This window comes from Bolinopsis microptera, chromosome 10 (genome assembly GCF_026151205.1).
Source record: "Bolinopsis microptera isolate Bmic1 chromosome 10, MBARI_Bmic_1.0, whole genome shotgun sequence".
NCBI lineage: Eukaryota > Metazoa > Ctenophora > Tentaculata > Lobata > Bolinopsidae > Bolinopsis > Bolinopsis microptera.
In genome coordinates this window covers 6,442,810-6,686,602 of record NC_087081.1, presented here as the reverse complement: position 1 = coordinate 6,686,602, position 243,793 = coordinate 6,442,810, and the positions used below count along the sequence as shown (strand labels likewise).

At 38.4% G+C, this 243,793-nt stretch overlaps 3 protein-coding genes and 2 long non-coding RNA genes across 30 annotated transcripts; 3 read left to right on the top strand and 2 right to left on the bottom strand.

The window, feature by feature from the left end:
- Positions 1–875: 875 nt before the first annotated feature.
- Positions 876–3,154, top strand: LOC134821979 (uncharacterized). The gene is made up of 3 exons (XM_063832814.1): positions 876–2,148; positions 2,319–2,429; positions 2,675–3,154. Exons 1-3 carry the CDS (start codon positions 894–896, stop codon positions 2,767–2,769), a joined length of 1,461 nt encoding a protein of 486 aa, XP_063688884.1. The 5' UTR covers positions 876–893; the 3' UTR covers positions 2,770–3,154.
- A 3,986-nt stretch (positions 3,155–7,140) lies between these two features.
- On the top strand, positions 7,141–127,614 carry LOC134822051 (potassium channel subfamily K member 4-like). Of its 11 annotated transcripts, XM_063832898.1 has the most exons (14): positions 45,373–45,529; positions 45,942–45,978; positions 75,723–75,755; positions 119,445–119,602; positions 119,887–119,999; positions 120,282–120,422; positions 120,703–120,768; positions 121,058–121,173; positions 122,147–122,227; positions 124,279–124,426; positions 124,605–124,665; positions 124,916–125,061; positions 126,650–126,774; positions 127,112–127,614. In XM_063832898.1, the coding sequence occupies exons 1-13, from the start codon at positions 45,504–45,506 to the stop codon at positions 126,745–126,747; spliced, it is 1,224 nt and encodes a 407-aa protein (XP_063688968.1). In that variant the 5' UTR covers positions 45,373–45,503; the 3' UTR covers positions 126,748–126,774; positions 127,112–127,614. The 11 variants fall into 11 exon arrangements, with proteins under 11 accessions (XP_063688963.1, XP_063688967.1, XP_063688968.1 ...); XM_063832893.1 differs by lacking the exons at positions 45,373–45,529; positions 45,942–45,978; positions 75,723–75,755 and adding exons at positions 7,141–7,146; positions 100,772–101,067; XM_063832897.1 differs by lacking the exons at positions 45,373–45,529; positions 45,942–45,978 and adding an exon at positions 23,448–23,539.
- A 55,664-nt stretch (positions 127,615–183,278) lies between these two features.
- LOC134822064 (uncharacterized) lies at positions 183,279–216,728 on the top strand. Of its 16 annotated transcripts, none has more exons than XM_063832913.1 (21): positions 183,279–183,379; positions 183,607–183,753; positions 195,551–195,736; positions 198,822–199,200; positions 199,459–199,644; positions 201,225–201,372; positions 201,564–201,725; positions 210,114–210,261; positions 210,474–210,594; positions 210,806–210,916; positions 211,044–211,312; positions 211,458–211,601; positions 211,778–212,045; positions 212,401–212,483; positions 212,661–212,823; positions 212,996–213,166; positions 213,337–213,498; positions 214,030–214,721; positions 214,931–215,050; positions 215,215–215,359; positions 215,520–216,728. In XM_063832913.1, exons 1-21 carry the CDS (start codon positions 183,302–183,304, stop codon positions 215,648–215,650), a joined length of 4,014 nt encoding a protein of 1,337 aa, XP_063688983.1. In that variant the 5' UTR covers positions 183,279–183,301; the 3' UTR covers positions 215,651–216,728. The 16 variants fall into 16 exon arrangements, with proteins under 16 accessions (XP_063688983.1, XP_063688982.1, XP_063688984.1 ...); XM_063832912.1 differs by having other exon boundaries at positions 212,646–212,823; positions 215,520–216,017; XM_063832914.1 differs by having other exon boundaries at positions 212,646–212,823; positions 213,370–213,498; positions 215,520–216,014.
- On the bottom strand, positions 216,535–221,606 carry LOC134822066 (uncharacterized). Its single transcript, XR_010161121.1, has 7 exons — positions 221,415–221,606; positions 221,121–221,195; positions 218,888–219,031; positions 218,612–218,675; positions 217,859–218,068; positions 217,449–217,665; positions 216,535–217,341 (listed from the first exon to the last, which is right to left on the bottom strand). It is a non-coding gene; the product is annotated as an uncharacterized LOC134822066 (long non-coding RNA).
- Positions 221,607–226,843: 5,237 nt separating this feature from the next.
- On the bottom strand, positions 226,844–238,104 carry LOC134821707 (uncharacterized). The gene is made up of 3 exons (XR_010161034.1): positions 237,914–238,104; positions 227,088–227,192; positions 226,844–226,911 (listed from the first exon to the last, which is right to left on the bottom strand). It is a non-coding gene; the product is annotated as an uncharacterized LOC134821707 (long non-coding RNA).
- Between the last annotated feature and the right edge of the window lie 5,689 nt (positions 238,105–243,793).

Genomic DNA, 243,793 nt, shown 5'->3' with positions numbered 1-243,793 from the left:
TATTTTGCCACGCGTTAGTTAATTCGATTTTTCATGCAATTTTAATCATCAAAATGAGTTAATAAGAAGGTCGATTTCTCGGTTATTTTTGAGCTTTCGTTCAGAAAATAATTCGGGGCCCTCAAAGGGGGGTAACAAAAAGGCGTTACAAGTGTTACAAGCCTTCTATAATACAAAATATGTATCACCTCCTCAGCCTGCTGAACATGTGCTCGACCTAAAATGTAAACAAACAATTATCACCTCCCCGCCAGTATCTACATCTATTGAAAGTAACATTCCATTCCGGGTGACGATGTATAGTACAATGATTTCGCTCCCTTGTAGTGCGAATAATTGCGATTATGGATTATGATAATCGCACTAACCAGTAAAACCAGTAAAACACGTCCGTTTGAAAATGGACACCGAAAATGGGTAACCATTTTCTTTACCATGATTTTGTAGTTGTACTGAACCATCTTTACTTCAATCTTTCCGTTCACATCTGCATTGCAAATTAAATCGAGTTAACTGAAATATAATTTCAAAACTTATATAATATAATATCGCACTTTACGATCCAGAAACCTTATTTTATAATTATATGTTTCAAACAAGCGCTGCGAAGGCTACACGACATCTGAACAACAAATAAACCAAGGAATGAACATGATAATATGCAGCCCAGTTATCCGGTTTGAGGATTATGCCAGCTGTGTAAGGTTTGCCGTGCCACCTTGTTCGATTGTAGATAACATTAATATTGTCCGGTTCAGTGCAAGATCACGGTTAAAGTATTTATTCCAACTCCAGAAAGTCTCCATCTTCTAATTTTGTGTAATTAGACAGGGCACTGTAGCACATTAATCAGTAAAACTAAAAGTGTTATTCCTGACATTCACTCCGCCGATATGTTGCCCCTCTTAGTTGTGCTGATTTTAGTAGCGTCCGTCCATTCCGATGATGCTGAAGGAGGGTATAATGCCTTGCAGTTTGGAACTAGCAGTAGTGATTATGTGACGTTTAGTTTTGATATGTCCCCTTTCCGTGAGTCCCTTTCAATCTGCACATGGATAAAGCATCTGCACACCTCCCCAAGCAGACCTACATTGTTTAACTACCATTCAAGCTCTGATAACTGGGAGATCATTATGATGTCTAATGGGCAATACACTCGTGTAGTAGGAGATGATGGTCTGAGTAGCTCAACAAGTGGTAAGTTTACCACGCCCACCGGTAAGTGGTTTAGTTTCTGCCTCACATGGTCTCTGTCGTCAAGGACAAGTAAGGTGTATTTAGATGGTGAACTCCTGGGAACAGCCCAGACAGCAGCAGGGAGGTCACTAGGCATGGGCGGACAGTTGTGGTTTGGAAGATATTATAGCACTAGTAGTTCTTATAGGTTTGGGGGTCAGTTGTTTCAATTCAACATGTTTGCTGATGTCCTGAGTGCTGCTGACATAAAGAAGATAGCGAATGGTGGATTGTGTTTCGACTTGGATGAGCTATCTGAGACGAGAGTGTTACGCTGGGAGGATATTGTAATGAGGTCGAGGAGCGGGTCTGTGAGCGAAGTTGTGGGGTGTCCTTGGAAAAAGAAACTTAGTGAGTCACAAGCGAGTCTGAACGAAACAGCGGTAGAGCTTAAGAGTGTGAAAAAGGAACTTGAAAGGCTGACTGGACAGTTGAACAGGACCGAGGACAAACTTGAGACTGAAACTAGTCGTTTCAATGCGTCACAAGCCGAACTAGCCACCATCAGAAGTCAACTGGGAGCTGAAACTAGTCGTTTTAATGCGTCACAAGCCGAACTAGCCACCATCAGAAGTCAACTTGGAGCTGAAACTGGCCGTTTCAATGCGTCACAAGCCGAACTGGCCACAGTCAGAAGTCAACTTGGAGCTGAAACTGGCCGTTTCAATGCGTCACAAGTCAAACTAGCCACCATCAGAAGTCAACTTGAAGCTGAAACTACAGAGCATAACCGAACACTGGAGGAGTTGGAAACCTGCGCTGCTAACATGACAAAGATAAAGTCCCTGCTGGAAGGAGCTAGAAAGTACGAAGATATCACCCGTTGGGATGTGTTATTTACCGCCCCGTACCACAATGTGGTGTTCTCTGATGATCTGTATGAGCAGCTCACTACAAGCTGGGGCTTGCTACGTCAGTACTTATTTATATTTATATCAAACTTTTTTAATTAACCTAGTAAAGTGAAGATAAAGTTTTTAGTTTATTCATCAATCAGGCTTGTTAGTGGTATTTATTACAGTTCTGGGATAACCACTTGAAAAGAAAATCAGTAATCCAATTAACTCGGTTAAAATATTCAGGTAAATTTGTCGGCACGAACATCACAGACGGGATCATCAGTCACTTTAGGCACTATCACAATGAACACGAATGCGAGGTTTACAAGCAACTGTCCTGGCCTACAATGCTGAGTGAGTAACCAATATTAACTTAATTCCTCCGGTCTACTGAGTACATGCTGAATAGATGATAATTTGCTGATACAGCTTTATTAACAATAACATAATATTATACTAGTATGAAGTATTCAGTAACGGCAAACATTGACTCTTCTGGTCTGTACCATATTTTCTGTTTAACCCACACAATTCAAATCCTATGCATCCAGATTTCTTTCAACTCGAATGGTTGAATCTAAACATGGAGTTATTTTCAGAACAGTTCGTTGGGGTAGAATTGACAGACGGCATGATAGATCATTTCCGACTTAGCCACGAAGAATCACCATGTGAAAACAACACAGAGAGTTAACATACTCAAAACTGATACTGGAATGTAGACCAAAGACTGATAATATGTAGACCTCTATTTCATGGACCATCTTTTACACCTTGCATGATTTTAGAGCTGGCCTGACAAATATATCGTTTTTGTTGAAGATCTAAACTTATAGAAGATCAGACATTAAGATTTTAAGTTTTTGTAGGATTCGCTTCTCAATTGGTTTTAATTTTATTTTAATGCTGCACTTCTTTGCATGTCTTAGTTCAGGGGATTAATTAAAGCCTGAATCGGTTGTGTCATGACATTGACGTTAAATGTTGCATATTTTAACCAGTAGTGCTCCAATGTTTTTGAATTACTGCAAGTAAATTATGATAGATTAACTAAAATATAATCATAATTATACACAGTATTATCAAATTTTTTTGGGAAAAGACCCGTTTCATTTCAATTTCGAGTAAAAACGTTTTGTTTTATAATTTAGCATAAAAAGATAATAGATTCACGAAATACATTAATAAAAATTCCAATGTCGCTATATTCATCCTTCACAAGTGAATTGAATATTTATTATAATTGACGCAGGTAAAATCACTAAAAGTATAACTTTTCACTTTTCAGGTGCTCACTCGTTTCTAATATCGGAGATCACATGACCTGTAACTGATAACTCCCTCCTCTGCCACTTGGCGGTGTGACCATAGTGACGTCACTGACCGATACTCACTTCGGAGTTCGGTATGTTCAGAATTTAAACTCACATAATTTTATTAGATCTTAAGTTTTAGATTTCACTCTCACAGCTTTATTGAACATTTGTATTGTTTTCCCATAATACTCATAATTAGTGAGAAACGTGCTTCTGCAAAATAATTAGTCCCCATGGATACTTCTTCTCATTTCTAATTTTAATTTCCAGATTAAACTTTGTTGAGCTGATGCACTTTGACGATTGATCAATGTTACTATAATTTTACATTCCTCAATCCCCAACAAAAATTGAAAGGTGCACTTGTTATGACGTTATAGTTAGGGCAAGAATTGCTGTTTATGGGTCAATCTGTGAACAAATTCGTAACAAAGGTTTGTCTACAGGAATGTGTTGTCCATAGTCCCAGGAACCACCAAAAAAAACCGTCCAGCTGAAACTTTTGGGCAAAAATTTTTATAGTCATTTTTCTCCAGGAACCCATACGCCCCACCCCTAATATTGGTTATTCGGCTCCCGAAGGTCTTGAGATCTCCATAGGGGGTGCAAAATGACCGCAATGGCCACATTATGGCAGGCGAATGATAGTTTCAGAACGATTGGAGCTTTATTTTTCGAAATAAATGGAATTTTTCGAAATTTTTCTCAATTTTATTGAAATTTCGAAAAAAATACACCAAATTATTTTTAACGCTTATTTCAAATCTTACTCGGGAAATAACTTCAATTAACAAATATCAAGGTTAACTAACAAACAACAGATTATTGACCGACTCTCAGCTCAGTAAGTACCATGACAATTATTAATACACAGTTAATATTAATCAAAATTCGCTTGTTCTTCAGGTTCATCATGTCTAATGTTTGTGCAGTTCATACCATGGCATCGTCCACAAGCTGGCAAACAATTGAAGCCATATTTCCTACATGAACATCTGAAAGTCAAACAGGCCTGTTCCACATCGACAGAACAGTTACAACATATAAGGTTCAAAATAGACTCTGGTGCAACTGGTTCGTACCAGGAGCCAATTTCCAGCCGTAGTCAAGGGGATTCAGACTGTCAGCGTTAAGCATGACTCAATTATGGTACTGTAAGTAAGCTCTAAGGATGTGCTCCGTTGCTGAAGCTATTGTTGGAAGTAGCCTATTCGGATTGAGACTCTTTTTCGCTACCATCCTGGTATTGTATGCTAGGAATCTCAAAGCAGAAAGAGTCTTTTTCTTGTCACCATAAATGTACTGCAAGAAACAGAGGCCTGCCTCAATAATCTTTTCTTTTGATTCTCTCACCGAAAGTAATGTTGCCAACTGACCTTGCTCATCAAAGGTGAGAGCTCTCTTTAGCACTTTAACCTTGCTAAAACCAAACAGTCCAGGGACAAAAGGATTTCGCGGCGATTTTGGCCAAAAATCGCGATACCGCGAAATACATTTCGCGGTATATTAAACTATACATAAAATTTGTCGCGGAGAATGGGAAATTTCGCGGTTTCGTACATGCCGCGAAATCCTTTTGTCCCTGAAACAGTCCACTGACGCTATCACAACCTGAAATACTATGAATTAGAAGAAGTATCTCCTTTTCTTTATGATCTAGATGAATTGATATTTGATTGATTGAATATGTACCCTTCTTCGTTGTTAGATAAATATCATTGTGATGGTCACTGTTGAAATGATGTACTAATAGACTTGAACTATATCGGTATCCTCTGCCTTCAATTCAACATCGCCAAGGAATGACATTTCCAATGTTTTCTTTGCAATTAAAGTATCAGCATCGTTACAAGCTCTGATCACTTCAATACCATTTACAGTAAAAATGCTTGAGATAAGGTCGATCAGTTCTTTTTTGTTATTGTTGTTGCTCAGAAATGTTGTTTTGGTGACAGTACAAAAGGTGGATTTTTTTACAGCAATATTAGCACAGAACGCTTTTACTCTCCTCTTGTGCTCGTGATCTTTAGTAGAAGGCTCATATCCATAAAAAATCACAGTAACTTCCCGATTTTTAGGGATAAGCTTCAAGTACTCCATTGCTACCTCACCATAATTGTCCCACCCTTTAAATGAGCTTAGTTGGTGAATTAGCCAACCTCCATCAATGACTAGTGGGATCGTGAAGCTGCAAGATTTAAGTGTAGATTGGTTTATACCAAGAGCAGCCTTATTAGATTTCCTCATCATCTGATATTGATCAAATAAGCTCATCGGCACCACAGTTAACTCGTATGTTAGGCATTCCTCTATTGAAGTCTCTCTATCAGCAACCAAGACTAGACGGTTAAAACACTTCAACGGATCGACTGCAACGCTTTTATTATTCACTTTAACCTGCTTTCTTAGTTGTGTCAAGTTCTTTGCTTTAACTTTGATACTTATCTTATCGATGAATGTCAACCCATCTAGCTCACGTTGAAGGACAGCCCCAACGGCCAAACATTCCTCGGGATTCACCTCATCGTTCCCAGGCTGTGATATAAGACCAGTCGAAAAAGATATTAACTTAGTCTTATCTTCGGATTCTGTAAAGTCGACAGTAACTTTAAACCAAGTTAATTATTTTCCAAATACATCACAGTTTTTCTTGATTGATGACTTGGTAAGATCTGAGTGGATGGCAGCTTTAGTTGGTACTCCTCGCTTCGATGAATTAGCTAATGAATCTCCAAAAGACTGATTTATTAAAGCCATCTGATTCAGGGTGGCCACCCATAACTTGTGAGCGGACTCACGATTACGCATCCTTCCACTTGTTAATCCACCACTAGATTTAGCTGCCCTCATAAGACTCTGCTCTATGTATATGGAGAGGTCAGTCCACACTCCGGCCCACTCGTGGTCGTTGTAACAAACCGTGTGAAGCCCAGTTACTTTAAAGGTCTTTAAAAGCGCCCCATACTTGACTTTAAAAATAGCATCCTGCTCCAAATACAGTCTTAAAGCTTTTGCATACTGTCCCCTCCCAGCTGCTGCGAAGTAGGGCAGCATCAAAGCTACTGCTGATAAATGCATATTGTAGTCGTGCAACCTCTCTGCTCTTATGAAGTCCTTTACTAGTGTTATCATGTTGTGGTAAGTAACCCATAGAGCTGCTGTTCTACTGTTGGAAAACAGGTTCTTTAGAAGCAGAGTTATTTTCTCTGATAGATCCTGAATAGATTTAGTCTTAAAGTTAACACCTAGATTTTCGTTCACACATTTGTTGATGTAACCTCCCAAGTCTACTAGTTCATCGTCGTAACCTTCTTCCTCTATAATGAAACAACAAAGAGCGGCGTCGATCAGAAAGTGGGCTCTCAACGCTTTATAGTAAGATCCTCCATTCGATATATGCGTGACCTCTCCAGGATACACGAGTTTGATGAGCTCCTCTAAACCCGAGTCTGCCATTATATAGCCTATGCAGCCAAGAAAACTCGTGAGAGTGTGGAAGCCCCCAACCCTGACCACAATAGGCATCCCAGTTTCCAGTACTATTCGGGTGGCCTTAATGCACAATGGCAAATCGAATGTGATTATCATCAGCTCACTGTTGGATAACTTAAGACATTCAACCAGAGTAGCATGTACCGTCGAATAGCTGTCTGGGGGTCGGTCAATAATCTGTTGTTTGTTAGTTAACCTTGATATTTGTTAATTGAAGTTATTTCCCGAGTAAGATTTGAAATAAGCGTTAAAAATAATTTGGTGTATTTTTTTCGAAATTTCAATAAAATTGTGAAAAATTTCGAAAAATTCCATTTATTTCGAAAAATAAAGCTCCAATCGTTCTGAAACTATCATTCGCCTGCCATAATGTGGCCATTGCGGTCATTTTGCACCCCCTATGGAGATCTCAAGACCTTCGGGAGCCGAATAACCAATATTAGGAGTGGGGCGTATGGGTTCCTGGAGAAAAATGACTATAAAAATTTTTGCCCAAAAGTTTCAGCTGGACGGTTTTTTTTGGTGGTTCCTGGGACTATGGACAACACATTCCAGTAGACAAACCTTTGTTACGAATTTGTTCACAGAAAAATCAACTCTTGCCCTAACTATTACTTTAATGATAATTTTGTATTTTATACTTACAGATAATTTAATTCAGGGTAGAGAAATGACGCTAGTTGCAGCAAGACAGAATTCGATCCCCACCAACCAAGCTGCAAGCCCTTGCTTCACTTACCTAGCTTGCTAGTCTATTGCTTGCTTCTCTAACTGTTCGGGAAGCTTGAAAAGAGCGTCGCACACAGGGATTGGCGTGCCAGGTAATTACTTCACAAAAATTCCACCTACCAAATGAAAATCGATTTGACGTTCGTTATCTCCCGATATAATGAACGGGGAAATTATATTTAGCCACGTGGCCTTCAACATCAGATTATGAAATTTAAAATGAAATTAGGTAGTAGAGGTGCCACTTTGGCGATTATTAAATTAAGGTCTGTCTGGTTATGAAATCTAAAACTGTACCACATTGATTACGGTCATACAGATAAGATTATTATAATTATATGCATAATTATTAATTGTTGAATTCACCTATATTGTGACCTGGAATAATTTAACATCACGTTACACAGTGTTATTACATGAGCATGTTGGAGTGGAGCTAAGCTGCTCTAACCAGAGCCCCCTGGAGCTAAGTTGCTCTAACCATAGCCCTCTGTAGCTAAGTTACTCTAATCAGAGCCCTCTGTAGCTAAGTTGATCTAACCAGAGCCCTCTGGAGCTAAGCTGCTCTAACCAGAGCCCTCTGGAGCTAAGTTGATCTAACCAGAGCCCTCTGTAGCTAAGTTGCTCTAACCAGAGCCCTCTGTAGCTAAGTTGATCTAACCAGAGCCCTCTGTAGCTAAGTTGCTCTAACCAGAGCCATCTGTAGCTAAACTGATCTAACCAGAGCCCTCTGTGGCTAAGTTGCTCAAACTAGAGTCGTGTTCCATATCTCACATCCATAGGTCAGAATGGTAAGAGCATCTGCAATGTAGACTCACACTTTGTTGTCAAAGATACAGCTTATGTTCTTATTATTCCAAATGTCATTGAGTTGGTTACAAGCTCCGGTTGCCTTGCCAATCGTGATACTTATTCCTTTATCAATCTTGCCATCCGATGTAATTTTAAAACTTTTTATGACAATATGTCAATCTGTGTCGAATTTGTGCACACCAAGTTTCAAGTTCATATCACTACAAGTCCCTATCACCAACTTGTTTTCTCACAAATTGCTGCTCTGTTATGGTGATACTTCAGGAACTTAAGCTTGCTAATTAAGCTTGCTGTAATTAAGGGAGGTGTCTCGTGAAACTTTTGTTCAAAATCGACTTTTTAGTTGTTCCTGATAGAGGAAAGTTATTTCCATCAGTTGCTTTTGGCTCTATCAAAAAATATTGTTCACAGCTTTAAACGTTTAAAATATTTTCTTCAGGTGCAGGGGTCCTTTTCTTAGCTTGTTAGCCTAACAGCTTTATTTTCCGACAGGTGGCTCATTTGTGGACAGCATGGGGTGGGAAAAAGTCGGATGCGAGAAAAGAATTTTGTGAAAGTAAATGCAACGGTAAGTAAAAGGATAACCGCGATAATCTTTGCAGGTAACACGACATCTGTCCGACAGCGACATCTGTCCGACAGCACTTTTTTCGTGTTTGAAGTGATATCTCAAACACACGAAACAAGGCCGGTGCTAAACGAAATTATGTATTCGCCCAAAATAAATTGGTTATATAAGTTATAAACGTAGATACATTTTATAAATAAATTTTACTTAATTCACACAACCCTTCTTAACTTGATTCGAATTTTCAGTCGTCAACAAACTTATCGACGGGTGTACGGACGGGTGTACGGACGGGTGTACGGACGGGTGTACGGACCATGTTACCAACAACTTAATGATGGTGCCGGTGGTACTGCAAGACAGATACCGCCTGCAGTACAGCCTTGGATTGAAGAGTACACTGGAACGCGCCTTGATACAATTGGTGTAAGGTTCACAATGATTAATAAAAATAATTATCTTTTCGAGTGGATGGATTGGTCTGAACTCGAAATCAAACAGGACATTAGTACGGCTTCTATAGTCTATACTCCTAATCTTACTTTAGTTGGTTTAACTTGTAGTTTTTCTTTCTTTCCTGCTGTTTTCTTATCTGCCCTAACTTACTTAGTAAAATTACTGCTCTCGCGAATGTAAAAACTTTTAATGACCCTTGGCCTCATTACTTTGATGAAGCTCAATGTTCCAATCTTTATTCTATCAGTTCTAATTCTTGCCACTAAGACTAAGAGCTCCACTCTCCAGCGATGGAATAAGGCCCGGCTTGATAAGAGCTGACAATGTACTGTGAATTCTGCTTTTCCGTTTGTTACTTTTGGATTTCAGTTGTTCATTTGGGAGTAAGGGTCGTTCACATATTATGTAATCAGCTGAGGGGGGGGGGGGGGGGGGGGGGGGGGGCGGGGTTTCCGACTGATTACGCTAGTGTAATTTTGACACAATAGCTATGTGTAAAACTGATTACGGAGGGGGGTGGGGGGGGGGGGGTAAAAATGTTCCAAAAAATGATTACGTAATATGTGATTACATAATATAAAGATCGGGTTATTGTTTTATTGTAAAAGTTATAATTTAGTTATAGTATGTTCTTTCCAAAATTTTAGAAAAACGTTGAGTTTTATTCTAAATGATCTTTTATTGTTTTATAAACTCAAAAATATGTGGTTCTCTAACAGTCGGTCTTCAACCTGATATTTTTGAACAGATTTAAATTCACAGTTCACAATTTCTTTTGACACTGTGAGGGTGCAAGACTCTAGACTAAAAAATACACGACAAACTCGAAAACTGTAATAGATTTATTCATATTTTTCTGTTGCACTATTTCATCGAAAAAAAAAGAATCGTACTAATTATTACAGCTTCTCATTTAGGAGTAGAAATGAAACAAATTCTTAAATTATGGAACTAAGGTGTGGACTATATTTTAACTTTAAGGGCTAAGCCTAAACACTGCAATGTCGTTATGACTGATGTCATTGCTTCTAGAGAGGGAAGAGAGGAAGGAAGGCGCAGCAGCTCCAAGTAGAGCAGGACTGATGTCCTTGCTCCAAGCTCACCAACTTCTTTCAGCTTCAGCAGGATGGGATTTTTTGGTTGGATGGAACTAGAGTTCTGCATACACATGTATATAACAAGTCTTTTAAGTCTCAAGCCAACTTTTAAGAACAATCATAGCAATGATCAATGGAGCCCTTAAGTGATATCAGCTCACAAATGTACTCGAAAGTTGGTCCTGAAATCTCGACAGCCATCAAATTTAAGAGCGATTGGCTCCTACACATTTACAATGTATCGTTTCTATATATGTTCAGTCATCACGAATTTGACTTGCTGGAAATTTTTAAAGATTCGTGGGTAACTGTTTTTCGTGTTTTTCATAGATTTGAACGAAAAAACCCGTTATTGATCCAGAATTGTCAAATATCGAAATTAAAGATTTCCTAATTCCTACACTCTTAAGAATTGACTCAATTGAGTGTCATATTGATAATCATAAACTTTAATATTCCGAAATATTATAGAACCAATACAATTACCGCCAAGAATTGAGCAAGCATCGAGTGTTCGCAACCAAAACCAGTTAATTTCGTAAATTATTATTACCTGCATATCATAAAGTTTACATGACAAAAATGTCAGGGAATATCAACTTGGCCAAATTGCCCACACTCTGAATAATTTGTAATAACCAGATAACAATTGTTGGTATGGCGGAGTGATTAGTGAACTATGAAATTAGTACTTGAATCGGGAGAGTTTAATCCTGCCTCCAATTTTCTGTCACATCAACAGCGATTTGTTTCTCTTTCTCTTTCTCTTTCTCTTTCTCTTTCTCTTTATCTTTCTCTTTCTCTTTCTCTTTCTCTTTCTCTTTCTCTTTCTCTTTCTCTTTCTCTTTCTCTTTCTCTTTCTCTTTCTCTTTCTCTTTCTCTTTCTCTTTCTTTTTCTCTTTCTCTTTCTCTTTCTCTTTCTCTTTCTCTTTCTCTTTCTCTTTCTCTTTCTCTTTCTCTTTCTCTTTCTCTTTCTCAAGATACACTTTGGGTTATTCTGCTTTCTGTGCCACTACCAGGTTAGTTTTACCTAACCTGCTTCATACTTGATTTTCTTATTTTATTCGACTTGGCAACTCATATCATTATACTCTCATACAATTTCATTTCCAAATTTTCAGTCAATCACAATTTTCATCAGTCAATTATACTATTATAAACAATAAACAGCAGTTAAGCAGTAAGTAGTACAATATTTAATATTCTCAGTGTCACAAATGTCATAATTGCCGGTAAGTTATATTATTCTTTCAGCACGAACAAATGTACTGATTTTTAATTTCGTGAAATGGTAATTTACATTTTTTTATTTTATTGTATGCCATTATTTTAACACATTTTGATTTATAACTTAATAAATTACCTTACCGGACTTTGTTTGAACGGAAATTAACTGGACGCTGAACGCCCTCGCGTTCATTTTAATAGTTCAAGGGGGCTATATTTATGAGTCGCATTAATGTCCGTTCAAATGAAGTCCGACAACTACATACAAAGTAATTTTATTTCGTTTACTCACGTAAGCTCTTTTATTAATCAGATTGAATTAAAATTAAGGGTTGTATTTACTCTTATTATCAATTCGAATAAATATTTGGTTTATTCGGTTAATTAGTTAATGGAATGATTCTTCGGAATTTCGCTGGATTGCATAACTTTCGTCTTGGTAGATTCCAAACACAAGGAAATTTTCCTTTTGGTTGGTAATATACTCAATGATGGGAGTACAGTGTATTGGCTATGCCCCGCTTACTAGTTTAGCTCTTTCTAGTCCCCTGCTACACGGCATGTAAACAGGGATTGGCTAGTTAGAGGCGGTCCGTGTAGGCCTTACACTGTGCTTTCAGCAATACTCATAAGGATTAAACGTAAATCAATTAATAAAACCGACTACTACAGAATTACCGAAAAGTAACCCTATCCACCGACACTATTAAAAAATTGCTGTTTGCGGCCATAATTTATAATAATATAAACTCACTATTCCAACCGAATAAATTATATCCAATAAGCTGTATAGTTTCATTCAAAATGAATAACCTTACCGAAATTTATTTGAACGGACATTAAAATGAACGCTAGGGCCTTCAGCGTCCAATTACTCTAGCTGTCCGTTCAAATAAAGTCCGATAAGGTATGACGCCCCATTTTGTGTAATAACCCTAAAGAAGGACGTGGACTAATCTGCAGCTCCAGAAGTGTGTGTTTCACGTAGCTTCAGTTTCGATTGAGGTTTTATACTTTTAATGTTTTGATATTGATCGCGGTCTTGCCATTTTAGACTTTCGTTTATTGTTCGTATTTTTTAGTACAATAATATAACTATGTAAAAGCGAACCTGAAACCATTGGAAACTTAATATTACCGGAAATAACACAATAATTCAAACAAATTGCAAATGATAATGTTAAAACAAGAGGTGCTACACTATAACGTGAGATTGAAACAAAGAGCCAATAAGTGAACTAAATTTAGTGGACCTGAAATTATTGGAAACAATATTAACAAAATTGGAACAATAGTTTGAATAATTGCAAACAATAAAATTGAAACAAAAGGTGAGCTGCACTGCACAATGCAATGAAAACCTTGAAACAAAGACAAAATAAGATAACATTATAACAACTCAGTGCAACGGATATAACAAAGCGGTGTTCTCATGTGATCACGGCTATATACTATAGTTCACTGATCATACCAGAGTATTGCTAGCAAAAAAGGCACTTCCACTATTTTACTTTTGATTTCACTTTTGATTTCACTTTTGCTTTCACTTTTGCTTTCACTTTTATTTTTGGTTGAAACCTGTCCTGAACTGTATCCATAAACTAAAAATACAATTATCTTTTGGCTCAATGCCCTTATTTGACGAGAAATCACGAAAATGTTGAAAAGTTGGTGTTATCATATTATAGCATTTGAAGCTCAAAGATATGCATATGTTGACAGTAACTTAAATATGGTTGAAAAGAGGACCACCACTAAAAAAACAGCAATTCAATTTGTGCAGCTTCTGGTTGGTCAAGTATTTACTGCTAAAATCATTCTATAAGCCGATAACCTGCTAATGTAGAAGGAAGCCTATCATTTCTCTAAAAACTTATCTTTCTTCAGACATAAAGCTTAGTGGTATTAAGTTGGTAGTGAGTTGATATTAAGTTGGTAGTAAGTTGGTATTAAGTTGGTATTAAGTTGGTATTAAGTTGGTATTAAGTTGGTATTAAGTTGGTAGTAAGTTGGTATTAAGTTGGTATTAATTTGGTATTAAGTTGGTATTAAGTTGGTAGTAAGTTGGTATTAAGTTGGTATTAAGTTGGTAGTAAGTTGGTATTAAGTTGGTAGTAAGTTGGTATTAAGTTGGTAGTAAGTTGGTAGTAAGTTGGTATTAAGTTGGTATTAAGTTGGTATTAAGTTGGTAGTAAGTTGGTAGTAAGTTGGTAGTAAGTTGGTATTAAGTTGGTATTAAGTTGGTAGTAAGTTGGTAGTAAGTTGGTATTAAGTTGGTATTAAGTTGGTATTAAGTTGGTAGTAAGTTGGTATTAAGTTGGTAGTAAGTTGGTATTAAGTTGGTAAATTCCCAACGAACACCGTTCGTGAGAGGACTTTATTTTGTTATCAGTCCTTTTATTTACTCACTGCACATTATGAAATGTTGGCGTTATTTATACTGTTATCTGTTTCAGTGCAGTATCTTTCTTCAAACATAAAGCTTTGTGGTAGTAAGTTGGTAGTAAGTTGGTATTAAGTTGGTAGTAAGTTGGTATTAAGTTAGTAGTAAGTTGGTAGTAAGTTGGTATTAAGTTGGTAGTAAGTTGGTATTAAGTTGGTATTAAGTTGGTATTAAGTTGGTATTAAGTTGGTAGTTAGTTGGTATTAAGTTGATATTAAGTTGGTAGTAAGTTGGTATTAAGTTGGTATTAAGTTGGTAGTAAGTTGGTAGTAAGTTGGTAGTAAGTTGGTATTAAGTTGGTAGTAAGTTGGTATTAAGTTGGTATTAAGTTGGTAGTAAGTTTGTCGTAAGTTGGTAGTAAGTTGGTATTAATTTGGTATTAAGTTGGTATTAAGTTGGTATTAAGTTGGTATTAAGTTAGTAGTAAGTTGGTATTAAGTTGGTAGTAAGTTGGTAGTAAGTTGGTATTAAGTTGGTATTAAGTTGGTATTAAGTTGGTAGTAAGTTGGTATTAAGTTAAGTTGGTATTAAGTTGGTATTAAGTTGGTATTAAGTTGGTATTAAGTTGGTATTAAGTTGGTATTAAGTTGGTAAATTCCCAATGAACACCGTCCGTGAGAGCTACAAAAATATATAATTTGAGAATTATTCGTCTAAACTGGGTACGTACAGTTACAAAGTAGCCGCGCTGTCTTATGTCTATAACACTGAATAAAATTCAAAGCCAGTTGTAAATCTGTTTTATAAGGACCTGTTGTCTGCTGTTCTTACCTTTACAGGTCATAGCATAAAGTATAAAGTTAGAGTCCATTTTCCAGTTAGACTCAGTTTTGACCTGCTGAGAGCTGCACTACGTTCAAAATATATTTAACGCTGGTTATGACGTCATGACTACAACAGTGACTACAACAGTTGTCGTCGAGACCTAATTTCTTTGTTCAATTGCCGATCATCGCTCATCAAGCGTTGTGGTGTGAACATTGTCCAGTCCTCGCCTACGTTATATAAAAGGTTGGGGTTGGTAGCTGTTAATCATTTGTTATCCAATTGTTAATCTATTAAGTGGAAGGTCTTTGCCCCCTTTTCATTGTTGAAATATACCTGATTAGCTTATCTTTACTCCATTAACCATTCGTATATTTATTACCTGGGGACCCCAGGCTATCATGTTCATAAACATAGAATAGAGATTCGGTGGAATTGCAGGCTGAGCGCTGCCCAGTAATATATTTACTGATAAAGATTAAAGAGTTGACCTGGTCCCCCTTTATTATATTTATACGAGCAGTACCTTCAATAGACGGGGGTGACGTTCAATGTGTATTGTGTGGGGCCAATTTATTTACTTTGTGCAAGCCATGCATGCATCTAAAAGTATTTGATGGTTATAATTGAGCTGTAAATGCGTGAGTTTATTACTTAAACACGGAGATAATGAGCTGATTTGTTAATCGTTTCTGATTTCACGAGTCAATCAGAGACAGTCAACAAATCAGATGAGTTCTGATACGAGGCTGAATAACTAATAAGATAATAACTGTACGTTGGAAATAGTGTTGAAAAAGAAATTTTTCAACGAGATTGCTATTGCCTTTATATTATGGAAATAATATACAGAAATACACAACATTTATTTAACATACCAAGTACACTTTCAAGTACACTTTTAACATACCAAGTACACCTCTGTACTTGGTATGTTAAAAGTGAATCAGTGTTTCGGTGTTTAAAGTTTACATATTTCCACTCTTCACTCTTGATTGTCCTAAATGTCACGAGGAAAGCCGAAAGGCATGCCTTGGTTTTGAATTGCGCCTAATAACTTCACCCGTCCTCTAGTTTACCTTTAACTTCCACAACTAATATATCTTATTACCTTAACTTCAAAGGTATTAAAGTTAAGGTACCTTACTCGGGAATATTATAGCGGGTTAATTTATGACTGGGAAAATTAATGACCGGGAAAAATATGGCGGAATGTTCCAAAACCCACCAAACATCAAAATGTATTACTCTTAGTTTACCTTACTCGGGAACATTATAGCGGGTTAATTTATGACTGGGAAAATTAATGACCGGGAAAAATATGGCGGAATTTTCTAAAACCCACCACTTTATCCCAGTCATAATATTCCCGAGTAAGGTAATTAAATATATTAATCCGGATATCTTTAATTCTTCACTTTCAAATTTGTACACTTTTTACACAGCCACAACTTTTCAAGGTTGGATCGAAATCCACATAATATATAAACCCACTCGGCTACATGCCTGACAGTATTGTGAAATACTATTCCTTGCACGATGCACTGACAATAAATTTGACAGTAAGTGTCTGCACCTAGGAATTGTATGGATTCACGAATCCTGACATGAATTATAAAAATCAAAGATGAAAACTTTGAACATTAAATTCCTCATTGACTTTCATTGATGTAATTCATTCATGACGGCACATTCCCAGAGCAAGTGTCCATAGTCCGCGTCCCAACACTATTTGTCATTCAGCTTGATACTATTTTCAAATTTTGTATTGCTATTAAGTTAATTATTCCTGAAAAGTTCAAAACCGATTTTTTTTCTAGAACAATTACTACGTGGAACAACTACGTGGATTTGCCCATGTAATGTGTCCAGTGATTAGCTTTAAAAGTTAAATCCTGCTACTTTAATCATTTATAATCAATAATTATTGATAAATTTAATTTCTGTAAGGTTATTAGTTAATAATTAGAATTATAAGATTACCTAAAGAACAACAAATTTAGTCAAAATTTTGACTAAAATTGTTGTAAACCAAATTTATTGAGACTAAAGTTTTCGGCGACTTATTTAAAAGCAGACCAAAATTTCAGTAGAGCATGTATGACATGAATATTATTGAGCTTACATTGTTTGTAATTAATATAATAACATCAACGTTCCTACTGCTGAACTACTTCGACTATTACACGTGTAATCTACTGCTTTTATGCTTTCACATTCTCTTACTTCCTTTTGATCACATCAGGCAGTAAATGCATCTAGTTTAACTCATTGAAGTTATTATGTAAAACGACCCCTTCTAGAATTTAGCCTTGACTTTAAAGTATGACTTAATACGCGAAATCGAAAAAAAAATAGCTAAATAATGGAAAAATCAAATAAATGGAATGGAAAATGGTCTCGAAAAGTCGAAAAATGTGACTAAAATTATGGTAACCAAAATTGTTGTAACTAAATTTATTGTGAACCAAATTTATTGGCCTTACGGTATAAAATATAGATCACACAATTACCGAACACAGGGCATTGGCTCGACCTCCAAGACAGGGTATCCGTGAGGACCCTGGTCGTAATCAGCTCTGCACTGCTCCAGTGTATCCTGATGCCTGAAATCTTGGACACTGCCTACGTACGGGGTAGACACTAGACAGCCACCGATGATTCTGTCTGTGAGTTTTTCATCACTTCCTGACATGAGTCAGACCTCAGCTGGATCCTTCCTGTTTAGCTTTTTCTGAGCTTCCCGCTCGACCTCCTTCTTCAATCATCATCATCAGTTAGAGCTGCCGTGCTCTCGAACTTTCCCTTCACACTCCACCACGGCACCTCCTTTGAGGCCTCCTGCCAGGTAACACCGGCTCTCAGACATAGGCAAGCTTACCGCGCACGGCGTTTTTTGTTGTTGTTTCGTCGGCCTTTCCGTGTGTGCCGTTTTGTGCCACCCTTGCGCTCACCCGCTCTTCAGTGGGCTGTTCATTTGACAGAGTTACTGGCTGGCACTCCAAACATCTTCTCACTCACAATCACTATCAATCAAATTCAAAATGATGCAATCAATCACTATACATCCACGATCATATGATCAAAACACAAAACTTTGTAATAATATACTGTTTATGTTTGAGATTTGAATAACGTTACTGTAATGTTTCAAATTATATTTTAAATGTTCAAAAAATGTACAATGCAATAATTGCTTCAGATCGTTAAAACCAAATAAACAAATCAGTCCTCAAAGGACACGCATAAACTAAACAAATCGTGTTTTCACTCCTTGATCTTATCTGTGATAAATTTATCTCTCCTTTTTGCTTTATCTTGTTATCAGTCCTTTACTCACTGCACATTATGAAATGTTGGCGTTCATTTATACTGTTATCTGTTTCAGTTCAGTAGCGTAAGAGTTGCATTTACTGTTATCTGTTTCAGTGCAGTAGCGTAAGAGTTGCATTTACTGTTATCTGTTTCAGTGCAGTAGCGTAAGAGTTGCTTCTGTATTTTCCGCTCAAGACTCCAGAGGTCTGTTGCCTTGATATTTATTTGTTTATGATTTCGTATATACTTTGGGAGTCCTGGCATGCAGCTAGCAGTAGTTTCATTCTGTGGACACGGCGATAAGACCCCCCTCTTAAGGTTGGAGGCCAGAAACCGTTGACCAGAACAGAGAGAGAGAGAGAGAGAGAGAGTATTTTCCGCTCCTCTAATCTTCTAATGATCTGTCCGGGCAAATATACTAAATACATACAGGCAAATATACACTGATTTAAATTGATCGCACTGTCTGAGATCCTTATATTTTAATATTTCGATAAAATCATCCTGGTATTTATTAGTTAACAAATACCTTGACTCGAAACATTGGCGTGAAAAGATTCTGCTTCGATTCGCATATCTTATTGCTAGATTTCGCTCTTAAAAGTACAATTCCCAAAATATTGCCAAGCCTTCCTTTTCCAACACATCAGTACAATTTGTTGCTTCTGTCACATTCTTATTGTTAGATTTCTGATCTTCTTCAAAAATCTTACCGAGGCTTCGGCTCCTGTTAGTGCTCCGTATATTGGCATCACAACCTGGTACACATATTGCTTCTGATTGATATATTTGAGTTTTTGAGGGCATATTTTCCGAATAAATATTGAGAGGCCACTTTTCTCTGCACAACAAGTTTTTGATTAAGCAGCATTTGGTTGCAAGGTGCGGCCCTGGATACTTGATACTGTCTTAGATTTAAACAGAATTGCTCCCCGGCTCTGTACCTGAGTACCTCTCAGTTCAATATTTTTCTCGATAAATTGCCGTAGTAGTAATAATCCTCTGAGAACATTCAGTAACCATAGTAACCATAGCAACCGTAGTAACCATAGTAACCGTAGAAGCCACAGTAACTATAGTAACCATAGTAACCATAGTAACCATAGTAACCATAGTAACCATAGTAACCATAGTAACCATAGTAACCATAGTAACCATAGTAACCATAGTAACCATAGTAACCATAGTAACCATAGTAACCATAGTAACCATAGTAACCATAGTAACCATAGTAACCATAGTAACCATAGTAACCATAGTAACCATAGTAACCATAGTAACCATAGTAACCATAGTAACCATAGTAACCATAGTAACCATAGTAACCATAGTAACCATAGTAACCATAGTAACCATAGTAACCATAGTAACCATAGTTACCATAGTTACCATAGTTACCACAGTAACTATAGTTAACAAAGTTACCATAGTAACCGTAGTAACCGTAGTAGCTATAGTAACTGTAGTAGCTATAGTAACCGTAGTAGTTCTAGTAACCATAGTAACCATAGAAACCATAGTAGCCATAGTAACCATAGTAACCATAGTATCCATAGTAACCATAGTAACCATAGTAACCATAGTAACCATAGTTACCATAGTAACCATAGTAACTGTAGTAACCACAGTAACTATAGTAACCATAGTTACCATAGTAACCGTAGTAGCTATAGTAACCGTAGTAGCTCTAGTAACCGTAGTAGCCATAGTAACCATAGTAACCATAGTAACCATAGTAACCATAGTAACCATAGTAACCATAGTAACCATAGTAACCATAGTAATCATAGTAAACATAGTAAACATAGTAAACATAGTAAACATAGTAAACATAGTAAACATAGTAAACATAGTAAACATAGTAAACATAGTAAACATAGTAAACATAGTAAACATAGTAAACATAGTAAACATAGTAAACATAGTAAACATAGTAAACATAGTAAACATAGTAACCATAGTAACCTTAGTAAACACAGTAACCATAGTGAACATAGTAACCATAGTAAACACAGTAACCATAGTGAACATAGTAACCATAGTAAACACAGTAACCATAGTGAACATAATAACCATAGTAAACACAGTAAGACATGATAATTAACCTACACACTAATTGTCCCGTAGGATTACAAATATATTAACTGCTAATGCCAATACCATCACCATTTTAATACATAACTTTATGAAAGCCTAATTGTATGAATAAACGAGATATTGAGGGCGTTTCCTTAAGTGATTAGTTTAATGGAAATTAATTGATTGGCAAGCAAATTATTTGAAACCTTTCAGTTTTTGTCAAAATTGGTTTAATCTTTCGCAGTTTTGAAACCGTTTATTGTATTCTAGCAATTTTTAAAAAATTGAATTTTTACTGTTTGAAGTGTACGGAGAACATTTGGGACTGGAAATTTAGCCTGAGCTCCGAGAAAAGGTAATGTGACATTTTTAGAGCTAAATGGAACACTTATGTAATTGTAAACATGAACAACTTATATAAATCTAAAATTTACATCTAACAAGTAAAGTGTTCTTAATTACATCCCGGTAAATTCGGGGGAAAATTCTAAATCAAAGTTAAAATTCTAAATCAAAGTTAAACGGCCCACTAAATGCAAGATACTTTGAAAATCGTATGAAATTTGTAATTAACTCCATGAGACAAAGCGCGTAAATTTTGTCGTATCTACCCACTTTCCATCTTTTTCAATAAAAGTTAAACGGCTCACTAAATTCGAAAGACTCTCAAAATTGTATGAAATTGTAAATAAATTAGCTTAATAAGAGTTAACAAAATATAAAAGTGCGTAAAATACGTTGTATCTATTCATTTTTCATATTTTTCTCAACAAAGGTGGACGGCTAGCTGCATGTTTTATTGTATGATAATGAAGATTATATTTATACAACGAGATCGCGCCTGTTCGAAAATTGGCAATGACGTGATTCATATATACACCCCTCCCCCATTTCATATTTCATACTTATCGTAGTAACAATGATTTACCACCAATTGCAAACAATCTTGATTACAACTGTTGGGCGACTTTAGTTTACTAGTTGTAATATGCTATCTAAAATCTAAATACGTGTTGTTGTAAGTTCGTAACTTACTGACGCTCACTTGCTAACATTTTTTGCTGATGAACTGAAAAATGAGAATTGCGAACTGTACTTTCTCAATATTAACGGTAAGTCAAAAACGACTCTATGAGCCACTTCACCTATCATCATGACTCTCCGGTTACTTTGGCTACTGTAGTTACTGTAGTTACTGTGGTTACTGTGGTTACTGTGGTTACTGTGGTTACTGTGGTTACTGTGGTTACTGTGGTTACTGTGGTTACTGTGGTTACTGTGGTTACTGTGGTTACTGTGGTTACTGTGGTTACTGTGGTTACTGTGGTTACTGTGGTTACTGTGGTTACTGTGGTTACTGTGGTTACTGTGGTTATTGTGGTTATTGTGGTTACTATGGTAACTATGGTAACTATGGTAACTATGGTAACTATGGTAACTATGGTAACTATGGTAACTATGGTAACTATGGTAACTACGTTTACTGTGGTTACTATGGTAACTATGGTTACTATATGGTCACTATGGTTACTTGGGTTACTATAGTTACTATGGTAACTATGGTTATTGTGGTTACTGTGGTTATTGTGGTTACTGTGGTTACTGTGGTTACTATGGTTACTATAGTTACTAGGGTTCCTGTGGTTACTGGGGCCCCAAAATCATGGCATTTTATTACATATTATCACCTATTTGGTGCGATGAACATTGTTTACGCGAAATTGCCGTACTGATATTGCTTTGTTTACCATAATATGTAAACAGGCAAAGTTCCTACGCAGTTATCATGCGATGAGACTGCATAAATTAAATATAAAGCGTTGTAACGTAGTCATAAGACTTCATATATAAGAGTTGGCTGCTCCATCGCTGCTAGCTACGAGATCTCAGATCATGCTTCCATTTGATGTCCACTGCATGGGAGTCGTCTGATCCATGCTTTGTTTACCTGGGGACCCAGGTTTAGTGTTCACTGTTCATAATTAACACCGAATGAAGATATGGCGGAATGACAAGCTGAGCGCCGCCCAGTAACGCTTTGTCGGCAATCACTGAGAACTGAGAGTGGAATTGGGATAGTTAATTTTGACATTTAGCTTGTAGGTTTATAATTATAACCTACCAAAACGCGCGCCGAGTTGGACTTAGATTGGAATTGGAATGGTTTTACCTGGGGACCTCAGGCTATCATGTTCATAATGATAAATGAATGACAGGCTGAGCGCGGCCCGGTAAGGATGTTTAAGTTTGACATTTAGCTTGTAGGTTTATAACCTACCAAGACGCGCGCCGAGACTCGTATCACCTGTTAACATTTAGCATATTTAATTTCTAGGTTGTTTCTTTTCGGCTTCCGGTCGTAACTCGTATTGCATAGTTCTCAGATTTACTTAACGGGGTAAATTTTACAACATTATGATCGTTAAAGATCACCTGTCGTGATACCTATATCGGGAGTTGACCACATTAAGGACACGTTAAGAATTGTACCAAATATTTCCGTTCGGATAATTTCTGTCACGGCACGAGACAAATGCTTTTCCTCCCAACCTATTAGATGCACTAAAAGTAAAACCGCTACATTAACTCCACTATTGACTGTTAGTGTTAGTGGTCGATAAGCTTTATGGAGTCCAGTTAAATGAACAAATGATTTTCGCCACTAATCAATAAATAAATACTACAAATGGACGACATCATGACATGTAAATGTTATTTATTTCCTTGCTGATTTTCGAATGATGATTAGGCCAGATTTTCTGTCCAATATTGACAATTACTATCATTAATTACAGTTTATAGGGCAGGGCGAAATTTCACGCAGTAGAAAGCTTATTAGAGCTTTTCATCTATAATACTAGAAGTGAAACAAATTCTTCATTATGTCATGGGAATATGATATGTAATTCAAGCTCGTTAAAATGCTTCCATAATACTCAATAAATGTAATACATTTGTTTTGTTGATTTTTGATCGCCGATAGTTTTGGTTATTTCATTTTTCAAGTATAACTGTGGATCAATTCCATTTATCGAATCGGAAACTGATACGTTTTACAACCTATGTAGCTTAAATCCGGTCCGGAGTAAGAGACCTACAAGATGTCTGATATACGAGATGACACTGAAAGAGAAACCAACGCTGCTGGCAGATTACCAGATCAGGTATACTTATATTATTGTATCATTCATTAGATTATAAAAATAATTAATTAATGATTAAATATTTATAGTTCTAGCTATAAACTTTACCCAATATATTGATAGAATGATACATACTATCGGTTTATAACTAACAGTAACTGACATTCGCGCCGATATCATAATATCCGTTAATAATGTGGTGCACTTCCTTCCGTCTTTTCTTAAACTTACAGTTCAGTTACTTTATTTCACCAGGTCTACCTAAGGATCAATTTTTCTTTGGTGGGGTTTCACTTCTGGTATTGGCTTCATTCCCGTTCCTTTTCCTTATTCTTTATACTTACTAGCAGGAACCCGTTTAACCTTAAAGTGGTGTCAAGACTCGAGAGACTAAAATAATTATTATCTATTTAATTCGCGTTTTTGACACCACTTGAGAGTCCAAATTTTGGGCACTAAAATTATTATTCCTTGGCCAATTTTTTATTTTTTCATGCTGATTTGAAGGCCATTAAAGCATTTGACCCAGTCAAAAAAGTTTCAGTTGTATATGTTTTACGGTTTTTGCGGAAAGTCGCGTTAAAGTTGATGCCGTGGTGTCAGTAAAATGGCACGGATATATACACATATATATATCGTCTCGCTTTATATATAGTAAGATTTTTTATATAGTTTAATGAGATTAAATAACTAATTTCCCAACAAAGTAGGACGAATATGTCGTGCCAATTATCTCGTAGCCCATTTACTCATTAACTCATTAACCCATTAAGATAAATTACTATCATTAAACCGTGCCTGTAATTCACAACCATCGCGCCCCACACTCCCTACTAACAACAGTGCTCACTGCTGAGTTATAGGGATGACATTAAATCAAAAAGCCAGGTTTTACTGGAAGACAAGTAAAAAGGAGTCAGAAGGAGTCCTGACTCCTGTTAAATGGTAGTCCAGATTATAATAAAGTTGGACTGACTCGTGAGACTGGGAGGATATTACAAATAGTTGGTAATTGTGTGTCAAATTTTTCCGTAACGCCCGACAGTTCGTAACCCTCACGCCTCATTTATACAATACACACTTATAAAGATGTGCCGGATTTGGAAACAAAACTTTAAGTTGAAAACAGAGTAATGGTCTGGTGTTCATTCCTAGATGACATTTTTTTTCGCGCAATTAATTGCGCGAAAAAAAAATGTAATTACTTTTTACCACTCACGAAATAACATAATTCATTAGTACTTATAAGTACTAATGAATTATGTTATTTCGTGAGTGGTAAAAAGTAATTACGGATACTATATCTCGTGAAACCTTAAGTTGGGAAACTAAGGTTAGTTTACTCATAATCGTTTGTTAGTGCTCATGCTCAAGGTTCGGTTTTAGTTGATAGCTTTGCAAGTTTGCAGTAAAACAACCACTAATTAATGTGGGAGTCATGGAGTGCATCATCCAGCTAGGTCTTAAAGTCACGATATCAAGCCTTGTCCCGGAACTGGGAACTGGTTACTGTTGTTACTGTGGTTACTGTTGTTACTGTGGTTACTGTGGTTACTGTGGTTACTGTGGTTACTGTGGTTACTGTGGTTACTGTGGTTACTGTGGTTACTGTGGTTACTGTTGTTACTGTGGTTACTGTGGTTACTGTGGTTACTGTGGTTACTGTGGTTACTGTGGTTACTGTGGTTACTGTGGATACTGCGGATACTGTGGCTACTGTGGTTACTGTGGTTACTGTTGTTACTGTGGTTACTGTGGTTACTGTGGTTACTGTGGTTACTGTGGTTACTGTGGTTACTGTGGTTACTGTGGTTACTGTGGTTACTGTGGTTACTGTGGTTACTGTGGTTACTGTGGTTACTGTGGTTACTGTGGTTACTGTGGTTACTGTGGTTACTGTGGTTACCGTGGGAGTCATGGATTGCATCATCCAGCTAGGTGTTAAAGTCACGATATCAAGCCTTGTCCCGGAACTGGGAGATTAAATTCATGACCAGATTTCGACATTTGAACACTGGACATAAGGAGAATCTGGTCCCGATGAAGTGTCAAATAGTAGTGCAAATACAATCTCAGCTGATTCGAGCCATATAATGTTAACACCAAATATCTGACATGAGGTCTTGAAATGTTTTGTTATAGGACTTCTCACTTGAAAAATTAAAACTTAATGTACTGACTCACTTTTTCGACAGAAACAGTAAAAACATAAAATAAATAAATTCAAATATGTAAGACCTAGTTTCACGGAGAACGGACGTCTTGACTTTGGTCTCGAGGTCTAATTTTATGCATCTTTGCAACACTGTCTAGTGAATTATACATACAACGACTGTGTGATCAGTGCGCAGCGCAGAAAATGTGCGATCCTCATATGTTTAGGAAAGTCAGCTCATGCATGTCATCATAGTTTATTTTATACTGCCACTGGGTCAGGGTGTAAGCTCAACTTGAAAAGAAACTTATTTTGGTACAAAAGAATCCAGGCTCTACACAGTTACAACCTTGCTTTTGGCAACGGTTTGTCTGGCGCATAGAAACGTTTCTTCGAGTTTATTATCAAGGGCGAAGTAAACTCCTAATTTCATATTACCTCATATTAGAAATAAACTCTCTGATTGCCCAACCGCAACGAGGGCACACACTGGTTAGGAAACTAATTGAGGTCGTTCATAGGTAGCACCGAGAGTCAGGTTGCCGCTCCATTCTTTTTTGTTCTTTAGTTCACCATCATAGTAATTATATAAAATAATTTGGTCCTTTGAGAGAGAAAGAGAGAGAGAGAGAAACTTTTTTTTGTTTCCCCGGCTTTTTATTGACTTATTGCGTCCAGAATTTTTGAGGTTTTCTGATCAGACTCAAGTAAGGACGAGTTATTATTTAATGCTAAACGTTACGTTGAAACGTACAGCATTTACCGGCCATACTAAAATTTTTGTTAAACAATAGTGTTGACTTGAAATTAGTATCATTTTATATTTCACCTATACTTACTTCAACTAAATGCGGTGTCATTTGTCAAGGTTTTGTCAAGGTTTTGTCAAGGTTTTAAATTTGGAGAGCGTTTTTGATAATGATTTGCTGAAGCGATCTTCCCGATACGACGTTTCCACTTTCCGTTGAAATTTGATTGTCTATTTTATAATGGAACGGAGTTGTAAGGTGTCTGTAACGCATATAACTTAAAAAATGAGAACTTGAGTAGAATGAGCTAAAACTTATACAGTTTCAGACTTTCAGGCGCCATTCAGTTATAAATCCCGCATAAATAATACTATGATTATGAAAGTATGTAGCAAAAAAATTAAGCAATAAACCGTCACATTTATACATTTATACTGGCATCTATACTTCCTAACAACTTAAAAGCTAAAACATGATCTTTTTAATTGAGCCTGAAGCACCTTCCATAAAAGGGGCACTATCCGTCGCGGAGTCGAGTCCGCGGCGGAGCCGCCGGACTCCGAGCGGACTCCGAGCGGACTCCGGCGGAGCCGCCGGACTCCGAGCGGACTCCGGCGGTGCTCCGCCAAAATGTATTTACAGTGGACTCGAGTACATTTTGGCGGACTCCGAGCGGAGCCGAGCGGACTCCGAGCGGACTTTAAAGTCCGCCGCGGACTCCGAGCGGCTCCGCGGCGGCTCGGTGGAGTGTCCGCCGCGGACTAAGCCACTAGGCGGACTCCGGTCCGCCGCGGACTCCGGCGGAGTGCTTGGCGGACTCCGCCGGACCTCTCCGCCAGACTTGAATCCGGCGGAGTCCGGCGGAGCTTGGCGGAGTCCGCCAGCTCGGCGGACTCCGCTCGGAGTCCGCCGGACTCCAACAGAGTCCACTGACTTCCGACCTCCGTCTTCCGACCCTCGGCTAAATTTGTCACGTGACATACAACATAGCATTTTGCAATATTGTGGTCAGATGAAAAGGTCGCTAGTGATAAACCTTAACCATTACCCTCACAATGTCAATAGTGTACAACTCTAGTCCTAACTTTGACCCTATAATGTATAAACGTTGACCCTAACCCTCCACCAAACCGTCCGCAGCGAAATATCAATGTCATTGACTGGTCACGTGACCAAAACAATTTTTGTCATATTATCTCATATGGGGAAGCGTTTTTAGTTTTACCCTACACGTTGCATGTGGCGTCATTCGGCTGGATCCCAGCAAGCAAAAATACGTCGACCATCACAGGACGACGCCAGCCAGCACTCTCTACGCTCTTCGAGCTCCGATCGTCCTGTGACGAAGTAAGGACGAAGCCTGAGGTCCTCAGGTAACATCGACCACCGATTGAAAATTCAAAGATTTTTTGACATAAAGGTCAAATGTAAAATTAAAATCTTGATGCTGATTGATTGACGACGTCAATTTTTGAGCACAGCGCGAGCGCATGCGGAAAAGGAACGCGTAGCTAGTCAAGATGTTGATAAATATTTGGCTTGTGGCGCGATGTGTTGCTCTAACTACAGCCCTCTCGCTTGCAGTAGCGCGCGACCGCCGGAAATGACTTGTGGAACAAGCGCGCCCGCAGCGGCGCGAAAGCACCTGGTTAGCTAAATGAACGCGATGTGCCTTGCATTGTAGGATGAAATCCTACTAGCTGACGCCACTCGCAGCTGTGATGTTCGCTGTTCGTCAGCGATCGAAATTTATACGCGTATCACCCGTTAAGATGTGCCACCCGACGCGCCACGCAATTTTTCTCGTTGCTCGTCGCACGTCGAAAAATCGCTCGCCAAAATTTGTTGGACCAGGACGATGTCCTAGCCTGGCAGCTCATTGCGCGGCGCGTCGCAACGAGCTTCGTTGTTCGTCGACGTGCGAAGAGCAACGAGAAAAATTGTGTGGCGCGTCGAGTGGCACATCTTAACGGGGGTTACTGGGCCGCGCTCAGCCTGTCATTCCGCCAAATCTATATTGTTATCTATTATGTTAATGAACATAATAGCCTGGGGTCCTCAGGTAAAACGGGGGATACGCGTATAAATTTCGATCGCTGACGTACAGCGCGCGAGCAGCACAGCTGCGAATGGCGTCAGCTAGTAGGATTTCATCCTACAAGGCACATCGCGTTTACCTAGCTAACCAGGTCATTTCCGCCTCCGGCGGTCGCGCGCTACTGCAAGCGAGAGGGCTATAGTTAGAGCAACACATCGCGCCACAAGCCAAATATTTATCAACATCTTGACTAGCTACGCGGTCCTTTTATTTTCCGCATGCGCTCGCGCTGTGCTCAAAAATTGACGTCGTCAATCAATCAACATCAAGATTTTAGTTTTACATTTGACCTTTATGTCAAAAAATCTTTAAGTTTTCAATCGGTGGTCGATGTTACCTGAGGACCTCAGGCTTCGTCCTTACTTCGTCACAGGACGATCGGAGCTCGAAGAGCGTAGAGAGTGCTGGCTGGCGTCGTCCTGTGATGGTCGACGTATTTTTGCTTGCTAAAAACGCTTCCCCATATGAGATAATATGACAAAAATTGTTTTGGTCACGTGACCAGTCAATGACATTGATATTTCGCTGCGGACGGTTTGGTGGAGGGTTAGGGTCAACGTTTATACATTATAGGGTCAAAGTTAGGACTAGAGTTGTACACTATTGACATTGTGAGGGTAATGGTTAAGGTTTATCACTAGCGACCTTTTCATCTGACCACAATATTGCAAAATGCTATGTTGTATGTCACGTGACAAATTTAGCCGAGGGTCGGAAGACGGAGGTCGGAAGTCAGTGGACTCTGTTGGAGTCCGGCGGACTCCGAGCGGAGTCCGCCGAGCTGGCGGAGTCCGCCAAGCTCCGCCGGACTCCGCCGGATTCAAGTCTGGCGGAGAGGTCCGGCGGAGTCCGCCAAGCACTCCGCCGGAGTCCGCGGCGGACCGGAGTCCGCCTAGTGGCTTAGTCCGCGGCGGACACTCCACCGAGCCGCCGCGGAGCCGCTCGGAGTCCGCGGCGGACTTTAAAGTCCGCTCGGAGTCCGCTCGGCTCCGCTCGGAGTCCGCCAAAATGTACTCGAGTCCACTGTAAATACATTTTGGCGGAGCACCGCCGGAGTCCGCTCGGAGTCCGGCGGCTCCGCCGGAGTCCGCTCGGAGTCCGCTCGGAGTCCGGCGGCTCCGCCGCGGACTCGACTCCGCGACGGATAGTGCCATAAAAGGTACGTGATCACAAGATTTTTACCTCTAACGTACATACATACTAGGACTAATTTTCCCAAAAAAGAAGTTTGAATGGTTACCTTTCAGGGAGCGGCATAACGTCTGCTTTGTCGAGCTCACAATCACGCCGGAAACAATGATTTCTTGCAAAGCCCTTTCATTGGCTGATTGATCAGCCAATGAAAAGGTGGTATAAATAGTCTCTTAACCTTTTTCCACACTACAGTGGGCCGAGATCTACATTATTATACCCTCTTCTTAGTGGCTGATAATTCAGTCAATAAGAGGGCTCATATAACAGAGAGCTGTTATACTACTATTATAAGCTCACTACCATCTATTTTCTAAACGAAGCTTCGTTAAATACAATATGCGATGCCAGAAATTGCATTTATTGATCTTACTCCTAATCGAAAGTTAAGGTTGTACATATAAGCCGACTATTTAAGTATTTAGATCCACAATCTAATCCTTTGTCGGTTATAGAACCTGTTCGGAACCCTTTAGATTCAGACCTCTAAAGACTTTAAAACTATCAGGATGAATATTGCAGTATTATCGGGCATGATATCCTGAAATCATTATCATCATTTTCAGTACCCGAAGTATTAGTAACGTCTCCAGGTGAGGTAGTTTGCAGTGGTTATTATAACCACCCCTGGTCTGAACCCTGATAACATTTAGGTGTTGGTCCTCGCTATACCGCACTATACCGCACTATACCGCACTATACCGCACTATACCGCACTATACCGCACTATACCTCACTATACCGCACTACAACGCACTATATCGTTCTATATCGTACTATATCGTACTATACCGCACTATACCGCACTATACCGAACTATACCGCACTATATCGTACTATACCGCACTATACCGCACTATATCGTACTATACCGCACTATACCGCACTATATCGTACTATATCGCACTATACCGCACTATATCGCACTATATCGTACTATACCGCACTATACCACACTATACCGCACTATATCGTACTATACCGCAATATATCGTACTATACCGCACTATATCGTACTATACCGCACTATACCGCATTATACCGCACTATACCGCACTATATCGTACTATACCGCACTATACCTCGCTATACCTCGCTATACCGCACTATACCTCGCTATACCGCACTATATCGTACTAATCGTACTATATCGTACTATATCGTACTAAATCGCAATATATCGTACTAAACCGCACTTTATCGTGCTATATGACACTATATTGTACTATATCGTACTATATCGTACTATATCGCACTATAATATCGTACTATATCGTACTATATCACACTATATCGTACTATATCGCACTATATATCGTACTACTGTATATTAAAGTCACTATTGTGACGGTACATTAGAACCAGACAGAAACAAAGTGTGAAGGGCCTGATCGGAACCCCTCGGTTTCAGTTCCTTGTTTAACACTGCCGTACAGCAATTAGGACATTAACCGAGTTCTCCAAGGATGGGCACATAGCTCACTCCACATTATGCTCTGTCAAATGTTGCTTATAATACCAAGGATCTACAGGAAATATTTCCTTGTATCACACTATATCGACGATATCGTACTATATCGCACTATATCGTACTATATCGCAATATACCTCACTATACCTCACTATATCGTACTATATCACACTATATCGTACTATATCGTACTATATCGCCAATCCTCCTCGGTATAAGTTGACCAATAATTCTGATTTCCCGGCACCAGACACATACTTGCTTTTATCAAAATATAGGAATTACCAACTTCTTTTCCTCAGCTCAATTAGTCAGGGCATTTATATAGTAATAAAGTTATAATAACACTACTTTTACGGGAATCTGACAGCTTTGAGTATACCATCGGGTATTCGCGGAGCCTCTGCATGCAGCTGCAATGGTTCGCCCAATGAGTTGGCGCTCTTACAACCCTTCGTACGGTCACTTATAGTGTTTTCTGTCTGATTTGACAATCTGTGGTATTGAAACAGTAGGGTGTATAACCAGTCCTAAGGATAAGGTATTTATAAAACTTCTCTCTATGTCAACTCAATATTCAGTCAAAATGGTGGTCGTTCATTTTGAGTTATGAGTTGATAATAACCCGATCATTGACAAAGGACAGTAAATACGTAGCTCACTTTCCCAATTTGCACTGCTTAAACAACATGATGTTATAGGTATTTGTTTATTAGCCACATTACGAAATGCTCAATAATTGTCTCCTCGATCGTCATTATTGGAGCTTTGTTACTGTAAGAGTAAAGCTCTCTTATGTTTTTTATTAAATACGATTTCTCTTGAATTGACAACAGATTTACAGATGATCTGTTGCTAAAAGTGGGGCAAAGATCCACTTTGGAGGTTCCTCTTAAGTTAATGATCTGACACTGTTATAAGGTTATACTAGGTTACTAGGTTACTAGGTTACTAGGTTACTAGGTTACTAGGTTGTGTAATATTACTGTTGTTATAAGGTTATACTAGGTTGCTAGGTTACTGTACTAGGTTGTGTAATATTACTGTTTACGAGTCGCATTGTTTTAATGTTGGTTGTTCAAAATGTCTGACTAAAACGAGCAGTTTTTACTAAAACGAGCAGTATTGGTTGTATCTATGTGATTATCAGAAAGTTTGAACAATAGCGGATCTAGCGCCATCTAGCATCATTTCACGCGAGATGACGCTAGATGATGCTAAATGACGCTAGATGACGCTAGATGTCGAATTTCATCAATCGGTGAAGGTCCGAACAATCAACATTACCGGTTACCCTAGGTTACAATTAGAAATAAGGCAGTTGCTAGGTAGGTTACCCTAGGTTACAAAAAATGAGTCAGTTGCTAGGCAGGTTGCTAAACGTAGGGCGGTGGTGCCTTTTGTGATCCTCCGGGGGAGGATAGTTAATCAGGTTTGCGGGTATTGTCAGGAGGTGCTTTTCAGGTGTAGCGTATTTATAGAACACATACGTTAATTTTCAAATTTCAGAGATTTTGCAATGGATTTTATTATGTCCTTGATCAGTTGTGCTGAGTGTATTTGTTGTGAGTTGGCCCTTAGAACTTTAGAAAATACTGGAAAAGCGCTTTAGTAGTTCAGCTTATCTAATAGATTAACGTAACTAAAATATACTATTATCAATGTTGTGCATCAAGAGGTTGATGATATATTCGAAACCCATTTGTCCATTTTACATCTGACTGATATCATCCTGCTTTAAACTTGTGTTCAGTCCTTTCTCTTTACCGAAGGATATTAGGATAAAACATTTGTTTAAAAATACTCGTCTCTAATTAGAAGACAAGTTATAAGTTAGTTAAGTGATAAGTTTACCTGCGTAATATGACGGTCTCAATGTTAGACGCAGTGCCTTTCCGAGTGACACAGGATGGAACACCAGCATTTCTAAAACACCACGTTATACCCTTATTAGGAGATGTACGGGATATTTCCAGGGCGTTTCTCTGAGTTTGTTAACTCGAGTCCAATGAAACAATCTTTGTTATTGTATGCGGGCTACTGAGTTAGTACAAGGATACAGAGATAAAGGATATCCTCTAAATGTAACAGGGATCATTCGGAACTTTTAGTGGAGCTCCCCAGTCCTGTAAAGTTGTAATCTTACCTTAAATATGTTGGGATATTCAGACATAATGGTGTTAAGTAGTACTAGTTGTTAATACTTAACTAGTTAATTAGATAATTAAAGGCAGTATCTGGAAACAAGCAGGATGGTCTAGATGTAAACGGTCTTGGGTCCTGATCGAGTGATTGCACAAATTATTCATTGTCTGCAGCATGTCAACAAACCGGCCTGCTCTACAGCAGCATTAGTATTTGAGATGAGGTCCGTCCCATGGTGTCCGAGTACGCGAGTACGCGAGTACGCGAGTACGCGGTGATAGCTCTGACTTGTCTTATGATAAACAGATTCCACTTACCATCATCAATCATCATATGGCTTTTTAAATCTCATACGTCAAAAAGGAAACTTTCGAATAAGTCTAAAAACTTTCGATCATTGATCTAAAAACTACATAGCATTGATCTAGAAAACTACAAAACATTGATCTCCGAACGTGACCCGTCCTCTTCTCTCAAGATACTTGATCAGTAACTACAAGCCTACTGGACATGAAGCGTCTAAACTAACTTCCTATTAAAGTTAGAAAGTTAAATACCTACCCTCGTTAATTCATGACCTGCATAATTTCTCCAGGGAAACTGTATGACATATTATAACTATATGTGCATATAACTCTTCCCAACTCAAACGTCTAATTTTTTGTATTTCTTTCTTGCTTCTCTTCTTTAAATTTGTTAGGATAAAATTACAAATCCAACGTTTAGAAGTATTCTTTTGTAAATTTGATTTGATCCCGTTTGATGCGACAAGGAAAAAATGCTTTTATCAGGAAAGGAATAACTCAACGTTTCAATGTTACAACATCGTATTCATGATCTAAAAATATTACATCAACGTTTAGAGATGGATGATATTGAGATCAATGGGGCTGGGTCTAAAGAGGAACCTCCCGTTGCAGAGGATCTTCGTGATCAAAACGCTATCGATGAAGCCAACAAGGAGGTTGGTTAATTTAGATAATAATTTCATTTATTTTTTAATATTCTGTTTAATTAACGAAAAAGAAGTTATTGAAGATAGTGAAGTTTGAACCACTAAATATGGAATGGTGCAGCTGCGAGCCCTCGCAAGTGTAGTTATTGAAGATACTGAAGTTTGAACCACTTAATATGGAATGGTGCGCAGCTGCGAGCCCTCGCAAGTGAAGATACTGAAGATACTGAAGTTTGAACCACTTAATATGGAATAGTGCAGCTGCGAGCCCTCGCTAGTGTGAAAATGAGGAAAACTTGGTTAATATAGGTGCCAATGGGGTTGTTGTGATCTGTGACGTTTTGTAAAGGTTCATTCATACTCGGTCTTTTATTTGCCCATATAAACAGAATCCTCAGACCCATCATTAAAGATATTCCGTCGCGACCCTAGCAGAGTCAAACAATCTTTTATCTTCTGAGATACGAATATTATCCTATCTTTGATAGCGTACCACACGTATCACTCACCATCACCCTAAACAAGTCATCAATTGATAATAACAAGCGTTAAACTGATAATACTGGAGCCTGGGTGATTACAATCGCACTATTTCATATTTCTGTTAGCCTTGGTACCTGTGTGGCGGCTAAACATCCACTATTTCTTTAGAATTTAGCGTCTCGGTACCTCTGGGACACTAACAATCTAGTCTTTGGACTGATTATCTTACTATATCATTATATAATAGCGACACTTATCATTCAATCTCGGTTAGTTTTGTCTATTCGTCGGTATAGAAGGGAAGTTAAGTTACACCGTCTTTATTGTGGACCTGTATGAGAGCAGCTAGCCTATACCCCAATATAACAAACAGTTAATGTGCTCACTTGGGAACAAGCACCACCTCCCCACTTATAGACCAATGATGCGGGTAATGTTGGGTTCAGTTGTTATCACGTGACTAGACCGCATGTCACGTGACTAGACCGCATGTCACGTGATCACGTGATTGTATCACACCAGACTTCAGGGTGTTGTTGTAGTCAGGTTAACAGAGGACTTGTTTGGGACGAAGCTGGGGCTGATCTCACTACTGAGACTTGAACTAATTTGGAAGTTTATACCTGTTATATCTACAGAGTCTCCTCTCCTCACTCTGTCACCAGATCCCCCGGTAAAGTACCCTTTGTAATTCTCATTATCGCGACCTGGACCTGCCCACCTCGTTGTGGGGTAGATCCTGTCACGTGGCTAGATCCTGTACCGATATTACAGGCTGTACTGCAGGGTCATCAGCCCTGACTAAGCATAATGGTGCCCTGTATAGGCCGGCTGGCTGAACTAAGTTTTCCGGTGGTATAGTTTTGTTTGAATGTGAGACTGTCCTGGTGGTTTTTTGAAATATTGAGCGTTAGAGCCTGAGTTTGAGAGTAAACACGTGCTGCCCTTATAAGGAGTTGGTTGGAGACAAGATGACAAGCTCACTTTCCCTCGAGCAGGTAAAAATTTAGTGTTTCAGTGTGAAGATATCCAGTAAAATACTTTGGAGAATGATTTTGCCCTGCTTATAGTGAAGCTGTATACAATATTTTATTGTTTAGGCTAATTGCTCATTCGGCAATGATTTAAAACCATGTCGACCCCATTTATATCTAGCCCCAATAAACTTACCACTTTCAACTAGAGTCTAGAAAACAGTTGTTTTGTTCGATACATTTGGGTTGAAATAAAACGAATAACAAGCTGAACTATACTAATTTGTCATAACTGAAACTCAAATGCGAGCCTATGAAGGTTGCCACTTTCTGTCTAAACTACCAATAGGAATTGACGAAAGTGATTTATATGACCAATAAATAGTTCCAATCTTGAATATAAAACAAAATCATTTAAATCTTGTCGTTAGTGTTTGATATAACACTAATCATATCCTTGACCAATGACATTGATCTGCCTCCCGATTTTATAAAATAGTCCATGACATCTTTTAGGATCACGTACCAGTTTAGCTTTACTTTTAGTAATCTTGCAGTGCAAGTCATAAGCTATTTCATAAGATTGGCAGATCAATGCTGCAGTAGTGGTATAGTTCAGCTCAAATGAGGGATCGATACGGCCGGTAAATGCTTTCAGTATTGAGTAGGTACATAACAGTAGTGAAAATTGTGTCATTGGCCTGAAACAAAATGATTAGTGTTCAATGTTCATGGTGGATACCATGAATCCAGTTTCGTAAGATTGGAATGTTGATCACGCAGATTTGTTTGAATGTTGTCATAGTATCGCATATTTGTGAAGTACTAGACAGTAGATCGAAGCCTTGGAGGAACCTATTGACCGTTGTGTTATCGTCCTTTAAATATTTGGACTTTGGAGAAAAGATGGCAGACTCACGCTGCTTTCAGAAGGTAAATAGTGGTAGTTTTAGAGTTTTAGGGGTCTCAACAATATTATGAAAAACGATCTTATATCCCTACAATCCCTGCTGTACGATATATTTACGTTTTAAGGCTCCCTCCTCATTCGACAAATGTATAATATCACGTGATCGTCCCCATCTCGGCCCTAAACTTGCTGATTTCACCAGGAACGGAAGAAATAAATTTATATATTACAGCCATAAAATGCTGTATATTTCGAACATATTGATATAACATCAACGAATCTTGCCACTGTTCAAGACTGTGATTCGTGATCGCTTGTGGATAGCACTGTAAACCACTCACCAGATTGGGTGATTAATCGTGCTCTCATAAAGAGTGATCGTTACCATTGGTAACCTTGGTAACGGTTACCAAGAACGTGATCAATATTGAGTCGATTAGTTGAAAGCCTTGCAGTGCCACAAATCCAATACAATCATCTTTTATTTACACAATGAAGGGTTTTAGCAGTTTGCTGAAACTATATTGGTAGTGAACCAACACATTTTGGATCGTGAAGCAATCTACGTGTCCGGTTATATCTAATGATGCCCCCAGAAAGCGGTGGACCAGTACTTATTTCTGCAGAGCTATATCCAAATCTTATGAAACTTCCAGTAAATCTAAGTTTGACCCATATCTATAATCTCTGAAATTTGTTTGCAACTCTGACACGAATCACGTGAGTTATTAAAGGTTGCGTGCGGGCAGTTACTTGTGAGCCACCTTGTATTTCCAAGGTGATTATCATGATATGTTCAGGGCCCATTCGTATTGCTATAACACCTCTGCTTGCAATCCGTCCCAGAGGAGCTTCACCATATCTCAACAAACTCGGTTCATTACCACTGTATAAACGTTATATTGTGTTAGTGAGCCATACAGATAACAGAAGTGTTCGTTCATTACACAAATTAACAATGATTGTATTGGGTTTGAGCATTCTCCGCAGTAGTTTAGAAGTATAGAGGCCTGCGACGCTGCAAAGTTAGAAAGTTGCTGAATTATTCGTTCGGAAGGTCTGGTCACTGCTACAACTGTAACAAGTGCTCTGTTTCTGTGAAAGGAAGGTCTGGTCACTGCTACAACTGTAACAAGTGCTCTGTTTCTGTGAAAGGAAGGTCTGGTCACTGCTACAACTGTAACAAGTGCTCTGTTTCTGTGAAAGGAAGGTCTGGTCACTGCTACAACTGTAACAAGTGCTCTGTTTCTGTGAAAGGAAGGTCTGGTCACTGCTACAACTGTAACAAGTGCTCTGTTTCTGTGAAAGGAAGGTCTGGTCACTGCTACAACTGTAACAAGTGCTCTGTTTCTGTGAAAGGAAGGTCTGGTCACTGCTACAACTGTAACAAGTGCTCTGTTTCTGTGAAAGCCGCCTCCTTAGAGTTAACAGTAAGTACTAAAGTTAACATTTACGTTGTAAATTTGACTCTTACCTGTTATAACTTTATAATAATTCTACGGAGAGATTTTACGGAAAATGTTTTCTACGGAAAAATGTTTGTAGAGGGATGTGCATGCCTGCATGGCTAACATAAAAGCAGCCTCTACTTAAATTTTACAAAATATACACGGGCTTCTTTTTCCCCTAAGAGGAATGTGCAAGGATTCTTCTTCTGCAAAGAAATCATAACTGGTTTCTTTCTCTCACGAAGAAAACGCGTCTTGAAAATTGTTATAACTATACGGTGTGTTACTTCTTGTAGTTACTTCTTGTATTGTGTACAGTATACACATTACTCACCACAAAAAGGGAGGCTTTTATAGTAAGTACACAGTCATTAGATGTCTCAGTCTTGCAGCTCCAATTATCAGAAACTTACAACCCCGCAGGACAACTCCTTATATGGGCATGACGTGTCACTACAACTCCTTATAAGGGCATCACGTGGTTACAACAGGGCAGTCAAATTGTTTGTCTGTCCTTAGCCCTGGTGGTGATTGTGTCCTAATTTTCTACCTCCACTACACAGGTGGTGATAGTAGAAATCTTTGTCTAGGTGGCCCGCAAATGGTGCCGGTATACAAAGATGTCTGCTAACACCCCACATGTATCAACTAAGATTACTAGTATCTGTACAATGAGCACATAATTGGCATAATTTACGTAATTAATTTTCTAGAGGACCCATTAACTGGGAGTGTCCTGGTACAAGCAGCTAGCAGCTAGCTTGTAGTGACACGTGATGCCCATATAAGGAGTTGTCCAGCTAGCTGCTATTAGGCTGGCAGCTGTTAGTAGATGTAGTCTGGTAAATATCATGGCAGCTAGCTGCTATTAGGCTGGAAGCTGTTAGTAGATGTAGTCTGGTACAAGCAGCTAGCAGCTAGCTGCTATTATAGGCTGGAAGCTGTTAGTAGATGTAGTCTGGTACAAGCAGCTAGCAGCTAGCTGCTATTATAGGCTGGAAGCTGTTAGTAGATGTAGTCTGGTACAAGCAGCTAGCAGCTAGCTGCTATTATAGGCTGGAAGCTGTTAGTAGATGTAGTCTGGTACAAGCAGCTAGCAGCTAGCTGCTATTATAGGCTGGAAGCTGTTAGTAGATGTAGTCTGGTACAAGCAGCTAGCAGCTAGCTGCTATTATAGGCTGGAAGCTGTTAGTAGATGTAGTCTGGTACAAGCAGCTAGCAGCTAGCTGCTATTATAGGCTGGCAGCTGTTAGTAGATGTAGTCTGGTAAATATCATAGAAATACTGGGTCTCCAATACTCAGACGTTATGGAACACGGACTGTAACATGAGGACATCCCGGTTACTGTGGGACATCCTGGTTACTATGGGACATCCTGGTTACTATGGGACATCCTGGTTACTATGGGACATACTGGTTACTATCCAATCCCAGTTATCCGTTTGTCCGGCACTATAATCTTATAATGAATCCAAGAAGATCCAGCACAGCAAATACGATCATTGCAACCTAATCTTGACTTAGCTGTCATCATGACCGCGAGGTTCACGGCAGCTCCGCCGTGACAAATGTCTCAGGACCTTCAATTTCACAGTAGTTTCACTATGACTGGTGTCTCAGGACCTTCAATTACACAGTAGTTTCACCATGACTGATGTCTCAAGACTATCAATTTCACGATAGTTTCACCGTACAGATGTCCCTTACTATCGATTTCACAGCAGTTTCACTATGACAGCACAACAGGTGGTTGAGGGACAGGGAGCATTGGTATTGATCAGATATCTTTACGCTTCGTTCCCTTCTCCTGGAGCTCTCTAGTTTTAATTTGAAGATCTGGCTGCTAACTTCACCTCAACTGTGGGATCATGGTCATGGGATACAGTGAATTAACGGTAAGTGAAACTACATAAAGTACACCAAATCCAGGCCATATTATAATACCTAATTCATCAGTAATGACCTATCATTATGACGATTCAACCGTGCAATCCATCAATCGTTCCGAGTAGTATTTTATAAGTGCCGTCTATCAGATTCGGAAATCCTGACTTGTTTTGATAGTTGTTCATTCAACCTGCCTTTTTCGACACTTTTGTGAAGGGGTTTTAGGGACTATAAGGACTTGAATATAAAGCTCTGACTGTTCACCAATACTTCAATACAGGTAAACTTTGTATCTTGTGGTTGTTAGAACTTAATTATTTTGATTATTGAGCTGGAATGATTAAAATATTGAAACTGGAATAAATTTTGGAATAACTAATAACAGATAAATTGCCAACCTTTACAAGAAAGTTGCTACAAGAAAGTTGCTACCTTGCTACTTCTCTGCTTCTAAACGGGCCAGTTTCCTATCTAAATCATCAAGTCCGATGATGCGTCTAAAATTTCATGACCGGCAAAGTGAAGACTGAAGAGTAAACTAGAGTCTCAGATAGCTCTTTTGAAGAGTAGTGGGTTACTCCTTTGAAGACCAAATTAAGTCATTGAGGCTGCTTATAAAAGGGGTTAAATGATCCTCAAATATTATATTGTTGCAGTTACAAACATAAGTATTAAGTAGCTGCCGTTTATTACGATACACAGCGGGTGGAACTTGGAGCCGTTACTAAGCCGAGTTCATCAATAAATGGGTTAAACTCTAAAGTATATAAACTCACAGATTGGTAGGCGCGGAGTACAAGATTGCTAATCAGTCTCCAAAAATTACCCTGAATAACTTAAAATATACAACATAAAATAACCCTGAAAAAGCAGGTGCTTGATATTATAGCTAGGTCTACTGATAGTTGATACCCATTATAAAGCATTAATGGTACCTCAGGTCTGTCATGAAGCCAAAATCCGACTAAACTTGAGGCAACAGACGCGGTGTATTACCGATCAAATTACCCTTATAGTCTAACTTGTATATGGCTTGCCATAGAGGTTGTTCAGTGCTGACCTTGTCTCTGAGGCGCAAAAACACTATTTTGTACTCTAAATGCCTGCCAATTTAGCATTGTAAAGTTTAACGTAGAAGCAAAGAATGTTGTTAATGAAGAAACATATGGAATATGAAAGTGTCAAGGCTTTATGTTATCATTATCAATAACCAGAGTAAAAATATAAACTTCTAGATCTACACTACATGGAATTCACAACTGTCAAAATAACTGACTTTGATAATAACCAACGACACAACTTACAAATTATGTAGACTGCAACTAGCCTTGTCTGACTTTAAGTAATTGAACCGGCCGGACGTTTTGTTACTTGGAGACTTACTATTTCTGCTGTGTTGTCCGTCTGTTTCTGAGTAACGACACCTCAATCTATCACCCTGAGCTTGAATTGCGAGAGCCATGATTATATAGTCGAGTGGTGTCAGGCGGCACGGTTGTACGATTATATAACAGCGGTTCTAGAAACTATATCGATTCTTGAGCGGGAGCCAGTATTTATATTGTAAATTGATAGTTTGATCTCAGTATTTACAACAAATCATCTAGCTTGATTGATTCAAAGGGAGAATTAAATTCCTCTGTCAGTATTTGACTTATTGGCTTAAAGTTTTTTTTTTCTAGAACTATGTTTTTTATGATTTAGTTCGTAACTTATAATATAACTAATAACTTATAACACTTGACCGCTAAGTATTGCTGAATTGAAGAACTATTAACAACCATCATATTCTTTTTTATGAAGCAGGTGATAATTATATTACTAAAAATATCAATGTTAGTTATTAATAACTGCAGAAGTCTAGGTAATCACTGCAATTTCTGTCTGTTTTTTAAATCCCAATATTTAAATGGAGCATAAATTATAAAAATCGAATAATAATGATAATGCTTAATAAGTAATAATGAATATAAAGACAGACATTTAGTGGAAGGTAGCTATTCTAAACACACTTCTAAATTTCGTTTATATTGTTCTCAGAAGATTACAACATCAGCTGCAGTAAATTCTCATGAAAAGATAACTTCACACATACATATTATATTAACTTTATTGAGTTTTACCAGTGGCAGCTTAGACTATATCATATAAGTTCCAATGTTGACTAATAGCATCTAATTAGCATCTAATGAGCAGATTAGGCTATCACTCCAGTAATCGTAACCGATAATTATCTCCGATAATTCGTTAAAAAAAGTTATCTGTTTATCTAGATAAAACATATTTTTATCGGTATAAAAATTCACTAGATGTTACCGAAAATACTGCCACAATACCGTAAAATTGTAAAGAAATATTAGTATTTGTGCCTTCTCAAGTAATCCAAGAAATGTCGTACTTCGGTACGTGTCGAAGATGGCGAACTAGAGTCCAGGTAGCGTACTTTAGTTCGATGAATAGTTTTTGCTTGTGATCCAATGGCTATTGCCGGGTCCTCATCATAGGATCACAGGGTCCAATGGCAGATAAAACAATTTTCTGACATCTAGCTACCATGAGCGGTTAGAAATTCCAGAACCTTTCAGTATAGTTTTAATTTTCCTGTTTGCCACTCAGTTCTGGTCTAGCTAACAGTAACAGGAAAATAGATTGATATCCGACTGTTTTCGATTCAGTAGCCAAATCTCTAGACCGGTACTCAGTTACTAGTCTTTTGTGATAATATAAAGTGTGGTATGTGGTAGATATTTATAAAGCGTACTCTACAATCTAGATCTATAAAACCGAGTACGAGTTAATAGTAATACGTTAGTCTTTTATCTCTCCGCTAAGTCTACAATTCTGCTACCTAACAATTGACTTACGAGAATGAGGACAATTAAATGTTCATAGATGTTCATTAATATTTATCAGTTGGGGAAATTGAGATTTCAAAAAGTTTATCTTCATGAATTTTTGTTTTTGATAATCACTGACGTTCACTAACGTTCAATAACGTTCACTAAAAAATTACTGGAACGTGCGTTCAATACGTCAAAATCTACTGTTCACTACAACTAAATATTATTAACTGTACCACCCAAGTACCAGGAAATGCCATCCTAATTCCTATTTATCAAAGATGTATGCTGTATTACGCAGTCTAGAAGTATAAACTGATCTGCAACGTTATCGGTCGCAAAATAGCCGTCTGGATGTCTGCGATTATACCTTTGTAAAGATTATCGTTTACCATTTAAGCAATGACTAGTTTAACTAAGTTGAAGTAGTAAAGTCAAAGAACCGTAACTGTGGCAAGATTTAGCTAGATCAGATAAAGTGAGTTCATTGTACCTGTTATTTATACTAACAATCGCTTGATTGATCGTGAATTTTCCCATATGCAGAAAGCCTTTATAGTTGCACACATAACATGAACGCTAAAATTTGCGAATTAGATCAAAAGTCGACCATCTCTCCTACAAAGTGGGTTAAGGGGCAGTTAAGAATTGAGTAAGAGCCGTTAAAGAGCCGGTAAAAAGCCGATAAAGAGCCGGTTAATAACCGCCGGTCTACTGGGCTCCTTGTGCTTGTTATGTCCTCAATTTCTCATTTTGATAGCTAACTCCTAAAATGCAAACTATTCACGGATAACATTCATAAATTTTGTCATGTTTATGATAATCATTTCAGTATTATATAACGAAAATTATTTCAATAGCTTATAGTATATGTGCAGTTCAAACAATTTTGCATAGATGCTTCTACAGTAGGCATTCATTGGCCTTAATCAGAATCTTAGTGCCGAAACGTCGATTACCTTGATCTCTTAATTTACATTTCACCAGTTATTTGCCTTGTAATTTCACATTGTCTGTTGAGAGCCGTGGTGCTCCTTACTAAACACTACAAATAATTTCCGACACCATTCTATAGAGAAAAAAAAACAAAAAATGCTCCAACGTATGTGACATATCCGACATCTACACGTCCTGGATTTACGATAGTTTTAATGTCGCATGTCTGGAACACTACTCCGACTCACACTCCGACAACATTTTAGTTCGGATCTACATAGCAGCATAATCCAACGTGCTTCCATTTCATCTCAATTGTTGGCAAATAAAACAAGTTCGACGGGAAAAAGTTTCTATAGTTTTCCACAGTACAGCATTTTTATTTATTATAAAGTTATATCCCAGTGACGTAACGTGAATATTATTAAAGTACTAAGAAACTATTAACACTGTTTTGAAATCTCTAATTTTTGAATGAGGTGCTATTTTAGCTCCATCAATATCTAACCACGTACTCAGCTGTTGCCATGGAAGCCACGTATATCTATTATCTAGCACGTATTTGCCACGTATATATAACCGTTAAACGCAGCTTCATATATTAAATTACTTTTGATAATCAATTGGTTGAGTTTATATCTGCATAATTCTGTACTAGCAGCAGTTGTAAGTTAAATGAGTAAAATTAATTATGATAGATTGAGGCCTTGTTAAAAAATTTATTAATTACGTTTGAGCACTTGTCACTTATTATCTGAATCTGGAATATTCATTAATTTGTATCATTCAGCGCTATAAGGCTTATTATTTGGCCACATTTCAACACCCTTAAATTAATTACCATCTCTTCAATTAATGAATGTCTTCCAATTCTGATGCTGCGCACTTATTATACTTATAGTCACTAATTTTACTTCTAGTCACTAATTACTTAATTAAACTTATAGTCGCTTAAAGAATTTCGGCAAGAGTATTCCAACTTCTCGTACGGTATACTTGTTTACTTCACATGTACTTCTTACTTCACTGCTACAGGAACCCACGGTCACACGGTGGCGGTTAAAACGGAGATATTAAAGGAATTTAAAAAACGATAATGTTGAAATTTTCCTTCACCATGTTATAGCACTATACTGCAGCATCATTTAATCTTAATCACAGTTGCGAAATGACAGCAGACAGCATTTTAAGTAGTTTATTTTTGTTCTTTAAACTCGCAAAAATCGTAACCCTATTTGAGATCTCAATTTGGCTTAACGTTCAATCGGGGTATATAAGAATCTATATTCATTATTCATCATACATTTATGCAGTAGCAACATGACAATGTCAATATGCACCAGCAATAAGACAATAAGCCTCATTTGAATTTCCCCATGATCCAGGAACCTGGGTAACACTAGGTTTGTTGACCGTACCCGAGAGAAAGAGAGAGAACACTTATAGGCCACTGAGGACCTATCTTCTCAGCAACTTACCCTTGGAAATGAGGCTAATTTAGAGTTCATGTTCGTTAGGTCACAACTTACAATGGTAAAGTGGTAACAACTGCAAGCACCCTGTGTACTTGTAATGGGTCAGTGTTTGCCTTGCATCACTTTCAACCGGTCTGTACGTCGAGAGGGTCCCCTGTTTGTGGTGAACCCTGCAAATACATTAGTACTAGTAATACAGTATAAAGACCTCGCTCTATAACATACTATTACTATAACTACTACTACTACTCCTGCTTTGTAATAGAGATGGAACTCATGGAACTGATGACCAGGTGGGTTTTAGCTGTTAATTACCTGAACAAGCACCAATGTCACCCGGACAACCACCCTTCACTAGTCCAACTCACTTGTTCTCTTCGCTAGTCCTCTTGCTGGTGTCTAGGGCTTGGTTTTGCTTGATGGTCAAGGCTGATGACTTTGTTTGGTAAATGACCTTTTGGGCCTTTAGCTCTCTTGATCTCCCGGGCGATCCCCTTATCTCTGGCTCTGTGGATCTTTTGATCTGTGGATCTCTCAGATATTTCATTGTTAGACAGATCGATGACTCTATTGAGTTTTCCGTGTACCTTGAGCAAAGATGGGAAAGATCGCCCAAGAAGCTGACTTTCTTATGCACGCTGAATATTCATTAGTAATGCCATGCCTTAGGACCTAACTCAGCCAATAACATTGGGTTTTATTCAGGGAGTTCAAAGAGTTGGAACGGATACGTTCCTCGCAGGTAAAGCTGCTTATTTCTTTAAAGGCACCGTCTTTACAAAATACACACGCAGACAAACACCGTTTCTTCTTTTTTGCCTATCTATAATAGTAATACACTGTTTTTTGGATGCTGATCTTCTGATTGTAAGACAGTAAGACGGTCACGATATTTTTCTGTTTCTGTAAATGCAGGATCATTTGAACATTTAGTGTTTGACTCATTGTAGGCAGACATCAGTATATTCTGATAGTTGACATGCGGGGGTTGTAAATATAGTAAATACGTTAAATACTTTAACATTTTATCTGGTAAATATATACAAGACGTATGCTTACCAGACATCCTGACTGATAGACCAAATACTGATAGAAGAACAGTATAACCCAACTTTCGTGCACCCTATTTTACACCATACTCCTAGTCAGCTGTTTAATGCCATTTTTGGCTAGACAAATTCATCTCCATCCCCAAAAAAACATAATTTCTCAAAATAATCACACAAATCGAAAGGTCATTTAAGTTTACAGACACACAGCAGGGTCGGTATGTCGTCCTGTCTAGACATACCACTATAATAGCCTTAATAACAAATTCAAAACATACTTCATAAGATTATATCAGCAGCATATTATAATACTCCCTACATGGTTCAACATGTTGAATACTATTCATCTTCATTTCGTGGCTGATTCCGAATCCAATGTTGTTTTATGAATATCTAACCATGCATGAAATTTAGATTCGTAGTACTAATTTTTTCCTGGAGAAGGCCCTGGTCCACCAATTACCAATAAAGCAATAAGGTTCAAATCCGGGTCAGACATTAGACAACAACCGTTTTCAAAAATTGTCATCCTTAAACTTTGAATTTGGTTTTATATTTAAAGCTGGCTTGGTCAGACATTAGATAACAACTATTTTCTAAAGATTGTCCTCGCTAAACTTTGGTTTTATTCTAAGAGCTGGTTCTTATTTATGATTCATAGTTGTATTTTGCTGACGATCTACAAGAATATGTAATGAACAGCTACGCTGCTTGATTTTTGTGCAGGTTCTGTCCGTCTCTTGGTTCGGTTCACTTGCACAGCTGGGAATGCATGTGTGTTTTAATTGTATAGCTGGAGCCGCGAAAGTCGACAGTGAAAGCGAAAGTCAACTGAACCAAGAAGCGAACCTGCATTAAAACTAAATACAGTAATCGATAAATTATCCAGGTCTCATGCTATGTCTTGCATGGTTTAGTTAGTCGATAACCATATTGATCATACAAGTTAAGTGCAGTTTAGATAACTTTAATACTGCTGAAACTACATACTATAACGTAGTCCACGCCACAAACTACTGATTCGAGGACCTCGTTTTCGCACAACTACTACCTGATAAACCCTCACACATTCACACATTCCCTCACACATTCCCTCCTTCCCTCACACATTCCCTCCTTCCCTCACACATTCCTTCACACATTTCACACATTTCACACATTCCCTAATTCCCTCACACATTTCACACATTCCCTTATACCCTCACACATTTCACACGCTCCCTAATTCCCTCACACATTCCCTAATTCCCTCACACGTTCCCTCATTCCCTCACATATTCCCTCACACGTTCACACATTCCCTCTTTCCCTCACACGTTCCATAATTCCTCACACATTCCCTCCTTCCCTCACACGTTCCCTAATTTCCTCACACGTTCCCTCATTCCCTCAGACATTCCCTCATTCCCTCAGACATTCCCTCATTCCCTCACACATTCCCTCATTCCCTCAGACATTCCCTAATTCCCTCACATATTCCCTCATTCCTCACACGTTCCCTCATTCCCTCACACATTCCCTCATTCCCTCACACGTTCCCTAATTCCCTCACACGTTCCCTCCTTTCCTCACACGTTTCCTCATTCCCTCACACGTTCCCTCATTCCCTCACACATTTCCTCCTTCCCTCACACGTTCACACATACCCTCACACATTCCCTCATTCCCTCACACGTTCCCTCATTCCCTCACACATTCCCTCATTCCCTCACACGTTCCCTAATTCCCTCACACGTTCCCTCCTTTCCTCACACGTTTCCTCATTCCCTCACACGTTCCCTCATTCCCTCACACATTCCCTCCTTCCCTCACACGTTCACACATACCCTCACACATTCCCTCATTCCCTCACACGTTCCCTCATTCCCTCACACGTTCCCTAATTCCCTCATACGTTCCCTAATTCCCTCACATATTCCCTCCTTTCCTCACACGTTCCCTCATTCCCTCACACATAAATCCCCTCGATTAACTTCACCTTTAATAAAAGAGGCTGTATTGACTGCTAGGTAAGTACGAATAAAGCATGACCCCTATAATAGCAGTAATTAGCCAGGTGTCAACCGATCACACAATTACTAATTAGAGGAACTCACGTTGATAATAGGCTTGTAGTGGGCCACTATAATTGTAGTGGGCCACTATAATTGGGCCGTGTAAATACTCAAATCTTTAAATAGTTCACGAACAAACAACCGTCAAGTATTCGACTTTGAGGGGGATTTTGGCAGGGTATTTATCGATATCACGAGCTTGTTTATTATAGTTCATAGTTGGCACATCAGAGAGCGCATTCCGTATAATAATAGGACCATGAATTGTTTATTCATAACATTTGAACCACCATCATGATAATAAACAAGTAGTTTTTGATGTGATGAAGCATGCATAATGACATTATAATACCATAGCTCACTGCTCACTGATATATCAGTGCGAGGGAGCTACGTACTGCCAAATACCTAATTTGTGGTCACTCATGTAGCTACTGCGTCAGCTGCATATTAGTTAAAGTAAATTATTTAAAGTAATGACAAAAAATTCCGTTACTTAATTTCTTTAGTGAAAGATATCGGCAATACAGCTAGGTATGTGCCAAATATGTTACTCTATATCTATAGCCGTATTCGTTGCAGGAGGTGACAATTTTTCGTGTTAACTTGCGATTACTGTCTAATAACATAAAAATCATTGTCCATCTTTTTTAAAATCTTAGTCATCATCCAAAGCTTCTTCGTCTAGAAACGTTTGTTGAATCATTAAATACACATGAACGAAACTTTTCTTAGAAAGTCCGTGACTTTGCCGATTTATAGATACAGACAAGTAATTCTTACTTTTAATGACTATAAACCTCCACTCCCTTGCTCTATTATATTAATTAAAATGAATCATTGATCACTTAAGTTGCATAACATTAGTTATAGCTCTCCTTACAATACCTAGCCTCCTTATCATAACTTCTTTACATTATACTGGACTATGATCTAAATGTCGATACAATTTTGTTTCCATTATTCAAGTTCATCCGGCCATATCAAACATTTGCATTCGACGGACCGTAATATATTAAGTATTAACTATTTGACGCTTTGGCTACATTATATCATAGTGAAACTTTTAAATGTATTAAACATATTCAAATGTATCTAAATAAATTAATATTTAAAATTACTTAGTATATCTGTCAACTATTATATCTATATCGATCAAACACCAGAAAGCCGTAAGGCATATTAAAGTATTAACAAAGTAATAGCTCTGAATACTGGTGGAGGACGGAGGTGGCACATATTTCCCTTGCACGTGACTGCGATTACCCAATCAGTTTCCAGTATTGACCAATGAAAATCAACAATCATTGTTATGTGTACCGGAATAATTATGTTTTACCTCCCCACTTGAGTATATTAATTGGGTATGATAAATGATAGCAACTATGTGGGATTGCAGGAAGCGCGTGATGCATATTTTATTGGCTCAATGTTTAAAGATTTTTAAAAGTTTCCCTATGATTTCTAACTCTTAGCACTCAGCACCAATTTCGAGTAGTTCTATTTTCACCTTGTCAAAAATGATAATCGTGGCACCTCCCTGAGGCTGGGAATGTTGAATTTAAAATGCAATTTTGCACGTGCAATTAGCGCATTTGCACGTTCGAACGTGTTTTTCGATAATATCTGGACACAGGAAAGTCGAAATAATATCACCTTTGTTTTGATCGTGCGCTATTAGTATCCCAATGCTCTTTCCAATAATGAATGGCATTTTCCTAAATAACTGATAAATAATGAATGGCTGCATGATCACACAATATTAAAATGTTCATCACAGAAGATTCACATCAACTGAGAATGGAAATTGTAGGGTTAATTCTAGAAAAAAAACAGAACTATGTTCCACCATCCCACCAGTAATATCCACATACTGCACTAACAAACAAACCGCCGCACTACCATCACAATTCTAATTATTAATCAGATGCGTGCCATTTAAAAGTGCCTTGTAAAGTAAAGGTGCCATCTAAAAGTGCCCTGATTATACTTTCAGAGCAATTGTGTACTAGTGCACGTATTGATCAATGTTAATTTACAATTCTTGAGCCCTCAACGCGAATATGACCGTTGAAACGACAAAACCGCCGTTTTATCATTTAGTGGTGAACCGTTTGATTGCAAAGCTGAGAATGCAGTACCATTAAATTTCTAACGATTGACCAGACATGCCATCAACATTCAACAGATGATTTGATTTTGTTTATGCAATCGAACAATGTTTATTCACAATTCTAGTGCTCTCATAACATGATCATTTTATATAATGCTCAATCAACATATATCTGCTGCATTTAAGAGTTTTTGTTCACCGTCTGTTATCGGCTTCGTATTTCCTTATTTAAGACAGCACTAGTCTTAGCTTTGACATTTAGTTATTTGTTCTAGGGGAATATTAGACTTATGCGTTGTTTTTAACTATCCTTTGTATTTAATAAGCTAGTCTAAAAACCGTTTTCCCGTCGGATTCACTTTATGGTTTTCAACGGATGGCTCTAAATCAACCGTCACGCATGTGCTCTAAAACTTTGTTAACTATATAGATATTTATTAGTTTATTCATTATCTGCCTTAAAGTTGTTGATCTTTGTGGTAGCTTGTGATTAAATTTTCACTTTAATAACACTATGTCCATTGTCCAGAAGGACACCAAGGCCGACTCCACCGGGGACATGTTGTATTTTGACTCCCTCTCAAAGAAAAGTACCCCAAACTTATCAAGAAAAAACTCTCCTTCTAGTTCTCCCAAAAATGGAGGGAGATCTATTTCAAAGTCCACTTGTAGTGAAAGAGGAGGATCGAGATCACCTTGCAGTGCTAGAGGTGGATCGAGATCACCTTGCAGTGCTAGAGAAGGATCCAGATCCCCCTGCTGCAAATCAAACAGTGCCGAGGGGGGAACTAAAAAAACAACAGACATTCACCTCGATCCCAACAGCACCCTTCATCAGAAATATGCACTCGGGCCGGAAAACTGTAAGGCCGGTTTGGAGCCACACATCAGTTTAGCGGATATGGACGACAAAGCGCTGGAAGAATACCTGGGGACATTCCAGCCTGCTCTATTGGGGAGCCTGGCACAGGGGAAGCTAACTTCTCTCGGATTGAGGGAAGGGGTCGACGAAGATGTAAGTTTTTGTAGTTTACTGAGCTATAGGTATTAGGTTCAGATCTTTTCGAATATCTCAATTGTTTTGTTACTCATACTGCAATTTATAGATGTGTGATAACTCTGCAGCAGGGACAAAAGGATTTCGCGGCATGTACGAAACCGCGAAATTTCCCATTCTCCGCGACAAATCGCGATTTTTTACGTTTTCCGCGACAGATCGCGAAATTTCCCATTCTCCGCGACAAATCGCGATTTTTTCAGTCCTCCGCGAAAAATCGCGCATTTTCCTTAAAATCTGAAGACCAAATTTGCGCATTTTCCTTTAAATCTGAGGACCAAATTTGCGTATTTTCCATAAAATCTGCGGGCCAAATGTCACGTTTTCTATAAGTATTAAGTATATGAAACTAATCACATTTACAGCCTTCCGTGAGTTCCGATTGTAGGTACATTCTCGATACGTACCTCTGAAGGCGGAGCTTCCGAGCTTCCGGAGCTTCCGAGCTCGTATTGCGAAGGGAAGGCCTGCCTTCCGAGATCGCATTACAAGGGGAGCCATCGAGTCCAAAATCGTGTATCGAAGCGTATGTGTGACCTTTGAAAACCGAAAAAAGTATTTTCGGCTCATAATGATCAGGGTAGCATGAAACATGAACAAAAGTACATAGTTTCCAGAAAAACTTTGAAAAATTTTGACTTAGAAGATTTTTGGTCTGAGTCATTCTCGATACGTAACTCTGAAGGCAGAGCTCCCGCTTCCGAGCTCGTATTGCGAAGGGGAGGCCTGCCTTCCGAGATCGCATTACAAGGGGAGCCCTCGAGTCCAAAATCGTGTATCGAAGGGTATGTGTGAACTTTGAAAACCGAAAAAATATTTTCGGCTCATAATGATCAGGGTAGCATGAAACATGAACAAAAGTAGTTTCCAGAAAAACTTTGAAAAATTTTGACTTAGAAGATTTTCGGTCCGAGTCATTCTCGATACATACCTCTGAAGGCGGAGCTCCCGCTTCCGAGCTCGTATTGCGAAGGGGAGGCCTGCCTTCCGAGATCGCATTACAAGGGGAGCCCTCGAGTCCAAAATCGTGTATCGAAGGGTATGTGTGAACTTTGAAAACCGAAAAAATATTTTCGGCTCATAATGATCAGGGTAGCATGAAACATGAACAAAAGTAGTTTCCAGAAAAACTTTGAAAAATTTTGACTTAGAAGATTTTCGGTCCGAGTCATTCTCGATACGTACCTCTGAAGGCGGAGCTCCCGCTTCCGAGCTCGTATTGCGAAGGGGAGGTCTGCCTTTCGAGATCGTATATGGAAGTTGACCAGTAGACATATAAAACTTGACCAGACGACATAAAGTTGACCAGTAGACATATAAAACTTGACCAGACGACATAAAGTTGACCAAACGACATATAAAACTTGACCAAACGACATAAAGTTGACCAGACGACATAAAGTTGACCAGTAGACATAAAAAACTTGACCAAACGACATAAAGTTGACCAGAAGACATACAATGGATTAAGAAATCGAACAGTATGTTAAATCAGTGTTGTTATTGAATCGTCACTTGTCAGATATTTCGTCATCGATAACGTTATCGTTATTCGCTTGGTATTGTATTCGCTTGTTATAATGGACCGCTTTGTCAAACGGCCTGCCGACAAACAGGCTGGACCTTCGTCTAGCAAACGCTCGAAACAGGCTAAACAGGGCAATGTAACAGCTTCCATGAGAGTGGCTGAATTTGGCAAATCATCGTTTTATGCTGACAATGGGAAGCTATTTTGTAGAGCATGTAATCTCGTCGTAGACCACATAAGGAACAATCATGGGCTCCCCTCGGGATGTGGTTAGAACTTCTATAAGGTTCGTGCAGGGGGCCGGGGTAAGGATGTCGTCCAGGTTGATGTAAGCTTCAAGGGGTAGAGGTTGGATACTAGATGGGGATAGACTAGGTAGGGATATGGGAATTGGATTGAAAAGTTCGTAGTATTCCATTGCTATTATAGTTGTGAAGTGTAGATGGTCGAATTATGATGTCTCCTGTCGTCTGTAGTATCGATAACGAGATATGTCAAACAGTACGTATGACATTGCAACATTTAAGATCATGTCAAAAGTTATGGCAGGTCTTGTTGTTATGGACCCCCATCAGCCTGTATCAGATCATATGATGAGATCACATCCTCATGGGACATGAGCCGATCAAATAGAATAGTCAAAGAATATGTGAACTCTAACTAAGCAATGTAAATACATTATTTTTTGCCGCGAATTTGCCGCGATTTTCGATTTTTTGCCGCGAATATGCCGCGATTTTCGAAATTCCCGCCGCGAATTAGCCGTGAATTAGCCTAGTTTGGCTTGTCGCGGTGCCGCTATTTTTGGCCAAAATAACCGCGAAATCCTTTTGTCCCTGCTCTGCAGTACGCCATTGATGATCGTTTTACCACCATGTAAAGGTCAAGTTAGCAGCTAACCTTTTGATAAGAATTATGATGGTCAACCACAGTTCACAATGGTCGATAAAAGATATGCCTGAATTTCAGTTTCTTTTCTCAAGAAGTTACCACCGCTGGTCTGTTAACGTATTTATAACACAATAGTAGTAACTTGTAACTAACTAGTAGTAAGTTGTAAAGTTGTAACCAGATGATACGACAATTATAGGAACTCTTAGGAAACTCCTAGTTGTAGCAATAGTATTGAGCAATTAGGCAAAAAAGAAAAATACCTTGTCAACCAACAACTGCACCGGCTGGATCAAATAATCGAAAGGTAGTTTTTAAGTCCAAAGAGCTTTGGCGGTCGCTTTTAAGACGCCTTAAAAGTATTCAATAACAAAACTTAAGCACGGTAAGTAATAAAAATAACAAATAGCATAATAGAACATATTGATATAACATAATATAACAATAACATTACTATGGTAGATAGCGATTAATAAAAGAGAAATAACTAAAAAGTTCCGGTTCAGTATTATTTCAGTGAGCATTGTTCAAGATGCGGCTACAATCTCAATATTATTTTATTAGAATTCACACCGGGGAAAAAGAAAAGCTAATTTTTAACTAAATTAGATTTTGCGCGTATCACATGGCAGTTCGTGTTTCGTTATGAAAGAGTTAATAAGATGGTCAAAAATTAACCACGAATAATATCATATTATGCTAATATGCTTAGGGCGCGAATTCAGTGCTCCCCAAGTTGGTTTTCTTTTCTTTTATACTTTTGGGACAAACTTTAAATTTCCCAGGTTTTTAGCAAGCAAGCTTTAGGAATTAGTCGGAAATAAAAGTTTAGAAAGTCAAATTTTATATGTTTTTCTGTCATTGATTTTGGATTTTCTTCTTTTTGTAATTGAACTCAACTTGCTAACTTGTATACATTGGTGGATCTGTAAAGTAGCTTACTAAAAAAGGTAAGGTGACCATATCAATCTTGAAACTATTATTATCAAATTATTGATATTATTAAAATTCTATTACGAATTAACACAGGTATACTTTAAGCGTTTATAATCGAATACTCTCTTCCAGGGGTCATATAATCTATTTTGATTCCTTGTAGGTCTCAATTATCAGTAACTCTATCAAGAAAACTTTGCATTATTTTTATCAAAAAAATGAAAAAATTATAGCGCCGAATGAAATTGACCGATAAAATAGTACTAGTGTCAGATGGACGATGAATGATGGATCGCTGAAAATCTCAATTTCAAATTCAACGTCATGCGGCAGTCACAAAATTTAGCTCACCAAGATTGTCCTAATTAAGCTGAATGGAAATAAAATAAATTGTATATAAGTTAAAACGAAATGTTGGTAAAAAATCACTAAACTATTTTAATCTCTACGGAAACCAGTTACACTAAAACTGAGTAACTTGGCAGAGGTTACTCGTCTGAAGAAATTCACTTTAGCTAGAGACACCATTTAGTTGGGGCGGGCAAGATCTTTGCAAATTGTGCGGTCTTTTCTGACTTTTGTCTCAAAGTTACACATAAAAATACAGAAACTGGTCCTAACTAAATGGTGGACTCCGATTTTATTTGGCTGCCAATTCTTTACTTTATAACAACAGACCTTTGAAACATTTCCTTGTGTCCTAAAGTTGCTAAAATCATTGTCTGTAATTTTTCTGGAAACATGTTCTCCCTTTTTTCTTTCCTATTTGTGCTTATAACTTTATAAAGCGCATCTTTACGATACCATGTTATGGTCAGAGTTAGAACTGATTAAAATATTCCCATCTCATTTATGATCATCGCTCGTATAACGTGTTGTATTTGTAATTAGTTCAACATTTATGTAATTACCTCGGAGACTCTCTATGAGTGTCATTGTGTTCAATATCGGAGAAGGTAGAAGAGGTCACCGATCTTGTGACTATCATATTATAATCTTTATCATGAGAGACTATTTGTGACTGTTTGTGACTATTTGTCTTCTTTAAGATGGACTTCATTCTCCCTTCGAGCTCTCGGCTTTTGGCTCGTAAATTACTACCCTGTCACAGAGCTAAATCTACGTCGCCATTAATTGTTAAAACTAGAAAATCCCTAAAAAAGCGGCGTTTATAACGTTAAACTCATGTTAAAACAGAGAAGCTTGTGAAAATTGACATGGAAATTGGAATGCCCAACCTTGTACAGATCCAGATATTACATGGTCTAATTTTTTGGTCGTACAGCTGCTGTTGTAAAAAAGTAAATACCTATTGATTTAAATTTTCCTTTGATTCAGAAATCAGAATGGTTTTCTTTTCATAAACCTTGTGGAAACTTAACTGCAGTTTGGGATAGAAAACTTAGATAGTGGGTCGAGGAAGATGTTAGTTTTATTGTTATTCATTTAATTGTGCTAAAATTTTTGTTTATGTTAACTTCCAAGTCATAAGGTATCTCGATAAATATGATGAAGTTATTAAGCATGAAGGTCGGAAATCCTGACGAATATCTCTATGAACATTTTTACGAGTAGCTCAACTTTGTTATGTTTTGAATGAATGCACTGGTATGATAAGGGTTTACTGTAAAAACATCACCTTGACAACACCTTGACATCACCTTGACAACACCTTGCCAGTTAATAGTGAGTGACTAGACAGTGACGCTATTTGCAGGTACTTTGTACCCATCTAATTCTAATTCTAAATAATTTGTTAGGAATCAACAATTAGGGCCAATAACAATTTGCAATAGGAGTCATGTCTTCTTTAATTGGGCTTCCTGGAAAAATTGGTTTTTCTTTGAAAAATGGATTTTGTCAGGAACCTACAACCGCTCATATTATGTCAATCGTAAGTTCTAGCGAAGTAGTGAATTGAATTGTATCACTTATCAGTCATAGACTGCCTTTGAAGGTCTAAAGTAAATCGAGAAGCAACGCATTTAATTCTACGTTAATTTTCACGTCTTAATGCAAATGTTCTGCCAATTAGCATTAATTTAGTTGACCTGACGAAGATACCTTAATTCCTCAACCAACTTTGCCATTTATGTCTTGAAGTTGAACCCATTACGCAATTGTCAGTTTTGTCAGCAGTATCCCTCGTATATCCAGGTAAAATTCAACGTTAATTTATAATTTGTTTTAATTTTTGAAATATAAATCAAATATTTTATTCTGATTTGGATCCTGATTCCAAATGAAAAATCACAGGCCAGAAAATTTTATGAACCAAAACCGGTAAAGTGATAATGAACGCCTCAAATATTGGAACTTCTGTATCACCGATTAGCCGAATCCTTTAAAGCTTTAACACAACTTGCTCACAGTTGTATGCAATCTTTTACAACTCTGCATGATCATAACGATTAACTTCACCATGAGATGCCGCAGCGCCTCTTAAACTCTGATAACAAGCTTTATCTTCCAACGACAAAACAGCCGAACAGTAAACACTAATTTTATCACAAAGAAGTATATTATAAAGGAGTAAAAATCCTCCCAAAACGCCGCCACCGTGCCACTGGGCGTTTATCTTAATCATATCAAGCTGTGGTTAATCGGAGGAGTAAACTGAGCGGTTATTTACCCGCCTTAACAATGCCGGCTGTATTTAACGGTTATTCAACCCATGCTGTAACAGTCACGGATGTATGGCGGTTTTGTTCATTTGTTCATTTTATTTGACGTTCTTATTATAGTCGGCTGCTGCTGAGACAAGATAGCATTGGAGACGTTGATAAAACTAAGTAAGTAATAGTAATATAACATATAAGAGTATATAAGCCATAAGGTAATGTTACCACAGTACAACAGTGGCGTAACGAAGGGCCCTGCTGACCCCGCTGTGCAGGGGGGCGCCGTCTTATGGGGGCGCCAAATCTTCGTTTGAATGTGGGACAATTTCGAAATTTAACTAAAGTACTAGCAAAAATGCGCGTTTTACTCTAGATACACACTTTTTTAGAGATTTTACCGGCGTATCCTCTAAAATCACCTAATTTGTTTAATTTTAGGGAGGGGCACCAAAAGGGGAGGGGGCGCCAACAGGGGGGCGCCTTTTCGGCAGGGGGCGCCAACAGGCAACGTTACGCCACTGCAGTACAACAACAAGATACAAGGGCAGGTCTCTCCCGAACGTTGGGATGGCCTGAGGTGCTTATCTCCTTTTCAGTAACCCTAAGCCACTCTGTGCCGAGGCACTATACTAGCTGTAGGGGGGTTAGTCCTACGAGCTAGAGAGTGTGTATCATCAGCCCAAGCTGTACCAAATCACAGCTTTGTAACTGGCCGACTTGCCACAGTAACACAACCATATTATAAGGTAATGTTACCACAGTTACACAACCATATTGTTACCACAGTAACACAACCATATTATAAGGTAATGTTACCACAGTAACACAACCATATTGTTACCACAGTAACACAACCATATTATAAGGTAACTAGAAAGCCCGTGGTAACAGGGACAAAGCTAGTAGTATTCTTTGAAAGAAATTTTTAATCACATCAAAAAATATCCATCCTAACCGAAGATACAGCCGGTTTAAATATAAAACACTTTAAACACAACGTAATTACCACAAAACCGATCAAAATGACGTTAAAACAATCTTTGAACGTGCATGTGTGCATTAAAACACCGTTGCTATGGAACGTTTTGGTTGTTACCTAAATTCCTATTTTTCATCTAATTTGCACGTGGGCGGTCGTACATACAGACATTCTACAGAAATAATTCTCTGAATTATATAAGGTAATGTTACCACAGTAACACAACCATATTGTTACCACAGTAACACAACCATATTATAAGGTACCTAATTGTGGACAGCAACTAAGCAAGTACTGAGAGGAAATGAGGTCTTAGGAGTACTGTTTGGAAACTAATTACTATTTTGATAGAGATTCAGCCAATTTCACTTTTCAGTCTTAATCAATCGATGATTGATCAATCTGCTTTAAACAATTAGGGATAAGAAAGAGTATAATCTCGCTATTTGCTAATAGATTATAAACCGTTACTTAATCTTTTCTATATCACAGTGCTGGCAAGCACGACCGGTGCATTTATTGTGGGTATACTATGTACCCCCTTTACTATTATACCCTCTTTACTATTATACCCCCTTTGGTACACGTTACAAGCATCTTTTGTGCACGCGAAGCGTGCACTCCGGCAGGAGTTTTTCAGGCATTAAGACTCATCGGAAGTCGTTCAGCAGATTTATTTTTAGTTCAAAACATTCTAATTTGATGTCAAAGATGACAGGAATAAAAAATAGTTATGTTGAGATTTTTAAGAAATTTGCATAAAATACTCGCCAGCACTGTTATACGAAATTCGGTAAAAAACCCAAAATCGCCATATTCAGGAGCCTTAAAAACCATGTTAAAATCGAGTTAGAGATCTGAAATTTTTCAGGGCGTCTAGACGTTGACCAAATCGACTGCAAAAAAAGTTTCAGGTTTCAGGAACATCGGGAAGTGGGTTTTCTAGAACCCCTGTTTTACGACAGATTGTCGTGATATCTATATACATACATATATATATTCAGGGATAGACGCTTTGCCAGTCGATTGTAGCCTGTATTTAATTGTCCATAGATTCAAAAGTATAAAAGATACAGCCATTTCCGACCACAGGTCTTGAAAATAATTGTTTACACTTTAGTTTACATTGTATAAACAAATTATTTGACGTCATGAACACCCCTTGATGACGTCATCAAGTTAACCGTTTTTAAAACTTGATTTTTGACAAAGTAATAACTTTTAAAAATGATTTTACACCATTAAAAAGTAATTGTATTCAAAATCTGAGGAAATTTTCACCTTAGATAATTGTTCAAGCATTCTGAAAATCTACCGGAAAGTTTTTCTAGCTTGCTCCTTCATAAAGATATTCGTCATTGAAGTTTGTGCTTTTTTGAAGAATTATTTTATAAAAACGTCAATTTTGCGATTTAGTATTCTCTGGTGTTGGGCCATGCCTTGGGTTGTGGAGCTCAGTTCTGCTTCCTATAGGTATTAATTGTGCATTAGGCTAGTTTTAAAGTTAAAAATCGAAAAGTTGCACACGTGGGGACACGCCCAAATTGATAGAAAATTGCTAAAATCACTGAAAATTGCTGTTTTCGTCATTTTCTGTCAACTTTAGAGTGCCGTTGTGATTACAGTTCTTCTTGAAATACTTTGAAACTTTGCGTGCTTATCAAGCTATATATAATAAAATTACATGCAAAAATTTACGGCGATTCAATATTGGATGCGCACGAAACGTTCGCTCAAAGTTTGCACGTGCGAAAGGTGAGAATTTTGCTCATTCGTGATTTCCAACAAATTCTGCTTTGCCACGACAGTTTAATGTCATTATAAATGAATTTAATGCCAACTTGAATGAGTATTAAGTGGCATATTCAGTCAGTGATCGACCGATATGCTTACCTAAACACAAGGAAATGTTTTTAAAGGAAAAATTTCGAAATTGTTGAAACTTCCTCCTTATTAATGAAGATATCAGTTTAAATTTCGACTTTATAAAGTACCCTGACATTATAATCAAAAAGAGATGATATTTGACCAAAACCCATAATCATGGGTAGAGTGGACCGCTGCCAGTGTCTCTCTTTCCCAAACAAAAGGAAATGATATTAATTTGATTGACCGTTCTCAAATGCAAAATGATACCGAGAATGAAATCGGTCGCTCGCTTTTCCCATTCATTTACAATTGTAATAGATTAAGAAGAACTACCCGAAGGCAGCTGTACTCGGCAATAAAGATTCAATAAACTTCAGCTAATTCAATAAGTAATAACTACCACCCTTACCCCGAAATACTAGGTATCGACCCGAACGCAACCCAAAGAGATTTTTACAGCATCTGATTGATGTACCTAATCAATCGAAACTTATTACAATTCGTAAGCCGTGAATGAATGGGAAAAGCGAGCGACCGATTTCATTCTCGGTATCATTTTGCATTTGAGAACGGTCAATCAAATTAATATCATTTCCTTTTGTTTGGGAAAGAGAGACACTGGCAGCGGTCCACTCTACCCATGATTATGGGTTTTGGTCAAATGACGTACCTGAATTATATGTTTTGAACGAATTACAACACTACAAATGTACCACATTTATAAAATGAATATGTCAGTATTAATATGTAATGGAGTGCTATAATGGGAAATCCAGAAATTTGTAAGCTGGTTTTGGCGGCCGACGGCCATGGCTACATCACAAGCATATCATGTCTCATCGCTTAGGTAATTTTGTAATAAATACTTTTCATACTTTACAAAGTACAGCAATTATAACGTATAAAATGTTAATCGAATAAACTGTTGTCTGATAAAAAGCTGAACAGTGCCCGCAATCACCTTATATGGACATCACGTGAAGTGCCCACAATTACATGGGCCCGTCACAACAAATTAATAAATCTCACATAATGAACAGTAGAAATATTAAGTTAGATTAGTATTCTAATTCACACATTGAATTGATTACTCATACTCAGTTACGTAATTCGAGTTGCTGTGCAGCTATTTCAACACTTGAATTTCTTCGTTTTCCAATCAGATGGTCTGCAGAAATTAATATTATTTCACCATCCCGTTTGATCTTTTGAATTTTAAAACTGTCAATTTCGTTCGCCGATCTATCCAAGTCAGCTCTCGGATTGTCCCTCGACAAGGTTCCTGATAATCCCCCAACGGCAGGCTACACTGCTATCTGCACCAACTCTCTTATAAGCTTATAGACTGCAATTTCCGTGATGCACAATGGCGGCCCTTGCCTTTTGGCTAAAATACCTAAAGTAAGATCTCGTTCGTTAGATTATTGAACTAAAATCGCAGATATAGTGAAATAAGTTTATGATTCGCTTTACTCAATTTACCGTATTGTATGCATACGATTGCTGTACATGTTAAAAAGCGTTTGACTTCTACTGTCAGCTTTTGCCTTTAGAAAGTATACAAATTCAAATTTCAAGTATAGAAACGGTGTTAAGGTTACAGGGTTGCCTACCTACTTACCTACGTCACCTATGTTGAGATCCGTTAAGCTTTATCAGGGCCATCACATTGTGTGACCACCTCACAGAGAGGAGATCTCTCTGTCATTCCTTCAACAAAGCAGCGAGTTTGAGTTCTGAGTAGTATAGCCCCTGATAGGCGGTGTATCGGGAAGAGATAGCATGAACTGGGTGAACTGCGATTTGAAATGCACCCGGTTACCGATGCAATTCAGATGGTAAGACATTGCATTCCACAATTTTTTACCTCTATTATACTTGGCTAATTAACATCTTCTACCATAAAAAATGTTTGAGATGTTAATTAGCCAAACCCGATGTGTAGACTTATTGGACCCTTCTGTTCTAAATGAAGAAAAGAGATAACTTGAAAGACTCATACGTACACAATTGAGAGTCATGACCAAAAATGAAATTGCTCGATAACTTTTGGCATGATTGTCTTAATGCAGTAATGAGTTGCTAATATATACACATAATATCATGAATGAATGAAAAATTTCGGTGATCAGCGATCACCTATTGATGTACGGTCTATAAGTCTTGACTAACGAATGGAGGGAGCATAATTATGTACCTAATAAATTATGTTGTCAAAGCTCAATATATTGCGTGAAAACTTCCTTCTTTATTTTACTTTACAACAGTCTTAGTTAAACAAGAACCGGCTCTTTTCGTCCTTTTTGTGGTAAAAATCTGGTTTCATACTTAACAAAATAGCGGTGCTCAAAGGGCAATATATTCAAGTATTGTGTGGCAACAAGGTGTCAACGACATGGACTCTCCAAGTCAAGACTCAACAAAATTGACTTTGCAAGTCGCCCCTTTATACTTTGCTCCATGCCGTCAAGCAGGAACTTTAAGAAAAACCGCCCTTTTCCTTTCTCAGGATGTGATGTCATGGTATTTTATATCTGCCCACCGTTATATTAAACTTCATTTCCCAGGATGTCAGATCAATAAAGAAGCTTGTAAAAAAGCTCGATCGTGTTTGGTACGCGACAACAAAAAGTCAGTTAGTTATAGTTGGTAGTTAATAGCCAGTATGTAGTCAGTAGGTTATAGTCAGTTAGTAGCCGGTATTTACAGCCCCGTTTTCAGTGCAGAGCTCAGGGAGGTTTAAAAAAATGAATGTCTAATCAGAACCCCCTCCAGTTCAAGTCTACCTCGCGCTGGACACTGTTTTTCTATGATTAACGTACCTGCACCTTGTTGAACACAACTCTTTGATTGCCCCATGTAGCCTATGTCTAGTTAAGTTTCTAGTAAAGCCCCCGCGCTTTTAGACGACCTACTTAAAAACTGTTGTGCCATGATTACTGGCTAGTCTATACCTAGTTGAACATGATTAATGGCCAGTCTATCTCCTTAAACATTGCAGTTTTTCTCTCCTTGTTAATTGTCTCCTTGTAGCTGCTAGTTGTCTGGGGTGGGTTCAGGCATGGTGTCTGATACTTCCCTGCCCCCTTGTAGCTGCTAGTTGTCTGAGGTGGGTTCAGGCATGGTGTCTGATACTTCCCTGGAACTGGATGAGAAGACTCGGATTAACTTGGTGAGAGTTTGTTTATTTCCTTTCTCTGAAATATGTTGATCCTTACTGGATGGCGCTATCAGCCTGTCATTCTGGTAATATGATCCCTGATCAGTTATAACCAGTTTCCCAGTTCAATTACCTCCCTGTGTTGTGTTCTACCCCGTGATTCGGCACTGGATAGAATTACTGGTAGAGACTCAAGTAATTGCTCAATACAAATAATCGTCTCCCCTACTACATATCAACCGTCTCCCCTACTTCCCTTGTGTCTCCTCTACTCAAGTTTAAACTTATCAACTAAGTTTTGCATAAACACAGTAACAGTTCTTAACACTATAACGTTTCGTATCAACTACCATGAGCCCAAATTGGGAAACCTACAATGGAACCACCAACCACGCTCTCCCGGATTTAAACACCAATATCTGGCAGTGTTCTCACCTGTTAACCGGATAACGCCTACCCCTCACCAACCTCTTATACCAGTTAAACAATCTCCAGTATTTAACTTCAGCCAGACCTCTGGTAGAGTAGGGTGATCGACTGATTGGGAAGCCTGTTATAGTGATGTAATTGCGTAGAACTCAAGAAGTATCAATAAAAGGAAAGTGTTCGCCGGGTATCAGTACGTCTTGGTGACAAGGTGTTGGTTAAGTGACTTTTGGGTTTAGTTGTCTTGATCTTCCGGTTCTTGCTTTGGAAAACGTTTTAAATGCCTTAGGTTTATTTGTGCGATAATTCACAAAGAGTCTATCATAGTAAATGTTCTAAAGTAGTAATTTATTAAGTATAACTTGACGCAGCTGCAATAACGAAATTTTAAAATTAAAACCCGTGCCCGTGTATTCAACAAAAGATTACAAGAGGGAATTTGGATTTGCAGCATGGAATTCACATGGGGAAATTTTGCATTTTAATGGTCGGCATAGTTTTGTCAACTCAATTGAAGTATCCGTTTTTTAAAACGAACCTTGGTTTTTAAAATTCAAAATTTTGCTTGTTCAAACATCCAAAATTAAGCGGCTAAACAACTTTGTGTCAAAATCGTCTGCCAAAAATACCCTTAGTCACCGAATGTTCTATCCTTACCAAAATTAAGCACATGACATTTATTTGCAATTCTTCCAGACTCTAAATGTTTACTAAAGTTGACACATGTTGACTTGTGGACATGTGGATACTTCACTTCACTAGTGTTGACATTTCACAGGTCCTATCTTCCTATATCTGCCTCTCAGAAATGCAGGCCGCATTAAACAAGCTCTTTTCTTTTGTAATTCATGCGTTTCACTTGTCATCGGCAATCATTTTTTAAAATTTTCCCGTTGAAAAACTTTTTTTCTCATTGAAATTTGAATGCAAAAGTTGGTCTTCTATTTCATATAACGGAGGTAAGATCACTAAGAGGTTTTGAATTATGTTGAACAGATAGTTCATGCATGAAACAAAATAATTCCACAGAACTCTCGATAGGGATGGTAATAATCGTTCGGAAGAATTTCGATCAGGTGGTATAAGTATAACCATTCAAAACTGAAAATATTTGACAATGTGGATGTAATCCACAACTGTAACTCTAAAACTGTAACCGGTCGAGCAAGATTGTTCAGCTAATAATACTAACTGTAGTGACAAGTAACTATACCAAAGTGTCTAAATTTTTCATTATTTATCAAGTTATTAGTAATAACTTGATAAATAATGAAAATTTTAGACACTTTAGTATTAGTATTTATATTATAATATTTATTTATTAGTATTTATCAAGTTATTAGTAATAACTTGATAAATAATGAAAAATTTAGACACTTTGGTATAGTTACTAGTCACTACAGTTACTAGGATTAGTAATCAATTATTGGTTGATACTCGATAGCCTCACATTCAACACACTGCTGACAGTGGGTCCGCACCGTCATGCTATATGTCTAGTCTAGTTTTCGAGACCACCTTCAGTTTCAGCGAAACCCTCATATATTAAAAGGACTCTTTAGTCGGAGTGTTTTTATAAATTAGACGGCACCCTATAACGGATTTTAAACAAGCTATGGTTTGTAATTCTGTCAAAATTTAGACTCTTTGTGATCGCTAACAAATAAAAAATTACTGCTTTGAAGCTTAATAGATTGGCAATCAGAATCTGTAAACAATCTAGCTATACAGTGATCCCACTCTCAGACATACATCACTACTTTAAAGCAACCTTGATAACTTTATTAATCTCCAAACCCAGCAACAGTCTCTTGTTATATCAATCAAGTCGCTGATAGTATCTCGCTTACATCTCTTATCATCGCCAAAATGAATGTTTCTCGTCACCGTGAGAACTCTTTGCCACGAAGTTTTGGTCTAGATTCGGTAAGTGCAGGTACAAATTATAGTTTTATCACGTTCTAATCCATCCTCTGCGTGTGATTAATAAATCGCGCTTCATCGCAACTTTAAATCCGTAAATAATTATTTCAGGGCAGATTGTTTGCCCACTCTTGGAATACGTTTACTTCGGTGATAATTACTTATAGCAACATGTGCTCGTGTTTGGAACGAGATAAAATATAGATCAGGCATTGTTACTTAGGTATCTGTTGAAAGGATCTGGAAACCATGATAACTCGTGTTTTAGGAAACAAGCTAAAAGAGTTGTGACATTCATACAGTGAATCGTATGGATCATGACTTATGAGTCACCCCAAAATTACATAATGTTTTGGACGATTATACGAAATGTTGTGAAATCATAATATGGTGTAGCATCACACCACGTGGTGTGACGTCATACCACGTGGTGTAGGATCACAGCACGTGGTGTGACGTCATACCACGTGGTGTAGGATCACAGCACGTGGTGTGACGTCATACCACGTGGTGTAGGATCACAGCACGGATACATTCCACACAGTTTATATGATTACATGATTTGCTACCTAATATTGCACTTAGATGAGGCGAAGATCCGCACAGGATTTTCACATACAAGGTGGTAATCACAAAAGGTCGTGTAATCCGGCAAACTACTTACTAGGTGGTAATGACGAGAGATTAAGTTAGGATGATTATGTGATATAGCCCTCCCAACTAATTAAGTGTTCACGTTTAGTCGGAGTGTTTCTATAAATTAGACGGCACCCTATAACGGATTTTAAACAATCCATGGTTTGTGATTCTGTCAAATTTGGTCAGTATGACTATGAGTCGGTGAATTTATTAAATAATGTGTTTGACATTGGTGCCAGGACTGTATGAATCGGTGAGTTTCTTAAATGTTGTTATTTCTTTATTTGACATTGCTGTCATTCGAGCGTGTTATGGTGTGACATGCTCAACTAAATTTACGTTTCTTTATCGTCAGTAATTCAGCTCATCGGAATGAAACACACTTTATCAATAACACCTGGCGACATTGTTGGACGTTTGGATGCCTTCGGTTGATAAATATTGATAAATACTGATAAATATTGATACATATTGATGAGATTTGTTGAATAATCAAATCAACAACCTATGATAAATGATGATTACTGATCAAATTGGTCACCTTAAGAATTTAAACTTTATATTCTCGCCGCAGAATGGAACAGAACCCTTTAAACATATAATTATAAACCATTAAATCTTACGAAATCTGATTGCAACACCAGTCAACGAACTAACATTTATGGATCTTTGTCTGGAAACTATTTGCACCCTATTTTATCCAAACATTCAGTAACCACTATATTTCATATTTTTACAAGTTTAAATTAAGGAGTTCAAGGACAGTGCATCAAAATGAGGGTTTGTCGCATTTTCTTGCAGTTCATCAACAACCTAACTGCTAAATTACTAAAAAACCTAATAAACGTTATATAGAGTCCGTAATTTATTATTTTTGAGTCAATGTTATTTTACAAAGTAGAATATCTAATACCACTTAAACCGATAACTGTTTTTGTAGATATGCCACAGTGCTAGAGTTTCATCGGGGAATGCACACCTCAGCTCCATTAACAAGTTCAGCTTGCAGATAGCACTCAATAACATTTTCAGGAGAGAGTTGATTGGCGAGAATATTTACTTAATTTGCAACGGTTGTTCGGGGCACTTATTTGACTGCTGTCAGTAACTACTAGGTGGGACTTAATAACTAAATTATCGGTGTATGTCCAATTCTTGGGTTCAAAAGAAAAATCCAAACCAGAGCAGCTCCAGCAATTATACATGAACTAATGAACTTACTATTTCATGTGGATTAGCATGCAATTCAGTGGCACCCATCCAGTTTTACCACTGGATGCAACAACAAATCGTGGATTCAGCATTTGGAGTGAGTTTAATGGAATTAATTCCAGTCTTTTAGTGAAAAGATTGAGCCAAAACTGTCATTTATCGGCATTTATAAAATTAAATGACTCGGATTAAGGTGAAAACGTGGTCTTAGGAGGAAAGGGTTTTCACTTTTCAGTTCTGTTACAGAGTTACAGGGTGGTGGTGGTGATCCAGCCCAGTGATATGTAAGGGGTTTATGACTTTAAGAACTGTCATTTAGGGACTTTAGAGACTTTAGAGACTTTAGGGACTTTAGAGACTTTAGGGACTTTAGGGGCTTTAGGGACTTTAGGGGCTTTAGGGACTATAGGGACTTTAGGGACTTTAGGGGCTTTAGGGACTTTAGGGACTTTAGAGACTTTAGGGACTACAGGGTGAGTTGAAAATAGTGTGTGGAAAGTAAAAATCGATAATTTTTTTTATGAAGGAGCAAATTTTGAAAGGTGAATTGCTATCAGTTCATAAACTTTACATATTTCATTCTTGCCTCTCATTTGATTCTAACTCATAATTTGGTTGATTTTTGGCAGTTTTCCAAAAAATCTTAAATTCGTCCTAATGGGGTTCTCAAATCGTGTGCCCTGAAAATCGAGTCTAAAAATCTATATTCTCCTACATTTTTTAAGCAATCACCCTGAAACTTTCAGGATATGTTCTAGGGATCATTTAAAAGAGATGAGCGAGACAAAATTTTGAGATAGGCCTTTTAAAAAATTTTATTCGATTTTGAAAATCGTGGACCTCAAAAAATCATCAAAAAACGAGGTCCAAGATTTTCAAAATCGAATAAAAATTTTTTAAAGGCCTATCTCAAAATTCTGTCTGGCTCATCTCTTCTAAATGATCCTCAGAACATATACTGAAAGTTTCAGGGTGATTGCTCAAAAAATGTAGGAGAAAATAGATTTTTAGACTCGATTTTCAGGGCATGCGATCAAAAATCGCTCGCGCAATACAATTACCATACACACGCTGACCTTTGACCGGCAATAATTTCGGCTAGGAACGATATTTTTCCACGGCATCAAAAGCATCTGATAGATATTACTCCCCTCTATCAGAAACAACTAACTAAAAAGTCGATTTTGAGAAAATTTCCATGAAGACCCCCCCTGTCCCCATAATACAGTCAAGTCGGCCATAGACAATTGTCTTACACGTTATCAATATGTCCTAGCTAATAAAGGACGATGGGTTGAGCAAATTATTAATTATTAAGTATTTTAATTGTATTATTATAAAAAGTATATATTTTCATTACCTAAATATGCAAAAACTAAGTGGAAATTTCATTTGTCAAAAAAATTAGAGCCATTTACTTTCCACACACTATTTTCAACTCACCCTGTATTTAGGGACTTTAGTGCAGCCCCACAGACTCTCGTTAACTGTGTAAAATGGTTGGACTAAGATGAACACTAGCTGCATAAATTGTCTGGAAAGTTTCGGGCAAAGAAAATAGGTTTAAAATTTGTTTACTGCGTGTAAATTGTAGTGTCAGAGGAACATTCTTTACTGAGTTCTGTGAAGCTGGTAGAATCGTGATCCATATTCGAGAGTGAATTATTGAGTCGAGAAATACAAACGAAAGTGCTCAACAGCAACGGATCGAAGGAGCTGTAACTAATAAGTATCTATACACAATGTCGACCCTCAAGATCGTTCGAGTCCTGTATTTCGTCAATAGCATCGTTACCGTGGATGGTGTTGTATGACAACCGTATTAAAACAATTAAGGTGTGGACGTTGAGTTAGTACAATTTAAAATATTTAGTATATTCAATATATTTAGAATACCTCGTACTTCCATCAAAAAAAATTAACAAGTATAACGGGCGAGAAATTTCCCCCAACTTTTCCGTTGCGGAGAAATTGTTATTCGCTTAACAGCTTCTGACGCGTTTTTCAACAATATAGCAAATTCTGACACATTTTTTCATGTTATCCAAGTTACAAATTGCCTGAAACAGTTTCATAAAAATGTTTTATGCCTTGCAGCTTATTTGATATAGAATTTATCGATTAGGAAGCTTTTTTAGAGTTAGGGACGTATTTTTAAGGATCCATACGTATTAGATATTTTGTGTCAGTTGGACTAAACACAAGTTTTTCATTAGGTCGTGGACATGCCGTCCGAGCGTGCTATAAATCACTCTACAGTCGATCTTCGAGATTAAAAAAAAGATCTTCTGACAGTTGAAACCAACATGAATCGATGTATTTTCAGACGCTGATTCCGAATTACTTGAAATGCTCCCGGGGCAAGATATTGGCGAAAAACTGTATCGATCACGTGATATGACCATATAAGGAAGTTGGTATAATTTCACGTTAAGGTTAGGGTTTCAGCATATGCTTTTGTTAAGGATTGGGTAAGGGTTAGGGTTGGGCTCAGATCAGAGGTTAGAGTTTCGAATAGTCATTCAGGGCCACTTAGAGAACGTGTTAAAAAAGTCACGTGACAGTCGAGTGTAGAGTGATTAATCATCATCCCATGTCGATCATGTCATAAGTGGCGAATTTTGTGTTAACAATAAAATTTCTGGCTAGTGCACTCTGTGATGAAGATAGAACCACTGAACGGATCATTTTATACGGAGTACCATTGCCAATAGACCCATTTCAATTGCATATATTAGTTCTACGCCACCAATATATGCATTGCAGGTGCGCGTGCGAATTGTTTCATTTGTAACATCGGTCATAACTCAGCGGTGATTATTTTCTGACATCAATGGAAAATGATATTATAGCCATCATCAGTAGCAGCAACAGATTCAAAGAAACAGTAGAATTCTTTTCATAAGCAGGAATCAGGATTGATCGCAGAGTAAGACAGCACCGATGCAAAATATCCATTTCCAGTGCTTGCTAACTTGTTTATTCTTTCCGTATTTGCCCACCAATAGCCAGTTTGAAAATGAACAAACTTTTGCTCCACCAATACAGCTTGAAAACATTCTTGTAACACTTTGGTGTCAATGCAAAGCATTTACCACTGCCCTGAAACAGGACGAAACCAGACGAATAGATACTTTGACAAAATTACCATTTGGTACACTAAATTATCTCAGAAGTGCTTGTAAATTTCCTTTGACGGTGGTTGTACAGTGCATTGGGAGTGCCCAACGTTAACCACGGCCGCACTGTTAGCTGCACCTTGTGTTGATAGCTCCTGGTAGACTTTCATCCAACATTGTCGTAAAGTTATAAGATAACTCAACTTACTAAGTTACCAGAGGTGTACTTAGACTCTTAGAGTTGTCTGACTGAAGGAGTTTCAGAGTGTTTTCGAGTGTTCCCGATCAGGCTCAAGTACACTTGTAAAATTTTTTTGTTAAACTTGTGGCTCTGTAATGTGATACTTTTGTTAATCTGTACGGGACTATGAAAGGCTGTCAATGATCGTTATTGTGAATCGCCTGTTTAATTGTGTAGCTAAATACGATTAAAACAGATAAAAATCGAATGATAATCCAATTCGCGGAGACAGCTACTTAATTTCATTTGTCTGCATTGCACTCCGAAATTGTAAGGCAACATTTGCTCAACTTTTATTTTCACAGCTTTACTTGCGATTAGTGTTGAAAGGAACTGGTTTCATATCACTGAATATGCTCACAATACCTGATGTTTCACTATAAAAGTCACCACCTGCTAACCAACATTTTCACCACCCCGGAACTGCACCTCACCACCCCGGAACTGCACCTCACCGATCAAAACTTCAGCACTTTAACGACCTTCACCACATTCCAGCGCTGCATTCCGAACACCCTCACCTCCTCTTCACCATGAAAAGTGGAGTGAGCAGCATCACTTACCATACCTTCACCCCATCTTCACCATCACCTCTCATCGCAGGTCTCCATTCTATTCAGCGTCCTCTCATTACGTCGTCAAGTGTGTCCAGGCAATCGAGCTTTTATATTTCTAGCGCATCATTTCTCGTTTCTACTCAGTATGTCGATTGACCGCTTGTCAACTTTCGTCGCACGGTCTGTTTAAGATTACTTAGAGTTATTTTGAAGTTCAGACGAGCGCTCAGCTCTTAACGGACTGGTTTTTAACGGACTGTTAACAACCACGTGTCATCTTGAACAACGTGTCACTTGTTTAAACTTTAACCACGTGTCACCTTGAAAATAACCACGTGTCACCTTGACAACAACCACGTGCTAGGTCACTGTGTGAGTAATAACCCATTTAGTCGGGTTACCAGTCGACGAACCAAATGCACTCAAATATGAGCTCCTCCAGTCCAGCTAATCGGATAACTCGAAGGACCACCCAGATCGGCCAGACCGTAGTAAGTAATTTTTTGATAATCTGTGGGTTTTTATTCTATTTTTGTAGAGATATTGGTTAAAAGGTTTATATTCCGTAAAATTTTTTTTTGGTTATTCGATCGTCTTTTAAAACCATAGTCTAGTTATCGGCGGTGTATCCGCTTTCCTTCAAATGTCAAAGATACTTTGGACTTGCGCTAAATTCATCGAACTGGTAATCAAAAATTTTAATTGGTAATGCTAAATGCTGTGATCATATTTGTTTGATCTGTAAAAGTATAAAGCTTGATTTCAATTTTTCGCCTTTAACTACATCGACTATAATAACTTCGCAGAGTTTTCAACCCTGATCATTGATCACAACTGACAAGGATCATAAGCTGAATCATTGACCGCGTACAATATTATAACGTTATGATTATAACTATATGAATGGTGTCCATTTAACTGCATAGATCTCGAGTCCAGTTGCAAGTAGCCTAAACAATAAATATCTTTATTTATCACCCAAATTGTTGAAGGACTAACCCAATACACTAAACGTGTAATATTGGTATAACCTCATCCTTCTTTAGGCAACATTTTACAGTTAACAAAATTAAACTCTTTATAAATTGTTGATCATTAACCCCGTCAGATAGTGACTGGTGAGGACCTGGACTCTGTAACAAACACCTGTTTAGCTCTGTCATAGAGAGAGACTGGTTAGATCCTGAGCTGGGGTGTTGTTACTCTCTGTGACACAGAGTAGCAACACCCCAGCTTAGGATCTACCCTACTAAGAGTAACAAACACCCCGATACTAGCCCGTCTTGGACCCCCACAAGTGATCGATCTCCATATATATCCATATGTAAATGTGGTGGTATAGCTAATAACCAGTTTCATTGTCAGGGTACTAGACAAATATTAACAATACGTAACCTGCTAAAATCTGTCATCAGTACCTTCCCCGGTGGTCATCAGTACCTTCCGAGGTCTTATGATCATTGGTGATCAGATCCTTCTCCTCAAACCATCTCCCTCTCTGGAATCCTGCTGTTGTTGACACTTGGTCATTATTCTATTTGATGGTACCAAGGTCAGGTTGCTTGGTAACTGGTCAGTAGTTGCCTGGTAACTGATCGGTAGTTGCCGGGTGACAGGGTTGATCTCCTAGCAACTCTTTGTTCTAAGAGTGATAATTGTTGGGGTCTCTTAATTGTCCGATACTTATAGCGATTAGTTGCTTAATCACAAAGTTCCCAGTCGATATACAGTGGTACAAGCTTGTGTGATCTAGTATTAGTAATAAAAGTACAGACTGTACTTGGATATTTTTATCATCCCCGGTGAATCGGTGAAGCCTGAAATTCTAACATTTGTTCTGCTGAATATTCTCCAAGGTCTGAATATACCCCCCGACCACTTTGACTTGGAACCCTCAATGAAAATACCAACCAGCTGCTGCTCCATTGTATAGATCATAGCTTGATAATACCCAATAAATACCTTATAACACAGACATACTCAATAATGATCCATCATAGACATATAATTGAGTATTAGACCCCATGACGTCACCAACCGATAACTCCCTGGCTGTTCACTCCCAAAGTTTGATTGATAATGATGATGTACCCACCAAAGGGTCACTTGTTGTTGAAGCTAGCAGTGGAATCAGAGCTATAGCCAGTCCCAAGGTGCTACAATCTCAGCAAGAGGTAGGCGTTTTTATAAGATGCAGTTAGGCGGATAAAGTTGTAACTTTATAAAGTTATAACTTTATCCGCATTAATGTTGGATTTATGTGTCTGGATACAAATGACCGTATAGTTCACATTTTCCGTTTGTATTTTGCCGCCCATATTGTTGCTGATAAGGAATGTAAAGTGTTACTTATATCGTTACAAAACAAGCTAGATAACAATATTTTGTGGTGCTTCCGGGAGTCGTAAAGAAACAAGCACCGCTTTTGCGTCGGCCGCTTTGTGATCGTTCCCTCCCAATATCCCAGTTTCCTTCGCACATATAGTTAGATACCTTGTTCATTAGGTAAGACACCAGGAATAACAACAAGGTATTTGACACGGAAGTTGGAAATTGTAGAGAGCTACCAATCCAGCAGTGATTACATGGGAGAGAGGAGAGTATTGACGACTTAGAGCGTAGTATTGCGGAGTGATAACTGCTAATCGAGCGTTATATAGCTCACCGTTCAGCATAATTGTGGCTCTGACTCTCTGAGTAGGATTTGAAGCCTCATTTGAGCATCAAACCCTCAACTCTGCTGTTTAATGTCAAGTAGTATCAATGCTGGGTTCAATTGTGTCGAATGGGTCAATTGCAGAATGCAGATCAAAGTAAAATAATCCGATTTTTTTGTGAGTGGCTTCCCAGTCTCACTAGTCGTTATTAGTTTAATAGTATTATTTATTACTGTGACCAACAAATGTATATCCCTGATAGATTTATTTACCAGAATTGTATTTTATAAGAATTGGACAAATAAAGTACTCAAGTATCCTTAAGTTATATTTCAAAAAAATTTGAAAGGAATAAAGTTTTCACTAAATATCATTTAATTGAAAGGATATATTAATTAAACTGAAATACTTACTAATCTCAAATGCTAATAAATTTAATTTAATGAAAATCAAATTTTGTCAGTATTTTGATTTAAATCGCATGTCCAATGCAACCATGTCAAAATTTATCCACCATCAATCAAAAAATGCATTTTTTGTGAACAGCCTGATATACAGAATAACGTGGAAGTGCTAACTGGAGACTACGTGTTGAAATAGAAGCCACAAAACAGAAGCAAAATAAGTGAAACAATCATCTCAATTGTCACTTACAGAGGGGGAAGTACTTGGTGGAGACTTGTAAAAACTGCAAGGTGTTATGGTCATCCCTTCACGGACCATACCTGTGTCTGCAATCGTGAAGGGACGGTGAAATTGTGTCATGATTGTTGTCTCTAATCCTGTAGAGGATTGGAGGTGTCATGGAATTGCAGACTTGTAGATTCTACTGCAGCAGCTAACGTTGCTAATTTTTGTTGGATAGTGGGAAATAAATACTTTCTTTAATCGCCCGGAGATAAAACCAACGGTTTACTTTTTGTTTCATACTACACAAGAAAACCATTAAATCCACAATTTTGGATACTGTTAACGCAGGTCCGTAGAAAAGTGTTACAGATCTATCAGAGCGAAAGTAAGAAACCTTAGTATTATATTATAGTTCGATCTGATGATACTAATTGTAGTGATCATCATGTGCCAAAACTGAGCAAGGACTTCATATATAACGTATCGTATGGTTTGTGTTTTCCATCACTTGGTTGGATGCGACTTTCTTTTTTTAACTTTTTCTTTGAAGAGAGGTTGGGCCTGGATGGCGACTTTATTCAAACTTTAAACGTGAGAAATAGTGTTGATAATTCTTTTAGCCTCTGAATAAATTGTTGATTATCTATGAGTGTAAGTCAAATTCTAGTCGAGGTAAAACTAAATATCAAACTTAGTATGACATACTTACGCTGCATACTTAATAACCTGGAGTATGGCGAAAAATAAAGAATTCGTGTCTGTCAATTAAATATATACATGACGTAAACTTTACTGAACAAGTTGATAACACGCATTTTATTTCAGATAATGACGAGGATACGGCTCAAATGGAATACCGTGAGTACATTATTTAAGTTATTTGAGTCGATGTTGTTAATTTAGACTTGGGCGTTGTTTATAACTATTGTTTAAAACTTTTATTTAATAATAATAAGTAGGTTTTGTTACTTAACCTCTTATTGTATTTGAGGGATGTTATATGCGGGGCGGGGGTGGAGGTGAGGATTTGGATCCCAGCGAAGCCTTGGGCAATTCAAAATGGCGTCCTATTATAATGATACTAATGTAATACTAATAGTAATTTGTATTACTAATGTAGTACAAATTACATGATGCAACTCCATTAATACTCAAAAGTTATATTTGATCATCAACTGCATTAATTTGTATCCAATTAAATTTGATTATGTTATTTGGCCGTGTTGTGTAAATAGTGTTTACCTTAACTATATATTTACTCATTTTTGAGGACATGATTTCTTGTACGATGTTCTAAGTTCACAAAAATGCCTGAATTATTAATGGATATAACTTCAAGCATAAATCGCATTGGCCAAGCAATTTTTATAAGTTAATAATAATAATAATAATAGGATTATGGCCACATGGCCATCTCGACAAAACTTGAAACCCAACTGCACTCTACGCTATTGCAGTTCGCACAATATTATCAAAAAGAAAAATGTTCCTATCCGGAACATTTAATGATTAATTATTTTTAGGACGTTAACATGTAGTTCTGAATTTAACAGTCAAGAAACATTGATTCCTCGGTATTTAGCGATCAATGGGTTATTAGACATGAAATGTGCATATGAATCATGCTCACATGTATTTATTTTTGACATCAAGGTTTCGCTGAGATCCCAGAAGTGACCCTTTGACGATGCTCCACTCGCTATCAGTTCATTTTTATAACATTGAAGTCGAGCTTTGAATGCGTCTACTGAACTGGCTTCTTTAACCGAACTTGGTACTTTGTTCCAGTAATTGGCAACACGGTTACTGAGGACCTGATTTCCTCTTTTATCTTTTAGGATCTTGGTACCGCTACGTGATATCCTGAAAAGATCTTGTCCATAGTCCACTTTACCCGTCGTTATTTTAAAGGTTTCAATAAGATCACCCCTCATACGGCGCTCCAGTAGTGTTGTTAACTGGAGGATTCTCAGTCTCTCATCGTATGGTAGGATACCAATCCCGTCGATTATTCGTGTAAATTCTCTCTGAACGTCTTCTATCTTCTTAATAGTCCTCCAGTTTCCGTGCTCTGCTGGTAGATTCCACACTTGCACAGCGTATTCGATGTGAGGTCGAACTAGAGTTCTGTAAACATTTAGCATAACAAATTTGTTACGGCAGATCAAACTTCGTTTGATCCAGCCTATAACAGACTTTGCTTTTTTCACGGACTTATCTATATGATCACTCCAGTCCAAGTTTCTGGTAGTTAGAACTCCAAGATCCTTTTCTGCCTTCACTTGGGGGAGTTCCAACAAAATATAGACCAACTATACTTCCTTACTTCAAAGTGAACGAATTCAAATTTCTCTACGCTGTATTTTTAACGATTAAACTGATAGCTCCCTCCCGGACCAGTTTAAGTTCTTTGGAACTAAAAGATATGCTTACATGATCTGGCATCTAAATGAGTAAGTAGTCTGACATTTAAAATTATGCTGGTTAATAACTTAATGCGAGCCAAATAATGGTACTTCTAAGCGTTTATAAGCGTTTATAAGCGTTTATAACAGAACAAAAACCAATTCCAACTTAATCCGAGGTTAACCTGGACGTGCGCACTTGTCCGGAACGTGCTTTTTATACAACCCCTGGAACTCACTGTTAGAATTATCACCTGTTACCAGTAACCATTGTGACCCACAAATGTGACCCTTAAAGTATCTACAACCGAGTAGCGGTGAATTAACGACCAATTAGCGGTGAATTAACGACCAATTAGCGGGTAATCAGCGAGGCAGGCTGGTTGTTACTTGTGTTGCCAGCCGCCCGTCCTGCCTCACGCGCACACTGAACCCATAGTACTGTGCGGATATATGTACGTATTATAAATAGGTAAACCGTTTAGCGGCTACTGGATCTCATCCGCTGGGGGTGAAGACAGGATTCTTAAGTTAGTCCTGATTTTGTGTCACGCACCATTAAGTCCTGCTTGTGTGTTCACCAGCTGTGCTTGTTTGTACCATAATTTGATTGAGGCAATTTGTTACGGTTCCAAGTTTCAGTCATAGGGCGTTTTGTATGTTGTGGCAGATACATTACGTTATGTGATATAAATTACGTTATGGTTTTGTGCTGCTTAGATTTTAGTTTGACGCTTGCTTTTTGAGTTTAGTTGTCATGCTGGATGGGTGATGCAACATGTTTTGATACGTTTCTGAAAATGTTTGTTCCTGCTTTAAACTGATTTGCTAATCTTTTATTCACGTGCTATGAAGATGTTAATTGTTGCCGAGTATCATGTCAGGTATAAAATGTCAAGTATCTTACATGTTTGGTTAGCTGGGCCACTGCGTCTAACTCGAATCTAAAAACAACTTCATAACTGTACTTGTAGATTAAAAAAGTGTTTTTATTGTTTGGCTGATATAATAATGCTGTGCGAATTACAGTAAAACCATGCAGGCAAACAACAAATGACCTGGTCATAAACAATTGAAAATGTAATTTCAAAGAATTTGGTTATGTTGATAAGCAATACAATTATAGTATACAATATATATCATATATATAATACACATACACTTTACGATATGCTATCTATTGTTGCTATTTTAGCTATGATAATTTAATTTAATGATCTACATCATTGCAGAATTTGCAGGCCAAAATGAACACAACTATGTCGATGTTATTTGGATAATCTGTGTATCTATCGATTTTAATGCGATGAAAATATATTTATACTTTTTAAGTAATCTGCAAATTTGTTTGAACTGGTCGCGAGGGCGGAAGTCGCGAGAGCGGAGGTCTCGAGGACTGTATAATTTATAAATTATAAGTAAGTTGTGTGATGTTGCAAGTTTTGTAGTATTACTAGTCCAACATTAAGGAAATGTGATCATTTTAGGAAACTTCCGCCCTTGTGTCATGTGATCGACCTCCGCCAACTCGCGACCTCCGCCCTCGAGTCCAACCTTTTAGGAAACGTCCGCCCTTGAGTTTTACGCCCTTGGGTCTTCCATCCTCAAGACCTCCGCCTATACCCGTTTGAACTCTTGCAGAGTGGTTTTAATTATGACGCCTTCAAGAGATGATAACTTTTTCAAAGTTTATACATCACCTTACTTGGGCAGTTTGCCCTCTGATGTTTATAAATATAATTAAGGTCGTTCATATCTTTGGCAGCCAACTATTTGAACTATTCATTGTTTGCAATCCTCATGGTGGGTAGATCAAAGTAACTGTTCAACTAATACTATGTAAATATTAAATTCAACTATTTAACTTTTTGATTCAACGTAATGATGGTGAGTCATTTATCGACAGATATATTAAAGAGTCTATCTGAATTCTGAGCCTCTTTATCTCTATGACTCTATCGGTATCTTTTATTGCTGAATGATCTAAAACGTTGCCTTTGATTTTTCGTTAATTCAGCTGACATTTCCAACTTCCAAGACAACAAAATTTTATGGAATGGAATTTTTGGCTTTCAGTCGTTGTATAGCATATTAAATCAGCACGAAAAATGCAACGAATAAGCTTCAAGATCATGCAATTGAAAATTTGTGTCAATGATTTACTTACTTTATGTAAATCACTGTTTTTCGACCAAAAATAACTTTTTGAGGCTTTTTTGCATACCGGTCTCTATTTATCTTCACAAGAAAATCTGATTCAAGCTTAAAATATATGTTCGAAATTCGATATAATTAGTTCATTATGATTATGGCAGTTCCACGTAGTAATAGTATTCATTGAGTAATGGCTCACTAATTGCTGACATATAATTTCTAATGGAGTCATGTTTCTGCAGCATTAAACAGCGATAATTCACTCATCATCCAGGAGAATAATAGTGATAATTCACTGGTTACGTTGTAGAAGACGTACGGTTTCACGGAATCGGAATTTCATCCCACAGTTTCTCCTTTGTATGATAATTTCCAAACTCTAATATGTTATTTTGATTTACGTAGTGTTCAATAAGGAGTTTCAGCTACATTTTTTTAATTCCTTTCATCGTCTCTACAGTGTGATTTTTAAAGCTTCAAATGATAGACAGGGTAAAACAATTTTCACAAATCAACGGAAAACAAAAAATAAGCATAAAAGGAAACTTTCAACACAGCTTCGCTTCGTAAAAACCTGAACAATCCCAACCAACAATATTAAAAGCAAACCTGTTCCCCTAGCAACCAATCAATTAAACTATTAAAGATCAAAATTATTCACCATCTTTATTGATTCCTCCCATTGCGTCAGCCGGTATATCATGGTCTCTAAGTAGCAATGCACCGTGTTAGAAGCGTCAGCACTGCAATTAAGCGAAGGAATCGTGCTTGGAGCCGTTGTATTTATTTTCATTAGACGTTATACTTCTCCTCTGAGCGGCTGAGCCGGTAATAATGGTCACAATATAATAAGCTTTGTTGTATTTTTATTTCAACGTGATAGTTAAGTTATATGTGTTATATGTTTGGTTTTGTTGCTGCGCCTCACCTTTTTTTTTAATATCATGAAGTTTTTAAGGAATAATTTTAAAACTAAATAGTATTGACATTTATTGGCAGAAAAATGAATTATGTCTAATTCTATTGATTGCCATTCTTCATGAATAACTAATAACTGTTTTGACTTTTGTTTCGTCTGCACCCTTTCTTTTGAAAATATTTGAAATAGTTTTTCCAAATTAATTTTCTGATGATGAAGCCAAATTCTGAAATTGGAAAACTTTTGATGACCGTACCGTAAGTATATCGCAATTAACAATTTGATCATAGCATAATTAAATTTAACATAATAATTGCATAAACGAGTGATTATTAAAGTAATTATAACCTCCTCCTGATTAAATCCTGTTTAAAAGTTTACGTTTACCCATAACCACCCAAATGTTTTGCAACTAGGTTAATTAACTTAAAAGCTATTAGTATCATATTTAAGTCATCATTTGACCATTTTTAGTGTCTTCCTAGTGCACATGAGCTAAGTATTCAAAAATAGATACCCAAGAATAAGAATAATCGATTAAATAATATGAGCGAATATTTTCCCAACACATTCATTGCATATTTTTTGCTAAACGCGTCGAATTTTCATGCCTAGGAAATCAGTAATTAACTTATGTGGTCAACAGTTAATCTAAATTATCGTTTAGAATTGGTTATATAAAATCGCCATCTCGCATATCTTGCTATTATGGCCTCAGATTTTGTTTTTTTCGGGAAGGTTAAGGATTTTCATGCATCATTGTTTGTTCCAAAATATTTAACATTGCTGGAATCGATTACATCGAAATCTTTCGTCTTCGTGCAATTTTGAAAATTATGATAGGTCGAATAATTCAAACAGGTATACTCAGAAATTAAGCGATCTTTGCAAGATTTCTAATCAAATTTCCCATTTGATTTAAACTTGAATGCCGGCTATACTTGTTAACTCTTGGTTCATAGTTCCGATCTGTTTTACCTTATCAATCGCAACTAATATTTTATCTACATAGAATTTTCAACACTTTTTACTTTCGAGATCATTATATCTTATGTGCAATCAAATTCATATGCTAAATGAGTAAAATACGACTGACCAATGATCATAATTGATAAATCCAATGAACCTGCTTTCGCTAAGAGATGAAATGAACTGAAACAGCTATGAAAACGTTTCGATATCATTTTGGCCATAATGATATTTGCTTTTTTGCCGCAGTTTCGATATGAAACCACCATTGTCAACATTACATTTCTCCTCCATTTCTTCAATTATATTTATACCCAATGCTGGTGACAGCTAGACTTCCATAATCTACGAGTTTTTCAATATGTTTTATTATTTCTTCTTATCTTGAAGTTGATTTTAAAAGGTTGATTCTTTAAATTTACTTACGACATTTTAAGAGTCCCGCAGTTTTTATCAAAAATTGTTATTACGTTTTCACCAAACTAGTCTGAGTTCCTGACTAAAATCTGTTCCATTAAATATTGGTTTTCTGACACTATGCGCTCACGTCCGTCTATTATACGTCATTTATTATGTAATTTCAAATAACTCATGTAGTACAGACAGATCCGTCTGAAAAAATCGATCTGCTGACACACGAAGCTTTCAGAGGATTTTTGACGTTTTTGAGTCCCATTAGGTGCCCTCTATGGCTGACCAACTTTTCCAAACTTTTCCACGTGTCTTAAGGCCACTTTTTGCCACTTTACCACTTTTTACCACCTTTCTTGTTTGTCGAATATCTTTAGTTGTGAACATCGTAAAAGGTTGCGAATCAATCGAGTGTGTTCATATTATCAGGAAGAAAAACTTTTGTTGAAACAATTTTTACGTCAGATAATAAGTTAATTGGATAATTATCAATTAACTAATTAGCAAAATTCTAAAAAATTTTTATTGGCTAAAAATGATCGGAATAGCTTAAAACACGGAGAAAAGTAGTTTTTAGAAAAAATTTGAAAATTTTTCACTTACATTTTTTTTTCGAGACTTTGAAAAATTTCGAAAATTCAAAATATTTTTTTCCGCCAAAAGTGATCAAATTGTATGAAAAGCGGAGAAAAATGATCTTCAAAAAGAACTTAGTCAATTTTTCGTTTCAAGAATACTTAAATCACCAATATTTGTAGTTGGAGTTCAGTAAATCTCGGCAGATTTTAGTAATAATCAGGAATTACTAACTCTAAGTGGAAAGGTCTGAAACTGAAAAACGTTAAGTTTAACCATACGATCGCGATATAAGAGTTTCATAACTAATTACAATACAGCCTTATCGATTTTCACAGAAACTGCACCATGAATGGCACAATCAAGATCGAAACGATAGCCTGCTGTACTGTCATTTTATTGATTTCAATGATGAATCAGTGGGGTTAAGATAATCACATTCGTAATAAATAAAACCTCTCTATACCGTCAATTGTGCTAATCTAAACCGGCCTACCTGTATTACCTGTATTACCAGATCTCTTCTTTTCCTCAACAATCAAACCGAGTTGTTCATATCGAAGTTGGTGGGTGATGTACATAGTAATACATATGGAGCTATATTCAATCACAATACGACACAGTACGTGTATATTATATGGCTCTTCATGAGGTTTATGAAACGCTTTATACCGTGAGAAACCCGGTATAGAGAGGTTTTACAGTTTATCACGAAAATGTCTACTTGGTCTCATGGCTCATTTACAGTTAGGTCAGCCAGGTCCAGGAAGCAAGTGTAAATACACCTTCCAACATCTACTGTGACTGTTTTGTATTGTACTGCATACTTCATTTGCGGGATACCTCAAATCACCCTCATATGTCAGGGTAGGCTAAAAGTAAAATCAACAAGGGAAAGTGTCGGGCAAGGGGTAGTAAAGAACCGGTAATAATTAATTCAGTGAAATGTTCCACGAGAGTCAGGATATTTTGGAAATTGCTAATAGAGACAGATCCTGATCAGGAAGGATTGTTAATGTTATTGAGGATGTTGATTTGAAATCCGGGCGTCGTGAAGTAAAAATACAGGTTCTTCCCGCAGGATATTCGGGGCCCATGATGATCAGCTCGGGATTAATGTGGGACAGATCGAAGACTGACAACTGAACCCAATTAAACCTAGTTCCCACTAACCAATCAGCTTAATTGGTTAGGGTTAGGGTTAGGGTTAGGGTTAGGGTTAGGGTTAGGGTTAGAGTTAGGGTTAAATGTCTAAATTGGGTTCAGTTGTCCGGTAGCCCGCTCTTGCGAGTTGACATTCTAAGCTTTCTGGTCTTTTCTTGCCTTCTTTGAGCTGTCAAAGAGCCATGAGACCAAGTAAACGTTTTCGTGATACACTGTAAAACCTCTCCATATCGGGCCTCTCATGGGAGAAACGAGAAGTTTACGGTATAGAACCGTACCATTGGTGCAGTTTCTGTGAAAATCGATAAGGCTGTATTGTAATTAGTTATGAAACTCTTATAGTTTCAGACCTTTCCACTTAGAGTTAGTAATTACTGATTATTACTAAAATCTGCCGAGATTTACTGAACTCCAACTACAAATATTGGTGATCTTAGTATTCTTGAAACGAAAAATTGACTAAATTCTTTTTGAAGATCATTTTTCTCCGCTTTTCATGCAATTTGATCACTTTTGGCGGAAAAAAATATTTTGAATTTTCGAAATTTTTCAAAGTCTCGAAAAAAAAATGTAAGTGAAAAATTTTCAAATTTTTTCTAAAAACTACTTTTCTCCGTGTTTTAAGCTATTCCGATCATTTTTAGCCAATAAAAAATTTTTAGAATTTTGCTAATTAGTTAATTGATAATTATCCAATTAACTTATTATCTGACGTAAAAATTGTTTCAACAAAAGTTTTTCTTCCTGATAATATGAACACACTCGATTGATTCGCAACCTTTTACGATGTTCACAACTAAAGATATTCGACAAACAAGAAAGGTGGTAAAAAGTGGTAAAGTGGCAAAAAGTGGCCTTAAGACACGTGGAAAAGTTTGGAAAAGTTGGTCAGCCATAGAGGGCACCTAATGGGACTCAAAAACGTCAAAAATCCTCTGAAAGCTTCGTGTGTCAGCAAATCGATTTTTTCAGACGGATCTGTCTGTACTAATGCAACATGCATGACACGTGCTAACCTATGACATAAAAGGTTATGGCACTGATCCAAGACTCTCCCTCAAAGTTCCCCACAAAGCCATCTTGACTGAACCAGAGCCTCCTGTTCTTTTAGTGCTATCTCAGCCTCCCAACTTCAATTACAATGTTTTAAAAGTAGCCGACAGGGAACTCATCTGAACAGCCAGTAATAGCTGAAACCTCAAAGCTGATGGGTCTGAATGCTCGTCACGGTGTGTGGTGTCCCGGCTCAATTATAACTACCTGCCTCCTGCAAACCACCAATTAATGTGTTGGTATAAATATTCATTTTGTGACTATACTGAGTAGTTGTGCTAAGCATAGGTTATTTAGTGGTTTTTGCGGTACTTTACTTTGTTCGGCTGCAGCAGGTCTCATGTATTTGACTGCGAAGATTACACTGTGACCATAATGTGTATGCCCATGATATGGTGACCTAAGAGATGTTGAGCATTAACATGACCTTTATTATTACTTAGAGAATAGAGACGTGGCCATATAAAACTAAATTTGACTTTTTGTGTTACAATTAGCTAAAACTAACAGATTATTTGTCTTTTTGTGTTACAATTAGCTAAAACTAACAGAATATCTGTCTTTTTGTGTTACAATTAGCTAAAACTAACTGATTATCTGTCTTTTTGTGTTACAATTAGCTGAAACTAACTGATTATCTGTCTTTTTGTTTCTTCGAGAGACTATTATAAGATTACTAGTGTAACCCGGCCTTCGGCCGGGATTTCACTGCCGCATTTAAAAAGGGTAGGAGTAATTACCCGCTGAGTCAAAACCCGCATTAGGTGACCCAATATAAGTATCTTAAAGTTAAACAATAATCTCATAATCAGTTCTTTCACGTGGATAATTAAGTCATTATTAGCCATTAGATCATTAGGCACCACATTCCATGATCATAAGGTCTGAACACCGACTATTACACCTCATCACTCCCGTCTTGAACCGCTTTCCATTTCTATTTAAATCGTTATAGAAATTAACCCTTGCTAACTCCGCACCACACCCGCCTATTACATTTGAAAACACGCATAACATTGTCGTATGAACTCTCTCTCTCTGCAGTTATATTATTAAAACAGACCTCAAACACTAATAACAGTGCCCCCTCCCCTAATAAACTTATGGTATAACATTACAGCCCCGTAACTCTTGCCGTTCTGCTCAAGCCATTTTATGTAACATTTGTGGTACAAAACCATCAATTAAACCACTTACCACCGACCGATTTAAAAACCCTTTACCATTTGACTTCCTCATTGTTTTGTCGGCACTATACCGAAATAGCCAGCCCCGTAACTCTTACCGTTTTATTGATTAAGCCGCTCGGAAATTACACGCGGACACACACACAGACAAACACACATTCTGATCTTATTGTTTAAGATAAATGGAAATATGCCGCGAGTCTATACTCTATTCGCTCTAACGATAACTTTCCCCTCCCTAACTTTTTAATAGCCATGTAATTTTTCCCAATTTCTCCCCAATCAATACCGTCAAGTTTCGCGTTAACGCATAAGGGAACTACGCTAGTCTTCACGGATATGTTGACGTGTCAATAGTAGGGCAAGTAGGCGCGGACCACCTTATCGGGGTACTGTGAAGAATTAGCTCTGGTAAAAGTTCCGAAATTAAGAGTCACACTTTCGTCTCTGGTATAAGTTTCGGAATTTTATAGTGTCACACTCCTCAACCATGTAACATGCTCACGAGTTATGCATATTAGTATAGTCAAACCTTTTTATTCCGTGCCTCTCTATACCATGAGGTACCTTGATATACCGTGCCTCTATACTGGGTACCTCGATATAGTTATACCGGACATCTTCTTTTCTCCCAAGCTTTCAGCAATTAGCTCGTTTTGTGCAAGAAAGGTGATTCTAATGGGGTATATCAATATGAGACGCTTGACAGGTTATTTGAGGGGCTACAGATACAGGGGATCAGGGGATGGGAATCTTTCTATACCGTGCACTTTTTGTTTCCCTCGTAAAACCCGGTATAAAGAGGTTTGACTGTAGAACATTTTATTTTGCCTGCAATGCTCGTTTTTTTCACTGAGTATAACGCAAATTCTCCGACCCCACCCGATGTAAGCTTTGATGAAGGAGCTACCTTGGGTTGTATCAACAAAGTAGACCGATGTAAGCTTTGATGAAGGAGCTACCTTGGGTTGTAGCAACAAAGTAGACCGATGTAAGCTTTGATGAAGGAGCTTCCTTGGGTTGTATCAACAAAGTAGACCGATGGATTTGCTATTGCAAATTTCTTGGTTTGAGCCTGGAGGTAGCATTTATGCTCAGCTGATGAATGATCAGGTAATAATATAGCAGTATAATGGAGTAAAGCCTTCAATAAATGACGAATCCTTTCAAATCGCCGCAATATAAGTACAGAGCAAACCAATGTTTATAAGTTTATGCCAATCTCACATATTATTTTGGCCAGCTTCAACAACAACTTTAAACATGTCCTGACTTTACCGGTCATGATATGAGATTGCATTTAATAAACCCTCCTCGCATCTCTCCTCCAGCATTTGCTTAAAGAACAGCCATTCTTTCGTGAACTCATAAAATGAGTCTAATATGTCTGGTGTGTACAAACTGTACCTCTTTTTAGTAAATTGCTCTGATTTCATAGTCCGAAGTTTTCATGGTCTGACGTCTGCTTTTAACGATTCTTATTAACACTTCCTGCTTAAAAATATCCGAAGAAAATTTCTGAATTCGTGATTTTTCTGAGATGAAATTATATAAAAAGACGTATTAATTGGTTTTTATCCGGCTAAATATTTTAAAAGGTTCCCAGTTATTCACCAAAATGGTCGAATCCAAAAAATGCACAAATAAGGTTCGGCGGAGAAATTGCCTTGGAACGGTGAAAATAGGTCTATTGTCTAATTTGCTCATATTCTCAAGATATCATCAACTTATTATCAAAGTATTAAATCACAAACGATCCGATCAAAATCCAATGCATATTGCAGGTGTTGAAATATCTGTTAGTTGCCTGCATAATCACCATTCTTTAGATTGTGCTATGTAAAAAAGAAAAGAAGGATATTCCACACATTTTTCAGTTATTTATCCTGACTAGATCGTTACATTAATGTAGCAGCTTTAATACTTTCAAGACTGCTACAACAAATAATTTGAACTCGCTATGTTATCAGGGCGACAAGCTTGAAACTAGTGTCTGTAAAGGGTTCGTAGTACCCTGCAGCATATAACTAAACCTAATATTCGAGTAGATATTTAGGATTTTAGGTTTAACACTGCTGAGTACCATAAATTTATTTTAAAAGTAGTGTTGTTAAAACCTTAATTTATTATTACAGTAAAACCTTAATTTATTACCGCGCCCTGATTTACTGCAAACCCCGATATACCGCGGCCATCTCCTTTCCTAAATAGGGCTAAGTAATAAACATGTATAATGTAAACAAACAAAATCCCGATTTACCGCGAATCCCGATTTACTGCAAATGTTTCCTTTCCCCCAAACTCCGCGGTTTTACTGTAATAATAAATTACTGTATCATTTAACAATGTTCCAACAATTCCTATACCTCCAACACATACAAAACACAAGGGCATGGGTACCTCCTGGTGATGGGATGGCCTTAGGTACATGCTTATCTCCTTTTCAGTAACCTTAAGCTACTCTGTGCCAAGGCTCTATACTAAGATACTATTATACAAGCTATAGGGGGTTAGTTCTACCTCAAACGGTCTACATTTTTTGTCGTAACATAACTTCATGTAATCTCCGTCGTAACTGTATCTTATTTACAATGGTATTGTATCGGATATCGATCATATCATGTTGTTAGGCAAATTTCGTGCATGCATTTTGCCACGACCGGTCAATGCTTGGACTCTTCATTGGCCCTTATAATTGGTGATATAAATTATAGACGCTAATTTTTGTTTAATAAACACTCCTATTTACATGACTGCTACATTTTACCTATTATGTTCCTATTATGTTCCTTCGGCGGGTTGTTCCTTTTCTTAACCCATGAGATCATTGGTGGCCACAGCAGCCAATGCGGTCATCAAAAAGACAAAGACACAGGTCGGTGGATGATAAATCTCAACCTCTTCTTGAATTAATGGTGTTTTTACCCCAGAGAAAAGCTTGATACAGATCTCGCCAGGCAACATTAGTTTCAGCAACCATTTTAAAAGAGAAGGTATAACCGTCATTATATATCACGATCATTTGTGCGCTGCTTATTTTGCAACACCTTTTAAATGGGTTCATCTTCATCTTCATCCCGTACGACATGGGCTCTTTCTTAGGGTTTATCAAACATATTACTATTAGGACATCTTCACACATCACAAAGTTGTAAGTTCGATCAAACAAAACGATGTAGGTGTTGTATGTTGAAATATATTTTGGCTGCAATATATCCGCAGTGATCACCATTCTTATTTCTTAAGATTGTGCTTCGTAAAGGTGTGAATAGAGATTTCATCATTTGTGGTTGAACATTCTGTCCATTATGCCATCCCACAAAAATCAGAGATCTCCAAGAACTGGAGAGTGTCCAGAACGAATTTGTCAATAGAATCTCAGGAATGCGTGATCTCCACCACTGGAATCGCCTGGTCTATCTATCACAGATGTTTCTTCAACGAAGGCGAGAGCGACTCATCATTTTCCATAATTGTTAATCTTAAACCGGAAAGAACAGCAATGATCTGAACGTTTTATTTGTTTCGCACCCAAGGCTTAATTTAGAAATCTGGCAGTCATTTCATCGAAACGTAAAGCCAGTCCAACAGCAAACCTCACTTTGTTTGACAACACATTTGCAGTTCAGGGACCTAATTTGTGGAATGAAATCCCCTAACATCTGAATGTCATTCAAGATCTGGAGCACTTCAAAGATAAGCTCACAAAGCTTGTCACAAATTTCATGCAGTCTTTCCCTGATAAGCCGCCAATCAGAGGATACACTCCTCAAAATACGAACTCTCTGCTGTGCTTCCGCAATTATGAGCGATACCATTACTTGGCTGTGGGGTGATCAGAACATAGCCCTGTCAACTGTCAAGTGTTGATGAAACTTTGGACTCAACCCAGAAATAACGTTTAGTATGAAGGGATCAGATCCGTGAAGATGGGTTCTTTGAAACATATAAGTGTTTAATTAGTGGTTGAACATTCTGTTCATTATGTATCGCATGGTCTATCTATCTCTGATGTCTCTTCAACGTAGGCGAGAGCGACTCATCATTCTCCGTAAATTGTAAATCTTAAATATCAGAGTCTCAGATTGATGGTTTGAGATGGGTTCTTTAAAACATATACCTTATCGGACCTTATTTGGACGGACATTACTTGAACGCTGGAGGCCCTAGCGTTCATCTTAATGTCCGTTCAAATAAAGTCCGTTCAATTAATGTCCGTCCAAGTTAAAGTCCGTTGAAATTTTTTCAAAAATTTTTCCATTTCGAACTTTTTACCCAGAATATGACAACTATGAGAACTTTATTGTGCCGTAAGTTAACGACGGAAAGGTTCTCCTTGGTCTGCCGGAGGCACAGAAAACTCTACTAGTAATAGTATATGATGTTTTCAAGGGTCACTTGGCGGAAAAAGTCAACGAAATCATGACACTCAACAACATAGTTCATGAGCTAGTCCCCGCCAACATGACAAACTTGTTTCAGCCTCTAGATATTACGGTAAATCGTGTTGCCAAGGACATTGTCCGACGTTTTTATAGTTCATATTACTGAGGGGAGGTAATGAAACAGTGCTAGGAAAGCTCCACGTGATGTTAAGGTTAACCTTAAGTTGTCTAAGATAAAACCACTTCACGCCGAATGGCTTGTAAAAGTTAACACTGAAATGCAGGACCAGGGTAGTTTGATAAAAAAGGTTTCCACAAAGCTAGAAATCACTGATGCTTGTTTAAGCATGGACTATTTCATGCACGAAAACCTATTTAATGAAGATGATATGTGATATTAGACACTGATCATGTACACATATTTTAACATTTTTACTGCTTAATGACTGCTATTCTTACTTACTGTATAAAAAATGGATTAAAAAATCATTTGCTGAAATTAAAAAAACGTCAAAAATTAAAAAAATTCGGATTTTTGATGGTTTTGAATGCCTTCGAGCGTTCATATTAATGTCCGTTCACAATTATGTCCGTTCATGTAATGTCCGTCCAAATAAGGTCCGATAAGGTAAGTGTTTAATTAGCAGCAGTTTTCAAAAAACAACCGTCAGCTGGATCTCTATGGCGTTATTTCACTCATATCAGTATAACTGTCAGTTATACTGTCTCAGTTCTTCAGTTATTAACTGAAGTAAAGTGCCGCACTACAGTCCAGGTAGCGCACTGTAGTGCGACAGTGTCGATCTTGGAGGTTTCGCACTAGGGTACGTGTCGCACTAGAGTACGTGTCGCACTACAGTGCGTGAACCGTGCTCAGCTTACCTCAATAAAGTCTGCAGTGTACTACCAGTGGTGTAACGTAACCATTTAGCGCCCCGTCCCCTCCTCCCTCGCATGCATAGTGGGATCTGCCCTTTATTATGCCACTGCTACAAGCAACAATAGACATTTGGAAAACCAGGAAGCTTCTGATCAGAAATTAGGGGGACTAGTTGGAACTAACTCATATCATAGATATGAGACAAGAGAGAACTGACATTTTAGGACACGAGGAGGATTAGGATTCCTCAGATGTGTAGTAAATTACATGTCCTTTACTTCTTTTGTACAATCTGAGACTCTGATATCAATTGCTGGCAAGTGCGACGATCATGACAGCCAACAGACTTCACTCAAAATGCGTAACTTTCAAATAAAAGTTATAACACTATAACAGTACAGGCAAGTTCCGTAAACCTTAACCCGGGAGAATAAAAGCATTGGTTCTCATATACCCGAAACTAAAAATAAACCGTATTCCATTGAATCCCAAACTCTTTCCAAAACATTGACGCACTTTTTACCGTCGGAAACGAGATATATTTACATTTCATGTATCCTAATACTAAGAAAAACGTTTACAATTTTGTGCTAAACTAAGATCTCCTAAAAGATATCTCAAAATATCATTATACAACAGTTGCATTTCTATAGTTGTTCTTTTAATACTTCGTCTGTAACTCCATGTCCCCTCACTGTGTTTCCACAAATATATCACCACTTTGATCTGTACAGCAATTTGTGTGAGCTCTTTTTGGTTGTTACTGCCTGATATAGGTTATTTATCATTACTATTCAATCATTGAGATGTATATAAGTGTTGCCAGATCTCTTACCTGATATATTATAAAACTTTTCATGTAGACGTGAAACATATTTTCATATTCTGGAGCTATTATAGTACGGAGTGTGGACTAGCTTCGCCTGGTTAAAACGTCTCATATAATACCCAGTAAATGTAATTAATTAGTTAATTAGTTAATTGTAGTTGTAAATTTAAAGTTTAGAACTATTTTAATTGTCCAACGTAATATAACGTCATTGTTGTGATATCAAAACTTGCCAGCACTTAGTATGATATGTATCCAAATAAAATTACCAGCACCATGATATATATCTTTAAAATTAAGTTGGTTTCTGATATTAGTTCTTTATTTCACCTCGTTAAACTCCACATATTTATCCCAGGTCACTTGTCTGTATGTTGTTAGAAATAAGGTTTTCTTTCGTCAAAACTTGACTTGATATTTGAATAATCATCAGTCGTCTTTAAAGTTCTGATTGTTGATTTATTGCATTACAAAGTAGCTAAAGTACATCAAAAGCTTCCCATTAATTGGCTTACCGTCCAGCTACCCAGGATTTTCCGTATAAAACGATGAGGTGTGACTGTAATACTTCTTTTTGCTTTTAAACGGTACAAACTTTTATAAGAACTTAACGAGAATCTAGTCAGCTTGCTGGAAGCAATGAAGAAAAGAGAAAATATGTCGATATTCGTTTCCTCCTCCATGAGCCGGGTTTAGAAATTTCAAATTTTATTATTCACGCTTAAATTTATTTGCTCACGTAGGTATTTGATCATTATGTCGATCTTACGATTATCGAAAGCATAAACAATTAAAGTTGGACTAAATATTTGTGTTCTCATATGAACTTGCAAGTTGTTAAGCAAGTTGTTTAAGATGTGACCCATCGTACGCAATATGCATACTGCCGACACGTCTTCCATTTAATTGGACTTCGCACAGGAAACATGTTCAAAGAGCCATGGCTTGCATAACGCATTAGGTTTTCCCCACGTTTTTATAAAATAGGTTAGGTTCTTAAATATATTCTCAACTTATTTAATCAAAACATTGTAAATGCATATTATGCCGACAAACCTTCATTTATACAACTTCCAAGTAGGAAAAACTTACAAGAGCCACGTCAAAGCGGATTAATTTAACTTTAAGGTTGTTGCATGGTAGAATATAGTCGTAACTCGTAAATGACATTTAAATAATTTTTTACGTGCCCTCACATTAAGGTTTTTGCTTTTAAAATGGTGTTTGCTTTTAAAATGTCTTCCCAAAAATTACATAATATCTGGATTGAACTGTTAATTTTAAAATATGCTTATTAAATAAATTGTTGCAGTGATGTCGGGGACTCCCGTTGTAGGCCCTGAAACTTGCAAGTAGGATGTCATCCATTCAACTTTTTTATAATTCTCTGATCATTTCTTAGTTTTCTGCGCTTAAAATCTATTTCGCAAGAATTGCTTAAAATAGGGATTTAACAAATTGGGGACCTTAACACTCGGCTAAAATCAGGTTGAGTGCTTCACCCCACCTTCCAATCACTTAACAAGAACTTGCAATAAAGAGAGACCTGGGTTGTGATTAATAAAGCTATGCTCGCGGTCACGTGACTAACTCTAAATCGTTTTACACGGGGCCCTAACGGATTTCCAGAATCCGAGTCCAAAAATACGACTTCAGATAGATTTCAACTTTTGGGAGAATCTCAATATTGGAATGTAATGGACTGATTTATTACGCCCGGAGAGGCGTATTAGAAACTTGTTCTGTATTCTATACGGTGTACCTTGTACATTCCACCCTTTGATTACCATACTAACCCCATGGTGTAATGTTTGCCACACATTTCGCAAATATTCGCCGCACTTGAGCAGCACTATTACAACAGTTGCCGCAATTTAACAAATGTTAACTCATTAAGTAAGTGCGGGCTGAACTTTTAGCAAAACCTTATACCGGACTTAAATGTTGCCTCTGAGTCTGTTTATCGGCGTACCTCGCATGCCACCATGATAGACTTCCTCGTACGCAACTTAATGTACGTGGTCGGTACTATACCTTGTTACTTACTTGTTAAACTTAAGTAGGATTTTTAGACACCTTCAATGGAAGTTCCCACCTTTGATGAATTATAATAAGTTTTACGGTACAAATAGACTTGGTAAATGTTAGTTCCAGGGCTACGGCTATATCAATTTCTAATTATATTTATATGTCATCATATATCGTTTTGAATAAGCATAACTTAATAACACTTAAACACTCTATGGAATACAATTGCTGTGTTTGTTGGCAAGTATTTTAGTGTTTGATCTTTGTTGCTATGGTCGATCAAAAAATCCCGGCCTTACTATAAAATTAAAGGTCATTTTTCTGAAGAATTGTAGCTGTACGCTCCAAATCTAATATACTTAATCCCGAATTTGCTATTTTGTGTTGCTTGTTTCTGCTGCTCTCTAATCGGCAGTTTACCATTTCCTACCTAAAATCTGCCCATAATCAGCGGAGTTTATGACTGTTATAGAGGGAAGTGTGGTTTATACGTTCTCAAAGCGTTCTGCTGTTAAGAACACGTGTAGATAATTGTAGATAATGCGCATAGAGTATTACAGCAGGGTGCTAATCTTCTTGTTTATACTTTATCATGGTAATGACTTATGATAACGTGCAACATCCTGCAAAGTGCAAACTGGGTTTTTTATTATGTTCAAACTCCTGCATCTGTTTTCTGGACAGTAACAGCTATATCAAGGATAATTAGTGTATTTTGTATCGTTCCATATCATACTTTCTGTTTTGCTAGTCGTTCAAGCTTTATCCAAAACTTAATTATTTGCTTGATTTTTCAGTTCACGTTTCAAGTCTGAACCAGAAGATTGTTCTGTAGATATGATTTTTAAAGGTTTTACAACTGATTGTCCATTTTCTCAGTCTATATCTATGGGTTCATGCCACTTATCAGGTTACCAAGTTATTCACCCAGTCATTACTCATTACATTATTATCCATTTTATGGAGTTTATCCATTTTTAATTCCCATAAAGTATGCTCAGCGCTCGCGGATATGAAGTAAGCATGAAGTAAACACATTGTCTCAATTGTACTGTTCCAGTGTTATAATGTTACCTTAAGTTAGTAGTGCTGTTAGTGTTACTGGTACTGGTAGTGGAACAGTATAATTAGAGACAATGGGTAGGCACTTTACTTCATATCCAGTATCCACGTGCATATATCTTATCCTATAATTGGTGATCTTCTAACAACAGTTGGATAATCTGTCCCGTCTACACGTGTAACTGAGGAGGTTGATCCATCTTAAAACTTGTCATGACAATTTCCTAAATGTAGTCTGTACTTATTTTCTGGGCACTCTTAAAGGATATGCCGAGTTTTTCTTTCACTCCGCAGTCCGCACCTGCAGTTAACGCTTTATGATTCAGCTGCTAATCGGGAACGTTTAATTCTATAGAAGTATAGAACTGAATTGTAATTCGCAATTACCGCAAGGCCACGTTTCAAGTTAGTCTGCAGTACTCCACGTTTCTTGCTATTGAATAGAAAGATTTGATCTAAGATTGCATGGTTCATTGCTTTTGCCTCAAACTTGGCAAAACATTTTCGACTGACCGTTTAGCACGTACATGGATATACAAAGATTAGAAGCATGTGTATGGTACGTCTGGTATGAAGAAGCGCAACTATGAAGCTTACTATGGCTAGGAATTTATTTGTTAGTTCACAATACAAATAGCTATTAGCTTAAATTGTTTCAAAACATTAATTGGCACTTCGGGCCAGTTCCAAATCAATCTGCAAAGGCACAATTAATCACAGAATTTGGTTTCTCTTCTTTCATCCCATTTTCCAGTCATTACCCATTTAAAGATAAGTACTGCCAAGTACGCAAATAGATATCGTTCTGTTTCAGAATGTCATTTTATGCTGAATTGCAACCATTCTATTGATCCACCAGCTATTTCACTACAGCTTAAACATATATATGTTTATATAATATTTATCGACTTCGACTTAGGGCGGCTTCAAAGTCCGAACAGAGATAGTTTCAAGGGATGTGACTCAGAATTTCTTCATGTCTGGCTAGATGACCTGCGAGTCTCATCCTCCGTTCAGCTATCTTATCAGATGCTCTGATGAGGTGTCCATATACCTTGGCGTTAGTCTGCCGCTCTTTCCAGTTTATGTTAAGTGCCATCCTCAGCATTCTTGTATAACCTCCATCAATACGTTTTGCGAGGGTCTGGCTGACAGTCCATGTTTGAGAGCCATACAGAAGGTATGCAGACTCACTGTTTTCCTGGACAGCTCGCTATATAGAGATATTACGTATCTGACTTCCATATGCTTTCTGTGCACGTTCAAGCTTTACCCTCAATTTTCTTAGCTTTTTCTCACGTTCAAGTCCTACCGAAACTTTTCTTAATAGACTAAAGTTTACAAATGTCTTTCTCAATGTCTATTTCCGACTCCACTATCATACCAAGATTCAGTATTACTCATTACATTATTATTTTGATATCCATTTAATCTATAGTATGTCCCTCGCGTTGAGTAAGGAGAAACACATGAGTTGTACCGCCAGTTTAGAATGCCTGAGTATAATCTTGTGTCACTGACTGTATGAACGTATAATTAGAGCAAGGTAGCACTACCAAAGTCCCGCATCCCATGTGACTTCTACACAGTTGGATAATCTGTCCGTCTTCCTTTAAGTGAGAGTAAACCCAAAACTCTGTGAACAACCCTAAATGTAGTCTGTATTATTGAATTTAAAGGTTGCCAGGTTCCCTCTCCCGCATTAACCTCCTGCAACGAAGTAAAGAAGTATGACTATGATTCGCAAACCATCCTCGGTAACTCCACTTCTTGCTATGAAAAGTATCTAGTGCATAGCATTCTTTTACCCCAACATAGCAAACTTTCGGAATGACCGTTTAGCAGACGAGGGATCTCAAAGAGTACTGTTGTACGCTGTTAACGAATATGAGCTACTTCTAGAAATATCAATACAAGAGCATTATAAAGTGTTCAAACATTAATGCACTCGGGCCCCAATCAATTCAAACCCTTAATCACAGAATTGTCAAAGTTTTTGACCTTTTCTCATACCCATAATAATCCAGTACGCAATGACCTTTAAATGTCTTTAGCTATTCAGCCAGTTATTGATCCATTTCATACACTTACATTTGTTTATATTTGAGTGTTTTATCAAGATAGACGTCAAGATGCAAGATACCATTTAGTTTCTATATTGGTCGAAAATTCCCTGTTCTTTGGACGTTCACAACGCATGCCTACCTTCTTCCAATTCGTCAGACGTTCAATCAATAGTGCTTGATTGCAGGAAATCTACAGAGTCAAAATCATGAACACCGTCCCTCTCTCAGCTTCTTGCAGGTAAAACCAATCCCTTAACCTCCAAATGCCTCGCTCTCTCAGACCGATCTTTCCTGAAGCACCCCAGTTCGGTCTGGTAACTAACTCCTACAACTAGAAGTTTTATGTCTGGTAGATGACCTGGTAGTTATCCCGTTCGTTCTTTCAGATCTCGATGAGGTTCCAAGTACTTGGGTTAGTTGGTCTTTCCAGTTTGTACCATCCTCAATCCATAACCCCCTCATGTGCCTCTGCTGACTCCTTTCAGAGTCATCATGGACTCTACTGTTGCCCAACACTCCTCAATTAACCAAGATTCCCAAAGCTTCACTGTGCACTTGCTTCTACTCGCTGCTTTTTCAAGCCTTTCCTTATTATCTATTATAAAGTCATCGCTTCCTCAATGGTCTGTACCAGCACAGTAGTCGGTTATATCATCTTATGTGAATCTTATGTCTTAGTTTTCCCCAGATTCAGATGGTAGTCCACTGTTGGCGCCCGCAAACCAATTGTTATGACTCAGGTCGGCAAATCCGCATCAGGATCGTCGATAGCGCTTTTTAGGGTGTAAGTAAACCCAAAGTGCCATACCCTCTAGACACTTCATAATGTTCATTACATTTAAGTGGTGAACGTTCCCGATTACTCTGCCAGAATAAAGAATGCTTCACTCAGACCATCTCAAGAGTGCACTATACCTATTTCTAACTTCGACTCCAAACTTGATCTGCAACTCCTGATCAGTTTGGAGGCGACTAAAGTCGTAACGTGTGACCCGTGGTTGGCTTATGCTCTTTCGAAGACTGAGCTTTACAGTTGAGAGTACTGCCCGATGGTCAGAGCCCAGGGAATTGAAAGACTTTATACATATATGTAATATGTATACAAGTATACATCATGCATGTATACATACATATGTTACATAAATTTCAATTCGCTGTCACTTTAAATCGTTTTACACCGGGTCCTAACGGATTAACAGTCATTACCCATTTAAGGTTAAGTGTTTTAGAATGTATTTTTTAAAACTTCCAACCACATTATTGACCCACCATCTCATGATCACAAGATGAATGATTCGAATAGTTTTCCATTTTTCCACACCCGACTAGTATAATATTTCGTGTCTTATTTAAGAATGCCAGTGAGCATGTAGAATGATAGTGGTTAGGGTATAGTCCCTATTTCATATCAGGAAAAGAATTTAAAACCTGCCATAAAATCTAGAAACGCGGCTAGCTATTAATTTCTGTATTTCCTCGAGACAAAAATGAACCCGCCGAATTGAATGCATTCAGACTGCCGCAAGGTTAAAACATATTACTGTCCCCATTTTTGTGGTTTGAATATCATTTTTAGCCGCCCAGACACAACTTTATGGGCGGTCGTACTCGTAACTTTAACAATGTTTTTACAATTTTATTCATCATCATCATCTCGAGCTTTATCTTCATCAGATTTATGAGCTAATAGAAATAGAATGCTCAGGACATGATGTTTGGTTCATGATTTGTGTCTTATTTTCCTTTTAACGAGCTACTTCGGATAGATCAGACGTATAATCCGCATGGGTACTGTTCGTATGAACATGTCAATCATATTAATGTCATAATATAATCTCTTACGGAACAGCAATCAGAGACCACCATTCAGAACAACAGTATTCCATATGAGCACCATCGGTATTCATGGGTACTAATATGAAACCGTACAAAAATTCACCACCAGATGCAGTTAGAGTTGAAAGCAAACAATCTTCCACTATGACGCTCCAAGCACAGATCTCCAGCCTGGTAACTGAGTCTTCTAAATATGGAAATTACACGAACCTTGCCTCCAAAATTAAGCGGATTTTGTCTCGATCTACCCTGGTCCTTTGCTTTTTTGCCCCCTGTATTTTCAAAGCTTTCAGTTAGGAAAATTAATCCAACGTTGTCTCGGTCCTTTTTGGTCCTTTTATATTTTTTTCTTTCTGTATTTTCGAGTTTTCTGACTATGAAAATTACACGATCTTTTCGTCGATATTCCCTGGTTTTTTTATAGCAACAGGATATTACATGCATTTATATTATGATAATCAAAAATCTAAATTATATTATTTATACTATAATTTTGCCTTCCATACTTTCCACTAATCTAATCGAATCCAATGATTTAATTTGCTGTTTTGTACCCGACGACTCACGCACACCCACATCAAAATGACAGGTTGACAGATCTCGTAGTTTTACTATTCCCATTAGTTTGCTCCTAACTTTATTATACAAGTACCATTATAAGTAAAAAGAAACTGTCCGCCTTCCAGACAGTTGATTTGTTATTGCAGCCACATCAGCCGTCAGATAAGTGGTATTCTGTCTAGAAACGCGATTGTTTTCTATCAGTATCATAACATGTAAGCTAATCGCCCTGACAATAATTGTGAATGATGTGAAACTCTTATGTAATTAACCCAACTCTTTTATCTGTCGTCTTTTGATTGTCTAATTAGCTAATTGGACGTGCTGTTTGCATGGCAGCTAATTGACGCCTCAATGAATTCAATTAAGACATGATGCAATCGAAGGCAGGTGATCATGAGCTTGATTCTCAATTGCTAACTTCCTGCCTCTAAGAAGATAGTCTGTAATCAGGATTAGAGCAGAGATAAGGTTTCGAAATATCTTTGAATTATCGTAATCAGCATTCAGCATGGGCCAATATCAGGTCTGAAAACTAACGAACCGGTCCAAATCTTAGCGTGAATCTCAAGTGCGGTAACTTGAATTAGAGTCCGTGACCAACTAGATAAGTAGAAGTCTGAGCGACCAATGTCATGACAGACTTGTTGAACTGAGCACCTATAAAAGTTCTTTGTAATTGGCTGGAAGGAGGTCACGATGTCACCTCCAACTAGACGTGGTGTGATTATTTGTGACGTGGTGTGAATACTGTCTTCTGATTGGACGATACTATATTCGAATTGAATTATAGATCCCATGTTTCAACTATTATTTCATGTACTGTAGGTAGTTGACCCGTAATAATTTAGTGTTTCGTTTATGAATTATAACGCTCCCTCATTTTTGACATTTTTCCCAAGCGTGCTCTTTGTATAAGGCTCATTTCTTTTTTCGATTTTCCAGATCACGATCAACCTGATATAAATAGTGAAAGCCAGCTTGAAAAATGTTTTGGTACACGTAAATTTTAGTTTTCGAACTTGAGTACGTGTCTAACTAGAGTACTTTAATTAACTGTTTTATTGTAGAACCTTAACTTATCGCTTTACAGCTCTTCTAGTACTACTCTTCTTACAACTTTGAAACGATTATTTATTTAGTTATTCACTCACTTATCCAATTTTCTAGATATTAATTGTAACGTTAGTTTTACTGAACAATAGTTTATTCTATTTCTCCAGAGTAGGTATCCGTTTTGTAATTCAATATAATAGCGGTACTCAACAACTTAAATTAAACGGAAAGACAGAATAATATTAATAAAATACTTAACGGTAACCATACAAAGGTTACATCAGGTAACTATATTAAAGATCGCCATCTTCTAACTCACACAACACCCCAAAGCCTCCCAACCAGATCCCGGAATGACAGAATACAACCCTCTAACCTCCACTCCAAAACCAGACACCACCAAAACCTCCTTCCACATCACAACAGCTGGAGCCAGACCCCTAAATGGGGGAGGTTTCGGCAAAGCAAGATGGGCCGCTGCCACCGCTAAAATAAACATTGAGCATAAACCAACAGACTCGAAACCAATGACATTGGCAGAGGTTGTTCAGGCGAAGGTTCGGATGAACCGGTGGGAGAAAATGAAAAGAGGGTTGAAGAAGCGATACAGCACTGCTACTATTAATGTGGTAAGTAAAGGTTCTGTCACATTTTTCTTTTAAAAATTTTTATGGATCGCTATGAAGAGTGATAAAAATTATAATGCAACGATTTAGCATTAGCGGTTTGACTATGGAGTCGTAAGAAGGGAGACAAATCAAATTTATAGTCAGTAAGATTCCAAAGAATTCTATAAAATTCTGTAGAATGTTCATTGTTCTGGGTGGATGTACTGAAGAAGATGTGGTTAATTAGCTTGCCAGATCATCCCACGTCTAAATTTACTTAAAACTAACGTCATGCCTCATTCTATCTTAAATGAAAATCACAAATAGTGATGATTTTTAATAATAATTTACTCTAAAAATCTCAAGACTCATATTTTCCCTCAAAATACCAAAAATCTCACTTCATCCGATCATTGTCAAAAATTTTCCTAATTAGACCAATTAACATAACTGACTGGCACCTCATTCTCGTACTGGGATTCGCTACTTATACTAAATAGCTGTGTACCCCTACTTCATAAAACAAGTGCTGAGTCACGCTGTCGGGTAGATATTGTGGGTCATTATACATACTATTATAGAAGCACTATATAACTATAGGCTTCCATTATTGATTTATTGTTTCGTCAATCCCTCCGCTGCAGCTGCTGCTGCTGCTGCTGATCCTTGAATTATTTAACCGTGATTATTTTCAATAACCATTTTAACTCCCCGTCTCTAGTATTAGTTAGAGGCCCGTCTTTAGCCTTAACCTGCCGGCTCTTGAATAATATACCAAAATTCATATTTTCCTTCTATTTAAACTGATTTTGACTGCAGCTCAATAACTATAATTACATTCTATGGCAGCTCAATTAGACTCAAATAAAGAATTAGGATCCAGGTTTAAAATAATAATGAGCCCTTCTCAGTATAGCTGTCTCCGTGCCCATTTCCATTACAATACGGGGGGAAATGAACAAAGATCAGTCATATCCTGACAAATTTTTATCGTTTCATTATGGTGATTTCCCGGGTACAAATGCTGTGCGTTATAACAAGGCGAATCAGCGAATAACAGATGGATATTCATTGTCAATGTTGAATAGAACCACGGTGACTATTATTCTATTCTTATCACCGGCTCTCACCGGCTCTCTCTCTCTCTCTCGCTCTCGCCGTAAATTTACTGAGGAGTTGTTCATTGAGCTGATCATTGGCGAGTTCTGGTGAAATTAATATTCAGATGTTAGAGCGGAGTTTAAATCGAATACTCGTCTGGTACTGATACTATTTAAATGTTATTTAGTCGAGACCACAGTCGCTCCTTTCCCAAACGTCCTTTTTAAATCGAGATGGGAAATCAAGCTTGTAGTTAGCGCTGCAGAGTCTATAAATGATCTTTAAAAGTTGAAATAGACATGCTGGAAGATTTTTGATGATTTTTGTCTAACGATGTCCGGTTGTAATATTGGAAGCTGTATTAGTGTATTGAGTTTCGTATAGCTTCGATATATTGCGTAAGAAAAATACTTGGCAGGGGTAGCATAAAATTACTCGGTAGAAAAATTTGATGTTGTTGCCACAATGTTGCCAGTTTTGCGGATAAGTTTAAAATTTAGGATCTCGGAAATACTCTTTTACGACCAAATTAATTATCGGGATGGTTTCATCCGACACATTGCAGCAAGCTTTATTAGGAGAAACCTTGGCCTTGATCAAAAGAAATACCGAATCATGATTAAAATGTCTGCAACGATAGTTCCAAATTTCATGAACGAATCAAATCATGTATATTTAGACTGAGAAGATTTTGCTGACAAATAACATAAATAGCTCCATCACGGAAATTGAACTTCACTTTTCTTGATCAAATTATAATGTTAACGGAGTGATAATTTGAACATTTTCATAATTATCAAAAAATTCAGCATCGAATAAATACAGTCGACAGTTTTGTTTTAACCATTGTAAGCTTACGAAGAATGTAATTTTTGTGTTATAGTCCATCGCAACGATAGCGAAATGGAGATAACCAGAGCCAAAGGAAAAATCCAGCTAAAGCAGGTAATAAACATTTTAAACATCCCCTTCAGTAAAGTTTAGAACTTTTTAAAAATGCTCGGTTAGATGAACGATTATATAGATACTCAATCGTCATTGAATTTGTCATAAGGATTCGCGCGAAATTTAAAATTTGTCAGTTTGATGGTGCAGGGTTTCTACTTGGGAAATAACCATCACCGTGTTCCCATCTTCAAAATAATCTCAAACTGATCACAGTCACAGTCATCATTTGGATCTGACACACGTAATTTTGCTCTTTCTAATTTCTAATTTTAAATTTCTGAATTACAACAAGCTCGATCAGAGGGCTTATATTTCACCTAAATCCCAACCCCAATCCTAACAGTAACCATCACCCCGAAGCTAACCATAGCGCTAACCACAACCCCAATCCTAACAGTAACCATCACCCCGAAGCTAACCATAGCGCTAACCACAACCCCAATCCTAACAGTAACCATCACCCCGAAGCTAACCATAGCGCTAACCACAACCCCAATCCTAACAGTAACCATCACCCCGAAGCTAACCATAGCGCTAACCACAACCCCAATCCTAACAGTGACCATCACCCCGAAGCTAACCATAGCGCTAACCACAACCCCAATCCTAACAGTAACCATCACCCCGAAGCTAACCATAGCGCTAACCACAACCTTAACCCTAACCGCAGCCTTACAAAATCTGATTAGTATTTTACCAGCCTGTCACGTGATCAAAACAGTTCTTTCCCCATAACTGAAACTCCTCGGGGAAGCATTTTAACTCTATGTTATGGGGGTGATTCGGAATCAGCGTTCAAAAATAAATCAATTGATGCCACATTCAAACCCTCAGGACCTTACGTTTAACACAAAAAGTTTGTAATTTGGGCGAGCGACTAAGTGGGAGCCTGATCAAAGGTGTATTGAAGGAAAATTACTGGTTATAATTACGATTAAAAGTAGTGTGCTTTATTAAATAATCACCGAAGATCAAGCAATATATCATGAGACCATGAACCGTGAAGCATTTGCTGTCTTGGGAAGACTCTTCCCAAGGAAATTATAAATTTAGCTCGCGCCCATTGTAATGAAGTAATGAAATGATAAATTTACTGATTTATAGGACTTGAGGGTTTGATTAGATAAACATAGTTTTGAATTGCCCAGTGTATTTGAGTCCAAGAATTTAAGTCAGCATCATTCATGTGTTCTCTCCCAGTATTATCATAGCATCAATCCATGGGAAATCTCATAACATCTGATGAATATTAGTCCGACTACTCGGAGGAAATCTAATAACATCTAATAAATATTACCTCGTCTTATAATACTGGGATGACAAACCCATATCACGTCACGCTTCCGTTCGTTGAATAATAACATAACAATACCCGTAGACATTACCCAGACAAATATTCTCCCCGGCGGGAACCAACTGTCATCAGTCTTCCATCCTTCCCTGGTGGAGTGGAGCTATTTTGTGATGGTTTCTGCTGGTTTTACAGTCTAGTTCCGCCAACACAGTTTGAGGTGGCCAGTGATTAGGAGATTACTGATTAGACGAGGTCAATTCAGTCGGCAGTTTTATCCCGATTTTATATTATTTTTTGTGTGATCGGTTTATCGGTGTGTCTAGAAAGCTTTAATTCCTGACTCTTCTTCTTTTGCTCCTGACTCCTCTTTTTTTGCTTAGCTTTGTCCAATACATCCAGTTATGCACTTAAGACTGTTATCTTGGCTTTTTGAGCTGCAATGTTTATAACACGTCACTGTACCAAGCACATAATTAAAATGCTAAGTGCACTTCCGCTCCTGTTCTCTCTATAAGGCTGGATTATGACGATACCGAGTTTTTCTTTTCTTTTCTTTGTTTAAGTTCTTTGTATACAAGCATACTAATTATTATTTCATTTCCTTTCTATGTACGTCTTTTTTCGTCTTTTTTGTTTTGGTATGACTGAATGGAGTTGGGTTAAAATCATATAGGTGATAATAATAAAAAATTTCATTCGGTTTTACTGTTGTTGCTGTTTGTCTGTGTATCGTTTGACTTGTATGTCGTACTATACAAAGTCTACTTCTACTTTTCTCAACTTGGCTACATTACAGCACCAACTCTTTACTCCATTTCCTCTTCCAATTTCTGTCCACTTTGCAACATTATACTTATACCGCTTCACGGCTTTACAGTTGAAAATAACTCCGATTATTCCCATTCCGGCCCATCAACCAATGCAGGCCGACATTAAAGTCCGATTGAAATCTCAACTTCAAACATGATACAAACTTGCTCACTCCCTTTGCTGTAGAGCTGTAGGAAACAAATTGATCATTAGCGGGTGATTCTTGCATCTGTAAATTTGAAAACGTGCGTCACAAACGCAACAAATTATTAGTTTATAAACCGCTTACCCAAAACTTCGACCCTTTTACCCGCAACAAATTGTAAGTTTATCAAACAACCCACTTTCCGTAATTTCTGGATTTCCTTGACGAGAGTAACATTATCTGATAACTGGGTGGCCTGGAAGGGTTGTTCCTGTGATGTTCCGGTGTTGTTCCTGTGTTGTTCCTGTGTTGTTCCTGTGTTGTTCCTGTGTTGTTCCTGTGTTGTTCCTGTGATGTACAAAAATATTTACCATAGTTACCTCTCTTTCGCGACAGTTTACCACTATAATTGTCCTTGATGATTGCTTATTCTAGGAAACCGTGGTGTTTATGTTTTGTTCCATTAATATAATCGCCGGTTCATACCGCCAAACTGCCATTCTATATTCTTTATATATTGCAGCTCGAGTCTTTATAAATCTAGGCGCTTATATTTCTGCCACATTTATTAGTTAAAGTGTTGTAGTTGACGGAGGATAAGTTTGTAACTGTGAGAGGTTTTTTGGGTTTCTTATGAGTGAAGCCCTGAAATAAGTGACAGAAACAATGGATGCACAGGTTTGTAAAATGCAATTTTACGTTTAACTTTGATAATTTATTTTCTTATATCATAAAACTTGAAAAAGTTCGAACAAAATTGTGTGTCGTTAATCAAATCATTGGTTATCAGGAAAATAAAACGAATGGTACAGATTTATCAAAAACTAAATTGAATTCGGGTAAAATGACACGCGATGAGATAATTTTATTAATCAAAGTTAAAACTTAAGCGCGTGCGATAAGTACTGGGAACTTTTACGTCTGTGAAACTCTGCAGAGGGTCTTAAATAAATAAGCAAGCGGTCGATTTGTGGCTTCGACTCAACTAGACTATGCTTGATCCGATATATTGCAATGGTTTTAAAGTAATTGTAGTTCCCAAATCTCTTGATTTTTAGTTATTTTGGTGCAATGAAAAATGTACGACTTTGTAAGGTAACAGAATATTGATAACATTTAGCAATAACCTTTAAGACGGGATTTTCTTTTCCGTACAAGTCTTCTCAGCAAGTCTCCCATTATATTGTTGGTTCAACCAGTAGCCTTTCACCCACACCATGAGAAATTCACTATAGAAATTGCCAGTCTAGAAAACAAAATCAACCTACTTCCAACCAAGGCATTCATGTCTAGAAAATCCATGTCAGTCTAGAAAATCCACCACGTGTAGTAATTAAGAAATACTGAAATAAACAGGTTAAAATAGATCACATCCTAAGAAGTGGGTCTAAACAATCTTTACCGTCAGTGTAACATACAGGAACTAGTGCACGCCTATCATAGTGCAAAGCTTGTTAGCTGTAAAGACTTAACTAGCCTCACGTACAGGCTTTTTAAGATCATTTAGACCCACTTTTTAAGGCCATACTGCACATCCTCCCTTTTCGGAATAAAATGTAATTGCAACTTTTGCTTTGTAGTCGTTCTGTGTTGAGGTAGCTTCCAAATTGTTTGCTCATCGTGGATAACAAATAGTAATACTACGATAACAAATAGTAATACTACTATGATTTCAAGGCAAAACAAATCTGTAATATTATTATTATTTTTACAGTTTCACACTTCCCTTGTTGATACTTGATGTTCACTAATTCATTTAAAATTTTACTTACTATTTTAGCTTTATCATCATCACTATCAATCCTTTGCCATGAAAAATGATTGGAACTTGTTTGGAATGCTTTGCTTGGTTGAACACAGCTACTTCATCTTTTCTGATGCATGCTGGCCATGGATCGTCCCCATTATAAAAACATAAAATAAATCCCATTTAAAAGCACCTTATACAGTGATCCTGACAAAGATTTAAGATATCATCAGGCTAACGTGCTTTTGTAGCAGCAGTAGATTGTAGGATAAGGATTAATGAGTAATCATCTCTCACCGTAACACTATTGATATAACAAATCTCTGATACCCAAGTGCTACCTTTCCATTGCCTCTATTTGGTGCAACATATTTAATTACATAATGCTATCAAACTCTCGATTATTTAATGGTATTCACTGGACTTAGTAGTACCTACAACACCCCTCATAGCCAAGTATTACTCGTTATATTATCCTCTCGCTTTTCCTGCAGTCTGCATAGTGCACAAGAGCATGATCAGGGTTGAGAAGTCTTACTCGTTATATTATCCTCTCGCTTTTCCTGCAGTCTGCATATTGCACAAGAGCATGATCAGGGTTGAGAAGTCTTACTCGTTATATTATCCTCTCGCTTTTCCTGCAGTCTGCATAGTGCACAAGAGCATGATCAGGATTGAGAAGTCTTACTCGTTATATTATCCTCTCGCTTTTCCTGCAGTCTGCATTATAGTGCACAAGAGCATGATCAGGGTTGAGAAGTCTTACTCGTTATATTATCCTCTCGCTTTTCCTGCAGTCTGCATAGTGCACAAGAGCATGATCAGGGTTGAGAAGTCTTACTCGTTATATTATCCTCTCGCTTTTCCTGCAGTCTGCATAGTGCACAAGAGCATGATCAGGGTTGAGAAGTCTTACTCGTTATATTATCCTCTCGCTTTTCCTGCAGTCTGCATACTGCACAAGAGCATGATCAGGATTGAGAAGTCTTACTCGTTATATTATCCTCTCGCTTTTCCTGCAGTCTGCATTAGTGCACAAGAGCATGATCAGGGTTGAGAAGTCTTACTCGTTATATTATCCTCTCGCTTTTCCTGCAGTCTGCATAGTGCACAAGAGCATGATCAGGGTTGAGAAGTCTTACTCGTTATATTATCCTCTCGCTTTTCCTGCAGTCTGCATAGTGCACAAGAGCATGATCAGGGTTGAGAAGTCTTACTCGTTATATTATCCTCTCGCTTTTCCTGCAGTCTGCATTATAGTGCACAAGAGCATGATCAGGGTTGAGAAGTCTTACTCGTTATATTATCCTCTCGCTTTTCCTGCAGTCTGCATAGTGCACAAGAGCATGATCAGGGTTGAGAAGTCTTACTCGTTATATTATCCTCTCGCTTTTCCTGCAGTCTGCATAGTGCACAAGAGCATGATCAGGATTGAGAAGTCTTACTCGTTATATTATCCTCTCGCTTTTCCTGCAGTCTGCATAGTGCACAAGAGCATGATCAGGATTGAGAAGTCTTACTCGTTATATTATCCTCTCGCTTTTCCTGCAGTCTGCATTATAGTGCACAAGAGCATGATCAGGGTTGAGAAGTCTTACTCGTTATATTATCCTCTCGCTTTTCCTGCAGTCTGCATAGTGCACAAGAGCATGATCAGGATTGAGAAGTCTTACTCGTTATATTATCCTCTCGCTTTTCCTGCAGTCTGCATTATAGTGCACAAGAGCATGATCAGGGTTGAGAAGTCTTACTCGTTATATTATCCTCTCGCTTTTCCTGCAGTCTGCATAGTGCACAAGAGCATGATCAGGGTTGAGAAGTCTTACTCGTTATATTGTCCTCTCGCTTTTCCTGCAGTCTGCATTATAGTGCACAAGAGCATGATCAGGGTTGAGAAGTCTTACTCGTTATATTATCCTCTCGCTTTTCCTGCAGTCTGCATAGTGCACAAGAGCATGATCAGGATTGAGAAGTCTTACTCGTTATATTATCCTCTCGCTTTTCCTGCAGTCTGCATAGTGCACAAGAGCATGATCAGGATTGAGAAGTCTTACTCGTTATATTATCCTCTCGCTTTTCCCGCAGTCTGCATAGTGCACAAGAGCATGATTAGGGTTGAGAAGTCTTACTCGTTATATTATCCTCTCGCTTTTCCTGCAGTCTGCATAGTGCACAAGAGCATGATCAGGGTTGAGAAGTCTTACTCGTTATATTATCCTCTCGCTTTTCCTGCAGTCTGCATAGTGCACAAGAGCATGATCAGGGTTGAGAAGTCTTACTCGTTATATTATCCTCTCGCTTTTCCTGCAGTCTGCATAGTGCACAAGAGCATGATCAGGGTTGAGAAGTATTACTCGTTATATTATCCTCTCGCTTTTCCTGCAGTCTGCATAGTGCACAAGAGCATGATCAGGGTTGAGAAGTCTTACTCGTTATATTATCCTCTCGCTTTTCCTGCAGTCTGCATACTGCACAAGAGCATGATCAGGATTGAGAAGTCTTACTCGTTATCTCTACTCTGCTGGAGTTTTAAAGGGTGGGGTTTTAAAGGGAAGAGCTCCGGTTATTTTATCATTGAAGAGCACAGCTGCAGAGAGCTTAGCGCTGTTCCCTTTTCCCAGTTACAATTTGCATACGAACAAAAGAAGCTACAACTGAGCTTTGAATAGCACCGCTCCAGCATGGAAGGTTATAGGCTATATCATTGAAGATATAGCCTATAACAGGGGCGTAGTTATACCCCTTGCCCCCTCCTACCCCTGGCTACGTGCCTGCTGCAAGAGCTGTAAAGGCTCCTGTAGTTTTTAGTAGCTTCTATTCATATGCAGATTATAACTAGGAAAAGGGAACAGCACATACAGCACTCTGGAGTCCCGTTATCTCTCTTGATACCCGTTATCGTATTAAGCATGAGAGATTAGAGCCAACTAAGTCGGGAGTTCAGATAACTACAAGGGTGCTCGCCATTATAATGTTAATTTGGTCTGGTTCCAGAGGAGTTGGTTCCAGCCTAGTAGTTCCAGTCTGGTTCCAGCTACTAGCGGTGGTACTTTTGTTCTTGATGAGGTTATATAGGCTTCCACTAGCCCCTTATAACGTATACTAGTTCTGATTGCACGATTCTTGATCGTTATTATCTGTAAGGGGCACTACTTTAAAAGTTTGTTTTGGCAGCCCGCATAACTTAGGAAATCAACATGGTTCCAATCAAGCTTTTGTCTATAAAGGTAACCTAAGTTTAAAGACATACAGATTGGTTTCAATCTGTATTTTTATCAATAACACTGCCATCTATAAAGTCTGACCATTTGGATTTTAAGAGATTCCTTAAGCTTGTCTTTCAGCCATAATTACGGGTTTTGCTGCAATTCGTTTATTTATTTTTCGTTCTTTTCATTTGTGATTTGTAACAATCATTTAAAAAATAAGCTACATCAAATGTTAGTTTTGTAAGTGAAACTGCAGCTTTCATTATGATGCTCAACAACTTCAAAGAACCGAAATACGAACAAAAATTGAACGAAGCGTCCGCCAAAAAGGATCGGCATGTTCCTTCTAGATCTCGTCTCCAAGACTCGGCAAAAAGGTGCAAGAGAGTTGACAGAGAAATACTTAAGGTATTGGATAAATTATACACCAATGTAAATATTTTTCAGCTGCGAGTTTATAAGTTGACCGGGCTACTTTTGAAATAAAAAATTCCGTGATGATGACGTTTTATACTTTCGACTCAAAAGATAAACCAAAATTATATTCATAGTACAGTCAAATCCGTCTTTTTGTCGGACAAAATTCGCAACAAAGCGTTTTTAACGGGATATGGTCGGGACAGGTCCCAGGAATCATTCCAGAAAAGTCCCAAAAAATCTGACTTGAGCAAAATCCACAATTACCACTTTTTTACCACCTTTTTACCACTTTGGTTTTCCGCAAATAAGTCACGTTCTGAATATCCTAGAAGATTCTAGTTTAAAGCAGTGTGTTTAGGAAACAAAGGAGAACAACTTTTTCTTTAACAACTTTTTCAAAAATAAATTATTTAATTAATTAATTAAACAATTAATAAATTTTCAAATATTTAAAAAATATATTTTCATAAAAAATGTTCACAATTACATTACACGTACAATGAACTAATTTTCATAAAACTTTTAAAAATTTTCACTTTCAATATTTTTGACTTGTAAAATTTTCGAAATTTGTAAAGAATAACCACTTTTTACCACATTGGATCTCCGCTAATAAAACGACTTCTGAATGTCGTAGAAGGTTGTAGATTGAACCGATGTGTCAATAACATAAGAGAGAACAACTTTTATTCGCCAACCTTTGGATTAGATAATTAATTAATCAGTTAATCAATTATTTAACAAATATTCGAAAATTATAAAAATTATTTTCGATCAAAATATTTTAAAATTGCATAACACGAATAATTAACAATTTTTCATTAAATTGATTGGGAAATCGAAGCAGCACTTTATATAACCAATATATACTAGATACTTATGAGTCCTCAGCTGGCACATTGGTGCAATTGTCCTGACATTTGAGGCAGGTTGATCCACAATGTATTCCTGCTTTTCTGCATGAACAAGCATTGCCACAACCTGACTTTAAACAGTTGCAACTGATGTTTTGAATGAACGTGGTCGTTAAATACCATTTAGAAATCAAAATATCCTCCAAGTTTAGGGGGAGTGGGGGTGCCGTGAGTTAATACACATGAGTCTTGTAATCAACATAATCGTGTTTGCGAACATGCTGTTAACTGCACATTGCAATAGGCCATTACATTCGGAATATGATCTGAATTCTGAAAAGATATTGGCGCGAAACAGACTGAAAATGACGAAGTCATCAAGCAATTCGTTTATCTCGTTAGCGAAATTGATTGGGTAATCAATGATTACCTAATCGCTAATCATGCGACAGGGTGCTACGATACTGTAATTGGGCTTTGTGCACGATCCCTATAGTGGGAATCTAGTGCACTAAGCTACGGAGAAACAATACCCTAGCGTATGCACTCCTAATAAAGGCCCTTTATTATTACTTACTTACTTGGGTTTGGTTCCGAGCTAGAGTGCTACCAGGCCAAGAATGTCTTGCATATCCACCGCCAAGTAGTAGCGCGTCAGAGGCACGTGCCACCGGCCCACTCCAGCATTGAGTTCTTGTTCTGTCCAGTGTACCCAGGTGTTGAATGGTGGAGTGTCAGGGAATTCATTGAGGAAAGCATCAAGAGCAGGTTTGAAAGCTACGGAGAAACAATACCCTAGCGTATGCACTCCTACTAAAGGCCCTTTATTATTACTTACTTACTTGGGTTGGGTTCCGAGCTAGAGTGCTACCAGGCCAAGAATGTCTTGCATATCCACCGCCAAGTAGTAGCGCGTCAGAGGCACATGCCACCGGCCCACTCCAGCATTGAGTTCTTGTTCTGTCCAGTGTACCCAGGTGTTGAATGGTGGAGTGTCAGGGAATTCATTGAGGAAAGCATCAAGAGCAGGTTTGAAAGCGGTCAAGGTTAGGAGGGACTTGATGCTAGGAGGGACCACGTTGTACAGTGCAGACTGCAGAGGCTCTAGAGGCAAAGGAGTTGACCTCAGGTTATTGACACTAGTGTACTTGGAGGACCCTAGTGGTCGTATACACGTAGTTCCGTATCGTGAGGTCTCGCGGAAGTTGATGTTCATACTGTTTGGAGTAAGATTGTTATAGATCTTCCAAACTAGGATGATAGTGTATCTCTCACGACGCCTTTGAAGGGAGTACATAGATAGGCGACGGAGGCGCTCCCAGTAGTTGAGATTTCCAAGACCCTGGATTTTAGCAGTGAAGGATCGTTGAACTGCTTCGAGTTTAATAATTTCGCACTGCATGTGAGGAGACCACAGAGGACAGCAGTATTCCAGATGAGATCGTACGTAGGACTTGTACAGGAGCATCATGGTCGCTACATCTTACGAATAAGTTCTCTTCTGGGCTTGGGAATGGAGGATTGTGATGACACTTGGATGTTTCTGCTGTGCGAGGGAGCGTGCTTAGAGCATATGAACGCTACCTTGTCTTCAAACAATGTCCAAGCTGTATCCTGATCGTTGCTTGGGTCAGTGATAGAAGCCCAGTCTACTTCTACCAGTTCTACATTAATGGCATCCCAGTCTGCTGAGTTGAAGTTAATGTCATCAAGGAGGCAGGAGGGGGTGAAGACTGGCCGTTCCGGAGTCTGCGAGGGGAGGAGGAGTTCAGGATTGAGGAGAGTGCAGCTCACAATGTCATGATCTGATAACTCTGTCTTGATGAACTGTTGGAGGGTTGTTGTTGTAAAGACCCGTATAGAGCCACCTCTAAGGGCTTTGAGACAGTTTATTAAATATAATAATCAATAATATCGAAAGTCGTTTCAAAATATTTTCAAACTCAAAGTTGAAATCACACTCACACTAAAAAGATCAATTATTTTGTCAAATAGTAAAAATTAAAAAAACTCTCGACACATTACAGTACGTGAGCATGATTAGCATGCCTTTCATTTTATTTGTACCACTCAAGTCCCAGAACCTTTTATCTTTTAATTCTGCTTGCTATAGTTTGTTATAATATACGGCTATTCTAATTTCTAGAAATTTTCAAGCGTGACGATGAAAATTTTATCGAGAGAATTATCTTTAAGATTTAGTGCATTAAAAATCCGCGCGGAGTGGGGTAAGGCTTGCTGTTATCAGCGCTTTGGCAGTGAAAAATATGCTGAAATATGTCAGTCCATTAAGCGAACGTTGTTTATTACTGCTCGTTTATTGTGTGTTTGCTGTCGTCCTATGTTATGTTATGTTATGATATGATGTCATGATTTAGCGATTATTGGTCGCTGTATTACTCAATCATCCCTCATCTATTGGACTTCCTCAAACCAGGTACGTTGTGTAGCAGAAATGCTGGCCAGCTGTCCTCTGAGTTAGCTAGTGTTGACTGTTGCTCAAGAAGCACGCGTTTTGCGTTCGATTTGTAAATATTTATTGAAAATAAGCTAGGTAGGGACGTGATGTTCTTGTTGGTGTCTGTTAGAGCTAGTAAAGGTCCTTTAAAAAAGATGGATGCTTTGAAACATCGGTTATTGTACGTATCTAGCCATTCGCTACTGTTCTCATGATTTGAACCATGCGTGGGTATGTTATCTGGAAACAAATTTCTAATTGATACATGTACTGTGTTAGGAAAGTGCTTCATGCGGTGCATTAATGTAAGCGCATTCTTTACGATGATGCCGTGTATTGTCAAAATCTCAAATTTGCAGAATGCTTCTCTGGTGTGAGCTGGCAATTTGCCGTCTTTGTAAAAGTAATTTACATATCCTGGCATAACCATCCGCATTCCTTGCTTTTGTCTACGGAATAATGTCTCAATGTGACATTTTGCCGCGAATCCCCAGGCTAACGAGCAGTAGTTAACATGTGCCTCAATAAAACTATGGTAGAGTTGTAGTCGCACTTTTAGGGGCAGATGTCGTTTTAATTTGAAAGGCATTCATCAAACTTGTCAAAAGGAGCTGAAGGGGGCCGGTAAATGCCCGCTATCACGATGTTAGCTTCTTTACTGTAGATGGCGACGAGTTCACAGTAGGAGTTTGAGAAGGACTTTGTTTCTTCTGCTGTGATGGAGTTGTGGAGATAGGTAGCGGCTCCGCCACAAGCTCGACTGGTACGCTCCGCTCGGTAGCCGGTATAACCTGGGATGTGAACCTCCGCATCTAAGTGATACGACATGAGGTGGGTTTCCGTCAAGGTGAAGAAAGGAGTGTGGATCGGGTTGGAGCTGATAGACTCTTGGAGGGCTTTCACTTTCCATCGCTGGTTGGTGATGCCAGGATTCATTCCTTAAATTAAATATTGAAGCTTACGCTTCCAAACGAACCAGTTTAACAATCTAGTTTAAAAGCACAACACTAAGTCGAGAGATGATGTGTAAATAGTTATTATCTATAATATAATATTAATAGTATTGTACAAATTTGGATATTTTACCGTTTATTCCATTTATCTGCATCTCTTTTTATCTGTTATCTAATCTATGTGACGGTGTTTGTTCTATTATTCAAGTAAATTCATTTTACGTTTTACGTCACGGCAAAGATTTTTGGTAAAAATTATATTTTTGAAATTTTTAAAAATTTACTTATCATCTAATTAATTAATCGATTAATTATCTAATCCAAAGGTTGGCGAATAAAAGTTGTTCTCTTTTATATTTTGAACACATCGGTTCAATCTAGAACCTTCTACGACATTCAGAAGTCGTTTTATTAGCGGAGATCCAATGTGGTAAAAAGTGGTAAATAGTGGTTTAGTTATTCTTTACAAATTTACTTATCATCTAATTAATTAATCGATTAATTATCTTATCCAAAGGTTGGCGAATAAAAGTTGTTCTCTTTTATATTTTGAACACATCGGTTCAATCTAGAACCTTCTACGACATTCAGAAGTCGTTTTATTAGCGGAGATCCAATGTGGTAAAAAGTGGTAAATAGTGGTTTAGTTATTCTTTACAAATTTTACAAGTCCAAAATATTGAAAGTGAAAATTTTCAAATTTTTTATAAGAATTAGTTCAATATACGTGGAATTTAATTGTGAACATTTTTTATGAAAATATATTTTTTAAATATTTGAAAATTTATTAATTATTTAATTAATTAATTAAATAATTTATTTTTGAAAAAGTTGTTAAAGAAAAAGTTGTTCTCCTTTGTTTCCTAAACACACTGCTTTAAACTAGAATCTTCTAAGATATTCAGAACGTGACTTATTTGCGGAAAACCAAAGTGGTAAAAAGGTGGTAAAAAAGTGGTAATTGTGGATTTTGCTCAAGTCAGATTTTTTGGGACTTTTCTGGAATGATTCCTGGGACCTGTCCCGACCATATCCCGTTAAAATCGCTTTGTTGCGAATTTTGTCCGACAAAGGCTCAAATAAGGACGGATTTGACTGTACTATCAGTGCTATGATAAAATTACTATTTAAAAAATTAAAATTCTATTTACGATCTAATCACCTTCTCACCACAGTTGCTAAACATTTCCGACCATACTACTTCTAAGCACCAAATCCTAGACATAATCGCAATGTTTCCCAAAATAAAAATGTTTTATTTGTAACAGTCAACATTTGATGATAATATATTCGCTGGGAATGTCAGAGAAGTTGACAGTTTAGTTTTCTTCGGTCTTTTAGTCTTTTAGTTCAGCATAACAGTTTTTGTGCAAGATAAAAGTTCCCGATGGTTGAGTTCACTTCATATTTGTATTTTGCTTAATCTGCAGTTTGTTCTGTAAAACTTGCTTCTCCTGGTTAAAGTATACACCTGCACTATGTCTTCTTATACAAGTACTAGAAAACATAGCGTAATATCGTCTACAAGTATTACTATCGACACTTCCAGATTTTCTGAAAGTTCCCCAACTCCTCCACCGACTTTTTCATCTCCTCTTCCACCGACCTTCTCATCTTCTCTTCCACCGACTTTCTCATCTTCTCTTCCACCGACTTTCTCATCTCATGAGTTTTTACCCTCATACCCACCCACAAAATATTCGGAAGAACAAACTCAAAGCGAGGCTTCGTATTCGGCTGACCCGTTGGCATCTTTTGGACGTATGGGTCGAGGTTTGGAAGACTCAAACAGCACCCAAAGTGATTTCTCCGAAATGTGTCCCGGTCCCTCTCACAGAAAGAGAGAAAACAGCTACACCACACAGTACTCCAGATATTATGAAACCTCTAGATCTTTCTCGGAAATGAAGCCATCAGTACCAAGCTATAAGAATCTGATATCGAAGCGACGTTTTATCTGTTCTGACAGGGTAATTATGCCTCCACCGGTATCCTTTGCAAGTGAGAAGACTGATGATCTGTCTCCAGGTGGGTTTTCGCATGGTTCTACTACAGATATAACAGAAACCATCCCTACTGATACAGCTCCAAGTGAAAACATTTCCGAATGAAACGATTCCTAGGGAAACGATTTCAAGTGAAACAGCTCCAAGTGAAATGATTCCAAGTGAAACAATTCCCAGCATTGGCCCGATTTCAACTGATCACTACCCTGACCAAACTTCATCTGCAAAGCATTTCACCAATTGCTGTCCAAAATGTTGCAAAAAATCACAGTCCCATAAATCAGTATTGGATTCAAAGTCAACGAAATCAAGTTCAGATATGATCAGAGTCATATCGCTTCCTGATTTGCAGCTACCAAAAAGTAACCTCATGATGTCAGTAAACTCTCCAATTCCTGAAGAAATCACAACTGATAACCATAACACATGCAACAACATCTCCGAGCTCTCCCGATGTGACAGTGATTCAGCCCTTTACCGACCAATGTCCCGAGCTCAGATTGCCTTCAAGCCCACCTTCGTAAACAGAGGTTGCAGTCCTATTGTCATCCTAGAAACAAAACTTCCTCCCCAAAACTCAGACTGTTGCCATAGTAACCACTCGAAACGTCCTACAGCCCTCCAGAGGAGATTTGTCAGCATTCCTTCTTACATAGGAACTGTAAAAGAAAACACGACAAAGTCAAATTATAGGTTCAGCTGGAATACACTGTTATCAAATGATGAAGTTGATATCCCAAATAAATCATACTCACTTGGAATCGTAGGATTTGCAGCAACAGCTTACCAAAAATTCAAGATTCATAAAAGACTGAAGTCGGAGAATAGAAGAATTTCCACGTGTAATCCTCCCAAGCCAGCCGAAAATCCAATCTTACAACCTATGATCCAACGAAAAAAATCCGACCACCGGTTTCTGGAGTCAGTTTTACCACCAAAACTGTTTTACAAATTCAAACCTCCTTCTTCGATAGCATTGGTGGCTTTCTCGGCTCAGAATTCTATACAACTTGGTTTACCTGACGAAATAACTCCAGAAGATGAGGAAGAGGTGCAATTATGAATAATATTAATTAATTAATCATAAATTATGTTTATTAATTAATTAATTGTAGATGATATTGATATTTTACAACTTTTCTGATCTTTCACGGATATATATAATATACATATATATCCGTTATGCAGGTCATCATGATAATAATCAAATCAATCCTACCGGCAAAACAAATACCAGTTAGATCTCTGCTATTATTATAATAGGTAATAGATATTTTAAAACCATTATCTTACTATATATAAAGCGAGACGATATATATATATATATATATATGATGTTTTTTTGGAGAAATCCAGTTTCAAGAGTGCTCTACCCGGGAGGGGAGCATTGTACAATGAAAACAACGATTCTACAAACTCAGATGGCAATCTATTAAATAGGAGGAGGGAACTCATAAGTAAATGTAGGCACACCAACAAGTTTATGCTGAAGAAATGCTTTTAGGAATATTATATTTTATTTTAATTTTAGTTTTTGTTCTTGTATTTCATTTTCCTTTCGTTTCGTTTGATTTTGTTTTTGATTTAGTTTAGTTAAGTTAATTTTATGAAGGAGCTTGTAAGGAAAACATGGATTTATTAATTTAGTAAGTTATTCTAACACTGACGATTGCATTTGCATGAAACTCTGAGTTTGTAGAATCGTTGTTTTCATTGTATATATATATATATATATTTATTTATCCGTGCCATTTTACTGACACCACGGCATCAACTTTAACACGACTTTCCGCAAAAACCGTAAAAGATATACAACTGAAACTTTTTTGACTGGGTCAAATGCTTTAATGGCCTTCAAATCAGCATGAAATAATAAAAAATTGGCCAAGAAATAGGAGTTTTAGAGCCCAAAATTTGGACCCCCAAGTGGTGTCAAAAACGCGAATTAAATAGGTAATAATTATTTAAGTCTCTTGAGTCTTGACACCACTTTAGGGTTAGACGGGTTCCTGCTAGTAAAAATAAACGATAACCGCACAGAAATAATTCGTCGATATGACCGAAATCCGCCGAATAATTCAGGATAAATCATAAATAACGACATAAATAAATCATAAATAAAGACACAAATAATTATCTATAGGGTTCGTAATTATTTAAGAAATTGTCTAGACAATATCGTTTAGATAAATTTACCTTGTCTTAACAATCCATGAACTGTACACATGAGCCACTGCATGGAACGGAAAATTGCATAAAGGGGACGAGGAGGGGAAGAGGCGGGGGGGGGGGGGGGGTTTCAGCTAACAATTTGTGTTATGCTTGATTTCTTCTCGAAATCAACCATCACACAAACTTCATGCTGAACCCTCGTTAGTTCGTTGACGTTTTAACAAGATTTTATGGTTAAAATCTAAAACTATATGTTTTCTTCTAACAGTATTTATTTTCAGAGTCGGGGAATGCCCCCCATTTTTGGGTTCTTCGGAAAAGTAACAGCCAAAGGAAAGAAAGCACTTTTAAACTCCTTCGTCTTACTTATCATCAACTTAATCTTCTTAACGGGCTGCGCTTTCGCATTTGTGTCTATCGAAAATAATGAGAAGTATCGGTGAGTGGTTTCAGATATATTTTATTTATTCTTACTGTATAGGTAACTAATATCAAATCATTTAATATTAGTTATATAGTTATCGATATATTATATATATATTAGTTAATATATTAGTTATTGTTATTTATCATCAGTTATATTCTATGGATGTAAAAAAACTGCTTGACGAGCAGTGCTGATAAGTTGTCATTATGAATTTGGTTCACGTTTTTATCAAAGTATGAGTGTAAGGAAACAAAATATAAAATCAAATCAAAAACAACTAACTCTCAAATGCCCAGATCAAAAGCGATCGGCAAATACCTGGGACTTCAAGGTGACTTTAAATATTTCCTTAATAAAACCCACGACCCTAACGATGAAGATGGGATTCCTCATCTTCCAGGAATGACACGTAAGTTACTAATGAAGCCCCCTTTTTTTCGTTTTTTAAATTAAAGCCCCTTTTTTGCTTAGAATGTAGAAAGTTTGAGAGGGTCTATCATTGTTTTGTTTCTGGGTACTGTCGGGTGGTGAGCTTAATCATTTCTTACACTAAAAAGCGATTAACCATCATTGACAAACTAAAATCCAGAATCGCTGTCACGTTTCAAAACAAGCATGGTTCACCCTCCCACCTGTATCCATATCCACGAATGTTTAAATAATTTCTGATTCTAATTCTTAATATCTTCAGCCTGGGATGAAGATAGATGGGCGGAGTTAAAAGGTTTGCATGGAACGCGGTGCTTCAAGCTCGACAACGTTAATACGCAAAAGAACCTGTGGAACTTTTGGAGCTCTTTAGACTTCTGTGCCACTGTTTTAACCACTATAGGTAAGGTTTTTCGTTCTTTTAGTCATTTTAATTAATTTCTAGACAAGGGATAGTTATAAAAAACAACGCCAACTCTAATCTTCCCCTTAAAAAATGACTGAATGTCAAAATTTCGCTGTAATTTCTGCCAATATCTCTTGTCATAAGCTAAATTACAGTTTAATCAAGGTTTTTCTCGTTTTCTGACAGATAAACTCCCTTATCTGTTTCGACATACTGTCAACCCAGCAATTCTAAAAAATCAATACTTTTAAAACGTTTACTTACAAGATTTACTCAGGTTACGGCAGCATGTCACCACGAACTCATGCCGGGAAGTGGTTCACACTTTGTTATTCTGTTGTCGGTAAGTCTAGCATGAGACTCAGGTGTAAGAATTTCTCAGGTGTAAGACTCTCTAAGGAGTAAGACTCGCAGGTGTAAGATCACCAAATTTGGTCATTAACTGAAACTCGGCACCTTGGTTATCTATCAATTATACACTCAAGGGTTGCTCAATAGTCGAAATAAAGGCACGGTTAAAACTTAAAGCTCACGGTTATAAAGCACGAAAATTTAAGTTTCGCTTAAAGATAGCCTTAGTAACTTTTATCTTTCACTTCCACTGCTCTTTTAACTTTTACTCAATTCTGCAGGTATCCCCATAATGGCGATGTACCTAGCACTCTTCTCTAAGGGAATAGTTGCCTTTCTCAGTGCCAGTATCAACTTATTCTCCACCATAATGTCTAAAGTGAACAGACAGTTTGAGGTAAGTAATGTTTCACTTTCACTTTCACTTTCACTTTCACTTTCACTTTCATTTTCACTTTCGCTTTCACTTTCACTTTCACTTTCACTTTCACTTTCACTTTCACTTTCACTTTCATATTATTGTACCCAATAATTCAAGTGAATATAAACTGTGGGTATTAAGGGGGGGGGGGGGGGGGGTTCACCCTGATTTTTTTGTGAAACTTGGTTTCGAGATACCAGTTGACCAACAAACTAGGACCGGTGACCGAAATTTTGGGGGGGTCCCGGACCCCAACAGCCAAACAGTGCCCGCGGGGCAGCCACGCCCATATTCGGTCCAAATTGGCCCCAATTTAGCCAAATACCCTCAACATGCCCAAAACCATGCTTTGGGATGCTCTACTTGTAGCTACTAGTCTTCTGAACACACACATTAAGTTTTATCAAAATTGGATAAAAATTGGCCGAGTTATGGGATAAAAACCATATGCCCATATTTGGGAATACGCACCAAATTTGATCGATTTTGGCCCATAAATTGGTCAAATATCAATATTTTTGAATGAAACCAGCTTTATATAGAAGGTAAGCCTATACTACACATTCTCTATGATTATCAGCTCAATATCTACCTAACTGTGGATTCTGTGTTCAAATAATCGCAAAAAATGAGCAAAATTGCCCATATCTCAGTTCGCGATATTTGCAAAACTGACTTTGCTCAAAACAATAGAACTCAATAGGGTTTCAATATTTTTTTCATGAAATTTTCAGAATCAACGTAGAATTGTCTCATGACCTTAAGTTTTGGGACAGAATTTTGAGTTAGGCCTTTAAAAAAATTTGGCGGCCAAATTCCAAAATTTGCACTGCTAAATAAGAATAAGTCAACCCATACTATGTACATAGTTCAGTAAAAAAAATGTTTTATTTATATAAGATTAGAACCTTTGTTGTAACCATTGAAGTTAACTTATACCTAATTTCAGTTGCGAGATATGACGACGAGAGTGTTCTCTCTTTTCGTTCTCCTGCTTGCTCTCATTGTATTCATTTGTATGTGGTCTGCGGTAAGTTGAACAAATCAGATTAGAATGATTAATTAGAGTAGTCAAATTATAATGATTAAATCATAATGGTTAAATTATAATAATTAAATTGAAATTATTAAATCAGAATAATCAAATTTAATCAACCCAACTTGGATAATTTCGAGTTTAATTCTTTCGAATTGAAAGAAAATTAATTATTTTTTCAGTCCTATGGACTGTTTGCTCGTTTTCAGATGAGATTATTTCTATTATGTTAATTTGACCAAAACCCATAATCATGGGTAGAGTGAACCGCTGCCAGTGTCTCTCTTTTCCAAACAAAAGGAAATGATATTAATTTGAGGAACCGTCCGCAAATGCAAATTGATACCGAGAATGAAATCGGTCGCTCGCTTTTCCCATTCAATAAGCTTTATTACAATTCGTAAAAGCGAGCGAGCGATTTCATTCTCGGTATCAATTTGCATTTGCGGACGGTTCCTCAAATTAATATCATTTCCTTTTGTTTGGAAAAGAGAGACACTGGCAGCGGTTCACTCTACCCATGATTATGGGTTTTGGTCAAATATCATCTCTTTTTGATTATAATGTCAGGATAATTTACACAGTCGAAACTTCATTAATAAGGAGGTAATTTTAACGATTTCGAAATTTTACCTTTGAAAACATTTCCTTGTGTTTAGGTAGGTATATCTGTCGATAACAGACTGAATATGGCACTTTTTACTCATTCAAGTTGGCATTTAATTCATAAATAATGCCATTTAAATATCGTGGGAAAGCAGAATATATTCGAAATCACGAATGAGCAAAATTCTCACCTTCCGCACGTGCAAACTTTGAGCGGACGTTGCGTGCGCATACAATATTGAATCACCGTAAATTTTTGCATAGTGGTATTTAATATATAGTTTAATAAGCATGCAAAGTTTCAGAAGATTTCAAAAAAGAACTTTAATCACAACGGGACTCCAAAGTTGATAAAAATCGTGAAAATAACAATTTTCAGTGATTTTAGCAATTTTAAATCAATTTGGGCGTGTCCTCACGTGTGCAACTTTTCGATTTTCAACTTTAAAACTAGCCTATTACACAATTTATACCTTAAGGAAGCAAAATTGAGCTCCACAACCCAAGAGATGGCCCGACATCAGAGAATACTAATTCACAACGTTTGTGTTTTAAAAAAATTATTCTTCAAAAAAGCACTAACTTCAATAGCAAATATCTTTATGAAGGAGCAAGGTAGGAAAATTTTCCGGTAGATTTTCAGAATGCTTGAACAATTATCTAAGTTGAAAATGTCCTCAGATTTTGAATAAAATTACTTTTTAATGGTGAAAAATCGATTTGAAAAGTTGTTATTTTGTCAAAAATCAAGTTTTAAAAACACTTAAATTGATGACGTCATCAAGTGATGATGATGACGTTAAATTATTTTTCGATATAATGTAAACTAAAGTATAAACAATTATCTTTAAAACCTGTGGTTCGAAATGACTGTATCTTTTATACTTTTGAATCTACGGATACTTAAATGTAGGCTACAATTGACTGCCAAAAGCGTCTATACATATATATATATGCTTCACGACAATCTGTTGTAAAACAGGGGTTCCAGAAAACCCATTTCCCGATACTCCTGAAACATGACATTTTTTTACAGTCGATTTGGACAAGTTCTAGACGCCCTGCAAAGTTTCAGATCTCTAACTCAATTTTAACATGGTTTTTAAGGCACCTGAATATGGCGATTTTGGTTTTTTTACCTAATTTCGTATAACATGCTGGCGCGTATTTTGCGCAAATTTCTTAAAAACCTCCACATAACTATTTCTTATTCATGTCATTTTTACATTGAATTAGAATGTTTTGAACTTAAATATACCTGCTGAACTACTTTCGATGAGTCTTAATGCCTGGAAAACAATAAAGGGGATATAATAGTATAGGGGGTAAATAGTATTGTGAATATAAGGGCAACGGTTATGCTTGCCAGCATTGTGATTGTAAAACTATTTTGTATAATATTCTATTTTGTTTCCTTTAAAAAATTAATTCCTCCTCAGATATTGAACAATAGTAACCCAACTGACTCCTTCGTAAAGTGCATGTACTTCTACGTCATCACCCTGACCACGGTGGGACTGGGTGACATTTCCATGACGGAGGCTAACCACCTCGTTCTTATCCGGGTCTTGTTCGTCTTTTGTATTGGTGGGTTTTTGTTTTGTTTCTTCTTTTTTCTTGTTTTGTTTCTCCTCTGTGTTTTGCCTCGTCCCCCTTTTGCGGCAATACGTATTTATTGGTTGACAGCTCACAGCATTTGATTTTACGTTTTTGTGTGCAGCACTCCGCTGATTTTCAGCGTTTCCAATAATACCGTTCTCCACAGGTCTGACGTTAGTGACCTCAGTGTTCAATGCTATCCGGTCTGTATCTGCAGCTCATACCAGGTAACTTCAGACAATATTAATAATATTGACATATTGTGTACAATATTAATACTTTAATACATTGTAGATATCCTTCTTACAGTGCACCGATAATTCGTGGCGGACATGATATCGAAATTCTGATTGACCTTTCGATTTGACTTTCTAATTGAATTTTATAAAGCAAGACATATGATTTTCCGATTGAATTTTATAAAAAAAGTAACGCCAACTTTAAGTTTGTTTTTTTGGACGTTTTTAACTCTCTTAGGATGCTGAAAGCAAAAGGAAGGAAACTGACCTCGAAAGCCCAGGAGGTCGTGATGGACGGAGCAAACAAGTTGATGAGACACACCAATAATACCAACAACGGAGACGGACAAACAGACCTCCTCACTAAAGATGATGACATGGAAAGTAAGTGGTTTTTAAGATACCTTGTTGGGGGAGGAGGGGGAGGGGGAGGAGGGGGAGGTCACTTGAGAGTGAGTTTATCAAACTTTTTGTGCTCTAAGACTTATTCCAATCACCTGTGCTCGTAATCTGGAATCAGTAAAATCACATGATCTTTCCAATTCTTCTCAACTAAATACCCTGATAAAGTGATAGTTATCATAATTGTACGACAAAAAGGAGTATAGATCATCGTGTGCTGGTACGGCAATAACACCTTAACAGTATTAGAACTTTGACCGGTCACGTACAAAGTTGTAACATTCTAGGTACTCAGAAGATGATATAAAACTCAGAGTTCAATTAAAAACCTCGAATTAGTATGCCAGAATATATGCAAAGTTTCATCAGCTTCAAGTAATGATAGGAGAAAGCCTTAACTCCTTAAAAACTTTGCAGACTTCAAATTGAGTAGCGGTGCCAACGCCCAACTACAAAGTCTCAAGCACATACTTAGATTCTACTCGGAACTCAATTAACTGGAATTTACCATGTCAGAATATATTCAAAGTTTCATCAACTCCAAGTAACGATGCCAGAAAACATTTAGAACCTCATCAGCTGCCAGTTAGAGTGCAATAGTAAGATAGTACCAGCAAATCGTGAAAGGTTTAATGCGAGTTTTTGTTGGGAACGTAGGGTCGTGGACAAAATTGGAGACATGTTGCTACTTATAAGTGGTCAGGAAAATATAGGATATAGTTGAAATGTTTCCCCAGCTCAGCCGATCATGCTCACTAATGGTCTCCTCAATTAGTGAAAATAGTGAGGGAAATTAATTAGTGAAAATAAGGAAAAACTCGTGATTGAACAAAATGAAACTCGTGAGTTGGGCTTAATTAGGTCGGGGTATTAATCATAGTTATTATAAGTGACTGTTAGAGGGCTGTTAGAGGGCTGTTACCGTAACAGCCGGTCAGGATTGTACCTATTTGCCTATTTATAATAATATAAGAACTTTAAGCAAAGTTTCAAGTATTATCCCTTTAAACTAATATGTTCGAAAATCAGTGAATAAATCTAAAGCTTAGTTAATCCTACCTGGGTACTGCAATGCTACTAATCTCTACTAATCTAAAGCTTAGTTAATCCTACCTGGGTACTGCAATGCTACTAATCTCTACTAATCTAAAGCTTAGTTAATCCTACCTGGGTACTGCAATGCTACTAATCTCTACTAATCTAAAGCTTAGTTAATCCTACCTGGGTACTGCAATGCTACTAATCTCTACTAATCTAAAGCTTAGTTAATCCTACCTGGGTACTGCAATGCTACTAATCTCTACTAATCTAAAGCTTAGTTAATCCTACCTGGGTACTGCAATGCTACTAATATAACTTGGATAAGTTGCACAACCACCGAGTAAAGGAATGATCAGTTTATCATGATGTTAATTTTCAGATGGACAACACGAGATGGTGGAGACTACCTTTATGAGTTAAGGAATGATCAGTTTATCATGATGTTAATTTTCAGATGGACAACACGAGATGGTGGAGACTACCTTTATGAGTAAAGGAATGATCAGTTTATCATGATGTTAATTTTCAGATGGACAACACGAGATGGTGGAGACTACCTTTATGGCAGTGGACGAAGAAAATGCTGGGTTTAACTCTAGCAACCACTACAACAACCACTACAGCTAACTATCACAGCTGAGCATATTTTGCAAAGTAAGCTTTTCATTATCCTTTCGTATTTTGTTGGTTTTTCAACAGAATAATTTTTATTTTATTGTCCATTTTTTAAGAAACAATTACTATTTGTAATATTTTTTATAAACTCTGTTGAATATATCAATGATTTGTATTTTGTTCATAGTTATGACAATTTTCGTTTCTTCACAATGAAGTTAACCACTTCATTAACTCGCATTTAACAATTGCGGTAGGTTACAATTGTTCTATTAATCTAATTTTTATTACGTGAGAACAAATAATAACCATCAAAATTGATTATGTAGAGTCTAACAAGCATTATCTTATCTATCTATTTATGATTTATTTTCAGGATTTGCGGAGTCTGTGAAAAGATTCGTAATCGAAAATCAAAGTTTAATTACCTAAATATTGAGGTGAGACGAACCATGTATTACACCAAAAAAGATACGCGAGATTCAGCGAGCTTCCGATTTTAATACGTGGGAAGGATACCCACTTTTAATGATGTCCACTCCGAGAACTGTTAACGTAATATTTATATTGAGGCGGCATATGCGGCATATTGTGCGACATTGTGTGCGACATTATGAGCGAGGGAACTGACAAACTTAGACACTAGCAAGCAGAACTTGAGAACTTATCTTTTGGTGTTTATTAGTAACCACACTAAGATCTTACTAGAGTACTCAAATGTGAATTATAGCTTTTGTGGCTATTTATCGAGAACTGAGTCGGCCAACCATTTGAATCGTAGGGGCTCAAGAGTCGATATGTGGAGCTTTTAAATTAAATTTTTATACGTATTTATCCTTGTTGAATATATATTATGTTCATTTTATCTTATCTCCATCATCTTGAACTAATTTTAATTGTACGGAAGTTTTACAGCAGATCATTGTAAAATTGTAACTCTGAAAACAAATCCACCCCTTCAACTATTTAATTTTGAACAAATAAAACTATATTAGTTTTAGAAAACCTAATAAATAGCAAACAATTGAATAATGTTATCGGTAGCTTAAATTGAAAATACCTGAGTGATCCACCAGTGACCGTAAAACTTTAATTCACCTCCATTTCATCTCTTTACTACTTTACTATCATTTCCCAAGAAACACTTCATTTCTATAACTTCAAAAAATACTTTTTGTCGGCTGGTCAAATGCCAAACGCAGGACTTTTTGCCATGCTGCAGCCTCCGTAATTTACGAGAAATACTGAAATAGGTAATGAAGCTTGGCATCGACTTTTGACAGGTGACTTATTGTAGTTCTAAGTGTCAAATTGGAGCGGCAGATAGTTTTCTTGAGCAGCAGAATCTGTAAGGCTGTTTAATTTTTCACAATCGCAGAAACCAAAATTATTCATTCCATGGCCACTTTTTTAGTTAATTTAAAAAACTTCGTTGATACCAAAAGTTTAAATATAACAAAATCACAATCATGTGTTGTAAAGAATCCCTGAATATGGAGCAATAATGAAAACGGGGAGAACAAATTAACAAAAATCACGTATAAGTAATACCAGAATTGAAATAAATTCTGCTGAGTGCTGACTTAAAATTAACAAATGTTTGTCATTGTGATCATAGCAAAGTAACAATCATAAGATCCGACATATTGATGTAGGAGTAATAAGCTGTATTTTGCGCTTATTTTATTTTGTAATTAAGTTAAGATTTTAATTTACAACCACTCCAGATATCAAAATTAGACATTGTTTTTGTAATTGAATATATTGTGCTAATAATACTAAAAGCTTCTTTTGGTATTTTAGTTATTCTAACAATGTTCTGGGTCACCGTATCACAATCAAACTGGTGTTTGTTGGCTCCCGTCTCCTTTCATTCACGTTTCCAGTGTTCGCTTCTGTGTTTGCTGTGCCACTCGCTCTTCCTCCTGAAAAAAGAAACTGTATGAAAACCTCATTTTCATGGTAAAATATCTGTAGCTATTCGACTAAAATCCCTGTGTCAGGACAATTATGTTGATAAATAAATATCGATAGTATTAATTAATATTCATCATTCATATATCAATATTTGAATACCATGACTTGTAGAAGTTTCCACGTTGGTTATGTACTGATAAGACAGCTGCATCTTTGACCGGATAAATGCTCTGAAGCTAGAAACGGCCAGACTATAAATGTAGAAGTTGCTGATGGTGTTTAAAGACAGGAGCGACAGTGCAACTCTAAAGAACGTGGTGTGGAATGAACTCTTGCTCTTGTCATCAACACTAACAATGGATTCCCCAACATGGTAAGCAACATATGGTAGGAGAGACAAGCAGAAGACTGTGGCTGTAAGGACTGTTGTCACGATCCCCTGCCACTTCAAACTTTCTCTGCTCCGGGTAACAACTTTTCTGGCTTCAATCAGCAAACAAACGGTGGTTAAAACAACCAGGCATGTTGGAATAAATGCAAATAGCACTGCCATAAAAGGCATCAGATAGTGCAAAATCTCCGAGGAGAAACCATAATCGCATCCATAGCCCTGAATTGAAAAGAAAACATCGTCTTTATCTACGAGAAGGAGTGTCATAGGTAAGGTGAAAGCTGCCAACCAACATGTCACGCAGATCAAGTGTGCTTTCTTCGAAGTGGTTGTTCCAAATTGGAGGGGATATTTCAGGAGGAGCAGCTTGCTGGTTGTCATGGCACAGATAAGAAACACACTCGTCACGTTGGAATAGTAACTTGCATAGGATATCAAGTAGCAGAAGAAGTTTCCTAGGACCCACTTATCAAAGATGACAGAGACCATCCTTGGGAGAACGTCGGTAGCAGATACAATCAGGTCACAAACTGCTATGTGCTGGATGATGACAGTGATGACTCGGTGAAGTTTAAATGCCTTGTACTTTATGGATGCTATGAGAATGGTTGTGTCTCCTATTAAAGATGAGGCAATGACGAATAGATAGTATCCGGCCCAAGTGTATCTTATAGCATCACTTTTAATGCCATAAGCAGTCATCATTCATATATCAATATTTGAATACCATGACTTGTAGAAGTTTCCACGTTGGTTATGTACTGATAAGACAGCTGCATCTTTGACCGGATAAATGCTCTGAAGCTAGAAACGGCCAGACTATAAATGTAGAAGTTGCTGATGGTGTTTAAAGACAGGAGCGACAGTGCAACTCTAAAGAACGTGGTGTGGAATGAACTCTTGCTCTTGTCATCAACACTAACAATGGATTCCCCAACATGGTAAGCAACATATGGTAGGAGAGACAAGCAGAAGACTGTGGCTGTAAGGACTGTTGTCATCTGTAGCTATTCGACTAAAATCCCTGTGTCAGGACAATTATGTTGATAAATAAATATCGATAGTATTAATTAATATTCATCATTCATATATCAATATTTGAATACCATGACTTGTAGAAGTTTCCACGTTGGTTATGTACTGATAAAGTATTTTCGAAAATGGATAAGTTTTATTGCATGTGCAACGCGCCAAGAAGAAAAATGAGCCATAATTTTTTGCATAAGAACTATATCTAATATTTTCTTATAATTTCTCTTTTCTTTTGAGATAATGATATCCAGCTTGATCTTTAGCTTGAGTCTGAGGGTATATATATAATATATAAAATGCACAATAAAAAAAGCGGATTTGATTAGATCCTCGTAATTCTTTGCATCATTTATAATTAACATCAATTCTATAGAATATATACATAAATATGGGTAAACTAGACCTGCATAAGCCAGGGGAACGGCCCATAGCAGGGTAACCAGGATGGCCCGGCACCCAAAAACCTGATTAACTAGCAAAGATAAAAAGGCAACAATAGGTAGAAATAGATAACAATACTATACCGATATAAGATTTATAGTTCAGAAAGATCAAACCGGGATGTTTCTTCAGTTAGTCTTTTGTAAGAGTCCATGGTTGCCGTAATCTTGTCTCTATTTCTTTTCTTCTCCGTGTTTTAGTAGCCTTGCTGTATCGAGGAGTTAAAGAAATGTCTGGTATGGTATACTATGGTCCTGGGAGGTCCTGGGAGATGTCATGTCAAAAGATAAATTTAAAGGGCTGAAGAGGTCAATGAAACACATAAGGGAAGCTGAGTAAGAAACATGGTTGTCCCTTCCACAATCTAGAAAAATTAGGGGAGGGGAGAGAGAGAGAGAGACAAGCATTGGGTCAAGCTAGAAGTGCCGACTGTCCTGTGGACGCCCTTAGAACTGGCTGGCTAGCAGCTTAGATGGCAAGTACGTACGGTACAGGGCTTTAAGTACGTACGGTACAGCTACTTTTAAAGGTACGTACCGTACAGGCACTGTAAGGTACAATTTTTTTTTCAAATTTTTAGAATCAACTTCAGTGAATAACTTGCAATTTTTGATTAGTATTATCATCATAATTTTTGAGATAGAAGTCGAAAATAAACACAGTGGTTAAAACAATAAAAGATTTAAGAGGAAAATATGTGTACCGGATCGCTCTTAACCGGTACTACACTACTACTACTTGTAATTATCATTAAATTCAATCCTTTTGTTGCAGTATACGAACACCAGCTTTTCAGCTAGCTCAGGTCGCAACCTTAATCTACGCTTGTCCATAATATACTCGTAATCTCTAAAATTAGTCTCACAAATTGACGAAGGACTTAAAACACTGAATACTATTTGGGCCAACTTGTTTCCATTGCTATCAACTGGATTTGTACCTTTCAGCCTACTTTATTAAGTACGTACCGTACAGCTAATTTAAAGGTACGTACCGTACGAACTTCACATCTTGGGCTAGCAGGACCTGTTGCAAGTCTGGGAACAATCTGGGGAGGGGAGGGTGATCGTGTTAGAGGGACAATTTCGATTACTAAGGCTAATATAAAAGAGACTTTAAGAAGGTTCATAGAAATCTAGATACTTGGTAGCTCTAGCGAACCCCACAATGTTACTGATAGAGAAGGTGTGATGGAAGGTGTCCTCTCTCACTCTGACGGTATAGTTACCAAAGTAGTATTTCCTGTGTAAGGAGGATACTGTACAGCTTGTGAGATATTGTGCTGTAGTTTCATTGTCTTCATCACACTTTTTGCATGCTGAAAACAAATATGTATATATTCTATAGAATTGATGTTAATAAATGATGCAAAGAATTACGAGGATCCTGTCAAAACCGCTTTTTTTACTGTGTAGAAGTTCAGCAATGAAATATATATATATATACATATAATGATAAAATATTTCTGCAGAAGAAGTTTCCTAGCACCCACTTATCAAAGATGATAGAGACCATCCTTGGGAGAACGTCGGTAGCAGATACGATCAGGCCACAGAATGCTATGTGCTGGATGACGACAACGATGACTCAGAATGGTTGTGTCTCAGCTCCTATTATTAAGGAACTGTTTACACCATTGCAATATTCAAAACCCCTAAAAGAAATCAAGTCATCCTAAAATGGTGATCAGTACAGATCAAGACAGCTAGAGTGAAAATTTGTTTCTCCAAGCAACTATATCATCGGCATTCGGCTAATATCTTAAGCTTATTAAGATCATTCAAAGAGTTAAGTTTTAAACCTCTACGGGTCAAATCATTCACAATAATCTTGAACAAATTCTTACGATGCGCACCGACGCGCCCTTTACAGTTTGTTGTGACAGCAAACTTTAACGCTAATGCAGCGGGGGAGTCATCAGCACTACGCAAGATATGACCTAGGAGCTTCCACCTTGCTTTAGGGACACGATCGTCGATCTGATAGCTTTACTGCATACTGACTTACATCTTAGGTATAACTATAAGTTTGCATTGGATATTGTTCCATGAGGCCAATAAATGTTCAGTAATGATCTAAGGTGTTTTCTATGGCAAATGTCTAGTTTTTCTAGTGACTTTGCAGTAGGACACCAACTACTGCAATTATACATGATGATTGATACAATTTGGGCTTCGTATACTGCTATCTTTCTGGTAACGGATATTAAAGATAAGGAAATGACGAATACTAGATAGTATCCGGCCCAAGTGTATCTTATAGCATCACTTTTAATGCAATAAGCAGTCTTGTTACTGTAATCACCAAATTATTTGTTGTTGGCATGATAAAGTATTTGCGAACATGGATAACTATTACATGAGTGATGAGCGACAAGAAGCAAAATTAGCCATATATTTTTTTGCGAAAGTCAAAACGCGACAACTAGCGCTGGATGGCGACAACTAGCGCTATTCGCTTTCCAGTGCTGGATAGCGACAACTAGCGCTGGATAGCGACAACTAGCGCTGGCCATCGATGGCCAGCGCAAAATGTTTGCGATATTATTATTACTCGTCAGCTAGCGCTGACCAGCGCAATTATAACTCAAAATCAAATATTTGCGATATTACTCGTCATGGCTAGCACTGGCCAGCGCTAGCCAGCGCAAAATATTAAAATCAAATATTTGCGATATTATTATTAATCGACGGCTAGCGCCGGTTAGTGCTGGCCAGCGCAATATACCAAAATCAAATATTTACGATATCAATCGCGATATTATTCATCAGCTAGCGCTGGCCAGCGCAATGCCATTGCCAATATATAATACATCAATTTTATTTTTACAAATTTAGAGGTAGACTTTTTGTCGGCTGGTCGAATGCCAAACGCAGGACTTTTTGTTATGCTGCAACCTCCGTAATTTATAGAAATCATGCCGTCTCTATTATAACAGCAACACTTCATCTTTATAACAGCAACACTTCATCTCTATAACAGTAACACTTCATCTCTATAACAGTAAAATTTCATCTTTATAAAAGTAACACTTCATCTCTATAAAAGTAACACTTCATCTCTATAACAGTAACACTTCATCTTTATAAAAGTAACACTTCATCTTTATAACAGTAACACTTCATCTCTATAACAGCAACACTTCATTTCTATAACAGTAACACTTCATCTCTATAAAAGTAACACTTCATCTCTATAAAAGTAACACTTCATCTCTATAACAGTAACACTCCATCTCTATAACAGCAACACTTCATCTCTATAACAGTAACACTTCATCTCTATAAAAGTAACACTTCATCTCTATAACAGTAACATTTCATCTCTATAAAAGTAACACTTCATCTCTATAAAAGTAACACTTCATCTCTATAACAGTAACACTCCATCTCTATAACAGTAACACTTCATCTCTATAATAGTAACACTTCATCTCTATAACAGTAACACTCCATCTCTATAACAGCAACACTTCATCTCTATAATAGTAACACTTCATCTCTATAACAGTAACACTCCATCTCTATAACAGTAACATTTTATCTCTATAAAAGTAACACTTCATCTCTATAAAAGTAACACTTCATCTCTATAACAGTAACACTTCATCTCTATAACAGTAACACTTCATCTCTATAAAAGTAACACTTCATCTCTATAACAGTAACACTTCATCTCTATAAAAGTAACACTTCATCTCTATATACATCTCTAATAACAGTATCACTTCATCCCCCCAGTAACAATTTAAATCATATCGACCACCATCTGAACTATATCAATCAACATCATCTCGCCGTGATTCGTGCACTTCATTTTCTGATAAATGTTATCCACCACCATAACGGTTACTCGAACTTGCAATCAATATAAATCAGATAACAGCAGCACGAACACCATCAGCAGAACACAACCAGCAACATGTCAGTTAAATCACGCCCTGATCACCTGACACCCACGTGACCACCCACGTGACCACCCACGTGACCACCCCGGAACTACTAAAGTAACAGTAAGACGTTGGTAGCCCCTCTTTCAGCGGTGTCAAAAACAAGACGGAGTCTCACTTATCAGTTAGCAGTTAAAAACACAATCTCTGGTGCACAGTTCTATATGGTGATCAGCGTGCAGTGGCTGCTAACGTTAGCTCTGTTACTGATAACATTTAGTGATTGTTGGCGTGCCGAGCTGATTGATGTTGTGTCTGGTTTTACTTTTAGATATGATTCAATTTTATGTTTATAAAAATTATAGCGCTGATTTTTGTGAAATGTTAGTTTGATTAGCTGAAAGGTTATTAATTGCAAATTTTGTAACATCCATTTCGGCTGATAAATTTTATTTGAATTAAAAATGTAATCTTATTAAGTTCTAAAAATGAAATATTAACTCCCATCTTATTCTACCGACTCACAATCTTACTATATATAAAGCGAGACGATATATATATATATCTGTGCCATTTTACTGACACCACGGCATCAACTTTAACGCGACTTTCCGCAAAAACCGTAAAAGATATACAACTGAAACTTTTTTGACTGGGTCAAATGCTTTTATGCTTTTCAAATCAGCATGAAAAAATAAAAAATTGGCCAAGGAATAGGAGTTTTAGAGCCCAAAATTTGGACCTCCAAGTGGTGTCAAAAACGCGAATTAAATAGGTAATAATTATTTTAGTCTCTTGAGTCTTGACACCATTTTAGGGTTATACGGGTTCCTGCTAGTCATACTAAACCAAACGGCTCGTCTTATATTTTCATCTTGGTTGAACGACCTTCGTCCCTCACAGAGTATGACTATGAACATGATAATGATATATTGCTGCAGACTGTTTTCTTCAACCAAATGACGCAACCATAGAAGATTTATACTTGAACATGACTAATCCCTAAACCTACCTGTTAGATATTGTGAGCACGCATTATTACTGGCTAGTGGAGATGACTCTAATTCTCCATGACATATTGATCAAAACCCCATCTTCACGGGTTTAACCAATCCCGTCAACAACCGTTCTGCCTTAATTGCTTTATATTCAGTGATGTTAAAACTGATAATCGTGATATTGGGGATCTAATCCATGCTACGTATTGTACTTTTAATTAATTAAAATCACAACCCAGCCTAATATAAGTATGACCGACTGGGTGGGCCAAAATCAGATTTATCAGCATGTGAAGTATTACCCTCGGGGAGTACCCCACTTGCTCCAACCAATAATCAATTAGTCTCGTATCCATCTTCTTCACTGCTCTTTCTTCTCTCCGCAACTAGATCTGGCTTAAGTGCTTTCTAATCTGTGGATTGGAAATAATGGCATTGGTTGTGAGTTTAATAAGCTGGTAAATTCCTACGCGAGCTATTAAAACTAATTAAAAAACTATTAAAGGTAGCTATTAAAACTAATTAATTTTGCTGCACACTCTGCTCGAGTTGCGTGTCCTCAGGGCCCCAGGCAGGGTCAAAGTCTCAACGTCCAATATAACAGATGTTAACTTTGCACAAAGCTTTGTGTTTCCTCCCTCAATCTGCCAATAAATGTCAAATTACTAGACAATAACTCTCTGCCAGTAAATGCAACGTGCCTTCACGTGCTTAACAGCCAGTAATGGCATTAAAGCTGTGCTAACTGGGGCTGACCGTTATTCATTTTCAAATCACCGCGGTAAGTAGATGTCTGCACCTTCTTAGTCTTACCTCCTCACTTCCTTATTTCCTAATGACAATGGTACCTTGCCCTTCCATTCCTGCGTTTCCCGCATCTGATACATTTGCGATTTCATCGTTATTTAAGTCTCACAATATTTAACGCTCGGGAGCCTCAAACATTAATTGCAATTATAAGCGGTGCAATTGATGAGAATTTGCACCACCGTAATTGCAATTAATGTTTGAGACTCCCGAGGGTCAAGGTTAGAGGTTAAGAATTTAATCGTGCACCAATTATCGAGCGCAAGTATATTAATATCTTCCAGGTAAAAGTTTAATTAACTGTTCACGTTTTCTTACTGGACGCTCATAACGTCACTGCATATATAGCAAGCATGAGCAGATTAAAATGTGAAGCTCTATGTAAAACTTTATTGCCCGCTGGTTACTTTTCACAACTGTCAGCTTGTTTAATGAACTTGAAGCAGCTGACTAGCTCCGTCCTACCGTACCCGCAAATGTGACTTGAGTGCGAGCTGAACAGTTCCTGCGACCTACTTTAATACCCGAATGACACTCGAGCGCGAGTGCGCAAGCTGAATTTTACTCGCGTTATGTGCTATCGGCTGACAATCCGTGGACTTCATGACCTCTTTGGTTTGGTTTAACTTTAATAACATGAAACTACTTTCTTAACGGCTCCACAGTTGGATTATATCCATAAATCAAAATTTTTAATTTCATCTTAATATTGAACTTGAAGTTGAAAGTATAAAAAAGGAAAAAAATCGCCGTAGGCGTACGTATAGTCGTGTACTTTATACCAATTGTTTCACATGTTCTCAACTTATGTTATTACTAGTGTAACCCGGCCTACGGCCGGGATTTCACTGCCGCAGTTAAAAAGGGTGGGAGTAATTACCCGCTGAGTCAAAACCCGCATTAGGTGACCCAATAGTTTCTTAAACAATAATCTCATAATCAGTTATTTCTTGTGGATAATTAAGTCATTATTAGCCATGAGGCACCACACTCCATGATCATAAGGTCTGAACACCGAGTATTACACCTCATCACTCCCGTCTTGAACCGCTTTCTATTTTTATTTAAATCGTTGTTATAGATTGAATCGAGCTAGTTCCTAGCTCTCTCCTGATTCTTCTAGAACCTTCCACGAGGACCAAATATCTCTTGATATTTACGGGTTAAACCACTAGTCCGTAAACAGGACAGTTAAAACCACTAGTTCGTAGAGAGGATAGTTAAACAACGGTTAACTACCTTGTTTTAATTATAAACTTAGACCTCTCCGAAACATGTAGGTTTAGCGTAAGGGTCAAGGTTCTGCGATCTTAGTTTGTTCATTATTCCAATTATTCTGATTTTATCATCATACTATCTTTCACTTGAACTTCGAGTATCTATCTATTCTCCACGCACCGGTGATAACAGATTGGCGACGAGGATAAAACGGCGACGAGAATACAAGTACGACATGGACGACACGAAGCCACCAAAAGATATGCCCTTGACAACAGGTAAGATTCAAACTGTTACAGACCAGATGAGTCGTATTTCAATCATAGGTAAACCCCGCCAGTTTGTATACGGCGATAACTTTCATCAGTTTTGCGATCGGTTCACGGAATACGTAACCATAAATGAGTTAAAGAAAAACCTTGACATGATATTTCTATCCTTGGTCGACAATAGAACACACGCATCTTTGAAATCCGTAGAATTGGATGATGATGATAAAGCCGATGCAGCTAAATTATGCGATGTTTTTAAGAATGCCATAAATCCGGTCGTAAGCAATGCAAATGCTCTTGCAAAATTATATAATCTAAAGCAAAAGAGCCATGAATCCATTGACGATTATAATTATAGACTTGGTATCATAGCCCAGAATCTAAATTATTCTCCATCTGACCTTACAAGTCATAAATTAGAAGCTTTCATACAAGGCCTTAGAAACATTGCCATAAAAATAGAAATTGTCAGAGACAGAAAGAACTTAACATATGACAAGGCAGTAAGTAGTGCCAAATCTCTCGAGGCTTTCTTCATTGAAGATAACAAAAATAATTCGGACGATACATAAATTAAAAATATCCGTAATAGCAACGTGAGTAGATCAGCAGGTCCGTCAAGCCATAGAGCAAGGAATAGATCGAGAAATAGATCAATGAATCGTTACAGTTCTAGATCTAGATCAAGATCAGTGAGTCATATTGATTCTGATAATAGCAGGAACCATTCGAAATCTCGGTCCAGAGATAGAAAAAAAATCTTCGTGATCGTTCTAGATCAAGCTCCTACCCTGAATCATTTCGTACAGATTCAAAATGAGATAGATATATCGACTGGCACGGGACAACATATTGCCCCAGAACCTGGTACTGCAGTGAGTCAACCAGGCCATCATTCGCCCGATAACACTATCCCATTGACCGGCATAACTAGCACGGAAGTAGACCCTACGACCCTATGAAGCTGTATATGAGAGGTTAGCAAGGAATAACCCAAGGGCTACTAGAAGTCTACCTATTGATAGGTTTGATTATCGTCATGACCACGTGACGGTCAATAAAAAGTACAACAAGAAAAGGAAGTGAGTACTTGATTACTGTAATTCTGCAGATGTGTGAGTTTCTAAACTAGCAACGAAGTCGTATGATACTATTTCTCGGATATAATTTTAGGTGTGCCCTGAGCGCTCGGGTACCTTTTAAACCGATTAATCAGTTATGATCATATTATCGAAGACTTCTTTTAATCATGATACTCTGCTAGTTTTAGTACTTTAGCCAGTTAAACTTTATAATTTATATTTATACAACTAGTTTAAATCACTTTCTGGCATACTCACACCGCCATATTAATTAAGTATAAATGGCGTGTAGCAGGATATTACAATTACAATTATATATTACAAGGTCAATCTAATAAATGACTATTTCCCCCGTTCGTAACAAAAAATATTCTTCCAGAGAAAGAAGAGCCCGGACCCCAGGCAGTAACGAACGGAGAGGCCGCAACGATAGAAGAGGAAGCGACAACAGAAGAGGCAGCAGTGACAGGACCAGCAACAGAGACAGAAGGAGCAGCAGAGACAGAAGGAGCAGCAGAGAAGGAGCTCATAGAGTCACTAGAGAGCGTCACCGTAATGGAGACTGATAGCCCCGCAGACGAGATAACCCCGCAGACGGAGATAACCCCGCAGACGGAGATAGCCCCGCAAACGGAGAGACCTTGGTGTCAGTGAACGTGACAAGTCAGGCCTTGCTGCCAGCTAACAAAAGTGGTAAGAAAAGACCTTTGAACGATTTAGCTAAATATCATGGTCATACTCAATCACAGAAAGCTTCAAAACTGATGGAAGCGATCTCTGATAAACAAACAACTAATCATATGATTCAACTAGGTGCCCCTGAGCAAGCGAGGCTACGGAAGCACGAGGCCATATGGGCCGGCATGTGCCCCTGGAGCCCTGGGCACAAACCCCGCCTTCAAACTTCTTTAAACCGGGGTATCACCCTCTCGCCATGCTGTGGCGGAATAACCCCATACATCCCTGTCCACGCATTCGCGTCCATAGCGGACCAGAACGAGATCAGAAAAGATCTCCTAGGGATCTGGAACCCCAAAAAACTACTGGAAAGGACTGAGACCATAGAAGCGGAACAATATTTCCACCTTGCTATGGTGGACCGCCAACAGCAGGTGGGAGTAAGTCCTTTGTGACATATCCCTACATCAAAGTATTTTAGTCCTTTGTGACATATCCCTACATCAAAGTATTTTAGTCCTTTGTGACATATCCCTATATCAAAATAATTTAGTCCTTTGAGACATATATTCTATATATTATAATATAACACTGTTACTTTTGTAATATATCACTACTAATTTTACTACCTTGGTGCAGTTATCAAAAATGCGTCTATTCATTTCTTGAAAAATAAAAACCAAAAACAACATACGATTGTAAGAATCATAAATCAAAATATAATTGAGGTGTCGATCATATTAGATCATAATTGGGAATTCCACAAAATCTATGTTGATAATACCCTTCTTCTATGGACCCTTACCCACATGTTACTACCGCTCTATTGAAGCCCTACACATTACTTCTTCTCTACTGAAGTCCTAAACGTCACTCCTGCTCTATTGAAGCCCTACACATTACTTCTTCTCCACCGAAGTCCTAAACGTCACTTCCGCCCTCATGAAGCCCTGAAAATTTCTCCTGCAGTTACCTTAGTCCTTAGAAGACACTAATAGAGCCCACATCACCCCAAAGACCTTGAAGATCTAAGTTGACAATAGTTGGGCGAAAGACTTACCTTCTGGATCAACCGTCATACTAAAGCTTAACTAACAAGAATAGACACGATCCTAGTTGATGAACATCAGCTCACGCCAACAACGGCTCATTGAAATACTTCTAAATGGACAATCCGAAAACTATAGTTTTTTAATAAATAAAATAACAGACTGGAGAAAATAAAATTTCCTTGAAGACCAACGAACAATTCGTGTAAATTATTTTTAATAGAATATGGAGAAGAATTGAATCTGTGAATTCGTGTTAACATTTGATTTTCAATATGTGAGATATTTGTGACAAGACCCATAGCTTGTTTTTCAAAATTGTGGACGTATAATAAAAACCCCGTAAAGATTTTATCTACCAATAAAATCTTTTTCTGTGTCCGTAGGGATCTGTTATAGATTGAATCGAGCTAGTTCCTAGCTCTCTCCTGATTCTTCTAGAACCTTCCACGAGGACCAAATATCTCTTGATATTTACGGGTTAAACCACTAGTCCGTAAACAGGACAGTTAAAAGAGAAATTAACCCTTGTTAACTCCGCACCACACCCGCATATTATATTTTAAAACACGCATAACATTGTCGTATGAACTCTCTCTCTCTCTCTCTCTCTGCAGTCCAAACAGACCCCAAACACTAACAGTCCCCCCTCCCCTAATAAGCTTAAGGTATAACATTACAGCGAATCTTCCAGGCTAATCCAATTATGACGCTACTTAAATGCAGCTATAACATATTACACAGTAATGAGATAGAGAGAGCAAGCCCCGTAACTCTTGCCGTTCTGCTCACGCAATTTTATGTAACATTTGTGGTACAAAACCATCAATTAAACCACTTACCATCGGCCGATTTAAAAAAAAATTTCCTATGGGCTTCATCAGAGTTTTGTCGACACTATACCGAAAAAATCAGTCCCGTAACTCTTACCGTTTTTTTTGTATAACCGACCGGAAATTACACACGGACAGACAGACAGACAGACACACATACACACACACATTCTGGTGTTATTAAGGTGATTAACATTTGTCTGCAGTCTACTTGCACAATCTTCTAGGTGAGGAAGTCGATCAGTGGAAGTACAGACCCTACAGTTTTCAGCCGCGCGTCACGTGTTACTCAGTATATCACGTGATCAAACAACTGATCAATTGGAACGCGCGCAGCGATCACGTGACGTCTAACGCGCGTGTCACGTGGTACAAACCAAATGTGCGTCCCATTGTGCATTTAGTGTCGATTGTGTGTTTGGTTTCAATTCATTTCATGTACACTCTGTGTTAGTCACCAATGGCCCGACATTTGTGTCTTTCCTCTCGCAATCCCTGAAGCTTTTGTTAGCCATCATCTGCACTGATCTCGCAATTTCAGTAAGTCTATATCATATATAATTAAAATATTATTATCCCCTTATTATAATGTACATTTGGTGATAGTTGCCCCTTGTATCAGTCATTACTCTTCTTATTCAACTGAAGTCACAATCTCACTGCAAGTCCGTTATACTCCGTAATATTGGCATTTGCCACGTCATCAATCAGTTAATGAGTTAACTATAAACTATTACCCATGCCACGGACCGGCTAGACATTACTTTGACCCCGGTTTAAATCACTTACTGCGCTCTATCTAGACGTGTTGCAGGTGTGCAGAAAAACGATCCCTTGTTTAAAATAACTAAACAAGAGCACCACTCAGTCAAGATTACAAGCCGGTTATACTAATGGGTAATGTGGTTTACACTACTTTACCACTATAATTACACTAGGGTACACTACACTTACAGTTAGATACAGTCTATCAGGGTCCATTAGGATGTGCTACACGCAGTCTGTAAGCTGCTACAGTCATTATTTGTCACAATCTTTGGGTCACGTGATCACTGTCGGGACGTTAAGTGACATATTGTCTCTTATCTTTAGCCTTGTTTATCATTACTGTAAACCCCTCACTTTTTAGTTTGTTAACTGGTGTTTTGTTTCATCGGGGCAATGTAGGTGTGATGAGAAAGATGGGGGCATGTGGAACGCTGCTATCCCAAAACTGCTGCATTTTCGATATCCACAATCTAGTGGACCATGCTGATCTTTGATAGTAATTTTAAATTCCCGCAGATTGTATCCTGTAAATTACGGGCGTTTGATTTAATATTTAGTGCAATAATAATGTAGGTGTGATGAGAAAGAAGTAGACTGGTATTTTTTGAGAGTTGATTTTCATAATTTAGCAAATTTGTTGCTTTCTTTACATCTTTACATCGTGAATATCTTCTGCTTTCTGACACCTAAAATTCAACAAAACGCTGTATTTCCCACGATTAACAGACTGTTACTGTGTTAATACCCATATTGGATTCCTGCAGACTGTAATACTGTTATATATGCAGACTGTAATATAAACAAATACAATTCGTTAGTAAACTAATTTAGTTCAAGAGTTCATTCGCTACAGTTGTTTGGTGATCATAATTATAATAAGGATTCATACGTCTGGTATTTGCTCATGTAAGTACCTAATAACAACATGCAATGTCCTGAAAGCTGGTAGTTGTGGTAGTTTCATTTCAAAGTATACAAATACTTAAATAAATACACAAACTGCTATTTATGTGATAATGATATCCACATAAACGTGGCCTACTACTTTTTAATTCCCTTGTTTGAGATTCCTACAGATTATTTCCTAATGTTGGTTTCATCATTAGTGAACTAGTTCATTTGCTCGTTTCATCCTACCGAATGCAGGTGTAAACTGTATACATGAACAATCGTTAGGTCACGTGGTCACATACACAATTGTTGGGTCACGTGGTCACATAAACAATCGTTAGGTCACGTGGTCACATAAACCCGGCCCTGTGTGGATAATGGTGATTTGCAGTTTCTTTGTTTGAATATTGAGAATTATTCAGGAACCCCATACCGATATAATAGTGGCCGAAAGTTGATACTTGTTTATCATGTGTTACACGCTGTTGTAAGAGTGTCTGAGTGTAACATGATAAACGAAACAATAGACCTTAGTCCACTTAAATACCATCCTATTGATATTTCGTGAGTCATTGTATTTATAAAGCGTTTGTCTGCAGTGATTTGTTGTTATATCAGGGTTGATTTCAGATTGATGAAGTTGCTTATCTTTTAAAAGAAACACTATTTTCCTGGTTTCATGGCTGATACGGACTACGGTATCTTAAAATACACCTATTGATAACACGAAATTGTCAGCCAATATATTAAGATATTAATCATCATACAATTATTAAGTTCAGTTAGAAGCTCATTTAACATGACTACTAACTTCGTTAGTCTCATTTTCCACTCTTACTTAAAAATTATGTGAAAGCCAGTCAATTTTACAGAACCGATCATATCTCTCATAAATATGAATTGACGCAGTCTTCACTCTTAACTAATTGCTTTATTCGGCGCTTAATAAACTTTTTAATTTCGCTCTGTTTTGACTATTATTTTCGAACCAAAACTTTGAAATATTACATATTCTGCTAGAGAAGAAAAACACATCTATCAAAACAAAGTTAATAATACACATTAATATATTAAAGATATCCGGTGTCAATCAGTCCTGGTTTAACAGGAACCGCCCTCCCATGTATCCCCCCTTTGTACACTTAAACCGCAAATTAGTTTTCTGTTATTTACTGTCATTAGATCAAATTGCGTCCTCTAAATTATCAGCGTCTTTTTGTATAAATCTTGTCATGAATTTTTGTATTCCACGGGCATCATCAATCTTAGGGAATAGTTACTGTTCTCGGCCCACCCTGAGTTCACTTGTTGATCATTTTGTCAATAATTCTAAGGAACAATAACTTTATTTCAAGTTCTGATCATGTTCATAGAATACTTAGTTACAGTGTACAATTAGCGTCGAGTTCGCAATTAGTGGACCATCTGTAATCTGTTTATAACCCTGTTCCTTAAGTAGTATTGAGTGAGCGTCAATTATTGCGCCCACAGGGATAATAACAAGAATCTTCAAATGTCAGGGGTTCTTTTTCTGCTTTAACATTCGAAAGGCTGTTCTTTAACCTTTAAACCAGTTTCATATTTTGATGCCCCAATATTTAAGGTTCTTAGATTTTCCGTGAACCAGTGCTACGTTCACCGCGATTATTCTAGAAATGTACGGGAACAATTGCTTAATGTACTATATTCATTACTTACCTACCCAAAAGTTTAATGCGTCCCAAAAAGGCATTATTTATTACCGTTTTTAACGTGTACCCGCTATATATTCGCACTAAGTTGCTATATCCGCTAATAGTATAGTTTAATAGGGTAGGGCTGGTTCTTTAGTCTGTCGCCTAACTGGAGTGAGTGTTTTACTCGGTTTTGCTCTACCACACAGTACTACTCATGACATGAGATGACTCATGAGACGTGGTGATGAGTCATCTCATCTTGTAACCATGAATACCCCTTTTTACTTGTCATGTTACCATGGTTACTTGGTTTTTACATGCAACCCGTTTTTAACCCCGCACATTATCTTATACCAGAGAGGCCCTATTTTTCTGTTGGTCGTTTCTTTCGGGGATTTGCTTTAAATTTGTTGACGAAGAATTTAAATTATATGGGTGAAGGTGATTGGCTCTGTTAAAGCAGGTCAACTGGACTTTATTTTCCGATATGATACTCTAAATTGCGTTTCATGAAAACTTTGCTGTAAATCTATCCGAGACCCGAATTTCAGTACTTCATTACTATATTTTGTCCGATTTAGCTGCTACTTTTCAGTAAAGTTTACAGTACTGTTTTATAGCAGCGACTTTTTGCTGATATACCCGACAAATTGAAGCAACGTTAAATTTGTCAGATATCTCCAAAAATTCGCTACAATAAACTAATATAATACATCACGTGTGGTGTGATAAGTATAATAAACATGATAAAGTATCTGCTCAAGCGCTATAGTATCTGACTCTCTCAATTTCACGGACTTTGATTTCTCTTCTAACGTGAACGTGCATCGAGCAGTAAAATCTGCACGTGCAGAAGCGTATCAGCACGTGCATCACCATGGCAACACGTGTTGATCGTGACGAGATAATAAGAGTATCAATAAGGCCCCAGATGTACACTTCAGACATCTTTGCACCATCACGTTTTCAGAAGATATCAGTATTTATACAGCATGGTTTTTGTTGATATTTGGAACATTGTAGTATTGAACAACATTCAGTTTGTTTTACCTTATTTGTGTATCACGTGCAATGTTACCAGTTTGGTCGCACCTCTACAGTCTAGTTCTACTCCTCAGTCTACAAAAATACCACTTAATACTTAAAATAAGTATGAGATAACCTCCAAAACCGCACCAATATATATATAACAAGATCCCGCACAGGTGTGTGCAGAAAGATATACACATCACATTAAGTATAGTGCAGGTTATTAGCTCCAATAATGGGATTACTACAGCCCAGATACAGGATCCCTAATGATATGGGTGTTGTGCACGTGCGGTAATAACATGGCACGTGTGTAAGTATGACTGTGAAGAGGATACCATCAATACTTTTAAAATATAACATGCAATTTTGTTTTGAGTTCCCTTCTGTTTTTTGTTGTTGGTATTCTTGGTTCGAAGATGTTTTCGTAATCTCTGTTATTGATTGGTCGTATCGACTTAGTTTATTTCTCTGTAGTTGCCGCCTCAACAGTCAACATTGATAAAGTTCGCGATAATATTTTCCGTGTCGTCATTCAGCCCGTCATTACCGTCTCCCAGGTACCACACTTCCCCTTTTTCCTGCTAATTCTAAACTTGTTCATGATATCACAACACTCTTGTTGGTCGTTACCTCCCAGTGTTTACTGTTGACCAGGTTAACTTCACTGTTTCCGCGCACTGTTCTTCTCTCTAAACTAGCACATTCTCTTCTATACCCTCGCTTCCTCCTCCTCACAAGCTTGTCAACCTCTCCGCCAATCAGAGAGCCCCATTCCGCCCACGTGTCCTCGTCAGCCAATCATGTCGCTTAGCAACCGCCCACGTGATGCCCACGTGACTTGAGGGAGCCAATGAGGAGGGATGGTGGGTAGGTAGGACAGTATCCTGGTTTAGACTCCTTTGAGAGGGACGGGGCACTGTAATTGGTATATACTCTGAGTAACAACTTGTTAACTCTGAGCATGAGTTAACTTGTTACTTACTTGCGCTGAGGAGGATTGTTCGGCTTATTTTAGCAGATTTTTATGAGGCTCTCTTTTATCTTTTTATGTTTGTTAGGACTCTTAACTTCTTAACTGTTTAGACTGATTATAGTTTGTATTCTCTGTTAGAGTTAATGTAGTATTTTTATTTGGTTTGATACTTTTCCCGTTTCGTTGAATATGCGTCAGCCGTCAGGAACCAGGGTTCGTCTATAGTTTGAATTTTGAAAACTGGTAGATTTACAGGATGTGATTGACGGTAGGTCTCAACATGTTTGCTCTGAAATAACAGTTTAATCCTGGAACTAAGAGGTTTATACTTAGCCTGATTTTGTTTTGATGAGTACAAAAATCCGTCTGTCAAAAGGATAATGATATCCACAAACCCTTCTGTCTTATCTAACAATATTTTCCCAGTAATTCTAGAAACCCGTCTCATCTTCAATCCAGACGTCAGTATGGAAGGTATTTTTTGCCGGTTTGAAGTATCCATAATCGAATGAGTGTGTACCTTCCATCAAACAAGTCTAGGATCCCACTTCCGTTATACTTATCGCAGCTGAAAATTATCAGATTATGTTGAATATATCTAGGATATGGGATATGATTTCTGTTTTTGCTCCTCCGCAACCGTTCCTACTCCTACAAGATGGCCCTCTCCTATGTCACAACATCAGAGTCATGGATCTGGACTAAATTTGATACAATTTCCACCAATAATTGATACAATTTCCGCGGATAACTTCTAATCTTGTTGTCTAATATTAACTCTGATATAATTCTCGCCCCTCTTACATATCTGATCTTGTTATCGCGGTTTCGTTGTTTGTGTTTTAAACACGTTTTATGATCTTGAAGCTTGTGTTAGTATTGTTGGTTTAAAGTCTCGAGCATGATGATCTGTCTGCAGATTAAGATATTAAAACTTACTCTGGATATTTCCTTAGACTTACTAAAGGTGAAACCCTCCGAATATTTGGCATTTAATTCCCGGAAAATGTTCGATTCGCAATTGCATAGCGTTAGACTGGTCAGAAGTTCGGAATTTCGTTTATCCTTTTCGCACATACTTCTCTCCAAATAAAAGGGCTCATTATTAATCGTGGTCCTGTGATTTGACAAACTCAATACAAAGAAAGGGATCCGTCCGGTTGTGAATAATTAGGGCTACAATTTGAGGGTATAGGTATTGTAAATATTATGAGCGGATCATATTTTGTTTACTGATATTTGTCATTCCTCCAGCTTTAACTGTTCCTCCTTGCACTTTCAGTCCGCTGTAATAGCGGTTTTGTGAACTTTCTCAGAGATTCTGCAGGATTGTGGGCTTCGTTATAATTAACGTGGCTGTTTGAGGGAGATTTGTTTCTTCGCAATCCTTGAATGTTAAATCAGTTTTAATATCAGTTTTAGTAACCTGTGAAGTGTTAACCATGCAGCCTGAGAATTTCAACAGAGCTCAGTTCGTTTGATGAGCGGCGAAACCGATTTTAATAGCGATTGCACCGATAAGTCGTGTTTGGGTTTCATTATGTCACCGATATAAACAGTACTGATTACTAATTACTGATAACCTTGTCACTTTAACTTCCTCACAGTTTCGGATATCGGTGTTTAGCGAAGTGCTAATCAGATTACTGGTAATACCTGATGGTGCAAACCAGTGTTTGCAAACATGTCCTTTGATGTTTAACCTTGCTAAGTAGCATAGATTAGAAGTTAAATGATCGTCTCGTTATTATTTGTCCAAGTTTCTATTGATCAATGATCGGCGATCGCCCTATCAATATTTGATAAGTTTTTATGGATTAACGATAATATGATCGCGTCTCTTTAATGCTGTCTAAGGAATGAACCAGTATCATGTCTTAACATGGTACACAGTGCTCAGATATTGTAATCTCATTATCTCGTCAAGTACTTCATGATTGTCACTTGAGAGGTTTTATCATCTTCACATTGTCTTCATACTCAAAAACTTTAGTGAGGTGTAAAATATTCAACATTTCAATTTTTCGATTTTATCAGCATCAGAAAGATATTTCTAAAATTTCAATTTGTTCTGTTTCTAGAGTTGTTCGTTTGGTGGCACTGCTTTCAATTTCAATTATGCCTAATACTATTTGCAAGGGTGTGTCCCAAAAACCTATTATTTCTAAGAAGGGTGCTCCAAAAAACACCCCCAAAATTTACCAAAACACGATCAGTATGACACGACCCACTGCTTCATGACGTCACACCACGTGTCATGACGCCGCGTGTCACCACTGCATACTAAACTACCAGTCCCAGACAACATTATTACAATTAGTCTGTTAGAATAATCACATTGTATCGGGGACATATTGGATACAATAAGAGGCCCTAAATTTATCATCTAATAAAGTAATAAGTGAACCGTAAACTGCATCAATCTGGTGCCAGAGTCCTTCAATCTGGTGCCATGGCCAGTCAGTCACCCGGAACAAGTGACTTCGTGACGTCACTAAGAACAAGTGACTTCGTGACGTCACTAAGAACAAGTGACTTCGTGACGTCACTAAGATTGCTGCTGGACTGCTGGGGGAAACTTTGATATGTGAGCCTGATCTCTTCTGTATCGAGATACTATCACGCACTGAGTGACCCCCCCCTCTCCCCCCCCCCCCCCCCCCCCCCCCCCCCCCCCCCCCCCCCATAACTAAGATAAACCCATCTGGCGCATATAAATGATTGAAAGAGATATCTATACAGATACGTAGTGCTGTAACTATAACAGAGACTACAGCAAGACTCACGTGTGAGGCCTTGTTTCTTCCCTCACGTGTACTGAGATAGTTTATAAACATGTGAACTAGGTACCTGCTCTCCATCTCCCTTAAACCTGATTCAATCCCCCAACTCTAGCAGTAAATCTCACCTGCAGGACCCTCATCATCATAACAATCATAATGATTTACTTGCTATTTCGGGCCCTGAGCTGCTCGGAGTTGGGAGGTTGAATGGGTTTAATTTCATTGGTATTTAGTGCGACTGTTTAATTTTATCCGTGCTGGCTGTGGATTTGCAGTGGTTTTAACTGCCTCTCAGATACAGCTGGTAGAAGAGCGGTAAGTTTCTAATAATTCATCCGTTATAGTGCCAGCATATTTCTACTACCGTTTTTTCAGGCTTTAATGATGATTTTATACCGTTTAGCCTTTATACTTATCAAACTATGACAGACCAGTTTCTAAACTATTTTAAAATCGTAGTTTATCCGCACTGGAAGCTGCTACCATTTTCCTGACATTAGCAATATTCAAATATTCTTTATCCTTCATAATTATCATACGAACAACAATTATCCTTAATAATTGTCAAACAATCGTCCGCTTTATTCCCCCAATTTGTCAGGCCTATTCCATTATAATTCCATTACCGTATTACTGTTGTGTTGTAATCCAATAAAAAGATATACCCCAAATTATCATGACCACCTAGACGACCCCCACATCACTTTCACTCTCTTCCATTATTCGTCTCTCTTATCATGACCACCTAGACGACCCCCACATCACTTTCACTCCCTTCCATTATTCGTCTCTCTTATCATGACCACCTAGACGACCCCCACATCACTTTCACTCTCTTCCATTATTCGTCTCTCTTATCATGACCACCTAGACGACCCCCACATCACTTTCACTCTCTTCCATTATTCGTCTCTCTTTGGTCTTCTCCACAAGGTTTAGTCTTAGTTTTTATCAAAGCGTTCCTAGCGTTCCTTGCGGTGTTGATTGGAACACAGACCGTACAGATAATAGAAATGATCTAAAGACCCAGCTAACTAAAGTAACTCCCCAGCAGCCTCCCTCCAGTTACCTGCTCACTTTGTAGTTTGTAGCCCCCCTCCAGCTGCACCCGGTCCCCACAGCTCCAGCACCTTCCACCTTTTTACCGAAACTAAGGCTCCAGTTTCCGTGCAGTGGGCAGATCATTTCATTTGCGGTCGGTAAACTTTATCTTGCGTTTGTAGGGCTCGCAGGTCTTTGACGAGCACATCCCCCCGATTACTTTGATATCGACCTGTCAAAAGGAGGTGATATGGTGCGCGGCGTCACGCCCACGTGTTCAGTCACGTGACACGGTTTATCTGGCTTGTTTGTAGTGTTATCTGAGGTTAAGGGGGAGAGCGTGTTCCTTTGTGTTATGATATCGGTGACTCGTACCTGACCCTCTTGTCGTTATACTCTGTGTTTTGTCGCAGTTACAAAGAAAAAGTCTTCGCGGTGTTTGTGTGTATGATGGAATTTGTTTATTGACTAGACTCACGACTGGTCTGGCTTTCGGCTTTGGTTCGTTAATCTTGTCCTCGTCTTGAAATTCCTTAGAATGTCATGGTCACACTTCTCTTCCGCATCATTTTGCTACAGAGTTACGTCCAGTGTTGCTGTTTTACGTTTAAAATTCAACATTTGCAACAGTAAAACAGCTCCTTTCTACCTTCGTGTGTGGAGTTAAGAAGCAATTCAAGATTCTGATTGGTTTCTCAATTTTAAACTGCATTCCTTTCAGCATCTTGCTACTGTCGAGAAAAGGTACCTAAAATATTAGCAAGCAACTCTCCGCAAGCAATCTCCTCCTCAATAATTGGCGCTAATAACCTCTGAGAAGGTCCAGTACTGTGTATCAGAAGTGTGCAGAAAGAAAGTTGATTTGTTTCAACATGCAATTTACAGAAGTGTATAATCGTTACTTAATAGCTGTTTAATGGTGTATGGTGGTTAGTGAACGTTGTAAGGCTCGGAGAGTTTTATATTTGTTGGTCCTTTCTGAGAATAATAAGCATTACAAATTGAAATCTTTGAGTCTATTTCTTATTTGTTTTCTCGTGACTCTTCGAAACATTGTACTAAGTTGTAAGTGCATTATTCTGTGTGTTTTTGGCAATTCTCACTTCACGTTTTTGCCCTATTCACTTATCTGATGCTATCTTCTGGATATTAGTCTAAGTGTACACCTCAGTACCCCAGTCCCCTGACATAACAAAAGATATACAGGTAGACACACACTGTGTGTTTTACAGGCAGTATCACACATTCTCATCATATTGTTGTGTTTTATACAGTGTTATTATTGTTGTGGGTTATATATTGTGTAGTAGTGCAGTGTGTGCCCATCATTTGCATTTTGCTACCCTCCTCCTTCTTCAAAACGCTTATTTGCTACCCTCCGCCAGTCAAAACGCTTATTTGCTGTCCTCCTCCCTTTTTCGTCTCCAGCCTTGCAATGCTTAGTTTTTATCGCCGTTATTATAATATCTGAAGTGTCACTGCTTGTCACTGCTTGTCTTGATACAGTTATATATTACTTGATAATTAATTAAATGGTGGCGAGACTTTCAATTTGAACCCGATAAATAATCGCCAAATTGTTGTCTTAGTCATCGATCTCAGTGTATGTGAAGCATCTTTATAGTTTAAATGATAGGCTATCTTCCTTTAATTCAGGCTTGTAACGAGTTTTTTTATGTCGCCGATATTACAACTTATTCGATAAGTTAGATTCGATACTACTTTAACTATTATACTTACTAGACAGATCTGCGGCAGTGCGGGATAAGAATGGGACACTTATATCAGATCCCAAAGCTCAGTCACATCGCTGGGCTGAATATTTTGAAGAACTCTTGACGCCAGCAGCAGATGCGGTGGATTTCTCTCTATTGGATGAGGACGAAAAGGTACTTTCTTTTGAATATCTTAGTAATGATGATGAGCCACCGTCCTTGTTTGAAATTGAGGAAGCTATCAAGAAGTTGAAGAACTACAAAAGTGCTGGAATTGATGAAATTTCAAATGAGCAGTTAAAGTACGGTTCTCCTGGACTTCTGCCTTGGTTAAAAGATTTGTTTGAAACTGTATGGAAAAGTGAGGATATTCCTAGTGATTGGAGGAAAGGAATCATCACCATCATCCCAAAGAAAGGGGACCTCACATATTGCAACAACAACAGAGGGATAACTCTACGCTCCACCGTATCGAAGTTATTTCAAATCGTGTTGTTAAAAAGACTAAGTAATGGGCTTGAAAAGTTACTTAGAGAAAATCAGTGTGGTTTCAGGAGAAACCGTTCTTGTATAGATCAGCTATACTCCCTCCATTGTATAATACACAATTGTATAGAATTCAACGTCCCTTTGTATATAAACTTTATTGATTTTAAAGCTGCTTTTGATTCAATCAATCGTGACTTTATTTGGAAAGCTTTTGAACATTATGGTCTTCCAACAAAATACATCAATGTTTTCAAAGCGTTCTTTAGAGCAACTGAAAGTGCAGTTCGTGTCAATGGGGAATTGACAAGATGGTTTGATGTCGATTCGGGGACTGGACAAGGTGATGTGCAAGGGCCTCCCATTTTCAACCTTGTACTTAACTGGGGATTAGAACTTGCCGAGAAGTTTAAAAATATATCGCGTGGTTTTACTCTTCAGTACAGACAAAGTTCCAGACAACCAGAAAAATGTGTCATTGATTTGGACTATGCTGATGACATAGCAGGCATGGATGACACTGTCGAGGGACTGCAAGAAACAACGGACAATATTGCGAAATACTGTGGGCTTGGGGGTTTAAAGATGAACGCAAAGAAAACAGAGATCATGGTAATTGGGAAAGATACGTCGCAGCACCCACTCCCAGAGAATAGGACCATAGATATTACTGTCGATGGAAACTCTGCAAAGCAGGTCACTCAATTCACTTATTTGGGTGCCAAAATTACATCGGATGGCAAGATCGATAAAGAAATAAGTGTTAGGATTGGAAAAGCAACCGGAGCTTTTAACCAACTCAATAACATTTGGAAGAATAAGAACATAAGCATTAACAACAAAGTGCGAATCTACATCGCAGCTGTTCTTACCATTCTGACCTATGGAAGTGAGACATGGAACACGACTCAAGTGCAGACAAGAAGATTAGAGTCTTTCCATCAGTACTGCTTACGCAGAATCCTGAGAGTGAGGTGGTTCCATCGAGTAAGAAATGAAGATGTTTTAAGAAGGGCTTCAATAACTGCTCTTACTGACATAATAGCAACAAAACGGCTACGTTGGTTTGGACATGTCAGTAGAATGCCTGAAGATCGGTTACCTTACTATCTACTTGAATGGAAACCGAAGCATGGGAAACGATCAAGAGGCAGGCCTAGGAAGAGCTTAAATGATGTGTTTATTGAAGATGCTGAGCAGAGATTGGATCGTAATGGACTCACGATTGATTGTATGAGAAGATTGGCTGCAGATCGAAAAGGATGGAGAAATATTACCCGCCGAAGTTGTATAATACAAAGTAATGACGCAGATGACGCAGACTAATCCTTTTGGATGGAGATCTCGCCATGTAACATGTATGTATACTTACTAGCAGGAACCCGTCTAACCCTAAAGTGGTTTCAGGAGACAACAATATTTATTAATTTTGCGATTTTGGGTGCGCGGTAAATCGGGGTTTTACGGATGAAGACGACTAGACTGCTAATTTAACGCCAATAAACATTGGCAAATAGTTGTCATTAATCTCAGTGAATTTGAAGCATCTCTACAGTTTACAGGGAGTCTTATCTTGACGACAAAAAATGTTCGCCATTTTTCTGCAGATAAATCAGTGCCGGAAGTTAAAGAGACAGTAATGGCTTTAAATAAATAAATAGCTTAAATAAATAGCTTAAATAAGTAGCTTTAGTGATGTTCATGTTCTGTTAACATGCCTGCTTCCGCGCCAACTGACGTAGTAATTTAATAACCGTCAGTTCCTCACACTGTTCCGGCTACTCAGCTAATTGTTCATTTCCTCTCTGCGAGCTGTCAGCTTCCTTTAATATTCCTGCTGTCAGCTTCCTTTAATATTCCTGCTGTTAGCTTCCTTTAATATTCCTGCTGTTAGCTTCCTTTAATATTCCTGCTGTTAGCTTCCTTTAATATTCCTGCTGTCAGCTTCCTTTAATATTCCTGCTGTTAGCTTCCTTTAATATTCCTGCTGTTAGCTTCCTTTAATATTCCTGCTGTCAGCTTCCTTTAATATTCCTGCTGTTAGCTTCCTTTAATATTCCTGCTGTCAGCTTCCTTTAATATTCCTGCTGTCAGCTTCCTTTAATATTCCTGCTGTCAGCTTCCTTTAATATTCCTGCTGTTAGCTCCCTTTAATATTCCTGCTGTTAGCTTCCTTTAATATTCCTGCTGTTAGCTTCCTTTAATATTCCTGCTGTTAGCTTCCCTTAATATTCCTGCTGTCAGCTTCCTTTAATATTCCTGCTGTCAGCTTCCTTTAATATTCCTGCTGTTAGCTTCCCTTAATATTCCTGCTGTCAGCTTCCTTTAATATTCCTGCTGTTAGCTTCCTTTAATATTCCTGTTGTTATCTTCCTTTAATATTCCTGTTGTTGTAGCTGAGTCAACTATTTCAATCAATACTTTGTCATGACATCACCTACACATAGCTGTACGTGTATTATTATAAGTGTGAGTAGTGTAAGTTCAATTGATCTGCCCCACCCCCCTTTTACCGATGGGTTACCTGGGGACCTCAGGCTATTATGTTCGGCGGAATGACAGGCTGAGCACGGCCCAGTAACCGATGGGTAGTAGGCTGCTACATTCTGATACGCTGAAGAAAGCTGCAGATAAGGGAGACAACACATTTAACAGATGAAGACAAAAGTTCTATTGTTTTATTGTTGTTGGGTTCATGTCTTCTTCATTGTTACTGGTAGAGCTCGCAAACAAAGGGGCATTCTTTAGAAAAAAGAGCTGGTTCTCGTCCATGTGATGGTGTGGACAGTGAAATGGTTGTCTGAAATCGGAGAGTCTGGGTAATCTTGGCAACCTTGTCACTAAGTCTAACTGCTTTTCACGTTCATGGTGTGTATTTGTCACTTATATCCTGTAAAACATATAATGTTCGAGCTTTTCATCAATGAGTGAAACGAATTCTTCATATTATTATTATGGAGCCAGGGCCTGTGGACTAGCTACACCTGGTTAAAACGTTTCATAATACTCAATAAATGTATTTAATTGTAGAAAATAGTTTAAAACATTATTCACATAAGTCTCGCTATCTTATACTGTACACTGCACCTGTAGAACCTGGTCCTCATAAGGTTACAGTGGTAGAGGACATTAATACTACTGCCATTTAGTTTTACTAACTTACATCAATTTAAATTGTCACATTGTTTACTTTACCTCAATGTGTTACACTTGTGCAGCTTGCCACCATATTACTCCCTTACACCCACTTAATGGTTCATACTTATATTAGTCAAGGAGGATTATACTCTAGCTGCTATTTAGGTTTATTAAAACTGTCACATTGTTTACACTGCCCCCTCATCTCAAGGTGTTACAGTTTACACCTGTACACATTAACAGCTTGTAGCCCCTATTATTATCCTACCCTCCAGGGGGCACAGATTGTTGTACACTAACCTGTTCCCTGAGAAAAACCCTCTCCCTCCCTTGTTCACTGTTAATTGTCCAATTATCTTAAAATACGTTATTCCTTTAGCATCCGCCTCCCTCGATTGACCACGTGTGTGTCACGTGCGTTACCAAGAGAACGGGTGACTGATTGGTTTGTATGAGTCACGTGGGCGGTGTTGTCATGGTGATTGGCTAGAGTTTTATACACAGGGTAAACAGTTTCTCACCTTCGCGGGGTGTATAATAGATATCTGCTTGCACCAATTTAGTTGTCGTTACTTTTGTTTATCTTGTGAGTGTTAACATGTCAGGGCAAGATTGTATCTCAAAACTTTCACTCTGATCTCTCAGTTATGTCATAGTTCTAACCTTTTTTGTGCTGTCTTTTCCCGAAATGAGATTTGGTCTGTTTTCTTATGTTTTTTGGCTCTGTTAGTGTCTTTGATGTTATTTCAGGACTTATATTTTTAAAATTAATTCTTTAATCGAAATCCTGGGTTACACTAGCTAAAGAATCCTGAAAACCATTAACCATAACAATGTTCAATAAGAATTTAACTTACCCTCAGAACGTTTCCTTCACTGTAAAACAGTTCCCTCGACCAATTTGTACCACCCCGGCGGCCGGCCCCAACTTCAGGGCCCCCAGCCCCACAATGTACTACCACCACAACACCACTTCAAGGCCCCCAGCCCCACAATGTACTACCACCACAACACCACTTCAAGGCCCCCAGCCCCACAATGTACTACCACCACAACACCACTTCAAGGCCCACAGCCCCACAATGCACTACCACCACAACACCACTTCAAGGCCCCCAGCCCCACAATGTACTACCACCACAACACCACTTCAAGGCCCCCAGCCCCACAATGTACTACCACCACAACACCACTTCAAGGCCCCCAGCCCCACAATGTACTACCACCACAACACCACTTCAAGGCCCCCAGCCCCACAATGTACTACCACCACAACACCAAGGTTTTGCTCTATTACGGGTAAACCTAGGATGCTGCAGATTCAACTCTGTACATTCAGACCGTCTGTGCGTGGTGAAGAGCCACATCCTGCTCGAGGTGGGGCTGCATGCAACTTCAGTGATGGAGTTGTAACTGAACACAGCGGATCTAGGGGTGCACCCCCCGAAAAAAAGCCGGGCATCCTCAGAACAAGCTCGTGATGATGGTGATTTGGGTTAATGAAGATGTAACAGATTCCGGAACTATGGGAGCACCATCTGTCATCTTTCCGTTTTATTTACTGTATGTGGGAACATCTACTGATGAAGTAGCTATCAAGAGAGCCATTCCAGTGGCGCAGGTGGCTCACGTGTCACATAGCCAACAGAAAAGAAACATGATGAATAGTTCTTACAGCACTAGGGTATCAGCCCCTACTTTTGTTTCTGGACGTGAAGGTGGTAATGATTTCACCAACTTAAATCCGAATGGAAGGTTGGTGAATGATGAGCCTAATCAACCTGAAACACCCAACATAAACGAAAACAACAAAAAAAGTTTATTTTCATGTACCGACATTACCTGGGTAGGCACTCTTAACACTAGAACGATAAGAACTGCTCAGAGGAAACTGGAGATGGTACATCTTTTCGAGAAGAGTGGAGCAGAGATTGTAGGTATCCAAGAGCACAGGATAGTCCATGAAGAGCCTGTCAAAGTAGAGAGAGTTGGCAAGAGCAGCTATCTAATTACTTCATCAGCTACTAGGAATCGGGCCCAGGCAGCAGTGGGCGGAGTGGGATTCATCCTAACTAGCAAGGCATTTGACGCAACTACGGAGATAACACCAGTAACGGAGAGAATCCTTAAGATATCTCTAAATGGTAATCCTAAACCAACCTTCGTCTGTGTCTACGGACCTACGGAGGCAGATAGTGTAGAAGCAGCAGAGAAGTTTCATACCGATCTAAGGTGTGCAGTCTCACAGATCCCTGCTCACAACTTCTTGGAGGTGATCGGGGATTTTAACGCTCACCTATCAAAGAGGGACGAGAATGACTTTGGTTGGTATTTCCATGAGAGAACCAACAGAAATGGGGAGCTGCTTCGGGATACTGCCCTGGAATGTAATCTGGAGATTACAAACACCAGGTTCAGAAAGAAGTGGGGTAAGATGTGGACTCACCTATCGGATGGAACCCTGAATAAGTCTCAGTTAGACTTTATTCTAGTGAGGAAGAAGTGGAGGAACAGTGTCAAAAATACTGAAGTCTACAGCTTCTTTAGTACACTGGGTACTGATCATAGACTTGTTTTGTCTAAGATCAAGCTATCTCTTCGACGAGCAAAAAAGCAACCCAAGAAAACCTGGTATAATTGGGGAGCACTTAAATCGAATGAAGACCTACAGAAGAGATATGCAGTAGAAGTCAAGAATCGGTACTCTGCTTTATGCGAGCAAACCGATGAAAGTGAGGTTACGGAACTGTATGGGCATTTTGTTGATGCGATTGCTGATACCAACAAAGCCATACTGCCTAAGAGAGAAAAGAAGAGACGTGACGATTTCGCGGGTGATCAGCGAGTTCAAAGCGTGCGTACAGCCTTGCAGCAAGCAGAGACTGTCTATCACCGGGATCCTAGTGAAGACAGTCGACTGTCTGTTAAGCTACTAAAAACTGAACTGGATCAGGTGTACCAGGACATCTTTGAAGAAGATCTAGTTGCCAAGGTTAGAAGGGTCGAAATGGCTGCAGACAGATGCAAAAACAAAGAAAGTTGGAATGTCATAAATGAGATAACTGGCAGGAAGGCCAAGGGGGCAACTCAAATAAGGGGCAACGGAGCCGAAGAAAGGAAGAAAAATTGGCTTGGGCATTTCACGAATCTGTTAGGGAGTATACCGGATGTGGAAAACGAGCATCCTAGGATCGAGACTCAATTTGAAGGACTCAACATCAGTACAGAACCTTTTACTGTGGATGAGCTTAAAGCTGCTAAACACAGGATAAAAGAAGGTAAAGCACCAGGTGATGACGGCATACCACCTGAAGTCCTCAAAAGATGCGACCTGGATGAAATCGTGCTGTCCTTCTGCAACAAAGCCCTGACAGATGGTATTGCGCCAGATCAGTGGAGGATAAGTAACATCATCCCGGTTCCCAAAAAGGGAGACTTGACCAACCCTGGAAACTGGAGGGGGATATCTTTGACTTCTCTCGTAGCTAAGACTCTCAATAGAATGGTGCTTAATAGGATCCAGCCGGCTATAGAGGGGGTACTTAGGGACACTCAGAATGGTTTTCGGGAAGGACGGTCCACTACTAGTCACATCTTGGCACTCAGAAGGATTCTAGAGGGGGCTAGACAGAGAAATTTACCGGTAGCTATGGTGTTTGTTGATTTTAAGAAGGCCTTTGATTCACTTCACCGGGGAATTTTGATGCAAATACTAAAGGCCTATGGAATACCGGACAGTATTGTAGATATCATTAATCTTCTCTATGTCAACACGAAGGGCAAAGTTATAACACCAGATGGGGATACCGAGCTATTTGATATCCTGGCAGGAGTTCTTCAAGGGGATACATTAGCACCATACTTGTTCATTATAGCCCTTGACTATTGCATGAGACAAGCCTTAAGCAAGCATCCTGAAATAGGATTTACCATTAAGCCTTATCGGAGTAGGAGAGTCAAGGCGGAGAAGATAACAGACACTGGTTTTGCAGATGAAATTGCTCTGATAGCAGATACTGTAAAGGAGGCAGAGATGCTGATGCTAGAGGTAGAAAGAGTTGCTGCTACAGTGGGACTTAAAATGAATGAAGGGAAAACCAAATTCATTTCTCAGAACATCGAGAACCCTGATACCATCAAGTCCCTGGGTAACAACACAATAGAGCACGTGGAAGACTTTACCTATCTTGGTTCTAGAATCAGAGACAGTGAGAGTGATATCAGGGTTAGGAAAGGAAGAGCATGGGGAGCATGCCACACTCTCAAAAAACTTTGGAAATCTAACCTTAGAAAGTCTATCAAGACCAGAGTGTTCACAGCACTAGTCGAGTCGGTGCTTCTATACGGTTCTGAGACTTGGACTATGACGAAAAGGCTGGAGAAGATGGTTGATGGTTGCTATACACGAATGTTAAGAATGGCCCTTAACATCAATCAATATCGAGACCATGTCAGCAACCACAGTCTGTACGGTGATCTTCCTAAAGTCAGCTCCAAGATAACCCAACGAAGGCTCAGACTTGCAGGTCATGCTCACCGACATCCGGAGCTGACACTGAACAAACTGATCCTCTGGAAGCCGAGTCATGGGCATACTAACAGGGGGCGACCTTACCTAACACTACTAGATAACCTAAAAGCAGATACTGGGCTGAAATCAGTAGATGAGATAGCTAGACTGATGGAGGACAGAAAGCTGTGGAGAACTGTTGTCAATGGATCTCGGGAATACTACCCGCCTTAAGTCAGTAAGTCAGTCACAACACCACTTCAAGGCCCCCAGCCCCACAATGCACTACCACCACAACACCACTTCAGGGCCCCCAGCCCCACAATGTACTACCACCACAGCACCACTCACGTTCCCGCGCTATTTCTTGTATCCTGCAGTAGAGCGAGTACAGCAGTGTGTATACAAGCATTTCCCGCTATGTGGGCTGGCTTGGTGGTAGTGTACCTCTCTCTGTTGTTATTGCACTTTCTTTCCTCCTGCTACCGTATTGTCCGCTCTCGTGACTTGCTCCCAAATAGCTAGTGTTGTATTGTGCACTGTTCCAATTTCTTTTTATTGTTCACATTGTGATGTGCACCTATTTCTACATTTTATTGTGATGTGCACCTATTTCTACATTTTATTGTGATCTGTACCAATTTCTCCCTTCCTTACTAATTGCTCCCGTTTCTTAATGTACCCATTTTTACCACAAAATAGCTACTTTTTGTGTTTTGCGGCCAAGCTGATGACTTGTTATTATATCGACACGTCAAATCGTTATTTTATTATTCCTGAATAAATTTACATTTTTTTCTTTTAAAAATTCAGTCCGCAGCATTATGACAGACAAATACAGCTATCAGAGATTAGAATGTAAAAAGTGGTCTATAGTAAACTTTAAACCCAGATTTATCGCGGCTGTTTTCTTCCCCAAACTCGGCAGTGAATTGGGGCTTTACTGTACCTTATCATTCTGTTAATGTTACTTTAGAGTGTCAGAAATCTATAACCTTAGTTTTAATCGATATAAAATGACTCAATCTGTCAGTTTACTATCTGTAAAATATACAGCCAGACTAATAAACATTAAGTGAATAGACACGACCAGATAATATCCACTAATCACTAGACTAGAGTTTAATTAGTTGATCTGTTTATTAATTAGCTAATTTGTTTACTTGCTAGGTTGTATATTAAATGTTTATTAGTCCTTGCTAAGCTGGGACCCGCCTATGTTTACAATATCTGATATTGCAAGTACGAGATCAGCTCTTAACATAGCTCAGTAGCTCTGTATTATGTTTTGCTCTTCACACAATACAGCTCTTCTGTATTATCTCTTATATTATGTTTTGCTCTTCACACAATACAGCTCTTCTGTATTATCTCCTATATTATGTTTTGCTCTTCACACAATACAGCTCTTCTGTATTATCTCTTGTATTATGTTTTGCTCTTCACACAATACAGCTCTTCTGTATTATCTCTTATATTATGTTTTGCTCTTCACACAATACAGCTCTTCTGTATTATCTCTTATATTATGTTTTGCTCTTCACACAATACAGCTCTTCTGTATTATCTCTTATATTATGTTTTGCTCTTCACACAATACAGCTCTTCTGTATTATCTCTTATAATATGTTTTGCTCTTCACACAATACAGCTCTTCTGTATTATCTCTTATATTATGTTTTGCTCTTCACACAATACAGCTCTTCTGTATTATCTCTTATATTATGTTTTGCTCTTCACACAATACAGCTCTTCTGTATTATCTCTTATATTATGTTTTGCTCTTCACACAATACAGCTCTTCTGTATTATCTCTTATATTATGTTTTGCTCTTCACACAATACAGCTCTTCTGTATTATCTCTTATATTATGTTTTGCTCTTCACACAATACAGCTCTTCTGTATTATCTCTTATATTATGTTTTGCTCTTCACACAATACAGCTCTTCTGTATTATCTCTTATATTATGTTTTGCTCTTCACACAATACAGCTCTTCTGTATTATCTCTTATATTATGTTTTGCTCTTCACACAATACAGCTCTTCTGTATTATCTTATTATCTCTTAAATATTATTTTTTTGCTTTGACTTCCACAGTTCTACAGATCAAAGGTTCGAAAAATATTCTTGGAACTATTTTCAACGGCTATCTTGTTCTAATTCTGTCAGAGCTTGATCTATTTTCGCTCTAGTTTGTTCGTTTGATGATTATTGAGATTCATATACAGAAACAGCGATGGCATGGCTTTATGGCAATCCTTTACCATCTATTATCAGTAATCCAACTAGCAGGCCAAATCTGAAAATACGTAATACCACGACCCATGTGACCAGTGGTCACGTGGGTCGTGGTCACTGACCAGTCATACTTCAGTACAAACGTTGGTCTAATAAAAGGTACACAATACTACAACGCTAAGCCTTTAAAAAGGCTTAATAGGTTGACAAGTATGATAAGTGTTCGATAAGTATGACAGAAGAACAGAACATGACTAATACATGTTATACCAATCAGGCACTAAGCTGACACTCCGCAGGCAATCAGATGACACTCTGTTAACCGTTTATCAGATCTAACACGCTCCAATCAGACCTATGATATGGTGATGTAATCTTGTATTGTCCGCTTTGTTACCGACTAAGTAGCCACCTACAGCAGGTCTAGTATCTGGTAGTAGCAGGGGAGTAGAGGTGGTTAGTGTACCAATCAGCTCCTGCAGCTGCCCTATCTCACTATCTACCACTTCATTTCCTGATTACTAGCTGGAGTCGTTACTGGGACCTGGTAGCTAGATGTGTTAATTGGGAGCTAGCTAGCCAGATCTCACTAACCTAGGTGTTACCTGACTAATCTAGCTGGGCTACTGGTGTGTATAAGTGCAGGGTTGTAATACCACTATATCAGATTATTGTGATTGATGAGGTCATGCTGTTTAAGTGGGGTTAATAGGAATGTGTTGGTGGTGAGGTCGTGATGGGTCTGTTAAAATCTCATTTGGTCTCTTGATAGGGCTCTTAAACTATCAAGGGTTGATAATCGGTGGCTGATGGGCGATGATAGCCTTTTATCTTTTAGTCAGACTGCTCGTATCTTGAATACCGACTCTGAACGCCGAAATATTGTTCCGTTGCTAAAGTCTTTTTTCCTGCTCCACATTGCTTGCGTACTCGTTGATAAGTGGTCGAAATAAGCAAATGGATGTTTCAACATTGCCAATGTGCTCTTTCTTATCTCCTCTGATATCTCCCCCTATATATCTCTTATCAAGCACTCAACACACCCTGTCCCCCTCTTGTGTAATGGCGTTAAAGTAAATGTGACTGCAGTTAATGGGGGAGATTTGTTCTAATTTAATGGGAGGGTGCCACAGTCACGTGCTATCATATCTCGCCCACGTGCTCACATATCTCGCCCACGTGACATTCCAACACAGTCAGCACAGTCACCCTACTCTCCTCACCCAGTCTCCAAACTCCCTCCAACCGTGACAATCAACCCTGCTTTCTATTAGGGGCCAGGGTATCGACCAACCAGGTGCAGGGTAGCTGGTCACGTGGGCGTTTGTTGAGTCACGTGGGCGTTTGTTGAGTCACGTGGGGTGACTTTATTGTTGGGTTCTTGTGTGTGATGCTTTTGTGGAGATGCTGTTTGAAATGACCAGGAATTTTGCTACATGTTCTCTGCATCGGTTAGTTTTTCATGTCATAATACCTGCAGATCTTGCAAACAGAGGATTCCGAAATCGCGACAATATCTCTATGTTTGTAGGAGCTACATCAAGCTCAATCAACCAATGGCCATGTTGAGTTGTTACGAAATTTCGCTTTGTTACTTTATTTCTAGTTCTAACCTCCTCCTGCTATATTTCCAGTTCTGACCTCCTACCCACATTATTCATATATTCGCACAGCTTAACAAGTGTTTAGCAGCTCCTCAGCTCCTTAGTCAGATCTTTAGCACGTGGCACTTGCACCCACCAACATGATGACGATAAACTTACTCCTCTATAATACTCACGACCCTCTGAAATGTGGTTACTAATCACGTTATCTTGTGATTATTTGTATCATCCTAACCACATCATTTATCACTGTGATTACATTTCGGCTCGTTATAATCCAAATAATGTGATGATAATAATGAACTTACTCCTTTATAAAACTCATTCGGCATTGTTGAAATCCAATTCAGCCATTCCAGTATTCTAGTTCAACAGTAACTGTATGTGTCATGACATTATTCCCCCATAATCTGGTGCCCTATGATCTGATTCCACTAGTAATGACAGGTGAGTGAACATGGTAGGAAGAGCTCCATTTTCACGGAAACCAGCAGGTAGAAACGTGGAATACTGGAGGTAGAAACGTGATGTTAAGTCTCTATATCCGGACATAAACACGTGAAGTAGTGACTTCAGGGACTTTGTTCCGGTTTTTCACGCGGAGAACATGGAGTGGTTTTGTTGTGGTGCACTCCTGAGATTTAGGCTGATTTCCAAGTTCTGGAGGGGGCTATTAATAGCATTTGTTCCGGGATTTCAGCACCATTATGGTTTTGTTTTACATAACAATTTCATTGTTCCTTAGTCTGAGGAGGTATTATTGTTCCTTTGTATGTGGTTTATAATGGTCATTTCAAATGGTTTGGTGCTGTTTTGTCACTCGTTGCTGTACCTGTTATTGCGGTTTGATAATTTCCAGAACTACGAATCGTAAAAAATCTTAAATTGTTTGTTGCAACACTTTTCTGTTAAATCGAAACGTGGGGGCTAAAGTAAGTATTCTGTGGTAAAATTGGGACACAACATGCAAGCTGGTTTATATCGGAGAATAAATCAATATCCAAAATAAATCAAATACGTAAGAGGCTCCAGAAACCCATGACATTAGAGGCTCCAATATTAGGACTTAAGTCGGTAAATTTAAACAAGTATTGGACAAGCTGCACTCACACAACCCCCAGAAAACATTTCAGTAAATAAAAGTATAATAAAACAAGTTGATTTTATATATAAAACTCATTACGCTAACTTTGGGCAATATCTCTCACTCTGGTTGAGAGAGTTCACAGTCAATGTGGTTTTAACACGTTGTGTGCAGCTCCCTTAGAAATACAGACCTCGTACAATTGGAGAAAAAAATTGCCCCGGCCTCTAATGTCTCCTATTTTCTATTTAGAAACCCCCATCACTTAGTGCCATCAGAAGTAGGGTATGTCCTACCTTATAGTACTCGATCAAAACATTTTATTTATGCTACCTGCATCACTCCAAAATATACATTCGAAATGCACTCTAGATAATATAATATGCACTCTAGATAATATGACAATTCGTTCCCAATGCTCCTGCTACTTAATCATTTTACTAAATTGCGGTGTCGTTTTTGACTACTATCATGATATATGGGATCAGGATAGATGTGCTGCGGGCACTTAAGTGGGCATGGAAAAGTCTGGGGGATTCTGCTGCCTCGTTTGCTCCGACCACAAGCCCCGAGTCAGCAATCTCACCATTAATATCTCATGATGCACCGGGAAAGGGTGCCAAAAATATTATTATTATTTATCAAGGTTTTTTCAAGTTCCAGTAAATATTTGTAGGCTCCAGCGACTTAGCTTTCAGTGAGGATCAGGGAGAATTACAGTGGACTATAACATTAAGAACTGGGCTGGGTCCAACCTTCAGAGAGAGAAACTAAGGTACTCATTGTAAGATTAGTACTTTGGAAGCGTTCCACCTCTCAACCTCAAGTAGAGGTGTCAAGTTGGATATAGTAGTAGTAGAGGTGTAGTTTTAGTAGAGTAATATGCTTGGTACTTCCAGTCACCAGCTTACAAACACAGTTTCGAGTATGTGATTTAGACTGTAGATAAACAGGTGGTGTTTAAGTTCACATTCCACAAATGTTCGATCCCAAAGGTTTATGAACTGTGAGATCGTATCGATTAGTGAAGATTGGGCTCTAATTAGCTAATCGTATCCCCCGTCTGTGCAAGCAGATATTCGAATGAAAATCCATTTGAATATTTGCGATCCTGCATGTACATATGGTTGATGAATATATTGGTTTCGTTTTATTGGAGCATATTTTAGCATTCTTGAGTTCTTACAGGAATTCCCGGAATTCTCAGAAATTGTAGAATTGTTGGCTCTTTAAGTTGTTTAATGTTGTTAATGCCAACATTACGACATTACGTGTTTCTGATAGATTATAATCTACTGAGTCCATTTATATTAATTATATTTTCATAGGTTTCAATACTCTACAGCTTGCTACTATGTCAATAAAATTTAACCGGTCAAGTTATAAAATATGCGAGGAAATCGCCGAAATTCCTCCAAAGCTCCAAATGTACCGTTACTGTTTGCCGTATTATCGTGTGGGTTTTTGGAAGTAGCAGTCCAAAACATTGCACACCTCTATTTATAGTGTTTACTACTACTACTACAGGGAACGCAGACACCCATTGTTTGCTCTTAATTGAATAGGTCGCCAAACCTTGTTATTATTCAAAATTGCAACACCGACTCTATCTGCTTGCGCCCACGTGCTCAGTTCCAGGGCCACCCATTGGCTGATTCCCCAGATACACAACCCTGGTTGGTGGATCACAGCGCCGACTCAGCACTATATCACGGCCCCTGCACGTGCAGTATAGTGATACAGATCGTGTATCTGTCCGTTGTCTAGGTGATATCCGTGACGTCATATGTGATGTCATCACTGGATCTTGCCCAGAAACACACGTGCAGACGAGAGGGCAAGGTGGGAAGTGTCCTGGAAACGAACTTGACCGTCAGATCTTCCGGCTAATTTACCCCATTATAGTCATTATTCTCCGGGTAATTTTCGGAAAAAGTATTCGGACAGACTGACTTATAGCGCTGTGTGCGGTGACTCTTCACCTGACTTTATTAGGTTTGTTCAGGGGAGCAGGCTGCCCAGATTAGCAATGATCTTAAAGATATTTAATAATAGTAAACGAATATTTTTATGATATTATGTTCGTAGTTCCTTTACTGTTATAACTTTTATCTGCGCCGTATACATACTTTTTCTGCTTAAGGTTATACTTTAAAGATTAAGTTATAATTATATTAGATTCGATTAAAACTTATTTTATTTAGCATTAAATGGAATGGGGTGCCCGCCCGTGCCTGTCTATCTTTGCATTCATCTTCCCTGTCTTGTAACTTAGTCCTCAATGAAACATACCGTATCACAATAACACACTGAGTAAAAAGAGGCGCGACCCTGAAAAGTTATAACTTTATCTAATTTACTAGATTTGTTAGACCTTTATCTCGTTCCCAGGTGTTATCTGTAATTATAAAATTGCATTTGTATTGTCGAGTATAATACGTGTATATTATACAGCTGATGTTAAAAATGCTGTTATATTTGCTCTGACGTTTGATAAACACTCCTTAAATGGGTTTCACGTGATTCACTTACGAGAGCCTAAATTTTATCAGCAAAAGTATTTAACCACATTTTTCTAACTCCATTTGACCCCGTTTTTCTCATTTCCATAATTGTTTCCTGCTCTAGTCTGAGTGCTCAGTTTCCACGGCGATATTCAAATTAGCTTTTCATGTAGCGGTTAGAATAACTCAGGAATCAATCAAAATGGTAATTATTTAAACTCTCTTTCAACCACTTTTGACCCATTTCCTTATCTCCGTGCTCGTTTCATCCTGCAGTTTCCAGGGTGATATTCAAATTAGCTTGTCGAGAAAAGCAACCGTGGGAATAAGAGCCTTTAAATAATCAAAATGTTAAATAGCTTATAACGTTATAGGTATTTGATAGTTACTTCGGCCCCTACTTAAGTTAGAATCCAGGTGATTTCCTTTCTATTGATCTGTGCAATACAACTCCATGGCATTCCTAATGTGTTCTTGCTTAATGGGTAGCAGACTTGAAACAGATTAGATATCCGTTCTGTTCGTGATTCTATCTGCTTGTCTGTCAACATCACTTGTGGTGAACCACTGGTAACCACTGGTAACCACTGGTAGCCACTGGTAACCACTGGTAACCACTGGTAGCCACTGGTAACCACTGGTAACCACTGGTAACCACTGGTAACCACTGGTAACCACTGGTAAATTCAATGAAATGAGCTGATTATATTAAATTAAAGATGAATGTCCACTTCAGTATGAAGGGCTCTGAATCACGAAATTGAAAGGAACTTTAATTTAGAACAGTTTTGCATCACCCCCTGTCAAGTTCACCTCCTGAACTCCAATCACCCCCTGTCAAGTTCACCTCCTGAACTCCTCCAATCTGTACAGGAATGCGAGGTATCACCCCCTGTCAAGTTCACCTCCTGAACTCCTCCAATCTGTACAGGAATGCAAGGTATCACCCCCTGTCAAGTTCACCTCCTGAACTCCTCCAATATGTACAGTTTTGCATCACCCCCTGTCAAGTTCACCTCCTAACTCCTCCAATCTGTACAGGAATGCGAGGTATCACCCCCTGTCAAGTTCACCTCCTGAACTCCTCCAATCTGTACAGCAATGCAAGGTATCACCCCCTGTCAAGTTCACCTCCTGAACTCCTCCAATCTGTACAGGAATGCAAGGTATTTAGAGTGGTCAGCATGGAAGCATGAGGCGTGTTCTATCACATACCATCAATAAACCACTCCACACTGTCCTCACTTACTCCTACTGTAACACTCTCCCTACCACTCTGTAACACACTGTAACACTCAGTAACACTCTCCACAGCTCCCTTTGAGAGTTAAGGTCCCCCAGTTAAAGTCCCCACTCCTCAGATCATATCTCGGTGGTATCAGTCACCAAACTGGTCAACCTGCTGACCTAATCTTCTTTACGAGTGGTAGCTTTGTGATAAGATGTTTATTGGCTGAGTAGCTGATAACATCTTGTTTCTGATTGTTAACGGCATTGTTTGATCTCAGATAATTTGGTGATTCGTTGTTTTGGGCTATGATGCAGCCGTGGGAATTCTTATTTGGTGTAGCCAGCAATGTTCTGCGATATTTATTTAATTGTTCTGGTTTTCTGAACAGTCGGCAGTCTTTCAATTCTCCTTATCTTTAAAGTCATAATTTCTTCGCCGCACTTTATCATAAGTTTAATAATCATAATTTCGAGTGTAATTTGATAAATTCTAATTCAACACAGACTTCATTACTTTATGCTTTAACTCCTGCATGAGATTCCCTCTTATCGCATTTTAAAACGATTCTTTCTTATCACCTTCTTATCACCATTTAAGAGTAACACTAGTGAAGTTCTCTTTAATTTAGCAAGTTAATTTTCGTTGCTCAGTAGACAAACCACAAATCTTGTGTGTCTGAATATATTTTCATTTTGAATCATGATTGTAGGTTACCAGTTGTGGTTTATTTTAACCTGGTTATTGAAATGAACCGTTATTCCATGACTTAAGCTCAATTAAATTAGCAAGTTAATTTACGCTGCTCTACACAATCTTGTGGTGTGTAGGAATATGTTTTTATTTTGCATCTTCACTCTGAGTTACACCAGCAGTTGTTTATTTAAACCCGTCAATTTAAGAGAACCGTTATTTCTTTGCCACCAATCAGTGAGCAGCTCCATTACCGCTCCTCCAATCAGAACAGAGGATTCAGCCCACGTGACACAAACCAACCAATCAGAACACAGTATTTAGCGTACGTGACGGATAAATCTCTGAGTTAAACCAGTAGCATGGTTTATTTGAACCCGGCAATTTAAGAGAATCGTTATTTCATGACTTGTTGAAAAACCCATGACTTACGCTTAAAATTAAAACAAATATTCAAATAATGTTGTTTGAATACCATTCCTCCGCTGATAAGGTGGTAATTTTGTCAGCCACGCTGGAGTCGGTTATTACGTTAGTAAACACTAAACATCCAACCAAAAACACATTACCTCTGAACTTGTGACTGTTACAACGGAAATAAAGTCCTGATCCCTGGATTAATAAGTCAAAAACTTTTATCCGGGTCATGAAATTTGTCCAGAGTGATTGGTAATTGTCCAAAATGAGAGGTATTTGTCGAAAGTCGCGGATATTTGTCGTAATGGTCCCTTACTGGTGACGTGAACATATATCTTAAATGGAGGAACCAGGATACGCAACAATTGGGGGGCTATTTCTAGATGTTATTACTCCTGTCATACCTTCTCCTCTCCTAGATTTAATTTTATGATACACTTAGTTATATCAGTGTGTTTTTAATATACCTTTGTCTCAATATTTGATATCTGGTCCGCAAGTGTCATGTTAAGTGTTTCTACATAACTTTACCGGATAAGATCTCGCTCTGTTTACATCACTTGATATCCTTTCTCTGTCTTTCAATTCCCGTCTGCGTCGTTGTAAATCTTAATTTTATGTCTCAAAACCTTGTAGAGCGTTCCCCCCTTATCGGAAGTCGAGGAAAAGTTCTGATGATTAATTGGTCCCTTTTCATTTTCTTTGCCCCTATATTAATTGGTTTGTCCCTCTTCACTTTCTTTACTCCTATAATAATTGGTCCCTCTTTATCTTCCTTACTCCTAAGTCCTACAACTCTATAAGATAGAAGATATCTTCCAGTGATATAACATCATAAAGCTTCCGTTAATCTCCTAACCCTCTCCCAGCTGGTATCCAACTCCTAATCACTTCCTCTCTCTTCCACTCATCGCTTTAATTCCCCAGCTTCCGCAGACCATCCCGTTCCCACCACCACTACTCCACGTCTAGTAACCCTAGTAACCCTAGTAACCCTAGTAACCTAGTAACCCTGCACTACTCAGACTCTCCTACTTGTTCCCCTGAGATTATCAACCGGGCACTAATTAATTAGTTAATGGGATACCCAACCCCTTATGATCCTGCTGCAACCCCTTGCAATCTTGCTACATTATCCCCGTTTATCTCGCAAACCTCCAGTACTGATAACTTATCGTGGTGGTTTTATAATGTTCGACCCACACCCTGCGTTTTTTTCTGGATTCACCAATCAGTGCTCTCAGTTTTATTGCTACAAGTAAAAATGTGCGTGTCTTGTTGCAAGTTGATTGTTTTTTTGCAGAGTTCGTGTTTTGCTACTCTATTGTAATATAAGACGTGAAAACTTCTCTACACATGAATATTTTGACAAATGGTAAACCACAAACTCAATCCATGCGGGGAAAATTTAAGTGAACTTACGATAATCATGGAGATTCCCAGGTATTGAAACTTGTGCCGGCCCTAAACGAGGGTTTTTGTTATGATACAATCCCAGACCACGTTTTCCTCCAAAATGTGACCAAATGTGACTAATCCTTATTCTCCCAATTGTTTCTTTTACCTCCCAAAATAAGGAATGACCGCATAAGCCCGTTTATACCCCGACAATATATTTTCGTCTGACCACACGGTTCTATTAAACTAATAACGATACCTAAACATTCTTAAGTTCTTAACAATAACCCTGATCTCTTCAATCATAACAAGGCTCGGAATATACTTTTCCGTTACTTATTCTATTTTCACGATCTGGTGCCAAATTCCCCTTGGCCCTCATCTCACGTGCAGGATTGCAACATTTGCCAAAGTTTTTCAATTCCACGTGCAGAACTGTAATTTCCACGTGCTGTAATTTTTACCAAAGTTTACAACTCAAGCCTAGTCAGCAATCTGTCACTGTCCCGATATTAATTCTACTCTGGTGTTCAGTCAGAATCTCCAGGTATTTCACGTGAATTCCACGTGATGGAAAATCTGTGAAAATATGTCACTTGTGTTTAGTCGCGTTCACTGTTCACCACTACTTATTATCCACTTCTTTTCCTTGAATTTTTCTAGAATAGTGGCTGCATATTGAGACCCACGAGAAAAATCCTGGAATTCCACGTGAACTCCACGTGATGGTATCTCAGAATCCTGTGAAAATGTGGGTGTTTAGTCTTGGTGTTGAGGGGTTTTGATAGAACACTACTTGTTATATCTGGTAGGCCATTATCCACCAGCTGGGATAGTGATTGGTTTACCACCATTTAGCAGGATAACGGGTTTCTTTTGTTTGCGGAGGATTTTAAGAGTTTTTTCCCTTTTAGCACGGACTTGGTATATCTTTGTAGGTTGAGTATTTGAAAGCGAGGAGGTTTAGTTGTTGATTTGTTTGCAAACCTGCCGTTTAGTATTCACTGTGGATAGTGGAGTACCTGTATCACTACTTATTATTCTTTTCCTTTTTACTTATTGAGAGGCTGGATCTTGACGCTGCAACGAGGCCCAGCTTTGCCTGTCCTCGGGTGGGCATGCGGGGAGGGTGCACCAAGACTATTTACCCTACGTACTGTATCGGTTATTTCTTTTCAGCCGACTTTAAGAGTGTCCAACGAGGTTCAATCAAAGTTAAGTCCTCTCGTGTCCCTCTTAGTTGAAAATGTTTAATTTACGCTGCCAAAATCTGACTGTTAGTTGATCGTAGGTTGGAGACATGTTTTTAGCAAACACTATCTGCTACTCTAAATCCACTTAGATACATATCTCCTTCTCTCACGTGTATCCGCCAGTTGCCACAAAACCTGACACAATGTCACCACATCTGGAGGCAACAATCACACAGTATCATTAACATCGCCTCCCAGCCACCAATCAGTGAGCAGCTCCATTACCGCTCCTCCAATCAGAACACAGTATCCATCCCACGTGACACAAACCAACCAATCAGAACACAGTATTTAGCCTACATGACGGATAAATTTGTTACAAGTACTCAAGATTCAGTAATCGGGGGCCTGAGTGTGATTAAGATTAGGTTTTTTGAAACGGTGGCGAATGATCTGAGCTCTGAGATCTTGTTAGTTCAGGGCAGCAATTAACTCTCATGTTGCTCTTAATTGTAGCACGTGACTCAGTCTCTTGTAGCACGTGACTCAGTCTCTCATATTGCTGGTAGTGGGGTTTGTAGCAAGGTATTGCTGGTAGTTGAGGGCTTTAGTAAGGTTTTAAGGTTTCCTGATGAGTCTTGAGTTGAGTCACGTGGTTATTGTGGGTGTAATTGATGTCGTTAGTCGGTCTTTAGTCGACCAGGGGTAATTAAACTTTATCATATTCTCACTTTGTTTCATCCTTATATTTACTTAAGCAGATTTTATATTAGTCGTTAGCACTCCTTATAGTTCTGTCAGGGGCAATTAAACTTGATACAGCCATCAAACTTGGTTATATAATATTCTTACTTCTAATTTCGTAGTTGTGTGTTTGAAACTTCTTAACTTACCTCTGTGACTAGATTGTTTGACTATTACACCTTTATATTACAACGTAACAGTTACTTAACCTGACTTGATGTTCCTGTTTCCCCACTCTTAGATTGGAGTTTGAACAACGTGATGTGGGAACCACCAACTTTGAGTCGCACTAGATAAATTTACCAGCAACTAGACCTTGTACTAACAACTAGACCTTTTAGCAATTTAACTTTTGTCTTATGTTTTCTTACTTTTAATTTCGTTTTAATGTGCTTGTTGACGCCTACTAGGCTTCTTTGACTAGATAATAACTAATCAGATTATATATTTGTGTTTCACACCCCTGAAGATTACAAATGTTCCGAAGTTTGTAGTACAGAATGTTACTTCTAATTTCGTTTTCATATGTTTGCTGGCGCGTACGTTCCCAAACGTGACTGTATAATTATTCCATCATTACAACTTATCAACATTATCAACTTATCAACTACTTAACCAGACTTAGTATCTCCATTCCACACCCAGGATACAGGATGTTGGAACCACTAACCTACAGTAAATACAGTTACTGGAAACTAGACCTCGTAACTTCTGTCACCACTTCCCAGTGCTCCAGTGTCAAAAGGTGGTAAAAACCCCTAGTTCACCGTAGTTTTCAATAGGGTTTCGACAACTCATCACACATCTAGTTGGTGCCTCACTCATCTGACTGTGTTTAGACAACCTATCATGTCTCATTTGTAGTTGGGCGGTCGGGAGTCAGTACTTAAGTGGCTGCTTATTTACTTTGAAACTTTTTAAAGTTGCTACTTATTTACCTTGTTAATAATTTACAATGTTAGGTACTTACTCTAATGTTAAGTACTTACTCCAGGCTTTCTTCACCAATTTTTTGCTAGTGCCTAGTGCCTAGCAGAAATTCTGTAACTCATTTCCTCAATTTTCTCCGTCGTGCTGCCACCCTTACAAAGTCTACCTAGTCTTCACACCTTACTCCTTAGTCTTGATTCTTGAACAGTGTCTCAGCAAGATATCACACAGGTCATCATTGTCCTGACGTTATTCTCCGATTTGTTAGTAGTCTTTAACTAAGACCCTGTTGGTTAGTGCGGTACTGTTGGTTACATTTAGTGCAACTCTTGGTCAGAATTAGGTCCTTTCTCTCCTGGTCCTGAGAATTAGAATAACTCAATTTGTAGCCAGACATTGAAACCGAACTTTAAAACCGACTATTATTGGGGTAGACAGCCTGTAGACTGTCTGCAGAACGCAGACTGCAGCCTTCACTTTGCACTGAAGTAGGTGTCTGGTGGATTATTATGTAGTATTTGCTTGTTCACTTTCTTTGCAAAACTGTATTTTTTCCCAGTATCTTGCTGCTAATGTGTATTGTGTAATGTGTAAAACTGATCTACGTTGCCGCCAATATTTGTAGATCCGAAACAGCCCTCCGTGTCTTGGAAGGAGCAATGTTCTAATTTTAAATTCCTTACTACTTACTTCAATAAAAAGGGCGGCTACATGGCAGCCCCACCTAGTAACTAGTAGTACAGGAAGAAGGAAAACAATGTGGGATTTAGGGTCGAGGCTAGTTTTAAGTTCAGTGTGAATGCTGTATGTATTGGTTAATCAGTTGCTCCCACCACTCACTGACTACTGAGTAGTTCCAAACACTGTGTTCACCACACGATGACATCACCCATCCACTATCCTAATCCTGTTGGTTGTCTCAACTTCCGGCTGCAAACAAACCCTGCTCCCTACCAAACAAACCCTGCACCAAAGCCCCAATAGCCCCCTTTTCAATAGCCCCCCTCACCATAGACCGGTTTATTGTGTGGCGGACATAACGTGCAGTAAATAGCTCCTTTGTTCTGGTATCTAGTGTCCACTACTTGCACTTGTTCCACTACTTTCACTTGTTCCACTACTTGCACTTGTTCCACTACTTGCACTTGTTTCACTACTTTCACTTGTACCACTACTTTCACTTGTACCACTGCTTTCACTTGTTCCACTACTTTCACTTGTTCCACTACTTGCACTTGTTTCACTACTTTCACTTGTTCCACTACTTTCACTTGTTCCACTACTTTCACTTGTTTCACTACTTTCACTTGTTCCACTACTTTCACTTGTTCCACTACTTTCACTTGTTCCACTACTTTCACTTGTTCCACTACTTTCACTTGTTCCACTACTTTCACTTGTTCCACTACTTTCACTTGTTCCACTACTTTCACTTGTTCCACTACTTGCACTTGTTCCACTACTTTCACTTGTTTCACTACTTTCACTTGTTTCACCTTGTTTCACTTGTTCCACTACTTTCACTTGTTCCACTACTTTCATTTGTTCCACTACTTGCACTTGTTCCACTACTTGCACTTGTTTCACTACTTTCACTTGTTCCACTACTTTCACTTGTTCCACTACTTTCACTGGTTCCACTACTTTCACTTGTTCCACTACTTTAACTTGTTCCACTACTTTCACTTGTTTCTACTTTCACTTGTTCCACTACTTTCACTTGTTCCACTACTTTCACTGGTTCCACTACTTTCACTTGTTCCACTACTTTAACTTGTTCCACTACTTTCACTTGTTTCTACTTGCACTTGTTTCTACTTGTTTCACTTGTTCCACTACTTTCACTTGTTCCACTACTTTCACTTGTTCCACTACTTTAACTTTTTCCACTACTTTCACTTGTTTCTACTTGCACTTGTTTCTACTTGTTTCACTTGTTCCACTACTTTCACTTGTTCCACTACTTTCACTTGTTCCACTACTTGCACTTGTTCTACTACTTTCACTTGTTCCACTACTTTCACTTGTTCCACTACTTTCACTTGTTCCACTACTTTCACTTGTTCCACTACTTTCACTTGTTCCACTACTTTCACTTGTTTCACTACTTTCACTTATTCCACTACTTTCACTTGTTTCTACTTGTTTCTACTTGTTTCACCTCTATTTCTGTTGTTTGGAGCTGTTTGTTTTGCTGTTATCTTTTGTTTTCAAATGGTGGGTTTGGAACCGTTTTGGAAGTTTTCATGCGGAAATATTGTTTTCAAGTTGGTTGTTCCTCCATCCTTCTAACAAATTAACCGCTAATTCACATGGCAGTAGTTAGCCGGGTTGTGGTTTTTATCTGCTTTGATCTAGATAATTAGGTACAGGTGCAGTGGTTCGAAGCGGTAAACTCTCTTTCAAACTGTCTAGATATCCTAGTGACGTAAACTGTTCGTGTTTTGTACCATGAGGGTAAATTTTTCTGGAACCTTGCGTTCAGCTAAGAGCAGTCTTGAGTTGTCAATTTTTCTTCAAGTTCTGTATCATCTTATACTGTTAAATCAATGAAGTCAGTACTTCACCCACTATACTACCACTACCAGTCTGCGAGCTAACCAGTCTGAAAAAAGATCATATTTTTTTAAAGTTCTGCAGTTTTGAGTTATGAATGCTTTATGGAAGTTCTGCCTGATGTTAAATCAATCAGTATTTCACTAAATTTCACCCCACTACCTCCACCATTCCAGCTAATCAGTCTGAATAAAGGTTCCATTTAACCTCCCCCCTGACATACCCCGTCACTACGTCCAGCCATCTAAAATACCTGGCATACCTCACTAAAACTGTTGATTGGTCCAGGAATAACCCCTGCACCTTCATTGGCTCCTTGCATTTGCCGGGGCCTGATTATACCGAAAACAGGCATGTAACCAGAAAATGTGGCATTGGTACAGATAGTGAACCAATCAAAGAGTAGGAGAATAGCAATTAGGGCTCGTCTGGGAGTAGTCATTTCACTGCTTGCTGCTGCTTGATTTGCTCTACTGGTTTACTGGCAAGCTGGTACCCGAATTTTCAGAGCTGATTAACTGTGAGTACTTTGATCACCACGACATTAACTTTTAGCTTTTATGTAGTCATGAAATTTGCATCGGTACTACTATGGATTTGGCTATTTTAAGCAACTTAATGGAAGTTATTCAATTGCGGTTTAGAAATTAGAATCGATCCTTTATATTTAATTGTAAAGACGTCTTTTACTGATTTAGATTTAACAAATAGGCTCCTTAAAGCCCTCTACACAAGATCACGTTTATCATGTAAATAAGTTTGTTGATCGCTGTCGGGTCTATCATTAAAGACAGGCTCATCAGCTCACAGTTTCATCCCTACCTCATAAACGGTCCCTCATTTGTACCTACCCTGTCCCCCATTCATAGCGACCTAGCCTTACTCGTAGCGGCGTGTCTCCTATTTGCAGCTGCCCTACGCTGACGGCCCCCTATTTGTAGTTCCCCCCTTCCTGCCAACTCTTTGTGTTACTCTGGTGTCGGCTACTTTACACTACAAAGTGCACCAAACTGACTCTCTGCCCCAGCCCCCAATATTTGCTGGCATATAATTGTAATCAAGCTGCTTTGTAAAACATAGCAGGATTCTCGTTTTAATCATTAATTATCGTTTACTTAGTCAGTTAACTGCAGTCCAGGATTGTTGCAAGCTCTGTCCTGGTTTAGTCTTTACATGCTCCTTTTATCTCCCTTTATAGTTTATACCCCCTTTATTATCATGACATCATTAAGTGTGTACAAGATCTAGCTGCTTTATGATAGATCTTATCCAGAACAACAAGAGTTAGTGAAGCGCGTCTAGTGGACTCTACAACTACATTCCATGATGAATGATGATGCTAGATCTAGCTGTTAATTAGACCTGTTGTAGTCCATGTGTAGTGTCCTGGCGAGGACGTTGTGTATTAAAGGTATGAGAGCTGCTCCTCTCTCTCTCTTTCTCTCTTTGTTGCGTCAGTTTATCGTATACTTGGCTACTCAACCGTCGGTATCTGTATCTGTTTAACTTTTGTTTGTTATTTGTTGTTGACTGTAGCTGATACTTGAAACTAGGTACAATTTGATACAACTTGCTCTAAAACAATGAGGACCTACTTAGACGGTGGGTACTTCTGGTTGCTTTAGTCCTCAAAGACCGGTTCTTGTGGTTGCTTTAGTCCTCAAAGGACCCCCTCAAACGTCCATGGTTTGTCTAGACAAGTTCGTTTGCCACAATGTACACTTGTCCTCTCGTACGTCAATACTTGTACACTAGTCCCATTAGGTTTGTTTGAGACGGAGTATTTTGAAAGGGGAGCATTGTAAGGATTATTTTATTTTTAAGGAGCATTGTTTTCTCTCATTCCAACACAGAAAACAATGCTCTAATATTGCTGAACTATCAGTTAGTGGGCTTGATTTCCAGGCTTTGCAATAAAACAAAGACGATGAAAGACATGAAACATCCTTCCGCTAATAGATTCCTCAAATACCCCCAGTACCACAATGGTTATATCATCCATATCTGAGGACTTTAGGAGATATTCCGCCTGAAAAGACCCTCCTAATTACTCTTCCGGGGCAGTCTGAAAAGTTAAGTCCTGATCAGGCCGGGAACCTATCTAGACTAATCTTCAACAGACTGTTCGCATGTATTTAGCCATGACATTATGTTGTTGACCCCGAATCTATGGTATTTGCGGAATTTGTCCCCTAAATACCCGATTTACATGAGCTATTATCACAATTGGTTTAATGTCCCGCCGTTTCCTCTCTTTCCTGTAATTTGGTTCGTGTTTTTGAGACTTTTGGGGATCAGGTAGAGGATGACTGCACGGAGCCATGTTGAGTTGATGCTGATCCAACTTATTTTATTTTTACATTTTAAGTTTGATAAATTTTCTTTTATTTCCGGAATATAACTTGGTTTTAGTTACGCTGATTTTGATATTATTTTTTTAGTCATTGTTACTTGCATCTGCATTCGCGGTCATCTTGATATCTCATCAGAATTAAAGACAACTTGAATATAAGCTAATATAAAATCCCTGAAAATATCAATTTCATCAGCTAGTACGTGGGGGTAACAGAAATCAGCTCTACAGAAAGAGGTAAAGTGAGCTCCGTGACGTAGGTGAGGCATGTGAAAATATTTAGTATCGGATATTACAGGAGTTAGCGTTATCTGGGGTAGTTGTATGAGTAGTATCATTACCTTTAAATAGTCACCGTCTCAACCTAATATTGAGTTGATCGTATCTTATTTCCAATCTATAAGTGCTATTGTAAAATTCAACCGACGATCCCTTGATGACTCTATCGGCTTGTTTTTAAAGTTAGTTTCATAGCAAACTCAGTGTTAGTTTCTAGTAAAATACAGTAAAAAAGTTTAGTTGGAGCTATTAGCAGAGTTAGAGGAGATGACCAGGGTACTCCACAACTCAAAGTGAGGGCGTGAAACTGTGCAGGTCCCTAATCTTTACAGCTCTTTTCAAATTCCTTGAAGTAGATTCTTTGGGTGCGTGGGATGTTTCCCCTGATTTTATGATATATTGTATATGTGGACCTCAGGAGCCTGTAGGACTGGAAGTGGTTTTCAGACTTTTGTTCAACTTGATACTTTTAACCGCCATCTTTGATAAAACTTCCACGCTTGGCTGCTCCCACGCCTTTGCTTACTTTTAACACTTTCTGTCAGTGAGTATAAAAGTTGTTTGTAACAAACCACTTACTCTTCATTCACTTTGTCAGTCTACAATGGACCGGGGGCAGGAGTTTTGTCGGGAATATTGCTTCTTTAAACAGGGCTGTGGCTGGGAATACCTCCTTCTGCTGATATCGGGGGCCACTCATTTGCCCGAGACCAGGATATTAATAGCAACGGTCTTGGTTTCCATTGACTCTGTTAGTTTGTATACAAACCAGCATACAACCTACACACAATATGTCTCCTGCATACTACGTAGTGAAGCTTTTTTGTTGGGGACTGGCCCGTGGTACCAGCCAATGTTTACTCAAAAAATATATATAACATCAATGGTAATACTAATAAAAAATTCATCCCCGTGGGGCACATGCATAAATAAAAATCTCAAACTATTCAATTTAGACTCTACCGGTAAAGTATGCAAGGAAGGTTTATAACTTAAAGTTTCATTTTCCAATGGTTAGTAGGTAAAGATTAAAAAAGTAAAACAAGACTGAGCACTTCAAAATTTGTAGAATTTGTAACTTGATTTGAAATACGCGGCGATAATAAAAAATGTCCAATGTTGGCAGTGTAATTTATGAGATATGCGACGTTTATTGAGTGATGCATAAGTGTGTGCATATAATCTAAGATGTAGAGACAAGGTTATTATCGGCATTTTGGTTTATGTTACGCTTTGATTTTCTTAGTCCTGTTATACAAAATAACATGAAATTAGGCCATTCGTCTTCGATGTTTTCATTTTGCTGATCGATGAGCATAGTTTTTATACAAGTTTTGTAAATGTTCAGGTTAAATAGACTAGTCGGGGAAGTTGCTGCAACATTATATCGGTTTATTGCTAATAATGGACCTTTAAAAAATACTGAGTTGTTGTAAGGGTGTTGACCATACTTTTCTGACCATTGTGTAGTGAGAATAGAATCCGGGTTAGTATTAAATAATGGTGCGCTTTTGGGAATTGTTTTCTTGAGAGACAATGGTACTAGATTAGGAAAGTTTTGCTGAAGTCGATTAAAAGAAGTAAAGTTACCTGCTTTTTGGACATTGAATTAAGAATGGTGTCTTTTGCGTTGAGAAGAGCATGTTCACAAGACCTACCCGGGCGAAATCCGTATTGGTTTTCACATAGTATGTTGTATTTATCTAAAAAACTTATAACTCGGTTATGCATTAGCTTTTCAAATACTTTAGAGAAAGAAGCAAGAAGAGATATTGGTCTGTAATTTTTTATGTCAGATTTAGATCCACCTTTGTGAATTGGGACCACCTTCGCTTCTTTCAAAGCCTGTGGAAAGATCCCCTGTTCAAAAGAACTGTTGACAACGTGGGCTAGTACACTAGTAAAACTGGGACAACTGTTAGCGATTTTTAGAGGTTCAATTTTAGTGTCTAGTGTGGCTTTATTCTTAAGCAGGTTTATGACGTCCTGAATTTCTGTGGCAGTGACTGGCTTTAGGTAAATACTACTTGGAGTGGCGTTGCGAAGTGTGCTATGGGTTCCACCAGGATCAAAAGTGGTCCTACTACTAATTTCAGACTTAATTTTTGGAGCGATGTTTGAGAAGTAATCGTTAAATTTTTTTTTTTTTTTTTTTTTTTTTTTCGTTATTACTCACAGAGTACAATCTAAAACAAACTTCCTTCTGTCAACTATAACAAAACCTGTCACGTGATGCCCATATTAGGAGCGTGATGCCCATATTAGGAGCGTCACGTGACGGGTAGATCTGCTCTGATTGGCTCTTTAGGTTTAACTGTGGTTTCCCATTGGTTCTCGTGATCTATTTCTCATGTTATACCCCATCTGTCTCTCGGAAAGTGTCTTTTTGACGATGATGTTATGTATTAGCATGTTTAGTGAGCCCTCGACCTGCTGGAGCACCCATTTAGTGTTTATCGTGTTTATTTCATGTCACTTAGCTGCAATTATCAGCTACACTTAAAGTACTTAAATAATAAAAGTGCAGGTTTCTACGTTAAAGTGCAAATTTAAAAGTTGAAGGGTACCCTGGGGTAAGAATTTAATTATAGTGCACCAGGGGCAAGATACGAGTGCGGCAATATAATTATATGTTGCCTCTGTACTCTGTAGTGCACCCTGCATTCATGATCAATATTTAAAGTGTCGGCCGACTTTGAGGCTCATATTAACCTGTCTCGTGATGCCCATATAAGGAGTTTGCCAGTGATTGTTGCTCTATTTTAACATATTATATCTCCTACTAAACAATTTTACACGTACTATCAGTTACATTCCTCTGAAGTACCTATCATTCTGTAAATAGTTGCCTCCAAGGAGCAAGGATTTCTATATTTTTATCCTGCGCACTTTTTTGATCTTTCTAAGAGTTATTCTTAGCTGTAGCGGCGGATCCAGATTAATTGAATTCTTAAACATTTCATTTGTCCGTTTTGTGTTGAAAGATCCCGAAAAGATGAAAAGCCTTTGTTATAATTTGTATCACAAATACCGTTTGTTTGTTCCCACAAACTCCCATGACTTTCTGTGTTTTTCCGTTTATTAATTTTCCGTAATTTCTTTGACCCACCCTCGCCAATAAGTCAAATTCAGATATCGGTTGTAAACTTACAAATAAGAAAGTAGGTTAATATATTATGATATCTGCAACCCAGTATAAACGCGCCCACGATTTGCAGTTTTATTATTATTACTTTTGCATTAGTTTTTAATTAAATTCTGTACATGTCATTTGTCCGCTTTCCGTTGAAAGACTCCCGAAAAGTTGAAAATTCTTTGTTATAATTTTTTTTCATAGAATAGCGTTTGATTGTGCTGAAGTTTTCATAATTTTCCGTATATTTTCATTAATTTCAAACGTTTTAAATATCTGAAAATCTGACAGCCATCTAAATTTAATTAGAATTCGATCGTTAAATTGAACATATAAAGATTAAAGTAAAATACATTTAATAGCTCTGCCCAGCAACAATTTGTTCCAGATATATATAATAATATATATAATAATATATAATAATATATATATATATTACTTTTTGAATTTTTTATTCCAATAATATTACTTTATTATTATTATTGATAATATCATTGATAATATTATTGATAATATTACTTGTTGACAAATATCAAAGAAATTAACCTCTCCAACTAACAGCTAGTATATGAGACATGGTGTGAGATCATGAAAGTACAGGATATCAACATAAACGAGCAGGATCCTGTTAAAAACAAAGCAGTCGACAAACTACCCGTCAAGATGGTATGTAATTAGATAATAGATATGTTTAATTAGCATATTCAATAAATTTAATTAACATAATTAGTTAACGAATTTACCGACCAATTAGCGGTTATTAGATTGTTGCATTTTTAGCAATGTTTGGAAAAGGTGACTTGTTTAATAACACTGTAAATTGATTGACAATAACTTATTTACTAGCATAATTAACAAATTAGTTAATCAATAATTAAATGTTATTATTCCAGGAGGGTCTGTTTATAGCAGATAAAACACGTCCAATCAACATTATGTGTGAGAAATGCCACAAGAGGCTGATAGAACTGAAGCAGCAAGCTACCAAACTGTTTGTAGTGCACTTTCTGAAGACTAAAAATGAGGAGAAACCTGATGCGGTAAGATTCCGCTATTAATTACTATTAGTTAATTAATTAGTTATTTAATAATTATTTAATTACTTAGTAAATATTAATTACTTAATTAATTATTAATTAATTAATCAATTAATTATTTAATATTTTGATCTAGCTTATGTTGGGGAGGCGCATCACGTGTCAAAACAAATCGCCTCCAAGAAGATTTACATTTATTTACAATTACATGTAGAATTAAAGATACTCAACAAGTCAATAGAAGTTGGGTATTTAATTAATTTAAAGGTCTACGTAGTGGTAACCTTACGGGTCCGGTAATGACTTAATGATATAATAGCTTTGTTTACCTACTTCACTGCTAGACTTTGCTAAGAAAATAATTTGTATACAGATTATACTCTCGTACTATAGTTAACAAGTAATTAGCTATACTTGTGGCAACAAAACAATAAATTCTATATAATTTGGGGTACTCTGAATATCTAACAAAACAGCGGGCCAACCTTTTCACTAACGACCCACTAATTACCTAATTAGGTGGTTATCTCATTACATACTCAGAATGAAGCGTTCACTGTGGATGTGGCCATTCTTATGAATCATTCAGTCAGCTAGTCTGATATTGTAAAGTTGGGCTGTTGACAAAGATAGCGCAATAATCAACAGACTTAGTGACCACTGAGCAGTTTTATTGGTTTTCGGACCGGCTGTTTTAATTCTTTAATTAAATTTCTCTCAGTCCCTTTTAATCTAATTCCCTCCTACCATAATCACTAATCTCGCTGATTATTCATAACCTTGTCGTTCAGCTCCTTTTGGAGCTCTGTACTTACACGAACATGCACTGCTTACTAACGTGCTTCTACTAGCACTTTGTGATTGTTCTACTTAAGGTTCTGGTAAGGGGCCGGGGGGGTTCTGGTAAGGGGCCGGGGGGGGGTGTTCTGGTAAGGGGACTGGACATCCTGTTATTTTAAACGTCGCAAGATCTAATGCCGGAGGATCAGATGCAAGATCTTGTAGATCTTTGGTAAAAATTTAAAATGTATCGGCACGTTATATAGTTTCATTGCGTCTTAATATAGAGAAATCTGTCCCAGAAACATTTGGACAAATGTCTCAATCTTTGAGGACAAAAATAGCCCAGATCACCGTCTGAGGTGGCCCAAAATAGAGTAAAGTAGATGTAGAACGTAAAGAGAGCTCTATTATTACATCACATCCTGTTTGTCAGAGATACAGGCCACCTGGAAATCCAGGTGATATCACCACTACCCTCCACTCTCCAGTAGTTTACCATCCTGACACGTGTTACCATGACGACATATTTCAAGTCACGTGACCTCATCAACAAGCCACCTCGGTTTGTAACCATACCAACCACACACCCAGCACACACACCAAGACACTTATTTAATTCGCAACTCTAAGTACTCGTCAAGCATACAATTACCTCCTCAAACTCCCCCCCCCCCCCCCTACTCTCTGTCTCATTAATTAATCTATCCTCAAAAACATATCCTTGTGTTTGGACACTCCCTCCTATATCTTCACACCCTCCACACCTCCCCTCTACAACTAGATATACAATTAGAGGTTCAGGTGGCACAGTGTGGTCGTGGTGCACCAGTATTAGGTTTCTAGCACTCCGGGACTGGTCTAGGACTCTTTCTAGTGCTCAATATACTCTCTCGTTCTCTCTCTCTGCTCTCTCTCTCTCGCGGTATTTTATTTCTGACTGTTCTGTTTACGTCTTGATTTTTTAATAGTTTCATGCTGCATTTCAGTATTTCTCTTTATTTCGGTATTTTTTTTGTCGGTTTTTCATCTGTTTCTCCGTTGCGAGCTCTGTTCGCTCTCTCTCTTTTATCTCTCTCTCTCTCACTCTCTCTCTCTCTCTCTCTCTCTGCTCTCTCCGCTGTAATTTTATATTTAGTGTTCTGTTTACGATTTGGCTCTTTCTCAGGACTCAGAGTTCTCCGTCAGTTTATATCGTTTGTCATTCCATTTAGTACTCAAATATTCGTGGTACCGTACAATTTACATCACGTGTTCGACCCATACCAGTGACCTATGTTTTGAACGCGTCATAGTGTTTAGTGTTTTACAGTTTACTTCATTTTAAACTGCCGAGTATTTCTCTCGTTTCTACAACATTTCTCTCGTTTCTACAACATTTCTTTACCAGTTTATCCAATTTGAGCTCAAAAAGCCGTAGCACCGTGCCTGATACCACCTTCTCTCCACGCCCTAGATTTGGAGAGGTGACCATGTTTTGAACATAGTATTCATGAAATAAGGCTAGTGTTTAAACTGTAAACATAGTGTTTAGGAGAGTGTTTATGACTTAGTCTTTATCGTCTACACGAAAAACCTGTATTTGACTGACGACCTTTGTTCATTGTTCATAGTTCCTCATAACATCATCGTCTCCCATAATACCCCATATTTTTTGCCCTGTTATTTGCTCCTTTTTCCCACGAAGCCGCGGTTAGTTCCCCGTTTTTACCGTTACCTGCTTCCTAAATAACGGCTCTATATTCCGGCTCTCAACGTCTCGTAAAACATTAGCGAGAAAGAAGAAAAGAGGAGAAGAGAGGAGAAAGAGGGAAGGAGCTAGAGAGACTGGGAGAGTTTTTATATACAGTCTAATTGGCCGTTACTTGGTAACTCGTCATCAGTGTTGTTGTGTGGATTATGTTATGGGACTCTTGTTTCTGGGGAGTCTGCACATTACTTTCTGTGTCTGTTCCGGGGTTGTGTCCGGGTTTGTGTCCGGGTTTGTTCAGTTTTGTTCTTACTTACTTCCAGGATCGTTTTTGTTCCGGATTTAATGAAGATTTCATCACTTAGGATCTGTTCTGGATTGCTTTTACACATTACTTCATACATATTTTGTCCTCTGTCTGCAGATCCCGGTGTGTGTTTGTTCTAGATTTAGTTAATCTTTCGTCTGTCTTTGTTTCCGGTTACTTTACTTCCCGGTTCCGGATTGTTCCGGATTTTACTATCGAGGATCTAATCCGGATTACATTCTTTCCAGATTTATTTGAAATTTTTTGTGTTAGTGTCATCTCATCGGTTTAGCTTTTCAAGCCGATTTTGCCACAGAATCAACTTAAATTAGAGTCTATAGGAAGTGATCCGGAAGACTGATAAATTTCCCATGTAGCATGAGCTCTGTCTTCAACCTGCATGGCTATAAACTCTCCTTAACTCTTATAGATACTGTAATATAATGTATATTTTGTCTGCTTGACATTGAATAGTTTGTTAGAAATTATATGAAGTCACGTTAAGCTATTGTTCTTTCTCACCATAACATTGTTAAGTCACACTTATACAGTTACATTTCTCCTCCTCTAGACATAACATCATACTCCGAGATCAAACTTCACTCTGATTTAACTTAACCTCATCGCTAGTTTTACTCTTATTTGTTTTAAAGGAGGTCAAGATTCAATGTAATTCGGTGGCATGAAGCAGAATATCAGGCAGGGATTCGAGGATTCGCAGAAGCAGTTTGATGACCTGTTGAATACGTTGTCAGGTATTGATTGTGAGAACACTATGCCGTCTCAGGACACCAAGGATCCTAGTTTGAAGAGCTTGTCGTCCTCCAGATCTAGTTTGACTAAGATTTCTTCCGTTTCCAGTAATAACAGGAGCTCCACAGCTCCTAGTAAGAAGTCTTCAGTTTCTTTTTCTAGTGCTGATGTGCAGCCAAACGAAAGACATCAGTCTAAATCTGCTCTCAGTTCAATCAGTAGTAATTTCCGTGTCAGAAAATCAAAAAGTTCAGACTTTGGACGGTCAAATAAGATGAGTTATACGCAGGCCGCGGAACCAAATCCTCGCAGGAAATCCGGGTATCACTCGGGGCCAGACGTTCGCTCCGGAAGGAAATCTGACTATCATTCGGGGCCAGATTCTCGTTCTGGAAAGAAATCAGGATATCACTCGGGACCTGATTCCCGTTCATTGAAGAAATCAGACAGTAAGGCCGAATCAGATGTCCGTTCAGTAAAGAAATCAGAATTTAATCCCATGTCAGATTTTCGTTCAGACTTTAATTCCGGAATAGACCCACACTCTGCAAAGAAATCTGGTTCGGGGCCAGATTCCCGTCCAGCCAAGAAACCAGACTTAAATCCTGGGCCAGATTCCCACCCAGCCAAGAAATCTGCTAAAAAGTCCGGGTACCATTCTGGACCAGACTCTCGTTCAACTAAAAAATCTGGTAAAAAGTCCGGTTATCATTCTGGACCAGACTCAACTAAAAAATCTGCTAAAAAATCCGGTTACCATTCCGGACCAGACTCCAGATCAGCCAAAAAGTCCGAAGTAAAAAGTCCGGACTCCAGACAGAGCTCTCGTCCTAGCTCTCGAGCAGAGAGCGAGGCCACCTCCAAAACATCCACTTCCTCTCGAGGACCCCAAGCTCCCAGTAAAATCACCTACGATTACTCAGCCGAACCCAAGTCACGTGACCAAGCAACCAAACTCTACCAGCCCTCCTCAGACTCCCACTCCCAGAGCTCCTCCAACAACATCTCAGAAACAGACAGTAACCCCCAGCGGAGGATAATATCAGATTCCCAGAGAGAAGCAGGCAGCTACTCTCCCAGCTCATACGAGTCTCTAGCTCGGGATCAGATGGACGCTAGGCAGCTCTTTAACCCTTATATAGACGGTACAGGGAGTTATCCCCTCCATTCGTCCCCGTTTGGGCCACTGCCAGGATCCAAAGTCGGGCCGGTTGATCCGAGGGTGCTCCAGGGGTCGTCCCAGGACAGTCTATCAGCCAGTACGAACAGTAATAACAACCCAAGTGACCCAATGTCACCCCACCTTACATCCCCTCCTTCTTCAGAGAATAGGGTGAGTTAAATAATCAAGTTACTTACAAACGTTTTGTAAAGCTCAGTACTTTCACCAACCATAGGGTGAGTTAAATAATCAAGTTACTTACAAACGTTTTGTAAAGCTCAGTACTTTCACCAACCATAGGGTGAGTTAAATAATCAAGTTACTTACAAACGTTTTGTAAAGCTCAGTACTTTCACCAACCATAGGGTGAGTTAAATAATCAAGTTACTTACAAACGTTTTGTAAAGCTCAGTACTTTCACCAACCATAGGGTGAGTTAAATAATCAAGTTACTTACAAACGTTTTGTAAAGCTCAGTACTTTCACCAACCATCTTACCGCCCTTTCTTCTACTCCAAATCAACCGTGCAATCGCGCTCAGTACAGATCAATCACAGATCGTGATTGCGTGCGAAAGTTTCATGTTTTTCTGTGTGGTTCCGGTCCTGAGGGGTTCTGTAAAATATACCTGAAATTATACCCCGTGTTCGGAATCAGGTGACAGCTGTGCTCATATTTATCTTGTAAGTGTAAGTATAACATAGTACCAGAGAGAGAGAGGCAGTTATTGTTTCCCCCGCGCCAGCAACACACCAAAGGGGATGTACACTTCAACTACTATAATTGAAAATCACGTGATCAGGGCATCACATGTCACCATGGTAACGCACGTGACGTCACCTCGTTGCTTGGCAGTTCAGTTGATTCTATCACGTGATGTGCTGGCATACAACTCCGGTGTATGCCATCTTCCTAGAGTGGTAGCTGACATACATCCTTGCAACCAATCGGATTGCAGTATTTAAACTCGCGACCAACCAGAGCGCGCAGTTCAAGCTAGCAGCCAATCAGTGTTGATAATTTGAATATTTCAAACCTGTCGGCTCATGGTTGTGGTTTATGAAGGTGAAGAAAAAGTGTCATTCCTTCAGCAGAGTGAAAATGTTTTGAGGCAATTTAAACACAGTGCTCAATAGGTGAACATGCCAATGATCTGATTCTGTGAAACTTAGGTCAGGGTATTGCCGTCAGAAATTCAAGTAACTGTCTAAATTCATTAATGAGTCTGATATGTGAAATATGCCGTCTTATGATGACCCTTATAAATTTAAAATCGTAGCCATCTATTGGGTAGAAATGTGTTGAGTCGACGGACATGGATACGGTCAACGTTTGTACCAAAGTTTATCTTGATGGTAAAGAGACCAAGTCCCCCCCCCCCCCCACTCTACCTGCCACTCCATTAGCCTATAAGGCTATATATATGTCTAACTTTAACAAAGTTAGCACAATAAATGTTACCATATTACCACGTACTGCACACCTGCACATTCGCCGTTACCATGACAACCAGAGAAATTCTGTCATCTCTCCAATATTCAAATTTTTACAACTCCTTCCATTCAAATATTTACCACGTCATCCCACACACCTGAGGGTAATTTAATACTTGAATCCAGACTCAAATATCGACAACTGTAAAATTTGGACAGGATTGACATTCTGAAAAATTGGAAGCATTGTTCTGCTGTCTGAGGTAAGTACTGAAGTGTTTGAGTTAAACCATGTACTGTAACGAATTTGAAATCAGGGAAAAGAAAACGAACCTCACATTAATTATTTTACGAGAGTAACCTTTGTAGTTCTAAAGAAAGTAAGTAACAGTCATTATTTTACAATACTAACTTCTGTCCTTCCCTTTGTTCTAACCTTCAGCCGAACCTTACCGTGGGAATCCTCAAAAACTCGACGTGTGCCATCAATTAGTTAATTGATTTAATTAAACCAATTATTGTTTGATCCGGGTCCCTCCCACAAGAACAGGTATCTCGTATCTTAATCCTACCAAATGCATGAGGTCTGGTTTCAACAGTAATTATTGGTGTGAAATTTAGAAAATCTCTCAGCGTTTGTTTAAAACGGTGTCTATAGCTGCTTTAGTTGTTTTCTGTCTTCAGCGATTTTTAAATGTATTTTAAACTTTTAAACGTATTTTAAACTTTTAAACGCATCTGCCATCTGGCTATCGTCGATTTGGGAGTTATTTGATTTCACATATTGTTAGCCTGGTTTTCTTGTCTCCTAAAGTCGGTCCGACGCCGATTTTTGTCTGGTAGCGGTTTAAATTTCTGCTTAAGAACATAATAATCAGGAGCTTGCCTCAGTTTTGAATTCAGAGTTCTCCAGTAGGTTTGACTGACCCGTCATGTTTTACTGATGAGTTGGCAGCTCCCTTTGTACGGTCTTTTAACACGAACAATCTCCACACTTAGCTAGGAGGTTACTTGACCCTTCACTAAGTCACTACCTCAACAGTCTGTCCATGCTTTCCCTTCTGATTTTAGTAACATTTTGTCAGTGCCTGTTTAGTTTGTAAGCTCCCTTCTTTGTGAACTGACAGTTTGTATTCCACTTTCCAGTGTTTGGCTTACTTTCCATCATTTCCAAAATGTGAAAATGTTTCACAGTGTACCTAACAATACCTGACAAAATGTCTAATCCCCAAACAATCCCTGGCAAAGTGCCAAGTCTCCTAGAGATGGCCCAGTTGTCCTACAGGAAGTGAGCTGTATAACAGTGGAGCAACATTCCCGCCAGACCTTCAACACTACTATAATATACATCTGGTCATTTCCGTGATACCATATATTTTAAAACCTGATAATATCCTTTGTGATTACCACGACCATAACTGTTAACCATACGTGAAGTAACTACAATAAGCGTAAAAGTTTTTTTTTGTTATGGTCACGTGATTTGAAAGACATAATTTCTAAAATCCGTTGGATTTAACATTTACCAAATTTATGATGGGGGTGATGCAACGTCAATTAATGTCAGTATTCCATAAAACCCCCAAACTGACATTGACATTAATTGACATTAATTGACATTAATTGACATTAATTGACATTAATTGACATTAATTGACATTAATTGACATTAATTTGTCTTGAAATTTGAGATTATCATTATTCGATAAATATTCAAGATATTCACGTCTATGTAAGTTAGACCGGTTCAAAAAAACAAAATGTCCTTGAATAATTATGAGTATGTTATTATCTGTTGATCCTTAGGTTCAAAGACCACCAAAAAAAATTTCAGCTTCCAACTCTTCCATCTTCGGTCCCCACCGGCCACGCCCATATTTTATTGGTTTCTTATACAGGTAAAATATCTAGAATCGGCTTTTTTAGTATGAAGAAGTAATGTTAGCTGTTTAAGATTCGTTATTCAAATATAAATGTCATGAAGGCATTTCGTTTAATGTGGGTTTTAAGTTCTGATGATGTTGAGAACCACGCCCTTGGATGGCCACGCCCATTTAAGAAAATTAAATTTCGGGAAACCGTATTATTTTAGTTTTATTGTTTAATGATCTGAATTTTTTCACATTTCACATTTCCATGTGATAGTAGTGAATAAATTGATGATATAAACGTTCTAAAGTGCTAAAAATATGGTAGAACTACATAATCTCTGGTCGAAAAATATCGTGTCAATTAATGTCAGTATTCCAAAATTTTGCAAAACTGACATTGACATTAATTGACATTAATTGACATTAATTGACATTAATTGACATTAATTGACATTAATTGACGTTGCATTCCCCCCTTTATGATAATTACACTGGGATTAGCAAGTAAGGTCAACACCTTCTTCCTCATTGGAAGTACATAGTAAACTGCATGCACCTGCACGTCTGTACTTCCGCCTAATTACAACCCATATAAGGCAATACTCCCTCCCGAATAAGGATAACTGCCGCTTCTAGACAAGGTGTGGTAACCGTGGTAACTAGGTGTGGTAACCGTCAATACACGAGAGGTGCAGACTGCAGATCCACTTCCTCCTTCTTCACCTCCTCTTCATGGGAGATACATGCACTGCTTACTTGCAGTACTCTGATGGTTGTGGGAGAGGTTTTGCTTCTGTTTGTTAGGTTATTGTCAGGTTTTTTAGTTATTCGCCGTAAAAGTTTTATCTACCGGATTTTAGTTTTAGACTTATCAGATCTTTAGGATGTTATTATAAACCACTTCAGATCTGGGTAAAGTTTGTTGAAATATAAGAGTAAAGGTAGTCTGAGTGTGTCTAGTGTCTACGTAGCATTCTTCTAGACTCGACTCTTTTTCGTTATTCCATTATCATCCGTACATTTTTGTTAGATCTGATGATTGGGCTTGAAAGTTTCGTGCAAAAAATCCGACATATTCCTCATATATCTCGAGTTTCCACAAGCAGTCATGACCTTATATCTCCTGTCTCATTTCTGCACAATCATCATTAAGACATAAGGGTGGTGATTCGAGATTTCCTTATAATGAGCCATCACAGATATATCTCCACGCCTCTGATTGGTTCTTATCACATCACGTGACCCGAATACCGCTCTCTGATTGGCCCATGACTGGCACGTGACTATCCGATTGCAGGTGATAGACTCTAAAGGGGTTAATTGGCCTCACTAATGCTTGTTGGATACTATTGGCACCACTCTGCATTCTGGTACGCGGTTTAAGACTCTTACTTTCGTCTGTCGGTTGACTTTATACAGGGTCACTTGGTCTAACTCTGTAGTTTTACTACCAGAGCTTAGCTTTTACAGCAAAAGTTGCAGTTTCTTTGAACTTTTATAACCACATACACAAGGTTATAAAGTATTTTCCATTATGCAGATTCTCAAAGACCGCTCATTTCTTTACCCTTGTTTTACTTTCTTTCAGTGGAACATCTGTCTAACATCTCGTTCAAGAAAAGCGTGCTTTTTTTTCAACTTTTCAACTCTAATGGCAATTACCAAACCTTACGAGGTTTATTCCATGGTTTATAAAACTCTAAAATCTCGTTTTCAATCTAACCAGAATACTGATGTTCACTATTTAACCAGAAGACTGGTGTTCACTATCTTATAGAAAGACTCATGCTCAGCTTGTTCTAAGAGCTATTATCAATAATCAATATGTTCCTTATGTTTTGTTAGAGATCACTGTTCTTGGTACAAGGTAGCTCTGATTTACTCTGCTTTGCACTGCATTGTTCTGCATAGTACGGGAGAGTTACAATCTCTACTACCCATCCATTAGCTATAGGAGTGGAATCTTTGCAATATTACCATGCATTATTCATGACTTAAGCTGATAGTTAAGCAATTATTGTACTCTTTTCAATCGTTCACCCTCTAGGTTCATACTGCAATATTGCTGTCCTCTGGATCCCTTCTTTTGTATTGCTTACTCATTACAATGATAATCTCTGTCATCTCCACTTCATGTTACGTTTGAGAACAGATACTAGTTACACTACCATGTTGATCAAGCCAGCTTGCTTCTGTAAATCTAGGCTATTGTTCAGTACGTGACTAGATACTGATCTTATCACCTTGTAAATCTTGTTACTGTAAAATATTGCGAGGTTGTTTATTTGTTAACAATTCAATCCTTGCTTGAGTAACTTAAGAATTGGTAATTGCGTATTGTGACTGAACCACCGACCGCCCCCACCGTCAAGCTTGAGCTTTTATTAGTTGCTTTATTTTAGAGATAAATCATGGAGTTCATAGCTCTTGGTTGTGCTGTAGTGTTATTGCGGAAGAAGTTCTGCTTGCTACTTTTTATTGCTTTGTTGTTGTCACTCCCACACATCTTCATATCGGTTCTATTTTAATTATTTTAATGGAAGTGTGATTCTATCTTCAGTTTCACATTATTTCCACTTGGTTTCCTTTCTTTGTACTGAATAGTGAATATTGATCGTCTGTTGTTCAGTTAACTGATGACATAATCGAGATCCTGCCGATCCTACCAATCCTGGATATCGTGAAGTCATGCCCATGTTCCAGTATCGTTCATTATCTGTAGATCGTCTGGGTTTTTATCAGGTAATGTATAGTTTAGGGCAGTTACACAAGGAGAGTTCTAGCGAATAAAATAATTGAACTTAATTTAGCTGAAGTTGATAATGTGTCTTGTTACGATCCACCGACCACCACTAGGCACTAGGTCGCCTAATTCAAACTAATTTTCCCACGAATCATCACACTTTCACTCAAGTACACAATTCCCATCCGAATTGAAATTATAGCAGCTCGATAATCACCATTTATCCGAATTAAAGAGGTGCTAAGATTCAGAATCTGTCAATTATACCAGGATACATTACCTCTCTCACCCACTTTCCCACGCTCTAATTAAGCGTCAGGTGTGCAGGTGCTAACTTTTTCACTCTATGTGGGGGATATTGCACCCTGCTGCTATGTTGGAGGGGCGAGGGGGGGGGGGGGCTTGGGCTACTGTCCAATCTACATTTTAATTCAAGAGAATGCTGGCAAACTTAACGTATGAACTATGGAATATTTAATATTTTCTTGAGATGGAACTGATCTCACAACTCCTTGTGGCCTGCATATGGGATAAAAGTACAAGTTTGTAAAGTCAGTATCTCTCCCAATAATATCTCCTCTCAGTGACCAGTGTAAAATCAGACTCTCTACAATGTAACAACTCCTCCTTCAAATTTAATATAGTAATTCCGGTAATCACCCCTAATCACCTAATTGGTTTTATTCCACTAAATGTAACTGAGTTTCGGGACGAAAGATACTGATAACGGAGTCTATCTTCTCCACAATTTCGGGGTCTAGACCACTTACAATCAGTTGTAAATTCCTAAGATTCCAAGCAATGAGTATAGTTGCGGGTTTTATATTCAGGGATTCCCTGTCTGTCTCCCCGCTAAACTATCTGTGTCCTAGAGGTCTGATGACTATTGCTACAAATTTTCCTGATACTTAGCAAATATGATAATCTAAGTCCAACGCTAACAAATCAACATACAAATCAAACCAACTATAAGTTTTACGCGATAACATAATGAAATGTAATCATGACACGCCCATTTCAGCCCTCTAACCCATTTCTATTCTTAACCCTAACTATTTCAGGCTGGTTTCTACAAGGGTCGAGTACAAGACAAACTAGCCCTCCCACCCCAGACTTCCCCAGAGTGGGTCTCAGGAACCAACGGTACAGGCCACTGTGGGGACTGTGAGACTACAGAACAACAGCTGAGAGTGGGGGCTGTCAACATTGTACGGGAGAACGAGACTAGACTCACTAACGCTCTCAAGGTGAGGGGGTTTAGGGGGCACAAGGGGTTTACTTCGTGTGTACTTTAATTAGTGGGTTTACCTGGAGGTTTAATTAGGGGGTACAAGGGGTTTAATTAATGGGTTTACCTGGAGGTTTAATTAGGGGGTACAAGGGGTTTAATTAGTGGGTTTACCTGGAGGTTTAATTAGGGGGCACAAGGGGTTTAATTAGTGGGTTTACCTGGAGGTTTAATTATGGGGTTTTGGGGTTAACGATAGCCGGAAGGAGGGGTTAAGATGGTTCTTTTCGAGCATGATTTTTTGAAAAATGGAGGGGTTGCATGATTTGCAGATAGCTTGGTTTGCCTGGGTGTATTTATGTCGGCTTGCAGTAACATTTCACTCTCATGCGAATATAGTACAGTCGTCATCGACACAAATAATTACAATTTACACCAGTAGTGTCTACCAGCAAATTCTGCACCGTGTCAGCAGCTAGTGGCTGCTAGTGCACGCTTTTAACACCTTTTATAGGTGACGGTGCAGGCTGAGCTACACTTAAAGCTGCTATCGTAGACTGGGCTACACTTATATAAGCAATACGAGAATAGGCTTACAGCTGAGTTGGTTAATAGCATATAGCTGCTACTCTAGATTCTAGGAGGTAGCTTCTTCGTATTCTATGGTTTAGAACATATTCTTGGAATAGGATCGGATCCTTATTGACGTTTGGTATTATCATCGAGCTCAGAGATCCATAAAGGCTAGCTCAAATACCAACAGTAAAAGTCTACAGTAATTGTATTATGGAGCTGATTGTAAGCCCACTAAATACAAAGCTAGGAAATGCAAGACAGCTAGATCTGCCTGATAAGCTGCTGGATTTCAGGGTCTAGCTCCACTTCCAGGGGCTAGTTCCACAGTAAAAACTATTGTCTGTACCATTATCTCGCTTCCGAGAGAGCCCTGACACCTAAGCGGAAGTGTCATTTGAACAGATGTTTTGATTGGTGGTGGTGCCCTAACGTTGTCATGGTTACGGGGTGATCGTGAGAATATGTGAACGTACGTGGTTTTGCCGGTCCAGATAAACTTTTAAAGTCGTCACCTGGGCCTGTTCATCAACATCTTCAATCTCCGCACTGATAGTTTTCGACGGTAGATCCACTAACCAGTGTGTAATTCTTACTAGATCTAGAAAATACTACTCAATAAAAACCAGGATGCTTTGTCATAGTACCTCAAATTATGCTAAATTATGTAAAATATACTCCATAACGGAAGATGTGGGGTGTGGCTGCTAAGAAACCGTTTTTACCAGTGAAAGTACCATATTCAACGTGTAGTTGTAAATCCTACAAGGTGTTACTTAAAAATTGTACCATTGTGTACAGCGCTGTAGTAGGGGCTTTGTTAAAGAGCATAAATTTGATAAGATATATAGCTGAAGTAATGTAGTCCTAAAGTGGCGTTTCTCTTGATATCGTAACTTCAGTTTCGTAGAAGCTTACAGCTGGGCTGCTATCCCTCGTATGTTATATCTAGTCTTATTATATACTCAGATACCGTTATTACCACAGTTTAATGATAGCTACAGTGGGGTGACATATGTTTTCGTCACTTCTGAATGCGCGCATTTTAGCGCGCGAGTTTGCGTGCACGTCACGTGATATTGTTAGCAGTGAGTGTAATCACGAGTCTGGAGAATTTGTCTAGTACAAGGCCCAGACCCTTTAGCGTATCTGTAGTAAATTTTGTGGCGATGTAATATCTATGACACCACTAAAAATTGAGGAATAGAGAAGTGTTCACAATATCCAACTTAGCATGGTAAACTTATGATATCTCTGGCTGAAGATTAACAACTCTAACAGTATTTATTTTAATCAGCTGAGAAACATTTGGTCTTGTTACCTTATCAATTTTATCGAAATCGAACGATGCAGTACAAAGATATTCCGTATCAAACTTCATGGTAATATTGAAGTAGAGAAAAGTTCGTCGCTTGCTATTAAAACATGTGCTCCTTCATAAATAGTATCATTATCGTGATCAAACCCCTTATTTATGGCCCTGCCAGTCTCTTCTGAAGCACGAATGAACTTAATTTCTACTGTCCGAGAAAAGTTCAGAATTTTCTCTAAACACCCATTTTTGAATTTTGTAAATCGGTGGTCCGGAAGCGGAGCTATGGTTCAATGAAAATTGTTAGTTTAACGCTGTTTGTATTGTCATTATCAGAAGTGACGAAAACATATGTCACCCCACTGTACTACTACTACTATTGATAGGATCCTGCACCTAATATCTTGCCAGCTGGTCCATTAGCGCCCCTGTTTCGGGTTATTAAAAACCCTTACTTCTTCTCTAATTGGTGGATAACTCCTCCTCCTATCTGATCACCCCCTTGTCTGGCCTATGATTGGCTAGTTGTCCCGTATCTGGCCTGGCATTGGCTGATTGGTGTCCCCCAGATGTAGTAGTAACTACCAAGTCTGGCAGCTAGCTCTCATTTATTAGCCCGGGTTGTATGAGGAAATGAAAACGTCAGCAACAACCTCTCGACCACTCTCTACATCCCACGCGGGTTGCTAGACGTGCCCTGGTTGGTTGGGAGCGCCCACGTGTGTTGTTATGGCGACCGGGATTGGTTTAGAAGGGACTGTCACTGTTAGTGGTGTCCGACTGTAGAAACAGCCATTGTGTAAATGACGCCTCTTCTTCTTGTTTTACCCTATTTTGGATATTTTAGTGGTATTCTTATTATTAGATGCAGGTCCATCGTTTGAATTTGGTTGTAGTTGTTAATTCAAGTTGTTGATAGTAATAAGATGAGGATGCAAAGAAACAGGGCTAAAAGTTTTAGTACCCAGGACCTGGGTGATAGGGAGATTGAGATCTGGGTCGACAAGGTTCCTCGCTACCTTACTACCTTGATACCTTATTACCTTGCTCTCCTGATTAATATTTATTAAATTAATTCAAAAGTTGTGTCCGGGACACTCTAAAAACTTTTGAATACATACCAAGGGGGAGGGGGGGGGGAGAAACGGAGTACACATAAAGGTTAGATTATCAAACTTATATTGTGCTACCGGCCCAACTAACACCCCATTATTTTCAGAGTGTCAAGTCCCAGAGAGCGACGAGTGGTTACCGCAGTGACTCAGTCCTCGGACCCTCCAGCACGGACCACAAGAAACGTAACCACCGCTCAGTAGACAAGATCTCCAACCTCCACAAGTCCACCGAGAACCTCAAGACTAATTACGTGGAGCTGGCTTCATTCGGACCTCCTCCTCAGAAACCAGCGGGTAAAGCTTACAACAGTGGGGTTAAACACACACCACAGCCACAACCTCCTAGTAACGGGGTTCTTGGTAACAGTAGTCATGGTAACGGTAGTCATGGTAACAACGGGACCCAGAAGAGCGAGCACGCGTATGCTAACCTGCCCACACGCTACAATACTGCACCCAACTCTAACAACCACGTTAACAACGGTTAGTTACATTTTAGTTACATTTTATTTTTAGTTAGATGAAGTTAAGTTCAGAAGTTTAGAAGTTTAGAAGTAAACAGGCTACTCGATCCTGATGACTTAGTAGTATCTTCGTTAGACCTTCACCGGAAATTTCACGACCTAAAAATAAAAAGCCTGGCACTTCGTTGAGCCATGAGTACTCAAACCGTTAAAACTTTAAAAAGTTAAACACAGTTAAACTGAGTTAAACACAGTTAAACTGAGCTATTCTACACAGACCAGGTAAAACCTCCCCGACCCCGACTACAACCGTCCCGGTCATTCCACCACGCGTCCCAATTACTGGTGGAGCAGCAGCCCCGCCCCAGAACCAACTCCCTGCCGGGGGTGGGGGACTGGGGGGCCTCCTTCCCTGGGCCTCTCGAGGGGGAGTATGAGTTCGTGGACGAGTTCATGTTAGCAGGTGATTTGGGGGAATGTGGTGATGATGCGTAACCATGGTGATGATGATGCGTGCTTGGGTGTTGGGTTGTATTGTCAATGCTGAACTACACGGTCAAATCCCGATCTAGTGAGCGTTGACGCTAGATTGTATGATGCATCATAAAATATAGCATTTTCGGTAGTATACTCCTTAACACTGCACTGTCCCTATAAATTACCGAAAGTGAGCTGTCTTTTGATGAGATCGGGGTTTGACTGTTTTGGGTGGAATGCGTTGTATGATGGTCGGGTATTCGTACCTACTCTGGTACCTTTACTCTGGTACCTTTACTTTGGTGATGCTGCTTTTGTTTACGTTTTGTGAATGTGAACCTTGTTTGAAGTTTGAACACTATAGTTGTACACTACACGTCTTGCAGTTATATGATATGCTGTCTTAGAAGTTACACACAATGAGATCTAGTACAAATATACAAATATGGACGTGTTTTTTGCATGGTTTGATGCCAAGGTTATTCTATCAGAACGGATAAGAAGAAAAATCTTTTCTCCGTTATACATATAACTCTACCTACAGTCTATATTATTCATAATATTACCTACAATTACAGATACAATGACTGTGTACCACACGTACGACAGACTGACAAACACTCTAACAACAGACCAACACACTTATACAACTGACAAACAGACAGAAATTCAAACAAACATCACAACAAACAGACACACAGACTTACGGAAATACCGACAAACAAACAGACGAATCAACACACAGACAAACCGCTACCCGCCACTAAGTGATCCCAACGATCCTGAGCTGGTTTCTAACCTCCTGATAGGTAGTAACACCATAGTAAAACCCTAGTAACACCCCCTAGTAACGCTCCCCAGTAACCTCCTGACACACTTACGACGAATACTGTCCATATAAGCTCAAATTGTACTGATTGTAATACAGGTGATGGAGTATAGTGGGAGGGGTGTTTAGGTTACCGTCGTTATTTGAGACATTATGACCACTACTTTTACTGAAATCTTTTCGTATTCAACTTTAATTTTTCCGAGGAAATGTCTTTCCCATATAATTTACCCTTCGTTATTTCACGTCTAATGAATGTTGATGCATTTATTTTTCTTTCTTACGAAATCAAATCTATACTGCAGAACAAAAGTTTGTCCTAGTATTGTGCTAGAATTACGACTCTTTCTTGAAAACTTGAATGATCGTATATTTAGATCTTAACTCATGCTACCTCTGGACCTTTTCTGAATGATCTTATTACTTTATTTAAAATCTAATACTTTACGATAAACCACAAAACACACATCAACAGTTCTCAACATAATTGAGCGATGGTCAGTATTACATATCGATACTTTAATATTATTCTATTTTTATGTAAATGTGTTCAACAGTCAACTCGTCTGTAGCCGGATATAAAAACCAGCTCAGTACCCTTCAAAACCTCATCTCCATAGTAACACGCTAGTAACACCCTAGTAACACCCTTAGTAACACCCTAGTAACACCCTAGTAACACCCCTAGTAACACCCCTGGCCCTAGTAACACCCCTCTAACACCCCCTCCTCCCCAGGTGGACCCCCAATAATGAACGGGCACACAGACCAGATCTACAAGCTGCAGAACACAGTGTCAGCTCCCTCCGACATGTCTGGTAATGACACGTGGCATGGTCCTGAACCCAGCGTAACTCCTGTACCACCCGCTGATATTCCTAACAGGTTGGTTTATTTATGTTATAACTTTTATATTCCTAACAGGTCATTTTATCTATATTGTAAATTTCATATTCCTAACAGGTTGGTTTATAAGATTAAAACTGTTTTTAGGGGATGATAAGTTCATATTATAATATTGTATATTCGATCTGATTGTTGATAAACCCGAGGTTAACAACTCCATCTCCCCTCAGAACTATCACAGACCTAGCCCCAATCCCTCCCAAAAGAACAGAGAGCTCCAGGTTCTCCTCCAGATTAAAGCGGAAGAAGGACAGCAAGTCAACTCCCTCCACTCCTAGCTCTACTCCTGATCCTAAAGCAACCCCTCAGAAGGACGGATCTTTCTTTGCCAAGTTAGTTTCTTTGTTAGTTATAACTTTTTAAATGTTCTGTTAAATGTTAGTTAAGTTAACTTAGCAAATAACTAAGTTAGCTGTGAATTTTCTTCACATTTGAAGAATATATCAGCCCTGGAATTTAGATTTGATGTCCTGTTTTCGGCATAATTAAAGTTCTTTGATGCTGTTAAGTTGAGTGTAATCAGTCCGTAAAGATTAATTTCCATTCTACTAGCTGTAATAAAATCCGGCTGACCTGTGCATTATTCAATTACATGCTGAATATTACTTGGACCGCAAAGCTTCCCGAAAAACAGCCCCTCGGCACTGCATATCAACAGATTATTACACGACGTGATGTGCCACGGGACCAATCATGAGCTAGCTCCCTGCATCTCACCGACCAATAGTTGCGCGTCACGTGGTATGACGTCATCAGTTCGACCAATAGTTGCGCGTCACGTGGTATGACGTCATCAGTACGACCAATAGTTGTGCGTCACGTGGTATGACGTCATCAGTTCTGTCAACCAATCAGCGCGCAGATCAGCCTGCATGTCCTCCAATCAGCTGCCACCTTGAGGTAAATGGTCCAATCACGGCTCTAACATCTCCTTAGATTAACCGCGGGACACTCAAGCAATCTGATGTGATTGCTTCCTACATGGTAACACCATACTGGACACATATTTGAAACACCCGCCAGAGTCCTGCACCTTGGTCCGGTGATTGTAGTGTTTGTAGTAGTGAGCTGCTGAGCGTCTCTCCTCATTGTTTTTACCTTTTTATTAGAATAGTTGAACGTACATGCATCTTGAACATCCTCTAGCATGGTAAGTCATTGTTTAATTCTCGTTTCACTGACTATTTCTTGTCATGATTTAGTGTATTTGGTGTTTCAACAGTTTAAAAATAACCATTCTCTAAGCATACTCAAATAAATTGTTAAACGTTTTCGGCTCCATATTAGATTAAAGAAAGAAAGTACCTGCTTAGTTCCAGTTGTCCGTCCTACAATCGAGGGTCTATCCAAATTGCATTATCCATACACTGATAATTAGGTCCGTCCAAATTATATTAGGGCCGATAAGGGCTCCAAATATTGCAATCTCCCCTGCATCACCCGCGGTCGACCTCTAATCGAGAGCCTGTATGAATAGTCCTGCCAGACTCGTACAATGACTCCTGCATCACTGCCTCCCCACACCTAACAACCCCCTAGTTATAACACCGTCACTAAACATCCCCCCTTGTTATTGTTACCATAATCCTGATATAATCAGTGTAGCACCTGCCCCGGGACCCCGGGTACTATTATTGTAGCCCCCCCCCCCCCCCCCCCCTCCCTATTATTATTGTAGCCCCCCCCCCCCCCTCATCCTCCTCCCCAGGTGGCCTCTCACTCTCATATTACGTTATACACAAGTCTTGTGTCTTGTTATACGCTGTGATGCTGTGATCTGTTACTATTACTCTTAGTTACGCGGGACACGTTTCTCTCGTCTTAGGTTTAAGATCGTTTAGTGTGTTAGACTGTTTTGTTGAAGGGTCGTGATGAGTCTCGCTAGGAGGTAAGTTTAAGATTTTAATTACAGTTGGTTACTATAGTTACTAGCTGGTTACTATTTGGTGATGTTAATCAGTAACCAGCTAGTTGCTAAAGTTCCATTGGGTTGTGCGTATTTACTTTGGTTACAACAGTAACTTAATAATGCTTAATTCACATCTATTTTAATTTACCAACGACTATTTTCCCCATTATCCAGTCATCTCAAAAGTGAACTATTTTGGTGCTAAGAATTCTAATTTTCAAGTTAGTCTAAATATTCCCATAGAACAGGCTACTAATTAGCTTGTATCCTAACTGAGTAATTAGTTGTAACATCCTGGAGCGGACAACTCCCTTACTTTACTCTGATTGTTAGATTGTATGAGAAGCAACTCTTGTAAGTTGTTTTGAAGTTTACAAGTTTTTATAGTTCGGTTTCGTAAACGCTGTTTGTGTGAAACGTTTAGTGAAGTTCTCAATCACGAGATCAAAGACTGGACTCAATCCAGGATTCACATCTCTGGTTGTTAATCATCACCTGACACAATTAATCGTTTCTGATTGGACGACACCATAAATCCTCCCCTCTCATTGGACAACACCATAAATCCTCCCCTCTGATTAGACAAGAACTCCTCGCTCCCCGATGCTGGAGTCCGCTGTGGTCAGATACAGAAGGAGGCGAGTAGTACGATAAGAGAGACCAATGAGTTACAATAATCATGATGTCATAAAACACGCATTCCTGTCCCATTCCTCACGTTCCACATTACACCCTCCCCTATTTATTGCAGACTGTATCTTATTGTAAGATTGTAGACTAAAGTGCCCCCCGTTCATTCCAATATTATTATGTAATTTATCTATGCTTGCCATTGCTAGTCGCGAGTGTAACATAAAGTCTTGATATCCGTGAATACTCGTGACATAGGCAGTGTCCCACTAGCACATTCATTAATTGATTGCACTCCAGATGTTGGAATGCAGCCCCGTGATTGGCCAGCGAGCCCCACGTGACTGTTATAACGCTCTAAGAATGGTCAGTTGTTGAAAGTTTAGCCGCATCGGAATAACGGCTGTTCATTACATAATGTTCCGTTATATGGCTACATTTTATTATTCATTCTCCGGGCCCCCGTACACTACTCCCTCCTGTATTTTTACACCTTCTTATTCCTTAATTATTATTATTATTTCACATTCTTATGTTTCGCAGTCTTGTTATATTGTTAACATTGTATTGTCATGTCCCTTCACACTTTGTAGTTGCACAGTGTACACATCCTGTAAATTGTAATTGTGACTAGATTAAACACTAGATCATTGACTAAACATGACCTGTACTTCTGTAGAATATCTAGACTATTTGTCTAGCTATGAACTACACAGCTTTATGTTTAATGTTGCTCACTACTACTCACTATGAACTACACAGCTTTATGTTTAATGTTGCTCAATACTACTCGCTTACACGGCCAATAAACAACAGTCTCGCTGCCTTGTGAGTCGTGTTTTAGTTTAGTGCAGTTGTCAGGTGGACATCACAATTAATTATATTAGCCATTATATTAGCCATGTAACTAGTATATACTTATATAATATAACTGCTATTATATATAACTATTATAATATAAACTACTATACTAATGTAATATATGTGTATAATAATGTAAGTAGTAAAGTTAGTTACTAATATTGGTCTCTAAAGGCTTACATTGCGATTGTGTTTAATTCAATATTTAATCTAGAATATTCCACATGTATAACAATGTACACCTGTAATTCCAAGTGCTCACGTCTAATGGACTTCCTCAGTGTAGACTGACTACTAGCTTATCACAGTACTCAGACATCTTCTGTGTAGCACTAGAGTTCTGTTTTAGTATTGTAGCACTGCACTTCAGACTGGATTAGCTGGCGTTTGTAAGGTTGCTCTCAACCTAAAATGTTCATTATCTCAGCCTGAAATGTTCATTATCTCAACCTGAAATGTTCATTATCTCATCCTGAAATGTTCATTATCTCAGCCTGAAATGTTCATTATCTCAGCCTGAAATGTTCATTATCTTTAAATATTACTTTGAGTTTACTCGTCCCTCGTTTTGAGATGGTTACCCCCATTTCTCTGTGCTGATTTGTCACTTTTAATCTAAAGTTAACTAGAATTTAGACTGTATGCTATCTGGAGTTTGTAGAGTTGCTCAATCTGAAAAACTAATTACTTTTGAATATCCCCCGCCCCTTGTTCCCTTCTCAGCCATGATTTGTCACTCTTTAATCTGAATTTTTACCGAGGCGCCCAAAAAGCGCATCTAATGTAATTAACAGGGCGTTGTTATCCTCTCCTGAGTTTCATATTTCTGGGATATCTGTGTGTTAGTCTGGTGTGTACAGTGTTCTGACTTCTAGGTTATCCAATGTTCATTTTATCAGTGTGCTATATAAATTGTAATATGTAGATAAATGTAACATGTATGATGTATATGTTGCGAGCTTTTAATATTAAAATAACTATTTGATTGGAAGTTTAACACTCATTCGTTGCCCGATAGCGGGAAATATTGAGTGAGTTTGTAGCGAATTTTAACTGTTTTATCAGTCATTGTGTCACGTACATAAATAGTAGTTGAATATGTTATGTATATATACAGTTCAGTGTTTAAAATATATTACCAATTACACTTGTAGTGTTTTAAACTTTCTCTCCACTCCCTCTGTTATACTTTACTTGGTGATGTGTTTCACTATAAACGCTCTACTTTCTTCTGTATTAATTAGTCCTTATTCTTTCCGTTTTGTCTTGATTTCCGTCTTTTATTTCCTGTTTTTATTATTCGATTTTTATGGATGATCAATCAAGCCTTAAAGTAATTAGATTTTCGGAATATTACGAGCAGCGCCTTTGCACGTGCAAACATTTTTCGATAGTAACTTCGCAAAAGAAAGTCGAGATATTTGTGACCGTCTGCTATTCAAATACTTTCTCCAATTTTGTACACAGCAAGTTCATTAGAGATGAGTCACAACTCTTAAGTTCATTAGAAATTGGAACGTTTTGATAACAGTTATAAAAACACGAAAACAGTAACTGTAACTAGAAATTACTAACTAGAAATTACTACCTACAAACACGAGTAAAAGTAAGCTCCCTGATAACGTGTTATTAATATTTCCCTGATGACGTGTTGAAACATGTTGTCTAGAACTACTGTTAATTTAACGACAGATGCACTCCCTCGCCACTGGAATTAGTTAACAGTGTCACTAGTTACAAGTATAACACTCCTATTGTTTACCAGTACAACACAACTAGTTACCAGTATGGTGTATGCCGTCTTGGTGTTGTCATCCCAATTTGACTGCAGTGTTTTCTCCTCCACCTATTAAATATTATATATCTGGGTGTACAGGCGTAGTACTAACTACTAATTTGGTGACATGTTATTGACTGTACAGAATACGAGTGTGCTGTGACTCTGTCATTTTACTAGTTCTTTCTACTCTAAGCTATATTTCATTCGGATACTCCGTTATCATTATCTCGTGACGTTATCTCAACATTCCACCTTATGTATAACGCTTGCATATTCCACATTTGCAAGCTTATTAGTATTTCCCTGGGAAACGCGCGCACGTGCAACCAGCTCATCTTACTGTCGCCATAATCCATAAATATTACTTCATTTGCACATTCCTCGCCATTAATAGAGATAAGTAGCTCGCGTGATCATGTCGAATTTAAAGAATAGTGATTGGTGCGCAGTGTGTCACGTGACATAACACGTGACTATATTGCTGGGCAACAAAAACTCCTTTATTGTGAGCCCCTGTATTTCAGCCGTGTGCCCGGCCCCTGCTTTGGTCAGCTTGTTCCACACTCCTATAGCCTAGTGGTGTTGCTACGTCTTTGAAGTTTGGGTCACGTCATTTTAATGTCACGCACCTGTAATAGAGGCTCTGATTGCAGCATCTGAGTACTTTTGCAATTAACACAATCAGAAGAGAGATACTATCTCTCTGATATTACCTCACGTCTGTGATAACCCCTCACCCTACCTTTGCTTTACGTGCCTCTACTACAACACATATATATTGCCCTCTTTTAGTTTATTTCTACAAAACTGACATCATATTACGGTACAGAATACAGACATATCTTCACATCAATCTATTAATATACTCGTTTAGTATCGGGCACCAGAAAACATTAATAATATCTGACAGTTCTGATATCTTGATCACATTTCACCCTGCCTTCCCGTCTGATCACCAAGAAAATACAGTTGATACGCGGCTACCTGATCACTGTAATCCCCGTGTAGGTGTACAAAACTTGGTGTCTATAAATATAGATCAGGCGATTATATCTCCTTCTGTTCAGTGTTCATGTATCTCCTTATATTTCTCCTTACTTTTTCTCCTTATATTTCTCCTTACTTTTTCTCTTCAACACGTGTCTGGTCTATACATGTTGACACGCGTAATTAGTGTAAGACCTGATAAACTCTGAGTCTGATGTAATGCCTTGTTTTCTTCACTTCACTACTATTTTGCCGGTTTAAAGTCCCCATAGACTATAAACGGCTCGAGGACTGCTTCTGCGAACTTAATATTAGAATCCTTTGTTCCTTTTCGCTTTTGCCAAACCGCCCCAAAGTCCCTTTCGGAAAGGTAGTCAAACGGCCCCTTTACTCTTTGCTAAATGTAGTCTCAGTAGTACTAGTAGTCCAATATCTTATTGTTAGCAGCCGTGTAAAATCTGTGTAGAATTCGCAGAATACTCGCACAATTTGTCAGAATGTTTGTCCATATGTTTTATAGAGTTCACGATTAATAACACTATAGTTTCACTTCATTTCCCTAAATGTCGCTTATAAGAATCATAGCTACCCATATTACTGCAGCTAGGTATAGAGACTTGGATACTATCTCTTCTCAACGTTTGAGGTTAATGATTAAGTTTCGCTAAGTCTAGGAAGTACAATGAGTGTGTAAACACTGTTAAAATATCAGTACTTTTACTGACCCCTTTATCGGCATACTTATCGGCATTTCTTTTGATATCTGTAACAATATTTTACTTTGTTTCAATAGTTACTCTAGTCGTTGAGTCCAAGATTAAACATTGTGATTATAACATTATAGGATTATAATCCTTTCTCTCTCGCCGCCTGGTAGTAATCTGTAAATAGATATCTGTAATCAGTAGTGCCAAACTATTTCCACATTTCCGTCTCAATCATCTAGATTATTCCCTCGCATCACACATTATTACTGTCAAATCTCCCATATCCTGCACAGTATCTCTTATATATTATGTCAATTTTATAAACTGTATTTCCTAAGACTACGTGTGCGGACAAAAAGCCTTTTTTTAAAACTACTCTATAGCATTCATTATAAATGACAACATAATGTATTTGGTATTTAACTCTTGAAGCGCGTAGTGTTGCTATTTATACTGATGCTTGTTGCTTTTATACTGGAAATATTGTTTATAATTTCACTTAGCGTTGCGCTGAGTTTATGTGCTAAATTCAATATGTCTTGTTTAATTTTTGTTATTATTTATTATTTATTATTTGTTCTGGAGAGAGTTTAACGTATAAATTAGTCTATTCGCGGTATTTAGTTAATCTCGTAGCAACATGAGTAATAATGCCCTCTGAGCTGAGTCTCTGTGACGTTCGTAACGATCTCTAAAACTTTTATATTATAAATTCGTTTAACTTTGAAAACTGCATCAATCCATTTCGTATCATCTCGTATCAATCCATTATGTGCAAATAAATGATGTTATTTCCACTGTGACCTTATGTTCCACCAGAATCCTGTCCACCCCCGTCATGCTCGCTAAGCATACCCCCTTTTACATATTAATCCATATATATCCACCTTTTTATCTGTCATTATATTTATCTCCTGGACCAATCAGAACACAGTATTCCTCCTGGACCAATCAGAACACAGTATTTCTCATCCAAACCAATAAGATCAGAGTGTTGCCTAATCGGACCAATCGCAACCCTCCAAACACGATCCTATACATTAAGCCTCCAGGTCCCAGGACACTCAATTCGAATTGTTTCAAGGGTCAGGGGACCATTACAAACCAGTCACATGACCATATATGGTAGTCACGTGACATTTTTTAGCACCGCCTCATTGGATTAGGGATCCTCGCATTTTATGTGATATTATATTCAAAAGGTTTCGGGTTTCAGTGCAGTAGTACGGATTATTTTAGTGTTCGGGTTGTATGATGTTTTTAATAACCTAGTGATAAGATGTGATACCAGATCGTATAACACTCCTATGATCGTCAGAAAGTAAGATTTCTTTAGATAATAATCATTTAAATTTAACTCATTTTATTGAATTAATTTGTTAATTGGTAGTTCACCCTTACTCCTGATCACAGGTATATCGTGTGAGTCGCACAGTAAATATCCATGGTAATGTGAAGTAATTTGTAGACATGGTCTCTTATTAAGTTTGTGTACCCTGTTTCTTTCATAACTCCTCCGCTCAGTTCTCTTGCAATGAACCTTCCCTAAAAACTGCATTATCTCTCCTTACCGATTTTTGTCTTTTTGCCTAATATGGTCATTACCTTGTATGGTCATTTGTCTTTTGCCTAATATGGTCATTGCCTTATATGGGCATTGGTCGTCAACCTATTACACAACTGAGAACTTAACTTTAATGACCTAACTAAAAGGCTCCGTTCTCATTAAAATCACATAGTTTCGGCAGCAGCCCTCTGACAGTTTAAAACCATATTCTAAACCCTTCTCCCCAACAGAGCAACCTCTTTCAGTTTACCATCAATTTCTAACCCCTCCTTCCTTTAGGGCATCGCAGATGTTCAGGAAGCGGAAGAAGGAACGCCCGCTGACGTACGCCGAGCTGATGAGGCTGTTTGCGCCGCCTCCTCCGCAGGGGCTCCTGCGCGCCTATCACACCGAGGGTAGCCGCGCTACTGACAACTATGCGTACAACGTGAGTAGTGTGGGTTTAGAAACATATAAGTGATGTTATGACGGGTTATGTGTTTCAGGGGTGGGTAGTGTGTGTTCTAAAGCTACCCGACCCATCTTTCCAGGTCTTGAAACCAACCAACCTGTGTTATTTAGCCGCTTTACCCATTTTATCAAGTAATGTTTTAAATTTTGTTTCTTTTGAGACCATGATTTAACCAAGTTCCATGTCAGGTTAAAGTAGGTATGAGGATTAGTCCAAACCCGCAGAACAAGGAGTCTATATTGTCAGTAGATGAGGGAAAATCTACTGTTCTAATCGCTAATGAGACTCTTTTCTTTGATTACGTTCACGGTAATAATCATTAATCATTTACTTTTCATCCCCAATTTATTTTTGCATTCTTTATTTCTCCAACTCTGGGGCATTTGGGAAAACATTCGCCTAAATATCCACAAAATAGCCCGTTCCAAGCTTCCTTGGAGATGTTGCTGTTGCGTTTCACACAAAAACTTAATTAACATTTCACCCCTAATTAGCTAATTAATTAACATTCAATTAACAGGTCCCCAAAGTAAGCAGATAGACGTGTGTTCCTCTATGTTGTCTGATGTTCTCCCTGCTATTCTACACGGCAGATCCGTTGTCGTGGTTACCTTCGGCAAAAACTCTCTCGGTAATTTACCATTATACTTATAGTTACCATAACAGTAAGTTTGAGTTACCAACACATTCTGGTATTCCTTTGATTTAACCATCTGTAACAACTCACAGTAAGCCAGTTTATAATCCCTCCTCCCCAGGTCGCCAATTCTCTCTGATCGGATCACGTGACTCCACCCAAAGTCTAGGACTGGTCCCGACCGCTGTCACGTGGTTAAACAAGCTGGGAGATGATGACAGAAGCAAGTGTGGACCTAACACTGTTCACGTCACCTCTCTTAGATTAGACGAGCAGAAGTCGCTGAGTGAGTTTGTTTCCCCGGCAACTATCTCTAAATCTGAGGATCTGGGAAAGTATTTGGATAAACTGACTTTAACTCTGCCTGCTCGGGAGCATCCTAACGACGAGGTAATTAGTAATTAGTGATTAGTAATTAGTGGTTAGTTATTAAATAATTAGGTATTCGATTGCTTTTATAAATTACTATCGAAATCTTAAACCTACATCTCTTTTTCAAGAAATTTCTCTATTTTAAAGATTTGAACATTTTCAGGCTCTAATAATAAACATGACGTTCTCCAAGTCTAAATCTAAAAAGAAGAACAAGGATAACTTTGGTATGCTGACTTTCATTGATGTGGGCACTCCTATTCGCAAGAACGATAATTCCAACGTTCTTTGTTGGCAGTGGCTGCAGGTAATTAAATAACAAATTTTTAAAATATGTTTACAATTGAATAATAGAACTATGCTGGAAGTGTCTCTGCGGTGATTTCTGAGGTTCCAACCCAATATAACACGATATAAGAATCAACCAATCAATTTTCAGTACATAATTAACCAATTAACCAATTAACATTAACATATTCCCAGGACGTAACCCAAACGACGGGGAACAAATTCTTCGAAACGTTCGTCCAACTCCGCCACAATCTGATGCAGAGTAAAACCCACATCGTGTCGGTTGGTCACATAACCCACAGTCCTAAAGATTACCAAGCTATAGGTATCACTCTTAACCTGGCTACTAGACTTTATATGCGTCATCTGCCGGCAGCTAAGAGGAGTGAACTACAGAGGCTGAAGCGGGAGAAGGAATATTCGTCTGCTACCTCCACTGGAGAGGAATCTGCTGATACTGGTAATTGTTTGCTTCATTTTGTTAAAATTTAATTGATTATTATTGTTTATTTATTTATGGTATGTTTATTGGGTTTCAGTTATTATTTGAAGTTTAATCAATCGTTATGTATGGAAAAAGCTTAATTTACGTTTATTAATACCATTACATTACAGTTTATTAATACCATTACATTACATAACCATGGTAACTAGTAGTAACCATGGTAACATTACAGTGATCTACAGACCAGGACTAGTTTATTAATACCATTACATTACAGTTTATTAATACCATTACATTACAGTGATCTACAGACCAGGACTAGTTTATTAATACCATTACATTACTCCTTCATAATACCATTACATTACAGTGATCTACAGACCAGGACTAGCTAGTGACGGAGAAGGACCCCCCAAATCTTACCTCCCTGAGCGAACTAAGGGTGACGGACAGGTAATTAGATGTGTAATTAGTAACTGGAACAATTAGGTTAATTAGTTTGTCTGTAATTCTAAAGTTTCGTTTAAAATGTAATTTATACTCTCAACAGCCCTCTGCAACTCGCCTATTCCCCTCTGAAATTGTGATCTGAATTAGAGTTGTTCGTTTTTTCAGGAGAAATCCCCTCAGTTCTGCAACAACAAGCGACCACCAGGACGGAACTACAGTGACACGGAAGAAGCCAGGAAACCCAGGTTACCTACCGGTTATCATAGTGACACTGGTAGGGCGCACGTGAGACGAGGTACGGGGTACGCTAGTGATGGTGGCAGCTACAAACCCTCCCTTCACAGTGAGTTATTTTACATTCTCTATTCCCTTGATCTCCTCGCTAAACGTGGCTTTAATACTTTAAATAGTTTTGTAGCGAAATTATAGATACTCATCTTCACGAGGAAGATGATATTTAGATCATAGAACAGAATTAACTATTTCTCTTTACAATAAGCTGTTCTCCTCTGTAGATTACACGCGGCCGGTAGCACCCCAACAGCAGCCTACAACCTCTCACCAGCCGTCCCGGTCTCGTCAGTATGCTCTGACTGACAGCGAGGACTTACGGCACACTTCTGGATCTGCCAGACAACACAAACAGTTTGCTAGTGATACTGAGAACTTGACTGGAGTTCATGTTGGTTAGTTGCGGTTTTTTTAATCTATTTTTTTAAATAGTTGCGGGTTTAGCTCAGAGCATTATTCTTGACTTAAGTCGTGCTTTTACTTTGAAATCCTGCGATTTTGTTATATTTTAACATCACTACTATCGGTGGCTTGATTTGCAGTTATATTAACTTACAAATGTCAGAACCTCCAAAACGCCGTCAAACCTCCAAAACAGCTCAAACTGCTGAAGATGTTCGACAGAAGCGGGTCCAGAAAAACCAGCAACAGTTAAAACGATACTTTGAACTGCTCAGGTTAAAGAATCAGAGAGAGGCTATTCTGCAGCAATCTAAAGAAATGCGAGGTTCGTTCTATTTTTCGGTCGGTTTTTGTATTATGAGTTCAGTTTTTGTGAATGTTGAAAAAAGATTCGATTTATTGTTGAAGAAATAAAGGAAATTTGACTTGAAAAGAACCGAAAACTTTCTTCCCCTCCTTTGCATTAGGCTGTCATTCGACCAGATCTTGTCTCGTAGACTTTGTATTTTCTAAGAATTTCCGTGTCTGCAAAACTTTAACTGTAAGAAAAGTTTTAAAAGTATTGGTTTATCACGCCAAATGCCCGTACATTTTCATTGCAATAAGAAAGAAAATGGTCGTACCAATATAACTTTATTATAGTATTGTTGTTGAAAATTTATGCAGCACTCTCCTATCATCTTATCATAATCTTCTAATTTTAGAAATGATTTTAAACTGCCAATAATTCCCGTTACAACCAATAAGTTCACTTATTACGTCAGATTATGAAGATTTTATACCCCACTCCTTCAACAAGTTTACTCATAACTATTGCCCCCATTCTTATTCCATCCTCAATGAAACCTTGTTTCAGGAATATCAACCCCAGACAGTGCAGTTAGTGAAGACAAAGCAGTAGACAAAGCAGGATGGTCTGCAGAGAACCCCACTAAATCAGCCCCAGTGCAGGACAACGTGGTAGATCCTATCCTAGAGGAGGACAAGGAGAACGAGGAAGTGAAACTCCGAGTACGAACTGGATCAGAATCTCGGAGTAAGGTAGATAACAGACGTCTCTACACTATATACGACACGGAGGATGATGGTGCGGTGCTGGACCAGTTCCTGGACGAGAACCGTCCCCGGAGGAGCAAGTCAGGGTACAAGAGCGACAGTGGGGTTAAATCCAGTAGAGAGAAGACGGAGATATCCCGGGAGTGGCTTCAGAAGATCAAGAAGAAGAGGCAGACTCCCCCCACTGGCAAGTTTATAGACTACGGACCTATTGACTTCAGTGAGAAGCCCCAGATAAGAGAGGTGAAGCCGAAGAGAGTGAAGAACTCTATGTCAGAGGACGAGTTGTTAACCAGGGGAAATGGTGCTAACGTCAATAATCGAGACTTGAGGCACAGTGACAGGCGGAATGACAAGAGGTCAGGATACAGCACTGATGCTCCTTCTTCCAACTCCTCCAGCGCTCGACCCAAACCCCGGAGTTCTGGGTACCAGTCAGACGGTCCCTCGCAGAGACACAGACACCGCAACAACCGACACGCTGAAAATCAGGTGAGTTGTTAAGGAGTTAGTCAGATTAGAATTTACAAAATAGTTGTTTCTCAAACCTGGTTTGATCTGTCTAACAATAAAAAACCAAGTGGATTGCCGCGCGTTACATATTATATACTGTTTTCAAACTAATTACTTTCGAATCCCATAATAATGATTACTCCCCATTACCTGGGCTATATTTATATTTACCAAATTAACTGTTTCAGTCTGAGAAAAAGAGGGTAGTCCAAGAAGTAGAGGAACTTTACTTAGATCAACTGTATGAAGAGGTGCAAGAGATCGAGCAGTTGGTTCAGCACAAGATGCAGTGGAGGGGTGCTGTTCAGGTTACTTTCACTTTCACTTTCTCTTTCTCTTTCTCTTTCGACATTCTCTTAACCCCACTTTCTTTCTTACATGTAGTTTACTTTCAGCCAACTAATTCTTGATCAACCGCAACTTAAAACTCTGCAATGATAGTTTCGATCAACTGACCTCCGTAATTCACCAGGACCTCGACTATTTCGACCAGCAAATTAGGATCCTGGAACGGCGGAACTCTCTGATCGAAAAACTCCGGAGGAAACAATTCGAACTGTTATCAGAACTGAAGTGTACAAAAGACAACTTGATGAGCACCGATTGGAAACCTGACTGTAAGTTACATTCGAGCCGCGCGAATTTAGAATGCTGTAATTATTGAAATGTACACTAATATCTTCATATCATCAAATCCAATAATCTGACAAGTTGAATATGAAAAATTAACAATGACCTGATTTCCCCGATCCACTTTATAATTGGTTGTTTTTTCAGTAACGGTGGACAGTACGATGAACGAAAACTCGCCCGGCTATCTCAGTGCACTGTGGAAGGAGACCAGTAACCTGGAGACGCGCGTCAATACGTGCAAATCTAAAATTCTAGTCGAAACATCATTCATGTGAAGAAAACACGTGATTGATAACGTGACTTACCAAGCAATGTATCAATCGGATTTTACTTGAGACCATTCCTGTGGCGAAATCAGTGTTTTCTAGGACGGTGATTTTTACCCGTTACTGTCAGAGAGTTGCATGAGAATGAGGAAATGTGAAGCTGTCTGACGTCATCATATCACATGTCATCAGTTATACTTTTCACCTTCAGATGAATAAAGAAGATTGATCCGATCCAGTCAAAAGACATGATTTCAGAAGGTTAAAACCTAATTTATAGGTTTAAATTGTTGTAAGGGATTTAAAAACTCTTGTGTAAAGTAGAGCAATTGCTTTGTTTAAATAAGTGTGAATTATCGTTATTTTATTAGATACACTAGCTGTTTTTTTTGGTTGAATACTTAGTTATTAGTAGAGGCTCTTACGGGCAAATATCGCACTTCTCTGCTCGAGCTCTGGGACTTCTTTTAGGGTTCTTATATGATAGAATGGAGTGTACTGAACACTCTGACGGTATCGGGAACCTTCTAGAGCATTCAGAAGCTGTGTTGTGAGCACTTTACTGCCAAAACTTCGGACATCTACAGACACCGGAATATCGACTAAAAATTTTTTCTGAGTTGTTCCCCTAATTTCTCTTAGGTTGCTTAAGCCCCAGAAAGTGTCAGATCGTCTAAATATTGCTCTATTCCGGAGTTAGAGACCTCGAAAATTTCGACCTCGTAGAACGTGTTGCGCGTCGTATGTAGTGTTTACAATGAAAAAAGTGCACTTAAATCTGATTCGGTTGCGGCGCGTGACGTATATTGCTCAAAAGCGCATTACTGCGCCAGAAACCTCGTGGTACCGTAACACTGTAGAAATAGATAATCACAAGAGACACAATAAAAGTATCATCACTATGCAAAGTTAATGTTAAAATGATACAATAGCCCTGCTTTAACAGATTAATCCACATAAACACTATATTTCTACAGATGCCACCGATCAGTAAATCGAACATAGCTGATAGAATTCGTTTCTACATTGAAAGATTTCTTTTCTGATCTCCTTTATATTATGAGTGCTGTCTTTGTTAAAGTGTTATCATCTCTATCCGCATCTATTGTTGCGGCAAGATTAGATACGATTCTGCTGTCGAAACAAACTCGTCTTACCGACATTGTCTTTCTGAAAACTGATGTGATCAGATTAAACATTGCTTGAGTTTGCAGCGTTCTCAGATAAATTAGACGTCACATAGTCATTGTACTTAAGCTTCAGGTCAGACACGAGGTACAGTTCTGGTAAAACATTCTCCTGCTCCAGTTAAAAGGTCCGTACAGCGTCAATACCTGCACTCATTAATGCAGCATTGGTGTTGTCGTGCGTGGACACGTGTCTTTCCATTTTAAAACCTGCCTTAGAGACAGGTTTTAAACTTACAGCTTCAGATAATTTACCCTTCAATTGTTTCACCCTCGAGTTGCTGTACCTCAAACGACATGTTTTGTGATATCTACCTAGCTTGCTATAGAGATATTTTCCGAGACTCTCAGGGTTAAGAACAGGGCACTTGTTCATGTGCGAATCAGGATTAAGATCGATGTTGCACAGATCCTGACGATTTCTGTAGATGTCCACAGATAGTATGTTGCGAAATCGACGAAGAAACTTTTATCTTTTCCTTGAATCATACTATCCTTTTTCGTTTCTAACGTCTAGGGAAATTCGTATTGTTAAAGAAGAATAACCTCTCATACTCTTAAAATTAAATCGAGATAATATGTATAATAATTATATTTGCGAGCAAAATTTTCACACAAACCTGTTCAACCTGGCATATGAAACACAAGTCTCAGTCCATTTCAAACAAATCAACATCTGGTCCACTTGATTGGGAACTAAATGAAGATAGTCTCCACATTTTCTTAGTTCTATTCGAGGAGGGTGACAAAGGCGGGACTTTTTCCACTTGGATGGCAATAGCTTCTTCAATCTTCATCACAAGAGGATTCGTCAATTTCAGAAACAGCACTGTACACCTGCAAATACTTTATTACTTCCCACATTTATATCAACAGTATCATATCACATAAGTTTGAGATCGTACAAGTGTTATATCATTTAAAAGTTTGCAAATCCGATAGAAATGGATTAAAAATTACTACTCGCTGTCTATTTACCTTTGAATAATAATGTTTTTAAATGTTAGTAAAACAGGAGGAAACCACTCACCCTGTTATAGTTGTCTTTTACATAGTTAAGACACTGAATACACAAAAAAGAGGTTTGCTTTGGTGAGCACAACCCAGGATTGATCTTCTACAGCAGGGCGAGGAATTCTCTAGACTGTTTTGTCATTCGTTCACTTTCAGAGCGGAAGAAAACTGTTTCATTAAAATTTTTATTTTATCTTTATTTCTATTCGGGTACAGATACAGCACTCTGAAAATTGATGAATGGTCACATTTTTGTATACCCTACGGCAAAGTCTTATGTCTGTGGTAAAAGAATGATATTCTTTAAATAGTTTTTCATTAAAGCCTAAACTTAACTTCTACCAATTCAAAATTGTTTACGTCGGTCTCCCCTCCTTGAGCCACTTTTCACATAGCTATTGAGTATAAATCACTCTAGCACAAGCGATTTCAAACCCCCTCCCCTAGGGTGGATTAGGTTATATGTGAACTGTGCTCTAGTGCATGACTGAGTTTACATTATGCAGAGCATGCAAAGTTTTGATGTTTCATAAACTTATGAATAAAGTTTTAAAAATCGTGACATAAAAGGCAGTGGTCGACCGGTGCCCCGGCCAAAATCACAACCCTTAGCCCTTCCCGGCCCCGGCCAAAAATTGGCAATTCGCCGGGGGTAAACCCCGGCCCCGGCCAATTCTCAGTGGTCAGCCCCGGCCCCGGCTATATTGGGGCTCCCCGGCCCCGGTCAGAATCCTGCCCCCGGTCGACCACTGATAAAAAGTTAACTCACTGGATTTGTCCAAAAGCGAGAGAAAGAACTGAGAAAGCACTTATATACGTCACCACCAGAGGGCCTAGAGAGGTTATCTTTGTCTGTTTAAATTGAATATTGAGTATATAATATATGAGATTTAAGATGAACATGATAGATATAACGTCCAAATTCTAAAGTTCCACCAAAATTGAGTCACATTAAACTTGGTTAACACAACAATTTTAGTTCTTCATTATAGTAGGTGATTTGACATAATGAAGTGTAGACTAAATTATTATTTATAATAATTACCTGTCGGAGGGATTTAAGTGTTCCTTTGAAAAGTACTTTTCTGGAAGGTTGAGAGCTTTCCATACATCCAGAAAGCCAAATTGGATTTGTCCTTCTTTCGGGCATATGCAATCTTTGATATGATGCCTTGTACATTTTGAAACCCTGCAGTTATCATTATTCAATGCTTATAGAGCCTATAAGGGGTTAGGGGTCGTTCACATAATATTGTGTAATTGCAATATAGTAAGGTTACTGTACATTTCCAACCCTTTGTCATGTATATCACAACAGATGATGTTAAAAGCATCATAATATTATGATACAGTTTTACAGTTTTTGTTACGTGTTGATAATCTAGCTCTTATCTCTATTTTATCGCTACATAACAACTGCCATTTTGCTGGTACTGTGTTTTTACTTTATACAAGTACAAGTAAACGATGGAGGAAATGGATACTCTTCAAAGATTGTCAGTTTATTCTACCTACATTACTGAAGAGTATGAGGTCTATAACGGTTGGATCACTGAACTCGCGGAAGCTACGAACTGTTAGTGACAATAAATCTGAGTTTTCAGTGAAGTCAGTTTCAGTAAAACATTTGTAATTTGTATTCTGCGTATCAGACTACCGATAATCATGTAAGTACGTTTCTTGATAACAAGAAAGATATGGAGGAGTTGAAGAGCGATCTTATCCGATCGCAAAGTACTGTTATCAAGCTGCAGGCTGAACTTCTGGAAACTAAATCGAAGCAGTTGGAATCCGTGCACTCCACCGTCAAGACCGCCGTTCAAGACACTGTCCAAGCTGAGATGAAGTCATACAGTCAAGCTGTGACTAAAAATGCACCTGTGCTTGCAGAAGAGAGTTTAAAAAGGTTGTACAGAATGCTGTATCGGAAGAGGATCGCAGTAGGAATGTGCTCATATTTGGTTTGAAGGAGACTGATGAAGAGGAACTGTGCAATAAAGTTACCGTGATTTTTCAGCAGATTGAAGAAAAACCACGTTTTGAAGCTATCTGGGTTGGGAGAAAATCAGCCAACAAGACGAGACCAGTCAAAGTTTCGCTAGGTAATTCTAACTTACCGTTCATCAGATATTAGTAAATGCCAAAAAGCTGAGACTGTGTGAAGATCATAAGACTGTTTTCATCTCTCCAGATCGATCACCTGAAGATCGAGCTATCCATCAGCGGTTGGTCTTGGAAATGAAACAGATAGCCAAAGCAGGCATGGCTCCACCGTGTAGGTTCGGGTCCACAGGAGGGGCTAAGTGCAAAGAAACTGCTGCTCACTGCTGCTCACTGCTGCTCAGTGCAAAGAAACTGCTGCTCACTGCTGCTCACTGCTACTCACTGCTGCTCACTGCTACTAACTGCTACTAACTGCTGCTCACTGCTGCTCACTGCTGCTGTCAGTGAGCAGCAGTGAGCAGCAGTGAGCAGCAGTTAGTAGCAGTGAGCAGCAGTGAGCAGCAGTGAGCAGCAGTTAGCAGCAGTTATATGCGTGTCTTTACTGCACAACGCACGCCGCGCGCAACTGCTACTCACTGCTGCTCACTGCTGCTCACTGCTGCTCACTGCTGCTATGGGAACGCGCGCGACATCAGCAGTGAGCAGCAGTGAGCAGCCGTGAGCAGCAGTGAGCAGCAGTGAGCAGCAGTTAGTAGCAGTGAGCAGCAGTGAGCAGCAGTTAGCAGCAGTTTCTTTGCACTTAGCCCCTCCTGTTGCACCCACCCAAACGATTGAAAATCTTCACACAAAAATTGTCAAATTTTGTATAAACTAAGGGTCAATTGACTTCTGTAATCAATTGAGACTGTTTTGGAGATATTAAAATACCGTTAGGAGAGTAAAATTCCAAAATTAGGGTGATACATAATAATGAGTGACATACGTCCATAAGTATCTCATGGAAGGACAAAGTCAGCAATATAACTTTGTATGGTAGTCTACCAAGGCTGTCAAACAAGTTACGAAGCAGGAGACTAAAAATGGCAGGACACTGCATCAGACATCCTGAGCTACTTGCCAGTGATTTAGTCTTATGGAAACCTATGCATGGTAGAGCACAGCAAGGCCGACCAAGACAAAGCTACTTGTCTATGTTACTGAAGCAAATTGGGACAAACTCAAAAGAGGAACTGTGAACCCTGATGCGGGACAGGGATATATGGAGGGGGTTATCTGGCGTAGATCGGACTTAGTTCCGACAAAGTAGTAGTATTTCATTTCATTTCATTAATAACCTGCATAGTTTAAAAGTTGATTGATGAAGTTTCAATAAACAGGGCGTCGTTCAACTCCACTCATTTCGTTCCAAGCTGGAATGTAGTATTGTTTAGTGTAGGTTTGTTCATGTACCTCTCATCATCAAAAGGTTTCAACTTATACAGCATCGATAACATCATCTAAAAAAGCTGTTTGAACAGCTTAAGATTCAGTTAAAATTACATTATTCAGATACAGTTTGCGAAATGAAACATTGTCAGCCTGTATTTAATTAATTATAATAATTATGGTAATTTAGCTAAAAATCAAACCATTTGAGTTTTCATTGTTATCAAAATAATGTCGATCTAAATTCTTCTTAATCTGCATGGCTGTGAGCGGATCGAAGTCTTTTAACAAACCACGCAACCTTCTTTCATCAGGAAGATTCTTGAAGTGATCCGCATGTACACAGAGAACTGTCTTAGCTAGTTCTGGGTCCATAAACATGTCACCTTCTTTCTAATGGTGATTGTCAAGTTTGTTCAGCAACATAATTCAGAATTACAGAAATTATTGTAATCTACTAGAGATGAAATGGCTTAAATAACTTGGCAATAGATGTAACTAAACAATACATATTGTAGTATGACTACTTCTTTGAAACAATCAAAGAACGGGGGAGCTAAGGAATGATTGCTCAAAACGAATGATATCTTCATGAATTCAATGCAGCATCTATACATTTATTCGAAATTAGTGATGGCTGAGGGGGTTTAAGTCAGGCATTCCTGCCATTTACTCTACTACTATTTATAAATTCAAAATCATGTTAAGAAGATAGCAGCAACTAATCTATATTATTTACCGTGCTCTATTTTATGTGTAAATTAGTGATGGCTGAGGGGGTTTAAGTCAGGCATTCCTCACATTTACTCTACTACTATTTTATAAATTCAAAATCATGTTAAGAAGATAGCAGCAACTAATCTATATTATTTACCGTGCTCTATTTTATGTATACTGAAGAGTGCCTTTACAATATTCCACTTTGTGGTGTAGATTTCCTCCATATCCAACAGGCAACACTGAATGAGTGATGGATGAGGGGGTTTAAGTCAGGTGTTCCTGACATGTATTCAAAATTGCATTGAGAAGATAGCAGTAACTAATCTATATTATTTACAGTGCTCTATTTATGTACTGAAGGGTACCTTTACAATATTTCAGTTTGTGGTAGGGGTCCTCCACATCCAACAGGTAACACGGAATGAGTGATGGATGAGGGGGTTTAAGTCAGGCATTCTTGTCAAAAGATCTTCAATTAATCTTGTAAGGGTACCACACAGTAGACATTATATTGTTGATTGTGAACCAAAAGTTTATTCATACCCACAATCGATAAATTATTATAAATCCAAATAGTCATATAAGCAATGCAATACTAAATTTGTGAAATTGTATTAACAAAAGGTAATCAGTCAAGTAAAGGTATCTCAACAATGTAACATTGAAGTATTAGAAATGGCACTCTACTATTATAAAACACTTTACTGTACTGTATTAAACAATATTAAATGAAATTAAGCCAGAGAAGGCATGAACTTCAGAAAAGGACAAAACACTAACGGTACAAAAACTTAAATGAGTTTCAGGGAAGGGTAACTAAAATTTTACGGTAGCGCTCGATTTTATTCAAAAATTTTCAAAGTGCTCAGCACCACGAAAAATATAATTTTTTCTTCCGTTTTCGAAACTTGTTTTGACGCTGAAAAACTATCAAATAGTATTGTTGAACAGTATTAAAACACTTTGTGGGCAAAAATATTTCATTATGGATGTATAAAGAGCCGAAAAAATTTAGCGCGCAAAAAAACATTTTTTTGGGAGGTTTTTTAAAATTTTGACCGGGTAAACTCTTAGGTGTGCTTATTATATTGGTATTAGCTAGTGCGGCAAATAAAAATGTACAAGAAACCAAAATATCTAAGCTTTTTCATTGAATTAACCTGTCGAAATTTCTAAAAAACCTCAAAAAATGGCCATTTTTGGGGCCAAAAAACGGTTTTTTTCAAAATAAAACCAGGTAACCCCCATTTTAAACACTTCTAACCACTTTTAATCGATTCTACGGTCAAAAATACGTCTTTTAAGATGGGTCTGGTGATTTTAGTGTATCGAGCAGACAAAGCCCGTAAGAGCCTCTACTATATATGCAATGTAGATAGTATAAATTTGACGTGGTTAGCTTCAGTATGCCACATCTTTTCAAATGTTTTATCCTCGCCCAACCCTTTTCATCCATATGTACCAGCAGTATTAATATTATGCCAGATGTAATTCATTGTTGGATCTGAATGAATTCTTGATTTTAATTACTTGATTTTAGGTAGAGGGTTTTAAGGTTGGTGATTTGAGAGAAACAATTGGTTGTAGGAGTTTGAAAAGTTGTTTGCAAATAGTATATTTGTAAGTTTATATTGAATTTTTTAATTTGGATTGACGATTTATTAATCGATTTCGTTGTTTTGAACTTGTACTACTCCTACTCGGACTCCTAATCCTAGATGCTAAATGTCTCACGGAATTCTTCTTCGTAACTAAATGCTAAAAAACCGCCCAAACATCTAACTAATTAATCCTTACTCCCTCTACTCAGAATACTTCGCAATTTTTCTTTGTCTGGCAAACTTGGTCAAAAGGAGAAGATAAAACTGAATGCTTATAATAAAACCTAATGTTAAAATATCACACTGTTGCTAAGTTATAGCCACATAAAAAATTATTGAATCAACGACTTGGAATTGGATTAGAGTGCCTGACATAAGTCACGGTGTCTCAGATAAAAGGCGGACCACAGGCACATTTAATTTGTTTTGGCACGTGATGTGCATTACTATTACTTAATTAAAATGGAGGACTTCAACGCGCCGCGCGAACCATCGTTTTTCTTCGCAGAGCATGCAACGATCTCGAAGGGTCGACATCGCGTTATAATCAATAATCTTCACATATCCAATGAGTCTACTTGTTATAGGCGGGCGCGCGCGCTTCTATTGGACTCGTAGACGGTCTAGATTGAGATCAAAAATACTCAAATAAATACAGGGCAGCGCTTAGCATGTAATGTCATTCCGCCGAATCTCTAGTAATCGGCGCGGCGTTTATGAACATTATGTAACATGTTACACTGCAGTGCTTCCGGTTTCTCCCATGAGAAAACTTAGCCTTACTGATATGATGCTTTTTTTACAGCAATTAGTTGGAGCTGAGCTCGCGCGCGACATTAAGTACACATAATTGCACTTTGCACTTGTACACATTACATTGTATGTATTTGTAGCGCGATGCGTTACTGGGCCGCAACCGCTAGATTGGCAAAATGCGCTACTAACAAGGCCTGGCCGAGCTGCGATGAATTGACTTATTTACCTGAGGACCCCAGGCTATTATGTTCATTAACATAGCCTGGTGAGACTGAACCCTCTAATACGCGCAGGTCTCTCGGACGGGCGCGTTTTTGCGCGTGGAATGCTGAGCGCGCAAAATATATGTTTTGTAATGATAATCGCATATCGGTAGACCTTTTAAAAGCAGTATGTGACAGAGTGGCAACAAGCCGACAAGCGACATGTTGTAAGTTACTAGTGCGGTAGCGTTGTGATACTTTATGAAGTTTCTCATTTGTTTTGGTCAATTTGCAATTGCAATTGCAATCCCGAACTTTGACGGATCAGAGGTTTCATGATGGTATAACTAGTATTACTATTACTGAATTGTTAATGATCACACGACAACTCGCCTAGCATTCCACACCAAAAACGCGACCAATGTCATTCCACCATATTATATATCAATCGTGTTAAAGAACACAAAAGCCGGAGGTCTAAAGGTTAATACAATCAAGTGGAAAAAGGTGGTAGACATATCACAGAATTTATGTCAACTTTCATATTTTAATCATTTTATTACATAATTTAAAGATCATATTCTAATAATTTTATTACATAATTTAAAGAGAACGGTTGATAATGGAGTCATTCGTAAACTATTGACAAATAGCTATTCACGAGAGTGCTCAGTTCACAGTTGTCAGTGCTACAGCCAGTACCATTACCAAATACACAAATCACTCAGAATATTTTCAGCTTTAACTTACCCGGGGACCCCGGGCTTTGTGTTCTCAAACACAGTAGTTATATTAATATTAGATTTTAGTAAATATGCTTGATTCATGACTGATACGTGTATGAAAACCTAAAACGGGGTCCCCAGGTACTCAATCGATTAGATATGTAAAAGATTCCGATACGAGGGATTATCATACCTCATGCTAGCTATGCATTTTCGTATGATACAGAATGACATTAACTGCGGAGCACCGTACTGAGTTTCTACAACAAGGTCTACACTAAACTGAAACAGTAAACATGTGAAGATGATTGATCACTCAGTACTCGACCAACTGCACGTAGCATACTTTAACACGTACTACTTCAAGTAGTCCTTAGAGACTATTAAAAATCTAAACCCAAATTAGAGTGTAGAACGTATGTTGAAAACCATTACCCGTACGACTACGACAAATTATACCAACATCCTTATTTGGTCATTATAAAGAGGTTCATAAAAGGAAAACATATCCAAAAAAATTTTTATCAATTAAGATAATTTTACGTTCATAAGGCTCAAAGAGTTTGTTGGCCTATTCTTGCTGCAAGGAGAGCTCTTCGCTCTAGAGGTAGGTCTTTATCAAACAAGGATTGTGGGACGAGCTTTTCAGTCAGGTCCATGTTTGCCTCTTCAGGACTGCCGTGGTGATGGCTGATACTATGTCCACACTCTTGTACCTTTGAAGACTCTGTAACAAACGGGTGTCGGCGGAGGCTGTAGATTCAAGGAAAGGAGCGCTGAACCAAGCTCTCAAATAAACGAAGACAACAAAGTGAGCCATCTTCTGCACGTTTCTCTTCTTCGTACAGTGAATTGGTATCTAGTGAAGAAAAGCCATCTTCATAATGTAGAATGTAGATGGACTTAGCCATCCATCTGGCATGGTGGTCAGCTCCAGGTCTTTGTATCTGGAAGACGTATCCTTTCTTCATATCTATGCTTTCTCTATGGATTAGTTTAGCAAGCTCTAGGAATTCCTTGTAATGTTCTGGGCTGGTTGTTGAGTTGACGGATGTGATTAATAAAGGATAGAATATCTCCTACGTCGTTCCTTTAGCGCGTAGGGATATCGGGAAGGACGATGTTCTGCAGATCGATTCCCAGGAGGTCTTCATGATCTTGAAGAGGGTTACTTCGAGTGATATTGTGTCACCGAACAGTTGCTTGGAGGCAGATCCTCTTACAAGCTCCGCCTCCAGGACGTGATGTCTGCAGGCCATCCAGAGGATCTGTCGATTGAGGACCTGCTGAAGAGAAGTACATGCTCTTTTGTGAACTCCAGTATTTGATGATGTCGTATCAAATCCAACGGCTATTATTTTATCTGCTAGGTCCGGTCGTCGAGAATCTTCTTCACTTTGTCTGCTTCGTCCTAGTCCTTTTAGACTGGAGAGTAACTAGTCGTACAGATTGCGAGTATCTTGTTCTCCTCCTCTTGTACTAGGACCATAGCCAGTCTGTTTACTTTACTAAACCCTCCGAGGTCTGTTTTCGTCAAAATTTATCTGTCTGACATCAGAGGTAAAGTCTCTTTTTATCTTTGCTGCTTACTCTGATCGGACTGTGACAACGTTCAGTGGACTTTAAGAGGGAAAACTGCTTCATATCCCCGTGTCTCCACTGAGCAGTGAGATGCAGTGTCTCCTCAAACCGTCACTGAGGGAAAGAAAATAAGCTACTACGTGTGAAAATGAGGAGAAAATGTTCAACTTCTATCATGAAATTACCAAATTAACAAATCTGATTCAAAGATGAATATGCAAGGCGGCTTTTAGTTTTAACAACCAGGGTTTAAGCCAGGAAGGATAGTTTTATTTTAAAATAATGTATACCTGATTTTTAGAGATACAACTGCAGCCAAGACTGATATCAAGACGATTGAACTCCGCAAATTTCTGGCCAGAAATAGATCATCTTTCATTATTGTAGATCACCTCCTGAAAAATAGGTGTGCGTTTAGAAATCTATTTAGAATTTATAAGCTAAGTCTTATAATATTCCAGTTACGTGGGATGAGTTGCATGGGTACAAATTGTCGGAAAAGTGATTGATTACGTAATATAAAGTGGTTATGTAATATACAAACAAACATAAACACAAATTCATGGGATAAGAGCGTGGCTGTATTAATTGACGTTGAATGATCCATGTTACGTGTCATATGGAATGTGGTATCTTGAAAATTCCCAACACGTTTTGGATGTAAAATAAACTGTGTCCTTAACAGTGAACATTCTTTTTAAATTTTTGACGGAAATTACCAGTAAGTGAAGAAAAAATAAAACATTGTAACCCAAATATCAACTACCGTCTTCAACCGGCGAAGTTTTCTTTCTCTTAGTAGGGGTGAGCGATTGAAGGGGTGATAGAGGTGGTAGCGTAACTAAGTCTAAAGGGTCGATCAGGAGGTGACCGGGACATGATTTTAGGCCTGACCGGGACCGGGACCGGGACCGGGATACAAAATGTGACTTGACCGGGACCGGGACCGGGACTGAGATTATCAATTTACCGTGACCGGGACCAATAAGTTCTGGGATTTCTATCTTACCGGGACCGGGACCGGGACCAACAATCCAATTTTACCGGGATGACCGGGATGACCGGGACCAAAACTGGTATTCTCATATTGAAAGCTGCAACTTTCATTTACATTATAATTGAACAATTTGAATAAGTAATAACTAGAATATTAAATTAGAAAAAACTTTTAAAAAACCGTCAATATGGGGCATGGGCCTAATGTACTACACCAATAATGTTCATGTACTGATTACTCAAGTTCACCCTCATTCCTCATTCCTCAATCAATGATCCCTCAAATTATTCAACAGTTTCATTCTCCAATTCCAATTGACAATTGGGCGTAGCCCGAGTTGAAAACTTGATGTTAGTTTGCACTTATGAGTTATGTAACGATATTAGTTACCTAAACTTGTTTAGCAATTTTAAACATTGTGTTATTTGGCTCAGAGGTTGTTTAAAGATGAAATTCACAATGAATGAAAGTAAAAACTTAAAATCACAGTGAATGAAATTATGTGAAAGATCCCGGTCAAAATCCCGGCAAATTTGAGTGATTGACCGGGACCGGGACCGGGACCAAGAATCCTGAATTAACCGGGACGGGACCGGGATCATAAATCAGCATTTGACCGGGACCGGGGGGGGGGGGGTGATGCAACGTCAATTAATGTCAATTAATGTCAATTAATGTCAATTAATGTCAATTAATGTCAATTAATGTCAATGTCAGTTTTGCAAAATTTTGGAATACTGACATTAACCCATTAGGGACGACGAGTTTTAAAGTTTGCCGATTTTGATGCCGTTTAACACACTAGGTCACTTCACTGCAAAAATGAGATATCCAAAAAAGCTAATCTGTATCTCGTTTACTTTAATAGATACAGCTATGGTCGCATACGACCCACTCGTCCGGGTCGCAAACGACCCATCACGGTTTTTCGGCTTTAACTTCTGAAACAAAGACGTTAGGATAAAATAAAAACTGTAGCATAAGTTAAAACCATATGGTCAATACTGTGTGACTCTAACTTTTAAAAAATAAAGAATTTGGGTCATTAACGACCCAGTCGGCGTACTTACTTATTACTACATATGTCCATGCAACTTCTTGAATTCAGCCTAGAACATGATATAATAAGTGCAAAATCGCCTCTCAGTAAGTGATAATCATCATAAACTGCGAAAAATCGGTTAAATGGGTCATTAGCGACCCACTAGGACCACAAAATTGATTAATTAAATATAATGTTGTCAAACTTTTACAAATATTAGTATAAAAACATGTTATATCTTGGTCATTACTCCTGTACGCTGATTTTACTTTTAAAATCGATCAACTGGGTCAGTAACGACCCACTCGGAAGTTGAACCACGACATTAATTATCAGTATCATGCTATTCCACCATTAAGAAAGACACTCGTAGGTCTTAATTCCACGCAAACCACGGGTGGATGACCAGTTTGACCACTAGCCCTCCTGAGATTTGGAGTCTCACGGTGATCTGCAGATCACGTTACCCAATCACTGACGAATAATGGGCAGAATTGGATTGATAGGTAGGTGAGTTTATCAGCTGTTAGTACACGACCGTAATGTCGCGAGACAGCAAACAACATGCCCATCTTTTCCCGATTCATAGAACGTCCAACAAGAACTGTACAGTGTACAACTGCTGGATTCAGATTTCAGACGACTGCATCTACTCTTTTCGCAGCTTCCTTTCTTTACTTCTTAGGGGCCGTTCATATATTACGTAATTACTTATTGGACAATTTTTACCCCCCCCCCCCCCCCCCCCCCCCCCCACCACATAGCTATTATGTCAAAAGTACACAAGCGTAATCATTTGGAAACTCCCCTCCCTCTAGGCCGATTAAGTAATACTTGTTTTCGTTTTGAAAGCTGCCTCGTTGTTGTTACCCACAACGAGGTAGTTGTCTGAGAGATTGCAGGTTGCAGCACCGGCAGCCAAATGGGGGGGGGGGGGGGGGCTTTTTCCTTGTCCTTCTTTACAGAGCTGTAGATGTAGCCATCTGAATGCAACAGTTGTTTAGTTATTCTCATACTTTCTAGGAATGTCAAACAGATTGGCATGTTGGATTAGAATATGCAATTTGACCACTCGTCTTTCAGTATTTACCCAAGGTTACAGGATATCTCGTATACTCCGTTCAGGGGATTTTTCTTGAGTGACATGATCTGATCACCGTAAGACCCTGGGTCTCAAGCGGTGGCTTGTAGCAGGTCGTTTACCAAGATTCGAAATTGAAGAAAAAGGTAACAGAATGTAATAAGCAACAACAACAGCATGACTATTATCTAGCAAGTTAGGAACGAGGGCCGATTTCCTTTTCTTTTGCGGCACGGCCACGGTCCTTTCGTTACAGATGTCCACGCACCATATTCAAGACGCAACTTCAGGCATGTATGCAGTCGTGTTATTCTCGCAGCTCTTGATGAGTGATGACGGCCCTTCAGATGGCCCTGGATCTCAGAAGGGCTAGTTGTCAGCCACCGTGGTTTGCGTGGAATTAGGCCTACGAGTGTCTTTCTTAATGGTGGAATAGCATGATACTGATAATTAATGTCGTGGTTCAACTTCCGAGTGGGTCGTTATTGACCCAGTCGATCGATTTTAAAAGTTAAATCAACGTACAGGAGTAATGACCAAGATATAACATGTTTTTATACTAATATTTGTAAAAGTTTGACAACATTATATTTAATTAATCAATTTTGTGGTCCTAGTGGGTCGCTAATGACCCATTTAACCGATTTTTCGCAATTTATGATGATTATCACTTGCTGAGAGGCGATTTTGCACCTATGATGTCATGTTTTAGGCTGAATTCCAGAAGTTACATGGACATATGTAGTAATAAGCAAGTGAGCCGAGTGGGTCGTTAATGACCCAAATTCTTTAATTTTTAAAAGTTAGAGTCACACAGTATTGACCATATGGTTTTAACTTATGCTACAGTTTTTATTTTATCCTAACGTCTTTGTTTCAGACGTTAAAGCCGAAAAACCGTGATGGGTCGTTTGCGACCCGGACGAGTGGGTCGTATGCGACCGCAGTTAGTAAACAGCGTCTAGCTCTGTTTGTGAACATCTGATTATCACGGGCTTTTCATATGTCTCAAGGAAATCGTTGCCCGCAACTACTTTGTCCTCAACAAAATAAGCCTACATAAAGTTTTAATGTCCAAATCAAAGCAAGAAGTAACCTGAAATATTTTCCAATTATGACGACTAATTAGCCTAATTATTTAGTTGTTAGTGATTAATTGGGTCTCGACTGGAAAGTCAATAATGTAGCCCAATAAATTTTGAGCATATGTGCGAAAGATTCTTGGGGTTTAATATTTTGGTTTGTCCTCTATAGCCTCTAGAAAAGGTGGGTCGTAAACGACCCTATCGTCCCTAATGGGTTAATTGACACGATATTTTTCGACCAGAGATTATGTAGTTCTACCATATTTTTAGCACTTTAGAACGTTTATATCATCAATTTATTCACTACTTTCACATATGGAAATGTGAAATGTGAAAAATTCAGATCATTAAACAATAAAACTAAAATAAAACGGTTTTCCGAAATTTAATTTTCTTAAATGGGCGTGGCCATCCAAGGGCGTGGTTCTCAACATCATCAGAACTTAAAACCCACATTAAACGAAATGCCTTCATGACATTTATATTTGAATAACGAATCTTAAACAGCTAACATTACTCCTTCATGCTAAAAAAGCCGATTCTAGATATTTTACCTGTATAAGAAACCAATAAAATATGGGCGTGGCCGGTGGGGACCGAAGATGGAAGAGTTGGAAGCTAAATTTTTTTTGGTGGTCTTTGAACCTCAGGATCAACAGATAAGAACATAATCATAATTATTCAAGGACATTTTGTTTTTTTTTGAACCGGTCTAACTTACATAGACGTGAATATCTATCGAATAATGATAATCTCAAATTTCAAGACAAATTAATGTCAATTAATGTCAATTAATGTCAATTAATGTCAATTAATGTCAATTAATGTCAATTAATGTCAATGTCAGTTTGGGGTTTTTATGGAATACTGACATTAATTGACGTTGCATCACCCCCGGACCGGGACCGCGACCGGGATGAAAAATGTGACTTGACCCGGTTGACCGGGACCGGGACCGGGATAGCTCAAAATTGCCAATCCCGGTACCGGGATTCCCGGTCACCTCCTGGGGTCGATCACTTTACCGTCTGTACGCGACAATTCACGTAACGTACTGGGGGGGGGTCCAACCCGATCAATTCCGATCATTCCGATCCCGATTTTGGCCTCATCAACCCTCATATCGGAAAAATCGGGAAAATTTAAATCTTCCCTCTGAGGTTTCTAGGCGATATAGGTAGCTATTTCTGTACTTAAATATGACAAGAAATCGATTGGTGGTGGTCCCAGAACCCCAAAATGGTATCTTGTTCCAAACAAGAATCGTTTCGTCCGAAAAACAACACAATGTCGTACCAACTCTTGTTTGACAGAAACATCCACCCCGGTCCACAATTGAAAGAGGTACGGTTGGTAATAACAATCGTAACAAATAGCGAACGCTTTAGTAACTTTTGATTTAAATTGTCTCCACAATTTGTAACAGGCTATCTGCAGAAATGGGTAGCACGGTTAATGACTATGGTCCTTTCTCAAACTTCCAATCCTCAGTTAGATACAAAGAATAGTCTACACAATTTTCAATAACATTAAAAGGGATGAAAATCACTTTATTTATCAAAATCTTTATTTATCATGTACGGGTATATGGCCCCCAGAATATAGGTGGCCCCCAAAATATAGGTCATGTTAGTGGATACAGTTCTAACCAAGATAGGCGATACTAATGGGATCTGTTACTGCTAGGTTGGAGTAAAACATGTAACTTATGTTTCTGGATAAAAATTTTGGACCTACATGAGGTATTTTGGTATATTTGGTCATGACAGCGAAAGATTTAAACGATGTTGTCATTTTCTAGAGGGGTAAATATGGCGAAAAATTGTCATGACAAAAATCTGTCCAACACATGCCATTAAGACTACTGGTATGAGTATAAGTATTATTTTAAGCTATCTTTTCATCGAGACATCTGCAAACTGACAATTTGGAAAAAAGTTATGGCCACCACAATTTTACGGGCCCCCAGAATATAGGTCTATACGACCCCCAGAATATAGGTTGGTCAAAAACCCTGAACATGCCCAAAACCATGCTTTGGGATGCTCTACTTGTAGCTACTAGTCTCCTGAACCCACATATCAAGTTTTATCAAAATTGGATAAAAATTGGCCGAGTTATGGGATAAAAACAAAAACCATATGCCCATATTTGGGCATACGCACCAAATTTGATCGATTTTGGTCCATAAATTGGTCAAATATCAATATTTTTGAATGAAACCAACTTTATATGGAAGGTAAGCATATATTACACATTCTCTATGATTATCAGCTCAATATCTACCTAACTGTGGATTCTGTGTTCAAATAATCGCAAAAAATGAACAAAATCGCCCATATCTCAAACTGACTTCGCTCAAAACAATAGAACTCAATAGGGTTTCAATATTTTCACATGAAATTTTCAGAATCAACGTAGAATAGTCTCATGACCTTAAGTTTTGGGACAGAATTTTGAGTTAGGCCTTTAAAAAAATTTGGCGGCCAAAAATGTCTGATTTACAGTCATTGAGGTGCACATTGTATTGATACAGATAAAAACAGCCCCCCTCAATCATATCTAGGGACACTCCTTCAATCTTATTTAAGTATTTAGTTAATATCCCTACTAAATGAGTGCATGAAAGCTTTTTAACAAGTAAAATTAAAGATTTTACTCATTACGGGTATATGGCCCCCAGAATATAGGTTTTTAAAAAAAAATAGCGACCAAGATTCTGCATTTTCTCTGTCACCCTGAGCATTAAGGAATGTGGGGTAGTGATGAGAAACAGTTAAAGAACATATGCTGAAGAGATGGCATCATCAAAATGTATGAAGGTGGAGTATTTGAGGACGATTTTTGCATACCTATATTCTGGGGGCCGTAGTTTTTGATTTTTTGCTATTAAGTATACTCTAAACCATTTCAATTTAGTATCTGGAGCCATTGGCATCATCAATACAGTCTCAGCAACATATTCTGACTGCATATAACTGTCTGTGACAATTTTAGAACAACTTAGGAACAGATGTTTGGACCTATATTCTGGGGGCCCTGTTAAAAAATGGTATTTTTACAGGTGAAAAAAAAGTACACTTAAAAACCTAATAATTATTTTCAACTACCCAAGAAACATTTAAAGGGTTATTATGTACATATTTACAGCCCTAAACATGCTTAGAAGTAGTTTTAACACCTGTTTCTAAGTGCTCAAAAAACGACCTATATTCTGGGGGCCATATACCCGTAACAACTTTTCCATAGTACTGGAGAGTAAAACTCTGTTAAACAAAAAAATTCTCGGGCACATTTTGAGTCAGTAACAGTAACATGTCAATATGTTACAGACTCAAATGCGTTTAAAAACATTTTAGTAACAATAAATTGTGTAAACTGATGAGGAGGAGGAGGAGGACTGAGGAGAAGGAGGACTGAGGAGGACAGAGGAGGAAGACTGAGGAGGACCAGGACGAGCACTAGGAGGATGAGGACGAGGACTAGGAGGATGAGGACGAGGACTAAGGACGATGAGGACGAGGACTAAGGACGAGGAGGAGGACGACTGAGGAGGAGGACTGATTAGGAGGAGAAGGAAGAGAAGAAGGAGGAGGAGGATGAGGAAGAGAAATGAGGAGGAGGAGGAAAAGGAGGAAGACTGAGGAGAAAGAGGAGGACCGAGGAGGACTGAGGAGGAGGAGGACTGAAGAGGAGAGGGAGGACTGAGGAAGAGGAGCAGGATTGGTGTGGAGGAAGACGAGAAGGGGGAGGACGAGAGCGAGGACGAGGAGGAAGACTGAGGAGGAGGACTGTTAAAAAGGAGAAGGACGAGGACTGAGGAGGAGGACTGAGGATGAGGAGAAGGAGGACTGGGGGAGAACTAAGGACGAGGAGGACTGAGGAGGAGGACTGAGGATGAGGAGGAGGACTGAGGATGAGGAGGAGGAGAAGGAGGACTAGGGAGGACTGAGGAAGAGGAGGACTTAGGGAGGACTGAGGAGGAGGAGGACTGAGGAGGATGATGAGGAGGAGGACTGAGGATGAGGAGGAGGAGAAGGAGGACTGGGGGAGGACTGATGAGGAGGAGGATGACTTAGGAGTAGGAGGAGAAGGAGGAGAAGGAGGAAAAGGATGAGAGGGAGGAGGAGGACTGAGGAGGAGGAGGAGGACTTAGGAGTAGGAGGAGAAGAAGGAGAAGGAGGACTGGCGAGGAGGAGGACTGACGAGGAGGAGAAGGACTGCGGAGGAGGAGGAGGACTGAGGAGAAGGAGGAGGAGGAGGACTGACGAGTAGGAGGAAGACTGAGGAGGATGAGGACGAGGACTAAGGACGAGGACTAGGAGGATGAGGACAAGGGCTAATGAAGAGGAGGAGGACGACTGAGGAGGAGGACTGATTAGGAGGAGAAGGAAGAGGAGAAGGAGGAGGAGGATGAGGAGGAGGACTGAGGAGGAGGAGGAGGATGAGGAGGATGAGGACTGAGGAGGACTGAGGAGGAATACTGAAGAGGACGAGGACTAAGGACGAGGAGGAGGCGGAGGACGACTGAGGAGGAGGAATGATTAGGAGGAGAAGAAAGAGGAGAAGGAGGAGGAGGAGTAGGAGGAGGAGGAGAAGGAGGAGGATTAGGACTGGGGGAGGACTGAGGAGGAGGATAAGGAGGAGGAGGACTAAGGACGAGGATGAGGACGAGGACGATTATGAGGAGGACAGAGGATGAGGACTGATGAGGAGGAGAAGGAGGAGGAGGATGAGGAGTAGAAGGAGGAGGAGGACTAGGGGAGGACTCAGGAGGAAGAGGATGATGACTGAGGAGAAAGATGAGGACTGAGGAGGAGGACTCAGGAGGAGGAGGACGACTATGAGGAGGACTAAGGAGAACTGATAGGGAGGAGAAGGAGGATCAGGAGGAGAAATGAGGATGAGGAGGAGGAGAAGGAGAAGGAGAAGGAGAAGGAGGAGGACTGGGAGTAGGACTGAGGAGGAGAAGGGGATTGAGGAGGAGGGTGAGGAGGACTGAGGAGAAGGACGAGGACGAGGACGAGGAGTCAGGAAGAGGACTGAAGAGGACTGAGGAGGAGAAGGACTCAGGAGGAGGAAGACTTAGGAGGAGGAGGAGGAGGACATCTAAATGTTTTGTCTGTTTTTGTCCGCCCTACTTTTTGTCCGTTTTGAAAATACAGGGTACCGAACGGACACAAAACATGATCCCCCAGTCAAGCATGTGTTACGATACAAATGTACTTGACTATACATTTAAGGTGCAGTGTACTAGTGATATTATGGTATGTTTAAAGACCGGACCACAAAATATAACCCTAGTGTTGTACTAATACATAATAACAAGTAACAGGGATAAAATTAATGAGCAGAAACAATCGATCTCACGTCAAGAGGCCAAAGCACTCGGGTCTGGGAGTACATGACAACTCCAACTAGTAGTGAGCATACTAGCCCCTGCAGTGGAAAAACACATAAAACATACTATTGGAATGTCCAATTAGTTCGTTTTCTCATAACAATATAGCATATGTAGGGGTTTTTTATCACTTCCTCACTTCTGAGAGGTTTTAGAGATCGATTCTCTAAAATTTCTCAATTTTCCGATTTTTCCGATTTTTCCGATTCCGATTTTGGCCTCATCAACCCTCATATCGGACATCGGGTTGGACCCCCCCCCCCCCCCCCCCCCCCCCCACGTACTTAAATAATAGTTATTGACACGGTATTGTGTCGAATGATTTAGGGACAGTTCACATATTACGTAATTAGGTTATCACTATTGGCCAATTCTTACACCTCCCCACCCCCACTACGTTATCAATTTTACAGATAGTATAGCTATTGTTATGTGTCATAATAACACTAGCGTAATCTAAATCATTTGATGATTTGAAACCCCCGCCCTGCCCCATCGGCTGATCGGCACGCCCGAGAGCGCGGTAAAATATAGAAATATATGCTGAAGTGAGTGTGGTTTATATAAAACTTTCGGATACATTTTATGAATGAATTTGTGCGTGACTATAAAATTATGGCATGACTAGAGCCGCGCACACGTGCCAGCTACCACACATTTGAAACTTATTCTTACAATAACACTAATTACAGTGGAATGTGTAATGTCAAATGGGAGCGGTGTGAACTGAGCTGAGTGTAGCCGTGTGTACGGAGGAGCTGTATTAAGTGTCATCTAAGAAGATAATATGCCATTATTCCGTTTTATTAATATTACAGTATTTGGCGACTGGCTGGCCGATGGTGCTGTGTATCTTTTGGAAGGACAATACAAGGTCAGCAATATAAAGTATATCCCCGGGTCAAAATCGGAAAAAATTAGAATATTTATATTCTTCGTTAAGATTTACATGATGAACTATATTTTTCGCTTAGATTCGCAAGATAAGCCTGTTTTAGGACTAGTACATGGATTTACATCCAAATTGGTCAAAAATTGGCTGAGTTATGAGCTTTAAAAAATATGCCCACATTTGGGCATACGATTTTGCCCAAATTTGCTTTTGCCTAAATTCGATCAAACTTCAATATTTTTTAATGAGACTAACTCTATGTGAAAGATATACCTCAGTGTTTGTTGAATATAGTGATTACTAAGTAAAAAGACCTCTATGAAAAAAATTGGGAAAATTGCACATAATATTATCTCGGTTCGGAATACTAGCCAAAATTATGACTTTATTAAAATTGAAATAACTCTATCAGTTTTCAATATTTTTGCAAGAACTTTTTGGAATCGATTAAGAATTGCATTTCAAGCTTATTGTGCCGGCAAAAATTGTTGATGTAGGCCTCCAAGGAGATATCCGGGTCAAAATCGGAAAAAATCCTATATTTTAATATACTTTAATATGGTTGCCCCCCCCCCCCCCCCCCAATGTTTGAGTGACACACTAACTATGCAGTTTTACCTGTTTAGAGGGGTTTTCAAAGAAAGTTTTAGTTCCCAAAGTCCGTCTCAAATACCAAAAGCAAAACTACCAGTACCATTAGCTTTAAACCTGGGATATCACTAATTTTACAAATAATAACATAATATCGAGTATGGAGGCCGGAGGGGTTAGAGGATGGTATTAAACTAAAAGTATAACAGCTAGGCTGTAATAATATCCAAGATTGTCAGAAAATATCGTCTAATCAAGCCAGAAAAGTTTGTTAACTTATCGACTATCGAGTAATCGCACGTACGACAGGTTTCTCGTTTATCTCACCAAAAACTTCAGCAGCTTTTTTTTCTCATCGTCAGATTCACTTATTCCATACGTAATGACCCCCCTGCTTCTATATCGTCCTCTTCAGCTTCTGTCTTTACTGCTCTCTCCGCGGCCATCTGTAAATGGGGGGTTGTAAAAAGATAAAAAATGTAGTATACAGTTTTCAGCCAATCAGAAGACAGAATGAATCAAACGGTTTTTCTTTCCAAACTGATCGCTTGTTCAGGTTAGACGATACGAAATTTCAGTGGCCTTTTACTCCCAAGTTATAGACATATTTCATTAAAAACACTGTTTGTGGCTCTCGCAAGCTGATCTGCAAATTTTATAGCAAACTTAATATTGTGATAGTGAATATTTTACCTTGAGCGGGCCCGTCACAGTTGACAAAAAGAAGTATCTCGACGAGGGAGCTGGGAGAGATAGAACTTAGCTAAAATGATAGGGAAAGGGTTAAACAAAGTTTTGAAAACATTAAAAACGAAATAAGCAGCATTAATAACAAACATGATGAGCCATAATCAGAGTAACACACCACGTAACCAATTGCCATGGTTACGCGCAAGTTGAAGTAACACAGTTACGATAGATATTGATATAATTTCATAAATATAGCCGAAAAGACAGACAAGTAAGTATTTTAGTTGAGGTTATGATATGTTAAAGAGTAAAAGGTTTTGCAATTCAGCTGGCTGCCAAAATCAGCGGTCAATCCAAAGATAGATTTTAGTGACGATCGTATAATAAACTACATCGTCACTAAAATCTCATTATATGTAACTACTGACAGTTCTGCCCGACAGTTCCGCCCAATCTAGATCAATTGCTTCCATGGGATGATGCGACGAATCAAAACAAAGTTTTAAAAACAACCTTTCGTTGGTTGTACGTAAATCCGGACCTCTGTCAAGGAGCTGGTCGGATCCACACTTGCCGGTGAGGAACAATTACTGAAAACTGTCATGATATTTCACTTTCACTGCTTTTTACTAAAAAATGGCTTAATTTGCATGATTTTAATCCCATCCACCCTATTGTTACTAGTAACATAGATTACTATTGAAAATATAGGTAGAGTGAATGGGTTCAGCCACAGACCTCAAATTACATTGCCCGTATGCATGGAAACGAGTCATCTTTAAGCAATTCTAAGTAGTTTTGTATGTATCATCGCGTCTGGATCTGTCAGCATTGATTTACTTTAGCATATTATGACGTTTATACTTGTCCGGCTAAACACGGCTTTGTATAGATACGATAGGAAGTCTGTCTCATTAGGAAGAACTAATAAGAATTATTAAGAACTCATGCAGACAATTTTTAGAAGTGCAGCAACGTGTGTCAAGGTGTGCTACAAATAGAAATTATCATTGTCAGGTATATTACAGCAGCTTCCTGTCTTTTAGCTTAATTTTCTAAGAATTGCTACGATGTTGCTAGGGGACCACTATGGCGTTACAATGGTGTTGCTGTGGCGTTGCTAAGGTACCCTTCAGCTCTGTTCAGACCATAAGTTGCTTTTAAAAGGTCAAATAAATATACTCATGGGTTTACTTTTAGGAAGTTTCTGGAGTCAAAGAAATAACAACACAGATTTTGGCTGAATTTGCTTGAACTTATTCAAAACAATTCATTTCGGCGTCCGGACTCTACGGCTTGAGACACTCTTAAATGCACTCGCTGTTTACATTTGAAAGTTTGCATGATATTAACGACCCAGGAATATCTATAATGTATAGTACAGTATGACTATCGTTTTCAGATAAGTTCAACCCGCTATGTGTTCAAATCAGTGTTTCATTTCATCGGCTGTATCATAGGTCAAGATAAATATTTCTTGATGAGATAAAAGCTTACTTTCGAAGAACATTTCCTGTAACCATGGGCACCCTAATTTGATATGGAATTCTATCTATTTTGATCGAAAATATGAAACAAATATTTCCCGCCGTAGAGTCCTAGTCTCTACTGCGCCGCCGTAGAGTCTTACGTCGTTGAGTCTCACACCCTATAAGAGTACCGGTAACCGGTACCATCGTTTAGATGGATACAGGCACCCTGGGGATCTCCAAATAATATGTAGATGGCTGAAATCATTGGATGATGATTAATCACTCTACACTCGACTGTCACGTGACTTTTGAAACCTGTTCTCTAGGTGGCCATGAATAACCCTATAATCTGATTCCAACCCTAATCCAACCCAATCTCTAACAAAAGCATATGCCAAAACCCTAACCCTTTAGAGCGAGATATTTGACCAATTTCCTTATATAATGGACATATCACGTGATCAAGACAGCTATTCGCCAATATCTCGCCAGGGGAGCATTTTAATGTCATGAGGGGTGATTCGGAATCAGCGTTCCAACTGTCGGGGGGCTTTTTAGAAAAATCTTGAAGGTTGACTGTAGAGTGATTTAGCACGCTCGGCAACCATTCACCCTACATATATTGTCAATAATAATAAACATTCATCAGTAGTTATAGGGTGTTAGAGATCATAATGATACAAATTAAACCATTTTTTGATTAAACAAAGCAAAAAAACGGCCCTTCGTAAACAGGCGGGGAAGTGAGTGATTTGAACAAAGTTACCGTACCATAAGTCGAAAACTAAAAGTGATGGCAAATCCTCGAAAGAGGTGTTTGATCACCAAACACTGTGCAGATATTAGGAAAATATATTATTATTATCTGTATCAGGTATTCTTATAAACCAGAGGGCAATGAGATCTGGCGTCTCTTGATTCTCTATAGCGGTTTTCGACTAATAGTTACTGTTAAAAAAGAACAACGAAGGACCACTAAATAAATGAAGTAATGTGCACGCCAGTAAACGATATCCCTCACCTTCTTCCTGAGTCAGGGGTCTGTTGCCATAGCAACGAGGGAAGAAGAGCGGCAGCGGTTAGGGTGGGTTTTGCAATGGTTAATGATGAGCCGCGCGCACGTGCCAGCTACCACACATTTGAAAATTATTCTTACAGTAACGCTAATTACAGTGGAATGTGTAATGTCAAATGGGAGCGGTGTGAACAGAGCTGAGTGTAGCCGTGTGTAGGGAGGAGCTGTATTAAGTATCATCTAAGAAGATAATATGCCATTATTCCGTTTTATTAATATTACAGTATTTGGCGACTGGCTGGCCGATGGTGCTGTGTATCTTTTGGAAGGGCAATACAAGGTCAGCAATATAACTTTGTATGGTAGCCTACCAAGCCTGTCAAACAAGCAACGAATCAGGAGATTAGAAATGGCGGGACACTGCATTAAACATCCTGAGCTACTTGCCAGTGACTTAGTGCAGTGTTATGGGATCTTACTCATAAGTATTTCCGTGGCTGTGGTTGCAATGCGCCTAGTCTACTGGAATGATTCTTCGGAATTTCGCTGGATTGTACAACTTTCGTCTTGGTAGATTCCAAACACAAGGAAATTTTCCTCGTGGTTGGTAATATACTCAATGATGGGAGTATAGTGTGTTGGCTATGCCCCGCTTACTAGTTTAGCTCTTTCTAGTCCCCTGCTACACGGCATGTAAACAGGGATTGGCTAGTTAGAGGCGGTCCGTGTAGGCCTTACACTGTGCTTTCAGCAATACTCATAGGATATTAACGACCCGGGAATATCTATAATGTATAGTACAGTATAACTATCGTTTTCAGATAAGTTCAACCCGCTGATATGTGTTCAAATCAGTGTTTCATTTCATCGGCTGTATCATAGGTCAAGATAAATATTTCTTGATGTGATAAAAGCTTACTTTCGAAGAACATTTCCTGTAACCATGGGCACCCTAATTTGATATGGAATTCTATCTATTTTGATCGAAAATATGAAACAAATATTTCCCGCCGTAGAGTCCTAGTCTCTACTGCGCCGCCGTAGAGTCTTACGTCGTTGAGTCTCACACCCTATAAGAGTACCGGTAACCGGTACCATCGTTTAGATGGATACAGGCACCCTGGGGATCTCCAAATAATATGTAGATGGCTGAAATCATTGGATGATGATTAATCACTCTACACTCGACTGTCACGTGACTTTTGAAACCTGTTCTCTAGGTGGCCATGAATAACCCTATAATCTGATTCCAACCCTAATCCAACCCAATCTCTAACAAAAGCATATGCCAAAACCCTAACCCTTTAGAGCGAGATATTTGACCAATTTCCTTATATAATGGACATATCACGTGATCAAGACAGCTATTCGCCAATATCTCGCCAGGGGAGCATTTTAATGTCATGAGGGGTGATTCGGAATCAGCGTTCCAACTGTCGGGGGGCTTTTTAGAAAAATCTTGAAGGTTGACTGTAGAGTGATTTAGCACGCTCGGCAACCATTCACCCTACATATATTGTCAATAATAATAAACATTCATCAGTAGTTATAGGGTGTTAGAGATCATAATGATACAAATTAAACCATTTTTTGATTAAACAAAGCAAAAAACGGCCCTTCGTAAACAGGCGGGGAAGTGAGTGATTTGAACAAAGTTACCGTACCATAAGTCGAAAACTAAAAGTGATGGCAAATCCTCGAAAGAGGTGTTTGATCACCAAACACTGTGCAGATATTTGGAAAATATATTATTATTATCTGTATCAGGTATTCTTATAAACCAGAGGGCAATGAGATCTGGCGTCTCTTGATTCACTATAGCGGTTTTCGACTAATAGTTACTGTTAACAATGTAGGGTCAGTGAATAATAAGTCTTAAATTCTTAAAAATTGATCGGGAAATTAAATATTTATCTTAGATTACATAACATTTTCGTAGACTAAAATATTTTAAAGATACCTTAGTATTACTGCATACTGTAAATTGATTAAAATGTCCTCGCCTACTAGTTTGCCTGGGAAACAGGCTGGGACTGTCATCGAACTGCGGGCGAAACGGCCGTTTTCGTGGAGTGAAAATACTAAAACATGCCGTGAAATGGTACAAAAACTAAGGTTTTTGTTTTCTGTTTCGACCCAGCCGTCTATAAGCTCGTTGACAGTCTCAGCTATTTTTTGTATCACGTGAAAGTTGCATCCTGGGAATTGGATTTTGAACGTGGTCGGGAGTCGGGACAGATTATCCCGGTATGGACCGGTTTGGTTTCCTTAGTGATTTAGGGTTTAGGAATTTTCTAGTTATTTGTCGAAATAGAAGATTAGAAAAGATATCTTTGGATTTCTGTACATGACTACTTTCACTATTGATTTTTTGCAAACCTCGAAATTAAAAGCCTATTAGTTGTTCTGTAGATCTAATGATTCCAAGTTTACTCCCGTTTAATTCTCCACATGAACTAGTGAGTTAATTGGTTCATAGTTATGAATCGTCAAATACTCGTGAAATATCCGTGTAGTGGAGCATTTGGACAGGGCCATTTACTTTGTACTCAGGTCACAACAGAGATATTTTAGAGGTTCATCGGCTCACTCTTGAGTGTCGTTCATGTAGAATCATTTTATAGACCAGCTTGTGTTTTGGTCAAATCTATGAATCTGAGTGCACGTATTTCCATAATACTCTCGAGACCTTTAATTCGAGGGGATTTCCCTCCCACTCTAATGTAGCCG

Bases quoted from the DNA above. Each gene is read 5' to 3' on its own strand.
- LOC134821979 (XM_063832814.1), top strand. From the start codon at position 894: ATGTTGCCCCTCTTAGTTGTGCTGATTTTAGTAGCGTCCGTCCATTCC. The intron at 2,149-2,318 runs GTCAGTACTTAT...TAAAATATTCAG, and splicing joins TACAAGCTGGGGCTTGCTAC to GTAAATTTGTCGGCACGAAC. The intron at 2,430-2,674 runs GTGAGTAACCAA...AGTTATTTTCAG, and splicing joins GTCCTGGCCTACAATGCTGA to AACAGTTCGTTGGGGTAGAA.
- LOC134822051 (XM_063832891.1), top strand. From the start codon at position 50,967: ATGTCCATTGTCCAGAAGGACACCAAGGCCGACTCCACCGGGGACATG. The intron at 121,174-122,146 runs GTAAGTAATGTT...ACCTAATTTCAG, and splicing joins AAGTGAACAGACAGTTTGAG to TTGCGAGATATGACGACGAG. The intron at 122,228-124,278 runs GTAAGTTGAACA...ATTCCTCCTCAG, and splicing joins TCATTTGTATGTGGTCTGCG to ATATTGAACAATAGTAACCC.
- LOC134822064 (XM_063832908.1), top strand. From the start codon at position 187,210: ATGAAGCAGAATATCAGGCAGGGATTCGAGGATTCGCAGAAGCAGTTT. The intron at 188,614-195,550 runs GTGAGTTAAATA...TAACTATTTCAG, and splicing joins CTCCTTCTTCAGAGAATAGG to GCTGGTTTCTACAAGGGTCG. The intron at 213,499-214,029 runs GTTCGTTCTATT...ACCTTGTTTCAG, and splicing joins GCAATCTAAAGAAATGCGAG to GAATATCAACCCCAGACAGT.